Below are 261,549 nucleotides of genomic sequence, written 5' to 3' on the forward strand. Positions count from 1 at the left end.
TTCACCAAATGTAGAGCTCCGTTGAACGGTGTTTAACAGCCTTCAGATGAAGATTGTTCTGCCATGACTGTCATAGGCTGGCTTTTGAAATGTACGTTACCTGCCAGTTTCTTAGCCTCAAAAAATAGAACTCAGTGAACAGTTAAGCCTTTAATTAAATATGTTCTGACAATTGTTTCTGTCACTGATAACTATGATCTTGTTTCTATTGAATTACAATTATAACATGGGAGTAAAAAAATTGCAGACTTTGTACTGGCTTGTTATAAATATAAACATAATGCATACTCTGTTCTCTGTTATTTAACCATGTTTGAAGCAGGATACTCTCCAGTCTGCAGAATTCTGTCTTGCATTCTATGGGTAAAATCCTTTAAGATGTCATTATCCATGTTGATACAAGCTCGCACTCTATTCTAAGGCAGATGGGTAAATTTATGAACAAAAGAGGATGTCTTGGGCCCCAAGCACTGGGTATAAAATACTTACTGTTCCACTTCATCAGTTTTCAATCATGAAGCATTGCTGGATCTCCTTTTCTTTCTGATGCAAATGCACTATACTATATACTATGTAAATGTGGTGTCGTAAATAAACCCTTTGCAACATCTCAGTTCCTCAGTGTCCACCTTCAAGATCTAATAGCACTTCAGACCACTTTATTTTCTGCTGTCTTGTGGAGACTTCGTACCTTCACGTCCCAGAAGTGGCTCCATTTAATGGCTGTGTCTCTATGCCAGTTCTAATGATGTTATACTGTACTTGTCGCCATAAACCATTCCATTTTCTAAAAAGCATTCTCGCCAGTGCGGTACTAATCAACATGACTAAAAATGCTGGAACCTAGCCTATAGCTTTGAATATTCTTTGAAATCCATGACTGTAAATTTTAAGCTTAAATAAGTGGAAAGCATATCCAGCTAAAAATTGGGGGGGGGGGGCGGGGGGGGTGGTGTTTGTCAGTTACAAGTATCCAGTGTGGAAAACGCTACAGGTGACTGAGATAGACAACTTTAATTCCAAGATAATGGTTTCTACCCTTAAGCCCTCAGAAGCAACTCTGAATTAAGATGTAGATGTGAACATGTGAGATCTTCATCTACATGAGGTATTTTGTTATCAATCTGAAATGGAAACTCCAAAGAATTAAGTGTCTCTGTAACATCTCAAACGTTAAAGGAGAGACCTTTTTTTTTGGCAAGATGGAGGATATATTATTTAATATTTTTAAAAAGGCTGAAGATCTGTGTGGCAGTTGGAAAAAGAGCTTGAAATCCAGTCACTGAGATTAAACAATTGATGACAGTAGAAACATGTTATTTTCTGGACCTGGAAAGACCTTTCAGTATCCTGGTGTCTGTGGTTTTCCTAAATACAGCATTTACAAAGAAATGTCACAAACTTGATTTTATTGATACTTAGCTACTATCTGTAATTACTACTGCAGCCAAGTGTCATTTTTTGAATGCAGTTTTCAACTTGCAACAGCTTAATTTAGTTAAGGTAGAAAACATTATCTCATCTGTTTCTGTTTGTTAGATAATACATCTGTGTTTTATATATAAATCCACTATAATTTTAGCATACTCTGCCAAAATGTCTCAGAAAAAAATAAAGTCCCAGAAACAGCTTCTAGACCTACAACAGCAGCTATGGTAACCTAGTCCCTATAAAAGGAGAAACTGAGGCAGCGATGTTGTTCTGGTTTCACAACAATATGGAGAGTTCCTGGCTCATAGTCATATATGTTAACACTTATACCCTGAAAGTTTGACTCAATTGGTACTTAAAAGCAGAAAAAAAGATTCCAATTTTTCCTAGAGAACGTTCTTAGTTATTATACTATGATCCTGACTTTCAATTTTGTTCCTAGTTTTGATGGCCAAGAACTGAAATGTTCGACTTAACTCTGGCAAGCCTACATAGTAATTTATTCCTGTGACCAATCCTTTCTTGGGATTCTCTCCTCTGAAGTCAGTCTTGGGAGAGAAATCACATTCCAGAATACCAATGCAGACACGTGGGATCTGTTTGATCTCTGCTTTTAGCCCAAAGTCTGTGTTTACTGGGGAGTGACTTGTTATGTTTTGATGTAGTAATGGTAGTATTCCACAACCACTAAAACCTTGCCTAAAAAAAGCAACCCTATTTTATTAAGAAAAACTATGCCTGAATTCTTTTTAGATGGCTTTTTGTAACCAAATTCCCAGGGAAAAAAAAGCCATACTGCATTGGAAAAGATAGAAAATTATATAGAAAATTGCTAACTCAGACACTGAAAATAAATAAATTTTTCAATTTCAAAAAATTTCAAGTTCAAAAAATAATATTTAAAAAAAAAAAAAAAAAGAAAAAGGAAAAAAATCAGTCAGGTTTCAGGTAAGTCTATATACAGCGTACTGTTGAACAAGTGCCCAGTAATGCAATTTTAGCAGTGTACCTAAGCTAGCTTGACAGTGCTAAACCATTCGGGCTTTTGTTCCAGCCAAGTTCTGAAAACTGAGTATGTAACACCAGGCAGAACTGCAACCTCTGGAATAAATTTACAGCCTCAGTAGCTGGGCTCCTCTCCATTGTGCTGATGCAACAGCGCAGTTCTGCTCTGCACTCTTGTAGCATTTGTTTATTAACTGGTTTCACTGTGATACAATTTTTTTGATGAATGAATGAATAAGTGCAGAGGTTGACTGAAGTCTACTTGGCTCATTGTAAAGTTGCTATGAAAAACAAGACAAAGCCCAGGCTCAGATCTCTGTCCAATATGCAGAAAGAAAAAAAAAAAATCAAAACCTAGTTTAGTATTTCAGGGTTGAGTCTCTCCTTTCTATTTCCTTCTGCTCTGGAAGTGATCAATGTGGCTTGTCTAGCATAAAGTTAAAATGAATGTTCTGCAAATAAAAACATATGATCATCCTCTTTTTATCCTTTCCAGTTCAAGCATTTATCTGTCTATCTGGGGGAAAAAAGTATAATGAGAACATTGACCCCAAAGCTACTTTCTAATGGAATTGGAACCGAATTGCCTATGTGGTAAAAGCTGCCTTACGTGACAGAACAAATTATTAGTCCAACACTAATTTTCTTCAACAGGTTGTTTACTCACATAGGACGTCATTAAATCTGTGAGGTTAGAACATGAACCATTCAGATCTGGAACAGAAGGTCTTCCTGAGACACCTGGAGAATTGATGACTCGCTAATGGCACCAATGATAAAATCGCAAATTCAAAGATCAATGGCAAAAAAGAGCACTTCAGGCCACATCGCTGCCTCCCAGAAGAGCAACAGTGCCAGGTAAGTAGAATGAAAACCCCACTCCTGAGATATTCATTGTGGGTTTAAGGCAGACTGCTTTCTAGGTAAAGACTGTCTAGAGACAAACCCTCCTACAATTCTGCTGAGAGGGGGCTTTAGCGTCACCTCAGCTAGAGTTTTAGACATTATAAAACCTCCACAGAAAGAAATTGCAGAAAACCATTTTCGTATGTTCTGCTGTTCATGGATTTACGTGGCTTATTCTCAGTTCTGTTGGTGCATCCCGGCTCTAATAAAGTGATTTTAAAAACCACTTACATAGAATTCTAACTTAAACTGGTTTGTAGAGTTGGAAAAGCAGTAACGAAATGTCAAATAATCATTTCTGCTTGATTTGTTTTATATCATAATCACCAAATTGCTTACTGAAATAAGTAGTTCTTAAGGCTTTTCCTCCAAGCGAGTTTGCAGTGTCTCAGGCCAAACCGATTCCACCTTTGGAAGAGACTTCTGCACCCATTTTATAAGTCCATCATGTTAATCTACCAGGATCCTTCAGAAATTCCATTGCTGACACTTCGGGGCAGTACAGAACTCTTGACAAATGCATCCTTAAAATGTCCTCCTTACTTATCTGCCAGAGGATTGATCACATGGCTCGTTAATAATACCTGGATAACACTGACCAAACTCTAACCTTTCTGGCCATGTTACCGTCAGGAGGAGTGTTCTTTTCCTGGTTAGGAAACAGGCCTCTCAAACGCAGCTGCGAGGGTGGTGCAGTGCCCTGCCTGCCGCGCCGGCCTGGTGGGACCGCATGGCACAGGCTGCCTGACGGCCTGCTCGGCAGGACCACGCGGCACAGGCCACGTGGCACAGGCTGCCCGGTGGGACCGCATGGCGCAGGCCACCTAGCCCCGGTGGCAGCAGCTGGCGCACTTTTGTAGCCTGCTATGCAGAGGTGGCAAGGAACATTTCCAGAGGTTCGTTTGTTTTGCTTGCGAAGTTTTCATAGTGAAGTGCTGGATGTAACACTGAACTTTGGTCGATTAAAAATACACCAGAGTTTGTACTTTGGTTTTTGAGCACTTTGAATTTGGTTCCTGCTGCTTATAAAGTTTGAAGCGAGCTGCAGCAGCCCACAGGACAGCAGAGCGCCTTGGAAAGGGAGGAATTTTTCCCATACAATGTTCAGTTGGAGTTTTTATTTGGATAGTGAAATCTCCAGATGTTCTTTCCAACTACTGCTATTACATGCCCTGCCACTTTCAAACCATCAGGAGCCGTTCCCGCGTCTCCAGCAGCAAATGGATGGTGCCGGTTACACGCAGCAACGTGGATCCCCATGTATCTTCCCTGCAGGTCTCTGTGCGGTGCCGTAATGGGGAACGTGCCCCCCCGGCAGCGGTGGCTGCTCCCCTCCTGGACCCGGTGGGACCACCGTTTAGGAAACTGAACATGTGGCACGACCAGCGCCGCGCATGTCACACCAGCACCGAACAGCGGCCGCAGAACCAGGCACCCTGCCCGCGCACTGCTGCCAGCGGCGGAACGCAACCCCCACCGACACCCTCCGCCGCCGGAGAACCCCGGGCGGGCCGCCCACCCCGCCCCGCCCCGCCCCGCCCCGCCCCGCGGGTGGTGGCGCCGAGCGAGGCGGCGCGGCCCGGCCCGCTGCCAGGCACCCGGCGCCGCCTTCCCAGAGTGCTTCAGTGCTGGGGTCCGCCGGGCTTCCGCCCGCCGGCAGCGCCCGTCCGCGGCGCCATCTTGTGCTTGGGCGAGTCGCGCAGCGTGGCGGGTCGCTATGGAGTCAGGTGAGGGGTGCCGGTTGCCGCTGGCTCCCGGGCGCTCGGAGTCCGGCGGGACCGCGCGGCGAGGGGCGGGCAGGCCGAGCGCCTGCGGCCCGGGGAAAGGCCGCACGGGAGCCGGGGCCGGCCGGTGCTCGGCGAACTCTGAGCCCGCCTCCTCCTCCTCGGCTGCTCGGGCCCGCTCTGGCACCGCGTTTGCTCCGTTGCCGGCCCCCACGACCCTCAGCCTCCCGCGGGCCATGGGAGGTGGCGGGAGGGCATCGGAGGGCGCATGGTGCTCTACAGCTAAATCCTGCTTTCCCAGGACTGTTAGGGAGCTTTGGCCACGGGTGATGCCCCGATCTCGTGTTTAATACTTGCTGTGATTCAGGAATCGGAGTTGCAGATTCGGGGGCGCAAGGGCTTCCAGTCAGTCCCGGTCTGTCCTTCATCTTTATTCCTGTGGAAAGCATTGGTTTTCTCAGTTCTCCACGTAGTTGCTTTGTAGGAAAAGGAAGGTGTGTTTAGATCGAGCCCTCTCTGAAGCAGGTGTCTCCTCGCGCTGGGGCCCCAGCTGGGAACCGAAGGTTGGCCGGGCAGTCCTGTGGCTTAGTGGTCCCCAGTGGCAGCGACAGGCCTCTGAGACCTGCAACCCTGGCTCCTGTCAGTAAGGGTTTGCTATGTGCTCATTATGGTTATGAAAAAGAAAAAAAAATTAAAATGAAGATGCCTTGATGGTATGATTCTAAAAATTAGAAAGTCAGTTGATTCTTTATTCCTTGCTTTTGGTACGGTAGCCCCCAGCTTGTATAATCACAGGCATAAATGCAGAAATTAATTTCTGATGACCACTGCTAATCAGGCAAAAACTGTCAGTACCCATCTCTGATTTGGTATTAGGTTCTAGGAAGTAGGCTGTTCTGCATTTCAATGTTCAAGATGGGACTGTTGGGCAGAATTTCAGAATAGCTCATACTCAAAGGAATCTTTGGAGGTCATCTAGCCCAACGCCCTGCTCAGACTGGATCGGATTACTCGGGACCTTGTCTAGTAAGGCCATCATTATCTTCCAAGGATGGGGATTCCACAGCCTCTCCAGGCAACGTGTTCCTATGATCACCTTCACAGTAAAAAAAAAAAAAAAAAATCCAACCAAACCAAACCACCACCCCCATGCCCCATAAACCCCCAAACATGTCTAAAAGGAATTTCCTGTATTTCAGTTTGTGCCCATTGCCTTTTGCCTTTTCTCTGGGCACCACTGAGAAGAGTTTGATTCTGTCTTCATTCCTTCACAGCACATATTTATAGACATTGCTAAGGTTACGCCACCCCAGGTGCTGGACTTGACATTTCAATTTGTTGAACCGAATGAGATTCCTATTGGCTCGCTCCTCCAGCCTTTTGAGGTCCCTCTGAATTGGCTGCACAGCCTTCCTGTGCTTTAGCCACTCCTCACAGTTACATGTGAGCTATGGACTTGCTGTGTGTGCAGGCAGTCACATCATCTAGGTCATACAGATGTCAAACAGCACTGTATCCCGTATCAGCCCCAGTGGCACACCATTAGTGATTAGTGGACATTGTACTGTGGGAACGCTGCAGTATTCCTACTGGTGTACTATATGAAGAATAAGTTTCTGAAGAAAATTAAATAACTGTGCTACCTTGTACTACTTTTAAAGATAGGCACAACTATTTCAGTGGGCTGTTCACAATTCCCATATTCTTACCACCTTAATTTTCCCTGTGCAAGTATTCCAGGCTTCTTGCTCTTCCCTTTTCCTTTACTCTAAACAAAGTGTCAGTGGGCTTTCCTCCTTTCTTTGCACTTGCTTGACAGTAAAAAAAGCCCCAAACACAAACCAACCAAACGAAAAAAAAAAACCAAACAAACCCCAGCATGTTTATTAATGCAGGTCCAACAGTGATTCACATAATGGCGGCTTTGCTAAATCAGTCCATGTATATTATGGGTAGTTACTGCTTTTCCTTCTGTTTTAAATGCATTACCTCTATATGTATGGCTCAAACTAAGAAAATTACTTTCAAATCTATTGTGTCAGTCTGATTCTTACTGTTTTTCTCGTGTATCAGATGATACAGGAAATCGACTTCGGTTCCAGCTGGAGTTAGAGTTTGTTCAATGCCTGGCAAATCCAAATTACCTCAACTGTGAGTACTTGAAAGGAAATATCAGGATCCTGAGAAATTAATACAGTTTAATGGTGTTTATTATTACTGGTCATGTTACAGGGAGAGGGCCAAACAAAGAAAAGGCAATGGGTCTTTCACAGAATGAAGGTAGTCTGTAAATAATTTGTCTAGATTTCTAATTGCTGGTGTTTTATTGTTTCAAATGAAAAAAAAAAAAAAGCATGTCTAGCAGAGAAGTTCAAGTCTGTAGTTAAAAAGTAATGTCAAGTTAACACTACTCCTTTATCTGAAAACAGAATTTTACTAATGTTAATAATAGTTTCAAGTAGTATACTTAATTCCCTGTCAATTTTAATACTACAGTCAAAGTTTCCGCTTTCAAAAAGCTGTTCTCTTCCTTGCTGTTGTATGAAGGATACGTACATACTGTAAGGGAGGTGGGACTAATTTATTATGTCTAGTACGTTGACATAAAAATATTTTTTTTTCCTTGTGGTTTTTTAATTTTGAATTATCTAAACTTGATATTAATGGTAAAGTTTTGACTAAAGTGCCCCTTTTTTGTATAGTTTTATATATATAGTTTTATAAAAAATATATATGTATGTATTTTGTATAGTTTTCTTCCTTTGGCAGATTTTTTTCACACATCTGTAACTGACAATTCCTTATTTGTCATTTTATTTCAGTTCTTGCACAAAGAGGCTACTTCAAAGACAAAGCTTTCGTAAATTATCTTAAATATTTACTTTATTGGAAAGAACCTGAATATGCAAAATACCTAAAGTAAGTGTTAAAATCACTTAGGCTTCTGCATTTTAATGATTTGATGTTTTATTTTCTGTTATTTACTGTACAGCAGCATGTCACTGTTTAATTTCTGCCTGTAATCTTACCTTTGTCCTCCCCACTGTATTTATATGCAGCTTTATTTTCCTGTTTCCAACAGTCCAGATGTAGCAATAGAAAAAATTATAAAACTGGTCTTTCATGAGTTGTACATGGAATCTTCCTTTTGCAGCCTTTATCTGCACTCTACTTTTTGTTTAAAATAAAACTACTGAAGATTATGGTACAGAACTACTTCAGTTAGGCCCAGTAAGTACATTTTAAGCGTAATTTTGCATTGTTGATGGTTACACGAAACAAAGGATGACTTTGCATTTTTGTGAGAGCACAAACTACTTCAAATTTTGGGAAAACAGTTCTTTGTTATGTTCTTTACAAGAGCTCTGGAAACAGATACTGTAGTTGTTAGGTATTTGTGTTAGTAAAATCTAGCCATTAGAAAAGCTACTCCAAGCAAGCATGCCTATGCCTTTATAAACTGTTACTGGACTCCTTGTTTCCTAGCCTAATACTGAAGTTACTAAGTTACAGCGTGGTGGAATATTTACAGTCTTAAGCGGTTTGATGCTTGAGTAAAGCACATACATGATAAAAACAAAAAACCGAACTGCAGAATTATTGGATGCTCAAGTTTTAGTGTACCTTATAAAAACTTCTATTAAAGCAATGTTTATTTTTAATCCAGGTATCCTCAGTGTTTGCATATGTTAGAGCTGCTCCAATATGAACATTTCCGCAAAGAACTGGTAAATGCTCAGTGTGCTAAATTTATTGACGAGCAACAGATTCTTCACTGGCAGCACTATTCACGGAAAAGAATGCGTCTCCAGCAAGCACTTGCAGAGCAGCAGCAACAAAACAACACCTCTGTAAAATGAAAAACACATGGAAGAGTGATCATAAGGTGTACTTTGTGTCAGCTGAAGTATTTACAAGAGAGGAACAAACCCTTTTGTAGGTTTGGCTCTGGGTGTGTGTATGCTTTAATTTTTGATTTATCAAGTGACGGGACTGTTTGGTGGGGTTTTTTTCTTTCATCAACTTTTTTAGAGATACGAGACTGATAACTACATCTGCAATTTTGTGGCGTGGACAATTTTGTAAGAGCATTACTTACTGCAGTACTGCAGTTATTGATGCCTCTTGATTTTGAAAACATGTTACTTAGTGACATTTAAGTCTTTAACAGAAAGTGTAGCTCAGAAGTCTGTTCTCAGGAGGCATTTTCCCTGGAGAATAATGATGTGTTTCAAAGTATGGCCAAGAACTCCCTCATGTACTACTTTTTACAACTGCAGGATGAGCAAAGTTGAAGTGGTGATACTGTACAAAATCTAAATTGTGGATTTTTGCCTTGAAACCAAGCTGAGCTATTACTTGTCATTTCTGTTTACGTGGTAATCGTTGCTGGGAGTCTTACAGAGTTTTCCTTACAGCGTGTTTTACAGAAAGAAATCAAAGTGATGAGACAAGGACTGCAGGAGACAAATAATAATAACCTTTGCAAATACTCAACAGAAGGAAACAGGCTGTAGCAGTATCTAGTCCATTAAAGTCAGCTTACTTTAATCTTGGTTTTCTGCCAGTGAAATAGCGGCTGCTCTCAAGCTTCTCTGCAGTACATGTACTGAAAACAATTTGTGTTACAAAAAAAAAAGGTGTAAATGCTTGCAGTATAGGAGAAGCATTTGCCCTTTATTCCTGGTAGAGCTTTACATCCCTGACAGCTGCCAAGATCTGTGTTCTTAACATTAATTTTCACATTTTAGATTATATTCATGCTACATTCATGGTGTGTTTCATATCCCTGTAGGAGCAGGTACCACAGCTGTTCACATTCAACATGTAATCGCTGACACTAAGACTGTCAGCCCTCAACTTATCATAGACTGAACAGGTAAGCCGTTAAACATCTTTGGCACCGAAGATTTATCTTAACAGCTTCAGCAGTTATGTGAAGTCAGATTTAGGAAGATTAAGGAGGTTTTTCCCATTTCTCTTATATGCATACCCCCCCCACCCCCCACTATTAAAGGTATAACTTTGCAGTTAAGTCTCCAGTCATTGCAGGCTGCTTTCTCAGGTTATAACATGAACTCAGTTACTTTGAAAAAAGACTTTGCAAACTCAAGTTTATTTGAATGTGAAAGATACATTCTTTTGTTGCAAGATTTTAGTGGAAGGTTTGGACCTAGAATTTAATTACATTCATCTTGACAAGTCAGAAGTAATTAACCATGAAAGTTTTTTAAAAAGGTTAAAGATTCCTCACAAAGATACTGCAAATAACTTGAGATTAACATCTTCGTAAATGATTAACTACTGGAGGACTTAGTCTTCAGTAAACAACATACGCACAAGCTCTGCTTTAAAACATTCTTCTTCAACCAGCTTCTGAGGCTGAAAGAAAAGATGGTTTAGGGGCAATTCAAAAACGTGTTTTAGACTAGAGCCGTTTGAACATACTAACATTAGTCATACTGCAGCATTTTTTTTTCTGGGAAGGGGAGGAGCAGTGTGCGGAGCAAGCAAGGGTAAGAATCATTAAAAAAGGCCTGAGGATTTTCTGGCCTTGGAAGAAGCATTTCTAAGTAACTGCTAATTTAAATAACATGCACAAGTTAAAGCTTGAGCTGTAGTCTGTTTGAAGAATACGCTGCATATAACTTGTTTCACTCCCATAATTAAACATTTGGATTTTTATTTTACATTTGAGGACCTGCAATTCAGGAAGCTTAACAGTATGTTGCTAAGAATTTTCTCCTCAACCACACCATGCTGAGTGTACATATTATAGATAACATTACACAGGAAGCAGAGTGGTTCGCCCTTCAGGAGCCATTCATGGCAGGAAGAGTACATGGGTAGGAGCAGAAGAGCTGTTGCTAATTGTCTGCTGTTTTTAAACAAGAGGGTATCAGAAAACATGGGTTGCATTCATTCATAGCCATAAGCTCCTGCCTGTTTCCCACCTGAATGTATATCTAGAACATATAATAGATGACTTACTGTTCCATATTTAAGTAGTGTAGGTACTCCTGTTAGTTTCAAGTTCTTCCTGAATTCGTTGTTGGGATCTTTCCAGCTGTTTGGGAAGAAGCAGTTAAGCACAGCTTGTAGTGGTGCAGCTTGAAGTTAGCCTGTTAAAATTCCTTCAAAAGGATGATTCAGTGGTCTTTGCCTAGCACCTCCCCAACCCACTTGTCGGAACAAGCATGCAGATGGTTCATATTGGGGATGGTATATACCTCAAAACTCAAATAAATAAATAAATAAATAGCTTCATTCCTTGCAGAAAAGGACGGTTCAGTCAGTTGTTCCAACATGGTAACTAACGTCCTGTCCAGGAATAGCAAAGTTCTATCAGTTGTTGGCATTAAAACAGTTACTTACTAGGCTCTGTCTCCTACTAGGCAGTAGATGAATACAGACTCATCAGGCATGTTATGAAGTTCCTTCCTCACAACTGGTTCAGCTAGAGAGTAATTTTAAAATCTGTTAGTAGTTAGTACTTTTACAGCGCTACAGAATCACACCACAGACCTACTCTGACCAGCAAGGCTGCTAATTAACGTTCTGTCTGCTTCAGGTAGAGATGTGTATTTTGTTTCACCTGGTCAGCCACAAGCTTTGCAGAATTTACTGCACGCTCAACACTGAAGGGACTTGTCTTTGAGTAAAGGCCAATTTCTGCTTTAACAAGTAAGAAAAACAACCAGTCTCCTGTCTGAAAGCCTATCGGAACAGCAGTAAGCGGCTGCCGTATGCACTCTGGCAGGTATCATCCAGAAAGTTCTGCGTTTTCTGAGGAGCCACCTTCACCTTTTCCGGCCAGGCAGTGACTGCTAGGTCGCTTCTGCCTCTCGACACGCCACCCGCACGAGAGCTAACCGATCCTAAGGTCCGCGCCGGGCCTTTGCGGCTGGGCCTTTGCGCCAGACTCCGCTAACAACCCGGTGCGCTGCGCGCTGTTCCGCGCTGTTCCGCGCCGCGCGGCCCGCGGTCCCCGCCGATGGGGGCCGGGTAGGGAGGGGCACCCGCGGCCTCCGGCCCGAGCGGCAGGTGGGCAGCGCGGACCCCGGGTGGTGCAGCCGCTGCCGGGAGGCCCCGCGAGGGCCAAGGGCGCAAGGCGCTCCCCGCCGCCGGCCGCGCTGCCTCTGTGCCCGCTGAGCCGCCCCGGCGCGCCCCTCACCCCTCACGCAGTCCGGGCACCAGCTCCTGCCCTCGGCATCCTTGTCGCCGCAGAAGAGCGCGAAGATGGGCCGGCCGTGGTAGCGCTGCGCCGTCTGCGCGAACTCGGGGTACCCGCGGACCTGCTTCTCCTCCCAGCCCATGGCGGCAGCGGGGAAGGGAAGGGCGGGGCCGCCCCGCCCCGCCTGCGCCCCTGTCGCGCCCCGTAGCTCCGTGCCACTTCCCGGTGGCCTCTGCGGCGGCGGTTGCCAGGGTCGGGTTTGAACGGTAGGTCCCGGCGCGGGGCGTACCTCTCCCTCCTTCACCCTGGGGCCGGTCTCGGTCTCGGTCTCGCCCGCCGTGCCCTGAGGGCGATGCGGGGGAGAAGCGGCCGCCGCGGGCTGTCGCCGACAGGGCTGGGCTGCGGGGGCGCCCCTCGCGTCGCGACCCGCAGGAGCGGGCGGGCAGGGCCGCCCCGGCAGTGTCAGGCCGGACGGGAGTCCGTGTGGCTGAGCTAAGGAGTAGGGACAACACCTGTACTTCAGTCGCGATAGAAAGTTTTAGCAGCGCTATTTAATTCCTAGAGGAAGGAGGCACTTCGCTTCTGTTTTAAATCCTTCTCTGTGAAGCAGTTCAGGTACGAGCGTGCCCTCGGCCTGTGCTCCGTGGACACTGGCGGTTTTTGCACAGGCCCGGCTGCCGCGGGCTCTGCCTGCGGCCCGGTGCCTTTCCCCTGCCGGGGGAGCCATAGCTATGAAAGTTCTGCAGCCGTCGTGGGGTTCATGGTGTGTGCCGCCCCCCGTTGTGGTGCTCCTCAGCTCTCCATGGGGGTATGTAAAAGAAGGCTATAAACTGTACGTTTTACCTTAAATGGCAGGATTGTACGCTGTGTTGTGTACCACCTGTATGAGCACACGCATTACGCTTTCTGTTTCTATGTGCCTCCTCAGGTTGGTTCACTATCCGTTATTGACATCATATTGACACCAGGGATTGCTTTTGAGAGGCAGAAATAACTTATGATTCTTTTTGTGTTCACAGTTGTAATTGTAAACAAAGGAAAAATAACGGGGTTTTCAGCATTGAGCCGATGTGATGAGGCCAAGCCAGACAGCTATGTCTGATGCTACGTTTGCATTCACTGCCCAGCTACACAGGAATGAGACAGAGGCTTTACAAACACAGGTATTAGTTGATTTTTGCAGCGATGCTCAATTGGTTTTCATTTGTGATCATCAAGAAGATTATGACCTACTTCCTCAGCCTGCTAGTCCTTGTTAAATGTGCATACTTGCTTTCATGATACTGTCATACATAATCTTGACACGGTTCTTTTGTATGGGTATAGATCAGAAACCAAATCTGTAAATATTTACCTGTCTGTTGTGGTTTAATCCCAGTAGGCAGCTCAGCGTACAGCTGTTTGCTCACTCTCCCTCAGCTGGATGGGGAGGGGAATCGGAAGGGTAAATGCATGAAAACTCATGGGCTGAGATAAAGACAATTTAATAGTTAAAGCAAAAGCTGTGCATGTAAGCAAAGCAAAATAAGAAATTCTTTCACTACATCCCATCAGCAGGCAGGCGTTCATCCATTTCTGCAGCTTCATCATGTGTAATAGTGACTGGGGAAGACAAGCACTGTAACTGTAAATGATCTCCCCTTCTTCCCCACAGCTTTTATTGCTGAGCATGATGTCATATGGTATGGAATATCCCTTGGGTCAGTTGGGGTCAGCTGTCCTGACTGTCTCCTCTGCCAACTTCTTGCCCACCCCTCGTCTACTTGCTGGTGGGGTGGTGTGAGAAGCAGAAAAAGCCTTGAGACTCTGTAAGCACCGCTCAGCAGTAACTAAAACATTGGTGTGCTGTCAATGCTCTTTTCATCACAAATCCAAAACAGCACTGTACAAACTACTATGAAGAAATTTAACACCATCCTAGTCTAAACCAATATGCTATTTTAACCTCTTACTTTACTACATGGAAAAAAAACCCTGGAAACTTTATTCTGTTACCATGTTTCAGCTTTCCATTTCTCCTTCGTCATGCATCTCCATCTTTTTCTCTCTTGTAGATTTAGTAATGCCTTACTAAATCATTATGATATAATCATACCCATTTATATTACTAATGTTAATTGTTATAACTCATTAATTTCATTGGAAGAACTATTAAAAAAATATTTATAAGGGCATTTATTGTCCATTGCCTAGTCACTTTGGTGCAGATTTTTCAGTGTGTGTACCCTTCCTAAGGTGCCCATCCGAAGCTGCAGATAAGTGCCTAATGTTATTTACAAGATTATCTAAATGCTTAATTCAAAATAATTCTGATTACTGGCATTTGTTTGAGTGGACAAAATGCCTTGCATACACTGAAGAAGCACCATCATGACAGAATGCATTCTAATATGAAAGAAGATCTATCTTCCTTGCTATTACATGCTAGAGGTACATTACCTGTGTAAAGTGTTCTGTGTAACATCAGCTTTTTTTTACACTTTGGTACAGCTCCAGTTTAATAGAAATGTTCCTGCGCTTCCAGAGAACTTGGCTCTCAGATTATCTAATCCCCGTCCAATTGTAATAGAAAAACTGAAGGCATGCAATGATAAGAGAAATCTAGCTGTAAGTGAGGACCCCAGCATAAGAAGCTCTGGCATGTTTTCAGTGGTATCTGAGGAGAGACTAAAATTGGCTATTCAACTAGCCAAAAGGGACATAAAACGAAGACATCTTGAAGAGCAAGTGTTTGGAGGTGCTGTCAATAAACCATTGCTGGTCCAGAAGTCACACCAGCACATGACTAAAGTATTCACAAGTCCAGAAAATAAAAATGCACTGAAGTCTCAAACTCTTTCAAAATATCAGCAGAAACTCAGTCAGCCTTCTAAACTGGAAACTACCGCCTCTGGCGCTAAAGTTTTTCTTTACACAGCGAATGAGGGAAAGGTAATACCAGCTGTTTTGGACTCTCCACCCACCCATGACACAGGACCAGACCCCAAGCCAAATGTGAACAAAAAAGAAGGTAAAACTATGCAGGAAGTCCGGCGGCTGCAAAAAGAATTGAGGAACTATGTCCAGAAAATTGAAGAACTGACTAAAAAAGGTGTAAGACTGAACAATAATTATGTTATATAAATATACAGTCATTTGTTGATTTGTTTTTCTTTCTTTTGGCTTGGATTAGAACCCATATTTAGTTCTGGATTTTTGAGAACCATTAACTTTTTTCAAATGTAGATAAAAACTAGAATGGCTAACCAGTTTAAGCAATAGTAGGGTTTAATGTCTCTTGAGTATGGTGAGTTCCAATCCAACCTGTAATGATAGTAAATTAGTGGTAGCTATTTAATAATGTGGGTGAAAAAATACTGGTGTCTGTAGACCTATTGGCTAGATATTCAGGCTGGAAAAAACAGTATCATAATTAACCACATTCTTATCCGTGACAAGAAAGGGGGCAACAGCTGGTAAGATGTAATTTCACAAGTCTGACTCACCTAATTTATGGATGTACAGTAAGTAGCATGATTAATGTGCTTTCTGTCACAGTGTTGTGGGCTAATCCCGGTCTGCAGTGAAGTACCACATGCTTGTGCTTATATCCCCCTCAGTGGGATGAGGGAGAGAATAGGAAGATTAAAAGCAAGAAAACTTAGGGGTTGAGATAAGGATAGTTTAGTAAGGGAAGGAAAGATGAAGAAGAAAGAAAAACCCAAAACAAGTGATGCAAAGGTAATCGCTCACTACCTCCCACAAGTAGATCCAATGCCCAGCCAATCTGTGGGCCATGGCAACCTTCCCCCAAAAACCTTCCAGTTTTTATTGCTGTGCATGGCATGGAGTATCCATTTGATCAGTTGGGGTCAGCCTATGCGCTGGCAAGGCATAGTTGAAAAATGAGAAAGCCTTAGTGCTGTGCAAAGCACTGCTCAGCAATAGCCAAAAAACTGGTGCGTCATGAACACTGTTGCAGTCATAAATCCAAAACAGCACCATATTGGTGACTCTGAAGACAGCTAACTCCATCCCAGCCAACCCCAGTATACACTGTGTTGGTTCTTTTGTAATAATTAGCCAGGGTTTAACCATTCCTCACTTTGAGTGCTTTACCTATAACTTTATAATAAAACTAAGGGGTCACGTGATTTTGTAAACTATAACTAATAAGCTGTATTGATAAGCATTTTTAGTCAATTTCAACATAGAAACATGATGTAGAATTGAAATCGCTAGCTTGCATTACTGCTCAAGGGATCCCTGCAAAATACGTGATGCATTGTGTATTAGTTCTGCACGAAAGAGGCTTGCTGCTGAATTATTTATCGTGGCTTAATCGGGATTTTTGCAGGTTAAATTAAGACATGAAACTTTAAACCTCATGTTTTTTAGGGAAAGAGAGAGAAATTTTAGATCCTGATGAAGAGCAACGAGTTTGTATTAGGAGACAGAAGCAAGCTGCACGGTCAGCTCGGATGCTGTATGCACTCCAGCAACAGGTAGGAACCAGTGTTTTAAATTGGTGTGTATAGTAGCTAGCTGACTGTGATGAATTTGACAGAAATGAACTGAAACGAGAGAAATTCAATCAGGTTATCTCTGAACTTGATTTAGATTTGAATGGTGTGATCGGAGAGGGGAGCGTCACCATTGGAAAATGTGGACTTTCACTCGGGCATTAATTATTTGTTTATAGGCATGGAGCTAATTCTGACTGACTCACCTCTCCTCCCCCTCCTTTCTTGATAAACAGGTAAAAGAAATTCAGGATGATTTAGAGAAACTGAGTCCTCATAAAATCAAACATACTAAAAAGGTAAGATGTAATTATCCTTCAGGCTGTGAGTAACTTACACTGATATAAAGTTTTCTAGCTAATTGAGTTTGACTGCGTAGGGTACACCTGAGCCCTCTCCAGAAGGGAGATTTTCGTTGTATCTTGACCTTTCAACTCATTTTCACAAGAAGTATGTCTTGCTTGGTCTGATACTGCCTTTGGTGCTTCCCTCTTCTCAGATCTTACCTGTCTGCAGTAAATTGGAGAGGAAGGCTGTTGGTCTTCTGCTCTTATGTGGCTTTTAATTCCTTCTTCATTCCACTTCCTTTTCTGATTAACACTGTGTGCTACATTTGACTACTTTTTTTGATTTCCTGTTGATGTCACTCAGTCTTACCAGCCCCCTTTCTGGTTTTCTTCTTGGCCCAGCATCTTTCAGAAAGATAGTACTGAGATTGTGCCTACTGTTTGGCTGATACTGTCCTTGTGTTCTCTTGTACTTTTCCATCACTAGTATTTTCTTTTGTAACAAAAACTGGAGGATGGAGAATGCTTTATGTTTGTGCAGTTCTTGTATGTTAGGGTCAAGCCCATGACTACAGTACTCTGTTGGCATAGGTAGTAGAAACATCAGAATATGTTACAACCAGGCTATTTTATCTGAGGCTAGCATGATACTTGATAGGAGTACTGTTGTGTGGCACCTTTAGTAGATTACTTAAATGCCAGTTTTGTTGTGTCTCACAAGTGGCCTCATACCCATCAGAATTATCCCAAGCCTGTGTGTTTCTCCCTTAAATCTTGACAACAATTCTTTGAATACTATCAGTATTTGTAGAAACTATAGCTATTAAAGCATTTATTTTCCATACTTCCAGTCTCAAGCTGTATCCAGATTGGCAGCAGCACACAGAGGAGCTGTACGAGCCTTGCAGGCATTTGCCAATCAGTTTACAGATCAAACAGAGCAGCAGATTCCTACCCACTACAAGGAACTGGGCAGTCTCATTCGACAACTGTCTCTCTGTTCCGCCAAGCTGGAAGTGGATTCTTCAATTTCTGACATTATCATAGATGTTTTATTGCAAGTTGAGGTAGGAAAAATAATTTTGGTTTTGCCAAAGCAGAAAAGATGTTGTGAAATATGAGACTGCAAACTATATTGTGTGTTCACAAAATGCCAGAATATCTTCCTGTTGGGTTTTTTTGTTTGTTTTGAGTTTGTTGGTTTTTTTTTAAAGGCCACATTTATAATGTATAAATGTGTTTCTTATGTTCCTAAATAATGGTGGTCTAAAATAGAGTTGCGTCCTAAACATGGGAGCCACCTGCTGCGGTTCTTGTTGATGCTGTTCCCTGTCTTTATTGGCTCTCCTGGTAGAATAAGGACTGGTAGTGACAGTGACAACAAAGCACCGGTTGCTCTGATTAATTTGCCATTTTCAGCACTGAAAGAATTGGATTTTATACATTGGTGTAAGTTACGTGTTTATTCTTTTGCGATGCATGCTTTAGTCATCAGGATTAGTGGTGAGCATCTGAGCCTCACACATGGTGGTGGGTTCAGAATTGTCCAGGCAGAAGATAAAGTTGTAGCTACAAGAGTTACTGAAGCTCTGTGTCCTTCAAATGGCTTTTGTTAGTGATATCTGTTATCTTAAAATGTGTTGTTGGTATAATAGAAAAGTTCTGATTCACGTTTCCTGCTGCAGTTCCTACCTACAAGATTATTTTTTTAAGTAAGAACCTGTGTAACCTGAACTATTACAAAACCAGTATTTAATTAATTTGAATAAAAGCAACTGATACAACAGCTGTAAGATATTTTATTTTCCTTAAAATATTGTTCTAGTTTTAAGAGCTGTGGTGTTATTTTTACTCTTCTGAAGTACTTATGAGAACAGTAACAGTGCTAATTGCCTGGGAACTGGAAAAGAGGTAGAGTTGTTTAAATTTGGGCTTAGCATTGGAAGAAGTGCCTGTCTGTCTTACCATAGTCATGTGAGCATTTTAAATTTTTTTGTCTGTGGCCTTTGTGTCTGTTTCTTTTTGAACATGCTGTAAGCAATTAATTTGCTAGATTCAATTGTAAATACGAAAATGCAAGTTTTTTCTCTTTAAGATTTAAGTTGATAACATGAAGAAGCTTCTGCATGAATGAGCTATCAGGAATAATCACTACTACAAAAACCAAAACAAACAAACAAAAAAACCACACCAAAAAAGTTCCAGCTACTTAGAATCTTGAATTTGCTGCTTATTACTACATCAGGTTTATTGAGAGAGTAATTAAAATTGTAAATATATGGTGCAGGATCTGAATGCACTGCTGGAAAAGAAACAAACACCCCAAAAAGTGAAGAAATGTGTTACAGCATCTGACAGCAAATCTCCAAGGAACACTAAGATGTTTCCAGCCAGAAAACAGATTATATCTCCAAAAGGAGAAAACAAACTTCTCATTTTAAAGGGACAGCATGGGCAAGAACCTAGAAAATCTCCAGCTGCCAGGAGTCTCCTGACTGGTTTGTATTTTAATTTATTAAATACATTTTTAACAGTTAACTTATCATCTGCAGTTCAGTTTTGCAGTATGTTACGTATTGTTGGTCAGAAGTGTGTAACAGCCCGTATGTAGTTGTCAGATTCACATAGCCTTGCCGTGCATTTTTTTTCAACTGTTTCCCTGAGATGATAGACCTGCTGCAGGTTTATATGCCTGTTCATATTATTATGATCATGTTCTTCCTATTTTTGTCCATTTCTTTTACTGTGGGCTATATTTGGATTGTTTTTCTGCAGTGTACAGCTAAATGGCAGTTTATGAGCTGACATTAATGGTGCATACGGAATATTTCCAAGTATCTATGTAGATAATACTGCATAAATATACTATTTTGGAATGCAAAGTTGCTGACATTTTGCAAATTTCCAACAAAGCTATTGATGAATGGTTTACAGTGAAAAGATACACTGAAGCCTTGGCTCAGAATTTCCTTGGTTTATGCAATTTCTCAGCTTTTAAGGGGGCTGGCTATGTTTTATTCTTGCCAGCTCGAATGTTAATGTCTTCTGCACAGTAATCAGAGTTGCAGTACCTAGAGACACATTAACTGATAGTTAAGCTGGTTTTTTTGAAGACTTGTTTTTTTTACTACTAGTTTGCCATGCAACTATTGGGAGTTGGTTTAGTTTATTATTCTTTTACTTGATATATGGAAGAAATGGGCTTTATTCTTTCTCGGGTTGTTGTGATGTAATTTACCGTTTACCACCTGAAGTATTTTGACACCTCATGAAAGCCATTATAGCTTATTACATTATTACATAATCTGTATTAATTGTTTTTCTTCTTGGGGGTGTCTTTCTCATATCTCATACTGTTTTTTAATAGAGTGGTAAGTATTCCTTTTTACCCCTAGATAAGGTAAGTATTCCTTTCTGTGCCTAGGTAAGGGTGAGAAGAATTCCATGAGAAGTATTAATCTTTGGCAGTCCAGAGAGACAGTATATTGACAAGCATCTAATTATTTCCATGTGTCTTGCTGCTTAAAAAAGCATGTTTTGTTACCATTGCCTAGACTTCATATGGCTTTCCATGGTTTTCATACTTATGTGTATTCAAATACCTATATATGTGTAAATATGTGTATGCACACAAAACCCCAAAATCTCCTGTCCATTGAAACAGTGTAAGAAAGACAATTTATTTAATACTTGATGGAAGTAAAAAAGTTTGGGTTTTTTCATTTTTTATTTGACTTTTTTAAAATTATGGTAGAGCTTAAAAGTTCATGATTAGGTATCCCTAGCATAACAGAAGTATCAAGTGTAGAAATAAAGATGATTCTTGCCCCTTTCAACTTACATTTGAAAGTTTTATTTTTGATACAGATAAACATTGACATGTTGCAAATGTTTCAGCAGTTCAGAAGGCAAACAGTTGTACTTATACACTGCACAATAAATTCGGAGAAGAAAATGACCCACCCACTCCAGAGAGAAATGCCACTTTACAAGAAAGCGTAGATGCATTGGTGCGCCCTAGAGCTGTAAAAAAAGATCCCATCCTTGAAAGTGGCCCTTTGAAGAAGAAAAGCATGTTATTACCTGCAAAATCACAGGTATGGAAGTGATAAAAAAATTTATGCTTTCTTCCAGTTGTTCTCTGAGTTTTGTTCTATGTTGTAAGACACTGTCACACTTTGCACTTCCTCACAATTTTTTTATTCTGAGCTAGGAGGCATAAAGTATGTTATCTACCCACATTATTTTTAGTGGTTATGACTATTTTATTAAATGTTTTTTGAAAGTAGTGTTGCTGTTCCTTGGAAACACACTGTGCAACTAGAACTAATAACAGAATTAGCAAGGAAAACTTTTGCTGAAACTCATTTCATGTTTGAAATTAGCATGGTTATTTTTCAACTTGAAATTAAAGCTGAAATATTTTTCTCTTATTGGTCATCCTGTTACAAAAAATGCACTCAGCAGTAATGTTGTGCTAATGCTGGTAGGAGGATATAAGTTAGGCAGCTTGACTTTGTTGGTTACAGAAATTATAAAACTTCACAATACAAATTCTGGTTCCTGGTGAGTCCTCCTTGCAACCATCAAAAGGCTTCTGTAATGCAAACAAATGAGTTCTTTAAAGAATATTTCAAAGTGCTACATTTTGCAAATAGTTGGGGGTTCTTATAAAACACTTTTTTTTCCCCCCCTTCCTCAGAGTATCACTTTCAGCTTGAAAAGGCAGATCAGAAATATACAGTAACATAGATGTAACTTTTATTGCTTCCCATATCTATCTTAAAAGTGAGCGTTGTGAGCAGGAAAGTTAAGCATTTCAGTAATTCATACTGAGGGGACTAGTCTAAGTGTCCTTGTAGAAAATACAAATATGGCAATAGTATAGTTTCAGGGCTGAATAAAATGTTACCGTGGAAACCTTCTATTTGGATTTGTTAAGAGTTAATGTAGAGTCTGATTCTGATAATTTCAAAGGAATCTTTTCCCCATGAAGAACATAACTGGAAAAATTGGGACTGTTTACAAAAAAAATAGTTGCAGGATTATGCATACGTTCTGTTCAGGCACAGTAGTACTTCCCTTTGAATCGGTTGTAAAACCTCCACGTACATTAACTGTGCAACAAAGCCAGTAGGCGTGTCTTCAAGACAAATTCTGAAGCAGCCTGCAAAATACTTTAAAAACTCAGCAACTGGAATGTATGTTTTAAACGTGATTGTGTTCATTTTAAGGGAATGCCAAAATCTTTAAAATCAAGACGGGTACAGCCTCAAGGAAAGCATGCCCGATTTCAAGAGACAACTATAGCTTTCCAGCTAAAGGAGAACAAACAACCTATTAAGGAGAGCAGAGTACCCTGCGTGCCTCCAAACACTGCCTCTCCACATGTTTCACCTAGGCGGTATGTTCACAATCTAGTGGAACCTCTTTTAGCCCTGCTTTCCTGTGGAAATGCTGCTGTACTTGTGCTAGTAAATAGGGTGGATTTGGCCTGGCTGTCAGATTGCGAAGGCCAGTGGCATGGCACAGCTTACTTCCAGGTAGTGGCCTCATCCATACAGCCTGGGAAGAGCCATTGCTTTATGCTTTTTCCTGGATCAGGTCCAAGTATTGTCTGTGACTCACAGGCCAAAAAATGCTAGGCATGGCTTTGACAAAACAGACAGTATGCAGAATGGCCATTCAGCACTGCATTAAGAATGTAAGTATTAACTCCCTGTTCCAGAAGAACAATATGTCTATCTTTGTCCTAGCCACTAATGGAGCATGGGTTTATTTATTTTAAACTATGCTGAGCATCCTGTAGACCAGGACTCCCCAAATTTAGTTTACTTTGGGACTCCTGCTTATGGCAGTTGAAGCAGGAGATCCAGCTGCTAGATCTGTACTAGGCAGCATGCATGGTAAGATAAGAAGCTTGTCTCGCTGTGTAGTATTTGTAGATAGCCATGGTGTTGCCTGTTTGCCAGTAGCAGAAACATAATTGAAGATCCCTGGTTCTCAAGAAAATTTCCTGGCTTATATGATCTTGAAGTCAGTATTCGTTTTCCCTCTAAAGTTTTTTGCAAGTTTTCTGAAGTAATACTCAGAATCACATTATTTTAGAAATTCAGATGTTAGGATGTGCATTTTTTAACCCTCTATGTTACTGTTTTATTTTTGAAGACTTCCATGGCTTGAAGCAGAAACTTCAAAAAGAGTGAAGGTTTTAGCTGACCTTAGCAGAGGAGAAATTAAAGAAATACAAAAATTAAGGTAATGAGTTACTTTGAAGAGCTATTAAATGGTGTCAAGCCTGATATGGTCTTCTCCCCACTCCCACCAGTCCCCCAAAAAGTACATTTATGTGTTTGGGGGTTTAAATTATTGTTGTCATACCAAGTTTCAGAATGGCATTGTCATTTGTTCTTTTTTGTGTAGGTCACAAAGTACTTCTCCAACCCAGTACGCAGACAAAGATGAGAAGGCAGTATGGGAATGTTCAGAACCTCTGTTAGACAGGACACAGGTAGTACAGTCAAACTCATGGCTCTGTTTGAAGGATGTTTATACTTGCTAAACATTTACAGAGGGGCAACACAGTTTCTTTTCAACTTAGTTCAAGTCATATTTATGTAGTAACACACTTTTGGACATTTTGCAAGTATATCTCCATTTCAGTATGTGTGGGTCTTGAATTATTGTGATGAAGTTCGGCAAAGCTGCATTAAATCTTTTTTGGTTAGCTTCTTGTCAAGTAGATGCATTTTTAAGTTGTTTTTGAACGGTCATAACAGTTCCACACTGAACATGACTAGACTTGATAAGATTATTTTAATAATTCTTAAAATATTGTATTTAATGACTTAAATAAATTTGTACTAGTAGTACTAATGACTAATAATACAGAAAGCTTGATTATCATGAGAGGATTTGTGTTGTATTTAGAAGGTCAATCTTTCCTTGGAAACAAACTGTCATGTGAAGGATTCTTCATTTTTAACCCACCTTTCAACTCCTGCAACTGAGAACGTATATTCTATCTGTCTTAGATTAAAGTAGTTTGACATTTGAGATGAATTTTTAACTTTGCTGTATAGCAGAATGCATCTGGAAAAATAGTACTGATTTCCCAAACTTAGCAATTTCAACTCACGGAAGCCACATCTTTAAAACTGTCATTGTGTGGGCATGCCTTATAAAGTATTGGTTTGTAGCCACGTCCAGTATGAAACAATGAGAAAGCTCTTTCTAACATCATCTCTTGTACATGTTTTGCTTGATGCAGCCTTGAATGTATAAAGTTGTTTGGGAGGAAAAATATTTTCATACAAAATAATACAAGTAAACGAATAGCGATGTCATACCATGGCTAATTGGTAAAACTGAAACCTATGGCTGTGGCCTGTATCCTATATATTTACTCATTACCACCTGGAGCTGCTGTGAGACTGTTCCTGTATGGTAAGCTAAATGTGTGTGTAGCGTTTTGGAAGATGAAGGCCTTCACTTGACTTTCTTGAATTCCTGGGTGATCTCTGAACCTGTGACAGTATTGTCTTCCCATTTGGGAACATAGTTGCGTAGCAACCTTGTTCCATATCCGTTGATTTTATTGGTAGGAACATGCTAACCTGTTTTTATATATTTGGGTTACTGTATGAGTGGAAGGAAAGCAAGAATTTATTTGGATTTTCATTGAAGGGAAAAGTTGAAATGGCAACTGTATTATTTCCATAAGCTGCTGTAAGGAATGTTTGATTTGTAAGCATTCTTTCTTACAGCTGTTTTGGGGTTTTTTGTTTATTTCTTGCACTGGCCATGTGATTTTTTGTGTTGCTTTTTTTTTTTTTTTTAAGTAGCAGGTTGCAGAAAATGCAGATATTCTGAGTGATAAGCTATTGGATGATCTTTTGGAAGATACTGCTCAGGAGCTGTGGGGTATGGAGCAGCGTGGCAGGCTCCAGACTGAGGCTCTGCCTGTGGTTGACACTCATAGTCTGGAGTCAATGTTACAAAGAATGGAAGAAATTGAAGTAAGATTTTCTCTCTTGGTTGGTCTCATTGGTGCCAGTTTCTTGTTTACTGTCCATAAGTTGCAGTATCTGTCAGTATCTACATTCTTAAATGAAGCAAGGTCTGACTGGATCAGTGTATGAAATGAAACACTTGGAAGGAGTTTGAGCTTCCAGCAAAATGTTGTGTAAGAATAGATTAATATTTGCTCTAATGGTTTTTATCGCTAGCTTTAGAGTTGGTAGATCTGAGTTTGCTTCCCACCTCAAGACTTTGTGACTTAGATCATCATATGTGAATGGAAAAATCAGTATGACAATTATGTTGATTGTCTCACAAATTGGCAAGCACTTGAATATTTATGATTTCTTTTTACACCCCACCCCCCATATTTTTGTGATAATAGGATCCTAGTATTTTAGTAGCATGAGCATCTCAAGGAAATACACTCTGTCAATCCACAATATTTTACAGGGTGACATGGGGAAATCAGATGTATATGGTTGTTTATGCCCTTATGTATACATCTTTCTATGTAAATATTCACAAAGTTATCATTTACTTGACTTGAATTTTCTCATATATGGCTTTCTTAAAAAATTTGCTTTGGTCAGCTTTTCCATTTTTTGGTTCACATCACATTTCAACCTTTCTGTTCAGTGAAATTTATCATGACTTAGAATTACTGACTTCAGTACCATTTACTTCTAGAGATCCATTCATAAGTGGGAAGCATGAAGTTTATACATTGTGCAGTGTCCTTATCTATATGAGGCACTTAAGCATACATTTGAATTCTCTATTGGTAAGACAGGAACAGCTTGAGGACCCTTCAGTCGTTTGGCTTACTGCTGTTGATGTGAAATGGCAGGAGCTGCCATGGTACTGGCAACTAGTTGAGTCACCAAGTATGGCATTTTTGAACAAGACGATTATCTGTGATTTCAAACCCCTACCCCTTTTCTGTGTTATGTTAACTAGGCAAGATAAGCCTACTTTGACCAAGGAGGATCATCACCTGCTTTCCTATTGGGTGATAACTATCACAGCTGAACTGCTAACTATGTGTTGATTGATTAATTTTGTGTGTTCAAAACCAGAGATACCAGGAGGCTGTACGCAGGAGATTCACACATATTGCATACAATGATTCAGAGTTCTGGACCCAGGAAGACAAACTGGGTAAGTGTCTTTTTAATGCAACTTGTTTTTTTCCTGTAATTTTTATCTTTAAATCCACATGGTTTGAGATCAAAATCATTCGAATAGGTGTGATCAAATAGCACTACCCAGACACACTTTATACTACAGGTGCTTCTTCCAGAGGACAGTTTCTGAAATAGAGTTTTAAAATAAGTATTTTAAAGTGGAAGGATTTCTTCTGAGAACAGGCTGGCATTTTTACTTGCCTTTGTTGGGTGCTGCATTTGGATGGAAAGCACTGCTAGTGCAACTTAGCTGAAGGATAGGAATCATTAATACATACTTCCAATCATCAAATGTTAAGTTTGAATATTGTCCCTTTTCTAGGCATTTGTCATTCCTTAGCTTAAATATTTTCTGCCAAAATGTGAGTAATGATTTTTATGCAGTGAAGATGATATTCCATAAGTACATACACTCCACTTCACATGTAAGCTACTTGGATTTACTGCAGAAGACAGCTAGTTTACTTTCTGAGGTATCCAAAAGCCATGTCACTCGTTTTCATGTTAAGCTCTTCATGACTTGCCTGTCTTCAGTTTTGAGAAAAGAACTGGGTAAATTCTGTAAATCTTAAATCTTGAAAACAGTAGCGTGTTCTCATTTGACTTGGATTGCTTTGAAACACCTAGCAGTAATAATTTTCATGCTGATGAATTCAAAACTATTCTTAAAAGTGCACAGGCTGAGGTAAGGTACAGCGAGACAGCCTTGTTTGTTCCTGCTGTTGATTTACTTTAGGCAGGAGCAAACAGATATGTATCTTCTAGTTTGCTTCTCCCATTTTCTTTCCTTTATTTTAATAAACTTTCAGTTTATATGGCTTAGAGTTTAAGAGTAAACGTTACATAAGTACTGCTGTAGCAGTGAATCCATTGCAGTTTAGGGTTTTTCTGGCCGTACACAGGAGATGATAGTAAATTACTCAGAAGATTTTTCTCTTTCCTTGTTCCTTTCAAGTGGTGGTGATAATTGTTTTTAGATCTTGCAGCATACATGCAAGTTTAATTTTTATAGCCTCAGAAAATCTGGATTTTTGTGTACAGAATTCATTGTCCAGTGTGCCTCAGCAAAAAGTATTCAATCCTTGAAAAAAAACCAGTTTGGTTGCTTCCATTCACCTTAGTCACATTTTTCCTGCCTGTTTTTATTGAATAGAAAATAAAAGAAAGCATGTAAAGTCCTTCAGATGAAAGATGTAACTAACTTTTCACATCAGATTAAATTTTTAATTGAGGGACCTAAATAATACCTGTATGAAACTGTTCATTAATGAAAGGTAACATTCCAAACAATAGTTTGATGTTTCCCATACATAAGCATAGATACTTTAATGCTGTTTGCCATGGTGGCATGCTAATAAGGGTGACTTAAGCGTCTTGTTTTTCCCATCCCCCTGCTCTCTTCTTTATCCTACTATTTGAGTGAGTACAACAGTGAAGCTGCATTGATTTTTCCAAGCTGAGTATCTGATCACTTTAATGTACTGTTTTACACTAGTTGGAAAATCTCAAAATAAGACGTGTGACGACTTAGCCCAAATCTTGTTGGATTTTTTTCCCATCTTGGATTTACTACCAAGCTTAATAGACTACACTAGTTTTAGAGTAGCGTATTCTATCTCTCCTCTAGAAGTATCCACTGACACAACAAACTATTTATCATCAAGGTAGGATTTCTAAAATGCTCAGCTTTTAACACACTCTGAGGTCTTGGAAATCTTGTATTGAATTTAGATTTTAGGGGCTTGTCACCATCAATACTCTACTTATCTGAAGGACTTACACTTAAAAGAAGCAAAAATCTTTGTGAAGACTTACCTGCAGTAAATGTAATTTTTCTCTTCTAAAGAACAATTTTAAATGTTATTTTCTTCCTTCTAGAACAACAAACTGCATCAGTAGCTAAAATACCTACATCTCCTCATCCAATTCAGATAACCAAATTAATTGGACACGCAGAGCCGGAAATGGACATTTTATTTGAAAAACGTTTTGATGGCAAGTAAGTGAACTGTTCATCCCTACACTAAACTATGGTGCATATGAGCTGTGTGTCTTGATTATAGTGTTTTCATAATAGAAAATTATGGTCACTATTTGAAGAGGTTTTCTGATCCATCAAAAAGGTACTTGAAAATCCAGTTCTGGCTTAATGGCTATTGTGTATTTCCAGTGATATTGATGAAAACAAAGAAGCAGAGGAGAAGCTGCAGACTAGAAATTACATTCTGCAGCAATTGACTCGGAATTCTCTACAGAAAGAGTGCTATGTATCTCTCTCTGTGCCAAAGCATATGCTCCAGAGCGTCTTGGATTATAACAGCAGATACGAGCATCACTTAAAGCTTATTTCCCATGAGGCAGTAGGCAGTTTCAATCCATGGCAGATTGCTGAGAGGTATGTGAACTGTCTTTTGTGTTTTTGAAGTGAATGTATGGGCTGATGAATAGGTTTTTCTGTCCCTATTCAGGTAAGGACTGGGGAGGGGACCATTTAAATTCCAAATTGAAAGCCAGAAGCAGTAGGCTATTGCACTGTTTCTCTACCGGTACTTGGTGTTCATTTTTAAGGTAGTTGGATAAAACAAGATATGTGAGCAGAATGTCCTGAGGAGTGATTATTTTTCACAGTTTTCTATGGTAGTACCACAAAACCAACTGAAATTTAGGGTAACATTATTTTCAGAAGGCTGTCATCAACAGGTAAATTGAAGGAAAGGAAAACAACATTAACTTTTTTTTTCTGAGTGGAAAAGTAATAAAGTGCTGTAAATAACTGAGCAAATTTTAATCTTTGTGCTGAGGGATTTTGAAGTTGATGTATCATGGAACAGTAGATATTCTTTAAAAGGAGTCAACTGGATTTAGCGCAGATTTCACTGCTTTCTCTTCCGCAAGTCTTCATGTTTCATGGAGTTCGCTGTGGGAAGTGTGACACAGGTGGCTTACTATCCCTTAGTACAAATAGAAGAGGTGAAGAAGCAGTTAACAGTCTCTCTGCTGTTCACATCCTGGCAAGGAAAACTTGTTACACTCAATGTCTGCTAAAGCAGGCAGGGTACAATGTAAGCTGAAATACCCACCCTTGCACTGAAGCTTCAATAAGTGCTCAGTAACAGGTAGAGCGGCTACATTATATCACTGGTTATGATATCATATGAGTGATAGCCTGCAATTGCCTACAAATCATTTTCAGTGTGTATGATACATTTCTGAAATCACCTATTGGTCTTGTAAAGTCCCAGCCCAAAAAATGCACGGAAATATGGGCTGAACTTGAACCTTGCTAGTCCTGTTCTTTCAGAACTGAAGAAATACTGGCACGACTGTACAGTGGAAATCAGAAGACTTCTAACTATGGGAGGAGAGAAATGAAACCAGAAAATTCTGGAGTATTAAGAAAGAATTAAAAAAAATCTAACGTCAGCGGTTGTAGATGAAATGATTTGCCATAATTTGCTGTACTGGCAGTTTGGGCATCAGGCTTAATTGCCAACAGTTTTTAAACTTCTGCACACATTTTTAATGTAGTGGCATTGAAATAAGTGGTATAGCTCATTTGAACAACATTTGACATCTGCATCAGTGTTTCCTTTCCGGGACCAGGTTCTGCAATATCTGAGATGACTTGCACATGTGAAGTTAATTACGTGCATTGATGGTTTGCCCAACTGAATAAGCTGGCAAATGTTTTAATAACTATAGTTAGACCACTGTGTTTGAATCTACTGAACTAAACCACTGAAATATGCCTTTGTCAGTTCTCAGTGCTGGCATTCTGCCTTCTGACCTTTTTATAACTAGCGTGAGGCTGGGTAGTGCGAGGACTGGCACCTTGTTGGGGTTGGCAGATGGATGACATGGCAGTGAATGTCTCCTGACAGCTGGGTTCCACTGCTGCCATTTGCCTGATGTTACCCGAAATCAAACTACAACGGCAGTCCGATGCCCAGCATGCGTCACTGGCGTGGTCATACCACCGGAGGGCATTACAGATCTTTTTCCGTAGAACAGTATCCCACAGTGTTCAAAAGAACCACTCCTATGCCATGCTCAAAAGGTCTTGGGAAGACTAACGTTATGATATTTTTAGAATATACACAGAACTGAAGGGAAGTTTTCAAAAGGCTAGTGGGCAATTGTGTTCTTACATTAAAAGAGTTTTCCATTCTGTAACATCTGCTGTGGTCCAGAGATCACTGAAAATTTAAATTTCTCATCTCGCTTTTCCTTAAACTTTGTTTTTCTCACTAAGTCCTGATTAAGTGATAGCTAAAGTCAGTAAAAAGCTTCCCATTTGCTTCAGTGGCCTTTGGGTGAGCACCATAATTTGTTAACTCTTATTCCTAAAGCAGGGTTAGTATCTAAGAGTTTGAAAAAAGCAAGCAACGGAGATCTCTCAACACTTTTAAGCCTGAAGTATGTCCTTTGCTATGAATCGGACTGAGGAAATAATTTCTGGTATCTTACACAACACATACTAGATCTTTCCTTGGGCTAAGCAGTAGAAAGAATGAAAAAACACAAGCATTTGCCTTTTAAAATCAGAGCATTGATATCAATGGCACGAATGACTGGAATTTTAAATCTGACTTTCAGAACCTTTTCCTTTTCCTTCCCTCCCTCTCCCTCAAGTCTTGCAGAGCAACTAACAGAAGAAGCCCTATGTGATGTGGCAGCAGAGCTGCAGGATGTTTGTGAGGATTATGCAGAAGCTGTGTTCACGTCCGAGTTTTTGCAGCCTGTGCAATAAATGCTTTCAAATCTGCCCCATTAGCAAATGCGATGTCAGCCTCAGCCTTAACAGTCTCATCTGATTATATCATTTTCCATGCTTTTTTTAAAAGTCTGTGAGATTCTGTCCACCAAGTGAATTAAGTCCATCAAGGATTCATCTCAGATTTTTGTAAAGCCATTATCATAACGTTTTCCTTTTCAGACTTTATTATACTGCATTTATCCAGACTTTTTTTAGCCAGTGTTTCAATAGAATGAAATAAACTGTTACAGGTAAAGTTTATGTATTTTGATAGGAGTACCGATCCATTTGTATACCTGCATTACTTCACCCATTTTTGTGTGTGATCATCTTACTAGACTGGGAGGAGGACTGGGTTCGAGCACTGTCACGAACAGTTCAAGCAGGCTGTTGACCTATGAGTACAGCCAATGTCTGTGCCATGAGAATCCTTCCTTTGGATAGCGATGTCCCCAAGTCTGAATGTAGCACCTCTTCTGTTCGATTCTGAATATCACTAGTACATCATGCATGGACAAAGGAGACTTTTCAATATAAACGCATCATGGAGATTTCCTTTCTTTTTAAAGTACTCTAAAATATTATGATTTTATCCGCATTTAGTGGTCCAACCCCACGTTCCTTCCTCTTAAGAATCTCACTGAAATAAAGAACAATAAAATGAATGAACAACTGGGAATTCTGCGATGTTGACTTGTTTGTTTCAAGTAATCAGTGTACTAGTTTCAGCTATGCCTGGAGCCAGCAATGAGTAAGAAGTATTTATGGTAGTATTCTAGGGAAATGCAAATCCAACCCTTGAGGTAACCCAAAATCCCATATAACAGCCTGTTTCCTTTAACTTATTTCTTTTTCCCAATAGTGTTTGTCCTTTTTTTAACCTTCTAAGATTATTTTTATTTCCTCTTATTAGAACATACATTTTAAAAATAATTATTTTATTGAAGGATGGTTTACTATTTTGTCTTGAAACTTACACCAAATGTAATGATGTAAGTGTTATTGCTGATGTGTGACTTTGCTGATGTGTGATTTCTGTAATTTAAAACACTATTTAAAGCACTTATCTTTTTAATTTCCAAGATTATACAGATAAGCCTGGTTTTAAGTCCAAAAGATTAAAGCCATAGTGTCTCTGTATGCTTGTGAAAGTATTTTCAAGACATTTTATTTTTTAAAAACACTTGTTTCTTAGGACTGAACATAGTTTTAATTTAAGATAACTTCCATCTGAACCCATTTGGAATAGTCAGCACCCAAGATGCAAGGGAGGGAGTACCTGGTAACATTACAAGAGTCAGACTACCATGTGCCTTGAAGTAGCATGGTCATCTGTCAAGGTAAACATACTTTCTCTCTTAAATCCCATGGTGCCATGGGTGGTATCCTCTGATGACTGATGATGCCAAAGTGAACTTCTATTCCGGATGATAATTTTCTGGCATTTGGATGCCTTCTTGGAGCAGAAATGTGTGGGGAGTGAAGGCTTTAGGTAGGATCCCTGACTTCACACTCTTCAGTCCTTCCTAAGGAACTTGATGAAAAGATTTTGTAATGCATTATTTACTCGTGCAAGCTAGACAGTGCTGAAGGTTTACCCTGAAAAATTTCATAATTGTAGGCCTTTATCTTAAAGTGACTCTGCATGTCATTGTTCCTAAGGGACAGATTGGCATCAAGCTGGACAAACATACATGTGCATAATTCTTGTCACAGGATGTTGATAGAGGCTATATATGGGGCTGAGATGTGCAACCATAATACCACTGCAGTTGCTAATTATGCATCTAATGAGCCATGTTAATTGGCCATGCGCTTATTTAAAGCACTGTCATGCATCTGAGAACATACGTCTTTAAAGCTAAGTCATCGGGGAGTACCAGAAGCAGTTTCAGATTTTAAAAGCATTTTAATGTTATAGATAGCAAAGAATGTATTTTCTTGCAGTCTGCACTGTTTCTCATGGCTGAAAGCCTTTGGGAACATGTTAGATATGCAAACCGTACTAATCTGCTTGGTGTTGTAGAGGATCCACTTCCATGGATCTGGACTAGACTTCATTGTAAGACCTTTGCAGGCCTGTTTTTTTCTTGATTCTTTATCTGCAAGTTTCATCAATGTCAGAGCTCTGAGAGGGCTGAAGCAAAAACAGGATGAAAGAATTCAGTGGTTCTATAGGCATGTGGATGACTCCGACAAATACCAGTTGCTGAAGGCATACATAGATGAAGTAGAATTAAAGTTTACACAGTGGTTCAGTGTGATTTAGGTGATGGCTGGTAGAGGCATATCAGAGTGGTTTGGTGCAAGGGCAGTGCAGTATCCTGCGTGCACCAACAAACATTAATTGCCCTGACTAGCCTGCCTGGGACCTGTGCCCATGGCCAGGAGCCCCCCTTGCAGTGAGGCCAGCCCCTGGTCCTCGCCAAAGCTGTGCCACAGGTACAGCCGTGTGCCCCCCGCCCCCTGCTCATCCAGACTCACTTGGCCTTGGCTCCGACTCATTGCCTTGTGTGGTCTGGTGATGCCCGGGCTGTCAGTGGGACCTGTGACTGTCACCATCCTGCCTTGCTTAGGTGCTGTGGGACCGTGTTCTGGGGGTGCAGTCTTCCCAGCCTGTGCCATGGGTACCCTCAGCTCCTGGCTTGCCCTCCCTCCTGGGGCAGCTGTGCTCCTCCTTCCTGGTAGATAACTAGGTGCGTAGGGAGCAATGAAGCAAGGGGTGAGTCTGGAAATCCTCTGTGGGGACCTTGATGACAGGACTGCACATTTGCATTCTACAAGCAGCTCCTGCAACTCCTGAAAACATGCAATCTAATCTGTAAATATTTAGCTGTAGAAATTAAATCTGCATGCTTCTGGGGGTGAGGTAGTTAGGGAAACAGTGTTTGCTTTACCAGTGCCTTAGAGAGGTACTTTTTTTTTTCTACTAGTGCTGGACCTGATTCAACTTCTATTAATGTCAGTGTGAGAACATAAATGAACTCCTTTCTTCTCTTTGGCTTGTTTTTTCTCTGAGTTGCTCTTGGAGGTGACTTTCTTCACATCCTGCTCTTCTCTGTGGACTACTTTCCTTCCAGGAAAAAGAGGTGGGGTGTTTTTTGTTTGGGTTTTTTTTGACAAGTGGTTCACCAGCAATAGGAAAAGGAGCTCTGATCATGATGTACATGTCAGTCAGTTATCAGCCAAATAGAAGATCTGCTTCAGTATATCTGCTCAAGGTATGTCCTGGAAGAACATAATCGTTTTCAGGTGTATTTTTCCTTAGAAGACCCCACATTCTCTCTTGCAGCGTGCTTGAAGTACTAGATTGCACTTACCTTTTAGGATGGTAGTCTGGTCTGAGGGAAAAGAAAGCTTAAAGGACAGTGGGCCCAGCTGGCCATTTGTCAGATACCTGTTTTCTTGTGCTTCACCTGTGTGTGTGTGTCTGCCTGTTGTCCCTTGCATAACAGAGGCTGCAATGTGTCGGTAAAAGGGCTGCCTTGGTTCATGCAGCTCCCAGCACATGGTGGGAAGTGCCAGACCACTGGAGCTATGACAATATTAAAGTGGAACAGAGATCTGGCTGGCAGAACCTGCCTTCTGAAATTCCTCATTGAGAACTACTCAGATAAAGGCAAAACAGGATTTCATTTTAAATTGCAAGTATTACCCTGCACAGAAGGAAATGTAACCCAGTGTTCAGAGTTCACTCCTTCCACTTGTTATGTGGAGACAGCATCTTTCCTTATGGGTTGTTTTCTTTATGCTTTTTGCTGTAGGAAGATGTCTATTTTCAGGGACTGATTTTTACCATATGTACTTCTTGGTTTTAAATGTTCTTTTAAGCAGTCTTCTAATTTGCCAAGATGCTTTGGACGTGCATAACTTTTAAAGCAATTATATAGGCATGGGTTTAAAAATTGCTGAAATCAGAGCTAATGCACGAGCTACATTTTTTCCTTCAATCAGATTCCTGCTGTACCACATCTAGCTTTAACAAAACACAGAATATGGTCCCACAGCATCAAGGTTGTAGTCAGTGCTTTCCTTTTGCCCCATTTTGCCTCAGCTGAGATTTGTATTTTCAGTCCAGCTGTGGCAAAGGCACGCACACAGAAAAGACGAGGTCACCCTGACAAACCGGGATACTGGCGATACCTGCGAGCGTGCTGTTGCTGTGGCTACTGTCTCAAGGGGCCAAGAAAAATCTCGTAGTGGCCACAAAGTGGCCAGAGCCCATGGTTCTGTGCAGGAGCACAGGAGCCGGGTGGGTTAGACTGGCCACAGCTGAAATGGCTCTGGTGTTACTGGTCTTAGCCTGCATGAGAAGGTAATCAGGTGAAAGTAATTTGGACTCTGTGGGACTATGTGCTTGCTGCTATCACCTCGCTCTGTAGAAGGCGTTGCTGGAATACTTTGTGTTTCCTTCTGGGGCTGTGACAGCTGCCTGAGTCCCAGCTAGAGGGGCAAGACTAGTCTGTGCTCTGAGCTCAGGTTTCTGGAGCAGGCCAGCTCTCTGGAGGTTAATGTAGGTAGGCTCGCTATGGGGAATACATGGTGCATCAGACTGTTAGATTAGTGTGAGGACTGGGGGAGGAACAAAGAAGGAATTATATCTGAGTAGCTCTCAGGCACGCTCAGCAGTTTCATATAGGGAGGACTCAGGACTTAGATAGTACAGGTTTATTTTTAATGGTACTTTGTATATACTGAGAATTGTAACCTTTCCTTATGCATTAAGCACCTATCCTTCATCCTCTGGTACCTGAAAGCTCTGTGGAGCCAGAACCTGGCTCACTGTGGTGATTTTTGAAGCTGCTTGCTAGTCCTTTGGACTCCCACTAAAATCAGTAGAGACTGAATGTCACTGGTGTCTTGATCTAGTTCCCTTAATGACCTGTGTCAATGCAGTGGTTTTTCTTGTAACCTCATTACTTAAACCCGACCTTGAGCCAACCTAGACGGTTGGGAGTGGATGCAGTCCTGATCCAAAAAGGCTGGATTGGTGTCTAACAGCACCCTGTCATAAAGTAGTAAACCTGCAGGACTGAAAGCTGAGGGATGCTCTAGCCTGCTAAGCCCTTTGGTTTAGCTCAGCCTGGTCATTGTATAATGTAAATTTGGCTTATTACTTGTGGAAGATTTAGATGAGCTGGAAGAGGGGGAAAGAGTGGGTGTTCTATAAAGAAGATTCTCTGTAGAAAGACTTAACTCTGGTCTGTGTTAACTGCTTAGAATTCCTTTGTTGTTGCCTCTTTTTAGAGGTTTTGGCTTCCTGTTTGTTCATGTGTCAAAGGTTAGGAAACAATAAGATTGAATAGGCTTGGAGGCAAGGAAAGTTTATAACTTAAATCATTTTATGAGTGAAATGGCTGTTTGTTACACAGCCCATCATGTATAATACAGCGCATCACAGAAAAGTCAGCAACTAGCACATTTGTTCCCTTTTCTTCTCCAACAGTTCTCATTAGCTTTGGGTTTTGGGGTGGGGGGCGTGCTGGCTCTAAAAGTATATGCTCTTGGTTCCCGATTCTACCAGTCTAACAGCCCATCATTATCCCTGTAGTTGTAAAAGTCCTTCAGCAGGGGCCTGTGTGGATTAGTAACTTTACAGAGTCTGTCTGCAGGCTGTGTTTGAACTGGAAATCAAGCCACAGCAATAGAGCACTGCTGTTTTGCTCCCAGGTGTGGTGGCTGGGAGTAAAGCTGCCTGCTGCATCCCCTGCCCTCTGTGCCTCAGCAGCCACAGCTCTGGACTTAGCAGGTCTGTGGGCTAACGTAGCAAAATGAAAACTGCTGTGAGGCCATCAACAACTTGGCACTGCCAGTCTGGCACCAGCTACCCTTTGTACAGTAAACCCTGTGAAGGGTACCTAGAACGGACTGCGGTCTTGTGTTCTGCTCTCAGGGCAGATGTTGTCTTGGCTGTCTATACTAGATGTACCATGTCATGTTTCTTCTCTATGTGGGCAAATTATTTTAAAATAGATGAAGGGCAATGAAAAAGGATGCAGGTTGGAAATTGTAGTGAGCTTGACAAGGAAAACCAGTGTCTCATTAGTCTGTCCTGCCTGCTGACAGCTGAAAGGAAAACTAGTTGTTTCTGGTAACATGTCCTAACTCTGTTAGACTGATTTCTTTCTCATATTGTTGTTCATTAGATCTTGATTTATATTGGTAGAAAAGATTTACCTTAAGCTATTCAAGATGCCTTTGAAGTTTACTCCCTCAGTGAAATGAAAGCAGGGCTAATCAGTTATCACTTAGTTATAGCAGTCTTAATTCTTATTCTGTAATGCACTTGTCTCTGAGCAAGTGGTAGTCAGTGAAATTATGTTGATCAAACCAAATGCAGAGCAAGAAAACAATCAGTGTTGATGAAGTCATGGGCAGAAAATGCTGATTTTTTTGAAATTAAATTGTAATTCTTTTTCTGCTGCCACCCCTTTTATCTTCAGGGAAGTTTTGCTCAGCCTTCTAATGAGCAGAACAAAAGCTTGAGACATGTTACTTGCATCTGCCTGACAGAAATTAAGTAATCCCAAATTTCTGCAGGCTTTAACCTCTTGGGAATCTGAGTCTCATTTATTTAATGCACTGATTTAGTTTTTAATGTTTGGCTATTCCTTCCCATGTGAGAGTCAAACATGAGAATAGCAATGTTATGAAGGTTCATGTCTGGGGAGATGGTTCATTGAATTGTTGTTTCAGTGAATTCTTGATAGGGACAAGCTCCTGCAATTTCAGTTGGAATTTAGTGCTCAGCAATTGTCAGGATTTGGCCTTCAGTTTGGGGCAATCTGCAAAGAACCTGTTTTTCATATTGTAAATTGTGCAGACTATGCCAGTGCAGGCACCTGAATGAAAGCTAGTAAACTGTCAAGGTGTTTTCACTGGAGCTTTCATTAGTCTCTGAGGTTTGTAAATGTGGCTGATACTCAAATGAAAGGTTATGCTCTATAATTGTCTGTTGTCTTTCAGTTGGGAAAAGGAGCTTGCTCTGAATATGAAAATATGTAGCATCAATTAAAGTAAAGGTAAAGCTGCTGCTGCTGCCTTCCCTCCCAGTCCTAGCCCCCATCCCTCTGTCTTCTCTCCTGCTTCTGCAGTCTGAATATTTAGGCTGAGTGAAAAACAGCCAAACAGAAGTGGGTGAGCAGGAAGGAGACAGAGAACAACCAAACTTCTTTAAAAGGGGAAGAAAGAAAGAGTGGTTTCTTCTGTTGTCAAGACTTCCAGTGTGGATTTCTGACCACCTTGGAGCACATGCTTAACAATGATTATATCAGCAGGAGGTGGCACCATCGGTGTCAGTTATTAATAAACCTCTTAAAGTGCACATCCTGACTCTCTTCTTTTATTTTTTCTTCCTCTTCCTTTCTTTAACTCACTGTAGCAATTTCTGTCCCTTTTTGAGCTGGCACAGAACAAAAAGTCCACAGTATTAATGAAACATAAATAGCATTGTTCAGATGGACCCAAACTGAGATGCTCAAGGCAGATCGAGCTGGGCTATTCCATACAGGCGGCTCCTTAAGCTGGCTTTTCTAGAGTCCTGAAATCTGTCCAAAATAGAATCAACTTTGTAAGATGAAGGCTGGCCTGAGAATAATACAGCCCATCAAAGAAAAGTCAGCAACTAACACATTTGTTCCCTTTCTGAAACACCACCCTTTGCTTCTCCAGCAGCCCTCATTAACCTTGGATTTTGGGGTGGGCGGTGCTATATACTCTTGAGGTCCAGGAACTTTGCCCTTCTGCTTTGTGACAAAGCTGTTGATGGCAATTTTGTCTCTGAATCTAAGACCCAATAAACTACTCTCCTAATCCAGATTTCAGTCCGTTCCCAGAAACTGAAGAACAGCCTGGAAATATATGCAGGCTTGGATTTTACCTGCAGGTACAGCCAGAAATTGCTGGGGCTGGGGTGAAAGTGGCCTGTTCTGCCTTGTGGGCCTTACGAAGAAGTGGTCCAGCATCATTACCTGTGTAAGACCAGGAGAAGTCTGCCACTCTGTCCCAGGGTAGGGCAGGGCTCTGGATCAGTGAGTGTCAGCACCATGTAAAATGGTGTGATTTATTTCACCTTGTGTATTTCACCAGGTATTGTGGCTCCAGGATGAAGACTCAATGTCAAAAATTTAGCAAAATCCCCTTTGTCAGAGCAAGGGAAAGGCTGACTGTAGCCTGCAGTAGCTGAGCTTGAAGTATCATGAAGGAGTTTGAAAGTATCAGCCTTGGAAGCATAGATTCTACATGCTTGACATTATTTCTCCCTATGCATTACACAGGTGGTTCCACAGCCTTCTCTTACATGGTACTGGTAAATAAGAGGGGGCTGTGGGTGCTATCAAGAAAAGATGTTCTGTAAGTAAATCATTAGTTTGAGGCAGAGGGTGTGTAGAGTGGCATTTAACATCAGCACAAAGACTTCCCTAATGAGAGGCTATTAATAGCAGTGTGTGTGTGTGTCCAGAATTTCACTCTTGAATGCACTGGCCTCTTCGGAGTGTCTTCACTCGTGGATTACTAATTTGCTCTTTTGCATTTCACTGATGGCATTGCCTTGGCTTATGTGGAGGCCTGATTTTGCAGCTGAGCAATCCAGCTGCATCAGCTGCATTTGTGGTTCTAGGCAGTGTCTTAGCAAAGCTGAGCCAGGGGAAGATTTATCTGTTGAGTAAAAATTGTGTGAGCTGAACAGAGCTGCACATAGATGCATCGGAGGAGAGCTTGCTGAAGTCTGCCAGATGCCCACTGATCAGTTTCAGGTCTCCAGAGCACCAACTAGCATTGTCTTTCCAATGCACGGTGTCCATGTGTTTTGATTTGGATAATAAATGTTTTTACTTTTCCATTTTGACAGGTATTTAGGAAAGTGGATAGGTTGGAATGCCCAAGGTGCATGCCTTCTTGCTTTATTTGGAATCATTCTAACAATGGAAAATGTTTTTTTAAATCTTCTTAATAGCACTATAGTAGCTTTTGCTGAGACAGTAACTTAACTGGATCTGATCCATCTTATCAGGAGTGAAGGGTGCACATCACTTCTTCAATCCACACCTCCTTACAGCGTTGAAGAAGCTAAATCATATCACTGCTGCTACTTAGTAGAGCCATTGCTAGTAGTATCTCCAGAGGAAGTTGAGTCATTGTGCATCTCAGCTGCATTATTGCATAAATTTGTTTAAATAGACCCTTGAGACAATCTATTTTACAAATTAGACCACCCTTAGCCAGAGTTCTGTCACTGGAGCTTTGCCCAATCCCCCCCCAGTCTGCAACCTCTAGGGAAGTATCTAATTAATGTTGAGATTTTTCCTTCTCCTTTGCACAGCATTCTGTGACTTTGCCTACAGGTAGAGACTTTTCTTCTTTTTTTGTAGTCCTCTTTACTAGAGATAAAGTGGGTCTTGAAATAGCCAGTTCCTAGTATGCGGTCTCGCTCTATGTGTATCAGCAGGCCAGTGATAATTGTCTGTTGGTGGGAAGGTGTGACTACCTTAGCAGGCTGTTTCCTCACAATGTAATGTGAAGATCGGATACCTTCTGAAGATGGAAGAGGCTAGAGTTCAGGAGTTAAGGTAGGTTAGTCTTGCTTGCTTCAAGAGAAACCATTACTAGATACCTTAATAGAACTAGAATTGTATTACAGGTAAGGAGATGCATCACCTGCCTCTCTTTACAGACAGAAGGAAATGGGGCTCAGGGATACAAAGTGATGTGCAATGGAGTCACCAAGCACATGCACAGCAGGCTGTGGAGTCAGTCTCTTGACTCAGTCTGGGCCTTTGTGGGGTTGATGAATAGAAAAATACCAGATGGGGGCTTCCCCCTGCCCCCCTCCCCCCCCCCCCCCCCCCCCCGACATCTTTTTACCAAATTATTAGCTGAATTTGGGGGAGGAACCAGCCCTGAGTGAACTAGGAATATTTGCACTTTCTGAATACACAGCAAATAATAATAAAAAAAATCTGCATGTCTTCACCTGCAAATGTTTGTGAGAGCTGGTTCTGAATAACTTGTGTACCAGCAGAAGCCAAGGTGCAAATCAGGAGGGGAATGCTTTTTTTTTAGGAGCATCGTGCATTTCCAGTTCATCTACGATGGGGTTTTCCAAACTGTTAACTCTCTAAACATCATATAAAGAAACGTGTATGCTATTGTCAAGCTATAATGTTTTTTTATAGCTGACAGTTTTACTTGGTTATTGACTGCAATATGCCTATAGTAGTGGAGAACTCAGAGGGGTTAATTATACAAGTAACTCCCTTGCTTCCTGCAGATGCTTTGCAGCTTCAGATGAACTGTTTGATACCACCGCTGTATGGCTATTGGTATCTAACAGTGACAATTTAATGCCAGTCTAGCTGTGAGTTTCTCAGCTGTGGCAGTCACATAATTATCCCGTGTAGCTATCCATAAGCCTGGCTGGGTGCCATGAGCTGTGGACCTGTGGCAGAGTTCAGCCACTTTGCAGTGTCACTCCCAGAAGCAGAATGGACGGCTTGCCTTAGCTGAGATTGGTCTGTGCCTGAGAAAGCCAGGGGAAATTGAGGTTGGGTATGTCTGTGCAAACAGCTGCTGCACTGCAGAACAGGAATGCTCCACAGATGCTTCTAAAAATCCTGGCATCACGGTCTCTCCCCTCAGCATTTCAGTTAGGAAACAGATGACTAAAAATAGTCTACTGTCTAAAGCACCCAGGGAGCTGTGCTGTCTGATTACACCTTTAGCATTTAATGTTTGTTCTCCTGAATGCATCCAGGATTTATTTCAAATACCCAGTCCCTCATTTATAAAAAAATACAGATTTAGGATCAAACTGATACTCATCAACATCTTGCATTTATCATAGTGCTTCCTCCTGCTGATCTTTCCTAACATTTTGCTCTGCTATGGACCAGCAGTCAGGCTCTGGGAAGAAGGCTTCCTAGCAACGCATTAAGCCACTATAACAATGTTTTACAAAAACCAGGCTGCCTTTATGGAAAACAGCATTGGGAAACTGATAGACTTTTCCACATGGAAAGAACAGATGCCCCGTGCTTACCCACTGAAATGGGGAGATACTCCAATTTTATCACTGTTCCTTTTTTTGTTTTGTTTTTAAATGGAAAAATCAGAAAGAGCTTAATGAAGCAGAACAAATATTAGTAATGTTGGGGATTGGAGAGTCTGCCTTATTCTTTAATGATTGGTTAGACTGGGGAGGCAAGAGAGGACAAAATCTGAGCTATGCCATATTGAAAGAATGAAATATCTAACCAGAAAGATTATAGTGTGAGCAAACCAGTGTGTAGGCTTGGCAGGCTTTAGCTTTTGTTTTTAATTAGTAGGTATTGATTAACTTAGGCTTTTTATATGTGTCTATAGCAATCTAGATAAAAATTGTACTTTTAGGTTTGCTTGCTTCTTCCTCCTTTCCTGCTTGATGTGGTGTTCTGTCACTGCCCTGTCCTGATTTTTGAGAGTGGGAAGGTTGACAAATGCAACTTGTATTCTAACATTTTGAAAATTAAGACATTTCCCCCCTTCTCCAGCTTCCTCCTCTCCCCATGTCAAAACCTGACAAAAAAGCTACCCAAATTGCCCTAAAGTAACAGCATAAAAATCTACAGCTGCTGCAATTTCATACTGTTCCTTTAAGTTTTGATTCATGAATTTCTGAACACTTAGGGTTTTTTAATATGTGGAACTGATCTTCTGAAAATTGCTAAGATGGCTTTCCTTGGTATGCTATTTAGAGTGGACAGGGAGGATTGCTTCTTCTAAGTAATTCTTTCTGCAGCACTATCAGGTATGAAAAGTCATGACTGTACGGGCGTATTTGAATGTGGGAGCTTTCCTGTAGGGTCTTGTAGCGCATCTTCCATGTGCTTTCATTTGTACCCAAGGAGTTTTTGTGAGCGGTATTTCTGTCTCCCATCTGAACTATAAGCTGTTTGCCTTGTGCTCGGCAAATCTTTCCCTTTTTTATTAAAGAATTGTAAATAGTGCAGAGAAAGTAGACAATCTTGGTGCAAGTAGTGATTCTGCAGTGTGGTAACAAATACTAGATACAAATTACTTATGAAATTTTGCTTAAATCTTGTGATTTTAACTCTTATCACCTTTCCATCTGTTTTTATCCCTTGTGCTTTTTTCCTCATGTAGCTACCAATACTGGAGACTACTGGAGTCATAACAGCAAGTACCATTTTTCCTTGCCTGCATTTAAGAAGGCCTCAGCCCTGACATTATTGATTAGTACAAGTATGCTCCTGCTCTTGGTAGACCTTTAATTGGATAGGCTCTGGCTGTTGACAAGGCTTGAGGCAGGAGAAAGCATCTTCCAGTTCAGAGCCAATGCAGAAGTAACAGATGAGGAGGCAGACTGGTTCAGGACTGAGCCCCCCTCAGCTCTTGCTTCTGCAGCTGTTGACAGCTGTCTTGGCCATTATTTAGACCCTGCTTCTCTGCAGAGCAAGACCTGGGATATTGTTGGAAAAATTCTCATTGCTAGGCCCAGGTACTTGTCTGGCTGCCTCACGTCTGTTGTGGACTTCTTACAGCCATGCATCCGGCTTCAGCTGCAAAGCTGAGTAATCCTGGTGTCAGTCAGTGCAACCTTAGTAATAAGGGCTGCATGAGGCCTTTCTGGTATCTGGGAATAGCTACAGCTAGCAGCCTGGAAACATCACAGCTTTCTCACCAAGCCATGTACCTTCCTGCTAGACAATTCCCTGTACCTGGGAGTACTATAACATCTTTGTTGGGACCAGCTTCCCATCCATTGCGGTCGTCTGTAATGCCTCTCTGGTTTATGATTGTGTTCCCTTTGGTTTTCAGCAGAATGCTGCTCTCCTCTAAAGTGCTGGACTCTGATGTATCTTGTCTCTTTTTTATTTTGGCTGTGGGTGACATGTAAACAGTGCAGAGAGGCTTCTCAAACTATTCGAAGTTATGGCCAAGAGTTGCCATCTCAAGGCTTGTTCTTGGATCCTGGACAGCTTCTTTGGCTGTTTCACTGGCATGAGCAGCCACAAAGCAGGTATATCGGCTGCCAGAGAATTTCGTAGTCCTTCCAAGTAAAACAACGCAGTGCAACCCATTGCTAGTGGGTGGCTGACATGCAACAGTTGGCTGTGAGCTGCTCTAATGCCTGCTGTTTTTTCTGACTCAGTGTGGTGTCTGCTCCTTAGGGCTGCCTCTCAAATTCTATGGTGACTTCAAGGAGGACACAGGAACTGAGCTTAAAGGCTTCTCCTGACCTTCATTGCACCCTCCTCATCAGCTGCTTTCTTTGAGTCCCACACTTCTGTATCGCTGAAGTCCCCCAACTGCTGATGAAACTGCACTCAGCATTGCTCCTCCTTGAAATAAACAGTTATCTTCTGACCTTGGACAAACAGTGTGGGCTCTAGGGGACATATCCCTTACTTGCTCAGCAGTCTGCTGTTTTGTCTCTGAAGGCTGCTTAAGTCAGGTTGAACCTAGTGTCAGCAGGCACAACGCTATAGAAGCCAGGCTTGAATTCAGTAATGGAGATATTAACCAACCAATCAACCTTCAGCTTTGCTACCTAGATCCTTACATGTACAGCTAGAGCAACCTTCCCTGCCCAGTTTGAGCCATTTGGGTTGTTGGGTGGGCAGATATTTTCAAGGGGGCAATAGCATCATTTGGTAGCATTCTTCTCTGTGCTCCTATCCTCAAGTGGCTCTGCATTGCCTCTGACACATGGCACTGCTTATTGTGTTGGTCTTTTTCTGCATGAATTAGCAGCAAACCATGTCTTGTACAAGGTTTGATTTCTATAATTAGACACCTTGCAACACCGGAAAACCTAGTAATGGTGGGCAGCATCCTCTGACAGAGGCTTTGTCTTGAGAGGAGTTCTCTGCTGTATTGTAAGGAAAAGAACTTGGGTCACCGGTAAAACAGAATGTGTTTGTAATTAAGAGTAAATGCATTTGGAGTTAGATTCTTTTCTCAACAGGTACTTGAATGTATCAATACCTTTAAAGGCATTCCAGCTCAGGCCATTGCCTGGCTTAGTATATTTTTCTTACATTATTATTTGGCTAGGACTCTTGTAGAGGTTCTACGTGTCCTCTGTAACACATGAAAAAAACTGTGTGCCTTTATGTACCAAAAGGATTTAGTTGGAATCTCTGAAGCTTTTGCAAGTCTTCAGGAGAAAGAAAAGATTTCTGGAGGTTTATGTTGTCAGGGGCTGGCAGTTGTCTCCTTTCAGTATTCAGGACAATGTAAATTAATCCTTTCCCCTCGAGGAAGGCATTGTGGTTCTTACTGCCTTCAAAGGCTGCAGCTAACTGCCTGCACAGGCAGCCACTCCAATGGAAAGCCTTTTGGGTTTTTTTCAGTCACTGCATCTTGCGCAGTGTGGAAGAGCTGTTGAGGATGAATATGTGTTGGAGTAATTGCAGTGTTTTATGTGAACAACAACAAAGCTTATGCTTTCTTACATCCAGAGCTATTGTGCAAAGGTCTAATTTCTTTCTATCTCCTTGGGGGGAGGATAGTGGGTGGGGAGGCAGCACATCTGCAGTGACTCGTAGATGATAGAACCTGGGGCGGGGAAAATGGAAAAAGTACAATTTCCTGGTATGATTTCCACAAAACATTGTTGAACAATGGATGTTGCACCTGTGGCATTGTGCAGATACTTTATGGAAATGGCTGCATTGTTCTGTGTCCATGTGAACTGCTTCCCATCTCAAAATGGGCAGATTCTCCCCTCTCTTTCTCTCCCAATGAAGGTTTGGGGAGCATGGAAAAATCACTTTCATTTTAATCTTGGTCTGGCTATGAAATTTAGTGCAGTTAATGAAGAACAGAGATAATAAGACAGGTTAATGTCTCATGGGAGTCTCCCTGGTTGTTTCCTACCTGGAAACAAAGTTCTTCCAAGGCCTAGAACAACTTCTGTTCTCATTCAAAGTTCTGTTCAGATGATTATAAGAATCTCTTTTTGGTGTGTCTTCTACATGGTAGTTGACATGGAGACTGTTAGCCTGACACTTTCAAAAGTTACTGTGTTTCACCTCAGTTGCCTTTATGAAACTGCTTAGCAGTAGTGAGGATTGGGTGAATTCTGCCTAGGAACAGCTTCTCGCTGCTTATGCTTTTGTATGCCCAGACTGAATGCAAGTATGGGAAGGACAAAGACTTTTCAAAAAGCTACAGTGCAAGTAGATCATTGTCTGGTCTGTAATGGTTATTTTCTTGGATGTACATCAGTGACAGACTCGTGCTAGCATGTGCCTTCAGTAGAGGTAGATTTCTTACAGTAATGCTGCTGTGAGGCATAAGTCTTATGCTGGGCTTCTGCATAGGTGATAGCATCAGCTTTGGAAATAGATTAAATTACACCTTTGTTTATGCCAACTTTGTAGATTTCAGAGATACTGCACTCACATAACAGAAAGCAACATGTAATGCACATTTGCCCTTGGTGAATAGCAGGGAGAAGACAACTGCTGTTTGTCCATCACTTCCTTGCATGCTGTTGTCATGATAGCCTTTATGATAGACTGCAAATGGGTTTATTGTGCATTTGATAGCTGTGGGTAGTCATGCATTTCCAACTACCTGTTTAAAAGTATGTTTCAGTCTGCTCTGCCTTTTGTTCTGTTTCCTACTCCAATTGAGTTAACATCCAATGAAAATAGGTGGGTTTATTGCATAGATAACTGACCTGCTCCTTCCCAGAAATGATGGTGGCAGGTCACATCTCTCCAAGACAGAAGCTGTTTGGAAAGTATTACAGCTTTCATAGTAGGAAGCAGCAGAGTATGGAACTCACTGCTCTTGCTGGAATGTATCTCTGCCTCTCAGATATTTTCCCCTGCCACCAAGCCTGTGACGATATCCACAGCCTTTCTCTAGGATTACTTTGTTTGGTGGCTTGGTGACACTGTGGCATCTTTGGGAAAACAGTCATGTGGTTGAAGTTTTTATATGGAGCTTCAAGTGAAACAGCAGAAGCAGTGTGGCTTAAGGCCAAACCTTCCATCATCTAGCACTGTCACCTGTAGCCGGGGGATGGTGAACTGGAGTTAGTTCACTTGCAGCTGGCTCTGGGGGTGAGAATTGCTGGGAATTGTGGTTACTCCACCTAAGCCTCAAACAAAACCACTTAATTCACTCTCTTCTCAGGGGTGTTTGTTGTGGCTCCTTGAACGAACTGCTTAGCAACACCCAGAGCAAATCACGTATTTATTTTCATACGTGCCAAGTTGGTGTTGGCACAGAGCCTGTAAGTTGCTTTAGGACTTGGTTGCATTGTGTTTGCCTGGCTCTTTAATTGTATGCTGCTTTGGGCAAACCTTTTGTTTACTGCGCTTGGTGGTGCTCTGACATGCTGTAAATAAAATACATGCCCTCATAGGCTCTCTGCCTCCTCGCATTGTGCCCGCAAGATGGGCTGCCACTTAAAGCCTTTCTTGAGGCGAGTTTCTCCCAATTCTTGGGAGATCCAGGCCAGCTGACTACATTTTTCCTTGATCGTGTTAGAGAAATGCTGCTAGTGAGGCTCTTGAGGTGGGAGAAACCAAGTCTTCCCCTCAAAGTTCCCTGCTTCAGTGCTTTCAGCACTGTGAGCTGCTTGCCTACGGCTGACTGAAAAGGCAGTGCATTGCAGCAGTTCAACCACTGCATTGACACGGGATGTAGCAACGGCCAAAGGATTTTTGCTGTTGAAATCCAGAGCAGCCACTTGCAGGAGCGGCTTGCGCGAGTGGCGCTGCAGCAGTGACAGAACCGGGTGCCCCCTGGCGCCCCGGGGCAGGGCAGGAGGGGGCAGCAGACCCCTTCCCTGGTCCTGCCCTGAGCACCCCGCGCCCGCGGCTCTGAGGAGCACCGCCCCAGCGGGGGCAGCGCGGGCGGGCGCGGGCGGTCTCGGCCTGCGCCTCGCCCTGGCGCGGGTCGCTGCCGGCAGCGGTGAAAGAAAGGGGGGGCCGCTCGAGCGCCGGCAGCCGCTCTCTCCAGGTCGTTTATGAGCAGCCACGGCCCCGCGTTGGCCCGGGCCGGCCCCCGCTGTCTGCGGAGCCGCTCGCTGCGCTTGTAACGACGGCGGCTGCGCCGCGGCGGGCGGGCTGCGCGGCGGCACCGAGCGGCGCGGCGGCGGCGTCTCCCGGCCGCGTCTTTCCGCGCCGCAGGCGAGTGGGCGGTGCGGGGCCTCTGCCGGGAGCAGATGGGGTGGCGGAGTGCGGGGTGCCGTCGCGCCGGGAGGACCCCGCGGACGAGCACCTGACGCGGCTGGCGACGGCTCGGCTGCGAGCGGGCAGCCCTGACATGGCGAAAGCTCCGCGCCCAGGTGAGAGCTGAGCCTGCGCCGCGGGGCGGCCGTGAGGGGGCGCGCGGGGCGGCTGTGAGGGGAGCGCCGGCTGGGTGCCCGCCGTCGTCCCACCGGGCAGCGAGGGCAAACTTCTGCGAGTGAGGCGTAGGCGCGTTTGCCCTCCTCATCTTTTCTGAACGGGGTCTGCTCTGCCTCCGGCGGCGGCGGGAGTGCCGTGCGGGGCCGCAGGGGCATCGCGGGCGTCCGCCTCCCTGCTCTCCTCCTCGGTGCCGGGCCGGGAAGGGTCTCTGCGGCTGCCGCCTTGCGGAGCCGGTGCTCGCTGCCGACTGCTCGGAAGAAGCAGGCTGGGACGCAGCGGCCCAGGGCTCCGCTGAAATCATAAGGATGTGCGGGCGGGGAAGGACTTGCTGAAAGGAAAAGGCAGATACGTGGTCTCTCCTGAGGGCTCGTGCGTTTTCACTCATGCTTCCTCTGAGGTCGGAGCAATTTGGAGGGGTGGGCTGGGACTGGGGCCGGAGGGCTTGGGGAGCTCGGCAGCAAAGCCCTGGTGCCCCGGTGCCAGGTGGCAGCAGCAGCCCTGCACCAGGTGGCACGTACTTGGTGCATAAATGGCCAGTGCCAGCTGGCAGAACACGAGAAATCTCTTGCTGTTGCAGAAGTGGTTTTCTTCTAGGTTGCATGCAGAGCCTATTGCTTTTGAAGGTGAAAGGCCTAACTGCTGTGGCTGGATGGCTGCTGGTCTGTACATGAAACTTGCCTGGTGTCTGGTGCCAGTTCTTGGCACAGCTTTGTAACAGCATGGTAATGTTAAAGCTAAACGCAAAGATTTTGCCCAGCAGTGTTTATTTTTTTCATTATTCCCCCAAAATAGGCAGCCCAGAGGTGTAGCACTCAGGAACGCAAGAGCATCAATAATTTCAGTAGATGCAAATACAGCACTGAACTAAATGGTTGTTTTCCATCTTTGGAAGATGAAGAAATAATCAAATGGGCAAAAAGTCTTACTGATTTTTCATTGGTGTTGGTGTGCTTTAAAAGCTTTAAAAGCAAAGTTTCTTTTAACTTTGATAGGAAAATAGGGGAGTGTCTCTTTCACTTTCAGTAGTATGTGAGTAATGTAGCCTGCATATATAGCTTGCTGGTTCAAACACAGCTTTGCACAGGAATTTTAAAGGATGGTGCTTCTCTTGGATGTGATTCCACTCACTTTGGTAGACAAAATATGGCTTGATGTGAGCTTTGTGATGCTGTCACTACTCTATATTGTAAAGAAAAGCAAGAATTTACTGTTCACAAAGGAGCTCTGGCAGAACACAGCTGGGTTAGGAGCCGGGGAAATGTGCTGCTTTTGTAGATTGAGCCCGCTGAGTTTATCCGTGTGAGCTGGAATAGGCACAAATATGGAAATGTTGTGGCTCTTTTGCTTGTGTGTACCCTGCCTTGCAGCCCCTGTCAGCACTGTAGCCTTGTCACAAATACAAAGGAAAATACAATGGCACATGCCTTCAAAGGGCTTTTAGAGGTGGTCGACTCCACTCCTTTGAGCCAGATCTCACCTAGTGGAGTCCAGATCTTAAGCACTTGGAACAGTCCCTGCACAGAAATGCTTGGATGTTTGCAGGATTGTAGGTTGCAAACCCACATAGCAGCAACTGCAAATCACTGCCCGACACGTCCCTGTGGGGGTGGTGTGGGATCTGTTCTTCATCTCCTACTTCATTTTTTAACAGACAGCAGTGACTTAAAAATGCCAGATCCTCCTCAGAAAGCCAAGATTTCTGCGCTGTGAAAGTAGACTCTTTCAGATGTGATGCAGGCAGTCCACCTACAGTCGTTGCAGGAAAAGGTTAGAGAATATTCATATCTTCTCTGGTTTTGGGGAGTGAGTTTGGAGGAGGTGATGATACTGCTAAGAGGGAGGGTTAAGTTAGTTTCTGTGTGGGAAAGCTGGCATCTGATTACAATGGCATCTGAGGCATCAAGAAACAGCTCTTCAGAGATACACCACATTTACAGGAAAGCTTGATCTAGGATTTGGAGCCTGAACAGCCTTGTTGAATCTCCTCTCTCCCTCCAACTCACCAGTAATCCCATAAAGTGCAAGACTGGAAATGTCACTGGACCTTAAAACAGGGGCTTAAATGTCTGCGTGGCTTGGTTTCTTGATCTGTTTCCTGTACTTTAAGCAAATATATGCCTCTCCTTAACATCTGCTGCAGAACTGCCAGCTGAAGGATGTGTGAAGTAGGTAACCAGGGTCATGTCACTGCTGAATTGCTATGAGATGAAAGACTGAGTGAGGAATGGGAGAGAGGAGTTGGTTATATTGAGTACTTCTGACCAGAGTGGTGTCTGGACTGTTCCTTGAGTTAGCTTTTTTTACTTGGCTTCTTGACAAGGGAACCTGCATTTTGTGTGGACTTTCTTCTGCATTTAACTATGTCTTTGCTCTCCTTTTGATATTTCTCTAGTGACTGATGCAGCCACAATGAGAATAAAGAGAACTCTTGACCCTTTCCCCTTTTCTTCCCTATCCCCCTTGGCCTTGTGCGCTCTCTCTCTCTCTGTGACTTCCCTCTTGCCTCCCTCTTTATTTTTTCTCTCTCTGCCCCTTTGGTTTCACACTTGTGTAGGCCTTCCACTCCGTTGCAGCGGGTTTTGTTTTGATTTCAGCTGATTTCTGTTCCAGTCACTTCTACAAATTCATTGTGTGACTTTGGATGGGTTCTGTGTGGCCCTGCTGGCAATGATGGCATATATGGTTGTTTTTTTCTGGTGGCCTGTGCACAGGTGAGGGCGTACTTTGAATGTACTTCAGGTTTTGCTCTGGAATAACTGAGTGGAGGATCAGCATCTGTCTCTGTCTTGCCTGAGCTCCTGAGTCTGAAGGAGTGCCTCCAGTAGTTAAATTCACATCTTTTTAAAGTACATCTTCAGTTATACATGTGCCAAAGAAGAACTAAAACATAACTGGAAAATAATGGTGGGTAATTTTGGCCTCCACTAAGCCTTAACTGTGGAATCACTAGGTAACACCGTGTGGGTAGCTCAGTTCAATCACTTAATGGGTAGGCAGGAAGCATCTGAAACCAGCAGAACAGAACGAAGTAGTATTATGCAGCAGCAGTCAATTGCAACAGCAAAGGTCATTCCTTCTACGCAGCATCTCCTTCCAAATGGAAAAATGACTTGTGCTTTTTAATTTTATTAGGAAAATCACCCCTGAATTCAAAATGGTCACAGTTCTAAAACAAGTTTTGACAAGTGGAACTGTTCTAATCTGTGCAACAGAGTCTATTTTTTTATTATTTTTTTAATTGAGATTAATTCAATTTTCGATACTTTGCTGTGTAAAAGACTTGAGTTTTCAGTAGCTGTGAGGACACTGGGTGCTATTTTGTCTCTGCAAACTAGGTTGGTGTGGTAGTAGTATTCAGGAGTGCTTTTTATGTGGTTGCTTGTCTGTGGCATGTGCTCGTGTCTAGGCTTGATTGGCGAACGCTTATTAACCAAGTAGAAGATGTAGTGAACTGCTGGGCCTGCTGCAAAGCTTGAGATCTGTAATACTATGACAGTGACATGAACCTTACTGAATTAGTTTTGCAGGAAAGCCCACTGCTGTAATCACATCCAATGAAAACCGCTGTTCTTATCCCAGGCTGCTTGACTGCATCTTCCTGGAGGGTCGGGTACAAGCATAGTCTGGATGGTCTGTTGGACTAGCCTGTTGCATGAGTGATATTGTCAGTGCACAAGGGGCTGGTGTGACAGGTGTTCAGATCAACCTGCATTCTTTCCGTCTGTCCTGTTTGCCTGAGTATGTAACCATTGTTAAGGAGAAGAGGGCCTTTATGAGATGCTGGAGTGGTTCTTAAACTGATGCTTCTGTGCCTACTGTTCTGCTACTCTGCCCTCTCACAAATATGTTTCAGGTATAAAAATAATTGCTGTTTCATTCCCAGAGCATTTGTGCTGATCCTGCCGGTGAAGTTCCGCTGTAAACAGTGATGACTTGAGTTGTGGTTTTCTTTTTCAGCTGCAGTCAGTGTTTGTAAAAGCTAATTCAAGCTGAGGAGAAGGCAGAACCAGTGAAGAAAGGTAGCATGGCTGTGGTTTCACAGCAGGGCTGGGTTTTCTTGTTGGTGCATTTGTAAAATTATTTTTCAACTCATTAGATCCAATGGTGTCTTGGCAAAAGTGCTGTCCACCAGAGGACATAATTTCCGCAGGCAAAAAGTTCCTTCTATTTTACAGAAGGTGTTACTGTGCTCTGCACACATCTCATCTCCACATGGATTGCACCTGAAGATCGGGGGCCTACTGTGTGTGGTCTTGGTTTATTCTAAGTAGAGGTAATGCCAGTTACTGCAGTGGAACAATTAGATGCCTTTTCTTTCTCCTGACTTGATGGGCATTTTAAATAGGAGCTTTGCATAATAAGTAATACTGAAATAGCATTTTTGGTACTGGTAGCAGAGCATGCGGAATTACTGAGTGACAGTGGTGACCCCTTCTTCTGTCTTACGATGCTTGAGATTTACAGGATGAGTGGGTTTTGGACGCCAGACCTTTTAAAATTGTATAGGGAAGTGGTTAAATTTAAGTCAGAAATCAGCATTAGCTATTCAATTTTCAGAGGAAGACCTTTGTTTTTTCAAGTGCTTTTCAGAGCCTCTTAGGCCTTCCTTCACTTGTCTGCTTTTCTGCTTCCATTTCCTTAGTTCTGAGAATGTTGGCTACAGACCAGCAAGGTCACTTCAATTTGTCTTGTGTTCTCTGTCTTCCCCCCATTAGAAACACCCCTCAGGTCACATGGAATGAAGTGTACTCATGCATTGCTTAATTGTTATATCGCTGTCAGTTTGTCACATTTATTTAAAAAAAAAAAAAAAAAAAAAAAGGCACCTTTGGAAAGAATTTGGGTTTATGCCTCCTGACCAGGAGAAACTAGACCCAATCTGTCTCTTATATACACTTTACTGGTGTTTGTGGGTGAAAGCGGAATTGGCCTTTCCCGTGGCTGTTCTGCATCTTTGGTCTGTATGTGGATCATATCAGAGACTGCATGATCATACTAGTTTTTTTCTTCTTTGAATGGATAGCATTAGAAGCTGCTGATAGAGTGGGAACCATTTCTTCTGCAGTTTGCTGGAACTATGTACAGTCACTAAACAACAAGGATGAAATCTGCCTCACATCTAAATTTGGATGACATCTGCAGAGGTACAGTCTGGCTTGCCCTCACACAGAAGTAATAGTGTCACATAACAGGACATGAAACTATTTGTGTAGCTGTTCTTGTTCAAGAACCTGTATGTTCTTGGGAAAAGGATTTTCTTTTTTTTCCTTTTAATTTGCAAATGAGGGTCTGAGTGGCTGAATGTTCTTCAGGGATGAGTTTAGGCACTTATTTAAGTGGGGGGGGTCAGTTAGCTGTTTTACTGTATATCACAAGAGGATGCAACTGATGGTATCTGCTTCTCTCACCCTTATGGAAACTACTGCTGTACAGAATATAGTTTCATTTTTCATTCTTATTTATATGTCTTAGTGCTAATGAAATTAATATCTTACATGGGTAAATTGGCTAATGAGCATATTATACATCTAAAAATCTTACTTCAACTGAATCTTTTTCAACAACATTCAGAAGTAACTTTGCTTTTAATTAGCAATTTATATAATGAGAGCTACTGTGACATTGATGTGTATTGTGAAATATGGTGAATCGCAAACCCAGGTCTAGTATATCCATGATGTGGAAAATGGTTTTCTGTAGGTCTTGCGAGAGTTGTTTTCATGCAGGTAAGTGATAGCATCAGCCACAGGAAAATTGAAATGCGGAATGATTTAATGCAGGGAAAATCAAGAGAGTGCTTTTCAGTGTTGCATTTTACTCATGCATCACATCACCTCATCTCATGTCACCAGGTCACAGATGCAGCAAAGTACTAATGGAATTCTAGCTGTTCTTTGTTGAACAAAAAAAGCAAGACTTTTTTACAGAAGAAAGTCACTGATTGTGTGATTGATCTTAATTACAATTGATTACAGTTAGTGCTAGCCTAACTAGAGAATTCATCTTCTGTGCATGGTGCTGCAAGATGGCTCTGCTTTTGCCTTCCCCCTTGATGTTGCTGTGGCTGTGTGCTCAGGGTAAGCTCTGAGTCACCTGCTCTGTTACAAGTGAGTGTTGCAACCTGCAGTACTACACAAAAGAGAACAGTTTAGGTAGGAAAATTTGCTTCTGCTTCTGGAAGAAAAGCACCCATGCATTTCTGTTAACTCTCCTGCCACTTGGAGTTGTTCCCCTTGTATCCCACTGTCAGACTGTCGTGCTGCCTCAGCAGCCCATGGAAACTACTACATTTGCTTCTAGTTCAACTATTGTGACTGGCAAATTAGTGATGTAGTGGGTTTCTGTTAAAGGCATTGCATTTCTGCTTGGTTTCCCTTTCTGTCCTCAGAGATTGTGATGCTGAATAACTGAAATGAAATGTAAGTTACTGCCCTGCTTGCAAAAAAATGCTGAAATCTGGCTAAGAACCGGTCAACAAATACGATAAAGTTTGCTGACACAGAAGCATCAAGTGTCATTACCAAAGAGTTAGCCTGTATTTTGAAGTAGGGCTGGTCCTTTCATTCTCTGAAACAAAATAGTAAATGAAAATACACAGCAGTTTACACTGTAAATCAAATCAGTGAGGCCAGGCAATGCCAGTGTCTAATGCAATCAAGAAATGTTAATAGAGTCCTATTAAGGTGGCTAATGCTAATCTGTTGGCACAGGAGGAAGCAGACTCGGTAAGACATTATAATGTATTAGGGCAATGCAGTGCAGTCCAACCAGCAGATAGATGTAGATGTGAAGAACTGCTGCAGTGGGTTTACGCAGACTTGTGCTGCTAACTGTGGCTTTGTTTAAGCTTCTTCTAAATCTAGAAGTATTCCTAGTGCAATGTAATAAAACTGATGCTCCTAAGGGCTTTTCTTACAGCCAGGATTTATACCTGGAGATTTGTGACACTTCTTTCTGCCCTCCCTTTGCATTGTGCGTCAAACTCCAATGCCGCTGGAAGCATGAGCTTTCTTTGTGGGGCCGGTGCTTTTACTGATTTCCAGCCAGGCCAGATTAAGTAACACTGGATGGTATTGGTTAGGGAAGTACTCATGGTTTTTTGAGTTTTCAACTGGAAGTGGTAGTGCAACCACTGGCATTCTTTTCCCTGGTCAGAGATGCATTTGCATTTACTTCCATTCTCCATGGGCAACATGCTGTGGTTGAGGCGAACGCCTTAAAGCTGTCATGTCAGCATTGGCTCCGTGGCTGAGAGAAAAGGCAATTTCTGCTCCTGGACAGAGGCCTACTTAGATGTATGAAATGTTCCTGGAAGCCACTGCATCCAACACCAGGGAAGAGCAAATCTGGGAAGTGAACAGCTTTCCATGTTTTACTACTGCTTGTAAGCATAAATTACTAGTGAAATTTAAAAGTTAACAGATTTGAAGAGAAGCTTTGAATATTGTAACGGCCCAGAATGGGAACAATCAATAGGTGCAGCAAATGTCCTGAAACTCCTTATAGCTATTTACCTGTGGGTCGTGTGTCTTGCAGCACTGTGGTGCTGGCACTGAGATTCAATACTGCTGCCTTTGTTTCTTCCCATGTTTTAGTGATTTTAGAATTCTACGACTTTTTAACTTTTTTTTTTTTTTCAAATCTGTACTGTGTCTTTAATGAAAATCTCGGTAGGCAGGTGTCAAGACTTCGATGCCTTTGCCATGCAGATGATAGTTCCTTTAAGACTTGGGAGCTTGATAGTGTGTGACCAACAGGATGTGGATTGGCAGCATTGCATCTACTGCATCTTTAATAATGGTCGGTGCAAACTGTTGCTGTGCTCTTCCCAGCAGAGCATTTTCTTCTTTTTCCTAAAGTATCTTCAGTCGCTTTCCATGAGTTGCAGATGCTGATTTTTTGCATATGGCTTGACAGTAGGTACAGTCAGATACTTAGCACAGTAGTTGCATCTGTCAAGCGTTGTTTTCCAGCAGTCCCTCAGGTAAGTTCTTTTAGTCTTGTAACAATCCAGAGTTCTTTCCAAAAAACCATCAGGTTCTCTTACTAGGGTTTCTACAGTTTCAGAGCAGCTTCTCCATTCAGCTTCCAGCTTCTGCATCGGAGATGGGGAACGGTGACATCATCATCTTTTGTTTTTTCAGCTCTGCATAGTCCTCCTTTCTAGCCTGGTGCTTGACCATTCTCTGATAGTTGCTGGCCTAAAAGAAAGCATGAAAGGGTGCAGGAAGGGATGGCACAGTAGAACAGGGCATGGAAGAGTCCTCCTTTGTGAGGAAATTGGAAGAAGATGGCTTGCTTTGTCTAGCAAAATCAAAGCCTGATTTCATTGCTGTGGATTAGGTTGGTGAGTGGCCAGGGTGCTAAAGAAAAGGTACTGAAACTGATGTTGACTGTAAACCAAGTGTTTGTAGAGCAGCCAGGAATGCATCAAGACAGAAAATAAGGAAAACGTTCTGGATTGGCAGAGTAACAACATGCTGTAAGAGCCTTCCAATCAGAATGATGAGGCAATCCTGTCCCTCATGTCTTTTTATGAGAGAACTTGGGCAAGTTAAACAAATTTTCTATTGTGGTACCATGTGAGCATGCTTGATAAAAGATGCATTTCAGCCTTATGTTCCTACAACTGTTGTGTTCAGCACACCTTGGCTGATGGTGTAACAGTTCATCTCCAGTACATCAAGCAGGGGAAATTTTTTTTTTTTTTTTTTTCCGTCCCCACCCACTCTGTCAGTGGGCCTAAAGGTAGAAACTGTCCCAGCTGATAGTTGAACAAAGTCTGCCTTTTTTGTTGTTCTTTAATGAAGGAATAAGAATGAAGAGTGCTGAAGAGAATATTCTGCCTAGCACATTGCATTTTGGAGCATTGTGTCCACCTTGGAGTGGGCTAGAGCTGGCTCTGTTGGATACTGAGGAAGCTTCTGGCCCCTTCTTACAGAAGCCACCCCAGTAGACCCTCAGCTACCAAAACCTTGGCACATAAACCCAATACAAGTTCATAGCTTTCTCTAGTGTAAATGTAGATAAACTCTTTGACATTGGGATCAGAGCTTAGACAGTTGAGCATAAAGGGCAGGAGTCCCTAGCGCAGTTGCTACCATCAGCAGAGTAGAAAAAACTGTAGAGAACAGCTTTTGATTCTGACAAACTCTGCATAACTGTGCTATCTTCTGCATCCCATCATGTTGCTAACCATGAAATCTGGCTGAGCTGCGCGACTCTGCTGATGATCTAAGTAGTGATCTTTGTTAGGACTTCAAGGGTACTTAAGTGCTTAGGCATCTTTATAAGGGCTTTGATTAGGGACTGAGGTACATTTTTTCACTTGTCTTTGTACTTGGGGCTTGTACAGATTATGTGAAATCTGCATGTGCTTGTTGCTGCAGTGCATTGCTGTACCTCAGATTCACATTCTTGCTCGCTGGCTGGGTTTATTTTAAGGTTATTACTAAGACTGTTTTGTAGGAAAAAAAATTATGCCATGCTTGGAGGCAGTTGTTCGTTGTCTCTCCCTGCCTTGAAAAACTAAAGCCACCTCTCTAAAAGCATAAAAATGAATACATTGGAATATATTCTCCCCTACTGCCAAAGCAAAAGGAAAAGAGAAAAACAAAAGAGGAAAAAAAAGAACTTGGGGGTCAGGAGAAGAGAGCAAAACTGAAGTAAATTGGATAGGTTGTGGTAAGAAATGTATGGGAAAGAACAGTTATTAATATGAGCAGGTGCTGCACAGGCATCATACATGGCTTATCATTTGTAGGTATGGATCAATTTTAAGCCAAGGCAGTGAATTTGTGCCATATCGGTGGGCTTTTCTGGGTGGCACTGTAGCTGATTGTGTATGTATGTATTGACTTGACAGAGTCCGCTTTGCTTGCACCTTGAGTTCTCAGCTGTCACTCAAGATTTTCCAATAATTTTGTGTATCGAAGAAAGAAAAGGATAACAAGAACACCTAGCTCTTGTTTTCTTGTTTTCATGCCTTTTTGTATTTATTACATCTTGTGTGCTGGATGACTGCCTCCAAAGTACGCCACAAACATATTAGGCAAATACCTCTTATGGAAATGCTCTTCAGAGGGAATTAAATTCTTTAGGATTCTTTTTCCTTCCCTAAAAGACAGGAACATGAGTTTCCTTTTAAAGGATCAGTAAGTTTTGTAGTTCATTTGCTCCTCTTTCCTCCCCAGAGCCCGTTTGCTGAGCAGTGCCAGCTGAGTGGAGAATCAAGAATTAATTAGTTGCAGCAGAACAGTAGGTTCAGTGTGTGTTTTGAGTTCCAGTTTTTACCTGAGTTTGATTTTGTCTTTCAAAGTTCCAGTCCTGCTTTTGATGTCTGTGTGATGGCAACCTGAACTGAGGGAAGCTGAGGAGAGCCTTCCAGCTCAGATCTTATGGTCTTGTCAAGGTAACTTAGACCTAATTACCGAGATAGGTCAAGTGCTTAAGCTTCTTTAACTTGGATATGAAAATGTGGGCTTAACGCAAACCCTGGCCCAGGAGCCCTGGTAACAGTACTAATGAACCAGAGGGACTATACAGGCAGAAAGCATTGTCATATGTGAAGTGATATCTGCTTGTCTAGAGATATGGGAATAAATTTGTCACTTGAATTACTCTGCATAAGCACACTTTTTTTTATAGAGCAGAAGCTGGCAGGATGCTTGTGTTACCAAGAGTGAGAACATTAAGCTACTCAAAAAAAAAAAAAAAAAAAAAAAAAAAAAAAAAAAAAGGCTTTAGGATTGTTGCAGATACATCTTTATACTCATTTCATGACACTTGGTGCAGTGAGGCGTTTTCTCTGTGAGAATTAGGCCTTTGATGTTACAGTAAAACTGGAGTTGCTCCATACTTTGTGCTTTTTTGCATGTTTTAAAACATGGAAAGCAGTTTTATTTTCTGGGGAATAGTCTGCTGTAAGCTGCTGTTAGTGTTACAGGAAAAAAAACGCTCCCTGGAACATCTTCCCTTTTAATTTCCTGGTGCTCATGTTTTTGTTTTCATGCTGTTTCAAGGTAATTCTTTTCCATTTTATGGAGACAGCATTTTTATAAGCATTGTGTTAGAAACTGTACTGGCCAATGACTATGAATGTGTTGAGGTTGATTGTTTGGTTTTCTGTTTGATTTTTCTTTTCATTGCCATTCTAATGAGTAAGAAACAAGAGTTCAAAGTATTTTATCTTCCTTTTGTGCTTTTTCAGGCATGTGGTGATGACTTTGGAAACTTCTCTCAGCATGACTCATTAAAAGGCAGGCATTTTGCCTTTTCTGGCACATGCATGATACTTGACATCCCTTGACAGTAGAAGGGCATGAAAATGAGATTTTGCTTTGAGATAGGAAAAAGACCTTTTCCAAGAGCTGTCTGATGGGACCAGCTTGTACAGTTGGCTCTTCCCAGAAGGTTATGAGGGTTTTAGCTTGCTTCTTGACTTTCTTCACCTGCACAATGGAGAATATCTGTTAGTGAGGTTTTGCTCTGTTTTCTACCTTGTGTATCATTAAGGCAAAGGCCAACTTGACTCAAATCAGTTTGGGGAATGGCATGTCAAGGGAGTTAACATTGCCCAGCTGTGCTTTTGCCGAACTGTTCTGTGATTGCTGCTGGCACAGAAGTTTTCTAAGACCAGCAGGCCTGCTTGAAGAATTGCAGGCTTGTTTTGTGACAGCGGGTGGCAAGCTTGCTATTGCCCAGCTGTCTGTAGTCACCTTCTCTAGCTCTTCTGCATGTTGCCTTTTCTGCATATAGCTGGTGAGCTTCCTCAGCTAATTCCTTTCCTCCTCTGCCGAGGTTATAGCATCACAGCTACTGAGAGTGAATTCCATTAAAAGGAGCAGCCTGCAGGTGACACATTATCTTTGTGAACTTTGAAAAAGGAGTTTTGTTTACCTCCCACTGAAATGTATGACTTTGATGCCAGGTGGGGTCAGTAGATCACCATATTTCTCTTGTCTCAGTATTACCAGGGCCTCCCTGTGATGCACCCTCTCAACCCTTCCAAGCTGAACCAAGAATGGGAATGCAGTAATGGGGTGGCTGTGGGTAGCAGCCATTCTGCACAAGACTAAGTAACTTTTTTTTTTTTTACTCCAACATTGACAGGATTCAACTAACCCTTGGGGCTACTGGACTCAACTCTGTAGGAAACCCTTCAGTCAGAACTTAGTGAATGGGACAGGTAAAGGACAGGGGAAAGCAAAAATATGCCCAATGTCATCCAGTGGATCAGTGGTGATTGTGAGATTGAAGTCCAATCCTGTAGCCAGGAAAGGATGTTCTTTAATGCAGTGTTTAATTTGCTTTAATGCACTACTTCCAAGTGTCTTTGTAGTAGGCCTGGTAGTCTTGACACATTGTCCTTAAGAAGAGGCCTTACCAAGTATGAATTCCTTGCAGACTGGTAACCTAGGTATTTCAGGATGCAGATACGAACCTTCAAGTTGGAGGGAGTAAACACCAGAACTGAGTCTTAACGTAAGTAGAACTGGAAAAAAAATGTAAGCATATAACTTCTCCTTGAACAGAAATACACTATTAGATTTATATTTTAATTTTAAAATAACAATTTTACTGCAGCTAAATTCCATATTTAAAAAAACCCAAACAAACAAGGGCTCTGTTAGTAAATTGCAGTACATTTTTTCTAGTGTACTGATACTAGTGTACTCTGCAGAGGTTGCAAAGGAGATTGGGATCCAATTCTGATAGATCTGGGCACCCACTAGACCATGTTGGGTCTTCAGGGGGAAAGACCAGTAATAATGACAAGTGGAGACATGAGCAAGCCTTTTCCTTGTCTCATTGCTGAGGACCGCAAAGATAACCAGTTTTCAGAAGTGCTGCATTTGCTGTCCAGTCATGGACATTATGAATTTGCGTGTTGTCACCCTGCAGCATAGCATCTGTTCGGATCAGGTGGGGGTACACCATCACATTTCCATCAAAACAGCTGAAGCACATGACACAGTGCTTATGCTAGCTTTATGTTTCTGTTCTGATTGCAGGCAGGGAATGCTTGATTTGTCGTGAAGCTGTCTGGTACCAAAGTTAACCCTCCAGAATGTTTTTGACAGATGGGAACTTGTATTATGGAGTTACACTAGACCAAAGTCATGTGGCTGTAGCACCTGTGTTTCAGTTTGGGGAAACCAGATCACAGGCTTGAGCCATAGTCTGTCTGTCTGATCAGCTATGGATCAGCAGTAGCTACTGTTGAAGAAATCCTGCTGCAGGTGACTTGCCTTGCTGAGTTCACAGCAGAGGTCATGACCAAACATGAGTATTTCACTCTCCTTCATCTGTGAACCAGCTATAGACTTGTTCTTTTTCTCTTGCATTTGTCTTTCAAGTTGGTGGCTTTGTGCTGAGTGCTGCAGTGATTGGTTGTGTAACACGGTCGTGTAAGTACCCTGTGCACCCATTCCTTCCTCCTTGTGCTTCATCTCCCTGCTTGCCAGAGGTGCCGTGGGTTTGCACAAGGCTGTGATCTGCCGGGGGAAAAAAGAATTGGTGTTTCTAAGCTGGTCAGCCAGAGGAACATAACAGTGACTCCACAGAACAACTGATGGGACTTTTTTGGTCTTGCCCTTAGAGCTACTGAGAACTGTGGCTGTGAGCAGGAGCTGCCAGCTAAGTTTCCCATGCAGTGGGCAGAATACATGACTCCAATTATTCTCTGCTGTATTTAAGCATTTAGTATGACATTTGGGGATGTGGCGTTGATCATAGTGCCTCTTTGTGCCTGTAACTTTCCAGACATGTATGCCCTTATATGTTCTCCCTTCCCACCTCCACCAATTTTCTCAGTATTAGTCTGGTTTAAGAAACAGCTACTCTACAGACAAAAGCAGAACAAAAAGCTGCTGCTAGGAAAAAAAGGAGATGGTCAATAATATTAATTGCTTCCTCTATTGTGAGCTAAATGGTAAAATGTGATTGGAAGTAAATAAATAAAACTATAGGTTATGTAGAGGAGCTCTGCAGCTTTTGTGCTTTCCACCTCGTTGGAAATAGTTAATGTATGCTCATCTAGTTTCCCCCCACCCTTGCTGAGATGTAATTATGATTTAATTTACTTTTTCTTATTTCCATGGTATATCTGTCTAGCCTTATGTAGTGCACATAAACCTGCCATGAATATATGGGTTTTTAAAAAGTTTTTGGAGTGCTTCAGGGAAGTGTTTGATATTGGTAGTTATTAAGCTGTTCCACGTGGGTTTTTCCTTGTGCAAATTTTAAGGAGACCTGGATTCTTGCTGGTCTGGGAAAGAAGCAGGAAAACAAAATTGTCCTTTTGCATGTTGAGATGATGAGTAACAGGACATGAAGTGGAATTATATGGATTTACTACATGTACTCTGAGGTTATCTACATACTTCTTTTAATCTGAGTTTGTCCCAGGGATTTTCCTGTGACGTAATGTTGTAACCAGATTTCTGAATCGTTGTTTAAACACCTAAGTGAATGGCCAGTTATTTACAGGAGGCTGATACAGGGCTATGGCTTCATTATGGTTGCTGAGCTTGAAGGCAGACACTTAAACCCATTTGATATGATGACTTCATCTATACAGATAGATCCCTGCTGCAGTAACTGTTGACCTCAGTGAAGTTATGCCAGAAGTCTGATTTGATGATTAGCCTCGTTTATTGCTGCACATATTTGCCTTGGTCTTATGTAGACAATAGATAGATGGAAAAAGGTAGAGAGCACTGGAATGGAGTCCCAGGTATTTCCCAGTACACTTGCAAGGTGTAAGTTGGCACATGTATTTAGTTTACTGTTTAAAGATGAGACTTCAATCAGGAAGTAAAACTAATCCCACCACTATATTAGAATTGAAGTCTGTGATGATCTTTTTACTTCCTTGGAAAGGCACAAGGTTGTTTTGGGCATAAGGTGTCTATGACCTATGTTAGGGTCTGTTAACAGCAGCAGTAGAGCTTTTTATTAAGTGTAAGGTCTTCAGAACAGTTTGATCCTGATTTAGTGTTTTCTTTCTGTCTTTCATATAACATGGTTGCATTTCAGTGCTTAACTACCATGCAAAGTAGTTTCTGCTCAGGTATGTGTCTGTAAGAGCTTGATTTGCAAGACAGCAGCTTATGCTTATGCAACTGAAAAACTGAATCAGCCCAATTTTTAATTTTCATAGGTCAAAAGTAAAAGGAAAAGCCCAAACAGCACAGTATTATCTTTTTCAAACTGATGTTGCTGCTCTTTAAAATTTTAAGAGCTTTTAAATACAGTTCAGTGCTTGTTATGCACTGTTAGATAAATTAGTAGTTTTGTTTGGCTGGAGTCCAAACACTGGTTGTTTAATAGAATAACTCTTAGGCACTTTGTATGGAAAATGGACTTGAGGGCAGAAGACTTTTGTCACTGAAAACCAAAACAGAGTGTTAGTTTTAAAACGTTATCAGTAAGATTACTGAAGAAAATGCTGATTCTCTCATAAAGACCCTTAGAAGGAAAGGACAGAAACTGCTTGCATGTTTTTCCAACTTCAGTTGTCAAAGTCTGTTGTAAAGCTGGTGGCTTATATTCACCTTAATTATTATAAAGGGTGAAGACAGCAATTGTGATCTAAAGATCATTGTTCTGTTTCGGTATGCTGTCCCCTATGTCCAATGTATCCCTGTTGTACCTTCCTCACTTTTGTGTTTTAACTGCTTTATCCAGCCTCATAATATACTTAGTACTTGATTCATTAGAAGAGTAATCTGTTACAGTTGAAAGGTTTCTTTTTTTTTTTTTTTTTTAAATAGATAATGAGGCGTTACGTAGCCTAGGCAGCTTGAAAAGTTAGAATTAGTCTGGTAGAGCTAAACTAGAAATTCCTAGTTCAGGAATTTACTGGTTAAGCATTCACTAGTTATGCATTTATGTACAAAATAAGTCATAATAGTCTGCTATGCGCACATGCTGAGATTTGCCTGAAACAATGATTGTCACTTTTGAGTTTGTTTCCAAGTTTTCCTTCATTTCTGGTTTTGTCTCTGTCTTCTAATGCAGTGCAGCCTGGTCTGAAAGTGCAATAGAAAGGGCACGTGGTTGTAGTGCAGTACTCCTGATCCAGGTAGCTGTTATCTGTATTTCAGAGAACCCGGTTTAAACCTGACTGGTAAAAAGAAAACAAACCCCAAAACTATCATACAGAAGAACCTGTCTCATGATCTTTGCATGACTTAGGAAATCACTTTGTATCCTAAGGGTCTCGGCACAGTGAAGATAAAGCGTTTCTGATGTGATTAAATGCACAGCAGATCGATCTGTAATCTTCAGTGAAAACACAAAAGTGAAGAACTGGATGAGAATTTGATTATAACATCTGTAATGCTTAGAAACCCATTAATTTCCATTGTCTTTAGGAGGAGGGAAGAAAGTGCTGTTACAGGATATAATGACTTTTAAAATGGATTATGCAAGTTACAAAGTAATACCCAGGTCTGACAATTGCACTTTTCCACTGTGGTTCTATTGTATAGGTATTAGTGCTTCTTCTGGAAATACTAGCCTTGGTTTTGCATGAAGTGAGAAAGGAGGCTAAAGCCTGAGGCACACAGTTAAGCACGGTCTCTCTAGGACATTTACAAGGCTTCTTACCTGCATGCTTGCAAACACCTGTGTGCACAGTTGTCTGCCTTGGCTTTATTGTTCCTTATTTTGGTCTGGAGAAAGCTCAGGGTGCGAATCTTCTTTTTCTCCTTTTCTTAAAATGAATACAAATTTGTCTGTATTTTTAAGGGAACTGGGAGTTGAGAAAAAGTAGTGGCTGTTACAAAGTCTTTAAGCAGTTGCTCCGCTGTGTCAATGAATCATAGCGAATGAATGATGATCATAATGAGGAATGAGTCTTCAATGAATCATACTTACTGTATCAGGTGAATGCATAATGGGAGAGTTTTTCAAGTGGATGCTTGGCATAAAAAAAAAAAAAACCAAACATACCAAGTGTGATCCTAGTGCCTGATGGTGTGCTGTGTGGGGTTTGTTTTGTTCTGTTTTCATAAGCCTAGCCAATCAGCGTGGCTTTAAATATGATAAAAAGTAATGGAAGTAGGATTGCCGTTTTGTTGCTCTTCTGTGTGCATTGTTTTTTACATAGTCTGTGGAGTTTCTGTTCTTTGATTTGTTATAGTAGCCCTGAACTTCAGTTGCAGACTGATATATGAAGTGGTAGGAAACACAGAACATGTTAAACAGTCTCTGCTGTGGAGGAGGTGATGTGTGTTGCTGTACATGCTGCAAGATAAGAATATTGTGACTCATTATCTTCCTAGTAATGATCATGTACAGTCAATCCAATCCAAGCCTATTGGCAACCTGGTTTAGGAGGCCAGATGTGAAGGATGAGGTACTTTTCTGAAGTGTAATGACTTTCCCCTGCTGTCTGTACTGTCAAGGAATACTGAAATCCTGGGTTGTGTGCCACAGTTACATGCCTTAAGGCTGGAACAGATGAATCTGGGGTCTTAACTTGACTTTACCAATGGGACAATTTCTTGTAATTGCAGCAAATGAGGTATATTCCTGTGAAAGTGACTTGGAGCGTCTTGTGCAAATACTTGTTAAATGCCTTTCAACAGAAACTCATCTTCTGTGTATCAATCTGATAACTTGCAAACCATGCTTTTGCAGTGTTGGGGTTTTTTAACAATTTAAATACATGCATTACTATGTTAAGTAAAACCTTGAAATAACTCTTCCATATTGGTGTGATAGTTAAAAAAATTGCAGCCTTTAAAAACATTGCATATTGTTAGAGGTTTTCTTAAACAGAAATAAGAACAGAGGTGAAAAAAAAAGTGAAAACGTGAAATGAGCACTTACTAGTACCACTGCTTCAGTTAGAAACATATTTTTTAAACTTTTGTTTAGCATTCTTTCTCTAATGAGACTGAAAAAATGACTTTAGTAGCAAACACTTTTCTGCACCCTGTGGGGATTTAAATGCAATCAACTATATTCTGTAATTACTGTTGGTGGACTGGCATTGGGAAGTTATGCATCATTGATTGAGGAGAAAGAATGTTGTCTGCTTTGCTGGGATGAATATGCTTTGCATCAGGTAGGAAACGTAGTAATAGGTATCAGCCATGATATCTTAATTATTGGTAGTCTGCAGAAGATAGAAGTGTATTGGCCTTGAGTATAGTGGACTGGGAAGATAGTATTGGAAACGGAGAGGTGAGGTGACAGCAGTATTCATCAATATTTCTTCTGTTGTGTTTGAGGTGTTTGGTCAGTGGTCTTGTATTGGTCTCACCAGCTAAACAAATATCTGAAGGGAGGGTATAAAGAAGATGGAGCCAGCTTCCGGTCAGTGGTGCCCAGTGACAGGACAAGAAGCAGTGCACGCAAACTGAAACACAGAAGCTTCCCTCTCAACATCAGGAAAAGCTTTTTTGTTTTACTGTCAGGGTGACTGAGCGTACTAGCACTGGTTTCCCAGAGAGTCTACCTCCTTGGAGATATTAAAAAGTTGTCTGGTCACGGTCCTGGGCAACCAGCTCTGGATGATCTGCTTGAGCGGGGGCAGCTGGACCAGATGAGCTGCACGAGTCCCTTCCCACCTCAGTCACGCTGTGGTTCTGTAAACCTGCTTGTTTCGTTTTTACCTCCTTTTGCTGAAAAACACTTCAGGTGGTATCTCAAAGACATTTAGATACACTGATTGTAACAGGTTCAGAAGTATCTGAGTGATGATTTTGTTCTTATTAAGCCTATGCAGCTTATGCATGCTAACATTATCAATCCAAAAGAGATCTGGACTTGAAACTGAAGTTAAATGTGAGTTCAAGATTAGGTCCTTGCATGGAATCTGTTAGGTAAAAACAAATGGTAGGAGACAGTTTCTTCCCAGAACTGGCTGTCTTCAGCAGAGGAACCAATTAAAAACTGAGGTGAGAAGGCGTATACCCTGAAATGGAAGGCACTGGCCCACATACTGCGGGTGTTGGATTAACCCTGTAACTTCTAGTAGTCCTTTGAAAGTAGATTCTGCAAGGGGACTAGGTATCACAAAATGCAAAGAAGAAAAGGAAGGAAAAATGAGTGGGTCCTTCTGGTCTTAAGGTTTTTGCTGGACAATTATGGAAGCCCAAGACCACACTGAATGGGACTTCACCAATCCATGGGAAATATAGCTGACTGACATGATAAAAATTAGAGTATCTTTAAAATCATGGTAAGACAAATCCTGAAAATAATTATTAAAAATGCCAAATACTTGTTCTGTTGGGTTTTTTGTTTGTTTGTTCTTTTTCTCAGTGTTTGCTGGCTTTGGATACCTGTATTTGTGGTATCTGACTAGTGGCATACATTTATATGGCTTTAAAAAGTGTAGAGGAAGTAACTTCTAAAAGTCAGGCCCCTAAATGTCTTTTGCAAATTGCCTACTGTCACAAGAGGGTATTTTTTTGTTCTGGCATTTTGGTTTGTTTGTTTCTGCAAAGGTAGCCCTCTGGCTTGTTGTGGAGTCACTGAATATCTATTCGCACACACAATATATATGTGTACACAAGCAAAATAACCAACTCCTCCGTTTTTAGCCTTGGAAGAGCTATCATCAGTACAGACATCTGGTCAGGAAGACCTGAGCTGCATCTACAGGACCCCAAAAGGCATTAACTATGTGTTATCAGTAAAGTCCATCTGTCTTACTTTGGATATTCCTGTGGTTTAATAAACGACCATAGCACAGAAGTTCAGGTGCAGTTACAGATACTTGATTGACCAGGGTAGCTGAGCAAGGAGCTGTTTTCTTGCAGAGGAAAATTTTTAACACTCTCGAGATGTTCAAGGCAGTCCTTTGCTGCCTTGTCATTCTCTTTGTCTCACTCTCGTTCTTATGTTCTGTGGACCTGCCTCTCATTTATAGTTTCTTCATAAGTTTTCTAGTTTACTGCCTTCCTTCTGGCTGCTCATAGATCTTAAGGACTTTGAAATCTAATATTCTACATAAGGCTGACAAAGAGTAGTTTACTTAAGAATTTTTCTACTAATAGTATTAGATTTGTTTTTCAGATCTACCATCTCCAAAGGTGAGGCAGATTACTCCCTCCTTCCATTCTTTTGTAGTGTATGGGCTCTTATCCAAAGACTGAATTTTGCATATTCTCCCTTTCCCATCTGTCAGTCTGGCTTTTTTGTGGTGCTCCCCATTCTTGTGCTTTGAAATTTTGGAATTCCTGTTCTTCCAAGCATTGACCAAATGCAGACTTTTCTTTGTTAGAAGCTCTTAGTGTTCTTTCTACCACTATTTTGATGACTATAGGGATAAGTTTTAGGAGAGATACACACACACACACATATATACATATATACATACATACGTTTGAATGGAGGGACAGCAAGGTGGTGTTTGGTAAGGAATAATTCAGTTCGCTGTTTCCTATTGTTAGTAAAATGTTCCAGAAATCCGTAACAGTAAATGTAATGATCTGTATGCATTCACTGGTAGCTGCCAAATATCACTGGACACATTCCCAATGCACACTGTACTCTTGTAATGAACACTGACTCCTTAATAGCCAATTATTTTGAATGGTTTTGGTTTTGTTTTGGTTGTTTGGGTTTTTTTAAGCTATTAAAATGCTATTAACTAATTATTGTTGCTATCTTCTTGGCCAGCTAAACTCTGCTTCCTCCTACCACCTTTCACTTATAATTCTGCATATTCAGCTATAGATGGAGTAAAAGTAGAATAAAAGGCTGTGACCTTGTGGCATTTTTCCCTCAGAGTAATGTAAAGGTTGCCTCCCCTGCTTGAGTTGCTTTTTTACTGCTGGGAGAAGGAGAATGCTTTTGTGGACAGGGCCTCAGGATATAGATTTCAGGTCTGATGTCATCTTTTGGAGAAATGAATAAAAGCAAGGACACAAAGGACTAGGTGGTAATGAGGGTCCTTTCTACAATAGCTGTAGTGTTGTTATGGTCGCTATGTTGTTATGGTGAATTTGACCCCTGGTTCCCCACAGATTTGGAGGAGACTTGTTAATATAAGGAATGTACTTTACTACTTTCTAATGTTGGGTTGCTGTAGATGTAAGGAGAATATTTAAATATTTAGGCAAGTCTGGTTCATTAATTACTAGTTAAGAGTATGGTAATCCCTTGGGACCACCTAAGCTGTCATGACTGTATCTGTTACTGTACCTATTCTAAGGTGGTTTTACCTTCCTGTCTTCAAATGGCAAGCTTCAAATGAAAGCCCCAGGCGCCAGCAAAACAAAGCTGTCAGCTGAAAACAGCTCAGTGAGTGAGAATTCAGTAGTTTGTAAATCCATAAGCCAAACAGGACGGCAGTTCTTTTAGAAGTGAAATTGAATTTAAATGAAAGCTACTGCCATGTCCTCGGGAAGTGCTGCTTTGTGTCTTAGAAACAACATTTAGTTTGAGTGTTGGAATTGAACAGCTTGGTGAATTCAACATGCAAGAATTCACCTTTTCAAGTCACTGCATTAGCTGAAAGTAATGTGGGTTTATCTTTAACAGGAACTTGTTTTAATCACTTTTGTTATGTGGAAGCAAGAGGTATAATTTTTGTGCCGTCTTGAGAACTCTGTCTTTTGAGATTAAAGTACATGCACTGACCAGAATGATCCTCCTTGAGCCATCTACACAAACTGTTTATGAATGTATTTTTTTTCTTTAAGCCCGGAGTGGGGGTCAGCATTCCCTTGGGTTAACATGAGTCTCTCTGTATTTCCAGCTGGCCCACGCCGATTCAGTGGAGCTCAGTGGCACATGCAGAATGTCCTCAAAGACTCAGTGGAGAGTTCTGATGATGAATTCTTCGATGCACGAGGTCAGTACACATTTTTGTCCACGCCTTCCCATTCTTCCCCCAATTTTGCAGCAAGTAACTAAGCTCCTTTGGGGGTGTTGTTTGAGGACAATATTGTCCTCATCAGATTGGGATCTCAAAAAGCCTCATATGGTCTTCTCTCAAGGATTTGTGAATGAGCCTATGTTTGCAGGAGATGAGTGAGGTCCTGGGGTAGGTGAGCGAGCTGCCATGAGCTGGATCTGGCATCAGCATGACTACAGCAGTACAGAGCTTCATGGGGTCTCATGGGCGCAACTTGTTTACAGGTCAGGTAGTATATGATGTTACAGTTGGAGTGGTCTTTTTTTACAGTTCCTGATGAGGGCCATGAGTTCTGTGTTCCCGATGACCAGCTTTTAAAACCGATGGCCTAGGTTTTCTGCTCTGGCAAAACTTTCCTTGGAGTGACTGGGACCTCTGCTTGTTCCAGAAGCAGCAATATCAGAATTTTTGTGGGTTTAATCAGATGAATCCAAAATGCAATGCTCCCTGCAACATCTAATGAGACCCTGAATCTTGGCATGCTCTTTAACATGTCAAGTTTCGTTCAGAAGTAGGAGTGAAGTTTTTAGGTTGTATGAACACACAACCTTCCACCCACAGCAGGAGACATGGGCTCAGTTTTTGGTTTTGTTTGCAGCAGCCAAACCTCATGCTTTTCTGACATGTTTCATTTGCTTTTCTGAAGAGAATAACCAGCAAGAGAGGATTAATTCTGCTACTACTTTTAGATTAATTAGTAGTAATTAATAACTATTATTTATTTTGCTATAAAGTTATATAAAATATATAAAATATTATATATAATGAATAATTAATACAATTTTAAAAAGTAGATTAATTCTGCTACTGTGAAATCCAACTGTAGCATCTTTCATAGTGTAGGCTACTGAGGCCAGGCTGAGCTGTCCTTATGTCCTCATGTTACCTGGAAGTCAGGAGTGAAGAGTGATGGAATAAACTTGTTGGAAGTCACCTGGTTCTGTAGCAAAACAGGATTCATGAAGTACAGAGCAATCCCTATGGCTTAGAGTGACCTGATCTAGTGAAAGATGTCCCTGCCTATGGAGGAGGGGTTGGACTAGATGATCTTTAAATGTCTCTTACAACACAAACAATTCTATGATTCTATGAAAAGGAGAGGGATTCCCCTCCCAAATATTTGTTGAGACTTTTCTAGTTTAAAGTAAACCCAGTCCAAAGTGGGAACCTTGGCTTGGGTTTTGATGTGCTTTTTATTTTTAGTTCAGTTGCTTCATTAACAGCATGCTCAGCAGACATTCTGCTGATGTCTAAGTGCAAAAACATTTGCATGGCTAAGATTGTTACTCCATTTCTCCCTCTGTTGATGTTTATGGTTCAGAGATAAAATCCACTTCCTTCCCAACATTCTGTTGTTCTTGAATGAGGCCTGTTTCTAAGCAAATTAATTTTCTTTTATAGGACTGCATTGGCTTTGGTCTTATTGCTGTGTGTTAATTTGATGTCAGGAGATGCGTGGTGGTATTGCACATGGCAGTTGGTGCTTTTAAGGCAGTATTTGGCATTAAATGTCTGCTGTCTTGCAGTGAACTTCATATTTCTGCGTGTTTTAATTTTCTTTGTGGGTGGAATTGTTGCGGGAACGGTTGGTGACCAACTCTTGTGTTTTCATGCTGGCATAAGCTTGAGTTGAAATTCAGCATGATGGAGTTGTTATGGCAGGAGCTTTATAGTTGTTTTTAAATATGTAGAGGGTAGGAGGCAGGCAGTGAAAAAGAAACAGCTTTTGTCGGGGGTATCAGCTCTGTGTTCTGAATGATTTGGAAGCTCTGAAGCAGCTTCACTGATAACTCACTGATTTTTTTCTGTGATGCTGAAATTGCAGTATTATTTTCCCAAACAAGCTGTTTTTTCTGAGGCATAATTAATCTTAATCAGATTATTACTGTGTATTATTCAGAGTAGAGGTTTGGATCCGGGATACCTCAGCTTCAGTTTATGTGGCAGTTGCTCCGACAATGATGGTGACTTTTTCTGATGGTGAACCACTTATTTTCCATTTTCATTTTTGTAAATTGCGTACTGTAGCTATAAAATCTATGACAACTTTAAACTTGAAAACCAAGCTGCTTACATGAGAGATTGTTTTTATATCTGCGCCCCGCTCCCCCCCCCCCTTACCCTGCCCCCCCTTTCCCCCAGGCAACAGCCTCAGTCAAACAAGGGAAGAAAAGTTTTCAAAGTAGAACAGAGTTTGAACACTTGGTGCAAAATTCTGGCATTGCCTAGAACATTACAACTGTCCATTGAAATTAGACAGTTCTGAATGGAGATGGGTGTTGGAACAGTGATTTTTGTGAAAGTAAAATGATTTGTGTTTGGTTGATCAAGTATAACAGGATGAAACTATTTAATGTGTTTTATTCAGGAAGTCTCATGAATGATTTAATAGAATCTACTATCTCTAGATCTGTGAAATTGACTGTGGATTTCATGTTCTTTCAGAAACATGCTTGTATCCTCTTGATTAACCACAGCTAGAAATGAGTTCCTGGCTGTACAAATATGCTACAGCCGTTGTGCAGAAAAAGAGATGCTGATGTTCTTTCTGACTTAATTTGAAAGGATGTCCTATAGCAGGTTTATTGGTTGGTTGGAGTATTTTTGTTTGGGTTTTTTTTTGGGGGTGTGTGTGTATGTTGTGTGGGGGGGTGATGGTGGGTTTTTTTGTTTTCTTTTTAAAACCCACTCATAACTACACTTCAGGAGACAAAATTCCCTGATTCTTTGCCTGTGTTAGTAAAGATATATATTCAGTTCCGAGCCTTTTCAAAGTCTGAGACATGAGATGCGCATCAAATATCAGGTTTTTTTCTCCTGTTCCTGTACAGCTAGGCTTATGATAATAGCTGCTTGGCTGATGTACAGAGTTCTGTATCTGAGAATCAAGAAGCAATCCACAGAAGGGTAAAGGAATAAGTGACCCAGAAAGGTAAATAAATGAGAGGTTTTTTTAAAAAACGTATAGGTGGGCTGAGGCACAAAGCCCAATTCTTGTTGCCTGATGTCACAATGCCAGCTCAGGCCCAGCCCAAAATCAGCTCAGATCTGTACTTCCGAGCTGGGATTTAGCAACCCATCTCTATTTGAAGAGGGATTTGGGAGCTCTGAGTGAAGAGCTCTGAACTCTGAGTGTATGCATGCACATGAGTGTGTGTTTCAGTAAATACGTTGCTGAACACTAATTATTTTCTACTTGTTCTGAACCAAATGGCTATGTCATCTGAAAAAGACTTTTAGCACAGGGATGTTCCAGCTGTCTGCACAGAGAGAGGAAAGAAATGTGAATGTTGTAAGCTGATTTGTCTCATGTAATGTTTATTGCCGGTGGGTAGGCTCACAGACATTGCAGGTGGTACTTGGATAATCCTTGCACCTAGATTTTATTTTATTTTTTTTCTTTCCCCAGATGGATGCCACATTATGGGAATTTAACATCAGATTGTGAGTGCTGTAAATTGACATGGGTACTAAGCTGATGTGGATGTGTAACTGAGTTTTTGGGAGAAAGGCTGTGTGTGGCCTATGTGTGTAGATACACATTTGCTTTTTTTAACCATAAAAATGGCAGCTCGTTGTCATGTGCTTTTGAGGCAAAACCAAAATCTCAAAGTATTTGTGTCCTGTCTCATGAAAATCCATGCCACTGAAATCTATCTCAGTCTATGGAAGTCTTGCACTGAGAGAACTAGTAAACAATAAATTAATTCAGCAGTACAGAAAAGCTTTATACTTTCTTGTTGACTGGGGCTCCAAGCATGGTTTGGCTTTGCTGGTCAGGAGGAAGTCTGCCCTTTTGGGAAGGGGCTTTAGCTACAGCAGAATTACATGCCTCTGCTGAATAGCTGAGGTGTATGTAATAGCGGCAGTACCCTGTGACACGTGTGAAAATCAGTGTTGAAGATGCTGTCCTGCATTGCAGACACTCAGGTGAAGTGAATCTGTTTGGTGCTGTGAAAAGTTGTCACTGTTGGGAGAAAGCACAATGTTAAATAAGAGAATGACCACTGTGCTTTAGTTTGACTTGCTGCATCTCTCCTACTGCCTAGTCCCCAGGACTGAGGACAGCAAAAGAGGTTTGAGGTGGAATGCTGTTACTTGATAGGCTAGGCCCAAATTTGCAAACATTCACATGTGCAACTACTGTAAGCCTCACTCAGAGGGTTTCACTTCAGAGTCACAGTCAATAAGTAACCACTTGCACTGATTCCTTATAAGCATAATTTTAGATGTTGTAATACTTGTATTCTGACTCATGAAACTTCGGCTAATTTAACCTGGTTGTGGGTAGCTACTGCAACTCGTCTGAGAACTGTTGTTGAATATTTGACCCTTGAAGCATGACAGATTGTAGTGCTGTTTGGAAAAAGTATATTCTGCAGTGTTCAAGAAATGTGTATAATTTTTCTGAGCAATAAGGAGAGAGGAATTCTAGTCACAGTGATGCTGAAACAAGGCCATAGCTGTAACAGTAGTGTGTGGTTCTCTGTGCAAAATGTATCCTGGAATTCTGGGGCTGATATGTGGGTTAGGGCATGGTTATAAAAAGGTGCTGCAGGCTATCTAGGTGAGCAGCTTATGAAAAGCAGCCTGTGTGGATTGATTTTGAGAAGAAATAATTTCTGGTACAGATTTCCAGAAGAAAACTGGAGAAATAAAAATGCGATGTCTTAAATGAGTGTTTGAGTTGCACCTTCTATTTGTCAAATACATGTTGTTGTGTTTTAACCCCAGCTGGGAACCAGGTACCACACAGCCGCTTGCTCACTCCCCCTCACCCAGAGGGATGGGGAGGAGAATCGGAAAGGAATGTAAAATTCGGGGGTTGAGATAAGAATAATTCGGTAGGTAAAGCAAAAGCCACACACGCAAGCAAAGCAAAGCAAGGAATTAATTCACTACTTCCCATGGGCAGGCAGGTGTTTGGCCATCCCCAGGAGAGCAGGGCTCCATCACATGTAACGGTTACTCAGGAAGACAAACACCATAATGCTGGATGTCCCCCCTTTCCTCCTTCTTCCACCAGTTATACACTCAGCATGACGTAATAAGGTATGGAATACCTCTTTGGCTAGCTTAGGCCATCTGTCCTGGCTGTGTCCCCTCCCAGTTTCCTGTGCCCCTCCAGCCCTCTTGCTGGTAGGGCGCAAGAAAATGAAAAGTTCTTGATTTAATATAAACATTACCCAGCAAGGCCTAAAAACATCAGTGTGCTATCAACACTGTTATCACACCAGGTCCAAAACATAGCACTGCACCAGCTACTAAGAAGAAAATTAACTCTATCCCAGCTGAAACCAGGACACATATTCACAGAGAAATTTCTTAAAGAATTGTAGGAAGAGATGCAGGCAGGGCTGATAGTTGTGTGTCAGGAGAGCTCTCGGGAAATGAGTGGATGTACACCAGTTCAGTCTGCTATTTAACTGATCGAAAAGGAAAGAAAAAAACCTGACAAAAGCTAATCCTATATACTGTTGTCAAACAGACTGCCCCTTCCTCCTTCCTACTTTATGCTGGTAGAAATTGAGAACCAAGGGAAACAAATTAGTGCAATTGACAGAAGGCTCAGACCTTGGATTTTTGTGTTTGAAATGAGTAACATGGACATTTTCACTCAGAACCATTTAAAACAAGGAAGTGCAAGAGCATCTGGAATTCTAATCTCTTTGGAGTGTAAAACGTGTAGAAACTGGAAAAGCTGCATCACTGGTAGCATCAAGTCTCTTCCCCAACAAATATATCTGCATGTAAAAGACTGATTTCAGTTTTGCTTGTATTTTTAAAAGCTATGACATGCAGGAATAAATGTGTGCGTAGAAGATACAGGACTGCCAGAGAAGCCCAGTACAGTCTAATGAGTTTTCTTAAGTTCTTTCTGTTGTATAGCCCTAAATCCCTAAATAGGGATTCCTGCTTACCCCATTTTGACTTTACACTGCTGTGTCTTGCTGCCATTTCCTCAAGCATCAGATTGCATCTAGTTTGCAAATGTGAATCTTTACAGCCCTCAAAGCACGAGTGCAGGAGCTCGTTTCCATTCTGTTGGAGAGTCAGGATATTTGGTCTCGCTGGCTGAACTGTGACTTTGCTAAATGAAGGGAATAAAAAAAGAAGTAGAAATGGCTGCCTTTGGATTAAGATACCAGGTGTAGGAGCTGAGATTCTCAGGTGTTAGGTCTTACTGCCCACATTGCCAGGGAATTTGCTTATGGCTGGGTCATTTTGCTCAAGTCTGTCATCACACAAGTCATTTTGGTATCAATGCTTTCAGATCGGTAGACATTCTTTTTTTCCTTTTTTTTTTTTTCCTTTTCTTTTTGATGCATTGTCTGCCATTTACATGTTGAAGCAGAATCTGTATTGCCTGGATCAAAGCTCTAGACTGGAGGAGACACTAAGTGGGAGATGTTACTGTGCAGTAGAAAACACCTTCAGGGGATAATGGAAATGTGTTCTACATCACACAGGGTATCACAAATACTGGCAGCGAGGAGTAGGCAGGATGAAAAATCAATCTCCAGGGTTTTTGCTGAGGAAATGCTAGTCTGTCTTCTTTTCATGGAGCTGCTTAGGGCTAGACTTCATGAAATAACATGTCTGGAAGTATTAATGGTAAGATAATTGTGGACAGTATAAAATTCCAGGCAGAAACAACAGCTGAAAGGAATCATCAGGACACAACAACTTATTTACCACTCTTTTAAGCTCTTTCATCTTTTTTCTTGACACTTTGCTACTGTGATATTGCTGCCCCATATGCATTGAGTCCTGCTAAGGTAAATGGCTCTGCTTTACCCAATGCTACATGCTTCATGGTCTGAAAACCTGCGGTTAATGCTGCTTTGCCTCTTGGCTGGAAGGTGGGAAGAGAGCTTCGGTTATTGAAAATTGCTGAATTCACACCAAAGGGCAGGTGGATGGTTGCTGCACAGCACAACAATGAAGCATAAAATGGAAGGCTGTTCAATATGGGTTGCTTTGGTTTTCTTTTTTTTGGTCTTTGTGCAGGAGAGTTGTGTGCTGTGTAGTATGTAAGTAGTTTTTCCTGGTGTGCATTTACAACTCGGGTAAATGTTGCACTGGGTTGCATGTAGAGTACTTTGGGCTTCTTAAGGGGCTGTAAGCCTGTGTGCAGCCACAGGCTGTCAAGAATGGTGATCATCTGCCAGCTGCTGTCAGGTGGACAATGAAAAGACTTGGAAGTGCTTACAGGCTGTTGATAGGAACGGGAGGTTTTGTGCTTCCTTGAGAAGGAAGAGCTTATAGGCTTTTGTATACGGTGCTGCTCTTGAATAGGGCCCATAATATGAAATTGTTGTAATTTGATCACAGTTCTGGGACTATGGCTTTTCTAGAAAATCAGGCTGAAGAAGAGCAATGCTGAGGAAAGAGTCGTGTATTCAAATGTATATCTTCCAATATGTGAATAAATACTAATAAACCCCTCTAACCTCCCTTTTAGCTGATACTCCCAGATCGCTGACACTTTACAGCATGAAGCAAAAGTTGATAATGAGGAGAGATCTCAGCAGCATGTACTGTCATTGCAGTGACACTGTCTTTGCTAGTCAGGCCACTAAAATATGGCACATTTACCACTCTAGATCCCTGGTGATGTAAACAGCAGCTAGATGTAGTCAGAGAGAAGCGTAATTTGTCTTTAGCAACAGGAGATCTAAGAGCAAAATGAGAACAGGAAACTGGCCAAAGGTAGTCTCAAGTCTGGTGGCATATTCAAAGCAGCTAATTGTGGAAGTTACTATTTTTTCTTGAAGTCTGTGAGTAAATGTAGAAGTGTAGAAGGATGCACATGGATTAAGAACAAACTGTTGTGTGTTTTGGGTCTTGTGTGTGGTGGGGAGTGTTAGAGCATTGTTGGTAAGCATTTCAGTTAGTTTTGGTTTCATGTGGTGGTGCAGAAGCAGGGAATACTGCATTCGGCAAATTGCATGCCGCTCCCCTTCCTTGGTCAGTGTACTGCTTCCTAAACAGGCAATAAGCACTTAACAGTAGCTGTGCAACTCTTCTCATGGAGTTCATGTACTACAAGCTAGGTTGTATTCATGCTCCTAAATGAACAGTTCCAGTGCTGCTTTTTTATAACCTAGACTCCAGGCACTAGTATGAAGAAAAATTAAAGTTTTTTTTCTTCTTGTTGTGGTGCTGTTACCTTGATTATTTTTTTTTTCTTGGTATCTTGATTTTGTGCTAAAAAAATGGTTGTCCTTATTCCCTGTCCTCTCTGGGCAGTTAGGTGCTGTTGACAAGTTGCACTTCTAATTTCAGCACAGAGGCTACTGGCTGGAGCAGCTGGCAGAGCAGGGCACAGGAAGCAATCCATGTGTCTGGAAGTCGAAACAAAGCCAGTGTATCTAAGCTTCCACCTATATATTTATTGTGAGACTTTTATCCATGCCTGTAGACTGACAGAAATGTTCCCTACAGCATTTAAACTCTGGGGCAAGTTCTCATTCAGCTAAGGCTTTCCTCATACTGCCTCCCAAAGTTAGCAAGATGTCCTTTCCAGGAGTCGAAAGACTTTGAAGATCTGCCTCAGGAGTAATGTGGAGAAGACATTGACGTGCAGAACCGAACTCTACAACTTGAGGAGAGTTATAAAGCAGGTGTGTTTATTGCGGTGCCGGGTGCAAGGGGGATCGCACCTCCTAACTGGCACTCTTAATGTTAGTCACAATACGTATTTATACAGTGAAGTTGGCTAGTTCTGCCTAGAGTCTACACCTACTAACTAATTATTGGCAAGTTGTTTTCTCGCTTCAATTTAAAGGTGCAGTTCATTTTAAATTCACTACACACACTCCCCGAGCAAGGGATCCACTCTCTTCAGGGGGCCATTTGAGTAGGAGGTCCTGATCTCCCACTACCGTAATTATTTTACCCTAGTATCCTTGAGTCTTATCACTTCAGTAGTTTGTTTTCTATTATCAGTTAGCAGGTCCTTGTCAGAAGGCTCCTTATTTATGTTCATGTTGAGCTCATCTACATCTGTACTAACTGTCCCTTCTTGAAGTGCTGAGTGGGCCGAGCTCCAGACCTTCTTTCGCAGACAGTGAGGCTCTTGCTTGCAGGTTGATGTTTCTGTTATCTATGCAGCTCCTGCCTGCAGCAGAGTTTTAGGTTTTTCACTATATTTTCTTGCATCAACATGGCAAAACTGATCATGCTGGATCACGCTGTGTGACAGAAAGGTGTGATTGTCTGACTTAGACTGGTCCCACATGTGGCATTGGACTCTTCATAGGACAGAGTATGTGGTAGTGGGTAAAAAATAGACTGTGGGTATATACAGTCTATTTTAGGGCACTGATTTTCTGAGTCATATAAAACTGTTCATGTTATTTCTAAGTTTTCATTTTTCCAGCTATAAACTATGAGAAATCTTTGCTGGCAGGTAGCTTGAAGTTAGAGTGGCATTTGAGAGGAAGCTGTGGATGATGGTTATTATTTTTAAAGTACCTGGAAGGTGATTTTAGGCTTTTTTGTGGGCTCCCTTAGAAGAAACAAAGTTATCAATTAATATCTTGTTTGTCATAAGGTGCAAGTGGTAGCCTTTCTGTTCACAGGGGATCCTTTAGCCACTTTCTGAGCTACTTTAAATTCAAATGAACTCTGACTTCAGCAGTTTTTCTGGATTTAAACTAGTCCAGCAGATGAGAATCTGACCTATCAGAAACATACCTTCTTCATAATTTCTTCACCTGTGCATTAGGCTTCTGATCCAGAATGTGAGGGCATTTCTCCCCCCCGCCCCCCCCCCCCCCCCCTTGGTTCCTAAGTGTGTAACTGTAGCAGATGTTACAATCAAAAACCTGCTGACAGCTTTGCTGAAGACTGAGGAGGTGGTGTGGAATACAGCTACCTCATTTTCTCCAGCTGAGTTTATTTAGTCTGTAGAAAAACTTTTGTCATTAGTTTTGCCTTCTTAAAATGAGCCTTATGGCACTGTCTTCAGTGTTATGATGATCATATAAAGCTGAAGGCAATAGAGACATGGTATGTATTTCGTGTGTTTTCTCAAAATTCTTACTCGTGAAGAGGCTATGACAGTGCTCTCCTAATTAAGAGCTGCTCTTAATTTGCTGCACCTTCCTCTCCTGAAAATAGATCCACTAGTCTCATTTATTTAATTTTAAAATGCTCAGCTGAGCAACTTGGATGTTATTTGGAAATGCTGGCAATGAGCTAAAACAGAAGTTTGGGAGGTCTAAACACTCATCAGTTGTTTGTGCTTTTATTGTGTTTAGGAAAAAGCCTCCCAAGGTGCGAGGATGCCAACACTCATTCACAGAAGTACATGAATTTTAAGAAAGGCTGTATTACAATGATGGCTTGTGAACGTCTTAATGTCAAGATACCTATCTTTTCCTGCCTCAGTTTTAGTGGGCATCATTTCCCCTCTGCTCCAAGTTTAAACATGAGTGGAAGGGACTCCTGTAAGCATGTTATTTTCCACATGGTACATTAATTGCTGACGATACATGGTTTACCATCCATTTGGAAGACTCAGGTGCTTGATGTTGCTAGAGCTACGCCTGCATATGTTGCATTAGATTAGCTCTTGGTCTCTGGTGTTGGTAATATATCTATTGACTCTGTCTTCCATTTCCTTCTCTGCTTACAGGACTTTTTGCAAGAGACAAATATAGGGATTAAAGTTTCCAGATATTTGTCTGCAAACTGTATGTAACAATCTTCTAAACCCCCTTGTTCATAAATCTTTTTTAGCTGTTCCATAAAACAGATAAAAAGTGTCTGTTCTTGGTTACAGATGCTTAGCTGTGTAATTTAAAGCTAGTGCAGTGTCTTTTGTCAGATGACAGGTTTGATGTTGGAATGGGTTGTTCCATGGCAAACATTGTCATATCATGACAATACCAGTTTCATCAACTGTATCATCAGTATTTTGATGCTTCCAAAATGTATTTAAAATACTCTTATTGTTGATCAGTGCAAAATGCTGTGAGTTTATCCATAGTGTCGTTAACTTCTCATAACATGTGGTATGTTTAGTGCAGATGATGATACTACTGTATGAGAAGTAAATTATTACTACTGATTCACAGGTCCAAAACCAGATTTTAGTGACTAAATATTCTTTATTGTCGGCGCCGGGTGTACGGGGGATCCTTCCACCAATCGTACACACCCGGAGGGGCAGATTAACTTATATTTATATAATGAAACAATGAATATTCCATTAATGCCTATACATATTCATTACCTGAACCCACCTACCCTTGCTTCGTATGCTAATTAGCTTATCAGTCTTTCACGCTTGCGCAGATTCTTCCAAAAATTGTGGGCCGGGGTCTTTAGAATGTGGGCAGTGGTCTATGGGAGGAAGGCCGTAGGTCTTCCTCATGGTGTACTTTTCACCTTAGATCTCAAAAGTGATGAGTTGGCAGACTTGTAGAAATCTTTCCCAGGGTTTTTTACAATACCCCTCGTAATTTTACTCAAGGACAGCCAGCTGTCCCGTTATCTCCTTGGTAGGACAACTTGCTTTGCAGATAAGGAGGACAGCTCCCCTTGCAGAGATCTGCAACTTTCTTGCCAGAACAGTCTATATGATCTTTCGGACATTTTAACCCCTTTGTCACTATACAATTACAAGCTTATTTATGCATTAAAATGAATATTGGTTTATGAATACAAACTTGACCATATTATTTACAGCTTATTCACATCACTACACCAGATTCACACAACACTTCAGAAATGTGGGGAAAGATACCCTCTTTCTGGAGTTCATGCATGCTTAAAGGGACCTCATAGTTCACTGAAATTAGTCTAGTTTCTTTTTGGGTGAAAAACCCCAATCAAATTGAAAACAAAGTCAACATTGACTGCTTAAGTATTATAATATTTGAGGTGTCTAGTTTGAAGGTTGTTTTTTTTTTTAAGGTTATTTTTTTCAGAATACTCAGGCTGTGAAAATCAACAATGCAGAAAGTTACATAAATTAAGAACCCCCAAACTGGAAAGATTTTGAAAAAAGAAAGATAAAAGTCTTAGTCACTTTTGAGAAGCATCCCATGACCCCATCAAGCCCCTTTTCTTCATGTTTGAGAATATTCTCTACATTTCTGTCAAGCAGAAGTGATTTGAGGGCTTATGCAGTATTCCTTCCCAAAAGAAGTGATTTGAGGGCTTATGCAGTATTCCTTCCCCAAACTGTGCTCACTCTGCACTTGCCTAGAATAGGACATAGCAGGAGTTGCTTAGGCCCAGCTGAAATGGGCCTCATTTTTTGCCAGTAACAGTTCTGGACCTAGCATGCTGTATCCATGTGTTAGTCAATGCTGTTTACCTGTGTGGCTAGTGTGATGGCAAACTTTTGCAGGAACACTTTGTATATAAGGCATTAGATTTTGGAATGGGGAGAGTCCCAAATATTCCTTGTCACAATCTACTGCCTCCCATTTTCTTAATTCCTCTTTTTTGAGATAAACTACTTTAAAATCAGAATGTTTGTGCAATAATTTTTCCATTTCTAATGCTGTCCATTGTCTTAGTTCTGCTATGGCAGAATGATTTCCAAAGACAGTAAAGAAGAGGGTAAGTGTGTATGTATAATATCTTACATATTATGTTTAGAACATATTTGGGAGAAATGTCATGATATCTCCTAGGTTTTGAGTACAGTGTATAAAGTATATTGATTTAGTACATAATATAGCTTTCATTAATTACTACTTAATTTTTTAATGTCAGGAGCAGTCTAGGTAGTCTGAAATGCTTATAGTGACAGTAGCTATCCTTTTTATAATTGTTACTTGAAAAAAAGTGACTGCTATACATAGAGATAATGAATGACATCTGGTACTGAGTTGTTAATCATCTAATAAAAGACTTTTAAGTGAGTGAGAGATAATAATTTAATATGTGATTAAACTGGTTACGTGGATCAAAATTAAATATGTATTGGAGACATCTAGGCATAAAGAGAATGAGTGATGGTGCTCTTTTCCCACTGGGTGGGGGTGTTCAGTGAGAATTGGATACCTACATTTTTTAAGCTGCATTGAAAACTTAAGCTTTCTTGATTGGAAGAGTTAGAATTAGAAGAGGAAAAATAGTCTCTGCTGATTTTCCTCCACACTGCCTTTGTGCTTTTCAATGGTGTCTTACCATGTGCTTAAAACAGCTCTCTTAAGGGTTTCAGCAATGTTTCCAAATTCCTCGTGAAGCTGGAATTGTAACTTTGAGCACCACCTCACACTGCAAAGTTTGTCTAAAAAGAGAATTAAAATGACGATCATTCAGACATTTTTTAGATTAAGTAGTTTCTTTGATTGAAAAAATATTATTGGGTTCTGTCTTTGGGAGTACGATTGCTTACTGTGCATGATGGAATAGTCTTTTGGATTGTCAACATCCATTGTTCCAGAATGCTTTGAAGGTCAGTGTGATGACTGCATTATGGAGTTGCTGAGGCATGGATCATGGACTAAAAAGAACAAAAAATGCACTTAGAATTTGCTGAAAGTAGTCCATTTTCAAGCTAGGTCATAGAACAGACTTCAAAATACATTTTGCGGGAGACTATAAACAGTGATTGCCCACTGTACCAAGAGAGTTTGACACAAGTTTTTCCAGCTTTTGATTACTTTGTAGTTAGCTTGCAAAAATGCTCTTCAGATCAAGTTTTGTTCAGATAAATTTCCAGAAGAAAAGTGGAAATGGACTCCTTAATTTCTACAGTAAGTCTCCTTGGTGTGTTAAGCAACCAAAGATAACATTGTTTATGTGTAGTGTCTTATGATGATCACATATAGGCTTTGGCCAATAAAAAAGCCTTATTGTACTAAACCCTTTGCAAAGGCACAAGGGATGTCTTTTGCAGCCTTATCTTTGTCACCTTTCATTCTAACTAGATGGTTGGAGACAGGCTGAAGAAATCAGAACAGAGGAAATCATCTTACCCAGAGCTATAAACTTTACCAGTGGGTGAACTAGGGGAAAATTTGGTTCTATTCCAGTAGTCTGATCTACAATTAAATGTACTTTTTAGAGAGTCCAATTCATATTTAAACATGTTAAGTCAGTATCTTACTGCTGGTTATTGATTGTGCTGGAGTGTTTCAAGGAAATCCAGCTATGGTTAAGGCCTTGGGATATTTCATTTGGCTTGGTCAGTACTGCTTCATATGCAAAACAGGTTATGTAGGTTTTACAACCTGAAAGTACAGTATTTTAATGAAGAAGTTAGGGGAAGAAACAGTTTAATTAATCCATAGGGAAATGATCCCAGATCATATTCTTTCTGCCTATATTTGGCATTTGATGTCAGCTCTTGGGGTCTCTGAATGGACACTTTGTCATCTGAGCAACTGGTCCAGCTGCTATGTCTCCCTTTGTCATTACTTAGAGGTAACAGGTCCTACAGCAAGTGTGTGAAGCTGACTCTTCCCTCAGGAAATGGACTTTGTGCTAGGAAGTGCATGGTGTATCCCCTTCCTCACTACCCAAACTGTTGTGATAGTCAAGCTCTCGCTCTGTAGGCCCCTCTAAAGATCATTTGGTTTGGTAGCTGCTGCTCCCCTGTACCTCTTGCAGAGGTAGTCAGAACTCCTGATGTTCATGAATTTTTGGAAGAGTGGATGGAAAAGATTATTATTTTATGGGAAATTCCTGTTTGAGATGGTTGAGATTTCAGTTTTTCTGTTCTTTATGCTTCGAGCTGAGTATTGTAAAGTGGGCTTTTAGTTTATGTTTAATTATGTTAAGGAAATAAGAAAGAATCACAGTCCCATATTTTCATACTGGTCTCCATCACTGACCTCACTGAAGCAAATGTGGTGGCTTTCTCAGCGGTGTGCTAGTCCTGACTCCCTTGCTGGTGTTTTGATAAAGACAGCAAAGCAGAATGTTGGCTTTGATGTGTTCGTACAGCACCAAGGTGATGTTCTAGCCTAACTGGTCAATTACATGTTTGCATCATCAGAACCCAGCCACCGGAACATTTAATCTCTTAATAATGAGTCTTGAAGGAAAAGTATAACTCAATTTTGAAGCGAGTGCAAGAAGAATGCCGTTACTTTATCTATTCATAAGCTGCTATCTGTGCTTGCTGCAATAGATTTAAGTTGGAAGAAGAGAATTCTGATACAAGCCTTTTGCTGTTTTTTTTGTTTCTGAAAAACAGAAATAGTGGATAGGTTTTAGTATCAACTCTTAAAAAGATGGGATTGAAGGTGGGAATGAGTTGTCCATTCTAAGAGAGAGTCCTTGTGAGGCAGAAGTGAAGTTACTAAATTGATGTTATCAACCTGCCTTCCAGTCTGGCAGCAGGCTTCAGAATCACCAGATTGTTTGAAGGAAAAGGTGGTGTTTACATGGGCCTGTTTACATGGATTACCTGGAGGATGATAGTACTGATTTTATATTCCGTAACTCACTAGTGAGGACATAAACCCTTACATTTGCTGGTCTGTATATTACTGGTAGGGCATAGGTAGAAAACCTTCTCTGGTATAGATTATCTTATTATTGGTTTCTTGCACTTACTTTTGAAGTTTCTTGTTTTCTGGTGCTACTGCGTGTAAACCATATAACAGTGACCATGCTGTTCTGTCAATCTGATTAGCATCAACAATTAACAAAGAAAAGGAGAATTAAAAAAAAAGCTAATAATTGGGCATCTATAAGAGTTAAAGAGAGGAGAGGAGGATTTGGTGTTATGTCACTTTTTTGCATGTACTCTTTCACAGAACCACAGAGTATCCCAAGTTGGAAGGGACCTGTAAGGATCATGAAGTCTAACTCCCTGCTTCTCACAGGACTACCTAAAACTAAGTCACATGTCTAAGAGCATTGTTCAGGTGCTCCTTGAATTCTTGACAGGCTCGGTGCTGTGACCACTTCCCTGGGGAGCCTGTTCCAGTGACTGACCACTCTGTCAATGAAAAGCCTTTTCTTAATGTCCAGTCCTAACTTCCCCTGATGCAGCTTCATTGCATTCTGTCATGCCCTGTTGCTGGTCACCAGAAAGAGAAGATCAGGACCTCCCCCTCCATTGCACACCTTGAAGAAGGTGTAGACTATGATGATGTCACCCCTCAGCCTTCTCTTCTCCAAGCTGAACAAACCAAGTGCCTCACATGTCTTGCACTTCAGACTCTTCACCATCTTGGTTGCTGTCCTCTGGATACAGTCTCATAGTTTGATGTCCTTACATTGAGGCACCCAAAACTGCACACAGAACCCGAGGTGGAGCTGCACCAGTGTGGTGTAGAGTGGAAAAATTACCTGCCTCAGCTGGCTAGGTATGCTGTGCTTGATGCACCCCAGGACATGGCTGGCCCTTTTGGCTGCCAGGGCACACTGTTGACTCATATTCAATTTGCCATCACCCAAACCACTAGATCTCTTTCCATGGGGCTACTCTGCAGCCTCTTGTATTCTAATTTGTATGCATAACCAGGGTTACCCTATCCCAGGTTAAGAATCTCTCACTTGCCCTTGTAAAATGTCATGTGGTTGGTGATTGCCCAGTTCTCTGGTGTATCCACATCTCTCTGCAAAGCCTCTCTACCCTTGAGTGAGTCTATACGCTCCTCCTAATTTAGTCTTATAGGAATAATGAGTGTTTAAATGTCAGGAAAATAAATGTGCACAAAAGCACAGATACTAGCAGAAGAGGCAGAAGGCATTTCTATACTCGGAAGCTCTCTGGGTGATGAGGGAGCTTGTGTCTTTGGTAAAGTATATGTGTGGGCTAAAGTAATTGGCATTATCAGTGGATTAAGCATAGCACCAGAGAAACCACAGGAGTTTGTGCTGGAATGAGGAGGACCTGTCCAGGAGAAAGGCTCCAGCCTTCACCTCCTAGAAATGAAGTAGCTTGATACCCTTGTTCTGTCTCCAGCATTACATTTCCTGTGATGTTCCTTACCTGTTTCTCTCACCCATTCTCTGTTATTTATGCAGAGTACTTCATCAGTGCTTGACGTTCTTGCAGCTAAAAGGACTTTCTGCACAGTGCAGCTGGAGTTGAGTACTATTTTATTTTATGGGTGAATTTGGAAGCTATTCCAGACTCTACATCTACCCATGTGTAATTTGCACTTCAGTGACAGCCTGAAGTAGAAGGCAAAGGGCACAGCAGTGGGCACAATTAAAACATAACATTAGTGAGCAGCTTTTGCATTCTGAAAAACAGCTGGGGTCAAACCCCAGTTCCTTAAATGAAGACATTTCTGGCTGACAGCCTTGTAAACAGAGAATCAAGCACCTGCATTTGGGATGGGGGAGATGTACATGTTCTGACTGTTGATTCATCGGTTCTGGCTAGCTACTTAATTTGGTGAAATCCATAGTGGAAGGGAGAAGTGTTATTTTACTGCTTTCTTTTGTCCAGCTTTCCTTTGTTTCTTGCTTTCCATGTGACAAGCATTAAGTTAGGGAGAAAGTTCTCAGTTCATAGCAGAACTGTGTTATTCTTCCATGCTGGAAACTTTAGGCTTATTAGACTTTTGCCTTGGTGCTATCAGATTTTCCTCAGGTAAATTATGATCCCTAAAAATATTTTCTGTGTGTATCAAATGTCTACCAATGTGAATTTCCAGCTGTGAACAAGGTAAGAAGCTTTTCACAGTTTGAGCAGGCAAGGGATGGAAGGAGAGATGCAGGTCATCCTGTGTTTGCTGGCAAGGCATTGGATGCAAAGAAAAACCGAATGGCTTTCCCTGCCTGACCCCAGGTTCTGTGACAGCCACAGAGAGAGTCCAGGCCTTCTGAGTGAGTGTCAGCTGCTTTTAGATGTGCTAGCAGCCTCTGCGTCCTTCCGTGTATATTCTGCTGCCATCACCTCAGCAGTGGAGGGGCAGGGCAGGGTGGGAATCTTTTCCTTGGAGGCACATGGCTGCGTTCATCTCAGACAAGCTGTGTTTCAGAAACACTGTGGCATGCTAAAGGTTTAAAGGGAACAAAAACTCGGGGCCACATTTGTGTACTCGGAAGCCCTTTGCCTGTTAGGAGAGTTTTAAAGTGGAATGGCCCAGGGATAAGGGGTCAGCCCTTGCTTAAATTAGAGGGCTGCTCAGATTTCACAGAAAACTGTGTGGCATGAAGACCACAAAAAGTAAATATGAAGGCCCTTCTGCAGTACTTGCCTTTATTCCTGCTGTTTGAAATGCTTTTTTTTACCCAAACCACCTATGCTTTATTGAGCTCTTCAACACTGATCTTTATGTTCATGGTAAGCAGAGAAAAATCTCCTCCCTCTGTAAACAATGTTATTCCTACTAACATTCATTCTACTTTAAAATTAAAAGTTTGTGGGTTTTTGCCATTTATACGTTTCGATGAAATGATGGAAGATAAAAACCATCATCGATAATTTCAAGAGGGACAAGCTCAAGATTCTTGCTGCAAAATGTTGGTGAGTTAGGCATAGGAGTTATATATTTTTATACTGAGTCTGAAAACCCATATATATCTTGCTGTGCTTGAAGACAAATTATACTTGAACAAAGAATTTCAGGTACATGTTCTTTTCCAAGTATAGCAACCTGTTGGTAGTCATGGACATACTCAAGCTATCCTGCTGGTTTTCATCTCCAAAAATGTTCATTGCCCCAGGGCAGCAGCAGTGATCCAAGTTAGCGGGCTTTCTAACTTAATGCAGTTCAAAATCCATCTAAGTTACAGTACATTGTGGTTTGAGTAAAATCCAAAGTTTTAAGCTTGATTTTTATTCTTAATGCAGAATTAATTTCTTGTGGATGCATCTATGTTTTGTGTAATTTCTCTTGCTAAGTGACTTGTAGCTTTGTCTTGTCACTAGACCTCTGTAACCCATTTAATAATTTGCTGTGACAGCCTCTTACATAGTGTTGGTTTGAACAGATTGCCTGAGACTTGTTTCTTTAACCAAAGGCACCTTATGCCTAAACTAAAAAAAAAGTTTATGCTGCTGGGAAACGTGCTAGAATTAGAAATATTTTTGCTTTGACTTTTTTCATGTTGATATGAAAACTGGTTTAATAAAAAAGCAAAAGGAAATGTATCAGTCTCTGCTTGCCCTTCTAGCCTTGCCCTTATAACTGCTGCAGAAGACGGAAGCGGAGGGCAGAAAATGGAGGCCACTGAGGCTGTGCTCAAGTGTTACTCTTCCCACATGTGCTGGCGAAGTGTGCTGAATGTGTTACATCTCACAGGTTTTTCTCTGGTCTTTTCATGTTGATAGCCTTGTGGAGAATGTTAAGTATTGTGTGTGTTGGAGTCTGATTTGACAGCCACTGAATTGGTATAGATCTCCTAACAGTCAGGACAGACATAGTCCTGTAATACTCCTTCCTCAAGTTTTCCTGGTCCTCATTCAGGTCTGTATCTGCTGTTTCTGAACTAGAAGGAACTGTTTTGTTGCTCTTTTAACAGTCCTGGGATTAAGAGTAAACTCAAATTGATGAAAAAGAGTTGGAATTTTTAGGCTTCACCATTCCCTCCCAAATACCTTCCAAAACTGTTCACACACCTGAACAGTTGTGCAGGAGCAACGCTGAAGAGTGTGCTTTAAACGCATTTTAACCTACAGGAGATTTAAATGTTTGTTTCTGAAAAGGTTACTCTTTGCTGAAAGAGAACAAGAGTTTCACACTTGCAAATATGACTGTTAGACTTGCTGTCTACATACAAATCTTCTAGCAGATTACAAATCTAACCAAAATACCCGTGAAAGTTCAAGTCTCTTACTACTTATGGACAGCTGCATCTTCAAAATAGGAAAGAGAATGCTGATTCTTCTACAGAGAACCCACTAAAACAGAGATCCCACTAAAACCTGTAAGGTTTTTGCCCCTCCATACATTCATCTTGCACTTTGTCACTGGAGAACATGGTCACTTGTAGATTAAATGTCGGCTTTCTTAAGTGAAACTATATGTAAAACTTGAGAGTATTTGGGTCTTCCACTTCAAGCTTCTCCTTTGCAAACTGAATGTATTTCCCAACCTCTTTGAAATCCATAGGTTCCACTATAATACAAACAATAAGCAGTTTTAAATGTACAGCTATATCTCCACATGTTGCTAACTAGTGATAATGCAGGTAAAATGCCCTATCATTTAACTGCAACATACCTCAGTTTGATCCCAGAAGGTGAAAGTTTCAGCTGAATACATCTTCATGAAATGGTCAAAGTATGAAATTTGACTGTTTAACTTTCATTTTTTCTCAGATTTGAAAAGCTGCTTGATACAAAGATTGGCAACATCCAAATGCCCTTGCTTTCTAGCCTCACAAAGCGGGGAAGCTAGTTGCGGCTGGGTAAGGAGGCCAATATAATAAAACTCAGTAACAGCAGACTGTTAATTAAGTAAGCTATTCTTCATGGTAGCGCTGGGCGTAGCTGCAACATAAATGCTCCGACAATCTGGGAAACTTTTAGAGACTATATACCACAAAGTTATACATATTCATAAGATTTCAGAGAACTCATTTAAATATACATGAGTTTTCCTGGAACTCACTGATATATGCAAATGTCTGGTCCACCTGCGCAGTCATCTTCCCCGGTGGTCTCTGGGTGGCCGTTGGGGTCTTCAGATGAAGGCTTGTAGTCTTCTTCACTACGCATGCGATTGACCTTTACTTCTGTGCAAACTCAGTTGTGGGATCAGTAGACCATATCCTTCGAGGCTATTGTTGCCATTCCCTTAAAACTTTCTTATCTCTGTGGTCCTGTGTACAGGTTCTCAAGACTGAGTTGTCTACCATGAGATTATCCTGGTTCCCCCCCTTTTTTACAACCATCCAGAGCCTCTTTGTTGAACCAAGTACCTAAGGTACTCACAACATCTTCCTTGGTTTCAGGGCCTTAACCCTTTCATGCTTAAAGAAGCCTGCACATTCCCATTTGGCCCTTGTATCAGACTTCCAAAACAGACAGGCAAACACCACCTTTCCCCCCCACCCCCCTTTAACCAGAGGAAACACACACAGCCCTGGAGGGACACCTATTTCAGTTGTTTTTCACTGATACAATGCATGCTGCATGCATCTAAAAATGTTAAAAGGCCATCTGCTATGCTGCTGCTTTGTCTTGCAATGCCAACCCTGAACTTAGTTCAAGAACAAAGGAGGGGAAAAAAAAGCTACAGAAGAACACCATTATCACCACGTTTTATCTGTGGATAACAAGTTTCACCTGTCAGCCAGACACTCACCACTGCTAGGCCTTAAAGAGGGCTTGAGGGTTCCTGGGTTCCTTCTGCATTGCTGCTAATTTGAACACTTTTCTGTTTGTGTAACTGCACTGAAGAGTGGGTGTGAGGCTCAAATGGGCCAAGACACTTCTTAGTACTCCATCCCAATTACAGCAGGAAGTAGTAAGCATAAAATACCACTGAAAATCCCCATCATTCTCATATGGATTTTAAAGCCACTTGATTGGGGGGGGGGAGGGAAGAGATGAAAAACACTTCACATCTGGAAAATAAGCAGGAGGCAAGGGTTACAGCATCACCAATTAAAAAAGCTTTTACTCTTTTGTTCCGTTTGTTTACTGTTATGTTCCCCTCAGCTGAGTGCTAGGGCAACATGTGTGAATCTCGAAGATGGTTCATATCCAAAATTTCTGCCCATTTTGGTGATTTGCAGATGGTATTTCAGGGAAAATATTAAGAAATTCAAACATTATATACATGAAATTTATGGTAGAACAGAGGCATCATCATCAATATTTGGACCCTAAAGGTAGAGAACAGTTTAAATTCCTTGTCCCTCTTTGAAGTGACTTGCTCATAAATTCTTTAGTGTTTATTTTGTTCTGCGTATTGAGGATCGCTATCATTTTGTGACATGCTCCCACCCTCCAATTCCCTCCTGCAGCTTCAGTGACCTTATCATAGGCATAGAGGTGTGCTTGGTGGAATACAGTACTCACAGCTGATCAGCTTCTTAGATGCAGATAAACACTAACACAGTGTCCAGCTCCTTGCTGCGATATCCTTGCTGAAGCTCATGAAGGTAAACCAGTTGTGACATAAATGAAGGAGAGTTCAAGGCAAGTAGGAAGTAAGGAGAGGAACTGTAACAGAAAGAAGGATAAATTGAGCCCTTCTAAGGAAATAAGGAGTACTTTGTATCCCTTTGTCTTCTCCTAAAGAAACCATAGGATGAAATAACTTTTTGTAAGGTGAAACTATGACTGGTGCTTTTACTTGCCAAAGGAGGCAAATAGCAGGAAAGGACTCCAGTGCTGTGAAGTGAAATTGCATTTGAAAATGTAGATTATGCAGGTCAAGACTGTGAAATTGGAATACCTTGGTTTGTATTATGAAAAATAGTTTGACCTACATCCAGCATGGCAGACAGTGGCTTGTAGTGTTCAGTCCTTGTGCCTTCCCAGGAATACAGAAGCTAGCAACTGCTTTCTACTCCCGACACTCTTCTAGGCCTGTTTAAGTAATTGACTGTAGAGATGTGATAATGTATTTTGTGCTAGAAAAAGTAAAGCAGAGACTTGACATCCTTGTATGCAGTCTGGTAAGGAGATATTGTTATATCTCCTTATATATATATATAAAAATATAAAGATATTTATATATCTTACCAGAATACCTTTTATCTATAATACTATTTTTCCCCTTTCATTGACGATGCTTGCCTGAGGTTCAAAGTCATAACAAAATTCAGAGTGAACGGTTTCCCCATTTTCCTTTCCTTTTGTGTATATTTAAGTGAATTTGCTTTAGAATGTTATTTTGCAAGGCAGAGGTGCATGTCTATGTCTGTTTATACAGTGGTCCACAAGTCATAAAATTGCTTTGAAAACTCACAGGTCTAGATACCCAGTTAAGACTAACCAAATACCTTGTTTATTCAATCATATGCATCAGTTTATTCCGGTTGAAAAACTGTCTTGCTGACTTAGGTGTACTACCACATGCATTTGACTGTATTGTCTAGCTGTTTTTTGGGTTGCCCACAAACTGTTTATGGGCAGACATTTACAGAGTGGCCTACACATTTATCCTTGTTAGTCTGCTTTGAAACAACTGGGAACTGTGCAACTTGAAGACTTCCAGGCTGACCCAGTCCAGAGTGCCAGCAGATGGTGAGGTGAGATAAAGAGTGTACAGAGGTGGTTAATGTTTGTGGGAGCACCTGATACTGATGAACATCACAGCTGCTCACCAGACCACAAGTGTTTTAATGTGGATATTCTGTAGTGCTGTGCAGTTGCACTAGGTTGATTTCTCACACTTGTCTGTAAGGGTCTTCTTCCCTTTAGTCTGGGGAAGGAGGTATGGCAGAACTCCAGTCTGGAAAACTTGTGTGTGTATTTGTAGGGGTATTTCATGCCTGTATAGTTAATAAGCTAAGTAAAGGGAGCAAAGTTGGTGAGGAACATAACTGTTTTCTTTAGACCGGGAGAGAAAGAGGTGTCCTAAAACTGATGGGAAGGCTGGGGGTGATCTACAGTCTCCCCTCTGAATGGGCATAAGGCCAGGGTCTGGAGTGCATTAGGTACTGATGCCCGGGACTACATACCATTGTATTCCAGACCATAGTTAATGTTTTCTATCCAACTTGGAAAGCCAATAGAAATGAGAAACAGTCTGACTCTAATCTTACTTCATCTTTCTGCTAAACAGTCAGGCCGTCTGGAACGCCTGGCTTGGTAAATGACATAACACCGAAAGTGATAAGAAAATAGCAGATTTAAATGCTTAAACAATTCTGCAGCCCTCTTTCTCTGCAAGAGACAGTTCTTTAGTGTCCTCTTGATGGAATTCCTAAATGCTAAAGCCAGTGCTTTTTTAACTTTTAGATGGAATGCCTAAATGCTAGCCTTGCCCCAAAACTGGTGGTATAAAATACATTATGCGCGCTGCATAAGGGTGAGCAAAAGAGCTGCCTCCTCTGTGTTGACATCAAGGAGCTCAATGCCCTAGTCCACCTTCCAGTGTTTCACTTCATGGTAACAGTTCACACAGAAGGAGCTGGTCCTCACAATTGACAGGCTGCCCTGAGCTTTAGGCAAAGGTTTCAGTTGCTGGCTGGATCACAGGAGGTACAGGACATCCTTGGGGTGGCTCAGTCTGCCCACAGTGGCTGTGGCCAGGTGCCACCAAGCTGCTTTCAGCCAGCCTGTCAGGGCACTACAGAGCCACCCCGTGGCTCATTACCTCCCTCCTTAAAGAACTTCAAATAAAGCAGCCTTTGTGAAAGAAAGTGACAAAAACCTGAGCAAAATGCTGGTCTAAGTGGTTGATTTTCTTTGCCTCAGGGAGCACCTAAGATTGCATTGAGTCCAGTCAGGGCTTTGCTGGATCCAGCTTCTCTGATAAATCTGACAAATGGCCTTTATGAGTGTGTGTTTCTGAAAGGTAGGACTTAGGGGGAGGTAAGATATGATGACGACTGTGCAGTGATTTAAAAGGCTTTATATGGATCCACTTTCCTCCTGCCAGTACCAAGATCTCTCTGAGAGAGATACATATGAGAAACCATGAAAGAATATAAATTTTAAAATAATTTAGAGGACCACTGCAAGGCCTGGTTGCCAACAAACTCATGTTTCTTTTTTTGTTTGAAAATGTTGATCATTTTAGCCAGAAATGTTCTGGCCAAATTCTTCTGTGTTTACTTCCATAATAGAGCCCTTCTCTCTACAAAAGACAGTAAGAGAGGACAGAATTTGACCCATTCCCTGAATCTGCCTTAACAAGTAAAAAACCATGATTAATCATTTTTACAGGGTTTTTTCTGTGCTCTCATCCTAGGTACAAAGAGCATTCTGGGCTGTATGCAGCCAGGCTGAAATGCATTTAGTAAATTTATTCAGAAAGGATTAATGCACACTTCATGCCAAACAGCTGTTAAATTGAAGGAAAATGTTTTCCAATAGCTTCTAGGCCTGTTTGGTTTTTGGGATTTCTTTTCTTTTTTTAAGAGAGAGAGAGAGAGAGTATCCACTGTTGGTGTTTTGTGAAAGCTGAAAGCTTTTCCCACCCCCCCTCCTTGGATGGCATTCCAGTGAAAGAGATGGTTCTCTGTGCTGTGGGCTCATTGCCATTCCATTATGTCTCTGTCCCTGGACGAAAATGTAAGGCTTTGTGTAGCACAGGTGGCTTTGATAAAAGGAGAAAAAACATGTTTGAAAAGCCTTAAACTGGTCTGTGTGTCCATTCTTCTCTCTGCCTTTTGAATGATCTGAAGTAAAAGTAAAAAAAATACTAACTTTTTCAAGAGGGGGGAAGAATTTTGACTAATCCTGTTACTTGATATTAAACACTCAAAGTGATTTATTACAAGCTTTGGTTTTAAGTGATTGTTCAAGGTAAGAGCAAAAATTCAGGCAGTCCTCTTTCCCATGGTTTTCCAGCACACAATATATATCAAGCATGTAGTTAACACTGTAGGGCGTGTCAGTAAGCAAGAAGCTTTCCTGTAGAGTCCTGCATATGTTAACCTGTTAGGTATTTCTGTTAAGGACCAGGATGACTTGTTAATTTCTCTCAATTACTAGTTCTCATTCTGTCTTTTTTCTGTTGCTCATCACTGCAATTTATTCTGTTCTCCTTCCTCCTACAGAAGAGATGGTGGAAGGAAAAAATGCCATTCTCATAGGCATGAGCCAGTGGAACTCAAATGACCTTGTTGAGCAGATAGAAACAATTGGGAAACTGGAAGAAAATCAAGGTAATGTTTAGCTTTCCGTATGTATTAATTGGAAGTTAACAAGAAAATCTGACTACTGAAGCAATTAGTTGTCAGATATTATGTAAATACTCAACCGAAATATCATTTACAGTATCGCATAGTGAAAAGATTTACGTAGATATGTAAGTACTCTTTTAGTGCTGGGAAATGAATTACAATGATGTCTTTCAGGAGGAAACTTCTCTGGCAGGCCAGGTAAATTTATTTTTATATAGTATAATTTATACTTTTTTATTATATATTATATTATAAATATAATTTATTTATAAATTTAAATTTAAAGTCAATGTTGGACTCAGCTCAACAACTATGAGATAGAGACAAGACCACAACTTAAGCTTTGTATGTTGACTGTAATGAACATATGTAAGAGACTTGTTGGTCACTGTCACTGGGTTATTTTGCTCCTTAAAGTCAGCAAATCATTATCTGGAATTTTCAAGGGGGCACATACTTTAAGGAGTATTGGGACCAGTTTTAGGTAAAAATTTAGATAACTATGTGCCACTGCTGTGAGTGGGAAATGGGCACCGGTACACCAGTAAGAATCTGGGGCATAGGACAAAAGCCTAAGCAGTCTTCCTTTTATTGTTACTTTGGCTCCTAAATCGCCTAGTAATTTGAAAAATAAAATTGCCTCATTGAATTTAGGGAGCGAGAAAGACCTGATTTCCTTATACATCAGTAGTATGGGGCTTATGTATAGTGGTGCTTGTTAATCTAGCTTTTTTAAGATTTTGATGGCTTTGTCCATTCTAAGAGCCTTTTCAGGAGGCTTTTCTTTATGGATTTGCTACATGTAGTCAGTGCTCAAGACAGCTGTGAAGAGGTCTGTTTTAGTATACAGGGGTATAGAAGTAATATTTATCTGAGTCACAAACTTCTTGATTACATACCATGAGAATTATTTATTTTGATAGTATTTAAGTGACAGGTAGACGCAATAGACACAGTGTATTTACAATTGTTAAATAAGTAATTAGAGAAGAAAAAACTTCCCTGTTTTGCATTTGCTCTTAACAGTAATATCAAGGCCTCACTTATGTTGCTTTATGTATGTATGTATGTAACTTACTTTATTTGGAGCCAGAGATTAAATGGCAATTTCTAAGAGATACTGTATGTGCTGTAAATATGCCATTTTCTCTGCTAAAAAGTAGCAATAAAAATTAATACAGTATTGCATCAAATATGGTTGGTCTTCTAAATGACTTGCCAAGAACTGTCCTTGCATTCTTGCAGATATTTCTTTCTTTTCTCCAGGGCTGGCAAAGATTTAGAAAGCTTATTTTCATTCTAGCATTCATTATATCAGAATGGTTTTGTTTGGTTTTTTCATAGTGCCCTTTGTATTGGGCACTGAGGAAGGAGTTGGAAGAGACTTTCTAAGGGTTTCTGCTCTTAAGAAGCGAGGCTGGTAAAAGGGTCATTGTTTGCATTATGCAGTTGAATAGCTGCAGCAAAGAAAATATGAGACCCAGGTTGCATGGAAGATCTGTACAGGAACAAATGAAGCAGGCCCCTGAGCTATAATCCATGCTTCTTCATACAAAGAGTTTCTCTTTTCATTTAATCTAATCCTCTGTGATGTTTTGTAAAAGGAAGAGTTCTTATCGGTTCTCTCCTTTCACTTCACTTCTGTTTGTACACAGCTGTTTGAAGAGGCTTTAAAGCCAATGCAACTAACTCAAAGCATTTGATGAATTGGCCTAGATGCATCTACATTCGTACTGTTGCTTTTAGGTCACAGTTTCTTGTGCTGATTTTGACTGTTCTTGAATAAAGGTGTCAGGCAAGGACTGAAGTCATTAAGAACTGGGCTAGCACAAGTCTGAGCTAATGTTACGTGTACCATGTCTTGTTATGTCAGAATGTAATTTCACTCCTTCAGTAATGCAGAAGAATGTAGAGTTCTGGCTGTAGTGCACACTGCCGGTTAGAAATTTTCCCTGATGCACCCTTGCTAAATACATCAGGTTTCTAAATAGGTGAGGTAGTTATGTGCATTTCCTTCTTTCCTCTGCAACCTCATGGTCTCAGATTTAGTCCTATTGGTTAGATACTTGTTGATTTTATCTTTTTTAATCATTATTTTTTTCTTTTTTCCTTACATGTGCTCATCTGTATCTTACCTTCATGGAATTATCTGCCAAATGCTTATAGGTCATGTTGCAGTGTTGTTAGTGCAGATAATTGTACAGTGCTTTTGCTACAGCTTAACAAGACTGAATGGTGTTACCAATTCAGCAGTTTAGAAAAGTCTGTGATTAGCAACCATCAGATACAAATGATAAAGGCAAAGAGGAGGGAGGAGTACGTTTGAAGGAAGACTGTATTGTCTTTTGTGCCACAGTAGAAAGGTATTTCACCTTAACTCAATTGTTTACAATAAAAAAATTAAAAGTTCATGTAAAGCTGGATTCTCTCTTTTAAAATGTAGCAAAGAGGAAGATGGCCTATATGTCTTCTTTCCCAGGGTATTTCACTTGTTCAGTGGAAAGATGTGAAGAGTATGGTCTCCTGATGCAGAGAAACTTCCCCCCGCTCCCAGCTGGATTTACTTACAGCTTGCAGACAATGATGAGTTCATTGGCTTTGGTTGCAGAGAGCTTTTTTAGAATTCACTCACTCTCTAGGGCCAGTGGTTTTGCTAGGTGCCTGTGCAGAGAGCAGAGCACTGGTTCTTTTTCATGGTTTAAAAAAATTGATTAATAGAGTACATAATTATGGGCTCTTTCAACAAATGAAGACATATGAGAAGATACAGTATGCTCTGGGCAGAGCTTAAGACCCACTGGATGCTACTTAAGTAATGCTATAGTTCCAATGTGAGACAGACAAGGTCCTCAGGAACTCTGTAAATGGTAAGTATATAATTTAATTCAATCATTGATTCTCAGTAAATATGACTGAGAGCACTTGACCAGCACAACCTTTCTCATCAGAGGTAGAAGTAAGTCTTTAGGGGAAAACTGGCAGCAGCATTTAAAATTATTACATTTTAATTACAGAAAATATCACAAACAGCAATCAAGCTGAATGAAGAACTCACAGCTGCATAAATTATGTTGATGAAGATGCCTTCCCTGTTGTGGAAGAAAAGCATTTTCACACATCATAGTCATACATTTAAATTCACTCCTGATGCAAAGCATCTGTCCATTAAATTAAGGAAAATTGCATGTACTGGGCACTAAGAACAAATTCAGCCTGTTGGATTTCAATGCTTTGCATTTCCTCCAGCTGCCTGGAGTTCATATCCTTACTTTAGATCTATATTGTTAAAAGTTTGTAAGGTTGAAATTGTTGTTCATTTGTTTTTGTACTCTTGACACAGTGCAGTGAAGGTGAGGTGAAGAAATCTTTGCAAATATTGCAAAGACTATTTATATAATTTGAATTCAAGATATGCTTTATATTTCATTACTTAAGTTTCTGTATAGCAGGATATGAGATTACTGTACATTTTAACTGGCAAACCAGGCAAATACCTGTTACAGTAAAAACACGTTATTGAATCCAAGCTAGTAATCGACATGTAAACCTAAACCTGTGTTAGCATTTCAAAGGGTGAAATCCTGGTGAAAAAATGCCATAGCTGGAGCACACATTACCAGTGAGGTCAAGACATGTTTGTTTGAGACCAAATGTGCGTAAGACTTAAAATAAGGTCACATGAGTACTAGGGTCATCCTGTCTCCCTCAGTTGCCCATCTTCTGTTAAATATTTTTTGTTAAATGTTTTGTTAAATAGCCTTTTAAAAATGTTTAAATTCTTTTCTCTCACACATGCAAATAAAAGTATGAGGGAATCCAGAAATATCTGAAATGGATGAAGAACCACAGAGCTCTATAGGGAAATAAGTGCTTGCCATGGCAGCTGGAGATAGGCAGTCCTGCTATGATTCAGTCTTCATATACAGACAACAGGCATTACTGTTCTTCGCCCTTCATTTTGTCATTCCCACCCCAATCCACCTTATTTTTCTAAAGAGTAGAAGAAACATGAGTCTCAAGGAATGGGCACTGCAGTTCAATGCCAATACAATATGGTCCTTGCCAGCTTACCAGCATCACACATTCATGAACATGAACCAGCTTTAATTACACTGAACTGCAGTGAGAAAAAAGTTTTACAGCTTTAGTGAATCAGACTGTCCTTCCTGAGCTGGTAGCTTCCATGCTGGGGAATTTTATTCACCTCTGCCTTCCTAACTGGTGAGCAGAAGCAGTGGGCCTTTTTTTGATTGCTGCCACAGGCAGCTGCTCTGTGTAAATTTGTGCAAGCTACATTGCAACTTCAGGCCTCTCTTTTTTGCATCAGATGTAATAAAACATGCAAGCTTCATGTTTTTCCTTGTGCTGAGTTTCTGCTTTTGTCTGTGGCACTCTGATTTTCTGCCTGTCCTCAGTGAGCCAAAACCCTTTGTTGGACAACTCCCAGTTCCTGGCTGTCTTACCAGGAATGCCAGGGAGGTTTTTTCTAGGCAAAGGTTGCTAGACTTCGCTTTTCTTGTACTGCTGACTTTCACTGGGGGATGATGTAGAAGGTATCTGGAAAGGAGAAAGGCCTTCTGTAGACCAGCTGTATATGCCACGTGTCATGCAGTAAGGCAAAGAACAGAATTCCACCTGTAGTTGACCTTGGTACAATTGTGGAAAAATTTCACAGTAGCTAAGGCGTTTGCATAATGATTGATACAAGCAGTCACGAGCTGATCAACATAGGTATGCATCCTTTTCCTGACCACGGTATGTTCCTTTCACTGCAGGCTGTACTCTTGCTGCAGTTTCTTGGTATAGTAAAATACTTCAAACAGACTGACTTATGGCAGGATGGGAAAGTCATCTGTGCTGAAATGGAGTGGTCTTTTTAGCATTACTGTTTGTTTTCTCCAGATTTTTGTTTGGAGAAACAAAAAAGAGTGTTTTGTTTAAGCCTCTGAAGGGCTTTAAGGTGTAGGTGCTGCTCTTGCTCAGTGCAGTCGTCTTCACTACATGTTGCAGTTAGCTGGCAGGTTTTTTTCATTTGCTGAGCTCTCTACTACCCTCTAACTGCTGATTGTGTCTCTTCCCCAAGAAAAGCAAGCAAGAACAGTGTGAACATATAAAATTTTAAAAATCACTTTGCAGGAAAAAAATTGTCTGGAGACTGTGCTGAAGGTACCCAGACTCTCAGTTCAGTAAGGGCTGTGTTGTCTTATTACTTGTGCTGCTGCCGTCCCTTCCTTTCTATAATTTCTTCCCTCTTTTTTCTGTCAGTGGCATTTTTTAGCACAAACTGTTCCTTTTGAACAAAAGGAAACTGGCTTGCCTTTTGAGGGCCACTGGACTCTTCCTCTTCCCCAGAGGCTTTATTTTTTCATTGTCTGTTGTTTAGTTCTGTATATAGTTTTTTATAAAACAAAACCAACCTTAGAAACCCTAAGAGCAGTGGATTTCCAGGCTCATTTGCAGCTTTTATGGTGCAAGTGGGTTTTAGGACTGTGTTGTCCCTTGGCTGCTGCATAGCAGTTTGGATGTGAAAACAGTCTATCTATTCAGTTGGCTGGCTGACATAGCACATCTCACTTTCAGCCCGTCACTGAAGTGACAGGAGTCTGACACACCAGAAGGTCAGGACAGGCTGTATTTCTTTAGAATTCCTGAATATCCCAGAACTAAATTTGCAAAGCCAAGATTTCAGAATTTAGTGAATGTCAGACTTGAGATCTTAATGCAATCCTTATGGATCTCCTTTGTCTGTTTGCCCTGTCATATCATTTTTAGTTACTCGGTAATGTGATAGGAACACACTGTACGTGTAACAGGTTTGCTTACTGACCTGGACATGGGTAGAAAGAGAGCTCTTGTCTTTAGCAGTGGTGGGAGGATTCCTGAAGGAATTTGTTTAGCAGTGAATGGAAAGTACTTGGGCATCTTTCTTGTCTGTGAATAGCTTTTTCCTATGAAAGTTCCCTTAGAAATTGAGATGTGAAGATGATCTCCGGAAAGACAGATGGATGTGTGAGTAGGAAGATTGAAATGGTCTATTTTAGATTATGTATTAAAATCACAATAGCAGGATATTTGCAGTAATGTGAATTTGTGGTGTAGCTGTGGGATAATACGTAATTGGCATGTTCGTGTTCAGTCATTATTTCTTCTAAGGAAAAGAAATATACATCTTTGTAAGATGTGGTAGAATTAGATAACATCTAAAAATCACTGTGTTCAATTTCTGAATCTTTTGACTGTCTATTCTTTCACAGCTCTTGATTTTCAGGAGCACACAACTTCTGGTTTGCACTGGAAGATGTACTTAATATCTGGGGGCAAATATACTTGGGTATAAAGTTTGTATGCTCATTAAAATGGCAATAGGTGACCTCTCTGGTTCTGAACCTTCTCAAAGTTATAACACAGTAAAGCTAGGAAATAACATAAGACAAATGAGGGAACCTTGACCTCAGCATAAAAAGCAAACATAAATCTGTCTGGCTTTGTCTCTCAAAAGACCATGTTGTATGATAGGATGTATGCTGACTTCCAATGTTTTAAGTAACAGATTATGATTAAGAGCTCATTTGGAAAGCAGTCAGGTTTTATTGCCCTTCTGGTTCATAAAGAATTTGTTGGAGATGTGTGGAAGTGTGTGCTTGCTTATGCACATTTGCTGCAGGCTCTGATGAAAATGGCTTTAATGTTTCCTAAAAGGATTTAGCCAGGTCTGGAGGTTGGCCAAGTGATAACGAGAACTGAGCATCTAGAACATCAGTTAAAAATTTAGCTGCATGAGAGCCAGCAATTATGACCATCTGAGGTCATTTTGTGAGCTCCAAGAAACAACTGGAGAAGCATTCTTATCGCCAGCTCTTAGAATTCCATGACCCTTCCTCCCCACACCCAGGCCCAGGCCCAGGCCCTGGCTGGATGTTCCAGCAAAGAGCTGATGGACTTCAGGGTCTATGGAGTCTGAACTCCCATCTTGTTTTTGGAGATAAATCTGCTTCTGATAGGTGTGGTTATTGTTGAAGTTGGGGAAAGATGCTTACCCTGTGTTTGAGAACTTGTGTATTTAAGGCCGTGGTTACAACAGTATCATTCTGCAGTTCTCTATTCCAGAGGCAACCCCTAGCTACTCTGTTACAAAGAGTCAAATTCTGGGCCTGGGTCTGGGCCTGGTTACTCCATGGAGTCCCAGTAAAGTGGCTGTGGTGTATATTATTGCACATAAGGCAAAACATAAAATTGGGCTCCTTATTGATGAAACACTGGTGATCCTGACAGTCATTATTTGTAATTAATTGCAGTAAAAGGAAAATGGATCACAACTGAATAGTCGCTACTTTATTAATAATTAGACCCTTTTTTTCTAACTGTGGAGTCAATGCTTGGCTTATCTCGCAAAATACTATTTTTTACATTAGCAAAAATGTAGTGAGCACTCTGTTGCCTTTTAAAATAATCTAACTGAAAAGCTGATGAAAATTAGAATGACTAATACTTACCTCTTGTGACAACTGATTTTGTGTATGTGTGTTTTTAAGAAGTTCCTGCTTAGGTACAGTGGTCATAATCACCTGTTACCTTCTGTTTGATTTGTTTTGTTCTGGCTGGGGTGCCTGAAGCTCCTTTGCTTAAAGGTTGGTCCAGCTTAAGTGAAATTAATGTGTTTACACTTTGTGCAGAGTAGATTTGTGTCCGGGTTAGGAGTTTGGTAGTTAAGACTTCATTCTTCTCTTCTGACACTCTGTGGTCTTCCATGCAGCTTGTACTTGAACATATTAAGACATGTATTTTATGGAGTTACTTACTATAGATCACATTTGAAAATGTGATACTTTTAACCTTTCTTCACCCCCAGCTGTGAGGATAAGATTGTGTAAACTTCTGACTCGCATCGATTCATTGGGATATGCAGTGCTATTTAAGACCAAGGTGTTGTGGTAGCACAGAACGACTGGAGCTGGTCCTGGAGGCTGGAATTTGCGAATACAAATTCATTGTGAACTGTGCATCTCCTTATGATAAGATGGTCATATTATTGATGATTCTAGTGCAAGGGTACACCTAAGAGGATAGCAATCTCCTTTCAAGTAGGGCATTGTCATGTTGTAACCCTGGCTTGCAACTAAGCATGTCACAACTTCTCGCTCACTACCCCTCCCCCCTGCCCCAGGTGGGGTGAGGGAGAGAATCAGAAGAGTAAAAGTGAGAAAACTCATGGGTTGAGATAAAGACAGCTTAATAGGTAAAGCAAAAGCCACGCAAGCAAAGCAAGGAATTAATTCATTACTTGCCTTCAGCAGGAAGGTGTTCAGTCATCTTCAGGAAAGCAGGGCTCCATGACATTTAACAGTTACCTGGGAAGACAAACACCATAACTGCAAATGCCCCCCCCCCCCTTCTTTCTTCTTCCCCCAGCTTATAAATACTCAGCATGACATCATATGGTATGGAATACCTCTTTGGTTAGTTTGGCTCACCTGTCCTGGCTGTGTCCCCTCCCAGTTTTGTGTGCCCCTCCAGCCCTCTCACTGGCCAGGCCTGAAAAACTGAAAAGTCCTCAACTTAGTATAAACATTACCTAGCAGCAACTAAAAACACCAGAGTGCAATCAACATTGTTCTCACACCAAATCCAAACCATGGAACTGCACCAGCTACTAAGAAGAAAATTAACTCTATCCCAGCTGAAACCAGGGCAGTTGTATCTTTTGAATGACTCTGAGGACCTTTTTCATCTCAGTCACTTTTTGCATGTACAGAATTCAGAGGATCTTGGTATCTAGGATGACTGCCACATGATGAAAAGACCATGGAGAACATTGTAGTCACACAATATTTTGTTCATGAGTGTGTGAAGTGGTTGTCTGGCCCAGTGCAGAGAGAAATCGACCAGGCTGTTATCCAGAGTACTCAAACAAGAGCTTCCAAGATTGAACTGGGGTAGTATGCCATATGAAAGGATGCTCTCCAGGGTCACTTGACCCATTGCCAATTAATTGTAACAGAGTAGGCTAGTGAAAAATAAAACAAAGCTAGAAATATTTTCCCCCCACTCTCCCCATTTTCCCCGGCTTGACTTTGTTCCCAACTCTTCTACCTCCTCCCCCTTCCCTGAGCCATGCAGAGGGATGAGGAGCAGGGGTTGCAGTTCAGTTCTTAACACTTTGTCTCTGCTGCTGCTTCTTCCTCATGCTCTTCCCCTGCTTTGGCCTGGGATCCATCCCATGGGATACAGTACTTTATAAACTTTTCCAGTGTGGGTCCTTCCCACACACTGCAGTTCTTCATGAGCTGCTCCAGCACTGGTCTTTTCCACAGGGTGCAGTCATGCAGCAAAGGACTGCTGCAGTGTGGGTCCCCCATGGGCCACCATTCCTGCCAAGGAGCCTGCTCTGGCATCGGCTTTTCATGGATTGTAGCTTCCTTCAAGGCACTTCACCTTGCTCCAGCATGGGGTCCTCCACGGGCTGCAGATGGATATTTGTTCCACTGTGGACCTGTATGGGCTGAGAGGGACAGGCTGCCTCACCGTGGTCTTCGCCATGGGCTGCAGGGGAATCTCTGGAGCATGGAGCACCTCCTCCCTGTCCTTCTTCACTGACCTTTGTGTTTGCAGAGCTGTTTCTCTCACACTTTCTCACTTTTCTCACAGCTGTTGCAAAGTACTTTTCACCCCTTCTTAAACATGGTGTCAAAGAGGTGCTACCAGTGTCACTGAAAGCTTTGGGTAGCAGTGGGTCTGTCTTAGAGCTGGCTGGAGCAGGCTCTGTTGGACGTGGGAGGCAGCTCCTTTTGTCTTCTCACAGAAGTACCCCTGTAGACCCCCTGATACCAAGACCTTGCTACATAAACCTAATAGAACTACTTAACTTTTCTGTAAAATAGTTTAAATACCAGATTTGTGGCAGAGGCTTAAACTTGAGCTTCTTTTAGAAGGGTTCCATAAACACTTGTCTGTTGGCTGTTATGCAGTGAGTTTGTCTCTTTTGAAGCCTTCCTGGGAAAAAAAGAAAGTCCCATTTCTGTGGATAGTTTTAGTTTTAATACATTTGCATTTTCCGAAATGTAAACATTAAAAAACCCCACAAATGCACACACAAAAAAAGTGAAACATGCAAAACCCCAATGAATCCTGAATGTATGTTTGTTTTGAAACTTAGTTTGTGCAACATGCTTAAGGCAGTCATTGTTACTTCCCCAATTACAGCATCCTTAAATTGGTAGAATTGGAGTTATCAATATGCTTCTCATGCCTGAAGCCAAGAAGACTTTTTAAAATCTGCTGCATACCCTGGGCTTGAAACCTAATTTCTGCAATATGAAGATGTAAAAAAAAAAAAAAAAAGAGGAAAAAAGAACTAAAAAAGAGGCTGGCATTAGTGGTATTTTTGTAGAATATAAAATAAACAAGCAAGCAGCAAAAAACCAATGTAGTTTCTGTAATACAGCTTGCCACAAAGGATGACTACTGATTTAATACACTCTTAATTAAATTTTAAGAGCCATTACCCAGTTTTGCCAGCAATATGGTACTACTTTACTCTGCAAATCCAGCTAATTGAATTTAAATGCTTCAAATGAGGATGAATTCACAAGTAGGCAGTTGACAAAATGCAGTTTAGTTTTTGGTTATTTAAAACATAGCTGACTGTAAAATGCCTGTGAAATTCACTTTACCTGTGCTTCATATGCCACACATACAGACTGATGGATTGCTTTACTGATAACCAGCAAAATAGATGGACTTGATCAGCTTTCACAACTGGAAGTGTTCATATCAGGTGAGTGAAAGGCCTTTCTTGGACCCATTGCACAAGAGCAGGTTACTCAGCTCTTTTCATCTTTTAATGCATTGATTGTCTATCTGGAAAATAGTGCTGGTAGTAATACTGCTCTCTTTCTGGGACTCATTTGAATCGTTGATTTAGATTAAACTTTTATTCTTCACATCCAGCTCATTACAAGATAGTGTTCTGGAGCTGGGAAGTGCTACTATTGGGCAAGTTGTGTTAGGTCTGTGTATGGAAAGCTGCAATTCCTGCCCTTTCTGAGCCGCCTAGGATTGAGCTGTGCAGTAGTTCCTACTGATTTTTTTAAAATGATAAATTCTGTGCTGCTTACCTTAAAACTTAGGAAGAATCATTCTCCAAAGGCTGTGGCTTACAAATCATACACTATAGAATTCTGTTGAATTCATGGCATCCGCTGTGACTCCCCACCACTCCAACTATTCTTTGTGACTCCCCTTTAAAAAAAATTTTTCCTTAGATCTGAAGTACAGTAAATACATCACTGAGAAATTGCTTTTTTTATTCTCTGGTATTGTATCTTCTGGATCTCATCTTTTTCCATCTAGCGTAAGGGGAAAAAAGGCTGTTCTGTATGTGAAGCAGCACATTTCTAACAGTTGACAGGGACAGTTTCCTGTTGATTACCTGAATTGCTATCTCTGTTCTTCTGTCATAATGTCCACAAGGCACTGAACAGAACTGGAAGACTAAAATAATATTTTTGTTTAAGATTAAGTTTAATATACATCTGTGAAGTAAGCTAGTTCGTAAAACCGTAGAAATCTCAAGTTGGACGGTACCCATAAGGATCATCAATCCAACTCCCTGCTCATGGCAGGACTACCTAAAACCAAATCATATCGCTACATGGTAGGGGGGTGGAACTAGGTGTTGTTTAAGGTCCCTTCCAACCCAAACCATTCTAGGATTCTGTGACACAGAGCATCGTCCAGTTATACTATTGTATTTCACACTAACTTCGAACAAGCGTTACTACGGCATATTTATGCTTCCAGAAAATGTGCAGCAGTCATTTCGCAATTGCAGTGCCTTTTGATGCAAGTAACTTTTGATCCTTTGCAAAGACTATTGTAAAGAGTTACCCTGCTGAAGAAGCTGGACTTGAAGCAGTAAAATGGAGAGCAGAAACTGTCCCAGTGGCTTTAGCAGAGACTTCCTGCATGGAAGGGGGTGGTCAGTCACTGGCTACTTCCTCGATAGTACATTTGGCACCCTTGGGTTTGACGCTGCCATTGTACTTCTAAAGCCCTAGGATTCATGATAGCTTTTGTTGCACTACATGGAACTCATCTTTCTGTTCTCTTGTGTGCACAAGGATGCTATAAAGGCTTAACTCGACAGTGATTCTTCTCCTCTTTTGAGGAAGTTTGTTTTGGTTTGGTTTTGAGTGGACTGTTTGCAAGGGCTAGCTTTTATAAGGGCACTGAGCTCCCATAGATCATACTGGGCATTCAGGAGGATTAAACACTTACGAAAATGCCTTTACCCTGATCCCAAACCTCTTGAATCTCTGGTTAGACTGGTGCTACAAAAATTTACCCTAATCTCACCCCATAGTGGAAGGTAGAGATGGGGAAGTGAATGAGAAAGTACTTACTATTTTGCTACTTAATAGGGTATAAGCTGTTCTTAATTTGGCTGTGGAACAGTATTGCTTAATTTTTCCATCAAATTAAGACTGTAACTAGTCTTGTACTATGGAGAAACATTAACATGAGAGATAAGTAATGCATCAACTTCAGGAGGTTGGTCTTCATCAAATTTTCAACTGGGTTGTTGCTAAGTAGGTACAAATCCTAAGTGTAAGAGGAGAGTTTAACTACACCACTCTCCAGTTTGTGTTTTTTACAGAAGGAGAAAGACTTTGTAGTCTGAAAGCCATCTGTTGTTTTTTGGAAAATAAAATTCATCATAGTTTAAGTCAATAATAAAGCTCGTGCGGTGTTTAAATCTGTACATGCAGTGCTTGGTTAGGAGTAAAGCAGACCCTGCAGCGCAGTGCCTAAATACACCTTTGGCGAAGAAATCAGCAAGGTGCCAGCAATCAGCCCTGAGTTAACTGCAAGGTATGGCAGGAAGGCAGCTGTTAATAAGGTTTTTAAGGTCAGTTTTTTCAGGCAAAATTGGGTGTATTTTTTTCTCTCATGTTTTCTTTCCTTGTATAATGTCTATATTTGTGTAATTTCCTTGTATAATGATGTGAAAGATATATATTTCCTTATCACTTGGTTCTTTTCTCTGTATAAAACCTGTAGAGATGGAATCAACTAATATCTTTTCAGCCAAACTGTATGTGGATCTTAATTGTTTTGTTGAATTTTGCATTTCTAATGTTTAAAAAAGAGTTAGATTTGATGATTATGTCAAGAGATTAAAGAGAAAATTTGCAGATATGCCATTTTGGTTGTGAATTAGCATTTTTCACTTAAATGGGAGTGGTTAATTTTTTGCGTTGAATGGTTTAGGCTTTTTGTTAAGATACTTGTCAGTTGTGATGTGGATTCTAACCCATAGCATCTGAAGTTTCAAGCTATGTTAAGTTGGATCCATTAAACTCCTACAGGAGGCTAGTGCCTTTGTGCAAGACTGGGTGCACACTAAGGCGATCTTAGTGAGCTATTCATCTGGTCTTATTTTTCATTGGCTTACTGATTCAGCCTTCTTTGCTACCTCTGCCATGCATCTCAAAAGTGCTCCAACATCTATGCAATGGTTAAAACACTCAGTTTAATAGAAGAGTCTCTACACCCTCATGACTCTGCTTTCAGTATAGTGATTTCTACCTTGTAGTAGTGTTTTTCTCTTGCTCCTCCGAAGGCTGCCTTGCTTAATTTTGTCCACAGTGAATGTTCTGTGTAAACAAACTGCTCTCTTCCTTTCCCCGCATAGCATGTGATCGCCCCCCCTTGTCATGTCCTCCTAGAGTCACATAATTAATTAAAGGGTGTTTATACATAGATGACTGTAATGTTTATGTTGCTATTAAATTTTTGCAATGGCATCTGCCACTGCCTAATAATATGAAGAATGGCAAACAGAAAATTTGGCTTACGGGAGTGAACAGTGGAAGGGAAGGATGGAAACTAGAGTAGTCAATAGCATTCCAAGACACATCAGATGGCTCCTATAAAGAGTAGATTTGCTTCTAGCAGCAGGTTTTAGAGAGAAGCAGTGAACTGGATTTCTGCAAATCATCAACAGTAGTAGTTTGTACTAGGGCTGGTTACCAGTGTTCTGCAAATGCCGTCATTTAATTTTGTCAATTCTGTATGTTATAGAGTACAGCTCAGCAAATGCATGCAAAATAGATGAAGCTTAAGCTAGCCGCTAAGGTATTTATTTTAGCTGAGAGCTGAGTCCTGCTGCAGAGAGTATTGCCTTCCTTGCTGTCCCTCCACAGATTCTCTTTTCGACCTGTATTAAGATCTGGTCCACATGCTGAAAGCAGCATGTGTTCTTGCATTAGTTTCATTGGGCCTAGAGTTTCCCTGGCTGCCGTTCCCATCCAGAGGGTCATACCATCTGTAGGTATATTACCTCCTTTCCTCTCCCTCTACTTTCCCAAGTGTGACATGGCATTTAAAAAAAATAATTAAGAAAACAGATATTTCTATTTAGAAATTAAATTTCACAATATTCTTGCTGGGGCAAAAGCCACATTCTAAAATGGAGCCCTGAGCATTGTTTGTTCCAGTGGTATGGTTATATTGTTAAATGAATTCAGATGATTAGAACAGAGAAAGTCATACATGCTATAAAGCCTACCGGCCACTCCAGTAGCAAGTGTTGCAAGGCTGGATGTGTGGGGAAGAAGGCAAAGGATTCCCCCTAATATCTCACTGGTGTTGAGGCACAGAACTGTGTTCTGCTGTGCTGTCATCTGATGATGATCCCATTAGAAATGTAATCCCAGGGGAGAGAAAAACAGGTAAGAATTGTACAGAATGCCCTCTAGCATCTCAGGAGCACAGATCTGCAAATGTATGTATATGTGTAATGACTGTACCAGAGCATGACACTAAAGGTAACATTGTGAATCTTGTTTGTACCTGCAGCTACTTGCTCTGGTGAATAGGTATGCTTATCTCTACTGGTGTTACCAATCCTTTCTGGAAAGGTAAAGGTGGATTCTATTCTGGTTTCAACATTGCCCTGTTTTTTTGTGTTTTTTTTTTTTTTCTTTTTAGCTTTGCAATAGCTGGTAGCATGCAACTAGAGCAATACTAGATCATCTTTTAATTCCAGGCCAGAAAAGTGGCAATTTTTTTCAGATTCTGTGGAGATTACTGTGCTATGAAAATATCTGGACCACTCTGATGAGCATAGTTAATGCTCCTTTAGAGTATACAGTTCCTACCGTTAATTTCACTAGCATGATTTCTTTTGATCAATTTCTTTGAATTTAGTGAGGCTCCTCATAAACTAAGCTGCCTTCATGAATTTGTCTCTAAATGTAGGAGTAACATCTCAGCCCTTTAGTAGTCTAGTTTCCAAGGACTATAGTTACACAGATGAAGTAGAATGCCCGCAAGTGGTTAATCAGGCAAGACATTTTCCCATCAAGTTTTTCCCATCATATCAGAGTAAACATCTTCAGAAAGATAATTTTAAATATGCCAGGTCTGCATTTGAGTATAGGTTCGTATTCCTTGAACCTCCTGGGGGATGACTATGTGAAGAGGAACATAGTATGATTTAGGGGGCCTTTAGACTTGCACTGTAGTCTGTGCTGTGGCATGTATCCTGAAGCTGGAGAACATTTCACTCATGAGGAGGAGGAAATGAGAACAGAACCTGCCTAAGAATCTGTGGCTGAAAGACATCGTCAGCACTGTTTTCATGACACATCCAAACATAGCACCCTACAAGCTACGATCAAGAAATTTAACTCTATCCCTGCCAAAACCACTGCAATTTAAAACACCTTGAGAAATATCTGTGTCCCCTCTATCTCATTTCCTTGCTGCACTTGCTCTTTAACAGTGAGTGCTGTGTCTGCAAAGTGATTGTCATTCACCATATCCTGCAAGGCAATGGCATGGATATGATGGGAGATTTTTACAGAACAAGAAGTAGAAAATGTGCTAGAAAAAATGGGGCAGAGCTAGAATTTATTGACTCATATATATATATATAGCATTTCCTTTCTGGTGTTTTGGTTTTGCCTTTGTGATTTTGTTTAATTTTTCCCCCTGACATCTTCTTACTTCTCACTTTTAAACAGTCGAAAACACCATAACACATACCAAAAGATCTAAATCTGGATGTTAAAAACTTATATTCAAAGTTGACATTTGTTAGTAAAGCTTTTAAAAAAAAGTAAGTGTCTGGTTTTGAAACCTAGCAAAGGAAAATTAATTGCAATTCTATAGTGAAAGTAGTTTCACTTTCCATCAAAAGCTGTTCTTTTGAGATGGAGAATTTCCATATGCACAGCCATTTAAAGCTATCATGAGAAGGAGTTTTCTTAATGAAACTAATTGTTTTTGCAGTCATGTTGTAATTAATAGAATTGCATATACAAGCACTTCAGAAGGCTGGTCTGTGCTCCTGACATGGAGGCCTCCTTTTTGCTTTTAGCTCTCACATTCCTGAGAGCTTCATGTGTTCTTCCTAAGGCAATCACTGGTGGCTGCTTTGCCTCAACAATTACTCTTCCTGTGAGCTATTGCAGATAATACTTCTTCCCAAATAAGCTGAAAGCAGGTAATAGTTGTGACCCGAGCACTTTGGCAGAGCAACAGTCTGTGAATTGCCCTGGTAAGGAACTGAAAATGAAAGAGGTTTGTATGTGAAGTTTGGAAAGTGGTTAATTCAGATCATTTTCATTCCTCAAAAGTCAGGTACAGAGGTGCTCTCTTTGCTTGCAGTTTCAGCGCGAAGAATGGAGAAAAGCAGATTTCTATGCTGTATATTGAAGAGTCCCTCATCTTCTCTTTTCTTTTTACTCCCTTTAAAAGCCAAGTTGTCAATTGTGATGCCGGGGCATCTTGTTCTGTACTGCTGCATGTATCAGAGGAGTTACTTATTACTATTATTCATTACATATTAACCCTAGCAGGGTTTAGTGTAGCAGCATTTTTAATTCATGAGATGAGGAAACAGTGCATGCAAATGCTGTAGTCTTAGAGCACTGGGCAGAAGCTTTCACTGAACACAAGAAAATCAGTGGGCAGTGGTTGCAACATATGCACTGTTTTATTCACAATATCATGGAGTGCCACCAGCTTCCCTGGTCCTTGTCATTTGATCAGTCTGGTTTTTGTTTCCAAATACATGGAAGATGGTGTTGCCTCTGTTTATTTAGACTGTGTCTCAGCGGAAGAGTGTTGTCTCTGTTGCTTGAATATACTGAAACGGCAGGTAGGGTCCAGGAAAAAGTAAATCTTGCCTAGGCCTCTGAAGAAGGAATCTAGAGAAGGGTTTGAGAGACCTGTGTTCCTGTCCCAGCTCTGTTGGTAGCTGTGAGCTGGTGCCATTGAGCTTTCATTACCGTCATGGTGGAATGAGAGCAAAGGTGTTTACCTTCCATGGTAGAAATGGCCCGAGTGCTGTAGGAGGCCTTCATCTATATGCACAAACTAAATGAAAGGCCCTTCTGTTCCTGTATCCTTGAGTCTCTGTATTTTAGGTTTTTGTATTTAGATCTGAGAAAACTGCTTTATACTTGCAACTTTCCTTGGACAGGTGGACTGTGGGAGGGAACAGAAGGACAGAGACATTCTTAAAAGCACTGCTAATTAAACATTTGGCATAAGAATCTATTTTGTGTTTCTAGATAAGTTACACTAGTTCTTAGTTATTCAGAGTTTCCGTGGCTAATGCTACAGGTAACCAAATAGATTCCTAGTTACAGTTTCATTGCTTATGATCCCTTTCTTGAAATGAAGAGTAAAATCTGGCTTATAGACTAACCATTTTGATGAATAGATTAGAGCAGCTTTCAATTGTGTCATATGCTGAACTATTCCCATGGAAGCCGATGGGAGTTCTAGAAATCAGCATGTGGTCAATTGCAAAATACTTACTGCAATACAGTAGAAAAAGAGCCTGATGTTCATGTAAAGCAGTCCTGTTTCATATTGGTTTTTTCCTTCTGCAGGTGAAGAGCCTGCATTTTGCTCATCTGGCTTTCTACAGGAAAAGCAGTGTGAGTTGAAGTTCTAATTTGTCTTTGTGCTGAGGTGGTTCAACAACTGGAGATAATAATAGAATAGAAATGTTAAACAGCACAGGTCTGGTGTTATGTTGAGAAGGGAGATGGGTGTGGAGGGACCAGGATTCTTTTGAGTTTTGTTGTAAATGTATTTGGTTTTAATACGGACTATGAAAATGTACCAGGAAAGTGCTTGTAACATTATTTAACATGTTAGGTAGTGCCTGACAGCATTGGCTAGAGTGGCAAAAGTGAAGCATTGGAGGCTGAAGCTGCTGGTATACATGATAGCTCATGCAGGGCAGCACAGCATGGCTTGATTTGGAGTGTAGAAGCCTTCAGTGCTTTGAGTCCTTTATTTCTTCCATCTGTGCTTAAAGAGGTGTAAGAGATGTTGCTGTTAAAGTTTCTGAGTGGCGTAGGAATGAAAAGTAGTGCCATGCCTGGCATTGCTAGGGTTTCTTTGCTGCTGGTGCTCCACTTTGAGGAGCGTATTCACATGTCACTGTTGCTGATCTTTCTGTGCTTTTGTATTGCCTGCTGAAGAGAGTAAATTGGCTTACAGAAATGTGGTGTTAATGAGGGTGTTTTGTTTCCTCACAGCGCTCTCTGGGAACAACTGTCAGTTGCCCTCACTGAGTTCACAGTGAAACATCTGTTTGCTGTTCCTGCAGCTATGTTCACAAGCACATGCTGTTCCTTTGTGCCAGCCCCTTCCCGTTTGGAAGTCATGTTTTGCCCGGCTCATCTGGCCTGTTCTGAGAACTGGAGCTGAGGAGCACTTGGAGTCTAGATCCTCAGCTAAACCCTGTGTGTTTCTTCTACTCCAGTGCTCCATAGCAGTCATGTACAAGATCTAGTAGCATGTGTGTGTGTAAGACTCATTCAACGAAGAAAGAGTGTGGAAGTTAACACAGGCACTATCTCATGGTGTGGCTTCCAAAACAGGATTGGGCTCAGTGGTGCATGCCATTATTTTCTTCTAAACAATGCAGTCTGCAAAACTGCATCTGCAGTGTATTACAATATTCTTTATCATTTGTTAATAGAAAGCGTATGTTACAGCCTTCATGTGGACATATTTCTCATGACGGATTTGTCATTATAAACAGCTAGTAATAGCACAGCAGATGGCAAGAAACAGCATAATTTCTTGTGGGAGTGTGATAATGGAAAGGACAGTTTTCTTTGGGGACTATCACCACCTTATGCTTTGTACCTAAAACAAGTTATCTTGTTTTCACTCTGAATTCCTCCCTAATTAACATGGCAAAATATTAGGGATGTCTGAAATGGTCTTGGAGGGGGGGACCAGGGGGAAGAGGACCTGGCTTGATTCTTAGTACAGGTTTGAACAGCATCTCATGTTCTCAAAAGTTTGGGAAAGATTATGAGAATTCTTTTCTCCTAGATTCAGGGTAATTATTTACTTACTTTTTTTGTCACGGATTGAACTGATACTTTTCATGGCTGATTTTGGGGTGTTGAATCACTGTCTGAGCTTTTCTTTTCACCTGACTCTCCTCTTATGCTGGTGGCTGATCTTGAGATCAGATATATTCCACATGAAGAGACTCTTTGTGCAACGAGTTACTTCAGGTAAGGCTATAGACACACAGCTTGCTTGACATCTCTGTGAGTCACTGATGAACATGTGCAATATATATATATATATATACACACACCAGTTCCACTGGGAACTGTAGTCCAAAACAATCCCTGCCACAGATGCTGAGTCCTGGGTATCAGTGGTAGTAGTGTGTGTTTCTGTCTCCACAAAGACTGGGTAAATCTCCTCTGTAGCTATGAAATCAGTGGCTCAGATGGTAGCCACTGTTCCTGGATATTGACTGCCAGACTGAAAATCAGTGTAATTTCTGTAATGTGACTGCATTTAATTTAGGACTGTGAGCTGTCTTACATATAGTTCAGTATGTGATTAACAATAGGTAAATGTCAGTTTCTGGTTTTACTCGCCACCTTCACATTAGTTTGTTCTGGTACTGCATATTGCTAAGAGCCGTTTAACTGCTTAAGGTAGTTCTCAATGAGCTGGTATGTGGTTCAGTGGCTGTCCTAGAGAAAAAATGCGTAATAGTTCCTGCTGTTTTTTTAATGCAGCCTTATGTTTTAAATGGTATCAGTTGATGGTCTCCCAAAAGATGGAACTTCCAAATTTCATACTGTTGACATAGTTTAATAATGAGGTCACTGTTCCCATGTGATAGTTGAACACCTACTATGATCTCAGCTACATCAGGTTATTTACAGTACTTACATTTGGCCACCTATTTTAATTAAGGTTACCAGGTGTTCCAGGTTGGCCAAATGAGCCCTGGATTTTCTGTTTCACGAGTCTCTCCCAATGTGAGTTTATACCATTTTCTTCCTTTGAATCTGACTGCCATCACATGCTATGTATTTTTTTCTTTCTGTCCTCAGTGGAGTTTTATGTGCAAGATAGTTTTGTGATTTTGTTTCTTTGCTTTGCTTTTTGTTTCTTTTGGGTTTTACTTTTATTGTTTTTATTGTCATGCTACTGTGCATTCACCTCTGTTCTCTGACAGGCAGAGCATTTTGCAGGGAGAGCAGGCAGTGTGGAGTTTTGTGATAGATGAGTTTATTCCACAGTCTCAGACTAGCTGTTGAAAAGATGCTCCCATCTGCAGAAGGCAAGATTATTTACCCTGTTAGAGGGAAGTCACTGCACCTTAGAAGCAGAACAGCTGATTGTGATGTTCATATTCTGCCTTGCTCCCTGGGCTGAGGAAGCATCTGGGAAAAAAGACACTAGGAATTTGCATTGTCTTGTGACCTGCAGAAAACCAATGCAGTGATTCTAGGCTAAGTTCACCCAGTAGCATGAAGAATTCACTCTGCTCAGTAACAAGAGCCAGAGCTGTGTAGGGTGGCTTAGCAGCTGTGTCTGGGTTGAGGTTTTCAAGTGTTTTACTCCCAGGAAAGCATTAAAACAATAGCTGGGTCTTTGAAAGCTTTCAGTGCGTTTGGAGGTCTGGTTGCTTTTGTAAACTGGGACCCGAGGACAGCAGTTGGAACTGGCCACTGCTAGCAGCTGTCCACTACTGGTCAGTTAGTTAGAGCGCCTGCAGAGAGGCTGACCTTGAGGAGTGAGATTTCAACATCTTCTCCTGTTCCTGTGTCTCCTCACCTTGTGCCAGATTTGAGAAGCCTAGCAGACTCTGTAGCTGGTGAGTTTGCAGGTCAATTAGAAAACAAGACAAAACAAATGAACAGAAAGTTTTTAATCTTATCCCACCCTGACCTTTCCTGACTGCATCACTAGATGTTAGTGTGTAAGGTATTACAGCCTACTGATTTCTGACTCTGTATGGGATTTGAATACCTTTTTTGTTACTGTAATCTACGTAATGATACAATTAACATAAATTGGTATAATGATAGTATGAATCAAGACAGCTGGAAAAATCTGTGAAATGTTGATAATGTCATCAGAGAGGCTCAGTCCAGCAAAACTGTGTTGTTATTTTACCTCGTTAAAGCCCTTCTAGTAAACAGTAAAACACTATTTCTCTGTAATGAGCTTCTTTTCAGTGCCTAATTAAATTTCTATAATTTTCTGTAGTAGGTCATGCTGTCCATTTCTGTCTTCTACAGAGCTTTAGCTGATGAATATCCTTACCTTTTATATTGTCATCATGACAGAGAAGGTCCCCAGTTAAATATATAAGTATCTAGTATTTAACCTAAACAATAAAGCTGAACCTATGTAGACCCGAAATCTGATTATCCTCCGAAGTATATGCTCCGCAGATCTCTTGAAATGCCACAGGGTCACATGCATGACACATGGCACCTTGCCTCCCCCACTGTAGGACTGTTTTGAATTCAGGTAAGTTTGTTTCTTTGGGCAGCACACTGCAGAAGATCTACCTGTTGAAGTTCCTGACTTGTGCTGCAAATCATAAAAAAACCCCACCTGGTTCCCCTTTACTGGTTTGTTTTTTGTTTGGTTTTTTTTTTTTGGGGGGGGGGCGGTGGGGGTGTGTGTTGGGCAGGGGGGTTTAAGACCTCATTCTTTTTGTGTTAAAACTGTACTGCTAGGTACAGGTTTTCAAAACAAGACAGTATACATTCTAACATTGCTGCAGCCTGAAATTTTGGCAGCATAGCAGTGTTCTGAAGACAGTTGAACTGTGCGCATTGGTACGTCTGAAAGAAAAGAATACTCTGTACACTTCCATAGACTGATCTGTGCATCATCATTTCTGCGATCTCTAATATTGTAAGTTGATATCATGCTTTTTTTTTTTTTTTTCTCAGCTAAAGTGAGCAAGCCGTTTTGAAAGAAGCTCAAGGTTATGGTAGAAGGCTACTTCCATAATAGAATAGAAATTATGGTTAAAGCAATGCCTGGAATCCTAGAGTCCAGTTATCTATGACATTTTTGTGTGTGTGAAGCAAGGAACTATCCTGCAACCTGGCATTCAGCGCGTTAGGGAAAAAGCAAACCACCCTCTGGGCTTTCTGAAAGAGTATCTGTAGAACAAGATTTTCAAAAGAACAGGGCACAAGTAATTGGAGGAAGTAATTTGTATTACACTGTATAGGTAACTGAAGAGCTTTGTGAGCATGTGATGAGGAATCCTGGGTTTCCTGTTTCAGTATTTTCTTGAAGATAAACGTTGCGGTTCACTATAAGCTGATACCTTATGGCCCTGTATGATCCTTTTTTTGTTGCACAAAACTAGAGTTTCTGTGGTACCAGTTCTGTTGTGAGTCTAGGTGTAAAAACCTGAAACTTTTTCATATGATGACCTTCAGAAAAAGGTGAGTCTTCTGGACAAGCTTTTGGAAGCAACACTTTAAATAGAAGCATCTTTAAATTGCAGAGACTTCCAGAAAGCAGTTGAATTTGGTGGCTGTTAAGGGTTTATGGGTGTGTGTTGAACCAGTTGGGTTTGTTTTCTGACATTTTGGTTATTGTTGTTGCATTGTTTTGTTTTATACAAGTATCAAATGACTAGTCTTTTAAATCCTTGCCTGCCAGAAGGGCAAGAATAATTACCTTTCTTTAAAATATGGAGAAATGTATCAACAGAGATTAAAAATAAATTTCTAATGGCTGTAAGGAATCGTAGTGGTAGAATCTGTAGAATTAGCTCTCAGTCCTAATGCAGAAGAATAGAGAGTGTTCGAAATGTGTTTTGGACTAAATTCAGTGCTTTTAGAATAGCATGGCCAGACCCTGCTTAATCAGTGTTCTTGGTGAGGTGAAAATTACAGTCCCTCTCTCTCAGGGTCTGGCAGACTGCCTACAAATATACGTAAAGTGGAGTGGAACCAAATCACAAACAGGGTGTTGACTCAGAATGCAGAAAAAACCCCAGAACCAAAAAACTTAAACTGAGTCATCTATACCATTACATGATGCATTTATTTTCTTCTGACATGCTGGAAGAAACAGAAAAATGTCTTTAAATCCAGAAAGCCGTCAGTGAACTACTTTGGTATTATTTTGTCTCATTAACTCCTAAAATGGGAGAAAGGCCTCCCAGCTTTTCTTGGAACAGCTAACCCTTGTGACATGAGTAGAATTTTAAGGCTACAACACTACAGTCAGGTGAAGTTTTAAATTGCAAGTTCCTGGTGTTGACATTCATGGAGAGGGAAGAGGAGGCATTACAGGGGTGGGAGGATTCACATCTTGTCTGGAATTTCATCACTGTCTGTAGAAGGGAAAAGCACAGTTGCCCTCCCCAAAGAACTGACCCCCATGACTTCAGCTGAAATAATTCCACTTCAGTGAGAAGTTGCCGTGTTTAATTTCTTTGAAGTCCACTGAGGTACAAGAGTACAAGGCGTTATCTAAAGATCGCCTGGAACTTTCAGTTTGTGATTGTTTTCTTTTAAATGAAAGGCTGGCATATCTTGACCATGCCATAGTTCTCGTGAAACGCATTTGGTGGTTTCGGTTGTTTCTTGCTGTGTGAGAGTGGCTGTATTTAGGCAGAGGTTGAGATGCTGGACTTAGCAGTAAATCATGCCAGTTTTGCCATTTTGGCATATTTTAATAAACAGTGACTAATTTGTGGCTTTTAATATCCTGTATCTTAAAAAGAAATTTATATTCTGGAGAGCAATGGCATATAAGGTGAAGAAGCAGGCCTTGTGAAATGAGCAGGAAAACTCATGAATAGGAGCGCATTTAACAGATAAAGCAGAATAGATCTCTACTGGTCTAGGTATCAGCAGTTGTATTTCAAAGGAAACTGATTCCTTGTTCCTAGGTCAGTATTGGTTGGTTCATAGATTGCTAGCAGACTAAACAAACTCAACTTGACAATGTTTTAGGTGTTAACATCTTCATCTCATGTTTACTTGTATATGTTATCTGTTTCTTGTCTTAAGTAAAAAATCACTACTAGGAAACTGAGATGGTAGCAGAAGCAATCACACTGTAGATGTTTTGAATTCTAAATGGAAAACCACCAGGTTTCATTTTTGCTACTCTCTCTTTAGTGCCTTTTAAAAATAGTGGCTGAGTGCTGTAAAACTGGAGTTTCATAATACTGCTAGAAATTCAAACCAGCATCCTACCAAATACGTGGTTTGTGGGTTATAGTGGCTATCAAGTACTAATTCTTAAAAGAACTGGTATGTTTTGAAGGCCGTGAAAAACCTCAATACTGAGTTCCAGTGTCTTCTAATTCAGAGAAGGAGTGAGGCTGTATGGGACCTCTGAAGATTTTTATAGCACAATTCCTCTGCTCAAAGTAGGGTCGCTTAAAGCAAATTGCTTAGGGCTGCCTCCAGTCAGGTTTTGAGTATCTCCAAGGATGGAGACTCTGTAAGTCACCTGGGCAACCCGTTCCAGTGCTCCCTCAGTAAAAAAGTTTGTTCCTATATTTAAGTGGAATTTCGTGTATTTCAATTTGCACCTGTTGCCTCTTGTCCTTTCACTTACTATCATGAAGAGGACTCTGGCTCCATCTTCTTTACTTCCTCGTGTCAGGTATACACATTGATAAAATTTCCCCCACATACCCCAAGCATTCAGTTCTCGAGGCCAAACAGTCCCATTTCTCAGCCTCTTCTCATGTCAGATGCTCCTGTCCCTTAACCATCTTTGTGTCCCTTTGCTGGTCTTGTGCCAGCGAGTCCATGTCTGACTTACACTGAGGGGCCCAGAACTGGACACAGCAGTGCAGATGCTGTCTCAACAGTGCTGAGCAGAAGAGAATGATCACCTCCCTTAACCAACAGACACTCTTCCTAATGCAGTCCAGGATGTGGTTGGCGTTCTGCTGCAGGGGCACATTGCTGGGTCAAGGTCAACATGTTATCCACCAGGATCTTTGGGTCCTTTTCTGCAAAAGCTGCTTTTCAGATGGTTGGTCCGCAGCCTGTACTGTTAAGTGGAGTTATTCCTCACCAGATGCAGGACTTTGCACTTCAGTTGGTTGAATTTAATGCAGTTCCTTTTGACCCATTTCTCCAGCCTGTTGCAATCCTTCTGAATGGTAGCAGAACCATCTGGTGTTGCAGCTACTCCCCCCAGTCTTGTATTGTCTGCAGGCTTGCTGAGAGTACAGTCTGTTCCATCATCTAGGTCATTAATAAAGATGCTAAACAGGACTGGACCCAGTAATGACCCCTTGGGGTACACCAGTATTCACTGGCTTCCAGCTGGACTTTGTGCTGCTGATCACAACCCTTCAAACCTGGTGGTTCAGCCAGTTTTCAGTCCACCTTACTGTCCCCTTATGTAGCCCACACTTTCTCAGATTCTCTGTGAGGATGTTATGAGAGAGTGTTGAAAGCTTTGCTGAAATCGAGAGAAACAACATCCAGTGCTTTCCATTCATCCACCAGGCCAGTCATCTCATCACAGAAGGCTATCAGGTTAGTTAGCATGATTTTTCCTTTGTAAATCCATGATGACTACCAGCAGTCACTTTCTTGTCCTTGTGTTTGGAAGCAAAGCGCAATGACCAGTAGCTTACTTCTTTGCGGCAGAATCAGAACTTTGATGCTTTTGTTCTTCCCTCCTCTTTCTTTACCTGAGAAATCAGTGTTCCAGATCTGATTGCAGAACCCTGTAAGCTAAAGTGTGAGTAAGTGGGCTTCAGCACATTTTTTGCAAAGCTTTGCTCATCATCCCTGACGTAGGTGTCTCATAAGTGCTGTAAGAGACCAGGAGTATGGAACATTCCTTTAATTTGTAAGGAAGAGACTGGCCCCGTGTATAAATGTGACGATGAAGCTGACAGCAGTGCTAATCAAATTTCATCCTACAGCTGTTTCCTAGGTAACTTCACACATGCAGCTGTAGAAAAAACCCTGCATTATGAAGAGACCAGAAAGATCCTGTATCAATTCTCTTCAGTGACTGAAGAAACACAGTGCCAGGGGGAAAAAAAAAGTGGATAGTGCTATATCATCCTCTTCTTTGTCCTCACGAACAGAGAAGATTTGTTCAGAGGACAAGCCTTTTCTTAGCCTACTGTACAAGTTTTATAGAATAGAATAAAATAGACTATTTTCAGTTGGAAGGAACCTACAATGATCATGTAGTCCAACTGCCTGGCCACTTCAGGGCTGACCAAAACTTAAAGCACATTATGAAGGTTATTGTCCAAATGCCCAAACACTGACAGGCATGGGGCATTGACCACCTCTCTAGGAAGCACGTTCCAGTGTTTGACCACTCTCTTTATAAAGAAGTGCTTCCTAAGTTTTGCTTCCCAAGGCCAGACAGTGGACAGTCTCATGGTCTTAAAGCTGATATCCTGAATGTTCCACCACTTAGAGCAGGTTGCTGTCTAGCCAGTCTGCCTGAGAAGTAGTCGCAAGTGGGTCTTGGGGTCTGTTTGGTCGTGCTCCAAAGTCGATGAAGAGACTTTTGTTGTGTCTGTAACAGAGGGTGTTGCATACATGATCCTGTCGTAGAAAGGTATTAGCAAAGCACTGTGTTTCTCTGCAATGTCACTTCCTATTTTTCAGGTTACAAGGTTTTTTGAGGGAAACTGTCTCTTGCTCTATGGTCTGTTACTCCTATTTTGCATCCTGGTAATGGGCCATTGCAATTACTTCTGGGAGTTTTGCAGGTAGTCACAGAGGTTTGTGGAAGAGCTGGATCTTGAAGGTCTTTAGAGAACTTTGAAGGCTTAATTCACTTGTCTATATGTAGGTGTTTAGTGCCATTTAAGACATACCAGAGTATCTAAGATGTATGGGACGAGCAAATATGATGCAGAACCTCAGATGACCGCTGCTGCTGCTGCTCTGGAAAGGCACAGATGACCAACAGCAGCTGCATTGGTACTACACACCTCTGTATAAGGACCTGAATCTGGTTTTTAATGTTGCTGTTAAGAATAGAAAAGCCTCTAATATGCAGGGCTTATTAGAAACCTTGTCTATTGTTCTGTTTGTCCACAGGAATTCCTGTGAAGAGATGTTTCTGTCTTGAAAGTAGAAATGTGCCTTACCTCCACAGATGTACGTAAAAGATGAGGCAGCCAAATATTTGTATGATTAATTATGTCTCTCTTCCTTTCAGGTGAATTATATAGAGCCTCTTCAAGAAAACAAAGGTTCCCAGAACAAGGCAGTATCGAAATACACGAGGACAGTGAGGTGAGATTGTTTCCCAAAACAAGCTGTACTGGTTTCCAAGGAGTACGTTGTGAAAACAGTCTCATATTGTATCATGGAATTATAAACCCGTTGATGGTTTCGTGTGTCTTTCCTTTGTTCAGTAGATGCACATGCAATCACTGAAAATCATCACAAGCATTTTAGATGTTGCAGAATTAACTTAGGTGGAAATATGACCCAGTTCTCTGAAGAGAAGTTGTTCGGTCTACTTAGTACTTCAGTGGAAACACAGGTTTTGTGAAGCAGATTCAGCAGCAGTCATGAGACTGATAGTAACAGAACTGCTTTCTTTTAGAAGCAGCAAAGAATCTAAACAAATCATGTTCATTCCAGCTATCTGATGAAGGTCCTATGTCCACACATAGGACAGGCAATGGAAATGTCCATTTTTGAAGAATTCAGATCCTGCAGCCCACTGAAAACAATGACAGTCTTTGACTTCAGATGTCATTTTGATTAGCCGTTAAAGCCCCTTGTCTCAGTTGTGGCTGAGCTACTGCTGAGAGGCTAATTAATTTCATTCCCTTTGAGTCCTCCTGTGAAGGATACCAGTTAAAACCAGCTGAGAGACTTTTTGTAATAGTGACTTTAGCAATACTGACCTGCTTGAATTTTTCCCTCTGTTTTGAAGCTTTCACAGTTCCACCAACCTATTGGCAGTGCCACTTACTTACAAGCTGGCATTGCCTGTGGAAGGACCTACTTTTAGCTTTTAAAGAGAATTAAATTTTTCTTTTGAATAACTGGAATGGGACCATATGGAAAGGGAAATAGAAAATTACAGCAAAGTGGAACCTCAAAAATTTCATGAGATCCAGTACTTAAGCAGATAGAAGGCAGATCAGCAAAATCCCTTCACAACGAATACTTCCACTGGATACTAAAAATCATGGGCTGAACAGAGAGTAGCTCTGTGGAACAGCTTATAATGCTCTAATTTTCAACCATTTCTCTATTACCATTAGGCAGGTGCTAAAGTTACCAATTTTTTTGTGCGTGTCAACAACAGGTCCGCCCCTATTCCTCACTAAACTACAGCCTGAAGAGTGTGTGTGTGTTTACTTGTCAGTTGTTCTGATTAAAGTTATTCTTGTTAAACTCAGAGCAATTCTTCTCATTTTATATTTACTGTTGTAGACTGTGACTTTTGTTCTAGAACTTCAAGAATGAAGTGTCCAGAACATTGCCTGAGTCTCATTGAATCACTTAATCTAGTAATTAACAATCCTCAGACAAATACAGGAAATGTTACTGTTCTTTTTGTTGCATGTTCATATTTGGTCAGGAACTAGGAAGTCTCCAGGAATCACATGATCCAAAGCAAAGAAGTAAGTGGCAGTCAAGATTTATAAAAAAAGGTCCTAATCTTTTAATGTATTACTGAGTTGTTCTTTGAGTGTACATAACTCTCAAGGGATAAATAAGAAAAAAAAAAAGTGGAGTTGTCAGGCATTCAGAATGTTTTTCCAGTCTCAAGTAGGTAATGTCTTGTTTATTCTACACATACCATAAATATGGATATCAGCAGTGATACTTTTTTTTTTTCACTCTTTCAGTAAATGTCTGGGTAAGCGAGCTCCATTTTTCATATTAATAAGAAGTTGCCAATCTCAAAAGGCTGAGATAACTGTATCATCTTCTCCTGGATGTTTTCATTGGCAGAGAAATCAGTCTTTTTAGAACCTGTGATGATTTGAGTTAGAACCTTTCCAGTAAATGCAGGATCCTCATCCACGATACCTAGACAGACATTCACTTAGGCTGTCTGTGGATACTGGAATTCTTCTCCAGTCTCAATAGATTTAAAATAGCTTTTGATCTACACAAAGCTGTTTATAATCTTTGCTGATCTGCATCTGTGCTGCAAGGGTTTTCTGGCAGAGCATAGTGTGCCCTGCCTAGTTCAGACATACTTAAATTAAATGGAACACAGGGCACACACATGCACTGTGAAGGCAAATATCACAAAAAGATCACAGTGGGGGTGGGAGAAAAAAATCACTGCTAACTGCTTGTGAACACTGACACCAAGTGTACCAACACTGTCCATAAAAATGCGTCCTCCGTTCTTATTCTGTTTTTCTCACAGGAAGGAGTTCAACACCAGAATTGCAAAACTCATGTGCTAATTTTGATCCTCCATGGGGGGAGCATCTTAGACACTGGAGGTGGGGACCACAGCAGCAAGCTGGCAGACATCAACACCTTCAGTTCTGTGTTTGAGAAAGTGACCCAAGCCCATTTCCCTGCTGCTTTGGGCCACATCTTAATCAGACTTGTTCCCTGCCCAGCAATCTGTTCAGCAGCTTTCTCTCTTGTTTCCAAGTAAGTATTTTAGTAAGTATTTCCAAGCAGTATTGTAGCAGATAGCTGAGCAGATACAGAATATTCAGTAAGGGAAAGGATTAAAATCTTGAAATCTCTTTGAAGTTGTTATTTGTCCCTATGGCTCTAGTGAAATGAGTTTAGAAATAACAAATGAAATCTTTCATTGGATGTATCAGCTTCAGTAGCTGCTCTTCCTCACTCACTTTTTCAGTCTTGCAATTCACTCATTAAATGAGAGAACCTTTTCAGGTAACACTTCTTTCTTTAGTGGTATTTTCCATGACATAAATATGGCATGATAGAGAAAGGAGAAAGAAACACACACTCTTGGGCCTGCTTCAGGTTTTCCACCAAGTGTAAACCAGCAATAACTAGTGAACTCTGTAGTGATGGGGAGGAGAGAATCGATCAGATTTGCTTGAGTTCTTTTCTGATCAGAGAACATTATCTTGGTTTTGTCTGAGGCTTTCCCTAAGTGATGGTGACTTTTATAGTCTTTTTGTTTCAATATAGTGCCCAAGGCTTCATTTGAACCTCATGTAGAGCCAAAAATCCTGCAGAAGGGTTAAGGAGGTCTGCAACTGTGTTTTGGACCATAAAGTGTGAGAATGATGATGCCTGTTGTCCAGATGACAGTTAGAGAGGAGAGATGGGGAATACATTAAAGTTCTGAAATACTAGCTGGACTTAAAGTAGCTACAGGCGTATAGGAAGAAAAGGTAGCAGGGTGCAGACCAGAATGATGGAAGGTGTGCCTGACAGTTCACATCAAGGGGGAGTACAACCAGGAAAAAATGTGTGTATGTCCAAATTGCTGCCCTGTAAAGCAAGAAGACTGATAGTAGAAGGGGAGGTGAAGTGTCAAAGAGTGTTTGGGAGAGCATCCTTGCCCAATTGAGCCATTGATTAACACAGATCTCAGTAGTGTCTCTTTGGTATCCTATAACACAGGGCCTGCAGGTCCCAACTATCTGGAAGAAGAGCTGCTACTGTGGAAAAGTGTGTGCTGGCAGCCCAAATGAAGAGAGCTCGCACTTTCTTTCTCTGGTGTTTTTATTCCTCCTTGTTGCAGCACACTGTATTCTAGAATACTGAAATACTGAATAGCTAGAGTACTGAAAATAGGCAAGCTGGATGTTTGAATGTCCTGCAGAATCATTCCAAGCACTCACATAAGATTAGTATTGCCTTGGTACGTTCTTGCATGTATGTATGTATGTACCCATCTAGGACTGACAAAAGGAGAGATGATTCCCTGCTCTCACATTTCTGCAGCTTCATGCCAGCAAATTTCATAGCCAGAACTCCAGGATGCAGTTATGGAACCTAAACTTGTAAACATTCCATTTAGCAAGCTGTAGGAGAGGAAGTGTGTTTTTAATTATTGTAATATTTCATCGAGGGTGAGCCAGATGACTGACTAAGCAGCAGCACAAGATCTCATTTGGTTTGAATGTATCCTCCATTTTCTGAATGTGCAGGCAAGGTGCGTGCCAAGGTAGTACAACCCTCAGTTTACCTTGTGAATTACGCTGTGTCTGTGCGCTGCACACCTGGGTTCAGAGGGATTCCACTGGGACTTTTCATCTGAATGCACCTATGTGGTTTTCCTCCCTGCTTGATGAATGGTGGGTTAAAGGAAAGGGATCTTTCAAAGTAAAATCACTCCACCTGGTAATTGGTTCAGATTGTTTAATCTGGTTTGCTACCATCTACTCCCATCACTTTCAGTTTCCTGTATCTTTTCTATAAATCAGAAAGACACACTGTTTGTGCAACGTGTGTACATTTATAATGCATGACTGATCTCCTGTGACGCTTATCTCTGTCTTTGCTGCTAAGAACAGGTAAGGGTTAAAACTAAGGCACATTCTTATTCCAGCTAGATGACTTGGATGCCATCTCTTCCCTTTTCAGGGAGAAAAATATCCCTGAGTCGATCAACTGTTATGCTTTTTGTAGCATATGATTTGATGAGCATACGTTGATTCGCACCTCAGACTAGAGCTCCTAAATTATAGTATTAGCCAAACTGAAGAACAGTAATTGCAAATTTAGGGGGGGTGGGTAGAAGAAAAATTAAGAAAGAAGGGAAAAAGGGGCAAAACAGAATTTAAATTTAGTAAAGAAACACTTAAGTAGGAAAGTAAGCATATGAGTAATCAAATGAATGGAAGTATTTTATTGAATGAGTTTTGGAGTGCTCAGCCCCTTGCACGCTCCTTGCACAGTGGTGGGTCCTGCAGCTCTTGGTGTTGCGTTTTCCTAATCAATTTTTTTTAAAATACTTTTATAATTTAATTAGAAAGTATATGGAGGAGTCCAGTCATTATGATTTGACTATTTTCTATTCCTTACTTCTCTTTAATCTGGAAAGTGGAGGAAGTAAATGCATATTCTGGAATTCAGAAACAGCAGTAGCAAGTCCCTAGGACTGTCAGGATAGAGTGACATAGGCAAACCATAAAAGTCAAAGAACTTTTGTGCGACAGTTATCCAACTAATGTTACTATATGTGTGATTTGCCCCTCTGCTTTCTCCTTTCACTTCTGCTGTGGTCGGGTACTGTTGACCTGAGGAAGTTTTGAGGAGGGACCAGTGTTTTGTCTTGATCTGCATCTGGCCAGATGCTTTCTGCATTCAGAATAAGATTTTATTCCCTTGTTCCTCCTTTCCTCCCTGCTCTCCCCTAGGCTGGATAACCTCTCACCCTCCATCTCCATGGTGCAACCTCAGTCCATCCCCACTGGCAGGGGCCACTGTGCTGTCAGTCACTTCTCCCCTGGGAGCCAGGTGTAGTCTTACCCACCATGACCTTTCCAAGGTGGTGCTTGGGAAGGACCTCCTGCAGTGTCCTGCCCGTGCATGAAGATAACAAGGCTTGTGCTCCTCTCAGCTCCAGTGATGATATTTTACCTGTTTGTCTCAGCTTCAGCACTAATACTTAGCATGTCCCCTATGATAAACAACTTCCATCTCTTCCATACACTCTTTCAGTCTGGATCTTTCTTCCCTTTGTGTTGTGCCTACAATAACAATGCAGGATAACAATGGAGGTCTCTGCAGCTGCAACATTTACAATAAAATAAATTGGAATTAAAAATCCCAAACCCTCATTTCATAGCCAATTAACTGTGATTAATTGTCTAGACAATAATTGCTCAATTTCAGTTTTATCTATACTCCTTTGGCTACAAAAAAAAATTACCAGCTATTTATTTTTCCATTGACTCTGTTTTGTGTAGTTCTCTTATGAATATTTTTTGCATTTTACTTTTATTATGAAAATATATGCAGGTATTTTTTTCCATTTCAAACATTTACTTCATAATTGTTTTTTCTCCTATGTTTGTTCCTTTCCCTTTCTGAGGTGTTATATGCCAATTGTTATAGTAGATGAGGCCTTCTTATGTAGGTTTTCAAGTTCTTTTTTAATTTTTGAGAGTTAGTATTCGTAACTATGTTTGCTGTGCATTTGGATCTTCTAATCAGCTGGCAAAATGAAGCTTTGTTAAATCGGTAAATTGACACAGCTTGGCAGACCAGCTGAGCTCCAGGACATAGAAACGTATACTGTTTTGGATGAAAAATACCAAATCATTGGAGTGCTTCAGCAGGAGGCAAGTGTGGAAATGTCCAGTGAGGGTAAGGACATGAACATGGACCAGCTTTCATACTTGAGTGTTGCAAGTCTTCTGTTCATCTTCCATGACCCTGTTATAGTCTCAGGGATGCAGGTATTAGCAAAGACACAGACTAATTCCATTTCAGGCAGCCAGCTTTCTAATACTGTGATAGCCCACCAAGTTCCTAAAGAAAGTAAATACAAAATACGATGTTGAAGTTGCCTGCCTGCAGCTCTGGATGAACTTCAGATGAGCTTAACCAAAATTCTTCTGACTTTCCTTCAATCTCTAAAGGGCAGTCAAGTTACTGTAAGAAAATCTGGCACACAGTAACGTACCTTGCATCTTGGTGCTCTGTGAATTGTTTTCCCCACTCATTAATAACAAGTAATTCAAGACACAATTGGCAAATATACTGAGAAACTTGCACATTCAAGATAAAATAAAGCTGACATCCTATCAAATCTAACTTCAATTTTCAGCCAAGTGACCTCTTGTTTTGCAAAATTTTACTGTGCAAACATTGACGTATGATTTCATAATGCCTGCAGCTTTGTTCCATCTTTTTGAAAGGGTGAGACACTGGGAAAATGTTTTTCTGTGCTTTTGAACTATATATCTGTCACACTTGTGTTCTAGGAAACAATATTCCATTGTGATGATTGGATTCCATTCTTTGATGTAGTAAGTTACCATATGGAAAAAAAAAAGTAAAATGGAGTAATCTCTGCTGTTCTAAATTATGTCTGCTTGTATGTGGAAAAACTGCACCATATATGTTTAACTACAGAAATGCCTTGTAGCGTGATCTCATTCACATAAAGCCGTAACTCCTTGAGGTTTCTTTTTAAGCTTGAACTCTGTGAGAAAATGATTATTTCTGTATTCTGTCATTGTGACCTGCAATGGCCCCGTATCTGTTAATAAGTAACTGTTCATTCTCTAATGCTATGTGCTGCTGCCTCTTGCGTTTTTCCTGATGATAGCATGTCCTTCTTTAGCCTAAATCCCTACAGCTATGATGAGAGCTGTCTCAGCAGCAGTGAAGACCACATCCCACTGGCTGCCTTGCCCTTGCTGGCTGTTTCATCCCCTCAGTACCAGGATGCAGTTGCCATGGTGATCAGTAGAGCCAATCAAGTTTACAATGAATTTCTCAAATCTACAGATGGGGCTGGTTTTAATGGACAGGTAGGACTATTTTGTCATACATCAAAGTAAAATTCCTTTGGAGCAAGGCAGTTTCTTTTTAATCCATTGTGTTGAGGGGTTTGAGTTATGAGTGTAGGACAATACTGCCAATATGATGAATGAATGTTAACATGGGGTTACCTATGCAAAATGCCTTCTCGGTGCCCAGCATGAGAAAGACACTTCTGGAATCCTATGCAGTATCTAACCTTACACTTCCTAAGTTGCTAGAAGATACTATACCTTCTTTGCTCTTACTAAGTATTGCTACAAAGTCTGGTAATGTAGAAGAGCCTTAGCTGTGAGGTAAGTGTGGTATGCGAAGTGGTGAACGAGCATGCCAGCCCAAGGCAAATGATAATCTGTTACTGAGTTCCTTACACACCTGCTATAGCTGATAGAAAAATTGGAACATCTCTGAGTAAGAGCATAAGGAATCCCAACATTTAACTAGAGCTATTTCTTTTTTGCCTCCATCACAGTAGTAATAGAACAGTTGACTTCCTTAAAGTACAGTGACTTCCAGACTTTAGAAAAAGGGTGGGGGAGGAGACATTTAATATAAGGTACAGTGTAATCTTTGAAGGAAAGTGTGTGTGTCATTACACAAATTCTTTTCTGTGGCAGTAATAACATCATGCTGTGACGTATCAGTATTTTTAGACTAAAATTTGGTTTGAAGCCAGTTTTAATATCCATAGTAAATTATTCCTGCTTGAAGCATAAAAACAGCCCAGCTGCAGTGACAGAACATTATGAAAGGTGAGATTATGTAAAGAATTATACCAGTTACAGAAGTAACTGTGAAAACAGTTATCTCAATAGAAATTGAGTGTTACGGGGTTTTTTTCTCTGATAAAACTACGAAGAAATCTCCTTGGTTTTACAAACCACATATGTTAGTATTTTTCATGGAAAAGTCTGCATGACCTCTGTATACTCCACAGAATTTTCACCATTAACAATTACCAGCATTGTTAAAATGGAAGTGACTTCTCTGTGCTCTCTGCAGTGCTTTGCTTTGGTCCTCAGATAAAAATCTTAACTCTACCGCTGAATTAGTCCTGTACTTCTAAAATGCATACCACATAACCTGACCCCCACCCTGTGTGTATCTTTGCTTTCATACATTGGTCTCCTCTGTCCATTTATATTGCAAGTTCTTAGGTCAGAGATTGGCTTTTTGGTTTTATACAGTATCTGCTGCAATTTAATTCCATTACATTAATGCCAATAATAATGAGGATGGATTAGAAATGGAATGGTAAATTGAAATCAAAACAGATACTGTTAATCCCACCAAGCACACACCCCCGGATGTGCTGTTAATTTTATTAAGGTCACCTGTATCATAAAATTTTCTGTTCTTCGTGGACTTCATTGCATGGTGTAGGAATCTGAAAATCAGAGAGTAAATCAGCATGCTGTTAAATTGTATACAACTTTAGAACCAGAATTATGTTAGGATAGATTTTACCTTAATGTATTTCAGTATTTTATTTTATTTTTAAAAATGCTTTTATCTCCAGAAATGTACTCAATTAAGAGAACGTGGTATGTGGAGATGCACTAAGAGGAGTTTGAGGTTTTTCTCTACCTGCATCTTGAAGCATTTACTTTTCCTAACACGCTTCTCTTGAAGAAACCGGCACATCCTCTTACCCAAAACTTGTAGTCTAATGTGGTAGTCAAGCTGCGTAAAGGCTAGAAACAAGTTAAAGTTTGTAAGGTGAGGTAATGTCTTCTGTTAAACTTACTGGAGTCGGGAACAACAGACTAGATGTTTGCTTCAGTTTGAGAATTGGAGAGGGTTGCTGGAACCTGTGCAACTGTAGCGGGTGTTAGCAAGGAGAAAGGTAATACAGCTCTTACCCATCCTCAGGCACAGGCAGAGAAAGGTAATACAGCTCTTACCCATCCTCAGGCACAGGCAGGGGGTCAGGGAGAAGGAATCATCTCCTATGGGATGGAGAGGTGTTCAGTGGAATTGGCTTCTGAGGTAGATTCTAGCATGCCATGAAATTACTCTGACTACTGAATTCCCCGTTTTCTCTATGTATTTGGATTCCCAGGTCCATACTTTGAATGTAGCTTGTATGTTTATATTGAAAGTGAAGCAAGAGTGAATCTTTCTTAATACCTCATTTAGAACTCCCGTTCCCTTGTCTTGATAGAGGAGTACTGTTTTTAATCTGTTGAGGTCCCCTTCTCCCTATGACTCTGAAGGAAATGTTAAGTAGCTTGAAATCTTTTTTTGAGACTGGTTGTCTGATGATCTGGGCTTTTCAAGCTGGAATCTGGCTGCAGGCAGCTGGAAGAGTTCTAGCCCATTTGGCAGAGCTCCCAGCTGGTCAGAATAGTCCCTGGGACAGATGTTCTTGGCACAGAGCATACATCTGGAGATAAAAGGAATTGGGAGAAAGTGGCCAGACATTTTCAGCTGGAGTAGGAACCGAGGTGTAAAAAAACAGGAACAAGGGTATAAAGTAAGACTGCGACTCCTCTGCAGTGCTGTGATGCTTTTTGTTTCTTTTAAAACACTTGCTACATCTCCCCAAAAAATATTTTTATCTCCTCAGGTGTGTCTCATTGGTGACTGCATTGGAGGAATTTTGGGCTTTGATGCCGTCTGCTATAATTCTAATACAGCTGATGAGAGTCGGAACAGTAGCAGGAGAGGAAGCATCAGCAGCATCCAGGTGAAGACAAAAACTCCCCACAGCTGAAACCCTATAGAGTCATTCCCTGGCGGAAATCAGCTCCATATAAAGCAGAGAAAAATTAAGGATTTGATAAATTGCCATGATAGCACGGGATTTTGGTCATATATCAAGAAATTGCCGTCTGAAAATTAAGTCTGCAGCTTTTGTTTTATGTTATACAGAAATCACAAGTGAAGGCTTTATCTGCAAATCTTCTAAACTGGGGTTACCAAGTGCCCTTTATTGTATCCCTAACTGTAGATGCAAACATGTGCTCTCTCAGCAATTGCTGGTAGGCTCCTGGTTTTGCCAAAATCTTTTATCTTTCTTTCCATAATCTTTTAACTCATTCACATAGAGTCTGGAATTCCCTATGCCCCTGCCTGGGGGTAGTGTAGCATTAAGATGTGTTCATGAATAAGTTTAGTGACTGGTGAAAGAATGCCTCCTTCCTGATTAGGAATGCAAGTCATCTGAGGATCTGTGAATGGACTGCTGAGTGTAACAGTGGCTGTATGAGTGTTACATTTGGAGAGAAGGGAGGACTGATTCTAATTGTGATGCAGGGAAGATCTTATGATAGTGAAAGCACAATGTTTTTTAAAGTCATGGTAGCATGTAAGCTTCATTATTGTGTTCAACACTTAAGATTAGTTGAACTTAAATTTTCTTTCTTATGTGCTTCAGAATGAATGAATATGGAGAAGGGGTGTGATGTATTAGAGTTGGCACTAAGTGAGGTGCCCATGCTCCGTTCTTTGATGGTTTTGTGACCCTGGCCAAATTGTTTCATATCGTGACTCTTTAGTTACCTGTCTCCTCAAAAATGGGTTCTGATACCAACCTGCCTGGTTCATTGAGAGCTATGTGTGATAGGAGTACTCTTGAGCAGAGAGACATTCCTAAATATTTTCAGGAAGGAGAATTACTCCCCAATAAAAGGCTCTGGATTCTCAGAAGCCAGCCTTTGATAGTACCAACACTGAGGACAGTGCATTGCAAGCAAAGTACATGGAGAAATGGTCCTCCTGGATCCTAATTCTAAAGTGGGGTTGATTGTGCAAGGGCTGCTGGTGAATCTGCGAGAGGGGATCAGGCTTTAGGGAGCATAGGTTCTTTTGACTTCCCTGCTCTTAGACTTTCAACTTTCCTGTATTCCTCTCTTTCCTGATACCACAGAGCTGCTCTTCCCATTCCTTTCTCCATCTTTTCCCTTTTCTCCTCCCGTCTTCAGTCTTCATTTCTACTACTGTGTGTTCAGAAGAACTAAGTATTCTTTCCCTTTCTTATCTTATCTTTCTGTCCATTGTTCTCAGCTTGCTCATGTGAAACATGTTCGGAAGGCTTCTTTTTTTACTGGTGGGGGTTTTTTTCCTCCTTTCTTGGTGTCTCCAGTAGAAATTGATCTCATTGGAAGAGTTTGAGACACAGAAATATAAGAGAGTTTTTTCCTTTACCATTTCACAAATATCAGGGCCATTTGTGAAACGAAACTACTTGGAAATAAGGGTGAGAGTGAGGTACTCTCAGCTGCTGCATTTTATGTTCTGGTTGTAAATCCCAACAGTATAGTAAATCAGGTATAGTTCCCTCCTTACTCTGTTTCTTTCAAAGTGGTCTATAATAATAAGCTAGATTGGTGATGCAGTGACCATTATATTCTCTGAATAGTTCACAGTTTTAGGCACTAGAAACTTGCTTTTGGAGAGAGAGGACCAGTTAATTTAGTGAGACAATGTAAATAAGGAATTAGGCTGATACGTTCTTCTATATCCCAGGTGAGTATTTATTGGTTTCTGTGTTGTGGTGTTTTCTGTATTTTAGTTTCCAGTAAATACAAGACAGGATTATCCATAACAGATAGTGGTTTCTACAGTATAGGCAGAAATGTGATTACCGAGATCACGATAACTGTTGCATGTGTACAGGGGAGTATTTGAAAATTTACCTATGTGTTCAATAAAAGAATCTGAAGTAGGGCAAACTACTGTGCTCAGAACAGGCTAGTAACACTTGCTCTGTAAAAAACAGTCACATTGGTAAATGTCAAAATACCTAACAAATAAGCAAGTGTTGTTGTCGTTATCATCATATCACTCCTTGGGTTATTAAAGTTCAGAAGGATGAAGTGAACTTGGGCCATCTTCGGAAGCGGAAACCCAAAGCCTTATATTAGCAATCATTGTACTTGGTTGGGAACACTGTCTCTTAGAAAAGGAAGAAGGTTCTTTCTTGTTGCAACAGCTAAAATATTCATAGTTTAGGAATAGATGACTCTTTGTTACAACAAATGAAGAAAGTTGATGATTCGCTTCACGTGAATCAAGAATAAATAAAAGCTACCTGTGGGTGACTAATTGAAATCTCAACATTGATCCCATTTTACGGCAGATGAGATTCTAATTGTGGCATGTGGGGGAACTGAAAGAGCTTGTAGCAATAGAAAACAAGCTTTTTAACTGTTGAAAATACAGTGAGTACACTTTATATTGATCACCTCAACATTCTTCTGACGTGTTGCCTAATAGCTTCTTAAGTGGTATAGTGTATTTTTTGGAAATATATCTCACTCCCTGATCTGGCTACTATAAATGCTGATTAGTTCAGTTTCTTTTGCATTATACAAGAAAAACTGCGTCATGAAGGTGAACCTAAGCGCGCAAACCAGTGAGATTAAAATCTGGCCAGGTTTTTTGAATAGGTTTGAATACAATACTTTTTTTTTTTTTTTTAAATGTATCGGACTACTATACATTTGAACACTTTCTCTTCACCATGATGCCCAGACATGGTGACAGTTTAGAAAAGTTAGTTTCTCGGTGATAGTTATTCTTACCAAATAACCTTCTGTCTCTGAAATGGTTGTCAGGCTTTCCCTATTGAATGGCTGTTCAGTAACGTGTAAAATTAATTTGGTCCCAGTTCAGTCCCCAAGTGACTATCACATGAACAGATTGTTCATGGGATAAAAGCCAACTCCAGAACTGGCACTAACTATAGTTCCCTGTTCTTGGGAATAAAACTAATTATTCACTTGTCACAGAAGGCAGGAGCCTCTTGGCTGTTGAAGGCTATAGGTGGTACAGTGTAGGAACCTTCATCTTGTAGATCATATACTGCTTCTGTCATGGTTTTGTTTTCCTGTAACTCATCCACATAATTCTGAAGAACAGATTAGGTTCATCTTGACATGAAATCTTACCCCACGTGCACAGAGCTGCTAATGTGGTCCAGTACTGACTGAGTTTATGGAAAATATGTGTCCTATGAACGCATTCTTTCTGTAGCTTCAGAGAAATATATTCAATTAGCATGTTTTCAATAGTCTGCATTACTTTGGCCAAGTCTCTTGACTTACCATGCCTCAGTCTTCATCTGTAAGCCTTGCACTCTTCCTCACATCCTCTGTTTTGTCTAGTTGGATTTTACACTCTTTGCAAGTTTCTTAAATGTACTGAGCATGATAAAGTCTATTTTCACTTGGGGCGTTTTCTGTTACAAATTGTGAGGAATGTTACAATGACACTTCAACAGTGTAATGCAGCAGCAGAATGCCATGTCCAAGAAGACAGGTGCAGAGAGCAGTGCTGGAGAAAATGTAGGTAAGCATGGGGAGAGAGTTGTATGCAACAAGGAAAAGAACAGCTTTGAATCCTGCTCTCTTGTACAGTGTCTAGCTAATTTCACACAATTTCCCAGTGACCTTCCCTAGGGTCATCTCACAGGGACCCAGTCCTTTCTGAAACTACTTTGGAAGACCTGAGTTTTACCCATAGAAAATCAAGTTTAAAATGTGTTGATTTTGACCAAAGAAAATAAAGATTTCTTCTGCAGTACAATAATAATATGCCATGTCCCGCTGACTTGCTTTGGGTGATGGTTATTATTCTAGAGTTTGACAAAGAAATCCCAAAAACCTCAAAAAATCTCAACAGCTAGCATTCTCCTGTGTCTTTGACGGAAACGTCGTGCCCAGTAAATCAACATGAACAACTGAAATGCTAGGTATGCTAGGTTAGCTTTAATGATAGAAGTGCGAAAGAGGGAGCTTCATGCTTTTCCCACACAGTATTTTTCCAAGACTGTCAAACTCCTCTAAAACTTGACCTGTCTGAGATTGTCTTATGACACAAGAGAAGAACATACCCTCTGCAAAGAAAACCTGTTATTGAAGTTTAGAAGAGAAAGGTGAATTGTTGCCATCTTTCAGGGATGGAGATGCTAGCTTCCATTACTAAAAAGTCGTCTTACTAGTTCTGTGGTTTCACAAGCTGATTTTTAAATACTGTGAAGAAATGTGTGTGACTAGAAGAAAAGCGTTTGGTGTTACATTACTGTTAATGCTGTGCCTTTCGAAACAGCCAGCCTTCTTCCTCAGACCACCAGGAAATCAAGAGTTATAAACAAAAATGTTCTAATTCCTTGCATCTGCTTTCTTGTTTTGGCACCTTCAAGGGTTGCCGTTTTTCTCTATTGACAGGAATTCTTCTTTAAAAGGTAATGGGAGCTGAGATGCCGATGCATCTGCCATATGATTTTAACGGAGAGCACCTTAAAATGTCAGCAGGGTTTTGTTGAAACCCTGAGCCTTAACAGCACTGATAAGGTTTTCAGGAGTTACTAATGGTATGATGTTTAAGACCTTGACCTACAGCCCATTGAAATAAATGGATTTGTCTGTGCATTTCGTGGGCTTTGGTTCAATCTCTAAAAAATCCCTTTCCACTCTGTGTATGTGAATTCACCTTCATTTTGCCTGCCACCATGAATATTTTTATGCACGCTTAACAAATTTATTCATATTAAAAGCACCAAATTGGAATTTTAGGCAAGGGTTGCAGATTATTTGTAGCATTCAAGTTACAATTTAAAATCATAAATATATTGCATTTTCATGGCACCGTTGCTTGAGAACAAGCTAGAGATCGGAACTCATCCTGAAGGCTAAGAGGTAAATAAATGCCTTTTGACTGCTGAACCAGTTAAGATAATCATGAGACACGAGCAGGTAGAGAAATGTTCACTTAGGTTCTTGGGAATTCACTTGTAAAAAGTTACTCTTGTCAGGAATGCTTTGGTTGTAGGAATTTTGGCTTTGAAAGGTCCCTGGTGTTCTGGAGCATAGATAGAGTTGCTAAAAAGGACTGATGTTGTAACAGAGCTTCAGTGAAAGGTTGGAAACTGTGGGGCAAATCAAGCTACATGGTTCGTGTCAGCTGAAATAAAAGTTACTGATGATATGAAAAAAAGACAAGTAGGGCCTGTAGTTGGTTCTGGCTTGAACTTAACAGAAACACATATTTTAGATGGAGAGTTTATTTTGATTTTACAAAACACTGGGGGCAGTCAGCTGTCAGCACACAGCAGGAGCTCCCACCTCCTGCCTGGCCATGTGAAATAGCTCTCAGCACTCATTGGCAGTAACAGCTACAGAAGTGAGACAGTTTTAACATTGTAGATACATTAGTATATGCCAAACAAGGTCCTAAATTTTACATGACTTTCATATGAAAATTGGCACGATGTGCATTTTACTATGTTACTATGAAATGCAGAAAGAGATTCCTACACGCGTGTTGTTTTCTTCATTGTACTATCACAGGAATAATTGGCTGTGAACATGCTGGTCCTAAACTAATCTTCTGTAAGTTATTAAGATGTTAATGGTAGTTGTATCATATCATCCCATGAATTCTAGTACTGCATTGTAAGAGCTAGTAGAATATGGACGAAAACCAGTAATTATGCAGTTGGAAGGGCTTTTAACTCTATCTGTTATCCCAGTGTGTCTTGTTGATGTTTGTATCTTCAAAGTTTTGTAAAAATGGACATCAGGCACTGTCACACACACTGCCTTATATTGTTGACTTGAATAGAAGGAGATTTACACAGGATTGGATTACATAGTTGTTAGTTGTTAGAAAGAACCAGATCTTGCATGCCTCATATACCCAGATCTCACGTGTGAATGGGGGGATTCAGTGCGATGGCATTTGTTTTGAAAAACAGTATTTGCATTGGCTACTGAAATGGATGCAGCAATAAAAGTCTGGGGATAATAGGGAAATGTCAGGAAGGATGTTCGTGCAAGCTGCAGAAGTGCTGGAGGAAATGAACAATAAAACAATCTATTTCCTATTTTAAGGGGTACCTTAAAGGTATGGTACCACTGGTCTCCTCTTGCATCCCGCAGAAGTTCACATTCTTAAAAAATCAGGTCCCACATCCATGGAACATGATGAGCAAGACCATTAATGTTGTAATGAGCATTTTGTGCACGCAGGTAAGACCCCTTCTGATTACCTTATGATATGTATAGTTCTCTAAGAGTGATGAAATCCTGAGGGATAAAGCTTTTGTGTTACTCTTCCCTGCCTGCCCTGCCCCCCCCCCCAAAAAAAAAAAAAAAACAACCAAAAAAACCAATCCAAAACAACCAAACGAAAAACAAAACCAAAAAACCCACCCCACAAAACACCAAATATTTCTGATTCTCTTTCCAGCTTTTAGGCTATACATCTTACAGGGAATTCATCTGTTTCCTTATCTTCTACTGCAGAGAGAAGGTCTATCCTTTTCTTGGATAAAGCGAGGTCGAATGTATCAATGCAACCGTTTCATATAAGCTCTGCCATATTTTGGTCACTGTCTAAATCTTCCTTTTGCTCTGTTCATTCTATGAAGGATAATCCCCTCTTAGCAGAGGACTCCAGTCTGGGTGGCAGCAAACGCCTGAGCAAAAGCAATATTGACATCTCGGGAATCATGGAGGATGAGAAGCCAAGGCAGCCACTGCCTCGGAAGCAGAGTGACTCATCCACCTATGACTGTGATACTATAACCCAACATCATGCTTTCCTGTCTAGGTAACTAGTGTTTGATGACTGAGTAAAAGAAGTGAACTTGCTATTGAATGGAGCCTGTCAGCATCAGAGCAACAGAATAATTTCTATTGTTTGTGGTGTGTTTCCAGAGGTTTGCTTGAAGTCCCTGTATACCCCTCAAAGAAAACTAGGTACAATGGGTCTAGTATGAATGTGCTCACGTGGAGGCTTTTTATTTAATCTTTATTCAGTTGTGAGAGTTTTGAATATGCAAAACTGAATGCAGGTCGTTCTATTTCTTCAGTGCAGCCCCCACAAATCAAGATAGATGAATGCTTTATAATTCTAAATTTCTGTTACATTTTTCATTTTAAAATTTCATTTCTTCTGACTTCACTTAACAGCTGTTCTGTTACTCTTTAAAGAGTGAAATAATTGCTTTAGGTGCTCCCGTTAGTCTATGAGCTATTCAGATCATCTTTAAAACAAACAAAAAATCCCTGCATAAACGTTTGTCTTAAATGATGAGGAGGCTGGGGGAGGAGCGTTAAATTAACTGACTTTCCTGGATCCTAAGAAGCCTTTAAAACACAGATTTGATGGGAACATAAAGATTCCCTTTGTCTCATTGTTTCTGCCTGTTCTAAGGGATTTTGGTTTTTACTTACCAGAATTCTTTGTGCTTTTTTTCTTCTGTCCATCATCTTATTTCCTTTATTTTATTGGGAGTGATGCAGAGGGAGAAGTCTAATTGTGTGTTGAAGTTTCAGTTCTGCTACAGTTGAGTATACTGCAGACTTACTACTGTACTTCAGGTCTGGCAGTTTTGTTAGTAGCAGTTCAAGGTAATTGTGTTTTCTTGCTTTGACTGAATGTATTTTGCTTTGGTTTTGTTGACTGTTCTGCTTTTATTTTCAAACCATTGGGTTTTCTGGATATCGATATGTTTCCTCTGAGGCAGAATGGTTGGGGTTTTTGCTTGTCTGTGACTGAAAGCATTAAGACTTATTTTTGTCAGTCACTTTTAGGTCCTTGTATGGAAGGAATACTGTGCTATGTTTAAAGCACAGTGTTGGCTTGTATAAAGCACTTCAGACTTGGGGGATAATTAAAAAGATAAAGATAATGATGTTTGTTCCAAGCATTTTTTCATTTCTGGTGTATCTGACTTTAAACTGAAAGCTTTACATTCAGCTCTACTTAATCAAGCAGCTAGAAAAGTGTTACCTTTCATTCACATTTTGGACTTGTCAGACTTTACACTGTTGCTAAGTTAATGTTGCTAAGTTATTGAGGAGTAGTTGGACAAACACAGGCTGAAGATAGCAGAAAAAATTCCTTGGTAAGGTAAGGGGGTGGGGTGGGGAAAAACAAATCAGACCAAACCATGTCATCCTCTGACCCACCCTGTACATAGAGAGAGATTCCAAGCTTTTGGATTCCTGTCTGAGACTTGCATAAGATCGCTAAGACTTTTTTCCTCATGAGCTCCTTTTACTGCATTTTAGAGCTGGTGTGTCAGTGTGAGTAATGAGGTTACAAAGATCGCTCTTTCACACAGAAGTGTCTTCGTCCTACATGCTGTGGTTGTGTTTCAGTGTGTCTGCTTGTGCTTTTTGTCCATGGAGAGGTATCACTGAACTGCTGCGCCAATGATGGATTTAATGCTTGGCTTTCGTCATTTCTTCCCTAAAGGGGCCCTAAGCCTGGTCCCCAGAGTTTCAGTTAAGAACATCAGGTTATAAATCGAGAATGTCAGTAGGTTCACCGATTGAAAGAGAGGCCTGGTCTCTTGGCCTGATTTGGGACCAGTCTTCAGGATTTCTGGGTTCTGATCCATGCTTGACCACTGATGCAGAGTGTAGTGTGCAGATAACTCATGGGGGCTTCAGTTACCGCTCTGGTTGAAGTCAGCATGGTCAGCATCTCTGTCAGGCTCTGCACGCTGTGAAGGCGTGTTCTGCTCTGTCGCTTGACTGGACAGCAAGTGTATATGCTACTTTTCTGCTTTTCAATGTAGTTATTGCATCTCCAGGAGAACTAAAGGAGGGGCGAGTCTTTTCTCTTGTCAGTGAGGGACAGGTGACCTGTATTTACCTCACGCATGTATGGCATGCAAAGTGAAAGTATTTAAATCACCTAAAGTTGTCTGTAAGCAGCAGTAATTTTAATCTGTAATAAATAATTGGAAAATAAGGAAATTCTAGTTCATAGCTCAGGAAATAGATTAGGACAATGCTTTTTATGTACCCATGGAACATACTTTCTGACTATAACCTTTTAATACCCTTGTCCTTGTACAACTTGAGTAGGTTAGAATTTGTAGCAGAAGTTTCAGAATAAACTTACATACATCTGTACTGCAAAAAGGGAGAGGAGGTAAACTTCAGTCTGCAGAGTCCTTATGTAACTTAGCAGTAAGTATTCTGTAGAATAATCTTAGAAAACCCTTGCATGTTGAAGGCAGTAAAAATACTGAATAGCCACACTGGAAATCATAAGTGGCTGCTATATTTGCAGTATCTGTCTTCAGTTCAAGCCCTATTGCATGGATCTAGATACAGATGCTAGAGCTTTCTAAGCAGCTTGTTTGGGGAATGGATTTTTTCTCTGAATGCCCTCTTCATTATTGTTGTATCAATGCCTTTTCTTTGCTCAGCATCCACTCAAGTGTGTTGAAAGAAGGTGCAGACTTTCCTCCTGTGAATTCCAGTCTCTCAGAAGTAAACCTGGGCCGATTTGAATTCGAGGTGTCTGATTTCTTCCTCTTTGGATCGCCACTTGGTTTGGTGCTGGCCATGAGGAGTACTGTTCTGCCTGGCCTGGATGGTAAGCTTTCTCTGGGGGTTGAATACAGGCTGTTTAATGACCTTTGTAAACAAAGAAAATCTTATAAAAGGAGGTAAATAAAGGAGCCTACTGAAAGACCGGGAGTGAGGTAAGTTTCTTCCTCTAAAAGAGGGGAGGGCTAGTGTAGGTAGGTAGTGAGGTTGATGAGGGTTGTTCTGGGGGTATCACTGCTCACACATTTACAATAGTGTGTCTTTCAGTCTGCTGTTAATCATATATTCCATGTCATACAACATGAAGCTTACACGGATCACCAAGGATCAGTCCTTGAAAAAAATACCAAAAATAACATCTGTGCGTGGTTTGGCATTGCATCTTGTTCACATCTGGCTTCGTGGGTAAAGGTGGCCCCCAGGTGTGTTTGGTTGTAAGCCATTTTATCCTCTCTGGTAATAGAGCCTGGTGATCAGACACGTACAGGATTTTTTTGTTTTATTTCTAAATGCATCTGTTTTTTTCCAGTTTTTCAGCTAAAGTAGTAAGAGCTTACCTTACTTTTCAAAATTTATTTTGTGTTTTGACTCTCTGCATTGTATAAGGTTTGGATAGCACAGTATCTTCACAGGAAACGGTGTGGTCATTTATGAGGTGCAGGAGAAAAATCATTTGCAATAGTGAGAAGAGACAGCAATTCAGGACTCCCGTTTTTTTTCTTCTCAATTTATAGACTTTTGGGTAATTTCATTTGACTGAGCTTTCAAAGTCACAGTTGATTGTGGGAATAAACTGGAATGTAATATAAACTGAAAGTTATTTTACCTGCCATAATTACAAAAATTACCAAACCCATGTCTTTCAGACCATTAGAAATCTGATAGGATTTTTTCTGTCTTCGGGGTTTCTGCACAAGATTAGCAACACTTCCCTCTGAAGATGGGTGGGGGTTTTGCTGTGGGGTTTGGGGCAGGGAGTTGAGGGATTTTTTTTGTAGGACTTCATGTAGAAAAATCTGTTGGTGTTAATTTGTGCACATGGATTCAATTCTTTGAGCTAGAATTGATATTTTTGCAAGACATCGTGGTTTCCATTTAATGAATTAGAATGAACACATTTTATCTGGAATCACATATGAAATAGAGCATGCATCTGTTTCATTAGGCATGTTTTTAGAGTCTTTGAGGACAAATGCTGATTAGCAGATGCCAGTTACTGCACAGTAAGTAGAAAATACTGGCAGTGCAGTGGCAGACATTGACACATCTTTTCTATAGTCAGTGGTGGCTGTCAGCAGTTGACTGTGTGGTAAAGCCCCTCCAATCAGTCAGTCTTGATGAGCACAGATTAAATCACATTTCACTTCAAGGGAATGTACACATGTATTGAAAATTGTGAAAATGTAATGGAATTGTGGCTTTTTACAAGAATGATTGCTCTGAAGTGATACGGTTTGTGTGTAATTCTCTGCAGTCTGAAAGCCTTCCCTTGGTTGCTGTGCTGCATGTGAAAGCACTTGTGTGTTCAAAAGTGTGACAATTACATTTAAATGTCATTGTTGGCCATATAAACATGCCCTTTAGAAGTAATGTTGGATTCACATAGGTGAGAGCTGCCTTCATGAAACCTTATATTGTGAAGTAGGTTCACTGGGTCAGGGGAAGCTCTGCAAGCTGATCATACCTTTCCCTCACTGAAATGCAGGCAAAGCATGAAGAAGGTAAAAATGAGGCTACTGGGATTTGTCTTAGGTGGCAATTTTAAAAACAAAATAACTTACTGTATTTTGGCTTTCTTTGTCTCTCATCTGCCTCTTGTGCATGTACAGAAGGCAGACATATATAGGAAAAGTTCCTGTACAAGAAGTATTAGAAGGTGAAATTAGGCAACTGATTTAATTACATTAGGCACTTCTGTTATGTTTGACTCTGACAGTAAGCAGGACAAGAAAGAAAGAGTAAACCAATATACTACCCATTAGGGAAGGAAGCTCTAGTTTAGTAAGTTTACTGCTTTACTTTATAAGCACTGGACCCCGAAACACATATGTCAAAGTTTTAGCTTGCCAGAATATGATTTTAATTATAATGCAGGGCAGTGCTGTACCTCACAGAATGTATTTCACAATACTTGAGCTCTGCAAGAGAATTATACTTTCCTTGCAAAGAATTAATCTCTGCTGTGCTTAAATGCTCTCACACAGGTGATCTGTTTGCTTTTTTTCTGGCAAATACTGACAAAATACAGCTTGAAGAAAGCCATCAAAAGTAGTCTTGGATCTTTGAGGTCTTGCTGGTGTTTCTCCTCTGCTTCTCATGTGATGCAATTAACTGGAATACATGAGAGAATTTACTTAGTTTTCATAGCACAGTAAATAGATGGGCACATTTTGTGCCCTACTTGGAGAATAATTTAAAAAAAAAAAAAAAAGAGTATTTGATACTGGTTCCTGGAGAACTTCACAGGCAATAGTGTTTGCATATGACTGGCTTAATGGTGGAAAAGGAACAAAGGTGGCATGAAGTTCCTATTTATTTGATAGTGGGCAAGGGAAAGGATGCTGTGGTGTCCTCTACAAGCAGTCTTATTATCTCCCACTTTCTTTTCATCTGCTACCAGATGTGCTGGTTGATGCACAGAGCCATCCTTTCTAGAAAAATCAACATACAACAGACATTACAAATAGGTTTTGGTTATCTTGCAGCTGGAAACCTAGTAATTGCCACTGATAACAATCTTAAAATGTTTTACAAAGAGAGCTGGGAAGGGCACAACATATAATGCACAAAGCTTCAATTAATGCCCCCAGATACCCATATTGTTTGCTTTGTGTGACAAAAATCCTGCAGAATTGAAGAGATGTTGCTTTATCCTCGGAGTGAGTCAGTAAATGGAAAATACAGTGCACACTGCATGTCCAAAGAAGAAAAAAGTTCATGGTTTGACAGAACTGGATTGTATATAGGTATATTCTTATTGGAAGATATGTCCCAGAGAATTTCTTGAGAGGCTATGAGTATTGACATCTTCGTGACATGAAGTCTTCTAGACTGTTCAACACAGAGTGTGTGGCCCTCATGGATGTGATTGTGATGCATTATCATACTTAAGATTTAAGATGCCCAAGTACTTGGGCTCTGCTAGAGAATGGTATTTTCAGCTATCTCAGGATATCTTGAGAAGGTTTTTTTCTATGATCAATAGAAGGTTAATTGTCTTACTAGCCTGAGAAAAAAAATGCTGTGCATGTGCTGTAGCTTCTATAGAACAAAACAGAACAAAACCAAGAATTGCGGTAACCTGCTCATGGCAATGCTGATCCTGCAACTCAGTATCAATCTTTTCCTAAGCTATTTAGCTTAGAACTCAGAAACATCAACATAGTCTTTGTGAAGATTTATCCCTGTATACCGTTAGTAGCAGCAAGTACCAGAACGTGAATTTTTAAAGTCCTTCCAGCAACATGGAGAGCACTTGAGAAAACCTGTAAGAATATAGTGTTTCTGATGTAGCTCTTGGTGACTGTGACTGCAGCAGAGGAAGATGTACAGCATCAAGTTTGCTCATTTTAGTTTTGCTTATGTACAAATACCATGACTGTTGCTTTTGAAAATGAGAAAGTAAGTAGTGTGGGTTTAATTTTTCTGGGTTTTGGGGGTTTTTTTATTCCATGATGGGTGCTCTGATGAGAGATGTCACTTAGAGACTTCATTAGATCTAATATTCCATGACACCTTATATTAAAACTCTAACATCTTTCTTCATGGTTTCCAATGAAGCATATGTTTGGCTTGTGCATGGGAACAGTGCTGTGCCAAACATGTCTTCTAAGGAAGAACATCAGACATATTACTAGGTTTTTGTTACCACCACAATGAAAGTAATTCTATCAAAAAAACATCTAGCGTTTATTGTATAGTGCAGCAGGTTTGAAACCGTGTCTTGCTTACATGGAGTTCATGGAGAGCAGATGTAATATTCCCAAACATATTGTATAAATACTTTTGTCATTCCTTTTCTCTTGTAGTTAATAAACTGACTGTTGTAACATGTAAGGCAGTACTATACAAACCATTCTAAGTTTAATGAGCCTATAATGAATTTATTTGCTTGCACAGGCAAGACTCAGTGTGATTGAAGTGCGGTGTGGTGAAAAGGGACTACACCGACTATTTTACAGACCTTGACAGTCTCATGTGATCACCCATCTGGGTATAAGTTATGCTTCGGTGTTATGTGTTTAGTCAAAAGAATGCCTTATTAGCTGAGTACGTGATTTTCAGATTTGCATTTACAGTTGCAACTCCAAATCCCCAGGAGCTGCACACCTTCAGCAATAATCATAAGCATTGCTTTACTGTTATAGTATGACCAACCTCATTTCTATGCATTAGCTTCCATAAGGTGACTTCAGAAATTGTAGTGCTTCCTGACACCTACCTGCTCCTGCTGTCACCTAGATTTAAGTTCTCTGTATGTAAGAGGCCCATCAAACCATTTTGCTGGTAAATACTTGAAGTGCTGAGCATCATAGCTGTAATGCTCAATAATGTATTTACAAGATTTTGAAGCTTCTTTTTCCTTCCTTCTGTGTTTCTCTGGCTGGTCTTCATGTCTGCTACATGCCTGCATCTCGGATTGTGATTTCTCTGCAGTGTAGTGTTCTTTCCATACAAAATAGCAAACCAGTTAAACTTCTTATGGCCAGATATATGCTAGTCTGGAGTTTGCAGAAGACCATGTTAACCATGTTTCTGTATAGACTTCTTGACAATTGTAAAGGAGTAATACTGAATTCTCTTCCTTTGTCTCATTCTCATCCAAGTATGCCAGGTCCGTCCAGCCTGCAGCCAAGTGTACAGTTTCTTTCACTCTGCTGATCCCTCTGCCTGCAGACTTGAGCCATTGCTGGAGAAAAGATTCCATCTCCTTCCTCCGTTCAGCGTCCCACGGTACCAGAGATACCCACTGGGGGATGGAAGATCTCACCAGTTAGGTACAGTGCCTGTTTTTATAGGTCTCCTTACCTGTTGTTCTCTTAAGCATTCTCTCTTTACACAGCTCAAGAGGATTTGAAATACCAGTGTGCCAAAAGCACCAGGGACAGAATGGCACAGACATATTTAGCAAGTGTGGAACCAAGGAAGATTACCAAGAAAAAATAATTCTTAAAATACGAGCTTTGTGTGATACTATTTGTGTTAAAGAGGGGTTGGAAGGTGATGCTGCTGCTTCAGTTGAAGTGTCACTTGCTTACTACCATGTCTTTGACTGTCATTTTAAACAATTTATTTTTACAGTTAGTTGACCTTTTGCCCAGATCTCCAGATACTGTTTCTCTTTGTCACTTCTGGTTGGTTTATTGAGGATATCTACTAAGACAAGTCAGAGCATTGGGCAAATTGGTTTTTAATAGTTCTTTTCCTAGGTAGGCTGCTAAACAGTAGATCTCTTGAGTAATAAATGTTTGAATCCAGAAAAGAACAGAAATAGACTGTTACGGAGAGGAATGAGGAAGACATGGATGAGCAAGGTGCTAGTAGAAGGAATTGTGCCGGTTTGATTTATAGAAAATGAGATAAAATCATACAGGTAAGAAGTATCTTGGCTTGTCATATTATGCAAAAAAGAAATCAATGAGTGTGTGTCTGTACTTGCATGCACATTAGATTTATTTTTGCTAGATTCAGACATGAATTCAGTCCTCAGTAGGACATTTCAAAAGGCTTTTCAGGATTCAGAGTTTCAGGTTGGAAGCTAATACAGTAAAATGGCAGTGTTTTCTGTTTGTTGGAGCTGGGAGAACTGTATCATCAGGAACCTGTTCTGTGCAGTAGGATACACAGAACTCCTTTGTTTTATCTGCTCAAATATGGTGTACGTTGGATGCAAATCAGTTCGGTTAAACCAGTGTTTGAAAAGCAACAGTGGATCTTGAGTTGCAGAAGGTTGGTTTCTAGGTGTTGGCTCCATTGAAACATGTAAAGACCTGGTTGTCTCTCAGGAACTGACTTAAGGAACAGCTAAGGTGGGGGACAATCCAAACTAGACAGTATGTGCTCTCTCCTCACCTCCGTGTCTGAGTTTTCTTTCAATGGAAGTGCATTCCCTTCTTTGTGTTCTGACTTGGAGTTGTTATAAGGACTGACTGTCCACTTGGAAATCTTGCTGGTTAATTAGACACACATTCTGTCACTGAGACACATCTAAGGGTATCTTGCAAACTTGAACCCTCCTTTAAATAACTGTCATAGGAAGAATAGTTCCCTTAGGTTACTTTCCGAATTGAAAACCTTGTGCTGGTACGTTTTACCAGCTTTGCTGGGTTTAAGTAAACCCTTCAGTTATTCTTGAAGCAGAGGCTTTATAAGTGATTTGGGAATAACTGGTGCTTTTTTGAGTTCCTCTAAGGTACTGGGTTAGAAGATTCCCCTACAGAACATGTGAATTTGGAAACCCTGTCTGTTGGATGTTTTATAAAAGAAAAATTTCTGAGTGCTAATGATCAGCAAATGTTCCATGATATGGTTTTGTATTTAAATGTCTGCACAGAGTCAAATCATTGCCATGCTTTAGACCTAAGCTGCGTTATATTTCAATGAATGTGAAATCCTCCCAAATAAGTGGAAGTGCTTTGAGGTTCTTTTGGAATTTAAGGTTTTTCATTCACAAAGAATTCATTCTAGTGACTATCATTTTTCCCCCCCTTTCTTTGATATCTGGGCTGTGAAAGTATTTCTTAAAATGAGAGCCTTCATGGTGTCAACTGGAATGGTAGTTTACTAATCAGTTAAGATGAGACCTAGTTACACCAAACTCTTAATTAATATGCACTGCCCAAACCAGCCTTTTCTGATAATCTTGCATGTCATTGAACGATCTCGGTCCCTGTTTCTTTTCTCATAAGAACTGATGATTAAAGTAAGAAGTAATTCTGTTGTCTGACTTTCCTGATAGGTGTCTCTGTGGAAAAAAATTCTGATTTGGAAGCTGCATGAAAAAAATATACTACTAGAAATTCCACCGTGTGATTCTTAGGAACGGTTCAGCAATAACACAGCCTGGAGAACGTGATGAAAACTGGGGCAGGGAGCAGATTTCTATAGCTGTCTTTCAGTTCTTGCCAAGCAAATGAAGCTCTTGTAGCCAGCTGCTCTGTGCATAGGGTTTATTTTGAAGGTTTTAGTTTATCAAATTTACTTTTTTCATTGAGATTCAGGAAACATCTAAGACTTAAATGGCAGGATTTAGAGAGCAGGACACATATTTATCTAGACAATTGCCTTTTGCATCCAGCAGGCATCAATACTTACCACTAGGTCTGCCCCCAGGCTCATTCAGTTTGTAGTAATGTGGTATTGTTTGTATGTGTGTTGGACTATTAAGAGTCTAGCAATGGTGAAAGCTGACTCTTACCAGGCTTGATTTTGGCAATCACAGCAACTTGACTAGCCCAGAGAATTATTCCTCTTCCTGTCAGTTACTTGGTCAGTTGCAACTGTATCTTCTTGATACAGGAATGATACAATTCCTAATGTGAAAGTGACGATATTATTAGGCTTGTTGATAAGATAGCTTAATAAGATAAAATTATTTGAGGCATTATTTAAATTCAGTTTTCTGAATGTATAGAACACTCAAGACGTTATATGCAAAGAGAAATAAAAATGAGCAGAGATTAAGCTTAATATATGAGGTATCTTCAGCCTATGCACTGGGTAGATGGAAGGCATTGCACTTTTTCAGAAGTCTCCTTTTAAGGGAATATTTATCTTGTGTTGCTGTGACATACAGACAAGTGAAAGTAAAAGAAATTGTATTGAAAACACTACCAGACATACAGAGCAGGTGGAGAAAACATTTATCTTCATAACTCTTTCATCTATGGTGATTGCTGACAGAAGACATAGCAGTAGGTAGTGGTTCAGACAAAAGTGCAACTTACTAATTGATGGGGTTTTTTTCACTCTAAGGGTGAGGTACAAAGTTCACGTGTTACAGCCCAGAGAAAGCTGTGCTGTCTTTGGCCTTTCATTGAACAGCAGCTTTCTCAGCTGCTGCCTAGCTGCCATTTCATAATCAAAGTGGTTTTGTAGCTATTGTAAGTGAGCCTTAGCTTTGTGACAGGTCTTTGGTCTACCACCAGTCATGTCTTTTGATGCTTACTAACGCGGGGGATTGAATTCCTTTTTTTTGCTCTGCTGCTTATGACATGATACATTATATCTACTTGGGGGTTAAAAATATGCTTGTTATGTATTAATTCAAAACACCTGGATTCAACCTGTCCTACTTTTTAGACATTTGACATAGCAGAATGTAGATAAACATAATCTTCTTTAGTGTTTGAGTTTCGACCTTTCGACCTCACATTTTTACTTTGCAGCAGAATTGAAATAATTTCAAAAATTTTCTCTTGCTAAGTTTCATTTATAAGGAATGTGCAGGAGTGCCAGTCTAGACTACGGCTGTTTCAACGAGTCTGCTTCATTGTGGATAGACAGAAGTTAGGGTCTAAAAGCACAGTACTTCTCCAATTGTATATGCATAAAATAAATTACTGTTAATTTTCTCTGGGGATGGTTACTGTGTGGCCTAGAGGAAGTTGCTTTGCCTCTGTATTGGCTGTAACTGTCGTAATTATCCTAGATGAGACTCTGTAACATGATCTGCCTTTATTTTATTTCTCATAAAAACATTAATAATATTTTACATGATAGTAAATTTCTGTTAGTAGGATGAATGACAAGAACCTTTAGTGACACTCAGAGCCGTGAGAAAGCTTGTTTTGAGTGGGTGGGAAGTAATCAGTTTCAGTTATTCAAATGGAAGGATTATGCAAGTAGACTGTCCTAGTCAAAAGTTGAGCACAGGGCTTATAGAAAAAAAAAAAAAGGATTACATGTATTTTATTAATCTCTAACCAGTACTCTCTGTCCTCCCTTACAATTCAACAACAACCAGATCTACAGAGGTGAAGGCAGGCTGCTCAACCTGTTTGAAATAAAAATTATTCAGGAAATAGGAAACCCGCAAAAAATACCTTCCATTTTATTGATTTGATTTCTTTACAGAAAGAAGGGTTACTTAGCTTAGAATAACAGTATTACAAAATATGCAGGTTTCAAGGCACCAGACCCCTTACCAAGGTGGTCTTAAGCTGTTCAGTAATATGGAAAAGGCTAACAGATATGCTGGATGTCAACATGTTTTCTGTTCTGTGCAGTTACTATTTTTACTTCTCTTTCCTTCTCCATTTTAGTGGGAATGAAAAACCAAAGCTCTTGCAAAATTATGATGGGGGTGGAAGGATTGGATTAGGGTCAGTTTACAACTGCGACTGTTTCAGCAGAGCAACAATTCAGAAGTAGAAAATTTATTTTTAACAACCCTTTTTATTTCCCTGAATCTTTTGGAAGGGGAAGCGGAAAGTATGCATCAGAACACTGCCAATCATGAGCACTTCATGGAGATACAGCTCTCATTTATGGGATTCATTGCATCTTCTGTGGTATTTCCTGTTGTTTGATGTTTGAATCAGGATTCTGGGTCAGATAGACCCCAATGGCATGCTATTTGGCAGGTTCCCTGTTCCTCACTGCTTATGTCTGTGGATTCGGCTAGTCTCTTCAGTGAACTGATTTGCTGTGATATTTTAGGCCACGTGATTTGGGGTTTATTGTGAGAAGGAGCCTTGCTGTTCAGTATTTATTATGACATAGAATCAGACCTTTTATTTCTTTGTGCTGCTTCTTTCACTACAAAGAGCGTATAATACTTCCTCATCTTGTGCGGTAAGTAATAGAAAGCAGCACTGTGTTTTCAGTTGTCTGTTTTGCAGTCTATATATATAGTTTGCCTGAGACAAGGGAAAATAAAATTATCCTTCTATTCTTTTTACCTCCATTGATCTTTCCTGTAGCCGCACATAGCTTTCCTTACCGTATGATGTCAACAAGATTCCTTTGAAAGTACATTGCAGTTTATTTAATGAAAACTCAAAGCACATGTTCCCATGGAAACTACAATTGAACATCATCTGCCCAAACTACATACCCATCACAAAGTGCTAGAATATAGTTGTTCCTCTGATTCAGTTTCAGGGCAGCTCCTTGTGCTGCCATGCATTTTGATGGTGGTACGGTATGCTTTCTCCATTTAGTCATGCTGTCCTATTCATTCTGAAGGAGTCTCATCCATGGTCATTAAATCTCATACTATTCAGGAAAACGCTCATTAGCTCTGTATTAAAAACCAAAGACAACCCCCAACCACCACCAACAAAAAAAACAGCCAGAAAACCACACACACTAGTTTCAAAGCCATATTGTTCATCACATTGGGTTTTTTTTAATTATTTTCGTTTCTGTAACCTGCAGGTGATGCTATCCACAGCCACAGTGCTCTGTTCCTTGAGAACAGCTCTTTGAACATACCTTTCTCTCAGGAGAGTCCTGGATCTCCAAACGCATCTGATCAGCCACAAGGAAAACCAAGGAAGTTGAGCTTGGCCAGCACAAACAGTGAAAACTCAGGGTCAACAGAAAGCTTGCCGTCAGCATACCTCACCAACAGTGAGTGAAGCCTGGTGCTGTGTGCTGTCTGATACGGCAACAACCCTTCCCTCCACATCCTTTCTGTGGAAAAGTTTATTCTGAAAAGGAGAATTATCTGCTTGGAAATTTGGGGAGAATTAGAACAGCCTAAGTTGCTGCAATTTTACATAACACAATTTAGCTTCCTCTTCTGTTTGTAATTAAGTAGATGAAGTAATGAAAGTAAAGTCACAGTTTTATATTAAGGTGCCACTTAAGCGTTTCATGCTAGCAGGGATTTAGAAGCATGTTCCAGGTATGAAGAAACATACCCATAATTAAAAGTGCTATAAATCACTATGTTGTCCTGTTATGGATTGTAACCATACATCAATATTTAGTTCACTATTTGGGAAGCATTTGCAATTCTTACTCTATAACATGATCATAAAAGTACTAGTCTTTCACTGTACATTTGCTGTGGACCAGTAAGCAATGGGAATCAAACTGAAGTGATTTCTGCTTCCCAAAAATTGGGTGCAATAGAACTGTTTAAATTGCAGACAGTTAAGTGATGATGCAGTCAGTGAAAACAGTATTTTGGTGTTTGACAGATACCTTTAACAGACTCTAAATGTCAAGATTAAAAAAGCAGAAGACTTCATTCAGTTATCTAGCTTAAGTGTAAAGACAGCAAGAGATTTATTAAGAAGAAATCTTACAGAAATGTGATGCTGTTTTGTTTGGGTTTTTTATAGTTACTGCAAAGTGGTGGGGAACAAAACGAATAGATTATGCCTTGTACTGTCCAGATGTGCTGACAGCCTTTCCAACTGTGGCCCTGCCGCATCTCTTCCATGCCAGCTACTGGGAATCGACAGATGTTGTAGCCTTCATCTTAAGACAGGTCATTGATATCTTTATTTTTTTTCTCTGCAATGAATAACCTTGTAATTGATAATTGCATCTTCCAAGCAGGATCAATCTTTTAATCTTTAGTTCAGTTAGATGGCTAACTGTGACTGCATCACATACAGCTGCATGTAGGAATGACAGATGTGGATTTAGTGGAGAGGTGAAGGGGACAGTGAGCCCACTGTTAGCACTCCTAGCCGGTGTTCTTATTGCTGGCTGTGTGACTGGGAATAATGCACTGTCGTGCATACCTTACTCACCCTTCCCATGCCCCAGATCAGGATAACCCTGTATTATATATTAATCTCTTAATGGTTCTGAAGGAATAGGCTATCTCCAGCCTTATTTAATTATGTATTTCTACTAATATCAAATTATTAGCATACATTTGATAATAAAGTGGCAGTTTGAAAGTACTGCTCTCATAAGAAAATTAAGTCTGTCTTGTAACTGTACTAGAGTATTTCAAGGCATTGTGTGCACTGTCTCCTCAGAATTTATTTCTGAGTCATATGATGGGTCTCTTGTTCCTACTGTGTCAGTAATTAGACAGCAGCTCACAGTGACTTAGGGATGCAGTGCTCTGACCTCTAGAGAAAGTGGTGAGGCTGAGAAATCTCATCTGGGGTAAAAAAAACCCACAAACGTAAGTGGTGTTCAATTAAAACATGCAGGATAAGTGTCCCTCCAAAAGCCCAAAGTGACTCACCCAAAAGCCAGTCACAAGCAGTTTAATCTGGATTAACACAAGAATCAGTGTGTTTTTTACATCCAGCAGGTGAAACAGCTGCTGCCAGGCAAACAGTAGAGAGGATAATGTAGAAAACAGCACAGTGACTTTATTTCATTAAAACAATTTGGCAGGTGTCAGTGTGGCTGCCTCTCTCTCAACTCCTTTTAGCTGGTCTCTGAGAGTTAACTGCCTCTACCTCCTGCCTCCAGTGCTGCTGTCAATGAAGTTAGTACCCTGGAGGCTCCTGGGAATGGAATCTCAGTGGCTCAGTTCCCTCCAGTCCAGAACTAGCTGCTGAGTCAGACTGTGCAATTGTACCAGATCCCCTTCTTTATATGTCAGTCTGTGAGCAGAGTGTGCAGCAGACAGTCTGGCTGGTAACCAGACCACTTGCAGAGTTTCTAACTGCTGGGCTTAATAGATGAAATTCTCAGAGTCCTTCAACCTCTTGCTGTCCCTTCAGAACATCCTTTAGTGTATCTGATTCCAGTCAAAATGTATCATTAAGCAGTGCAGAATTTTACAAGCTGATTTAAAAAAAAATTGTTTATAACTAGTGTCACCATAACCAAGACAAAGAAAAAGTTGAAGAGTTTTTCCATGAACAAAAACGGTCTCCAGAACAGGAATCTTATTTGATGCTTATCCCAGAGGAGAGGAGAGGTCTCTACTGGAAGCAACAGGATGCAAATCCATGTTTTTTCTGTTCAGAGGCCCTAGATAATTGTACATAGACATTTCTCTTCTACATTGCAGCTCTCTTATAGCTCTTGTTGTCTCGTCTTCTCTCTCAGGATGTTTTTTGCCTTGAATCCATCACAGCATTCTCCCATTTTTCCTTCCAAATGCCTCCCTGAGCCCAGTTGTCTGTTAGCAATCATTCCTGCTTTATTCTACTTGTTATTTCTGCACCTTAATATCCAGTTGTGTTGCTGTTGGGTTTTTTTTTAATGTGGTGGGTTTTATGTGCTTTACAGCTTTTAGAATTTAGTAAGCTCTTCAAGCATGTGGAGCGTGCATGTAAAGCAATATGTGACCTTACAGCACTACATAAAGGACTGGTTAGTTCCAGCATAGGATGGACATTCTGCCCTTGCTGGGGGTTAAGGTTAAGGCTAATGGCTCCTGAATGCACTGTTGGGTATGCATGTATTTCATGCACCTGACCTCCAGTGAATAGAATTTATGCAAATTTGTTAAAAACCACACTGACCTCTCAGCAGTACTATGATTTGTTGCAAGCCAACTGCTTTGCTAAGGCTGAATGCAGCAGGATTTTAGTCAAGGGACTTCATATGAGACATCTTTCAAAATTATTCTAGGCCACTCTTCCAGGAAGGGTACCCAGGGTGGAAAACTTCAGCACAGAAAACCAACTGTTCAGCTTGAGTGATTTTCTGCCAGGTTGTGAAAGAGGCTGATGAGTCTAATTCTTGCTCAAAATGAAGTAGCCTCACACTGTCTGTGATCCCGGAGTGCAACCCACAGATTTCAGTAAGACAGGGCTTGTGGTTTCAGTTGAAACAGGGCACAACCCACATGAATTTGACATGTAAGTTTCTTGGTAAGCATGTGATATTTAGGTTGTAGGAATGTGTAGCTTGTATAACATATTGGGTTTCTGTATGGTCACAAGCTACAGTCCTCTTATCATCAGACGTTACTAGCCACAGGCCACATCCAGAACCTATCGCCCACTGCAGCGGTGAGTAATATCCAAAAGGCGATAAGAACAATTTTGTCTGACTGTATGTATAGAAAATCAATACAGGTGGAGTCAGGAATCTGACGTCTGCCCCATACAGGACATTTAAAAATACTTCTGTGGCCTTAAGCTGCTTTACTGACTTTGCAGACCATGAGCAGATGAGGTGACTGTCACGTGATACTATTCTAATGTTCACTATTTTCTCTGGAAGAATGTGCAAGCTCTATTGTGAATGAAAAAAGCTGTTTGGTAAGTACTTGAGATTAAGTACTGGGCCACAGAGTGAAAGCAGTTTATATTATTTGTTTATACAATTAATGTGAACATACGGCTTGTACCTTTTTCTGCTTTCATTGTGCTTTTGGCTCTGCAGTATCATTCAGCTGGGGCATCAGTGTACTTTCCCTTTCTTTGCCAAGTACCAGGACTCCGCAGGCCACACACTGTTTATTAAAATATTAATATAATTTCAGGTGATGAGGTATGAAAATGTAAATTTGAAGGAAAATGACAACCTGGATCCGGCAACACTGAGTCCATCCAATCCACGAGAAAAATGGCTACGCAAAAGGACACATGTCAAATTGAGAGTGAGTGCAAATCTTAATATATGTGGCAGCTATGGAACTTGGATTTGAGAGCAATTTAAATGGGGTTTGATCTCCCAAAGCATGAGTTTATATAACTGAATATTATTAAAGAGCTGAAAACTATTAACATAATCCAGAGGCAAACAAATTAACAGTTATGCAATAGGAACATTTTATTCTTGGTTTATCACTGCCTTTTGGGAGAAAGTACATTTCTTTCTTTAGGTAACAGAGAGGCCTGAAGTTCCAGTTCAGCAAAGAGGTTGTTCTTCTATTTTCTTATATGCTAGATGAATTCATAAATCAAGAAAAAAAATATTTTCTTCATTCTTCAAATGCTACTTCAGTTAGAAATGTCAGTTAAGATGCATGTGTCTTGCACATAATCATGTGAATTTATGGTACCACTTGAAGTGAAAGATAATTGGTATTCCCTTGAATGTTCTCTCTTATTTGGTCATCTTGAGCATTCTTAATAGAAAGTCTATTCAGGAACCCACCATTACTGGAAATGTGCTCCAGCTGAAACAGGAGCACAGTTATACTAGATGCTTTAAGGTGCACTGTTACATACCTCAGACACTGTCCAGGACTCTGTTTCTGTGTTACTGTTCATAAGATCATAATAGACAGTAGCCTCATTACAAAAGCAAACACTACCCTTCCCACTTTCTGCTCTCATTTCAGAATGTGACTGCTAATCACCGAGCTAATGATGTCATTGCAGCAGAAGATGGTCCTCAGGTACTAGTCGGGCGCTTTATGTATGGACCTTTGGACATGGTGGCTTTAACAGGTGAAAAGGTAAAGTCTGAGTAATCAATTTCCTTGTGTTTCTGAATCAACTTGTACTAGAAACAGTTGTTGCATGTTATACATGAGTGTACAGTACCAGAGAGAGCCTTACAGTGAGGAGAGGTATGTCACTAGCCCCCATCACTTCGGCAAAAATCAGCTGTAAGTGGGCTTTCCTGATAGCTGGCCTTTTTCCCAGTTTTCATCCTTACATGATGCTGACCGTCTCCTCTGGGTCATGATGAGTGCTGTGCAGTGATTTGTCAACCTGCCACCCAATTGTACCACCTACTGGAGACTATTAACTTCTTGAGCAACGAGGAAAGAGTTTTATAGTGGTTGGCAAATCACTAAAAGAAAAATGTATATCCCTCTATCTAGGTAAGACAACTAGATAAAGAAACAGGGATTCTGGAGGCTAGGTGGCTGCTGTTTCTCTTATACATGGAAGAGTAAAGATTAGTTTCAGAATTTTAGTAATAATATGACACAGCTGGAACTGTCACTCCTAAAGCTGCCTGCAGTAGCCAGCCTTACAGCTAACAAAGCCAAGCATTAAATGAACACATTTGTTCATATTCACTGACACTTAAGATTTTTTGTGGAAATTAAGAGCGATGCTGCTGAGCTGAGGGTGAAACTGAAGCGTGGAGGCTTTTACTTGGCCTGTTTTGTGGATGCCATTCTGCTAAGATGCAGCACTAACCTGATCCCTCCAGGGATCAGCCTGCTGATGGCATGCCTTCTTTGGAGTATATTTGCTAGTCCAGAGGAGGGATGGATGTTTCTGGAACCATGTCTCTGATGACCATGCTTCTGTCACAGCTGGGTGTTGCTAGTCAACTCCACAAGACATAAGTGATGTGCTGCTTCTAAGATTTTGTCATAGAATTCAGCATGCCTGTGCTGGTACATATTGAACTGTCAATCTACGTTACAGTTGTGTTTTTAAGACTGTCACTGCTTCAATCTTGTTGCATATGGTTTGTAAAAAAACCTGAAAGCAGCCCCATCACTTGAGTTTATGGCAAGACAGGATCACAGATTTTTGTCTGATTTTGAAGATTTTAATAATTTCTTCATCAGCTTTTATAAATTTCTTCAATCTGATCACATTTTATTCATTGATAAGGTTCTTCTGGCACAAAGGGATCATTAGTGGTCCTTTGAAGAACACCAAAATTGTATGGTTCCAAGATTTAGTAATTTCCTCATTGTGTCGTTTCTCAAAAGTTCAAAACATCAGTTAAATTTATCTGAGTGTATTAGATTGCATTAAAGATCTTCAATTACATCTACAGTCAGGAAGGCTGCTGTGTATGTAATGGATCTCTTCACGTGCATTATTTATGCCTATATCCTAGCAATGCCTCAGGTCAAAAGTTGGACACTTTGTAACTGGTACAGTGCAGAAAGTAGAAGAAACAGTTTTTACCACAAGACCATTGAATCTGTCGGAGGAAAGGCCATTCCTTTCCCATCTTCCCTAGTGGGAAAGAGGAAGTTGGTACACATCTGTATTCAAACTGTCAATTCACTTTGCAGTCAAAAAGCAGAAGAAAGGAATAAACCCATTGTTTGGTCCTGGTAACACTTCTGATTCAGCAATACCTGTCGCTTCTTTCCTTGCACAAAAGCTCATCCCTTGAAAAAAATCAGTTCTGAATTTCATCTGTTCAGAATAAATTTAGTGTTACAGTTACATCCCAATGTCACGTAACATCATTATATCCAAGAGCCTGTCTGCAGAGTTATCAAAGATACCCATACAAAAGCATGATCTCGTAAGCTGCTGGCGGATCTTGTAGAATATCTGGCTGGCTGCCTGTTGAGCATTGAAGTCCACATAAACCTTGTATGCCTAAATTCTGTAAAAATTAAGTGCAGAAGGAGAGCTTGGCAGATACCTCCTTCAGATTTACTGATCTACTTAGTGCTAAAAAGTGCCAGTTCAAGTCAGACAAAGTATTTCATACACTGGGTGTTAATTTTGATGAAATATTTCTGTTGAAGAAAGCTATATTGATGAAGCCTTTTGGGAAAAAAAAAATCCTAATAATTTGAAGTGTTCAGGTTTTGCATTTGTAGGCAAGGTTATGATTTGAGAAGGATTTCATTTTGCTAATAACCAGGTGGAGTTTTCAGTTTTGTAGGTTTACTGTGCAAAAGTGTAATACACACATGCAAGCTGAAATTATCTTTTTTTCTAGTTTGGCGTTCCTACCAAATTTCTGAGCTCTGTACCCTTCTTTGACACCTGCAGTGCTAAAACTGAGTGCTTTAAATGTTGAAAGTGATAAACTCTTGTATTGTGCTCCTCTGTGAAGTTTTTACTGGATGTGCAAGTTCCTTCAAACTTCCTTGTAAGCTTTTAGTACAAGCCATAGTTGGAGATACTAACGTGATATAGGCTTGGCAGGCCTTGTAAATAGGGGCGTTGCCTGCTATCACACTAGATGACTGTTTTGGTGTTTTTGCAGGTTGATATCTTCATAATGACTGAGCCATCTTCGGGTAGGTGGGTGTACTTTGACACAGAGATATCCAACAGCAGTGGCCGGATATCCTACAACATACCCAAACAAAAGAGACTGAGAGTTGGTGTGTATCCCATCAAAATGGTGGTCAGGTAATGGCTTCAAGCTGTGATGGGTTGTTGTGATCAGGAAGACACGAAGGTGTGTAAGATTGAAGGGGGTGCAGAGAGATATTTTTGTCAGTTTCCTTTTCTTGTTCTTGCCACTGTGTTGCCAGCTTAGATTTAAAGCAGTGATCATCTGTTTACCGGCCAGCTTGGAGGTGCCTAGGCCAATGGGCTTATCTTTACTGCAACACAAACCCTCAGTGCAATTCAGTTTAGGAGCACTTGGTTTTGCAAAATAATGTGGACTGGATGACTGCAATCAGTCTTCTTGTGGCAAGAATTTATGACTTGGGATATTTTGCAGCCTGTTCATTGGGGAAAAGACTGCTGAAGGGTATGGTTTTGTGTTCTTCGGACTGATAAGAAGCTTTTCTTATTGAAATTAACAGTAAAGGATGTACTGCCTTGCTCTCAGCCACCTGTTTATATCTGTTAATGTCAGGATGATCAAAAGAGTTACCTTAATTGTGTACTCAAGACGATGCTTGTTCTCAGTGGGGAAAAAGGAAAAAAAAGCCAACAACCCAGCATCTGAAAATAACAATTCATTGAGATAGAACCAATCAGCTCTCCAGCATTTCTTAAAAATCTCTGTGCTAAGTAAAGTATGAAGATGTGGGAAATAAAATTTGTTGGCCTAGGTGCAGGACTGGGGTAGCTGTGCTTTTTTTAAAAAAATATGTTTAATAAATGTCTAGTTTAGTTTAATAAAGGAGCCTTAGTTTAATACTGCACTGCCTAGCCACTTAGGAAGTAGCTTTACAGCTTCCTTTGAATCCCTACTTTGGCAGCTAAATCAGTGGGATGAATTTGACTGAAACAGAATGTGTTGTTACCCACCAGTTCACCCAAGGCCAAAATCGATTTGCAATCTTATGTAGGGCTAATTGAGGAGGAAGAAATGTTTTAGTTCAGTGTAACAGAACAATCAATTCAAGACAGGAGAGTTACCTAAAAACAGATCAAGTGTATTCAGAAGCTAAGCTCCTATGGGCTTTTAGACTGCAGGAGTAAGTTTAAAACAGGAATGAAATAAATTGTCCTGCCTCTGCTTATTAAGCTATGCATACATATTGTAAGAATCTTCATCATCGGATACAAATTTCTAGATCATACAATAGTCATCTTTCTAAAGGAAAGAAGCTGTGGTCTTCAGATTACATTTTTTTAGGGAACATGAGGTCATGGGATGGTAAGAGCTTTGGTTCACTTTGTGCTTTATTAGTCTCTTAATGTCAAGACCTCTTGGGAAAAATACATCATGAGGAGAAGGTTGTATCTCACATGCCTTTCCATGAGAAAAGCCATCTATGATTGCATTTTTCTTTTGGTGGTTTGGGTTAGGCTTTTTTTTTACCTCCCCCCCACCCCTTTTCTGTATTGTCATTCTCATTGTAATTTGCAAGGATAGAGGGATGGGTATTTATAGTATTACCAACTGTTTATCTAGTGCAGAAAAGCTGATATGTGTTGTACATGCCAACAAAAGGAGCATATCAGTTCTTCCATTGCAATTTCTAATAATTTACCAGTAACTGTAGACTGCCAGAAAAAAAGGTAGCCAATTTCCGTGCTGTGTATGTGCATATACATAGCATTCATGTCTTATATGTGTACATATATAGACAGGTAGCGTGTTTGAGTATTTCAGGCTGTTTTGGAGTGCTTTTTCCTGATTCTTTTAGGTATTCATACACATGGGATTTCTTATTAAAGTCAGCTCCCGAATTTCTCCTTGGAAAGTTGTTTCCTAAAAGCTTAAGTTTTAATTGCCTCACATAGGACTGAAATCAGAAGCCTTATTTGACAGTGATTTTTGAAGCTCTAGATCCAGACAGATCTAATTTCAGGCCTTAACTAGAACATGCAGAAAATACATTCTGACATTTTGTTTTTTAAATGTTTTTATTGCTTTGACTCTCCAGAGGGGACCAGAGCAGTGCTGCAAGTTACCTGACTGTGCTTCCCCAAGGAATGGAATGTGTTGTGTTTAGCATTGATGGTTCATTTGCAGCAAGTGTTTCAATTATGGGAAGTGACCCCAAAGTCAGACCTGGGGCCGTTGATGTTGTCAGGTAAGTGAGGTTTGCACACTTCACTTTTTATATCTCTTGACTGTTCTATTCGAACATAATAAGAAGGAAGAGGGCAGAATAGGTGGGTTGGTTTTTTTTTACTAAATACTTCTTTAGAGGCCAGGATTCTTTCCAGATGTATTTCTATATTTGGTTGGACGTCAGGCCTGCCTGATTTTCAGAGGGGTCTTAGAATGCTATGGTTTACTTTGAAATTTGTGGTTTAAATTGCCTAAAGATTACAAGCTGCTTCTTGGGAATACGGCCTTAAAATGTGTACAGTGAATTAATAATGATTCCATGTGTTACTGTGATAAGCAAGAGTGTATTTTGTGTTTCATTACCTTCAAATAAGGACATACTTCTGCTTCAAAAATATCAAGTGCCATGAATGCAAGAGGTTTTTTTGGAGGAAAAATTAAAAGCCCTTTTAATCCATTCTTGCAAGTCTGTTAATGTCACACTGGGTGGGGAAGTAACAGCTGTCATTTAAGAACTTGCATGGGAATGGAGGGATGTCCGTTTTCAAGGGTTTCTACTCCTTACAGCTGAAATGGCAGAAAATCTTAAAGGTTTCAAAGGTAGCAGAACTTGATGTGTAGTCTATTCTAAATACATTTTTAAATAGCTCTCAAATTTTATCTAAAATACTGCATAAGAGTCTCTTGCTTCCCTCTGTCTCCCTCAAGACGTAGACATCGTTACTTAATTTCTCGACAGGACCAGAGACTTGGGCATGCTGCTTTCCACTTGTTGGAAGATAACATCTAACTTCTGTCTGGGTCTGTGCTGAGCAAAGAAATGCTGACCTGACCAGTGGGTATTGTTTCTCTTTCTGCACCTACATAATTTATGTGCTGTTTCTGACAGGCATTGGCAGGACCTGGGATATCTGATTATCTATATTACTGGCCGTCCAGATATGCAAAAACAGCGTGTGGTTTCATGGTTGTCTCAACACAACTTCCCACAAGGGATGATCTTCTTCTCAGATGGACTTGTTCATGACCCACTGCGACAAAAGACCATTTTTCTCCGGAATCTCATGCAAGAGGTACTAGAAGTGTGTTTATAGGTTTAAAACTTTATTCCAAAGACTGTCATTCAGTGAAGTTAGAGATCTGCCGTCCTTTTGAACAGTAAATTTTACTGACCATCACAAAGTCTCTATGCCATTCCTCATCTCTTTCCTCATTTTTGAAAGAGCAAGGAAGGCTGATAAAACACCCAGAGGGACATCCTGGTATGACAAATAAGTAAACTAACTGCTTGTTCTTTCCTGTGTGCGTATCTGTAGTTCTTGCTGGCACGCAGACAGGTTTAGCTTTCTGTGCTTTACAGGATGAGGTTGTTTAACAACAAACTAATCCACTGCTTCATTGCAAAACAAGTGCCATCCTTGTAGTGCGTGGTGTTCAATAGAGCATTCACTTTGGAAGTTAATATTTGTTTCAGTGCCACATCAAAATCTGTGCCGCATACGGTTCCATGAAGGATATTTCTGTGTACAATGTTTTGGCTCTGTCACCATCCCAGATCTACATAGTTGGACGATCAACAAAGAAATACCAGGCGCAGTGTCAAGTAAGTTACTCTTGCTACTCAGTCAGGAAGTCCTAGGGGGAAGGTGTGAATGCATGCACAGACACACACAGACACATGCAGTGTTTCAGAGAAAGAAGGGCAGTTTTGGTTTCAGATGAGGCATTTTCTGGCAGGGCGAATAGTAAAGAGAAATCAAGCGGTCATAAGTTGTATCTGCAAGTGCATGCATCACATATTGCTCAATGACAAAATGGAACAGGTCACTTTAGAAAAAAAGCGAGGGGAGAAAGGAGTGTTAGTACTCTGTAGGTATCTAACCGGGATGCCAAAGATAGGAACTTAATTCCTTACAGAGCTCATAGGTTGAGGCAGCAGTAATTTGTCACTCCCTTTCTTTCCTTCCTATTTCAGTTCCTCAGTGAAGGTTATGCAGCCCACTTGGCCTCGTTGGAGTTCAGTCTCCATTCACGACCCAAAAAGAACAACTCTCGGATGATCTTGAGAAAAGGCAGCTTTGGCCTCCACTCCCAGCCTGAGTTTTTGCGCAAGAGAAACCATCTCCGCAGGACTATGTCTGTCCAGCAACCTGACCCACCTTCTTCGAACCCCAAGCCAGAGCGTGCCCAGAGCCAGCCTGAATCAGACAAAGATCATGACAGGCATTTGCCCTCCGTTGCTTGGGTTCGAAGTGGAGTTCAAAAATTTGAATCTGTCCCCTAGGGAGCTTTGGAATACAGGTCCTGGGTGCACCCCATTAAACTTGTAGGCATGCCTCAAAGATAATATTTAGGCAGCTTCAGACTAAGAGATGTAGAGGGGAACTTGTACCTCGGAGTCTTCGCTGCTCTGGAGTCTGCCTTCTTACGCCAACTGGGGAACTTCCAGTCTGTTCCTCTTGACATGTTTGTTGGGAAATTTTAAAATGATCTATAACTATTGCAAGTGCTTATACCATCAAGGAAACAGGAAATACCTTAGGGGTTTTTTTAGAACAGATATAATAAAATGTGCAATAAGAGAAAAAGCTGTAACAGGCTGATTTTACTCAGAAGCAGGATTGTGATATCAGCTAACTAGCTGCACACAAAATGGTATACACAGTAGGTCCCATGGGTTTACAGAGAAGGTTTACACTTTAAACATTAAATAGTTGTATCTGTTTCCACTTCACTCTCAACAAAGTGATACGCTTGTAAGGGAAGCAGAGTTGGGAACTTCAATAATGGGTGGTCAGGATTTGTACAGCAAGATGCTTTTTGGGTGCCTTAAACCCAAGATTTCCTTTCAGCTTACAGTGTTGGTCAACAGACCTCAACATGGGCACTCGTGTTTGTGTGAAGTGCTGGACGTCAAGTAAACAGGAGAACTCCACTTATGAACCAAATCATAAAAGCTTCATGTTAGAAATAAATGTCTGCCACAGTTTGAAGCAGTTAGTGTTGCTGTATACAAAGTAACGTGCAAGTGTACAAAGATCACATTGTTTTGTGGAACTTGGTGACTGTGCAAAATGTGTGGACTACTCAAGTAAGGAGATGGCTCTGACTATCTCAGTCCAAGATGGATCCTAAGATGGTAAGCTAAAGGGAGCCCTTTTACTAAGGGATCTGCAAACTTCAGAGCAATTCATTTTTTTCATCATTCTAACTACAATTTTGCACTGGAGGAGAAAAAAAGTAATGGAATTCCTATGGGTAAATAGTTAACCCTCTCATGCTTTATAGCAACTGTGTTAAGACAATCTGTAGCATTTAGAATTAACAGTATTTGAGCTTCAAAGAATGGACGTGTCAAATTGGAGGTGCCAAATAGACGTTTTCCTGATTTAAATTTCTCTTGGATCTCTCAATGAACTCGCTAGAAGTAAAATGTGTGAAATTTCCCGAAGTGGTAATATTTCTGAAGTAGTGTAGTTAGCTTAAGATAGTAGCAGTTTGCAGATTCTTCATGCAGGAACTTCCACTGCACTAAATTCACCAAGAGAACTTTCATGACTGAACTGAGGCATGTTTTAAAACCTGCAATGAAGTTGCAAGTGCACATAAACCCCTCTTTCTTTAAAAGTTAAAACCAGACTATGGACACTGAGAAAGCTTCAGGTCAATAGATTTCTTTTCCAGGTTGGTTGGTTGGATTGTTTTTAATTTCAGGGAGTTGGCGTGGAGAGGGTGTCATGCTTCCCCACGTTACTTTCAGGTTTTCCTAGTGTGTAGCTAGACCAGAAACAGTCTCTTGACAAATCTGTTGGTTCATGTTTTTGAAAGTTGGCGTGTAAAGCAAACAAGAAATGCAAAGGAAAACTACTACGACAGTGGAGAAGTAAACCCAAGTCTGTATTCTGTATGCACTGAAGTTACAGTGTGCTTTTGAAGAGCATAGTAATATGACTTTTGCCTTAAAAGGCAGCAAAGTAGCTTATAAATGGAGATCTTTGATTTAGTTTTTTAAATGTTACTTGGCAAGATTGTCAGTTTACCTGTTTCAAACTTCCTGAAAGATCTGGCACATCAGTAATTTGTTTTATTTCATAATGCTTCCTTTAAGGGAAGGGGTAATCTTTGCTGAAAATTTAGGAAAGATAATAGAAGTTTGGTGGTTCATACTAATCAGGAGCAGGTGACTACATTACAGGAGGCTGGGGTTTTATGCTCGGTTGCCAAGTCAGCCAGCCACAAAAGCTAAGTGAAAGATACCGACAGACTACTTTGAAGCAGTCTTCAGGTTTACAAATGCTTTCCCAGTAATTTCACAGTTCTTTAACACATAGGCTTGGAGGAATTATTCTGTGTTCTGTCTTGGCCCACTGTGTGTATTAATTCTAATCACAAAGTCCGTTTCTTCTCCTGTCCTCTGCAGATAGGAGGAGGTTGCACGAGTACACCAGACTCCATCTCCCTCGAGTCCTGTTCACTGTTAGCATGTTCCTGCTCGTTACTTTTAAATAGGTGTGGGAAGCCTATAAGTAGGCTTGTGAGGGAGGAACTCACTAGGCAAATTTAAAATTTGCTGAGGTGGCCTAAAAGCAACATTGATTGATCACAAAGGTCTTTTAAGCACTGGGTGCTGTGTAACACGTCTCCTGACAGTAATCACAATTCCAGCTGCAAAGTTCAAAGCTAATCTTGCTTTAGCCATTTACCTCTATTATCCAAGAGACTCCAAAATCTATTTTTTGTTTTAATTGCTGTAGTAGAAATACTTCCTTTCAAAAGAGGGATCTGTGTGTAATTCTCTGACTGTATTAAAGGAACTGAGCACAAGGTTAGAGAAATCTACGTTGTTAAGGTCTGTCTTTTACTCTTGCAGACACAATGTCATTTTGCAGGGTACCATGTCATGAAAACTCTGATTTTGTGTATTTCTATTAATAACCGGGTCACCTTTAAAGTAGTCACTCTGTTGGCTTCTCTTAATATTATGAACTAATAGTAGTAAAACAAATGCGTGTGTGTGTGTGTGTGCATGATTTAGAGTGGTAACAATTTCAAAGTTTCTACACATGGTATTGAAATCAAGCTGAAAATATTTTCCCTGACTTTTATTTCCTACAATATATGAGAGCTTCTGTGGCGTTTGCATAATTCCAACACTACTTATTGCTCAGGGATAGAATGGTTTATCTCCTGATCACGTGCCTCCAGCTGAGCACTTTGGCAAACAGTGATACAGGCATTAGCTTGGAGGTTAAGGCTTCATGTTAATTAGGAGTAGATCTTCTGAAACATCAGATTCCAGATGCGTTTGTTTTGAAAGCCCTAGCCAGTTTCCACTGAAGTGGTAAAACAACTTCTGTTGGAGCTGAGAATATGAACCAGGCAAGCGTGAGTGTGATTTTAGACATCTCAACTAGGTTGGCAGTTCAAGAAATATTCTGTGGCAATAGCTGGGGACCTCAGGCACGTTGAACCACTGTCTTCCCACCCCTGCCCTGCCCCAGCTATGTTTGGGTGATCCCTGAGGTTTGTCTGATGAATCAATCACCGGGTTTATGGCATAATTTTTTTCAGTTGTATTTTCTCTTAAATCATTTCCTTCTGGTCAGAATTTTAGTTATACACTTTGTCCACAGGAAACTGCATGCGGTGTTCCTGGGCATTCAGTTTGCAACTGGATTTCAGTTTTACTTGTGCTTTCATGGAAGGATTATCAGTCTTCCTAAGTAAGCCGTTTGCCGAGGATAAGCCTGATCCTACAGTCTTCTTACTGCAGGTCCTCATCGCTGCAGTCTCTGTGCAGTCAGCACTTAAAACTTTTTAGGCTGTGGAAGTGTTAAAGCATACACAGACGGGAAGAGGGACAGAGAACTCAGGTGGGAATCGTGGGTGCCCGAGGAACATGGGTTAGACTTAGTTCTAGCAGCTTTAGTGCCTCCAGTCTGTTACAGAAAAGCATGTTCTTTTGACGTGCTAAATGGAGTAAGCATAAGTGAAATCGTAAAACATAAAAACTTATTCCAGCAGGTGCTAAGGCAGGAGTACAAGTCAGTGCAAAGTATGCTACAGTTGGAAGCATTTACTTCTTTGTCCTGTTGATACAGATCCAGTTTTAAATTACTGTAAAAAATGGATGTGATCAATAGCAGTGGTAGACTTACCTGAGATATTGTGAAAACACATCTTCACAACTGTGGTGTTTTGGTTTTGGGTGTGTGTTTCTGTGTGTGTGTGTGTAGCTACTGGAAGACATCTTACGCTTTGGTGCTGCTTTCACAGCAAATTTGTAACCGATATACTTTTTTAAAAAAAAAAAAAAAAAGAAAAACAAAATGGCTGTTTATTCAATTTTGTTGTCTAGTTAGGTAAGTTTGAAAAAAGATATCATTGTATAAAGAGTGCAGAATATTCCACAGACCTGAATAGTGATGTTGATCCAAATCTGCTTATTTTTAATATTTTTTTTTAAAAAAAAAAAAGTGTTTGCATACACTAGTGCTCTTGGAACAGGTTCTTGCTTGACCAAAGTACTCCTGTTTAGTTTGTGGCATGGTTTATATCTGTTTGGCATAAAATTTTGTTAGCTGTAAAAATGACAGGGCATCGATAATTCTTGTTTGTTGGGATTCATGAGAACTGCCATTTTGATTTGTTTACATGAAAATAGTCTTAATTCTTACAGATTACTTCACCTGTTCCTCTAGTACCTAGGGAAGTCACTTCTAAACAGAGTTAAAACCTTCAGTGGTTATGCAGAAGGGGAATTACCAGTAAACCAGAGGAAAAAAAAGTCACACTTTACTATTAAAATAAGCAGAACAATGACACTTTATGTGGAAGCTCCACCGTTTGGCAAAACAGCCTTTGTTTGCCATTATTAGTGGACAAGTTGTCCCATTTACACATCGCAGTCTTCAGGCCAGGGCACTGCTACTGGGTACATTTAAGTAAATCCCCACTACTTAGATCTATAGTATTATCATGTACTTCATGGAATAAATTAGAAGAGAAAAAAAAATTTCCTTCTTTCTACATTGTTTCCTGTCTTAAATTTGCAAAAAAAAATTTGCTTATATGCATTTTTGATAATACCTGAAATCAATAGATATTTTCAGTTTTTAAAATTTTAAGTGCAACAGTTGTTACTGAACAAACTGGATTTTCCCCAGGTTTTCATCCTCCTCTTGCATCTAAGCAACAGAAAGGTGTATACATCATAAAAGTACTGGATGATTGGAGTATTAGCACCTTTTTAATAAGCTAATTGGCTTAATAATGGAGAGATTGTACACTGCAATTTCATGATTTTTCTGATTAGAGCTTGAAATATGGAATTTGAACTCAAGATTTCTGCATTGAATTGTTCAGTTCAGGCATGCAGGGAAGAAGGTGGCACATTCCATCCTCAGCTGGAGCTGGTACAGGATATTTTTCCTATAAACACAAAACTTTCCAACTTGCCTCCTCAGCTTCTCTAAGAGCAGTGACTCCTCGTGGTCTGTGTTCATAGCTTCAGCAGAAACTGTGGGTTTAACAAGGTAATTTGACTTCCGTGATGTTTAAGCACTAAGTGTAAGTATAGGTTACTACAGATGATCCTAAAATCAGTCCCCCATTAAATAAAATGGAGGTAATAACACGTTTTTCTGGATGAAAAGAGTTTTGTTTTGTTTTCAGAAATAAGAAATGGCCCAGAACAGCTAGAATCCTGTGCCATGGACTGTGGAACTGAGGTCAGGAGGTGTTATTTCCTCTTTCCCTCATTTTAGTTCAAGCCCAAGTTAAGGGGATTACAGTTTACCCTCTATCTCTGTTTATCTTGATAAGCTACCTTCGAAACCAGATACAGTTGTGGGGGACAGTGAAACAAATTTGACAGTTCATTTCTCGTTTGTAAGGATGTACAGAACGTGGTGGGAGAGGACAGGTTTACTACAATGTGCTAGAAGACGGTATACCAGAGATTACAATGTTGAAACATAATTTACAGATTGCAAGCTTTAAAGATAAAGGACCGCTCTAGGGCCCAGAATGGCAGTTCTCGCACAGAACCCCAAGCCTTCTGCATAACTTGTTTTTCTATTTGTGGGAGAGGGAAGGGGGCAGTCCACTTACAGCTGGATTCATACAAGGAAACTTGAAATTGTACACGTTCTTTCAGTCTGTAGTTTTATTAAGTGCATACTTCTAAACTGTTTGTCAGTGAGAAGGTTCTATCTGGTGACAAATGTTTATATTTCATATGGCTGCCTTGTAAAAATTCAAAAATGTACAATAATGAATTTCTTAATATGAAATAAGGAGTAAGATTTCTACAACTGGTATAGATTTTGATGTGAGCTGGTTTTTAAAACCTTATAAAAGAGATTAGTCATTTAAATAAAACCTTCCTTGCCTTTAAGCAAACAGTGTCACTGATTTTTCTTACCAGTGATGTGGGAAGTATTAGATCATCATCGTACATGTCCTAGTAGCCAGTGGAAACAGTATAAATAGAGGCTGTTGTAACAGGTGTAACGCTTCTGTCTGAAATAATACTTAGATTGGCAGGTGACTTTTCACAAAACTCCAGCACTCCTTCCTTTTGAAAAATCATACAAGTATTTCAGTAATGAGACACCATCTTTGTGAAAGCTTTATAAAAGAAGTTTCAGTACATGCAAAGAATAACTTCAGGTTACTGTTCCATATAGAAAAGTGGTTAAGAAAAAACACACCAAAACCAATACAATACAAAAAAAACCACACCAAAAAATAACACATCTAAAGCTCTCAGTCATCTGAAAGCTTTGTGAACTCAGGGTTGTTTTCGTGTTTCCAGGCCTCATTGACTGTTTCAATATTTTAAAACAGTCTCATTTGACAAGAGTAAAGAAAAATGAAGAGCAAGTTTAAAACCTATACTTGCACATAAATCAGAATTTAACATTACTGCTTCCAATATTTATACTTAATACCATTAAAATTTTAGTAGTTCCAGTTTTACTAAATGTGCATCTTAAAAATTATCAAGTAGAGCAACGTTTCCCAAATCAGTCTTTTGTTTGAAGGTTCACCTTAAAGTGAATGTAATCTAGAGAACCCTGCACAAAGCTTCCACCATGTAAAACGGCCCTGGTGGTGAATTCTAGAAGCCTGAGAAATCTTTGCTTTAGTTTGAAAGACTAAACTTGGTTAAAGTGAATCATCTACCAAAAAAGCTTGTCAGAAGAACATTACTTTTTTTAAAAGTAGTTAGAAGCAAAATGCAGGTATCAAATGCTTAGTATACTTCCTTCATCAAATAAAACACCTGCGCTGTGATACTACAATAGTAGTTTTAAGAAGTTACATTAATTATATAACCAATTTCTGTGTATAACTAAAAGTCAGATGTCCTACTAGGAAAGCAACGTTTAACTCGGCTGCCAAGATGCTATTTAAAGCAGCGGCAAGAAATTACAAAGTTGTCCTCATTTGTCTGGAACCCAACTACTTAACATAAGGTTTGCTATTAGATTAGCCTAACTAAAGCTAAGGCCATCAATTAAGAGTCCTCATGCAGCTCCTCTCTTGGGGCATGACTGCACAGAAACCTGTTGCCTTGGAGTTGCAGTTGTGGTCAGAACTCAAACAAGCCACTGCTGTTTCATTAACTTCCAGTTCAACATGATGCGTAACTTTTGGGTTGTTCGTATACAGAAAAAAAATAATGGACCAGCACTTTTAGTAAGCAAAGTACTCACACTAAAACCTGTGGCATTTGGATACCAGTCTAAATACTACTATTACCTAAGACCACCCTTCATAAGTCTGTGGCCATTCCTGCTGGTCAGTTATAAGTTTCAAAGGACTTAACAGCCTTATGGAACTCACATTCAGGATGGTCCCTCATCTCGGTAGGCAATTACACACTGCTGCACAATTTTGATTCTCCTGTTCATTTGAAAAGAGAGCGCGAGGGAAAGGAAATCCTGGGCTGCTTTGTCAAGAAAGATTATAAAATGGAATGGCTTGTTCAATGTATGGAGTATACACCCTCTCGAGTGCTATACAGAGCTCTCCTTTATATATGCTCATAACGGTTACAGCCGTCTCTGGTCTAGGTAGCAAGTGCTCAATGGAGTTTCTTTGCCCGCCTTCTGATAGCTTGAGAAAGTTTCCGAGATCGACGCACAGACTGCAAGTTTTGTGCCATTAGGTAGTAGTAGTTCAATATTGCATGTTGCCTGCAAAAGAACAAGACCACCATTAGCAGCGTGAAGTCAGTACGGTTAATTGACTGATTTTCAGGCAAATTGCTGGGAAACTGTTAGATGGGAGCAAGGAAGAGTCTGGGACCTCTACACTTGCACTGTCTTAAGTTCTAGACGCTAGCAAGGAAGTATTTTGTTACCTTCAGTGAGCATAAATGGCAGCAGACAAATTAAGTACTGCAATACTTTAGCAACAGGAGCATTTCTTTTGATGTAATCTAATTCATTAAAATGAAAAACACTAGAACAATACATGGAGCTGGCAACTAGAAAGAGTTTGAGATCAAGGTTTGTTTCATCATGGAGAAGATGAAAAGGGAGCTGAAACACTGAAACTCAGAGCAGTTGGATACTAATATGAAAGACTAAGGGCACCTCCAAAAAAGTTTATTTCACAATTATTCCAGTACAAACTAGCCAGTAACAGCACATTTTATGCCTCTATACATGCAGGGGAACCAGACCAAATTGCTTAGTGGAAGCAGTACACATCACTGTTTCAGGCTTCAGTAAAGCATTTGAAACTGCTGTCACTTTTCCTGAAAAGTTCCAGCAATCAACATCTTACGCCTATCTTTGTTGCAAAAATAGGACATAGTTTTCAGGATCTAAATTTCCCTTTAACAAAAGCAACACTTCCAACATAACGGATACTAACATCACAACACAGATCTCAGTGAAGGCAAGAGGCATTTACCTGGTAATGGTTCTGCAAATAGATACTAGAAGTGATGTATAGAAACTTAACAGCAAAGCATTCCTGCCCCCATCCATTTAGGTACAATTGCTGTGTTTAATAATGCCAGCAATACAGGTACCAACTGCTGTTACTGTGACAGCATCATCTTAACTACTAAGACAATGCTAGGGATGGAACAGAAAGGCTGTAAAATTAGACATTTCAAGGTAATAGTTGGTTCTGTCATGCTTTGTGATCTTCGTTAGTAATCAGTGAGAACTGAGGCCAAGTGGCAAAGACATTAGTACCAGTAGTTTTCTGGTCTGGGGTGAGAAAAGCTGCTGTTTGTGTAGAACCCCAACTACAGTTCATTGCGAACCCACGGTGTAGAGGTGAAGTTACACAACTGCACAATGGTCTGCTGTAGCAGAGCGCACCACAGTGACTGAGGGAAGAACCCTACGGTTCTTCATAATAATACATTAAAGAAGCATGAATTAATAAGCCTTTCTCTTTCCAAACAGCAGGTTTTCCCCCCACAGATGCATGCAGGTGTAGACAAGGTAAGTGAACAACTACTTTACCTGGTTGATACTATCTTCAGTTACGAATGAGAGAAACTGTCATATCACTAACAGACAGGAGAATATTAGGAGTGAGATTTAGTGAATCTTCAATGGATATGATCATTAACAAGGTTTAACCTATAGTTATCTAGAAATGGTCCCATTGGTAAAAATTGAATTTTTTGGAATTATGTAGGATTTTAAGCCTTTACCTCTTTGTAGATAAATTACTTAATGCTGAGCCCTCTCCAGAGGATTTTAGGTGCTTGACATTTAGTTACTGAATGCTTGACATGAAGTGTTCCAAGAGGGGAAGAGGTTTAGGGAACTGCCCTGTGACAAGAGTTCTGACCTGTAGTTTTTACTGTCCTAATATGTCTAATTTAGAATGACATAACCTTTACAAACACAGCAGCCTGTCACCTCATGGATTAACCAAGGTGTTATATAAGCGGTTTCTGCATCCTCTACATTTTTGAGTTATGGGTACCACGGACTGTTTGTTAACATAATGCTACCTAATAAAAGGATTTTCTTATAAATGTGCAGGCACCAATGACAGCGTCACTGCAATGGGAATCCCACCCCCCAGCCTGACTCAGCACATCTTTTAGACAGAGAAAGGGGAGGAACTGTTTCACACAAGGTCAAAGGTAGGCTCTCGCTGGGGAAAAAAAAAATACAAAAATCTGACTTCCACAGCAAGAAACACGAAGACAAGGAGAGCATTTGACAGGTTTTAGAAACTGCAAGTCCAACTGCTGATTTAATCTGCACAGGTATCTTGGAGAAAGAAGGGCTATGCTACATTACAGCTGAGAAGGTTCTGCAGCTATTCCTTGTCCTGAGTTACAGGGATCGCTTAGCCTGCAATTGGCAATGTCCCAGTGGGAGATAACCTGATGCTAAAAGTTGAGGGACAGTTAGCAGTATTTACCTCTCCTCTTGCACAATGGTATCATCAAATGCCTGGGAGATACGCTTCAACTGGCAAATCCCTGAGGAGACCAGCTCCAACTCGCAGTCAAACTCTCTGCAAAACAGAACAGTCATTACCAAAGATCCAACACGACAGACTGACTAGGTAACACTACCCAAGCCTCTGTCCCTGCAGTTAACAACTCTTCTTACCTCCAGACTTTACCCAGAGAAGTTTAGGGCTGTAACAATCATGCTCTTAATTCCACTGACCACCTGCTTCACAACTCCATCCCCAAAACTACTGTCTTCCAATTCAGACACTGGGTTCAGATTCACAAGGCTGGGATTCAGCTTCCAGCTTTGATACTTCTTACGAGACTTTGACCAAAACAAAAACCTGTGCATGCATTATGCAGTATTGCCCTAGCTCACAATCCTTTATCTAATTCATGTTAAATCTCTGAGACAAGAATCTCTCTACTCTCTATAAAGGGCTCAGCCTAAGCGGGAGCTATTCCAAGTATCTTTGCAATACATATAGCAACTTTGGAAAAGTTAGAGCTAAGCAGGAGTGAGATGTATCGAGAGCATTTTTCTTTACCAGACAGGCATCATCAAAACCTCAGGTATATCTCTAGTGTCTGGTGGGTACTGCTGCTGAGAAACATGGTGTAAACAGTGGGAGCATGATTTTTAAAAAGTTGTCACAGCACAAAATTAAGTTTAATGTTTCAGCTTTATGCGGTGCTCAGTCCCTGTCTATACAGGGACCTCTAAGTACTTTCTTAACTATTCGAACAGGACGCCCTTTCAGGGGAACAGGATAGCGACCTTCATATCTTGCCTTTTACCTTACAAGATACTCTAATCACAGTAACAGAAAAAAGGAGTAAGATTTACAAAAGAATGTGGCTTACATCTTTCCGCTGCCAGGAGGTGGTGATGAGTAAGGACTCTTCAGCGCTGCTGCTCTTCTTGATCTCCGAAGAGAGACAGCATCTTTATCAAGCGAGGATGAGAATCTCCTCCATTCTTTACATTCTGGCACCCTTGTTGGCCCAAGCAAGGCTCTTTTGCTGGATCTTGGGGTGCCTTTAGAACTGGCTGCTGAAGTAACACTCTTCTTATGGCAAGGGGTTCGAGCTGTAGTACTTTTCTTGGTAGGACTGGTTGCACAGCTTCCGCTGTTGGATTCAGCTAGAAAGGTCACCATTGAGCGTACTGGGCTTTGGCAAGACTTCTGTATTTTCTGCAAGAAGCATTAGACAGACATATTATGCTAAATGAACTCAATTATCCTAGAGTTTGGAACCAGAAGGACAAGGAACATTTGAGCTGAATCCCTAGCTTTCATTCACATATCAGGTTTAGTCTAGCAGCATGAATGCTTCTCAACCCTCTGTACCCGTTCGCGTCGAAGCAGTCATTTGCTCCCCCAGTCCTTGGAACTTGTCGAGGACTTCAGCAGGCATTGGAACAGAGCTCCTTCTGCTCTTACGCAGGAAACAGCCAGGCTCCCTAACATATAATTGATGCGGTTAAAGTCAGAGGTCTCCACCAAAGGGAAGTGGAAGCTGGAGTTTGCTACCCTGTGGCTCTTGCCAGTCCAAATTTAGATTGACTATAATAAAGAACATGCTAATAAATAGCATGGGTACAGGAAAAGGAGTGAAAAAATTAAAAAATAATCCAAAGTGCTACGCATTTCTCAGAAACAATTCTTTGCAAGCAATGGCAGTCTCTACTTACCTTTCACCTTGTGGGGGCTGCTGTGCCATACATGATACATACATACGTATTGTGCCATACGCAATACAGTAGGGGAAAACCATTTATCTAGTAATAGAGGTTTCACACTTCTTTTCACTTTCCTCCCCATTCTGCCAGATCCATAATTTGTCTGTCTATACTTTAGCAAGGATATTAAAGATTTTACTAGTTAGTAGCTGTGAGACAAATGTCATGGTGTGTAAGTGTGTGGGATAGACTCCTTGGAATACAGCACTCTTCTACTGAAATCTTAGTACTGAAGTACACTGCAAGCGTGAAGTACCTGGGACACTGTTCCAAAAGCATTTTTAGCTGTTCTTTTAATACTCTGAAGAGTTTGGCACTTCTGTCTTGCTTCCAGACTTTCCCAAGTTGGGGTCTTACGAAAGTTCAGCTCTACTTGCTTTAATGGTACTCGCTTCCTTAGAGACATGCGGATGGTATTGAGAGACCTCAGAGGCGGCCTTCTCTTGAATTTGTCAGGTACAGGGCTCTCATTGTCATCAAAGTCAGCTAGGAGCTGGTGTTTCCGCCAGGCCATTGTTGCCTTGACATTTTGGAGCACAGATACCATCTTGTTCCAATCCTTGGTCAACCTTATTTCTAAAACAATTAGAATGAGAGCAAGAATTAGAGCAAAGTATAGAGCAGCATGAAAAAGGAGAAATGGAAATTGTTACACAGTAAATTGTTACATTTGGCTGAAACGACAAAATTAGAGCTAATTAAAAGCAAGACTTTTACTTGGAGGCTTGAAGAAGAGCCTTGACTGCTACAGCTATTCAGGTCTGTGCACATCCGTGAAGAAGTCTTATGCTGCATTTCCAGCAGCGGACGTCAGACCTAAGCTGCGAGGCTCAAACTTGTGAGGTAGAATGCTCTGCAACTGCGAGCGTCCTGTTGGTGTCTCAGACTAAGGACTCATATCCCAATCAAAACAGCCTTCCATTGCCAGACAAGTTTACACAGCTGCTATTGTCTCCTGCCAGAGTTGCTAGCTGAAGACTCACGCTTCAGGCACAGTTGTGATTGTGGATACATAAATCCTGAAGTGGGCAGGATTGTTACTAGCAAAAGACATTTGCAGGAAAATGCCTGTTATCTATATGATATATGATGATTCAAACATATATATATCTATCTTAAATTCTTCACTTTCATAGGATACTACTAGCAGATTACTTCTAAAAAGCAACTGAAATGCAAATGTACGTCAGCAGCCTGAATTAAGAGTGAATTAATTTTACTAACACTTCATTGCAGGTGACGATAAAAAAAGCTGGGTGCTCTCTGCCGTTATTATCCCACGTTAGGAAGGCCTACTGATATTCCTTACTGTCTCTAATCTCCCAAGTTGTCTCCATCTCTCACAGGTGCCCTTAATTGCGGCAGAAAGCAGTAAGCCTTACTGAAACCTTTTCGTGGTGCAGGCATTCGGGATACACCACCTTTAACGCATTCCTGCCTGTGGCAGCAAGGAAAGGTTAGTAAGCAGGCAACCGGGTCCATTCTCTTACAGCTTATCCCGCCTCCTACTAATACACCGCTGACTAATGGTCATTAATTTACGCTAGAAAAGTACTGCTCGGGTGACACACCCGGCAGCTACCGCCCCAGGATTACGCGTATCCGTTATCAAAGGGGCATCGCACAGCGCGACCTGGTGCACCGGTTCACCTGGGACCCGTGGCAAAGAGAACCGGCAGCTTCTGCGCCGGGCGCCTTAGGGGGCCCGGCGTGGTAACGCGGGCGCGGCCCTGGAGCGCGGCCCGGCCCCCGCACCGCTCGGCAGGGCTCTGCACCGCCGCGGCGCCGGGCTGGCCCGGCCGAGGCCGGGTGGAACGAGCGCGGAAGGCAGCGCGGAAGGCAGCGCGGAAGGCGGCGCCGAGACCGGCGGAGGCGGCTGGGACCTCTCGCACGGCAGCGAGCGCGGGCCGCGGCCGTATGGGGCTGTACTCACAGCGACGGACGCCGGGACGGGCCCGCCGCGGTCCTCCTCGCGCCGCCGCCGCCGCGTTTGAACAGCGCGCGACTGCCGCGGCCCGCCCCCATTGGCTGCGCCCTCGCGCGCGCGGCGGCCGTTGCACGGCTCGGCGCCTGCGCAACAGCGGCGGCTGCTCCACCGGCGGGGCGGGGCGGGGCGGGGGCGTGCGCGTGCGGCGCGGCGGGGCGGGGCAAGGCCGCTGCGCGTCACGACGAGCGGCGGCGCGCGCCGCAGCACAGCCGCCCGCGGCAGGGTCGATGCCTGGGCGGGTCAGCGGCCCAGAGACCCGCGGCAGCAGCAGCAGCGGCAGCAAAAGGGCCCCGCGCCAGGGTCCCTGCTGGGGTAGCCGTGCCACGGCGTCTCCTACGTTCTGCTCGATCGTTATGAGCTAGCGCCTCAGAAGGTTTTCGTTGGTTCGTTTTTTCTCCACCGGCTTCTGCAGCTCTTGCTGGAGGAGCCAGCTGGTGTAACTGCACCGTGTTGTGCTGGGAACCATCTAGGATGCCCTCTGAAGCAAATCGGGTAGCAAAGAATTGTCAAGTGCAGAGAATGTGGTTTGGGGTTTTTTTGTTTTATTTTGGGGTGGTGGTCGTCTTTAACCCTACTGTAGAGGAAAACAAGGCATGCAAATTGTCTAGAGCGTTTCTACCTGAAAAACTGCCCTGGAAAGAGCTGCAGTAGCTTGTTTTTTTCCAGGGCTTTGGTTTGGTTTCTCCCCACTGAGTTAAACTCGGAGCTGACAGGTAGTGAGAGACACCCCCATAGCTAAGGTTTAGCTCAAAGCCATGGGGAAGCCGACCCATTAATACTGCAGGATATCTCTCCAGTCCCACCACTGGCTTATAAACATACTTTCCCTAAGTTCCTAAGAGCTGTGGTTTAAAACAAAGTTTCACTTGAGGGTGTTTGTACCCCTTTGTATTCACACACTATAATATGGGAGAGAATAGCTCAATAAATATCCCCTTGTTAATAGACATGCATTTCTATGTATTACAGCCCAATACGTTCTGCTTTCCTCTGCCCATTGGCTTTACAGCTTCCAGATCGTTGCAGACATATTATGCATCTCCCCACCACCCCCAGTCTCCACAGGGAAGGTTTCAGGCTCTTCTCACTAGCCAACTGCTGCCTGAGCCACCGTATTGTAAGACCTGGCTCAGATCTTTGGACAGGCAAAATAGGGTCATTCATCTAAAGACTTTCTAAACGACTGACAGTTCTCCAAAACAAATTGCTCTTGGATGGAGGTACTAAACACAAGAGGCGGAGTCAGGTGGTAATCAGGCCCACATGCTCAGTTTCTAGGGGTTATCTCAAGAGCTGGAGGTTTGGATGGGCATTTTAGATGGGGAGGGGGAATCCCTAAGAATAGAGGTGGTACTAATTGAACAGACAGGGTATACCGGCACAGAGATGACAGTTGACAGAACTGTAGGACAAAACGGGAGCAGCAGGCTGAGGCTGAACTGGACAGCCTGTCTTTTCATACCCATTTACAAAACTAAAAGAAAAATACCTGAGCCTTTTAAGTCTAAAGAAGACTTTTGGGGATCTGCATGTTTTCTTCGTCTCTTTATGGTGCCTCTGTTGTTTCCATCCTGTTCAGCTTTGTTACCCAACAGAACAGCACATGCAAAGAAGATAGATTGTGTGGAGATTAGCATCACGTACTTAGGAATTGCATCTTCCTGTAGTCCTGTCAGCCGGTAAGCTTTGATTTTGGGCCAGACCATAAGAGAGTATTACTAGATGTTTTTCTAGTTTCATCCCCAAGACCTAAGGAGTGGTTTACCAAGTGGGCATGATAAAGACACGTGCACTATAGAGGTGGGAAAGTAAACACGTTCTGAATTTTTGTCTCTGTGCAAAGGTACTAACAAAACACTAGCTTTCCCTGCCTTTTGGCTGTTTGCAGAGCCAACGTGCCTGATTTATAAAAGGCCTCATGAAAACACACACCTAACAAGCCAGTGGGAGGTAGCTTGCGTTTCGCAGCTGAAGTTTGCAATTCATAGCTGAAGAGATAGAGGATGCATCACTTCCCTTCTTGGCTGTGACAAGACCAGACATACAGCCTGCACCTGGCTTGCAGGTTGTGGCCTGTATTTCTCACTTCCTAAGACTACCAACCAAGTCTGCTTTTCCTTTTTGCCTTCACCTTAGCCCAAATAGCTTGGCCCAAGTTGGCTGGCTTTGCTGTTTGACCTTGCGTAAAGTCTGTTGTCATGACATGACAAATTGTACCTCTGCTCCATGGTGATGGCCGAACTTTGTAGAGGGAAGGGGCCGCGGTAGAGAAAACAAATGTTGACCTCTGGATGGAGACTATGAGAGCTGGAAAAGTGCACAAGGAGCTGAATACTTACACAGTCCAGCCTTGAGAGTGGAACTGGTAACTTCTTGCATTGTGGTTGCTTCCTTATGTGCTTTACCACTACCCAGTTGGCCTTCTGACTCACCAGCCTTCTCCCTATCCATTGGAGCAGTGACTGAACAACCTGCTTGAACCGAGTGATGGAACAGCTTATATTGTTTATTACTCTCAAAAGGGATAGTACCTTAATCTATGGCAGTGTACTGCCTCAGATGATTGTCATGGAACAGTACCCCAGAATGTAGAAGAATGAAGCTGGGTTAATTAGCATTGATAATGTACAACTGTGGGCTGGCTTCAGGGGTGTCAGGTTGGCTGATGTAGATACAGTGCAGCTGTGGCTGTTAATGTTAAGACGCTGGGCAACCAATGAAGAGGGACAAGGAAGAGAGGAGGAAGAAGCAGAGAGAATGCATGTCTGGGATGAGGAGAGAATAGAAGGCAGCAGAGGGACTGGCATGAAGAGTATGTTGGTATGAGATGGTAAAAGACCTTGTTGCAGCCTGATAGTTTGGAAAGTGCTGTGACACCAGAAGGGTAAGAAAAGTCATTTGCACTACTTTTGTGCTGACGGTACTGTTCAAATGTGTACAGCACTGGATGCTTTTAGTCACTAGGCAACAGGCTACAAAACAATTTACTGGCTACAGCTGACACTAATCAAAGGTTTCTACAGGCTGTGGCTGCTCTATCAGGTGTTGACACCATGTCACTGTTTAGCTAGATTGAAGACCAGAAAGTTAAAAGATGTGTCCTGTGCTTGTACTGTGATTGCCCTTCACTTATTGTCTTTTGCTTTCAATTTAGGTTGGACTATAATTTAGACCCAAAAGCCTGTTTGACCCTGACAGCTTGAGTACAGTGGCAAAGAAAGGATTGTTGGTGTTCAATGTGAAGAAGCAAACTTTCATCCGTTTACTTGGAAGCCTATTCTGTTGGGAATGGCAAGAAATCTACCCACAGCTTTCTTCATGTAGGTTTGGCACAACACCCAGAAGAAAAGTGAAAAACTGTCTTCTAACGGAAGATGACAGTGAACCTGAGCAGAGTGCCTGGGCCCATCTACCTGATGTCTGTCTCGAGCACGTCTTCCATTGGTTACATGACAGGGACAGATCTCAGGCTGCCTTGTCTGTAAAAAGTGAAATTGGGCCATGTACTCGGGATCCCTCTGGAGAAGCAGAGCCATCACATTCTGTGGCCGACCATTAAGGGCACATACGTTGGAGCTGCAAAGTGCACTGTGGTATGTCAAGAGATTTGGCAAGTATTTGGAGCACCTTGATCTCAAGTTAGCAAATCCTTACAATACTGCCTTTACCCAAAAATTTCAAGTGATTATGAGAGGTCTTCTTTCACACCTGGGTAAGTTTAACAGTCGCCTAGTATCCTTGAGCATCAAATACCTGGACCTGGACCACTTGATCTGGAAAACTGTAGTCAGGGCGCAGTTTATCAAGAACTTGGCTACCTTCCTGAAAAGAACGAGCAAACAGCTTGATTATGTCAACTTCCAAGGAGCGAGAGTAAGCTTGGAAGAAGGCTGTGAGCTTCTGAATTCTCTGAGCTGCTTGACCAACAGAAGTTTTATTTCTGAAATCAATATTGAGGATTTTTTCAGTTTCTACCTTCCTGTCTACAGCAGCACCTTGTTCCACCAAACTATGTCCAAGTTCCACAGCCTGGTCACCCTGACTTTCAATTATAACTGCATCTCCAATGAACTGCTGGTCATCCGGCAAGAGCACAGTGCTCATTCCCTGTGCACTTTGAATATCAATTGTCATATCCATGACCCTCATGGGCAAGTGGTCTGGGGAATGTCATGGGCAAACTTGGCCAAGAGAGCCCCCAAACTGAATGTGAACTTCTTCTTTGAAAGAGTCATGAAGCATGATCACCTAGCCAGGATCCTGCTAGTGGAGATCCCAGTCAGGAGCATCAGTCTACGGAGCTGCTATTTCAGTGACCCAGAATGGACAATGAGACCTACCCTCACCAACCTCCTCCCAGCCTACTGGCATGTTCTGCAGGTAAGGGAAACAATAGTGACACCTTACTGCAATATCACAACATTAAGCAAAGTTATTATATGGGCCTTCTGCATAGTAGCAGTCATCAACAGGAATTCCTGACTGCTTCAGTTCTATGTTCAGAAGGTAATTTTCATAAGTGAGCCATTCCTGTATGCCAGCTATAGTCTAGTTCAGATAATTAGCCTTATCCAGTGACAGTCCCCACTGTGCTAGTCTTCGCTGTCAGGGTGGTGTCAGGTTGTTCTCATAAAGAACTAAAACACCCACATTACTGGTGGTTGTAACATCAGCTATGACCAAGAACAACCTTTAAGACAAGAAAACGTCATTTTTTGTAAGAAAGCTTTAGGCTTATCCTGGTTAAGACACCTTCATGTTTAGTAACTAACTTTCTTATCCTTTCAGGTTTTTCTGAATGCCACCCTTTTGCAGGGAAATCTGCATAAGAAGAAAATAAGTCTGTATACCTTATTTACTTACAGACCTGTTGCCTACATCAACCTACACTAATGGTTTTGCTCCATTTTGGCAGTGCACAAATGTCTCACAACACACATAAATTAACTGGTGCCCATTTGGTGTGCAACAGCTGATCCATGTAAATGAGCATCAGGTCTTTGCATGTCTGAAGGATGCACGCAGTCTTATACCTGACAGTTGCTGACAACTAAGTTCTGTTAAACTGCAGAGTTTTTCAGTAAACACCAGAGATCTGCAAAGATTTCTAGAAGTTGTATTTGGATCTACTCCCCTATCTGGGATAATTTCCAATATGTCAAATAAGATCACAGCACAAGCCGTGGGTTTAGTATCTTCTAATGGTGACAGAAGTTGTCTATCTCTTAGAAGAGTATGTCATATACAAGCCCTGCCCTCACACACACACACACACACACACACACACCACCTTCATGGGAGAGTGGAGACTACTGTAGTACATCCTGTTGTCATAATACAAAGCTGATTCTCTGCTAATGTCAAGGTAAAAAATTGATCTGCCGACAGTCACTTCTGTTGGTGAAATTGGGAAACTTGTTTAGTTACTTGTTTAGAACTTGTTCTAGTTACTGCACTCACAAGCTCTGTTCAGTAGTAGTAGCAGTGTTCATTCTTTTTCAAGAAATTAACACTTGAATTAAACCATGACCATGAGCTGCTGGATGATGAGCTGCTAAGCTCATCTTATTGTGCAAGAACTTGTTATTTCTGAAAGTCTGGGCATTTCTAAGTGTCACCTTTATGGAGAGGCTGCTACAAAACCATGCAGAAAGTAAATGCATTTTGACTACCATAAAGGTGAGAGTTTGTGCTTCAGAACTCCCATTCCCTTCCTCTCTCCACTACCCAGAGAAAGATGAGGTCCCCATGCTCATCGGAAGGTCACTTACGGAAATGTTAACGTAACTACCTTCCCTGTATTACATTTTAGCATTAGAATGAGCCTGAGAACCACTCAGAGAAATAGGGCTTTCCAAGCTCCTTAGCAAGGTACAGAATACTACAGAAGTTTAACAACAAGCCCTAACAATTCCACATGTCCTTCCTAGACTGGGGTTCCCTCTGTCACTTCTAGTTCAAGCTAGGGATTCTCAGTCACCTCCCAGACCCAGTGTTTACCTCTGTGCCTAAATTGAGGCAGATGGGTTGAATGTCACTAAACGGCAAAAAGGTAAACACATCTCACTCTTGAGGGATGCTGTGTTGAACTGGAGCCATACCACCACTCTATCTGGAGTAAACCATGCTGTCATGATACTTTGCGTACTAGATTCTGAATTCAGTAGATCCTGCCTGCACAGATCCCAGGGATGCATCAGTTCTGGGGGTAAAAGGAACCTTTGCTCTTCTCAAAAATTATGCAGCAGGAGATTGTTTTCAGTCAGTTTGGAGTGAAAACAGAGTAAAACCCCAAGCATTTACTCAAAACCAAGGATTTTGGCTTATCTAGATTGCTCATTAGTCACAAAAGCATCTTGTCGTGAGCTTTTATGGCCTGAGCTTGTATCTGAGTGACATGACTGTTGTCCATGCATACAGGTCAGGATTTACACAGTCCAACCAGACAAGAGTGAGGAGGATCAGATGTTGTGTGATATTTACAGGAAGTTCAAACACGTGATTGACTCAGAGCTTAATTATTTCATCATCACTCCCACAATGGTATAAACCACAGGAAGAGAGAACACCCAGTGACATCTGAAGCAAGGAAAGCATCAGTAAGGTATTTGAAGCTTGACAGCACTGCCTCTGAAAAGGAGATATCATTACAGCAAGAGAGAGGCAAGGGACAATTTTACACTCCATGCATTAAAATGTTGGACTTGGGAACCACTCTCCTGTATCTCCCGCATCATTTATTCTTGCCCTTGCTTTGTTTTGACTCGCCAGAACCAAAGGAAGCAGTGAGCCCTTTTCCATCTCTAGTAAAGCTAAGGCCCTCCTCTTTTTCAGCACTTCTCACTGTAGAGCTTCAAACACTTTACCAATAAGGCCCATCTCATCGTTTCCATTTTGCAAATAGGGAAACTGACAAATGGGGTGGGGAAGTGATTAGCCCAAAGTCAGCCTTGGCTTGATCTTAATTTAGGTACAGTCACATGCACTATCCTGGGTATCACCAGTCCCTACCTTCTAGTAAGTTTGATACACACCCTGTGCCTAGCTTTTGACAGCAGATGTTTAGAACCAAACATACCATGGCTAGTCCTGAGTCACCCCTCCCACTTGCCCAGCTTTCCAACAAGTGACTTTATGAGGAGACTCCTGTTCTAGCTTCCAAAGCTTCTAGACCTTTCAATGGGAAAAGCTATCACTGGTTGCACACAAGATAGTATGGAGGGTCATTTCTTCTTATTCTTGGATTCTACTGCCAAGTGGGAGGTTCCATCAAGCATTATAGAGCAAAGATAGCCGCGAAACAGATAGCTGGAAGTACTAGGTCTGTTTTAATTACCTTGCACAACTAGAACCAGGACAACACTGAGCCAAACCAATGAATCTGGAGGTTCATCAATAAAATTTCAGCAGGAGCTGGCTCTTTGAGGCACACACTGTCTCCCAGTGTGATGGCTTCAAAAGCTGTTAATACAAATGGACTCTCTCATTTGCATGCAGAGCACTTCGTCAATGTACAGTGCATTCTCCTTGACCTGGATCTCCTCCTCCAAGGAAAGCTGTCGACGGCTCAGACCTTTCAGCTCTGTCTCGGCCTGTGCCAGTGTGTCCTTTAATCTAACAGAGAAAATACAGACAGACATTAGTTGAAAACACATGGATTGGTGTTTTTTTTCATATGGGCTAAGAATACCGAGCAAAAAAAGACAGAAGGGGATTCACAGGGAAACAATATCCATGCAGCTTCCCTTAAAATGTCCTGCCCTTAAGGGAAAAGCATTTCCCAGCCTTTCAGGGAGAATAGCTGGGACCCAGTGTTACTGTGACTCACTGAATTAACCCAGTAATCTATACCACAGATTGTCCCCTCTTTCATTTCCACTTGCCTTTGAATATTTTTTGCAATTTCTTGAACTTCACTAGTCAGCCTGTATTGCACTGTATCATAACACAATTCCACATTGGGGCGATGGTTTCTTGATTCCAAGCGGGTTTGAGCCACTTTAACAGGTCCTTCTTCATCAGCGATTGCTTTCTTTAAGGCTGCAATGTTCTTCTCCTGTGAGGCAGTCTCATCTATCACCTTAACAAATCCAACAGAAGGAAGTGCTGCATGCTGTCTCTTACAATAGGTGAAATCATCAACATCTTCTTTAGTAGTTATTGTAGTAACAATCACAATAAATCCCGTTATGTTAAGACATTATTTCATCAACGGATATTTTACAGAGGTCAGCCAGGATTATGAGTCCTTCATTGGAAAGCAGATGACACCATTCCTACTGAAACTGGAGATTTAATGCTCAGCAATTAATTTTTAGTATTAACACTCCTTTTTCATGTATCAAATTTTGAACACATTAACCCTGATTTTATAAGTTATTGGACTCTTATATCACAATCATGAAGATTCTGTAGGATCCACATGTAACTAAAAATCACAAGGGAAATTCCGGCTTTACTGATGTATACAGCAACACTTCTATCGAGTGAGTGATTCCAGAAATTCACCTCCGTAATGGTGCACACAGAGCTGAGAAAATAAAATCTAAGACTAATTGGCGGGGTGGACTGTGGCAGGGGCCACTAATATTGCAAAGGTAAAATTCTTAATGCAAAGTAGCTCAAGCCAATGTGTTGAGAAAACTGGTAGATAACCCAAGCCCATTGTTTCCACTTTTTCACTGACTGTCCCCTACCACTTACCATTGCAAGGAGTGTCTCTAGCTTGTGCTTGGCATCCTTGACTTCCTTCACCCTTTTTCTAAATGCAACATTCACCATCTCACATTGCTTGCGCATGTCATTTGCTGTCTGCAAGAAGATGCTGTCAATCAGTGCCCTCAGTGCCAAAGAATTGTTTCTCTGCTCGTTGGCCTTTTCAATGTTCATGTTTGAGAAATCTATCCAGTCTTCAGGGCTAACAAAACTGAAAGAGATGAAAAGTAAAAGGTCATCAACTGGCAGCATCAGGCACTCTGTGCCTTCATAAATCTAGAAGTACTCCACAAACCCAAGAACAAAGCAGTACTATTAACTGGAGCACATCCCGGTGAGGGCCAGTTTTACTGGGAATTCTACAGATACAAACCAAAAACCCTCTCTGTCACAAACATTTCAGAATGAATTACACAAGGGTAGGATGGAAACAAATTTGCTAAAGTCACAGAGGAACTTTTTTATAACCTTCCTTTCCCCGATAAAGAATTAAGTTGTGGGGCAAACACAGATAACAGCCAATATTTCTTAGAACACATTTCCTTAATTAGGCTGTTATTACTAATATAATTCAGCTGTTACTAATAATAGCAAGTAACTATTCACAAAAAACATTCACTTACTCTCTCACACAATTTACCACCTATAAGACAGTCACTTACAGTAACTGGTTGGAACAGTAGTTGGAAAGCCAATCCCCAACTGTATTCCCAGATTTAGAGGGCCATAACTGTGCACCAGTGGCTTGCAGGCAGGCATTTGGGAAGTTCCTTAGAGGCTTCATTGTTTCATTGTGTGGATATAAAAAGCTGTAATTGTTGTTTGCATGTAGCAGCCCACACCATGCTGGGAGTGGTCTGAGTTACACAACCTGGTGGTAATGCATGCTAGCAGCAAGATCTGTCAGTTTCTTGGTGTTCCAAGTTTGTCAGTTCTTGCAGAGCCAGTTGTGTCCTGTCCCCCACACACATTGCTTTCTCAGTATGTTTCCTCTTTCCACCCCATTTTCTGTGGTAGCTATTTCTCCATCTAAACCATTCACACTAACTGACCCATACAGAAAAGGTGCATTTTCCAGGTTAATGACTGAGTCAGAAACTGACTCCACACCTCATGTCCCAGTCCAGCGTTCTCCCCACTAGGACACCCTTGGAGAGGAGAAGTTAGATTAATAAATCCATCCTGGGTTTAAACAACGTGTGAAATTTTCCATTAGCTAACTGTGAGCCTCAAAAACTTTCAGTGAACTGCAGGTCACTGGAAACACAATTATTGTGGCTTATTTCACAGATGCATTACACAGATACTAGAGTGATTGACAGAAGTATAAAAAACAATCTAAAAGAGACAGGTGATGGACAGATATAGTCTGTTTTACACAAAATTACTTTAATCTTACTATTAGTGGAACAGCTTATATTAGCTGTATAATTATCATATGTTCATTGAACTAAATAACCACTTACTTTCCTTCAATTTTCACTGCATTATCAGCATATCTGGTATCAGGAATGTTGTTTGTCAGACTAGCACAGTAATCATCAATCATCAAAGCTGTGAACTTGTCCTTCAGATCCATTTCCAGACTGTATTTTGCTGATCGGTTTAGTCTAGGATGAGAAAAACCTGCACTCTAAGGCAAAGCATAGGCACTCACAAGCGTCCCTAACATGCACACATACATGCATTAGGTAATACAAATGCTGTTACGCAATTCTTCATGTGTGAACTGTTAGTTGAAAAGTCCCCAAATCTAGAGCATGAAGCTGCCTCCATATAAATTGATGGTACAATTTTTATTGGAATTCATGGCACAAGACTGGATCATGAGAAGACCAGGGATCATGTGCAAATACTTTTGAGTTCTAACAAACAGAACTTTCTCACCATTACTGATCCAATGGTATGAATTAGGGCTAACCTCCTGTAACTGTTTAGCACTGAAGGTAACTTTGAACCTATGCTCAGCCTGACCCTACAGCTTCTCAGGATTATGGGTGTCCGTGTTCAGTTACGCTTTTTGCGTCTGCACCTGATTTGCTCATTGGTTTGTTCCAATGTACGTCCAAGCAAAGCAATAACCCCCTGAAGGACTTCAGCTTCCTTCACCAGTTCCTGTTCCACTTCATCATGCACCAATTCAATCCCAGCTCGCCTCTGCCTAAACAAAAAAAAAAAAAACATCAGCCACATTGTTCAAATGCCTGCAGCTAACAGAAGATCAAGCCCATCTTTCCAGATCAAAGGCTTTTCCCTGCCACATGGGAAGTTTTTCCTTTATGGCCTTTGTTTCCTGGTGTTGAAATACCTAAATCAGACTGTGACTCCACTACAAAGGCAGGCAGGCCCTTAGTTTGCAGCCTTTTTTATTATTTGTTAAAGGCTCATTACCTAGGGTTATTTTTCCCTCCCTGAATGCTTTTCTTCTTAATCATCTCACCTGTTCAGGAGACACTTTTGGGCAATGACGAGTGGCTCTTTGCAGCTCTCCAAAGATTTCTCCAGCCTAGTCTTAAAAGTCAACAGTACCTCTGTCTCATGAACAATTTGTTCATGTTTTTTGTCCAATTCTTGTTTCCAGAATTTAATTTCTTCCCGTCTCTGTTCTGCAGAATAAAAATTGCAAACAAGTATTAATACAAACCCATCTTATATGCCAGAGCACATCTTAGATATAGCTAAAAATACTTCTTCCATAGTGGAATGCCTGTAGTGCTGTAAGCTGATGTGGGGAGACAGTTTTGCAACCCTGTGTCAGGAGGTCTGGTTGAAATAGCTTTCTGTGTGTTTTGGAGAAGTAATTTATTTGTTGTAAAATAAAGAATCTGCCTGAAAATATTTTTTTTAAATATTTTTTTATTTTTTCCATGAGAACAGAGAGCATGGCATTAACATATATTCCTATTTGATATTGACTAATTTTTAAGTCTGTCTTATAGCTCAAATAAGTAACACATCTTGACACTTGCAGAACACATGGGCTTACCTATTTTTTTGTTGACACCACTTTGGATTTTCTGAGTTGTCTTTTTTACTTCATCCAGCAGCCTTTGACTCTCAGCTATCATGCACTCTGACCTGGATTTCTGAGACTCTGTACTGGCACACTGCATCTTGTTTGCAGTATCCCATTCTGAGGGATGAAACTTGGGTGGAGTTTGCAACAACCTGGCCATTGTTTTTCGGAAAGTTTCTGCATGTAATGCAGGTTAGTTCTTAGAATGTGGAACCTGAAAATAGGAATAGTACTACATTTGGCTGCAGAAAGAAGCAAGAAGGGCAGAAGCCAGGTCCATGTGCCTAAGAAAAACTCCCGCCCCTTTTACCTGCAAAATGACACAGGTATGAAAAGAAAAGATTTCTTGCTCAAGGCTCCCCAAGACTTTGCTGTGTGGGGAAGAGTTTGGAGGGGAAGAAAGTTTGGAGTGGGAAAATGAAGAAACAGAAGAATTAGAGAGTGGAAGCTAAGAGGAGAGAGAGAAAGAGGCTTGAAAGTGGGACTCAGAGGAAAAGATGGACTGTCTGCCATAGGAGGGAGAAGGGAAAGAAAAGGAGACCTGTGAGGAAGGACAGAATTACTAAACAGACAGTCACAGAAAACTCAGAAAAGGTGAACAAATATGAAGGATAAATAGTCTCCCACAGACTGGACAAGTAAATACGTTTTAAGAATATGGCTGGAGAGACAGATGAAATCTAGGTTGTAAAAAAGAGAGAATTGTCATTAGGGAAAAAAAAAAAAAAAAAGATAAAACAGGACCTGAAAAGCTGAAGGAGGAAATAGAGCAGGTAAATGAAGAAATGAAAAAGCCTAGGAAAGACTAAAGCAGAACAAAGAACAAAGAGTACTGGGGACACTGGTTTAATGTAGGGTGAAGACAATATGCAAAGTCACAGCAGTTTGATTATCGAATTTCCTATGCTTGCACTATGCTTGTCCAGTGCTCCTGAGGCAACTCCTCACCCCAAATGCACACAGATGCTCCTCAGCCACACACAGCTTTGCCCACACTCCAGCACAGGTACACCTAAACAATCCCCCTTCTCCCTCACGCACCTCTTGGCCGACACTGCTCCTAGCCTGGACTGCTGCCAGGGTCAAACCCTGGCTATGTGCCAATCCTCAGTTCCCCTTCACTGGTGGGGCTTTGCTCCCAGCTATCTTCCAGCCTCGGTCTCCACAGCAGCAGCAGCAGCAGTTTCTTTTTAAATGTGCGACTAAGTGTTCCAGGAGGTAGCTTGGAACAGCATGGAAGGTAAACAACCCAGTTGCTATGGGAACAGTAGCACTGTCTCCAGCAAGCTTTTGCTATTGCACCAGGTGGAAGATGCAGAGCACACACAAGTCAGCGGTGCTTTTTTCACCCATGCCTGGTTAAGATCTGTCTGGAAATAAAAATGCATTCTTTGTACATTAATGGTGATAGTTCCCACAGCTTCAGGCAGTAATTTTTGATCAATTCAATGCAGAAATGCGTAAAAATTGTGAAAGCAAATGAAAGGCATGTTAAGTATATAGCTCTCTGAAATGTCAGTCATAAAACACCCTTAGCAGTATGCTCTGTCTCTGTGGCAACCATATTTCTTCCTGGTATATTCTGTATATTTATATGATTATTTATTTTATATTAATTATGTAATATAAATGAATAAAAACTTATAAATAATTATATGATTATATAGAGTATAATCTCCAAACAAAGATTGGGAGCCAGACATAATAAATGAAGGATACAAAAGAACTATGCCCCATCTGTATAGCCCTGATGTAGTTTAGACCAGAGCAGGGTTTCTCAGAGTTCCCAATAAGGTGATAAAGGAGCTAGCAGCATCGGTCAAAAGAAGGTGAGCTGGTCCAAGACAAAAGAGTTGGAAGCAACTGTAATTGTTGGCTGCAAATACAGTGAGTGACAGCTAGGAAGAGAAAGCTGCTGCTGATCTATAATTTCAAACAGTAGTTAAATTTTCTTGAATCATCAAAACTGGTAACTACAGTGCCTCTCATGCCTGGTGCCGTGTAAACAGAAATCTGCACCTACTCCAGAGGAGCAAAAAAAGGGGTTTCAGCTGAAGAAACACTGTCTTATAGAAAAATGCAGGTATTTCAGAGTTAGCCAAACAAAAACACATGCTTCAGAAGACACAGTTGATGTTAGAACTGAAGCCATTAGCCTGAGAGGAGAATGACCTAGAGATTCCAGAAGCCACAGAGAATGGGGTGCAAGGCAATCAAGGAAAAGGAACAACATATGCTAACTGACGCAGGAGGATGGAAAACTGTGGTCACAGACACCCAGCATGCTCCTGACTCACGAGGCAAAGCAAAAAGTAATGACTAGGCTGAACACTGATCAGAATCAATTACATAGACCACCACTGAGGCAGGCCTGTAAATCAATTTATGTGGTACTGCACATATGAAGTCTGCCACTTATTTCTGCAAGAGAGGAATACTTCTGTCCCTTGATTTGTACATTTTGCCCCCCATGTTGGTCTAGGTTTGGAGTTTTTGTTTTTCCTTAATAAGTATTATTTTTTTAAGAGACTCTTAACATAACAAGCTAAAAAAAGATAGCCGAGAACAGCAGTTTTTGTCACATGAACAGCTGGATCAGGAACTGGAGCCATTTCCATAATAACCAAAAGATTTCCATTGACTTCAGTTGATCTGAACTCAAAGGTAGTTTGAACAGAGGTTTACTTCGGGCAGCGTGAGTCACAAAACATGTATCATGCTGCATATGGGTCATCTTCCACAAAATATTATCTCTCCGTAACATTTTTAAGGCGTTTAGAAATAGGAGCAGATTAAAGAGGGATGACAAAAGGATTCATAATAAACTGAAATGCCGAGCTATCTAAATGATGGCCGAGAACCATGCACGCCTGATGTTTGGGAAAGTGTGCTCAAGCACTTCAAGAGCCGAGGAATCCCCAAGTGATGGACAGCCAAGATGTGCTGAGACACATGGGCCTTCACGCACTTTTCTTCTGAGAACCCAACGTCTGACACTGTCCTGAGCCAACCTGTGCACAACGACGTCGTAAGGTAATTCATTTGTCCTCACCAACCCTGAACCTGTCCTTGTTAGTCTACCATAAAAGATCATTTCCTTTAAAACTGTTCAAACAAAATTGACAACTGAGCTTTCAATATTAATTATACACTGTAAGAAAGTTTTGGTTTTACCTCAAATGATTTTCAGGGGTTAAATCATTGTAGACTTCCTGAGGCTAGTGTCAGGTGCGCGTCTGACAGCAGAGGAAAAATCACCTCAGCGACGAGGACAATTCAGAAAGGCATGAAAAGGCTCGTCAACCCCCGAACACCTCCAGCCGTCCGCGAGGGGCCAAAACGACCCCGACGAGACGGAGCCGCGCGGCGCCACCGCCCCCCCCCCCCCCGCCGCCGCCGCCGCCGCCGATTGGCTGCCGCCTCAGCCGCGCCCCGTGCGCCTCGCCAACGGCCGCAGCTCGCGCCGCAGCGGCACCGCCCTTCCCGCGCGGCGCGCGCCAAGCGCGGGCGGAGCGCTGGCGCGCTGTCGTCGTGCCACGGCCGCAGCTGCGCTTTTGCTGAGGGTTTTACAAAGGAGCAGTTCTGCACCGTGGTGAGTTTTGTCTGGCCGTCGAAACCGGGTTCGTTGCGGATGAAGTCGCCAAAGTCCTCAGAGTCTGGAAAAACACCTCCTCTTTTCTGAGGAGTCGTCTCAAGTAGCCAGCATTCGTGAGGTTAGAGCCACATCAAATGTGCTGCCGTGGCCTTTATTAAATGCATTACAAATACCATAGATAGTCTCGCTCTTTAGAGGATTAAACTGTCATCCTGACCGCTGCGAGCGTGCATGAAACCGGGAGAATGCTGTAGGTTGAGCTGGTAACTGCTTGCTTTCACTGTTGCTGACGCTGCAAAGGAGACTAACAATGGGTCTGAATTCAGACGTTGCACCAGCGTCCAGCATAACCTCCAGCAGGGCCAGGCTGAGCGGGCTGGGGTCTGGGAGACCCAACTGCAGCCCTCCAGGACCTAAGGGGCTTGTAAGAAAGACCAGGACTGGCTTTTCAGTAGGGCCTGTTGTGCCAGGATAAGGGGGAGTGGTTTTAAACTGAAAGAGGGTCTATTTAAGGTAGATATAAGGAATAAATTGTTTACTGTGAGGGTGGTGAAACACTGGCACGAGCCGCCCAGAGAGATGGTAGATGCCCCATGACTGGAAACATTCCCGAGCTCCAGGCAACCTGGTCTAGTGGAAGGTGTCCCTGCTCATTGCAGGTGGGGTTTGACTCGGTGACCTTTAAAGGTCCCTTCCAACCCAAACTAGTCTGATTCTACGCTAACTCCACTGAGGCTTCATCTAGACATAGAGCTATTTTAGCATAGCCAAAAATGGCTTTTAAATGCACCTCACATAAAGCAATCCCAACTTTTATTTTGGACATTTCAAAACTATCGCTATAAGCCAGGCCAAGTTTAACTTAATGACATATTAGGCTAGTTTTATACCTACTGTATCCAAGAGTTTGCACTGGTTTGAGCATATGTTTAGATGAAACACTTGCGTGGAAATGTCACACAAATGGAGATGTGATGAAAAGCAGCCATCCAATTATTGTACTTTCAAGGAGGAGGACTTCCCTGCTGTGGGAAGCTACATGCAAATGTAATTTTAAAAAGTAGGTGATGTCGCTGCTGAGATTACTTTGAAAATCTTGCACAGAACACATTGATCTAGCCTTTAAAATGAGGATCGAGTTGCCAGTAAACCACCTTAGATAGTACTGAATTTTAGATACAGCGCAGAAACATTAGAAAAGCCAGGAAACAGTCCATCTGTGTAAAACATATACTTGCTGATTTAATGTATGTTCTCTTATCACTCATGCCAAACACATTTACTGTCTTACGTACACACCCTCTCTGCATTTTAAAACTAAAAATACTACGAAAATCCAGCAGGGGGCACATATTACATACTTTAATTTCAATTTAATCATACAATCTAGTAGTCGAAGTTATTCACGTAGATCGGACTCTTAATGCACAAAGCTGTAGGCTTTTCTAAAATTATGTCATAGCAAAATCTCCATCTCCTCCTTCTTCTTAGAAGCAAACCACCGCAGTTACAATCACCTTACAGTCTTCCACTCCCCTGCTATTAAGTTTGCTGGCAAGTACCAGGTATTGATATAAAGATCAGCAGCATCCAAACCTCCTTGCTTTCTAACCTCACACAGCGGGAAGCTAGTTGCGGCTGGGTAAGGAGGCCGATGTAATAAAACTCAGTAACCGCAGACTGTTAATTAAGCTATTCTTTAGTGCAACACTGGGGTTGCACTGGGCATAGCTGCACCGGAAGTGCTCCAACAGTCTGGCAAACCTTTAGAGATCATATACCACAAAGTTATATATATTCATAAGATTTCAGAGAACTCATGAGGGTTCCTGGAACTCAATATATGCAAATGTCTGGTCCACCTGTGCAGTCATCTTCCCCGGTGGTCTCTGAGTGGCCGGAAGGCTTGTAGTCTTCTTCACTGCGCATGCGATTGACCTTTACTTCCGTGCAAACTCAGTTCTGGGATCAGTAGACCATATCCTTCAAGGCTATTGTTGCCATTCCCTTAAAACTTTCTTATCTCTGTGGTCCTGTGTACGGGTTCTCAAGACTGAGTTGTCTTACCATGAGATTATCCTGGTTCCCCCCGTTTTTTACAACCATCCAGAGCCTCTTTGTTGAACCAAGTACCTAAGGTACTCACAACATCTTCCTTGGTTTCAGGGCCTTAACCCTTTCAGTATCTTCACCACCACCTCTGAAGTGAGAAGACTTTAGAAAACCTGTACAAATAGCTTCTGGGTAGCTGTGAAAACAAGCTAAATTACAGGAAGGATGTAAACTTCCTCTGGTGAATTGGCAATAATTTTACTGTATAAAACTTCCTTTATTTAATTATTGGCTACTAGGCCTAAATTGGCCAAACACTTACCTATGTCTTTAGCACTCACATCACACAGGAAAATCATCCATGAACTGGGACTGTAAAGGACTGTGATGTATAAAGCCAGCATTGCCCTTCTTGTAGCTATGATAGCACCTGGCTCTGTTAGTTAATGAAAAGTATTCTGCTGTAAGAATATAAATATGCCTAAGCGGTGGACAGATGTCTTTATCGTGCTTACTGTAATCACTTCTCCAAAACACAAGCACAGTGTGTCTACCCTTACAGTGTATCTGGTGAAGCAACAGGTGCACACTTACCCCTCAGAATTATGGTAATTCAAGACAAAGTAAAAAACTGAAGACAGCAGTCATATGACAAACACACACCCAACTTCCATCTACTTGCTTTAAAGCTGTGAGATGAGCAATACCAAGGATCCTGCTAGTTTGACCAAGTATCTTTCAGATACTTACATTAAGATGCGTATTTAGAAGTCTTTCATAATGTTTCCATGGTAGCGTAGCAACAGCCTGTCTACACTTCAAATCGAACTCGATGATCCAGACCTTCAGCAGTTAACTTGTACTTTACCATTTTCAACTTACCCTGTTTGGTGGTTTGTTTTGTTTTTTTCTGAGACTGCTAACAAAGTGGTTGCTTCATTCATGGTTTCTTAAGTGAACTTCACTAGAAAAGGAGGCTGAACTAAAATCTTATTCCAAATGCTACCAAACTTCTGTGCTGTTTTAAACTGAAATTCAGAGCACACAATATCATAACTAGCACAAAAAAATCTTCTAAGCAAAAGCTCTGGGTTCTTTTCACTGATTTTACTCTGTTATCTGTCACTTGATTCTAAAGAGCAGCAGTAAATCTGAAAAGCATTTGACATATTTTATTATAAATGTTCATCAATACAGAACCAAAGTAATCTTTATAAATATCTACAAAAAGCACAAATGCAGGTTAAAATTCTCTAGCATGAGCAGACAGCTCGCAGCTTTCAGTTTTTACTTTCTAAAAGCCCATTCTTAGGAAAGAAGTAATTTTAAAAGGCTTTTTTTAAAAAGCAGGCGCTTTTTAGTGGTTTTGTTTTTAACATTCACTGTGAAAACAAAGCTCTGTTGATTTATCAAAGAGAAAACCAGAAAGGGTGACACATGACCTTTTTGCCCAGCGAACCTGGAATAATCCCACCGTGTTGTGGTTTTAATGCTGATTTAACTGAAAATGGAAACTAGTCCAAGGCATTTCAAAAGTCCCAAACCTTTCATACTTCTCTGACATACCGCCTGTCCACCTCAGAGTCAGCATGAGGACTGAGCAAGCTGTAAAGACTTAATTCCTGTCCACACTGGAGATGGTCTCCCTAAGAGTCCAGGTCAAAGTGCGCTACAGTCTTGCATCTATTACAACTGTTCAGAGTATTTTGTACCTTCCTAGCTACCCCCTTTCCGGTAATACTAAGTCATGCAAACACACAATCTCATGTACAGAACAGCCCCAGCTGTTGCTGTTCTTCATGATCAAGAAACTAATCTTTGACCCCCAGTACGGGCTTTAAGCCTCTAAGTAAATCACTTTAAATTTGACCATTACAGACACACACTGTTGTGTAACATAGTAGTTATCTGTTGCCCCAGTCAGCAGGTAAGAGGCCATGTTCTCTTTCTGCTTTAAGAGAACAGAACAATGCCTGTTTGATGTGTCTGCCTGCACGCATCTATGAAGTTGGGCGTTAGGGTTGGAGGAGAGGCAATATTGCCCTACTGGTCAAGTTCTCCAGGTTATTATTTGCTAACAGAATTTTCCTTGTCAGTCTGCTATTTCTTTTGTGCTACGCTCAGAAAAGGGGAATTGAAGGTGCTGTCTTCTGGAATTTTACCTGCATTATAAGAGGGAACATCTTCATAGCAGAGTTACCTGTCGCTACATAAAACTGTGTCCCCAGCCTAACAGAGGCAGAAGCAGCAAATAAGCTTCCTGTGATCTTCAAACACAAGAATATTAAAAATCCAACCTACTACTAGAACCAAAGTGACAGCATTTGACTTTCCCTATGGGTTTTTTTCGTGTTTTTCAAACCTGTTTCTGTATTACTGACATGCTGATGTGATCAACACTTCGGGGCACTGCTCAGCAACACTTCAGCCACGCAGCTGAATGAAAGCAAAGGGACAGTAAAAAAGCAAGAAATAACACTGCATTCCATTTGCAAAATGTCACTTTCCCCATGAGCATACCGTACTTGACCCTTCTGGCTGGAGAGGTTTTATTCAAAGCATCGCAGATGATTGTATAGAGACTGGACATAGGTAAAGACACACATGGGATCTGGCTTGTGACCCATCACCATCATATCATCCACTTCTATCAGACGGTCGCAGTGAGCCATTTTCCTGTAGTAATATTAAAACAGATAAAGCAAATCAAGAGTTAAGTCTGGGGCCTGTATCTACTTCCAAGATTAATTTGCTGCTCTGATTTGAGCAGCACTGAGGCATTTAAGAAATCCTGAGGTTTACCAGCAATATTTCATTTTACAGTGAGTCAAGCTCAGGTTGGAGATAGTTATTTTTGTGATCATGGAATATTCCTGTCCTTTCTCTCTCTTCCTCTATACTGGGATCTGATCCAAAGCCCTGTTTTGGATCAGGTTTTGGGTTTTTTTCCCACCCATTGCCATTCACATCCCTTGTATCTGTAGCATGTAGTCCAATCTCATGTTCCTCTGCCCAAGTCTCAGTAAACAGGGCTGTGCGAGTTTGCGAATCATGAGTTATTATAAATGATGCTCCAAAAGAATGGAAAAAAATGAGAAGAGATGAGATGTGCCAATGAAGACCCATGTGGCTGTGGACTGTTTCTTCAGCACCCCCAGATCTTCAAGGTGTGCGTGATCTCAGATGATCACATTGGAGAACTGGAGCCTGATAGATCTGGACCAGCAGAAAGGAATAGGTCTGCTGAGACCTAAGATGAAAAATCACAAGGGCAGGAAGCAGTTTGATCAGCAGCACTTGCATGCGAGTGAAGAGCAGCAACCGAGAGAATAGCCTTTTCTGGCACTAGATGAGAACAGCTAGTTTAAAGGCAATCAGAGCTATGAAGTAGTCATTTCTGTAGATACCTCTTACCTAACGTTTCTTACTGTTGTATGCATGCTGTCTTCTGTTCTCTTACTTACTCTTATACATAAAAACTGAGATAGAAAAACACTGCGACTTTCCTTTGAGAGTTGTAGGTAATTTTACTTTAGAGATCAGCTACCTAAAAGTGCCACAGAATCTCCTTCAACTCACTGACAAGCAACAACATACATATATATGTGTGTGTGTGTGTATAAAACCCTTGTAATTCCTAAATGACTTCCTTTGCTAGGGGCTGTAATAAGGAGAGCCAACATTACGCTAAGATTTTTCAAAGTTTTTCTGTGGAATGGCAAATCCAGTTCTGTAAGTTATTGCTTTAATTAAAGAAAAAAAAAAAAAGTTCTGAAAGAACCCCAGAGCTTCAGCACGGTGGTACCAGTGTTTGAAGCTGTATCAGAAGCTGCAGGAAACTGCAGCCAGGTATTCCCACATCCTGTTAGTATTTGGAAAAAGCATACTAAACCCAGCTGCATACCACATGGAGTGTTCTTACCGCTACACAAGTCAAACAAAACAGCAAGTAAGAATCATATTGATACTGGGTCAAAAAAGTTACTATTTCTAGCTGACAAGTTCACACTCATAATGACTTTAACAAGTTATCATTTAATTGCCTTGTATGCTGCATCAAAAAGGATCAGGACAGTGTGACTGGGGGTATTAGCTCTGTCTGCTTTACAAAAAATGTGGTTACCAGGTTGAGAGATTGGGAAGCCTTAATCTAACTCTGCGTATGCTGAATTCAACCTTCATTCTTGTTTGGCCAAAGAAATGTACAGACAGAGGTGAACGCTCCCACAAAACCCAATTCCAAAAGTTAATCTACTTGCTCCCTGCCGTTCAGGGGTCATATTTTTTCCATACAGACTGGATGGATATATTAACATGCCTCAAATTCAAACTGGGTATCAAGCAGGTAGGACTGGCTAAGAAACTACAAGTTGTATGTCCAGTTCCTATGGACTGTCAGTAAACAGTGGATGCCTTATATGCTCTATGAACTCACATTTCTTTTTTATGATTGATATCGGCAAATTCATTAAGAATAATTACTTCAAGAACAAAATTAAAAAAAAACAAAGACAAAAAACCCCCAAACACAGAAGTAGGGCTTTTTCCTCTTCAGTCCAAGCATAACTCAAGAGGCTGATTTATCATCTTTAGTGTGCCAGTGCTAAGGCTGGTGAGCATCACAGAGGTGCGAAAGCAGAATTCAAGTACTGCCTGAAGACTGTGAAAGATCTGAACATTGAACTCCAGTGAATTATCCTGTGCCTGGGGAAATGACCGGTGATTACAGACTGCAAAGTCTCCTGTTCTATGGATTCTCTACGCATACCTTTATTATCTTTTTTGGCATGACACGTAGTGATATCGGATCTACAAGAAGAATGATTATACTCTTCACTGCTCCCCAGCCACATTAGACTTAAACTGGAAGCACTTCGCAAAGATCTAAAGTGATACTCACTCAGCCATGGTGAAGGCCAGCTCAAAGTTCTGCTTGCGATTAGCTGGGTCGAGCTTATTATAATCAAAAGCCTCAGGAAAGAAAGAATGCACAAGAGCACAGAATGCCATCCCATCATTCCAGCTTGAGGAGAAGTTCTGGAGATCAATGTGCTGTCAAGATGAAAAACACACATGTTAATGCAGCACAGGGGAACAGGGAAGAGAGCTGCTTTTGCTCTCTGCAGTTTTCTGTCCTCTTGCGCTAACCAAAGCAACAGAGCACAGGCTTTATGTTTTTCTTCCCCACTTTGTATATCCATTACATTATTCATATTCTGAGAAAAAAAAGGCATGCTCAGCAATGAAAGCCTTTGCCCAAAATGCCCAAATGCAAAGCAGACACACAGTCAAGGTCCCTGATCCAAAACCTTGCTGCAAATACTGGGAAGAATGTTGTCAACATCAGCAAGCTCTGGAGCAGGCCCAACACACCAGCTCAGTATCTGCAGAAACTAAGGACACTGCTTATCCCTATGAAATATTTATAATTGAAGAACGGTTCATTTTGTGGCTGTGAGTAACACTAGATAAAAACTACACTTGCTTGCTTTGCTTTTCAGTAAGGCCCAATTCAATGCCTGTTTACACAGATAGGTAGAAATACAGGAAGAATAACACCTACTTCAAAACCCAGTTCTTAGAACAAATGCTTACTGTTACCAACTGCCACAGTGAAAAGAAACATAATTGGGCTCTTGTTTCATTCTTGCCTTCCCATCACACAAAAGTTCAAGCCCCAGCTTTTCTGGTAAGCAACTAACAGTAATTTTCAATAGTTCTGCTTATGTATACTATAAGAGTTCAACAATACAAATTTTACAGTAACGTTGAAAAACATATTACACGTGCACACGCACAAAAAAAACCCTAGAAAAAAATTTTTTTCACCTGGAAATTGCTTTGGTAATTGCAGTTTAAGGCAGGTAATATGACTAAAATCTGAAGTGCTGAATTCTTTTAGCTACACTGGTGTAACCTCATAGAAATTAGCTCACTAACACCGTGTAATTCAACTTCAACCACCTACTACAAATTCACGTGTCTAAGACCAGTAGAGAATACTTTGGCCTGCTGTGTAGCAGAAAGGCCGTAGTCTCCATGTACTAGCAAAGTGTTTTTCAGATCCTTCCATATATAATGAGAATGCAAAAGTCACAGCCTGCAACTAAGAAAAAAAATGTATGGGTGTATACTGAAGTCTGTATCCATAGCACAAAAATGTAGGCTTTCAGACAAACACCAATGCGTTGCTTCAACAGACATACAAAATCTCACTCATGCAATCCTTGATTGTCTTGAAGCGCTGCCCATGCGAGCCATGATATTTGCATTATCCGCACAAAACCTGATGACCTTGAAGAAGATAACTCATTGTCTAGCATGTTTTACATTCACTTTTAAGTATGCCTTGTTGGCAAATTCTCCGGAAAAAGAAAGCGCTGAAAGTGCTAGCATGTCTTCACCTTGTATCCTATGGTTTTTGAGCGACACCAGTCTAACAGAATTTGTTTAATGCTGCTAGCGCTGGCAACCCCAAAACTCTGCGACCTCTTCAGCTTAGGTCTGGATTCTCCTTTTCCTCTGGAAAATTTAACAGAGACCAGATTAAATTACATTCTAGAAAAACTTAAACCTACTTGTCAGCAACATCTATGCAACCTTGCCCAGGTCAGCCCCTGTACAGGTGATATTTGAGAAACACGTTGTTGAAACTTCAACTTGTTGGCCCTGCAAGAAAAACTCATTTTCATTTCACTAAAGCCTAGGATTCCAAGCCCTCTTCTATTTAAATCATACCCCCATCATGGTGCATAAAGAACAGTCCAGGCCTTTGGTCCTTCATGAATAGCAACAGAAAGTCACTATATTCCCAGTCTCTTATAGTGATGGAGAAGACAGCTTTCACAGCACTCTTCCCTGATAAAAGGCACCTGCTTCTTCAGCTAAACAACTCCAAAGCCAGAGGAATCTGTAGCTACAAATTTTCAGGGCTCAGTCTGCAAAGTCAGTGAAGCTATACATGACCTCAATATTGTCCCTTAGCTCAAAATCCTACATTGAGAGAGTCCTCCCACCCAGCTGTCTCTGGCTTGTCCTCTGCTGGCAATAACTGACCTACTAGTTTCCCATTAACAAACCCAGTTCAGAGACAAGGGGTATGACGTACTTCCCACCATCCTGTTCGAATTTCTCAAGAAGTGCCTTCCTGGCCAGTGTTCCTGTAGTCCGTGGGAGCGTCTGAGACCGCACCAGTTCTCGCCTCCTTTCAACTCGGCGATGTACAGTGGGAGGAGAGGAGTGAGAGCTGGGGGTCACATCACAGTGACTGTCAGTGGCACTGGAAAAACATAACATGAAAAGTATGTGGTTAAACAGAAAAGTAGCTCTCTGCAATGCCTGGAGTCCACATAAAGCTCCCACTGTTGCATACTCCAAACCTCCAGAACATCTGTTTCAAGAGGACCTGTATGAGTCAAAAGCAATTTAAGTAAAAGTCAAAATTTTATTGACAACAGCACTTAAGTATAGAAGAGTCTAAGGTACTTTTACAAATGAAATATAGCTGGACATGTCACGAATGCTTCATAGCACTGAGCATAAGAACAACTAAACACCTTTAAGAAAAAAGAAAAAAAGAAAAAAAGAAAAAAAAGAAAAAATAAACAAGTTGTGGCCAAACAGGAGCACTAAATCCCTTTAATTTCCAGCTTTGGGGTTCCTGAAGGGTAAAATGGAACTTTAGGAGTTCCTGAGCTCATGTCAGTGTTGCTTCACTGACCACAGGCTGGTAATATGATTGAGAAATATAGGATTTGTCCTGGTTTCGGCTGAGATGGAGTTGATTTTCTTAGTATCTAGTACAGTGCTGTGATTTGGCTTTAATGTGTGTTTATTCGAGCCATAAACCACTTTGTCAGCATTAATGATGTAAGCCACTTGGAAATGTCGCCTGTGACAGAGATGGGAAAACTGAGGCAAAGAGCAATGACATCAGTATTACACATTCATTTCTGGTACAGATGTAGGTCAGATCTGAGAGCAAGTTCTCTAGGCTGCTTAGTGTATCATGATTCAAATACTGAAATGCTGATGTTGGAACTAATTCAGAAGAAATGTAATGCCAAATTTGGGATACTTTTCAAGGCAGATGCAAGCCCAATTTAAGATATTTAAATCAGCTGCCCTCCCGTTTTCCTTGATGGATATTTTGCATGCTGAGGATGCCTCGATATACCTACCGGTAGTAATTGTGATACCATGTAATCCTACACTAAGCAACCGTGACTCTGAGTTAATCAAGAACGTGTAGTAGTCCTCAGTAAGGCATTTATCTCCAAACTAAACTCTTGGCTAGCCAAATTAAGGATATCTGACAGCAGTCATATGTTGGTTCCCAAAAATAAACCCAAAGTACAAATTCAACACAGCTGAGTATTTTTTAAAAGTGATTCTAAAGTACTTGACAACTTGCTCCTCCTAACAAAAATCTACCGCTGGCACTGAGAGTTTTACTAACACTGTAACAATGCAGAAAGCCACAATTAGGTCTGCTTTAAACTGCTCTGCAGATGATTTTTATCCCTTCCCATCTCAGTTCCACTATAGCCCTCAGGAAAGTTCACAACCTTTAACAGGCTTAAAATACTGCACCTGGGACCCATCTGTTCTTCTGTGGCCTGGAGGGGCAGCCTGAAGAAGCCCCCCACCTCCCCAAAAAAAAAGGGGAACAAAAAGTGCTAAGGCTATCCAATGCCATGATCACGGGTGAGACGCTTATTTATACAGTCTACCAGACATCTTGTGAAAAGAAAGGCATGAGGATCAACCAAGATATGGCCCTGCTACAAGAACCAGAGGCACAAAAGAGCAAGTCAGGCCAGGGGTTTAAGGGGAATGAATGGTCCTGAAGCTAGACATAGAGGATCTTACATGTGGCACGTTGCTGATTTCATGTGAGAAGTATGATCAATAGAGAACCTGCTGTGTCAGCTACAGGTACAGCTAGAAATGAGGACCTGTACAACCTGAGACCATTCAGGGTATGTATTCAAGCACTACCATGTTGAACAGAAATAACTACATATGGTACATCACTAGGACGGTTTTAGTACAGGTAGTGTGATTATTCTAGTAGTTACTGGCTGTTATTCCCTGAAAGCAGAAGTGTGATGAAGAGGAATATGCCCATTTGCACGTTGTTGGACATAGTACATCCATTAAATGTATTACCGAGGTTAATGTAACATAATAGGGCAAGTAGATTAATGTACAATTATACATCCAGTGCTTAAAGTACAGCATCTGTTTTCCAAGCCAGCAGAACACCTGTCCTTTGAGACTATACTGACCACAACAGCCTAAGAAAATGTCAATAAAAATGCGTACCTTTCACTCATTTTGGTTCCACTACTCATTCCATAGCTCACAGTTGAGACAGACTTAGTGACAGAAGTGGCATTCTCTGTATAAAAGCAGGAAAGACAAGATGCGTCAGGGCAAAAACTTCTTTTATCTCCTTTCCTCAGTATGTTTTCAAACCATTTCCTGACAGATAGCCACACACTGATTTTTACTCACCATAGCAAAATGCTGCAGGCCTCTGTTCTAACTTCCAGTACGAGCTAACAAGCTGGGAAGGGATTTTCCCAGGGGTTCAATCCCACTGCAAAATTGCTGCACTGCAGCAAGGGTGGTGTAAACATAGCAGAAAAGGCTGTAGGAGGATGCCTTTGGTAAAATTGCATTGGGAAGGCTGGAAAATTTCAGGGCCTTGTGCAGACCTCAGAGGAGGGCACACTGCCACAGACATTTCAGTGAAAGGAAGAAATGGTGCTACACCTCAGCTTGCAGCAGTCATGCTGGCAGATGTAAGGAGACTTGGGAAGTCTGCCATGACTGAGAGCATAATTTAAAGTACCTAATTTCCACTAAGAAACATTACGGTTCATAAAGAAGAACAGACTCCAAAAGTTGCAAAGGTGGCTTAAAACCAACTTTGCATCTTCCTCCCCCCACCCCTGAGGTTCTACCTTTCGTGCTTTGCCTCTTAAGAACCCAGCTCTGGACTCCAGCTATCCTCTGTAAATGCAGAACAATAGTGTGTTAAAACTGGGCAGGCCACTCAAGCCAAAACTTGGTGCATAAGCCAGCAGCTCATTTACTGAAGGCTCCTTCTATACACAAAGAAAAACTGGCATCTTTGTAACAAAATCACTGTCCAAATCACTCTCTGAAAATGCTGAACTCTCCCCACTGCTTATAGAAAGGATCCAGACCAACTAGACTTCTCACGTGAAACACCATGGTAAATGCCAGCATGCAGATGTGACAACTTTGGGACCACAAACAACTGCCAGATATTTGTGCAAATCTCAGAGGTTTTAAGCTGAGGAGGAGTGTGATCACTGTTCTGGATGAGCTACATCTTTGCTAAACTGACACTTAAGACCACTGTGAAATGCCAGTACATTGTGTAGACAGTAACAGCATGGTGACATCAAAGTACTATTGGATAGAGCTCAATTAATCTATTCTGACTGAAATCAAAAACCCTTAAGGCATTTTGTCCTTTGACACATTCATATGTGAAGACTACTTGTTGCTATTTGGCTCAAAAGAATTTGCTTCAAAATCCATAGGGTGGGCCCACCGCTTTCCAACTGCCGTTACCTTGCGTTCAGTCCCAGTTTTCACTTGGGCAGTTGAAATCTTCACCACTCAATCTGTTCTGCCACACTTTTCTGGCACCTATTGTTTCCACTGCAGAGAATGCCTACTCAGTACACACGTTTACCACTGTGTAAATAAGGATAAGCACCCCTCACTTTGAAGTGACTGAGAATCTGATACAGCAGAACAAGTATCCATGCTACCCGGGAAACTGAATCTGCGTGAAGTCTTGTTAGCAATATTAATATTACCACGTACCTACCAATCAGAACTACATGCTCAGATCTGAATCCCCCAGACATGAAGCATGGAATCCCTCTCCATTTGTGTTGCATAAGGACATGCTGATAGGAACACTTACCTCCAGTGGCAGATGAACCCATTGTTCTCATCGTACTTGAATTCCAGGTCTTCACTGAAACAGCAGAAAAAAATACAACAGAAGGCTATGCTACATTCTTAGCATTATTCTTCCAGCTTTTATCTGATTAATCTGCAACCAATGTCTCTTGATGGCAATTCTATCCGGTCTCTCTCTTTAATTTCTGACCCATACATATTATCTAATCTGTAAGTGTCACTATCACTAAATGTCTACGAAATACAGCTCAAAGATTAATGACTTGAGTATGAATGAGACTGATTTTTTAGTTAGACTTAATTTAAATATAGGTAAGAATCTGCAATCACTCTTGACTTGTGTATATGTGTCAGTCTGCTGTTGGCCATTCCTTCCTCCAAATGACTGTGGAACCCATTAGCCAAGTACCTGCCTAACTTCTCAAGGGGCCTAAGGGTCTCAAAGCACTAAAAGCTTCTGCAAATCTCATTAAAATAGCTGGCCACATTGAAGAGATACTTATTCATTAACGGTGCTAGAAGATAGGCTACACTATGAACTCAACTATATTAGGCAGTAAAAGTTCTCAGCAGATGATACATTATAGCCTAAAACTCCACCTAGGACCCACAACAGTCTAAATCACAGTGTCCGAGAGAAACGATTTTAGGGATGGACCAGTGGGGTAGGGGGAAGGATATCTGGAACAGACCAGGGAGAGCAGGGGCAGGTATATATATGTATACACCATGGTATATGTAGACATAGAAGAAGGTTTCATAATTGACACTAGGTCTGTCCCAGGGCAATCCCCATAGCACCAGTTTCTTGAAATAAAGAAATAGGACACAGCTTCAGCAAACAAATTATTTTTGTCTCTGTTACCTGACTGGTTGGAAGTTTTCACTGCCATCACATTTTTGCTCTTGCTTTGTCCCAGCAGGCCAGCAGATGCATTAGTTGTTCCTGTTGAACAGGTGGTCTCTCCTGAAAACTTCTCTGATGTCCTGGTTACTGCAGTAACAGGAAGGTGTGGCATCTGTAAGGTGACTGCAGGGGCATGAGCTTCAGGAGAAGAGTCTGACGCATGAAGAGAGGTCAGTTCATGGTAGACTTTTGCCTGACCTAGTGAATAAAAGGAAAAGGAGAGAGGAAGTAAATTTAGTTGCAGATTTGCAACAAAGTTACAAACCAATTTGCATGCAACAACTTTATTTTCCAAGCCATTGGCATTGTTCCATCTAGTTCTCCATGTGGCACATTATACCATTTCCAGCATGCTGCAGGAACAACCCTAGTTTAAGTGATCATACCTGTCCTACATGAATCTCAGCAAGAACAACTTCTTCATATCACCAACCCACTAGCACCTGCATTTGGTAACCTCCTCCTCTTCCTCTGTGCAGCCCCCGCCCCCAATCTCCTGCCACGGGTAGGAAGCAGCATTCTTCTTTTGTTTGTGGTTTTATGAAACACTGTGTGTCTCAGTTTTCTCTAAAATGGAGACAGTAAGTCCTTCCTCTACTGAAGGATGATGGAAGCAGACAGGTAATTTGCAAAATGTTTTAGGATGCAAGGCTACAATGGCATCTAGAATAGCAGGCCTTATTATCACTACTGCTACAAGATAACATGACAGCAATAGTCTCTAATTTATGAAATGCCATAGTGCATGCTTAACAATAAAGTTTGAAAGTTAAACTCCTAATTAGGAAATAAATTACAACGGTATCAGTGCCACAGTACAGTATCCATGCTAAAACCACAGAAGACGCTAATGCTTCCAATGTGTGACAGCTGCTCTAAGGTTGCCAGGATCAGGTGTTTTAAAAGTAGTACTACTTCTTATGCCCTGTTCCTACCTGATGAAGACTGATGCCCATTTTCAATGATGGAAGAACTAAAAACTCTTCTAAACTCAGGTTTGTGGCGGTCATCCAGGTCTACGCTCTGTCAGAACACACAACAGACAGGAGAGTTAATTTCAAACAGCAGCAAAAGTTAGAAGAACATCCAGAAACTCCTGCCAAGAACAGGTCTTTCTTGTGCTAGCGACCACAAGACAAGAAGGGAACAATCATCTACTCTCAAGAGCCAACCTGCAAACTGAGCACTGGCAATGTAGGACTTGTAGCAATCTTCACATACTTGCCCTCAGACCCCATGCACCTAGGAGGGGAGGGGTCTTCCACTTTTGCCAGATGAAGGTATCACCATCTGCTGCGAAGGCAATAAACAGAAGACTCTGCACAATAGTGGCGAGAGTGATTGAGATTCCATAAAATACTTAATGCTCTGTAGGTTTTTTTGTTTGCTGCAGAAAAAATGACATTCAGATAAAGTATTGTAAAAGCATTATGTAAAGTAAGTATGATCCTGGAACTTTAGAGCTGCATTATAATCTGCAACTTCTGTAAGGATAGGGGTTTTTTTCTGAGAAAAGTAGCAATTTTTCCCATAATGTTTGCCAATATTATTCCAGAAAACTCAGCCAAGGATTTTTTTTGTTGTTGTTGTTGGTCTGGAGGGGTGGGAATGTGTGTGCATGCACACGTGCAAAAAATCACAAGGAACTATGAGATTTTTGGCTGCAGAAACTAAAGAAAGGAGAAACTGCTTCACAGACACATGATTACTTCAATTAAAAAAATGTAGATTCCAAGAAGCAGTATATGCAAGAAGTAGAGTGAAATTCCCCAACACAAAGTCCATGAAAAAGTTTTAACTGATGCTAGACAGGTATTGAACTACAGACTGGCCACCAATGTTATGAATAAATAAAGGAAAAAAATCTGTCATGTCCCATTATGAACATAATCCAAAATACTTATAAACTCAACCCAAGCAAGTTTTGGTTCGGCTTGGTGTTTTTTGGTGTTTGTCTTTTTTTTTTTTTTTTCTTTCTTCAGACAGACTGACTGAAGATAGATCCTGGAGAAGATTTCATACTGCAGGTAAGTATAAAAAAACCAGCACATAACAGAAAAGGAAAGAGGCAGGCTGTATACATGTAACAACTTAGTTTGTCTGCTTTTCATACACAGGAAATATGGAGCAAACTGGTGGTTTGATTTTACTTATTTATGACATAGCTTCATCATAAATTATTACAATATTTATTGGGTGGAAAAATGTATCTTATGTAAAATACAGAAACCACGTGATCAAGATAAATCAACAAAAACAGTTTCTGGGAACTTGTCTGCTTTTTACATGTACCTGTTTACGCTCATCCAAACTTAATTAAGAACACCAGACAACAATGTTAATGCACCTTGGAGATTTTTTAAAAAGTGTTTAATCTTGTTAGGTGTTGCAGACTACAGACTGTTTTAATATCCATTACATGAGACACTAGAACTGTCACTACCTCAAGTACAAATCCCAGTCAACCCTGAAAACTATGGTCTGAGATCTTGCTGAGAATTTGTTAACTACTATTAGATTACAGTTAAGGCAGCCTAAACCCAATTTTGTCACCAAGTTGTGGGCCTAGATTCTGATCCTCCTAGATATTTAAGGGTCAGCCTCCAACTGACTTCAATGGCACACAGGTTTACATAGTAGAGCTACGTAAGAGCTACATGCCTACACTACTAAAGCTGAGGAAAATCCTTCTCTTGACTTTAAGGTTGGGCCCTACATTCTCAGATCACAGTCGGTGTCCAGGCTCTTCAAGACTACAGCATAATTTGGAGAAACCACTGAAGTGTGGTAAAACCCCATTAACTTGACTTCAGGATGGGAACCTACTGCCTTGTAAGCAAGTGTCTTACAAAGAAATATTACAATAAAACACAGAGAGGAACAGCAGCAAGACATTGAGATACTGTGAACTGTCTTTAAGGCTCAATTTGGATGGTGTATTTTATTATATTGGGTTGTATACTATTTTTTTAGCCTGGGGTCAGATTCTCATGTCAATTTTTTCTGTGCCAGAGGCGAGGAGAAGAGATAGGATCACCTGGATAAGATTTTCAAACAAAACAATACAAAGTTCAGAGGAGGATTGAAGACTTCCTGAATATGTGGAAGAGGTACTTTCAAGAAAAGACTTGTAAAGGTTTCTAGCCAGGTGGTTTCATTTAACTCCTCTGCCTAGTTTCTACATCAATGATCTTTCTGAGGTTATATATGCACTTACATGCTCTGCTAGATGAGAGTGCAGAGGTTACATGATGAGCCAAGACACTCCTTAGTCTTTTTACCACTACCATGCATGAGACACTCGGTTTGGTTTTGTCTGTTTGTGTTTTTTAAAAAAAAACCACCACCACCACTCAAGGAACCAACCATGCATACTGCCTGTTTTAGCACAGCGTTGCTTATGGCCCCATATTTCCACTGATGCCCAGCAAAGGCCTCAGGTGCACCTAAGAGAGCTGGGAGTTAGAATGTCCATTCCACAACTCGGTTAGCCTGCCTTAAGGTAAGTTGCAAGTCCTATAAATCAAATCTGTAATGAAGTTCAGTATATCAATGCAAACAAGGAGAACGTTTGCTTCATTTTAATTTTCCTCTATCCTATTTAAAAAGAAAGGAAAGTAAACTAGATTGGGGAAGTTGGGATGTTCAAAACTTCTGTTTCCCAGCATCTAAAACTTTCTAACAAGCACAAGCACTACGATTCAGCTATCCGGGCTCCACAATTTCTGTGGGATCTCTCCCATTCATAGGCTTCATTACAGACAGGTTTTCAGAAGAGATCACATCCAACAAAGCCACGCTCCTTAGACAGTTGCTCAGCTCAGGCCCTAAAGGAGTAATTAGTTCTTTTGCAAAGCCAGTCTGCAAACTGTTTTCACAACACACCACTGAAACAACTTCTTTAAAATAACATTTGTCTCTCCTGGTAATTAAAAATATTTTTCATTTTTACACCACCTGCCACCCCTGCAGTGAATGCTTCCATATGCACACAGTCTGACTTTACTGCCACTAAACTGGATCTGTGTCATTGTATCCCTATATTTTAATCTGTGAAAATTAAATTATTTTGAAACTCTTACATCCGTCAAGAAGGTGGTACTATGCATGAGTAAATTCAGTTATCAGTAGGTGCCAGGATTAACTTGAGAAAAGTACATCAAATATTAATTATACAAACCGTGCAGAATCAGGGGTTCAGAACTTTTATTTCTGTATTCAATGTAGTTGACATCCTAGTCAACAATTATTGCCTATATCCAGAACTGAAATGTAAAGAACAGCTAGTGCAGCTCCCTAGAATGTACCCGTGCATACAGTTCGAACTGTTTAGCCACACGTGTCAGCCATTATGACCGGAATGTCTTGAATGCCTATGTAGACTGTAAACATGAGTCTACTTTATAAGCTGGGGACAGGGAGCAGAACAGTCAAATAACGTGGTCATTGCAAAGATCACGTAGCACCTACAGTGGCTTCCTAATGCAGTGACAGATGCTGCATTCATTTATTTTATGCTAACCCGATTACCACAATTTGGGTAACAGTGCTGGGGAAGAAACTGATACCGGGCTGGAGGATGGGGAAGACCCATGTGTTGATTTAACACTGGGAGAATCTAGGATCAGATTCTACCATGTACTTAATAGTGTCAGGCTGCAGTACTTTAAAATCCACTTTGTTTGGAGATGCTAAGCTCCTGAAAAACGCATGTGTAATGGTAATTCCTCTGTCAATGCTGTCTACATAGACTGTAAATAGCAGAGTGACAGGTACCTGTATCTATGCTTAATGAGAAGTACTCATCTGTACAACTCGCATAACAACAACACAATGACAAACCGGTGAAGCTGAAGAAAAGAAAGTTAACACTAATATACTCGGGCTTTTTTGTAAAACTAGTATCTCTGTAACTCAGAAGTTTCCACCTAATACAGGGCAATAACACTTCCCATAGCTGTAGGGCTGCTGGAATTCCTCCTTCACTGCAAAGAAGTTAGACCTTGGAGATGCATAACTGGAAGCTGCTATAAAACAGGCAAATATTGTAACCCAGGAGTGAAAAATCCCACACATTCAGAAAAGTAAGAACCAGATCATGAGATTAGAATCACAGACAAATGAGATTCCTCTCTCTCAAATGAGAGCTCTCACTCATCCAAGTCTTCCATAAAAGCACCAATTATTAAAAGGGTCATGATAAAAATAATTGGATCTAGAAATGCTGTTTATCTGTGAGAGGTACCTCCCTCTCTTGTTACATATGTCAGATGAAATCGATGCTTCATTTTGGTGAACAGCAAAATCACCGACTTCCACAAGCCAAGATTTGACACTGTTCCTTGCATGTAAAAGGATCATCCAAAAACCACAAATGGAGAATGATGAAAGGTGTGAGGAAATGCAAACAAGGCTGCTAGGCACCAGCAAGAAGTGCAGCACATTTAATTCTTCTACTAGAAAGCCACTGTCCATCAGATAACAGAAGTATTCTCTATCTGTAACTGACCCTGCAGCTTGAAGAAGCAGCCTTGAATGCCATGAGCGTATTAGGAAAGCTTTTGCACATAGGAGTAATCTCTGAAGTAAAACAGTAGAAGCACTTCTGCAGAAACTTTTTTGAAGCAAGGCTGTATAAAAATGGACAACAGGGAACAATTCTACCATGGCAGCTTCAGCAGGTGCCCACAGCTATGTCACAGCGAATTAAACCAAAACAAACAGCAACAACAAAAATAATCTAGATAAAGATCAAGGCAACCTTGGCGTGTCACCATGCCAAAAGGACACTTGCAGGAAGTGTAAGAGAACAATAAGGAAGAAATGGAACCATTGGACTTCCTTTATAAAATACAGGAATTGAGAAGGTTTAGAATCATAGTATGTAATATCAGGTGACTGCGGGATCACTTAATCTCCCTGCCTGTATATCCCAGGTCATTATGTCTTATGCAGTTGCTCCCATGCTGACCGACTGCTGGGTTCCATGGTAACCACAGAGAGATATCAGTGGGTAACATTTGTTTAGATCTTCCCGGGGGGTCACAGCCAGCTATTTGTCTCTCTGCTGCTTGGACCACTGCAGGCAGGTTCTCTGCAGCAGTCTGTCCACATCGTAAAAAAACTCTTCTGACAGTATAAAAACAGAACACCCTTACAGTGTTTTTAGTCCTCCCTGTTCACAAAGGCATCATACTCAACAGCAAACACTACAGAAAGATCATAGGTGATAAAGCTCCTGCCAAAATGTAAGATCTGATCAACAAAAAAGGTCAAAACTCTTCCTTTCCAACAATCACAGACAGGTAGGAAAGACCTCAGTGACTGCAAAGGATGACAAACAGCAACAAACAGTTCAGTGAGGGATAAATCCTCAGCAGTGCAGCTATGGCTCCAGCATCCTGCTTTAAAATTAATTCTTCAAACATACCCTATTTTCCACCTTTGCAAAAGCAGCTCTCAGATTCTGGCCTGGTTAGAGCACCAAATTAAAAGTTTGGCATCAAAATACCAGAAAGACTCGCCTCCAAATCACAGTGGCTAATGGCTGTTTAAAATTCCACCTAAATCAGCACTTGAGACTCTTATATACCAGATTTCAAGGACAGCATTGCCGAGATTCCCTGAAAATTAGAATTAAAAGGAGATTTGCATACTTACTTCTGAACTATGCCTGGAACACCCTGGCTTCACTTTTTTCAATCAAATTACCTTGAAAAATAATCTAGCAATATTAGACAATAATGGTTCAGATACTGAAGATGCTCAGAATCTCCAATATCCAGCCTGCAAAAGATAGTCTTAACTCTTATCCCAAGTATGTTGCTAGAAATGTTGAAGGCAACAGCCTTTTATGGGGATAAATGCTGCATCAACCACACAGTAAAAAGGAATTAAACCAATAATTTTTTTTCCAGAGCAAAGGAGCACATCTCGATATGCTACCATTTCCACATCAGTATTATTTGTTCCTCATATTTCACGCTTATGGAAGCATTTACTAAGGCTAGAAGTGTCACCAGGTACTCGTTTATCTGAAAACATACGCTATCGTTTATGGTACTCTGTTTCAAGTGTTCTAGTCACATAACCAGAAATTGCAAGCAACTGAGGGAACACTTTCTCCATTACAGAGAATCTGGGTGACCGACATAGCAACCAAGGCTTGCTCTTTAGCCATTTGAGCACAGCCACATCAGAGCCTTACTTAGAAAATCATGTTTTCACCATATGCATTTGGTGCGTGTAGCTCTAGCCGCATCCCCTGTGATTCTCAGTAGTGAAATTCCTTCTCAGTCAGCTATACTAACTTGGGAAGTTGTCCAGCCTTCCGGGGAAAATTGCTGGGAGGGCACTGAAGAACTAGCAGCACTTGTGTGATCTTCCCTGAATCCTCAAAGCAAAGCAGGAAGGTTCCAATGGAAACAAAAGTTCATTCTGTGCTTTAACGCAGACCGACACATAAGGCTGAATATTGCCATAACCTCGACTCAAAACTTTTCACAGACCGTTAAGCACACACTACAGTGTAGGCAGTGGTGATGGAGCAGGTGAGGTGGTGTGAAGGACCACAGCCCCTTGCCCCTCCCATGTTGCTCAGCTCAGCTGTTCCTTGCAATACGAAAGAGCGCAGATGGCTCCATGGGACAAAAAGGAACAGATGTGAAAGTTGGGTGTATGCTGCTTACCTTTGACACGGGGGGGGGGGGGGGCGGGAAAGGCAGCAGTTGCCATGACTGTATTGGAATAATGCATCAAGCAGCAGCTTTACCTTTTTGCTTGCCCAGCTGTGGGGAGCCTATTCTTGAGTCAGTAGGAATGAAAAGGGCTGGAATGCAGTAGAGACTCTGCTCATTCCCACCAATTTAGCTTTGAGTGAATTTCATTTCCAAGCTTTTATTTTCCACCCCCAAAACCTGGATAGACCACAGACCAGCTTTTCATGCTCCAGCAGTCTTAAAGACCCCTTAAGACATGGCTCAACCAAGATTATATGAAGCAGGCTGTCACCTCTGGAAGCCAAGAAATTTTATGTGACTGAATCACGGTGTACTGTCTGGCAGCCACCTCCTGGTGTCAAGGACTGCACAAGAGCTCTCAACTCTTTCCACAGAGCTCAATGCACAGAAAAAGGACTACACAAAATATGTCAGTGCCAGATGAGATTCCTACTAACAGGTTTCCATGCAATGAATTACAAGGCTCCACCATGCAGCAGAAAAGAGTTTCATCGCCGGGAGGAACGTGCATGTTTAGGTCATGGAGACTGTACTTGCGTACAAGTACAGTTCGTTTTGGTTTGTTTTTTTTTTTTTTTGTACAAGTACAAAAACCTAAGCTTGAGTGAGGCCCAGCTCTCGGGACGAGCTGCAGCAGTGCATGACAGTGTTGTGCAGCAAAACTGTCTCACTGCAGGATGCCAAGTCGCTGTCTTAGGAAAACATGCTACTGCCTGCTGTATGCTGAGCTGTTCTCTACGAGTTTGGCAACCAGCAAACAACATTGCTGGCACACAGATCCCCCTGAATCGAGTCCAGAAAGGATACGCAGATATTTACACACATATGTATGTCGATAGCTGAGGCTGCCTCAGCTTCTCTTCTTACTTCTAACCACACTGAACTGACAAGTTGCTGCCGCTCTAGCCAGGGTCCTAGTTTGAGCACGCAGTGCCACAGTCTGGAGTGTCAGGACCAAGACCATTTCTCAGAGAGCCTCCCAAAAGCCCGTTTACCCTGCACTGCAGAAGCAGCCCCGCGTCCCTAAGCGCTTGCAGAGCCTGGCAACACCCGCAAAACATCCGCTCATGCACCCTCTTTGCCCTCCCTTCCCACCGCCAGAACTTACTTGGCTCCGGCCAGCGACCGCTAGCTTGGTACGGTTGGAGAACCTGCCGCCGGTGGGACCCTTCCCCGGGGAGCCGGGCCCCGCGGCTGGGGGGCTCCCCACCGCCTCGTCCACCCACTCCTGCGGCAACCCCGCCGAGCGGCCGAGGGCCTCCACCTGCCGAGCCAGGCGCTCCAGCTGCGCCCGCAGGCGCCGGTTCTCCTGCTGCAGCTCAGAGACGGTGTCCGCCAGGGGACTGGCGAGGCGCAGCACCTCCTCCACCTGCCGGCCCACCCCCTGCTTGAACACCTGCATGTCCACGTGGATCTCCCGCACGGCGCCCCGCAGCGCGTCCTCGTAGCGCCCCAGCGCCTCGCAGACGCTCTGCGCCTCCGGGCTGCGCCGGCCCTCGACCTCGCCGGCCATGGCGCCCGCGGAGCGCGGCCCGGCAGGCGGGGGTGGGGGGGGAGCTCGGGAGCCGCTGGCGGCGGACGCCCGGCCTTCTCCCCTCCCGCCGCCGCCTCTCCGCCCCTCCGCGGGCGCCCTCTGCCTCCCGGCGGCCCTAAGCCCGGCCCCCTCGCCGGCCGGCCCCCGCCGCTGCCGGGCCAGGACGCCCCGCTCCCGCGGAGGAAAAGCCCGGCGGGGGGCGCCTCGGCAGCGCCCGGTGCCCCGCTCAGCGTCTGCGCCTTCAAAAGGGGAAGATGTAATTTCAGGAGGCAACGGTGGGAAGCGGGTGGGAGAAGGGGCGGGGGGGCACACCGGCTCGCTCACAGCTGCCCGAGAGGGCCGCACGGTGGGCTGCGGGTGGGGCCGCGGGCGCCGTACGGCCCGAGCCAGGCAGCGGCGCCGGGAAGGGCGAAAGGGAGGGGAAGGGGTGGGGGATGAGGGTCGGGGAGAGACTAAGCGAGGAGAGGCAGGGTGAGTATCTGAGAATGACAGGCTATATTCCTTGTGTATGTAAACACATGACAACAGAGAAATGGCAATGCAGACAAATAGCGTTGGTCTGCGACCTCAACACTGCTACATTGTATCTCAAAAAGGCCATCATATACAGTGTGAAGAGCAGAGTCATTCACCCAGATGCTAAGCATAGTCTGCATGGGGCCCAGTAAACATGTCCACCACTGTCACAGATATGCAAGGTTACATGGATTTTACTCTGGGCACCACTATTACAGCTAAGATGCTTCTCTGCCTTTCACTTCTCCAAGCAACTTGGCACAGCGGCATCACTTTCCATTGGCTTTGGTAGGGCTCACCATTAAATGACAGTAGCAGTTGTTAGGAGGCTCAGCTCACCCTGAAGTTCAGGATAATTGAGCAGCTTCTCATCAGGCACATTTAACATTCTTTCCAGGCCAGCTCAGTTCATGGGAGGTAGCATCCTACAAACTACCACAGTATCCTTACACTCAGAGCTTCCAGTTATTTCCAGTACTGAAGAAGGCTACTTCCTTCTTGACCAGACGATTTAAAGTTCTGCATGCAGAACAGGTAAGTATCTGCTTGCATGGTACCCTCTAAATTCCTGAAGTGTCTAGTTTGCATATGGCATAGCCTGTTTCATGAGTACCACTGGTACATGATGTCCTGATGCTGTCTTCAAAAGAAAGTTCCCAGAGTAAGTCATCGTGCCAGTCTGTGTCAACTGGATCCTGCAGTGAGACCCAAAAGGGCAAAAATCATATAGTGCTGCTTTTCCATATTAGATCTTATTTTTCAAAAGCAATGCTCAAAACTTAAGAAATATGCCAGCAGGGCAGCTGTTCCTGCCTTGGGGGGTGTGGGGTGTGTGTGTGGTGGTGGATAAAAAGAATAAAAATCAAAGAGATCATTTTCTTCCAGCAAGGCAGTAGGAGACAATGGCTGTATTCTCTGACAGCTACCTACTGGTGGGGAACATTTTATCTGTGAGAATGCTGCTTTCAGCAAGGTGTCAAGGAACAATGCTGTCATCACCCCCAGTCACACATGTCGTCCGTATCTCTTTCTATCTTTTATTCTTACATAGTTACTTGCACCCTTTATCTGGCTGGAGCAGGAACCATTTATCTCCTGTGGTACACTACTTCCCAGGGTGAGTTTGCCTGTCTCTCTCCCTTTTCCCTTTCTCCCTTCCCCCCCCTCTTCTACAGATTGAAAACCATACCTTAAATTCTGTAAAGTAAGCAAAGGCCTTGTTTTCTGCTGTCAGAAAAGTCTAAAGGGCTTGCTGTGACAGATGCTGGACAGTCCTGGTACTGGAAACCTCTGTTCTGCTGCCAGTCAAAATTCTACTTGTGACGAGACTAAGACTGTATCTCTCCACCAACAACCTCTGCTGCCACCGCCAAAAGAGCAGCAAGGACTTCACAGCATCCTCAGGGTCTCAGTACTAAAAGCAGCAAAAGAGTAAAGAAGTGAGAATAGAAGCAAAATGAAGCACGAAAGAGCAGGCAGTAGGATGAGGAATGTTGTGTGACATGTGGTGTTGTGTAAGCACCTGGAGTTTCAGTACACATGGGTCTATCCCATCGACACTCCATTTACTGTTAAACTGGACCGTGAGAATAAATTTAGTGTTGCCCACAGATGCTCAACCACTTCTCATACAGCACCTTTTCCGCTTGGCAAGGAAGCGCTATTTTTAACTGAAAGCTGAAGGTAAAGCTGTTTTTGTTTTTTTCTGCATGGACTAACAGGTCAGTCTGTGTTGCCTCCCCTTGGTGAGAAAACTCCTCAGAGCATTTCTGAGCCATTGTTTTTCTGCCATTGCTGGGGCAGAGCAGAAGCAGAGTGGCTGACTTCAAAGAGAAGTCAGTTCAGGGCTCCTACCTCTGCAACACTAATTACTTGAATTTTGCAGATACAGACATTTTACCTTAGCAAACAGTGGCCTGACAAGGACTGGAGAAGTTCAGACAAGAGCTAGCACGTATCCAATTTCCACAGAATCTGCCATCTTCCTGCAAACAGATGACCTTCAAACACAGCCAGGTGGCAAGCACATGGGAACACCTGAAAGCTTCAGAAAAACATAGCAGGCTTTTTATCCCAGCAGGCATCTGCTCATCCTCTTACTGACTCTCCATTTCCCAGTGGCCGTCCTTTGGAGAAGACTCCCATAGAAAGGCTTACTGCATGAAAGTTTATTGTTCAAGTCCACAGAAAGTCTGTGATAAATTCCATCCTTTCTGGCCATCTCTGAACGTCTCTATGGGTATGCACTTCACACTGACAAGTAAGAGGTTACAGCTGTGCAATGGCAGTTTGTTCACAGGCCAGCCAATTCTGTAGAAGTCTGCATTGATTGAATTGCAATGGAAGAATATTATTGTTTATATTCCTCTGACAAAGTAAACATGTGCTCTTCAAGTGATGCCAGTGCTTCCTCAGCTTATCCTAGTTCTGACTGCAATTTATATGCCAAAAACATAGCTGCTCCTCTCCCTGCCATTCCCACTGGGAGTGCTCTGGGAAGGTACAGAATCTATTTTCCCTGCAAGTAGGAGGTCATGTGGCAGTATCTTCAATCTTGTCCATCTGTTCTTTGCCAAGCCCTACCCTAACAGCCCCTTGTCCTCTGCAGATTATGATAGGATTGGCCTTTTTCCACTCTGTACTGGGAAAATGGCTAAAAAAAGAAAACAATCAACCAGCTTCTGGTCATTGCCAGATGCTGCGCTTTGTAAAGAAAGCTTGGGTCAGATCCTGCTGGCCAAGTCAGCAGGAGATTTGCCAACAATGTACGGGATGCCATGTCAGGCTTTTCCTGTGAGAAGCAGTCTTGGCATTTATTATAGAAAGCACTCTTCATACTAACAACAACCACCACTAAGATTTGTTTCCAGAGGAGCCCGAAAAGCACCATACTGACCAGATGTAGAGGTGCAATGGATTAAGGGTGGGAAACGTTTCTTCCTTACTCATTTTAAAGACAGCAGTTTTCTAACTTTTTCATGCCAGGCTAGATCCTTCTAAAAAACCAGGCATAACCACCTAATGCAGTAACCCAGGTCACTTCAACCACCCTGACAGAGACATTCTCCCTGCGCTAGTCATCTTCAGCCCTTCTCTACCTCAGTTCTCCTATATGCAGAATACAGGTAATAACATCCCCTCAAGTAAAGCATTTTCCATTGACTGTCTTGCTGAATATGGTGATCAGCTGTTTTGGTCACAGACTACTTTTTACCCTGCAAATTGCCAGGTGGCATCTGGCATAATTGGGAGCTCTCAGCACCCCTGTAATGGCAGAAGTAGTGGTAACACTGGTACCATTCATACGGCAGCATGCCACCCTAACCACTGGCTCAAGCCACCAGCTCTGGGCACGTTAATGGGTTTAGGCCTGAAATCTTACCGAGTATGACCGACCGCCACAATACATGTCCAGCTGTTAGGACATGACATTTTGCCAGCCTAAATTGCTTCTTTCCCCTTCCTCTGACAGATTCCAGGCTACCACAATTTAAGCAGCTTGCAAGACCAGAGCTCAAGCCTTCCATAGGGAGACTGTTCCCTTTGCCAGCAAGTGGTGCCTGGCATCTTCCGTGGCTCACTCCTGCTTGCTGTAGTTTGTATTCCAAAATTAATCCTCTAACCAATGAGGAGATGAAGTTAGAAAACAAGATTCAAAGTTCTAGGTTGCTGCCAACAAGAGAGCTCGGATTAATCAGCATACGTGTTTAAAACATACTATAATGACTGGCAGTGCCAAAGTGGAGCTGAAAAATAAGTTTGTAAAAGCACTGGACTAAGCAGACAGTTTCACAGCATCAGGCAAAGCACAGGGAACAACCACATCGCTGAAATGCATACATGTCCATTTGAACTCCAACCCAAAAAGATGCATACACCTGTGTCCAAATTTGCATCTGATTGGCTTTGTTCTTAAAAGACCAATACTCTTGAGCATGACACGAGAAACGTAGATGTGTGGTGCTAAATCAACTGCAAACCACATCAATGAACATGCAAAAGACCAGAGGCTTTGCACTCACCGTGTGAAACATTATTATTACCAGAAGTGCATGGGTGACAAGCTTGCTAGTGCCCTCAATATGATTTGCCAGCATGTCCCATGCCAGTCAACACAGCACACTGCAGTCGTAATTCCAGAGCCCTTAAAATCAATTGTGCACTACAGCTGCATATGATAACTGCTTTGCTGTCAGATTTCCTTACTTCAGATTTGTTCCCCTTTGGATATCATTTTTATGAACTGTTTAAGCTCCCCAAGTCTCTTTTCATTCACGTTAGCAGACCAGCCAGAGCAGGGACTAGCAAATAGGCTCTGGTCTTTTCTCTGCCACTGACTTTTCAGCAATCATTGGGCAAGCTATTGAACCTCTGAGACTACAGAGGCTTAAAGGCCCTTTACACTTTTCTGCTAAAGCTGGGTTGACAGGAAGAAGACGTGACTTCAATATGCTGTAAGGCATCTTTAAAAAGCCAGGATCATATAAAGAAAGAAGTAGTATCCTAATCCACAGTAGCTCAGGTATATTATTGGGAACTGATCTTCCTAGACAGCACTGTTGATGACTTTTACATTTGGAACTACAATTAAGCATTGCAGAAAACAAGATGATACATCAGAGGACTTTCCACTTTGGAAAGTAACTTTGGAAGTTACTCCTCTGCAGGGAAGCCTGGGATCATGTCTATCATCTCCCACTAGCCAGCGTCTGAAAATAGATGCCTGTTTACTGCCATCAGCCAGAAGAGAGATCCCTCCAAAGCTGCTGGAGCTGTACCTGTATGAAACTGGTGTAAGAAGAGTAGTGGAGAGCAGTCCACTGACCATGCAGTTGTTCTGCCCAGCTGAGGAAGGGTATAGGCTCCCTTTCTTCTCACCGTGATCTGGCAGCTTGCTAAATTTCATCTGACCTTTCCATTCTTCCTTAAGTGTCACCTCCCTTCCTCCTCCCCAGAGACACTGAGAAAGTAAAATGCCATTTTTCCTTGCTTGTTGCAATAGCTTGTCTTTGCTCTTCCCTTCTTTCACCCATAGTTTTTCCTCAATTCTCTCCATGCTTTTTTCTCTATTACCTTATAAAATCTTTCTCTTGCCTCACTAGTCGTTGCTTTTTCCGCCACAGTCTTGTCATTTGGGACAAGACGAGGACTGCCTTTCATGCAACTTCTTCCAGTAGTGTTTTAACATCAAGTTCCCAGGCAGAGGATCTAGGGAACAAGAAGGTTGGAGAGCCTGGAATGTAGGAAAAGAAACCTAAACTGCATCACATGAGCATGGTGGAATGAACAGCACAGTATGGCAGATTTGGTCAACATTCACTACATCTTACAGACTCTGACAGGAGCGCATACATGTGTCTGTGTGACTGGTACCCCTTGCCCATATAACATGCGCAGGTATGCCCACATGCATTTGTGAGCTGAAGCACAATCTGGGGAACCCTGACTTGAAAATAAGCTCTTTCTAGACTCATCTTAAGTCATACCCATTTCAGGCCTTCAGAAAACACAACCTACTACAATGGAGTAATCTAAAAGCAAATCAATCCATGCAACAAAGATTTAGAGAGGTGCCTTAGGTGTAGAAAGACTTTGGATAGTTTAAGTAACAGAATCCAATTCTAAAATGGAATGACTTAAGTGCACATGAACAATCACTGCTCAGATGAAGTTTCATAGCCTGATGGCATGCGAAATTACAAGATTTTAGCAACTAAAGGAGCAATTAAAATTCCAAATATTGAAAAGCAGTTATGTTCTCAGTGACTTAAATTGGTCATTAATTCTAATCTGCAAAGCTCATTTGAAAACAGTTTGAGATAATCACTTTGTGTGGGCTAATACCAAGAGTCCTCAGTTGTTTAATGTAACTGATGGCAACTTTTGTGTCACCCTTGCTTGGCACTGAGAATTATCACAACACTGAAATGACAATGGTAGAAAGTAACAGAGTACACGCACAAGGTGAGTGCCTGCAGACAGATGTGCAATCACATATATCCACAGGCAGCAAAAGGAGCAGCCATTCCCCAATTTGTGCAAGGTCTTTCAGCTCCTTTGGCCCTGTTCACTCACCGCAAGAAGGACTAACATTCAGGGTGCCAAGCCCTGTGAAGGGTAACATTTAAGAGACAGCAGTTGCTGCCATGGCTGCAAAGTTTGTTTTCCCAATACTGATCTCAGGTAACACTGAGTCCCGGCCATCCTCTCCTCAGCAAATCACTATCCGACCGTGTCTGTGACAGCATTCCATGGACAGTTCCAATTCTTTCCAGATCAGAGTTCTAACTTTTCATGGCAGAAGGCAACCTGATACTCTGGCCTAGCTCCAGCTTACACAGGACTGCCAGCCAAGGGGAAGGCCTCAGCAAGGGGACATTTTTTTGTCAGCACCTGTCTCAAAGCACTCTGTTACAGAAGAAGTGGAAAAAAAAAAAAAAAATCTACGGTCACTTCACCAAATCCAGTTCCTTATTCACATCTCCTTGGCACCTGCTTCACCACGCACAGCATCTTAGTGTGACTTATTAGCCATAAATTTCCACAGCACTCAGCTTACCCAGTCTGTGGGCCAGAGGTGACACCACTGGAAATTCTGAGACTGGGGCAGAGGTGGGCAACAGGGAGAAGGAACTCCGAGTCTTACAGGGCTCTGGTGCACTGTGAGAGTGATCCAGGCCAAGGGTCTCACAAGTAAATCCCTGGGAGGAAGGGAGAATGAAAACTCGCTACTGTAGTAACTGACCTTTGGATTTTGCATTAGAAAGGAGCAGGGTCACTCAACACTATGCGAAGGTGACAACTCCATGGTTAGCATCCCGACATCCCATCAGATTGGGACACCACTACATGCATCCATGGCAGGTTAGCTCGCACTGTGAAGTTGCCAAAAGACATGCAAGACACTGGTAAAATGGCCAGTACTTTGCTCCCAAATCAGCTAATTGCAGTCTGCTTTTGTCTTCATTCTAAGAAAAACCTTTGCCAAGCATCTGAGAGTTTCAGGAATGTCAAGAGACCAGTAGCATGCTGTTCTTGCTCATGCCTTGGGTGTAATCTACTGTTAAGTATCCCACTATCTCACTCTGCATTCCCCAAACACTGCATAAACTACACCAGCTTCCATTATGGAATTCTTCAGGGCTCTTTGATCATTTATCAGGCCAGGGCTTGATAGTTGCTTTCCTGCCTGATAATGCTGGTTGATGAGCTCCTCAAGCACCCTTCACAAATCCTCCAACACATTCCTGTGTACTACATGAAATTCTCACTGTTTGGATAGTGGCCTGACAAGTACGTCAGTTTGTCTCTTTTACAGACTGGGGTTCCCTTTTTCCTGAACGCTTTGCTTTTCTGGCTTGTTATCCTTCCCAGCTTGCTACAACCCATCCCTCTCTTCCTTGTTCTACAGCAAACAAATTTCATTACGTCTCCTTTTGAAGGGAGATTGTGAGTGTTAGAACACGCTCACAGCCTATGGCAAACCTTTACAAATTTGATACAGTCCCAAAGAGAGAGCGATCAGTTCTCATCCTCCAACAGGAGAATTTTATCCCTCGGCTGCTGTGGCATCTCAGCCTGCGTGATGTAGGTGACACAGTTAATGTCCATTAAATCACTGACTATCAGCAATTGGCAACAGTCAGACATTTACCAAGGGCATCCATGTAATGTTTGCAATACACTTTCTGAAAGGCTGGGAAAGAGTTTACCAAAGACAGAATGCAGACCTTGCACATTCACATTAAACATAATGGAAGGAATTACCTGAAGCTTCTAATCAAGGTCAACACGCATATGCTATGCTGGTAATTTAAAAGATAAAGTCCACTCTAAACTATAATACTAGTCTAAATGAGGAGTTATTCTATTGATTCCTGCAGTTAGTTGAGATTTACAGTTGAGTCTCTAAAATCAGCATGCAGGTTTCGGTCTTGATTTTGAAGATCATGCATATTAAGTGCCGTATTTATTAGGACATTTTCTTAGCCAATTTCTGCCTACAGCAATGGCAGTTAAGTGCTTTTGGTTTGAGTTTTTTGTTGTTTGTTTGGGTTGTTTTGGGTTTTATTTTTAACTATCAGACCATAAGTTAAACCAGAGCCCCCACACTGTGTCATGAGAAAGCACAGGGAAGCTGAGTGGGTGAGAATATTGGGAGGGGCAGGGCATGCTCTTAAGTGCTAAGAAGGAACATTAACAGGGAAACTATAAATAAATGGAGGCTACAGGTGAATCCCAATTTAATTGCTTTGACTTCAACAGTCACATTTTGTTTCCACCAAGCCATCACCTCCAACTCTGGCTTCATATCTGATTCTTCATAAATAGCTAAACATGCTCTAATTTACTAGCTCTGTTCTGCCTTTATTGTTGTTTGGGGACTTCTGAGCTAAAAAGGAAGCTATCTCAGCTGCTTATAAATTTGCCGTCACAGAACTTGTGAGGACCATGCAGGGAGACCATGTTCCAGGTATAGCAAGTCACTATCATAACAAGGATACAAGAGCATCATTTGGACATATAAACTTTAGCACTGAAAACATAAAACCTTACAGGCAGATATCAGACTTAAAGGCCACTTCAGTACATTCCCAGAAGCCATCTGTTCAAATAATAAAAGGGGGGCAAGTGATGAGATGGTAGCATCTCAAGGTGATTACCCTCTCTTACATTCTTAAACTGTATTACCAGTGGAGTAAAACAATACTCAAGACTTATGATACACCTACCTACCTAATGCAAACCCACAATAAGAACCACAAGTTTCCTGTTACTTAAGGCAGTACAGATGCACAGATGCACTACCATTCCTTGTTTCACCTCTCATGTGCAACAATTACGTCCAGACCTTTCACAAAGCTCTGCTTCTCCAACACTGAACTCCATTCCTCCGCTTAAACACATTGTTTAAATACAGACAAAATAAAGGACTAACTCTCATTGATGACAGCGGTATTTGGATGAATCATAAGACCTCGAATTCAGCCTAGTTCAAGCGTACATGAAGAAGGGGGAGCTAATCTCTAGCAATCACCAACTGTCCTACACCATCTGAAGTTACTAAAAGTATCTACACTCAATGCAGAGTTACTCCCCCACGCATCTCCAGTATAACAGGTACAGCACACTGATGATATGAGGACACAGGTAACAGGAAGCTTCAACACGAGTGCTTTAGTTACAGCACCATAAATACTGGACACTTCACGGATAATGATCTGGAACATGGAGAGGCAATCTGCATCCAAATGGCCTTTATCCAGCTCCTGGGAACCCTGCCTGGTAAACGGACAGACCAAACTAAGTGTGCCTTTTTTTTTTTTCAGGGGGGGGTGGGCAGCAGGAGGATGCATTTGTATAGAAAGAAAGAGAACATGCCATGGCGACCGCACACCCATCGCTGTGCCTTGAGTTACCTGGCTGGGCACATACAGAGTTTGGTCCTCCACAACGGCTGGCATTCAAAAGCTGAGGCTTGTGTGACACTGGATGCTGATTTATTCAGGAGTGCACAGAATTCAACATTGAAAAATGGAAGCAACTAGAAACCGTCTCCCCCTTTCTCAGGCAACTATCTGAGTAACAATTTCCATGCTTTTACCAACTATTTGAACAGCTTGTCTGAGCACTTCACACTGGTGAGTAATCACATTTTACTTAAGTGTAATGGTTCCCCCCACAGGTCATCAAGGTGGTTTAAACTCACAGCCTTCAGCACGGTCACCAGCCTTGCACCGGAGTGAAAAAAAACCACCACAACAAAGCACCAAACAATTCTAGAAAACGGGATTGTTATCCCCCTGTATGGGCCAATAAATGAGTAACAAAGGAAGGTGTCACTATCTGGGTTTACAAGAACGTTCACAAAAAGAGGCAAGAAAAGCACTCCCTTCCAATCTGTGTTTTGCTTCAACAAAAATCTCTGATCCCAACTGTTGCTAAGCATTTGGCACTACCCAAGTGCTAGCGCAAGCACCTGAAAGGCACTAGTCTAGAAGCAGGGGACAGGCTAGCTGAACCCTGGTTCACTGCCATCACGGCAATGAACACTGCGATGTGGAGAGTGTCAGTGTGCTTGCCAATGACCTTGCTTCAACTCATTTTATATAGAACTAAACTACCCCCCGATTCCTTAGATACATATACCTCTTCCTTTGAGTAGATCACCAAGTCCTTTAAGAAAGCCAAAATTTTTAACCTCATTTTACAGACCAGACATATATGGAGACATCTACTGAAGTGATCTGCCTACAGCACCACCAGCGGTTAAACTGCTGGACAAGAACACAGCTTTGCACAGTTCTCATTTAGTTGCCTAGCATCAGGCCTGAGCTTTGCCTCTGTGCTGCAGTTGTGAAAGAAGGAAGTCAGGGGAGTGCACCTGTCTGTCTCTCACTGCCCTGATGATATATGTCCCTCAGCAAAGAGATATTTAAGACTTCCCTGATGGAATTAAACTAACAAGACTTCCTCATCCTCCACCCTAAAATCAGAGAAAATATGGGTAATTTTCACATGCCTCTAGTTTTAAGCTTTCCCATGAATGTCAACATCAAATCTTTCCAGAAATCCTGCTTCCCCATCCCCCACGATGTATTTAGAAAGGTGGGGTTTTCCTCCATAATCTCCAGGACTATGGAACTGGCAGTTCCTTTATGTATATCCTGTACGGCTTGGTACAGCTTGGGAGGTTTGCTCCAAATCAGCATTGCAAGTAATACCCAAAAGCAGGGGTCCTCAAACTATGGCCTGCGGGCCGGATACAGCCCCCCCAGGGTCCTCAATCCAGCCCCCAGTATTTACAGAACCCCCCCTGCCCCACTGACACGCACACACCCCAGTCGGGGGTTGGGGGGGAAACCAAGCAGCCGCAGATGACTGCCTGCCACTTAACCCACACGCCAGCCCCCTGTTTAAAAAGTTTGAGGACCCCTGCCCAAAAGAGTTGAGATGCAGAGCAGAACAGCAGGCATTTGACAGCCGTTACCCTGAAAACAGTGGAATACAAAATACCTTTTGTCCAGCCCTGCTACTCTATTCCTAATGAGCTCCCTACAGCATATACCAGCACCAGACCACCCACACCAGCAGCAGGCAGTCTGCATGGCTGTAGCAGCTGTATGCCTTTTGCACGGTAGCTCACAAGTGAGCTCACTCTTTTGTTACAAGCAAATGGGAAACTACCTGAACGTGATTAACCAGGAGTGCTCAGTATCAGTAGCCAGGGCCTGAATCCTACCCTTCCTCAAAGCATACACAGAGTAAACAAGGCTCTCCTTTGAAGTACCTGGAGCTTGTCTTCACACATGCAAAGACTCAGAAAGCTTGCAGGCAGATAAAGTGTCTGGCTCACACCACTGAGGAACATGCAACTTTGTTCTGAAGGTTTTTAGCAGTTAACAGAAATAGCGCTTAGGAAAGGTCAGCAACTCATCCTTCTGGACCCAACAACAATAACGGGGCCAGCAAGGTTGTTCTGTGATGACACCCACAGTGAATTATGACCTGCAGAGGCTGTGTGACAGCAAGAGCAAATCAAATGTGGTAATGTGAGTCGCAGCTTGGACATTGCACTCTTTACGGCAAAGGGATATTATTTTCACCAAATCCAAACATACAAACAGCCAAGAAGGGGGTGAGGAGAGGGATGAGAACTGGCACATGACGCTGTGTTTCTACAAAGCCACAGTATCACTGTGCATGCGTTTGACAACAATCAGTGAGAAACAATGAGATCAGGCGGCCAGTGATTGGAAAGGTTCACTTTGAATGGATGTGCCTAAGAAAAGAGATTCTGGTGAGTAATTAACCCAGTCTCTTAACCCCCACTTCCGAGCTGCATAGCACCTCACTGGAGTGTTGAAATGAATGGCTGAAGGCCCCAAGATGAAGACAATGCAGAAAAAATTGGTAGCTTTGATTCTTTTTCCAACTCTGCTGTGGGTTTGGTGCGTGACCTCGGTCAAGTCATTCAAACTCCTACCAAACATGTTGTTCCTGCACATCTACTGCTTCCTCTTTTCCCTGCTAGAGGTTACTGTCCCTTCAGATCTGCACCCATGGTCCATTCCTAGCAATTTAGGTCACCTTTAGCGCTTTCAGTAGAACCCTACCAAACCCAAGTTAACTCTGAAACATTTTCCCAGGACTCTGGTTCTGCTCCATCCATGTGTGCTGAAAGGAATCAGTATGTAATGTTCCCCATGTCCGTAGAAAAAAACAAAATCTATTAACATCAAGCACGAATGCCTTCCCAAGTTGCAGGGGACTTCCTCGAGCAGATGACTGGATGAGAGAGGCTTTCAGAACACAAACCCAGAGAACCCATAAGAAACCTGAATGCAGAAGAGGCAGCTTTAATAACAGAATAAGATAAAGCCAAAGGCCTGTGAATGACAGTCCCACAGCACCTACAAAGGCATTTAAAATGGCTAGACTTGGGGTAAATCTAGGTACCCTGGATGGCTCTCTGGAGGAACCTCTCACTCCATCAACAAGACAAGAGACACCTAGGGAGTCACAGACCTTTAAACAATGCACCCAAGCCACTGTTTCTACAGTGTAAATAAATAAAACAGTGTAAATAAAGTGTAAGTAAATAAATAAATAAATAAAATCTACAGTGTAAATGAAAGTAAAATAGGAATACTGCCACTTAGAGCTACATCGAGAAGATCATGCAAAGCCTGGGAAGGTAGATACTGACTACATCCACACCCACTGTGCACATACATGCCAAAAAGCTCCCCAACCTAATCAAAGTATCATTGCATATTAAATATTTTTCGAGATTCATATCGTACTCTGTCTTATTTTACTGGAATCTAGGGGGATCAGATGGAACATTATGCAGCTCAACTTTCAAATGTATGGCCTGACCCACGCTCAGATTTTGGAAGCAACTCCTGCTTTCCCCACAGATCAAACTGACCTCTCTCGTCTCTCCTCAGCACTCCCAACCCACACATTCAAAGCCGTCCTTAAATTTTAATCTCCCAGACCACTACAGAGGCTGTATAGCATTTAGCTTATGCCACATCCGAGGCATCACATTTTCCGAGTACTGTGAATCACTGACCAAAATCCCCTGTCGACTGTTTCATTGCTTTGAAAAATTGGCCTTTTTTACAGACTGATTCAAATCTATGAAACGAGCCTTCCCAATGCTCTCAATCACACTCCAGGAACTAGGACCACCACTCATCTCTTCTCCTGCCCTTCCAGGAAAAAGTTTCATTCTTTTGAATGTGTCTCCCCTAATCGAGAGCTGTAGAAAAAGAAAAAACATACCAAAATAAATAACTCCAAATCTTCCCATGAAGAATTCCAGAGCCAAAACATGCTATGAAAGCAGAACTTCCACAGCACACTTCTCCCCCAGGGAAAGCGAGGAATTAAAACAGAAAGTGTGACAGATGTTAGCCACCTCACTTGGTGCATCACTGGAAGGCACCCAATATGATGAGGTGTACAGCATAAGCATCTCTGGAGAACAGAAATAGAATACAAATGCCCAAGAGCAGAGAAGTAAAATCCGCTATATGAGCCACAACCAACCATGAAAATGCAAAAAGTGCAATCACACTGCCTAGTGTAAAAGAAGAGAGAAGAGGGAGGTGAAAGAGAAGGAGGAAAGCAGAGCCATTTCTCAGGAGAGCAACCACAATTAATGGTTTGTTTTCCAGCTTTTGGTGGGTGAGATCTTAACTCCAGGATATCAGGCTCTTTATAGCACTAACAGGAGCATGGGGCATCTCTCACATAGTGAATAGCTGAATGAGAAGGAAGACAAACTCTAAGAACTAGATATTTAAGATGCCAGAGTACAGAAAGTCAGGCTGTGATATTCTCTTATGGAAAACATTCCTCCTGAGAAAACTCACCACTCCAGTTTCTTTAAGGAGCTTGTAACAGAAGAAGCATCCCACGGACTATGATGTCACATCTCTTTCAAGTGTCATGGATGCAGGATTGCTCCTGGTCTAATAAGGATCCACGTCGGTGCTGGGTATCACTGACCAAGAGAGACTGAAAAAGTGTTGTGACCCCAATAAAAATAAGAAAAAACAGAAGCTTGTAGAAATTTTCAACAGGACACTGGGTACCATCCTGCATTCCAGACAGCAGAGGCAAAAGGAGTCATCTAGTCACCTCCCTCGAGCAGCTCTGCAGCAGCCAACAAACTGTTCAAAACAAAACCCACATCTTGAGAAAGTGAGAATTAAAGTTCAAAGGAAGCCATCTTCCATGCCCCCATCCTCACCTTCCTCTACTCCTTATCTCACACAGAAAACTACAACCTAAGAGTCAGGAATCTGTAATTTATGCCATGAAGAATGAAAATGTCTTTCCAACAGTACCTATTGACACAAATGGGAATAATCAGAGTAATAATGAAAACACAAGCCAAATCAAGCCGAGCCAACATGAAAAATGCAAGTCAAACTCTAGAGCAAGCAGTGATTAATCTGGTATCGTGCTCCTCTCTGGCAGCAGCCCCTGTACAGTCTGCAGGGCCTTTGAGAGCTTTGTGTCAACAGAGGCACTGTCATTTGGACAAAATACAGAAATGAAGAGCTTGCGCTGGCACTTTCTGGACACTGTCACTACTCCTATTTTTGCCCATCTACCATTTGGGAACAGCTCTCTCCTGACATCCTAAAATTCCCGGCACTGCCTTCCATGGTACACAGTACCCCTCAGACCTGGTCCTAAATTACTGTCTGGGGGCTGTTAAAGCTTGTTAAACATCTGTGTTCTGTCTCAGGGAGCTGTATCTCAGTGAGCAGCAGGGATATTCCTCCCTTATTAAGCCTTTCAGAGCTTTTGGGGAGAATATATACTCCGTAAATATTCCTGTTCCACATTATTTACTGCATTCTTACTAATATATTACCACACAAGAGACATTCTGAAGGCTTTTAGAAGTAGCCTCTGTGCTGCTTAAACGTACCAGGCACAACTATAACAGCAATGCCTACATTTTAAGAGCAGATGGTACGATTTGATGGTCTCGTTGGCACTCCCAGCCGTGCTCTGCAGCCCCACCAGCTGTCAGAAGGGTGCAGGTAAGTGATTCACAGCAGGCCCATGAAACGGTATCATTGTATACCGTTCTCATTCCAAATTCAAAAAGGGAACGGTGGCTGACTGTTTGCACATTCACTCACGATCCAAACATCTGAGAATGCCTGTTCTGGGCTGACCTCCTACATAACACAAGCTATGGAATCCATCCAGTCAGTGAGGAAATTCAATAAACAATCGGCACTCCATCACACTTGAGGCTGTACAGGGAAAGCCAAATCCATCCCAGTCCTCAAGAGCATTCTGATTGTGTAAGGTGAGAGCTGACAAGTGGCGAGTGTCATGAGCAGGGAACAAGATGGAAAGTGGGTTTTAAATTTCAGAATCTGCAAACTGGAAATAAAAGATGATACTAGAGTCAGTGTTAGCAGGGCAATGAAAAAGCCACAGGTGAGATGACTTCTAAAAGGTCTGCACTTCACCAGAACAGCTGTAAGAAGTAAATGGCTGAGATACATGGGTCAACACAACCAAAATACCTTATCAGCAGAAACCTGTGGAAGTCATAGGCTGTGCTACAGCACTTAACACAAAGGTCTGACTGGGCTACATACGATTTCAGGCTGCCAAGAACCAGGACACGTGACCGCAGGAAAAACAGGAGCAGTGTGCCGTCTGGTCCCCTTCCCCATTTTGTTAACAAAATTCTGCAAGCCACATTAATAACTTGCTCATGAAGACTTGCCTACAGCTACTCAGCAGTCCTCAGGCAGGTGGTGTCACCTTCCTCCACTTCAGTGTTTGGTTTAACTTTACAAGCCCAAACTTCCAGTCATGGCAGTCCCTACTCCATCAAAACAGGGCCCCTGCTGGGTCCGGTGCCCCAGAGGCAGACAAAAGCAGGAAGGCGGGGGAGTTTTATTCCCCTGAAAGTATGAGGGGCTTTGCTTACCCAAGGCCTCAAAAAAGGCAACAAAAAAGACCCAGGGTACAAAGGCTGCCATCGCACCTTACGCTTTTTAAGTCCTTACACTTAAGGTCTCTCCTGCTGTTCTCAGCTTGGGCACCACTGTGGACGCCAAAGAGGGGGTAACAAAACCTGCAGCTGATGGGAGGGAAAGCTACTCTGTCCTTGCCAGCTAGAGAGCAATAAGGTCTCCCCTGAGCCTCCTCTTCTTCAGGCTGAACACCCCCAGTTCCCTCAGCTGCTGCTCATCAGACTTGTTCTTTAGAGGTACTGCACACAGCTTAGATACTATAAAGAAACTGCAGTACATAAAGCCCCATGTGCAAAGTTTCTTGCTGTTAACACAGCCCTCAACTCGCATGCAGATATGACACGTGACATTGGAAAGCTCTGGGCATATAAAAAAGGAAGGAAACAGTAAGAACCACCTATAAAAAAATTCAGTCTTCTATTGTCATTCAATGGAAATGAATGAGATGACATTCCAGCACAGAATGCAACCTACCATAGAAATCATTAAGCTATTAACTATGATCAGGAAAAGCCTCCACATGCTACTCCATAATATTTAGGTATGCTTTACTAAATTTAAGGTCAATGTTAAAGAAAATGTATTTTTAACTAAAAAATTTAAAGCACCAAAGCAGCTAAGTGGCACAACCAGGCCTCATCCCTAGCATAGCCCCAATCCAAGGCTGGTTTAAAACCCAGTCCAGTTAATCAGTGGGAGAACAGAGAAACAATAGATGATCAATTTGTGCACACGGGTGCTCTCAGAAACACAGGTGTTTTTAGAGAAATTGTTATACATGAATAGGAACTGCTTGTTCAAAGACTAAGCATGCTTGAAGGAGTGTGTGAGTTAAAGCTGGCAGAAAGAAGATCATGATCTCAGCAGGAGCCTGGAACTGAATAGATGAATCACCTGGGACAGAGTCAGGTGATGGATTCACAGAACTGACAGGACCAAAGGAAATTCCTAAAGACTTCAGACGTTGACTAATGGTTTGATAAGTGTATATAAGCTGTGCTGTATCCCTTGGTTCTCTGCCACTCACTAGGGTGGTGGCCCAGCTCCAAGTCGTGACTAAAGCAAGCCCAGCGGTAACCACCACGTCTGTGTGGATTTTTCCTTTACCAGTCAATACTGCTATAGTTGCCATTTTAATAACTGACTGAACATCAAATGTTACTAACAAACTGAAAATCGTAGAGTTTCACGAAGATGGGTGGACACTTCCAATCCAACTTGCCACATGTGTGGTGGAAATCAAACTAGCCATATACTTTTTCCAGACAGCAGAAGAAATTGCTTGTTGCATGCAATGCAATTTGATTGCTTTCAAAATGCCTCTCCTGGATGAAACTGTTTGCTCCCTGCAAGTTTCTCTTCCTCTCCGTTGATAATATAAGGAGCAAGAGCAACTGGTTCAGACTGAGTAATCCCAGGGGTGGCTGGCAACACAAGTAAGGCAGGAGGCCTACATGTGGTAACAGAGAATTGGGTACAGAAAAGCAGGGTTTGACCACAGACATTAGCAGTCTTTCTATATTCAGAGGCTGTGGCGTGACAAATGTAAAGTGACACAATAGTAAGAACGCTATCACTACATTTCTGTGACAACAGAAGAAGCTCTTGTACCTACCCATTGTTCAGCTCTTGGCTTAGTTTAGCCTTTCAGCTTTTAAGAACAGAAAAGTTAAATCTGAGTTACAACAAATCCACTAATTTAGTTCATGCCAATACACATAACTACACCATCTCCCAGAACATATAATAAGGACCTTACATTTTAGAAAGACAAAGTCGGGACAGTATTACTGTTAGATTGCAACAGTACCAGAATCGTTCCCAGTTTGTATTGAAGTAGAACAGTAAGCCATAACATGTAAAAAAATGCAGAGGAGAGGTTTATGTAGCCAAGGACCACTTACTCCAACTTGTAACTGATAAATCAGCTGAAATCTATTAGTCAGGTATGCATTAACACACACAAAGCAAACTTAGTAAGACACAAGTTTAGGCTTAAGGGTCAAGTCAGTGGAGCCTTCCCTGGAGAGAGACTCTTTCCTCTAACCAGCTCATCCTGTTTGTCAGTCTCCTAGTACTTAAAGATGCAATCGAAGTCAAGTTTTGCCAGAACAGCTGCTTGATTTCTAGCGGGAAAAGCCTACTCGCTCAGCAGCTTTGCTCCTGAAATGCATCAATGAGTCCTTGTCCCAACTTCAGAGGGACTAGGCAAAGACTTGCCTCGCAAAAGTACCAAGTATAATGTATATACACACACAGAGAGGAGCTTGTCTGATCTGCCAGTGTAATAGATTTGTGTCCTATAAACTCTTCAAGAGTTTATAATGTTTAAAATGGTCTGAATTCAGCCGTCCCTCGTTCCCACGAATATCATAGCAGGCATACGGTGATGGAAAGGCTGTGAGAGCATCCGTCCAAGAATGGCAGAATAGCATCTTACCGTGTCTCTCGGCTTCTGGAGTCACACGATTGGCAGCTTTATCCAAGTGTTGTTTAAACGGCTTGTGCTCTACGTCCAGCTGCTGCTCTCCTGGTACGTCCATGGCATAGATGCTCAAATCTGAAAGCCGTGAGCAAGGAAAGCGGTCTATGAACACACAAGTGTTATGGCCTGTGGCAAGCTGAGGAAGTGAAAAGACAGAATCTTTCAGCCAGCAGGGTAAGAACGTGCCAACCGGGAGAGCATGTACGGGCTGGGGTCAAGTGACCTACAGGGAATAAAACGCACGGTGCAGCACGCTAAACGGCCCACCCAGGTACGGGGTTTGGTTTGGTGTCCCAGAAGCACCGTTTCCAACTTCCAAGAAAGCGTTGCCCTGAAAGGCAGACACGCTTAAGGCAAAAAGCCAAAAGCAAACCCCTCAAAGCCCAGAACCATTCCCAGGAACACAGGAGTTAAGCCTAAAATTGGTTGAAAGCTGCCTCCTACCTCTTCCCCCCTTCAACACCAGCACATTTCCTTGTGATCCCTTTTCACACAAAAAAAAGATTGAGGCCTGTGGTATCAGCTTGGTACCGAAGCACCACGATGCGCTTGCTGGCTGCATGCGCTCTTAGAAGGCTGACAGCTTCTCCGCACACAACAGCCGAGGCTTCCAGTCTCTCTGGCCTTCCCACGCCCTGTTAAACGTGAGGAAGGCAAAGGCCGATAACATCTCAGGGGGTCGGGAGGGAGTCAAGATGCACTACATCTAGAGCTCAACGCGTTACCCAAAGCAATTACCAAACAGAACAAGAGGCAGGAGCGATCGGGGTAGACAGGCGCATAACATGCACGGCAGCAATACCCAGTCAGACTTGCAGGACTTCCAGTCACTTCATCCCGCAACTTTGCTTTGAATTTAGTTAAAAGGCAATCAGATTCTTAACGCTCATTCTGCTTTCATAACTTCTGGAGAAAGGCTAACATCTGGCATTAGCATTACAGAATTCAAGTACAAAAATCATGGCAAAGCTGAGCCCTGTCAAGTGACTTCCAAAGCAGGCTCTGGAGCCTTTCAACGAGACAGTCAAATCTGGAGTCCCAAGGGAATTCTGTGCCGGCTCTGTCTGTGCGACTGAGCCCTCTGACAAAGCACACCGCCATGCAGAAATGTGAGTGGGTTTATACCTCAGGCTCATTCACAATCTAGAAAAATAATACTGCCCGAGCGGACACGCTGGTTTAAGCGCCCATCGGGCCTGGCTGCGTAACCACGAGGGACCAACAATTCCTCCCCGGCTCCTGCCCAAGCAGCAGCGCAGCACTCGGAAGCAGCGGGCACACGGAGCCCCGTGGGCCCTCGGCAAGTACAAAAGTTATCCCTCCGCAGCCAGCAGGCCGACTCACAAGCACGAGGCACAGGTGGGAAAGTAACATCTAGACTGACCTTCAGTTCAGCTCCCCTCGATTTGTCAACGTGCAATTCCCGACGAACCTAGGCACAAAGAAAAAGCAAAAGAGCCCCGTTTCACTGGGAAGCAAATCCAAAGGCCTCTTCCCCTCGGCTGCTGCGGCCCAGGAGCTGACTGTCACGACACGGGATCAGCGAGACGCCTGAGCTGCCGCCTCCCAACCCTCCCCGGCAGTTAAGCGCTTGCCCTTTGCAATACTTTTTAGAGAAATCAGCAGGCAGGGGCGAGGGGTGGCGATTCCGCCGCCGGCTTGCTTTTCCTTGCCCTGCCCGCTCGCAGGGGCTGAAGAGGCTCCCGAGCCCCCCCCCGCCACAGCGTTACCGCAGCCCCCAAGGCAGCCCCTGCGGCCCGCGGGGGGCGGCAGCCACAGCCCGCTGCCACGGCCCCGGCCAGCGGCTGGGGGAAAGACAAAGCCCCGCGCAGAGCTGCGGCGGCTGCAGCGGCTGCCCGGGCAGCCCGGAGGCGGCGGGGGGCGGCAGGGCGCCGCGGGCCGACCCCCCTCCCGGGCGCCGCCGCCGCAAGGGAGCACCGGGGCCGCCCCGCCGCCGCTCCTCGCCTCCCCGCTGAGGTAGCGGCGCAGCTCAAGAAAACAAAAGGCAGCACCGTGAGCAGCCCGCTGACCACCGTCACCGCCGGGAAGACCAGAACCGCCGGCGGCCCCGCCGGTCCCGGGCCGGACCGCCCGCCTCAGCCCGCCCGCCGCCGGCACCAGGCGCTCCCTGCCGCGGCCGAGCGCCCGACCGCCACGTCCCCCCCAGCCGGCCGCTGCCCGACGGCCGCGCCCGGGCTCGCCCAACGGCCCCCAGCCGCCCTCAGCCCGGCCGCTCACCCAGCGCCGCCGCACGCCCCGGCCCGAAAGTCCTCCGGGCTCCCGGGGAAGCCCCGCACCGCAACAGCCGCTCCAGCGCGCCGCGCGGGCCGGAAATGAACCCGCCTGCCGGGGCCGGGCCCCGCCCCGCCCACACCCGCCGGCCCCGCCCACACCCGCCGGTCCCGGCCCCGCCCCGCCGGGCAGCGCGGCCCGGAGCCGGCCGAGGAGGGGCTGCGGCTGCCGTTCCGCGCCGGGCCGGGCAGGGGCTCGGTGCCGCCGCGGGCTCCCCTCGGCCTGGCGGCCCCCGGGGCTCGGCGGGGGCCGCCCGCGGGGTGCGGGCTGTGCCGAGAGCGGCTACGTGGGGGAGGCGGGGGCGGGGAGACGCAGGCGGAGGAGAGACCCCGGTCCCTTGTCCACCCTTCCGGCCCTGCCGCGCACTCTGCACCCCTTCGCTCCGGTAACACCTCCCTTTCCCGTCACAGGGAACGGCTATGGGCTCGAGAGGTTAAACCATGGAACAGCTCCGAATGGCTTACTTGTGCAGGGGAAAACCTTGTATGAGCTTTTCCTAAGCCACACGTTCCCAGCACTCGCTTTGTCCTACTCAAAAAGTGCGCTCCTGCAAAATCTCGTCTGTTTAATGAAAATATATTTAAAACTGCTGTTACTAACGTGCTTCTAAATGCAAACAGAGCAAATGCATCCCTATTTCCCACAGCAAAGTGGAATGCGTCATACAGAAATAATTTAACAGCTTGAGCCACGTGGGTGCTTTTGCATACGGAGGCAAAAAGCATTAATGCCCGGGCTGCGAGTGGGCGAAGGGCAGAGCGAAGGGAACCCCGCAGCCGCAGCGAGCATTCCCGGGGTCCGGTGGTGGAAACTGGGACTGGGATGTCGGCCCGTGCCCACCGTGCCGGGGCTCAGCACAGGGTTGGCGGAGCGCTGCTGCCATCTAGCGAAACAAAATGGGTACTGCAGCTGCCCGGTTGGTGGAGCGCTGCTGCCATCTAGCGAAAATATTTGAGTACTGCACCCGCCCGGTTGGTGCAGCGTTGCTGCTGTCTAGCGAAAAAGATTGCGTACTGTAGCAGCGCGATTGGTGAAGCGCTGCTGCCATCTAGCGAAACGATTTGGGTACTGCAGCCGCCCGGTTGGTGGAGCGCTGCTGCTATCTGGCAACCAAAAATTGGTACTAGAACACGGCGCTCGAACGCGTGTCCTCCGCGCGGGAAAGATTCTACCGTTGGCGTGACGCGAACCTGGGTCGTTGCAGTCGAGCCACTTCTACGCATGCGCTGCCCTTAGTTTGCTAGTAACGCTACTACGCATGTGTAAAAGCGTTTTTTGTAATACACATATGTAGCCACAATCCCTGCCCCGCGGCGTCAATCTGATTCTGTGTATGCACAGGCCTTAGTTTTGTCAGTAACGCTACTATGTGTGCGTAAATGCGGATTTTGTAATATGCATACACAGCCACAACCCCTCCCCTAGGCGTCAAGCCGATTCTACGCATGTGCTCCCCTTAGTATTGGCAGGAACGCTATTAAACACGCGTGAAAGCTGATTTTGTAATACGCATACGTAACCACAAAACCCGCCCCGCAGCATCGAGCCCATTCTGCGCATGCACTGCCCTTAGTTTTGCCAGAAATCCAACCGTGCATGCGCAAACACCTGTTCTGCAACGTGCATGCGCTGCCGGAAACGATGCCCCTGTAGAAGAATAGCTGCAGAAATGTGGCCATAGAATCCCTAAAGATCTGCACAATCCAGGCCTGGAATTAGAATAGGCCTGTAATTAGAATTGTGCTGAAGTTGTTGTGCTGAAGTTAACAAGAAAGTGGCCTTGATCTATTCTTGAATCCTGAGACCAAGTAACTTTGTTGCACTAACAGGCCCTGGCTGTAACAAGCTGCAGCTGTTAGGGAAGACAGGTGCAGGGCCAAGGGAGATGGGGAGCGGAATGGGAATAAAGGGAGTAACAAACCGCAAGGCTAAAACATAGCTAACGTAAATAGCTGCATGGATAGAATGCTTGTTCTAATCATGATAATTAGTCGTGTGAGAGCAGCGTGTGCTTAGGGGCTAATAACCAATTATATTTTGCTTTGAGAACATGCTTGTGTATCGAGGCTATATAAGAAGTGTTAGACGCTAATAAAGATGAGTAAGATGCATAACTCATATTGAGTAATTTCTTGACTCCGGCAGACCCCTCTCCCAACAATTGGCACCCGAACAATGGGAAAGCTGGAAAACTCTGCCTTTGCATTGTGAAAGTGGGCATTGCAAATTGGGAGTCGCTAGAGAGGATTTCGAGCAGGAAGGTGTCCGTAAGGAGTAAAGGCGTCTGAATCCGGAATTGAGCTCCTGCACGAACCTGCACCGGTAAGACCGATTTTCCCTTGATAATGGAAAGGGAGGCGGCACTCACGCTATTATCTGAGATTCTTGCTAAGCAAGAGGCTAGCGTGAGCACAAAGAAGCTCCACAAGCTCTGTAGGTGGGCAAAGGAAAAAGGACACCTAAAAGACCCACAATTGATGTTTAGTGTGACTGAGTGGCGAGAGATCGGGGATTCCCTTTGGGATGCGACCCTTAGTGGCAACAAGTCAGCCAAGGACTTGGGACCAACCTGGCGGGAGGTCACGAACCATTTACGATCAATGGTTGCGGAGAAAAAGATGGCTATGGCTGCTTCAGACCTCCTCGGTCGGGAAACCAAGTTGATGGAATCTATGGGATTATTTGGCCAAGGCGTTCCATCTGCGAAAGGCAAAATTGTGCCTATTACAAAACCTGCGACAGAGCTATTGCACCCGACACCGACACCGGAGGGTGCCGCGCAGCGGGGGCTCTGCCAACACGCCCCATTGCGTCCAGCCGGTTCTGCGCATGCGCTGCCCTTAGTTGGCCAGTAACGCTACTGCGCATGCGTGTTAGGGGGAGGGGGAGGAGGAGGGGTAGGGGTAGGGTTGGGGTTAGGGTTGGGGTTAGCGTTAGGGTTGGGGTTAGGGTTAGGGTTAGACTCAGGGTTAGGGTTAAGGTTGGGGTTAGGTTAGGGTTGGGGTTAGGGTTAGGGTTAGACTCAGGGTTAGGGTTAGGGTTAGGGTTAAGGTTGGGGTTAGCGTTAGGGTTGGGGTTAGGGTTAGGGTTAGACTCAGGGTTAGGGTTAGGGTTGGGGTTGGGGTTAGGGGTAGGGGTTAGGGTTAGGGGTAGGGGTAGGGTTGGGGTTGGGGTTGGGGTTAGACTCAGGGTTAGGGTTAGGTTTAGACTCAGGGTGAGACTAAGTGTTAGGGTTACAGTTAGGGTTAGGGTATTAGCGTTAGGGTTACGGTTAGGGTTAGGGTTAGGTTTAGACGCTTAACATTAGGTTTAGGGTTAGGGTTAGATGCTTAACAGGGTTAGGGTTAGGGTTAGGGTTAGATGCTTAATGTTAGGGTTAGAGTTACGGTTATGTTTATGTTAGTGTTAGACACTTATGGTTAGGGTTAGCGTTAGGGTTAGGGTTAGCGTTAGTGTTAGGGTTAGACTCAGGGTTAGCGTTAGGGTCAGGCTTTGGGTTAGGGTTAGGGTTAGGGTTAGCGTTAGGGTTGGGGTTAGCGTTAAGGTTAGGGTTAGGGTTAGACGCCTCTTAGGGACAGGGTTAGGGTTAGGGTTAGTGTTAGCATTAGGGTTAGGGTTAGGATTAGACTCTTAGTGTTAGATTTAGGTTTAGGATTAGGGTTATGGTTAGGGTTAGTGTTAGGGTCAGGTTTCAGGTTAGCGTTAGGGTTAGGGTTAAGGTTAGGGTTAGACGCCTCTGACGGACAGGGTTAGGGTTAGGGTTAGTTTTAGGGTTAGGGTTAGGGATAGGGTTAGGTTTAGGGCTAGGGTTATGGTTAGACTTTTACGGTTAGGGTTAGCATTAGGGTTAGGGTTAGACGCTTAAGGTTAGAGTTAGGGTTAGGGTTAGACTCTTACGGTTAGGGTTAGGGTTAGGGTTAGGTTTGGTTAGGATTAGGGTTAGGGTTAGGATTACACTTTTAGAGTTAAGGTTATGGTTAGCGTTACCCTAACACTAACCCTAACCGTAACCCTAATCCTAAACCTAAACCTAACTCTAGGAGTCTAACCCTAACCCTAACGCTAACGCTAACCCTAACCCTGTCCCTAAGAGGCGTCTAACCCTAACCCTAACGTTAACCCTAACCCTAACCCTAACTCTAACCCTAACCCTAGCCCTAACTCCAATGAACTCTACTACAGTACGCAAATATTGTAGTCAGACGGCAGCAGAGCTCCACCAAGCGCTTGACTGCAGTACTCACCTTGTTTCGCCAGGTGGCAGCAGCGCCCCACCAACCGGGCAGCTGCAGTACCCATTTTGTTTCGCTAGATGGCAGCAGCGCTCCGCCAACCCTGTGCTGAGCCCCGGCACGGTGGGCACGGGCCGACATCCCAGTCCCAGTTTCCACCACCGGACCCCGGGAATGCTCGCTGCGGCTGCGGGGTTCCCTTCGCTCTGCCCTTCGCCCACTCGCAGCCCGGGCATTAATACTTTTTGCCTCCGTATGCAGAAGCACCCACGTGGCTCAAGCTGTTAAATTATTTCTGTATGACGCATTCCACTTTGCTGTGGGAAATAGGGATGCATTTGCTCTGTTTGCATTTGGAAGCACGTTAGTAACAGCAGTTTTAAATATATTTTCATTAAACAGACGAGATTTTGCAGGAGCGCACTTTTTGAGTAGGACAAAGCGAGTGCTGGGAACGTGTGGCTTAGGAAAAGCTCATACAAGGTTTTCCCCTGCACAAGTAAGCCATTCGGAGCTGTTCCATGGTTTAACCTCTCGAGCCCACAGCCGTTCCCTGTGACGGGAAAGGGAGGTGTTACCGGAGCGAAGGGGTGCAGAGTGCGCGGCAGGGCCGGAAGGGTGGACAAGGGACCGGGGTCTCTCCTCCGCCTGCGTCTCCCCGCCCCCGCCTCCCCCACGTAGCCGCTCTCGGCACAGCCCGCACCCCGCGGGCGGCCCCCGCCGAGCCCCGGGGGCCGCCAGGCCGAGGGGAGCCCGCGGCGGCACCGAGCCCCTGCCCGGCCCGGCGCGGAACGGCAGCCGCAGCCCCTCCTCGGCCGGCTCCGGGCCGCGCTGCCCGGCGGGGCGGGGCCGGGACCGGCGGGTGTGGGCGGGGCCGGCGGGTGTGGGCGGGGCGGGGCCCGGCCCCGGCAGGCGGGTTCATTTCCGGCCCGCGCGGCGCGCTGGAGCGGCTGTTGCGGTGCGGGGCTTCCCCGGGAGCCCGGAGGACTTTCGGGCCGGGGCGTGCGGCGGCGCTGGGTGAGCGGCCGGGCTGAGGGTGGCCGGGGGCCGGCGGGCGAGCGAGCCCGGGCGCGGCCGTCGGGCAGCGGCCGGCTGGGGGGGACGTGGCGGTCGGGCGCTCGGCCGCGGCAGGGAGCGCCTGGTGCCGGCGGCGGGCGGGCTGAGGCGGGCGGTCCGGCCCGGGACCGGCGGGGCCGCCGGCGGTTCTGGTCTCCCCGGCGGTGACGGTGGTCAGCGGGCTGCTCACGGTGCTGCCTTTTGTTTTCTTGAGCTGCGCCGCTACCTCAGCGGGGAGGCGAGGAGCGGCGGCGGGGCGGCCCCGGTGCTCCCTTGCGGCGGCGGCGCCCGGGAGGGGGGTCGGCCCGCGGCGCCCTGCCGCCCCCCGCCGCCTCCGGGCTGCCCGGGCAGCCGCTGCAGCCGCCGCAGCTCTGCGCGGGGCTTTGTCTTTCCCCCAGCCGCTGGCCGGGGCCGTGGCAGCGGGCTGTGGCTGCCGCCCCCCGCGGGCCGCAGGGGCTGCCTTGGGGGCTGCGGTAACGCTGTGGCGGGGGGGGGCTCGGGAGCCTCTTCAGCCCCTGCGAGCGGGCAGGGCAAGGAAAAGCAAGCCGGCGGCGGAATCGCCACCCCTCGCCCCTGCCTGCTGATTTCTCTAAAAAGTATTGCAAAGGGCAAGCGCTTAACTGCCGGGGAGGGTTGGGAGGCGGCAGCTCAGGCGTCTCGCTGATCCCGTGTCGTGACAGTCAGCTCCTGGGCCGCAGCAGCCGAGGGGAAGAGGCCTTTGGATTTGCTTCCCAGTGAAACGGGGCTCTTTTGCTTTTTCTTTGTGCCTAGGTTCGTCGGGAATTGCACGTTGACAAATCGAGGGGAGCTGAACTGAAGGTCAGTCTAGATGTTACTTTCCCACCTGTGCCTCGTGCTTGTGAGTCGGCCTGCTGGCTGCGGAGGGATAACTTTTGTACTTGCCGAGGGCCCACGGGGCTCCGTGTGCCCGCTGCTTCCGAGTGCTGCGCTGCTGCTTGGGCAGGAGCCGGGGAGGAATTGTTGGTCCCTCGTGGTTACGCAGCCAGGCCCGATGGGCGCTTAAACCAGCGTGTCCGCTCGGGCAGTATTATTTTTCTAGATTGTGAATGAGCCTGAGGTATAAACCCACTCACATTTCTGCATGGCGGTGTGCTTTGTCAGAGGGCTCAGTCGCACAGACAGAGCCGGCACAGAATTCCCTTGGGACTCCAGATTTGACTGTCTCGTTGAAAGGCTCCAGAGCCTGCTTTGGAAGTCACTTGACAGGGCTCAGCTTTGCCATGATTTTTGTACTTGAATTCTGTAATGCTAATGCCAGATGTTAGCCTTTCTCCAGAAGTTATGAAAGCAGAATGAGCGTTAAGAATCTGATTGCCTTTTAACTAAATTCAAAGCAAAGTTGCGGGATGAAGTGACTGGAAGTCCTGCAAGTCTGACTGGGTATTGCTGCCGTGCATGTTATGCGCCTGTCTACCCCGATCGCTCCTGCCTCTTGTTCTGTTTGGTAATTGCTTTGGGTAACGCGTTGAGCTCTAGATGTAGTGCATCTTGACTCCCTCCCGACCCCCTGAGATGTTATCGGCCTTTGCCTTCCTCACGTTTAACAGGGCGTGGGAAGGCCAGAGAGACTGGAAGCCTCGGCTGTTGTGTGCGGAGAAGCTGTCAGCCTTCTAAGAGCGCATGCAGCCAGCAAGCGCATCGTGGTGCTTCGGTACCAAGCTGATACCACAGGCCTCAATCTTTTTTTTGTGTGAAAAGGGATCACAAGGAAATGTGCTGGTGTTGAAGGGGGGAAGAGGTAGGAGGCAGCTTTCAACCAATTTTAGGCTTAACTCCTGTGTTCCTGGGAATGGTTCTGGGCTTTGAGGGGTTTGCTTTTGGCTTTTTGCCTTAAGCGTGTCTGCCTTTCAGGGCAACGCTTTCTTGGAAGTTGGAAACGGTGCTTCTGGGACACCAAACCAAACCCCGTACCTGGGTGGGCCGTTTAGCGTGCTGCACCGTGCGTTTTATTCCCTGTAGGTCACTTGACCCCAGCCCGTACATGCTCTCCCGGTTGGCACGTTCTTACCCTGCTGGCTGAAAGATTCTGTCTTTTCACTTCCTCAGCTTGCCACAGGCCATAACACTTGTGTGTTCATAGACCGCTTTCCTTGCTCACGGCTTTCAGATTTGAGCATCTATGCCATGGACGTACCAGGAGAGCAGCAGCTGGACGTAGAGCACAAGCCGTTTAAACAACACTTGGATAAAGCTGCCAATCGTGTGACTCCAGAAGCCGAGAGACACGGTAAGATGCTATTCTGCCATTCTTGGACGGATGCTCTCACAGCCTTTCCATCACCGTATGCCTGCTATGATATTCGTGGGAACGAGGGACGGCTGAATTCAGACAATTTTAAACATTATAAACTCTTGAAGAGTTTATAGGACAGAAGTCTATTAACTGGCAGATCAGGGAAGCTCCTGTTATACTCTGTACTTTTGCGAGGCAAGTCTTTGCCTGGTCCCTCTGAAATTGCAACAAGGACTCATGGCTGCATTTCAGGAGCAAAGCTGCTGAGCGAGTAGGCTTTTCCCGCTAGAAATCAAGCAGCTGTTCTGGCAAAACTTGACTTCGATTGCATCTTTAAGTACTAGGAGACTGACAAACAGGATGAGCTGGTTAGAGGAAAGAGCCTCTCTCCAGGGAAGGCTCTACGGACTTCAACCTTAAGCCTAAACTTGCATCTGGCTACGTTTACTTTGTGTGTGTTAAAGCATACCTGTTAAATATATTTCTGTTGATTTATCGGCTAGTTACACGTTGGAGTAAGTGGTCCTTGGCTATATATAAACCTCTCCTCTGCATGTTTTTACATGTTATGTCTTATGATTTACTGTTGTACCTCAATACAAACTAGGAATTACTCTGGTAGTGTTACAGTCTAACAGTAATACCATCCTGACTTTGCCTTTCCAAAATGTGAGCTCCTTATTAGCAGTTCTAGGAGACAGGGTAGTTCTGTGCATTGGTGTGAACTAAATTTGCTGATTTGTTGTCATTCAGATTTAACTTTTCTGTTCCTGAAGCTGAAAGGCTAAACTAAGCCAAGTGCTGATCAGTGGGTAGGTACAAGAGCTTCTCGTGTTGTCACAGGAATGTTATGATAGCCTTCTTACTATTGTGTCACTTCAGCAGCCTTTCTGTATTCAGAGGCTGTGGCATTACGAATGTAATGTCTGTGGTCAAACCCTGCTTTTCTGTACCCAATTCTCTGTTACCACATGTAGGCCTCCTGCCTTACTTGTGTTGCCAGCCTCCCCTGGGATTACTCAGTCTGAACCAGTTGCTCTTGCTCCTTATATTATCAACAGAGAGGAAGAGAAACTTGCAGGGAGCAAACAGTCTCACACAGGAGAGGCATTTTGAAAGCAATCAAGTTGCATTGCATGCAACAAGCAATTTCTTCTGCTGTCTGGAAAAAGGACATGGCTAGCTTGATTTTCATCGCCAATGTGGCACGTTGGATTGAAAGTGTCCACCCATCTTCATGAAACTCTATGCTTATCGGTTTCTATTAGTAACACTTGATGTTCAGTCAGTCATTTAAATGGCAACTATAGCAGTATTGACTGTTAATGAAAAATTTATACATATGTGGGTACTGCTAGGCTTGATTTAGTCACGCCTCAGAGCTGGGCCACCACCCTAGTGAGTGGCAGAGAACCAAGTGATACAGCACAGCTTTACACTTCTCAGGTCATTAGTCAACATCCAAAGTTTTTAGAAGTTTCCTTTAGTCCTGTCAGTTCTGCAAATCTATCACCTGACTGTCCCACTTGATTCACCTGTTCTGTTCCAGGCTACTCGGATTGTGATGTTCTTTCTGCCAGCTTTAACTCACACACTTCAAGCAATTCCTATTCACATATACCAATTTTTCTAAAAACACCTGTGTTTCTGAGAGCACCCGTGTGCACAAATTGATCATCTATTGTTTCTCTGTTCTCCCAGTGATTAACTGGACTGGGTTTTAAACCAGCCTTGGATTAGGACTATACAAGGGACAAGTCCTATTTCTGCCATTTAGCAGCTTCAGCACTTTAGATTTCTTAATTCAAAATACATTTTCTTTAACAACCTCTTCTGAATTACTCTTGCTCAGGCTAGATGGCCTAATTAAGCAGTGATTTGCCTCTAGCTGGCCCCAAAATGGCATCCACGCACACTGTTTCAGCAGTTCTTCAGGATACATTCCAGCATCTTTACTGAGGATGTGTACAGTTGTTTCTTATTTCAGTTGCGATGATGTCCAAGTCAATCATATACAGCCAATAACCACTGTGGCTATAGCCTTACTTAGGGATATAAATCATCTTAGGGATGACATGCAAGTAAATCTGTGCATGTCATCAGGGTAGCTTCTTACTGCAGAGATTCTTAGTGCAAATTGTGAATCTTGTGGAGTCTGTCAGTGCCTACAGCTCTTGCTCCAGCTCCTTCAAAGGTATCTGTGTTGCAAGACACCTGCATTCCTCCTTGAATCTCCAGCATTTCTCAGGAGTCACTCTTTGAGGTTATTCCTGGCTAAAATCCTTCACGATTCCTGCCTCTCCTTCAACACGAGAACTGCGATGTTCACTCATTTCACTAAGACATTGGTGAACTATGTACTCCTGCAAAGGCAAAATACAGAAAAGAAGAAGAAAAAAAAAAAAAAAAGAAAATCCAACCTGATTGTGGTACTAATAATGAGCACCGAGCCATGTATTTATGATGGAGTATGCAGGTCAAAACCATGTCCTCGGGCTTAAATGCTTGGAACTGAATTTGCAGCTTGGAATCCCAGCAGGGCTGATTCAGCCTTCCTCATCCTAAAGCTGATATATTTGATTCTCACTGACCTTAGGGACTGATGTGGGTAGTTTTGTACCAGTCTGACTACAGTTGAACTACATCTATGCACATAGAAAATAAAGGTTACACAAGCTGGAAAGTCTCTTAACTAATCTAACATGCAATGCAAAGCCACTCTGAATAAACAAACTTCTATCTCTACAGATTCAAAATCTCATTCCAAAAGAAGCACATGTAGGAAACCATGCAATCTCATCTGCTTTATGTGGGTATGAAAGATCTGATGCCACTTTTGGAGTTGGCCAACATGTCATGTTTGCTTCAGCTGCAGTGCAGCATGCCCATGCAGATATGCTGCTAGGAACAGTGCTGTGGGCACGTCAGCATAACAGTGTGGTGTTGGTGATGGGCATTAGGTGATGGGTACATATCACAGATTCACAGGACCGCTTGGGTTGGAAAGGACCTTAAATATCATTCAGTCCAACACCCAGCAAGGGCAGGGCCCCCTCCCCCCAGCCCAGGTTGCCTCAAGCCCCGTCCAGCCTGTCCTTTGAGCACTGCCAGGGATGGGGCATCCACAGCTTCTCCGGGCAGCCTGTGCCAGGGCCTCACTGAAAGAACAAAGAATATTTCCAAGGCTTGGTTAACATGGCTCAGGACTATACCAGTTTCTGTGAGTGCTGGCCCTGGTGGGTCCTCTCAGAGGCAGCATTGTTTTTCAGCCTGGGTTTACATCCATTTTCTGATTCCCTGGGTTTCTTTAACACTGTGTGGAAGCTTTCACTCTGAATAATTATACATCACCATAAACTACAACATACCTAGCGCACAGAACTTGCCGGGTCACTGCCGCAGCTCCCAGGAACTGCCAGGGAAGGTGCTGGGGGCAGAGCTGCCTCGGGCCCCTCACGTTCTCACCCGCGGCCCGCTCCGCCTCTCGGTCCGGAGCCGGCCCCCCGCAGCTGGCTCCGGGCTGCTTTCAGTCTCCCTCCGGGCACTCAGCGGAGCCGGCCCCGGGGTCACCCCGCGGCTCCCCGGGCGGCCCGGTGGGCAGGCGGGGCCGGGGCGGGCGCGGACGCGACAGAGCGTGACGGGCGGAGGGCGGGAACGGAGCCGCAGCGAGGAGCGACCCGACTGCCGCCGCAGCGCCCGCTCCGCCGGGCGCCGCTCTCAGCCCTGCGAGCGCCGTGGCGGCCGCCGAGCCCAGCAGCGGCCGGTACCAGCAGGTGAGGGGGGCGGCGCGCACGCGAGCGCCGCGGCTCTGCAGGCGGCGCAGGGGAGGGATGGAGCCCTGGGCCGGGCGGGGACCCGCCGCCGCCGCTGCTGCGCTGTGGGGCGGGGTGACGCTGCCGCGTCCCGGGGAGGCGGGCGGCGGCTCGGTCCTGGCCCGAGGCAGGGCGTCTCCCGGGGCAGCGGGCGGGCCGGGGCCCGGCCTGCGGGCGCCGCTGTCCCGCTGCGGGGGGAAGGTGGAGAGCGGGGCGGTGACTGGACCCGCGGCCTCCGGTGGCGGCAGCGGCAGCGCCCGGGGCGGAGGCCTGGGCTGCCCGCAGGGGCGCGGCGGGCCCCGCGGGCGGACGGGCCGGGCTCGGTTTGCGGAGCTGTTCACCGCCGGCTGCGGGGCCGCGCCGCCGCAGGCCTCTGGCCGGGGCCGGCCTTGGCGGGAAGCGCCGTGGAGCGGCCGGCGCGACCTGGCGCGCAGGGTGCCGGCCCTGCCGGGCGTTCGCCTCTGGCCTCCAGCGGTGCTGCGGGACGCTCCGCGGCCCCGGTTCCAGCCCGCGGGTGAGCGAACTTCCCCTGGGCTCTTCTGAGGAGCGAACTGGCTCTGTGTTGTCTCCAGATCATCTGGATCACTGTCAGTTTTACTTGATCTTTTACATGAGGTGCACATGAAATCCCCGTAGGCCGGAGGCCGTCCTTAAAGAGCTCTCCCATAAATTTGGGGTTGTTCTTCCTTCCCTGCTTCCTGAAGGAAAGGATGTGTCTTTCCAAGAGCATCAGCCTCACAGAATTCGAGGTCATTTGGGCCCCACTGTGTGACCCAGCTCCCACTGGCATACATCTCTGATGTGCAGCTGTGGAGGCTTTTCTGCTTAAAGGGAGAAATCCCTTAAAATGGTACACATCTCTCTCCTGTGTAACCAAGGCTCTTATAAGAAATTGCTGTGTTATGACTTTGTCTTGGTAGCAGGGCTCGCTTTTTTTAGAATACAAGATGCCCCTTCCCGCTGGGGTAGAGTATTAGTCTCATTGTGACAGCTGGAGGCTTCTGGTTTTTACGTACTAAAAAGTTAAGTAAAACTTAGGGGGGGTGGGGTTTTTTTTAATGTTCTGTGCAAAACAGATGTGTGCACTTACAAAGACAAATCTCTTTGTGGTTGTTCTCAGAAATGATAGGTACAAATAAGCAGGTCTCTTCACTAATCATCTTTCCCATTGGAGTCCTGTGACCCTGACAAACATCTTCACAAATGTCTTTTACAAAGGGATCTAGCTTTGTGTCCAGTCGCCTTGTGGCTGTGGAAAATGGTGACAAAATGTGCTGAAGGACACTCTTGCGTTGCTCTTCAGTGACTCTGTACCTGACCGATACGCAGAATCCTGGTTTCCTTAAAGAGAAATGTGTAAAGCTGTTGTTTCACCAGATCCTGCTAACACATCAGACAGACACACAGCAGACACCACTGTTGCCCTAGAGCACAACTCTGCGTGGTACTGCAGAGATTAGCGAGGCAGGCTGTGCCCCAGAGGATTTATACTACTAAAGACAAGCAGATAACGGAGGCCCCACAAAACAAGTGGTGTAACTGGAGTGTGGAATCAGAAACTCGCGTGTAAATAAATACACTTTTATGTAGCTGTTTAGAAATTGCTTTTTTTCCCTCACCCTCTGCCAGAACCCTGGTATCTGTATGTGTTGTAAAGTGTGTTATTGCTGAACTGGCTTCTATTGCTCCAATAAATCCTGCAAGCTGTGAAACTAAAGATGCAGATTTGGTATTTAGATGAAGAGGAGATGAGAGGGTGGGAGAGTCTCTCTAGCATTAAATGTACCGATTTTCTTTCCAGAGATTGAAACCTGTTGCGTGTATGCATGTACAATTAATGAGTGCACCATGTGCCAGCAAAGAAAGACTTGCAGTGAATTGGTAACTGTAAGGACTGGTGCTGAGTACGGGATCCAGTGAGTGCTGGAGGTAGCCTGTAGAAATTCAGAACAAGCTCATTGAACCTTTTAAATTATTGGATTAGGAGGCAGTGGAAGAGAACTGAGACAACTTGATAGTTTGGGGGGGGGAGGAGAGTGTGTGTGTGTGTGGTGATAAGGGTAATGTGTTAGCGGATTTTGTTACACAGTTAGGCGATTCCTGTACAGCTAAATGCAACCTACCATCCGAGCATGCCAGGGTCACATAGCTCCTGCTCTGGAAAGCGTTACTAGTGTATTGACCTGTGTGTAGGAGCAGCACTGTTGAGGTATGGGCACTATTTGAATGTGTACATTATTTGTAGGACTCCCTGAATGTGTGTATTTTGAGAAAAAAAAAGGTAATAGTTAATGAGGATGACCTCAGGACAACGGAAACCGATAAATGAGTTTGAAACCTGTGTGTTTCTTCTTCCACCCTGTTCTGCAGCCCGTGCTGCCCTGCAGATGGGGGGTGCTGCCCGGGCACTCCAGCAGCCTCTTTTTGCTGCAAACTCACAGCCTGTGTCCATTCACTAATATATGCCGTGTTAAAAGGGTGTTCAATGGCATAGGATTTATTTTCTAAAGCTAGCTTTCTAGCGCTTGTGCTTTGTTCAGGCATTAGATAATCTGATAAAAAATAGCCTGTGATGACGCCTGTCGATGGATGTGGCAGTCTGATCTAATATACTGAGGAAGTGCAGCTCGATGAAGAATAAAGCTAAGACTCCAGAGAAGAGACCCCTGCTTTTCCAGCCCCTTTCCGTCAGGAGCGCAGGCTGGGGCAGCGTGCAGGAGCCAAGCAAGGTGGACCAGGGCAGACTGCTGGTGTTGGTTCCTCCTCTGTGGATGGGGCCTTGGTGGTGGTGGGGATATTTGGGAGGAAGAAAGGCTGCAGCGTGCCCTGGTAGTGTTATTCTGAGTGGTGTTGCATCCCAAAAAGGGAGACTGGGAGGCTGTTGTCATTTAGACCTACCTTTGGGAAAGTTGAACAAAGGTGTTGCTGGGATCAGGTAGCTTAATGTCTTTTGAGGATAACCCCTGGATTGTGAGTTCAGTAGCAGAACTGCGTGTCATCCTTAGAATAGAGACTAGTCTCTATTCTGCAAAAAATAGCCAGACTTTTAATAGGTTTATTTACACTGTGTGTTAACAGAGGCATGCTTTTTACTTGAAACACTTGAAAATATATGTGATTTGTGTGAGTAATGTAAACCCACCTAGAAAAGGTAGGTACGTTAAGTAATGAAGATGTACTCCTTTTTTAAATGATGTTTCTTCCTGTTCCACTTGTTGAAGGTTTATGCGGATCATAAATCATTTTGTAAGGGGAGATGACTATGAAAAACATAAGGAAGAAAGATTTTGCCGTTTCCTTGGGTTTCTTTAAGTGAAACTGTAGAAGAAATATGTTTCTGAAGATCTAATGCGAATACAGTTTAAATCCGTTAAGGCCCTCAATACTTACTCAATATCTGGGAAAGCAGGGGAGCTGACATCAGTTGCCACCTTGTGCTTACCTTAAGCTTGTATTTAATTTTTCAGTTGCAAAGGGGCACACAGATAGAAACTAGAAGATTAAAATATACCAAATCTTTTAATGTCAGCAGTTAGAATTAGTGATGTTAGTGGCTATTTTTTTCCTTGGGGAGGTACCTGTAGTATGTAGAAGGTGTGCTTGCTAAAGATACAGGCAACTGATAGGAAATGTTCAGGGTTGTTTGGTTTTACTTTTTTATTATTTTCTTGGGTTTTTGTATTCAGATAAGTAGAATAGGAGATGTCAATTGACATAAAAACAGTAAAGATTTTTTTAACAGTTGTGGAATAAAATCACGTCTCTTGCACAGCTGCCACTCTGAGGTTCTGCTGCAGCTGATGGGGTCACATGCATTGTCTGAAGTGGCCCAATGTGCAGCCCGATCTGAGCTCAGGTGACTAAAGTCTCACCATTTTGTTTTGAAACGCCCGCTTCTGTAGGCAGCAGTACCTGTCAGGTGAGTTTGCAAGGTTTTAGTGATTCTATGTGAAAAAGTAATTACAGAATTAAAATGCATTCTGTCTCTAAAACTCAAAAGACTTGGGACAGGCAGTGAAACAGTAGTAGTCCGGTATTACCACATAGCTAGTGTAACAGGAGAAAATAGCCTTGCATGCAACCTTTGTAATAAAATATTATCTCAGGTATCCGCATTGCGCTGGACTCTTTAGTTGGGCTTCTTTGGTGACTTTTCTATCATCACTAAAATTCAGTGGGGCTTTATCCCCATCTGGGAAGCAGATGTAGGAACAGTCCCTCAGGCCTTTGAGTTCTTAAGTGGCTGACAGGAATGTGGTACCTCTTTATGTGGCCTTGGCATTGTGTCTTAAAAGTAGCCATACCAAAAGCAAGTTGCAAAGGTTCCATGTGTGTGTGAATTCTGCTTCTTTGTCATTGGGACTAATGAGAAAAATCAATATTAAGGTGTATCCATTCTGTTCTCTTTCTGCCTCTTCTTGTGAAATTTCCAAATTTGATACATGGTGCCACAATCGGGTTTTTTTCATTGAAGGTAATGTAACATTCTTCATATGACAGTTAAAAAAATGTGATATTTTAAAATGCCTAAAAGATACAGAGTTCTTTCTGTTACGTCTTAGTGTCCAGAAAAATGTTAATCTGATCCTAAATGTTATGCACTGTCACACAGGTGCAAGGCCTTATGCTTTAAGTGTGGGAAATTTAGTTACAGCTATCTAAGATTAAAACCTACTTCTTCTGCATTAAGACCTTGAACACTCAAATCTAAGGACAGTCTGTAGGTGAAGATCACGCCTCCTCCCTGCAGGGTCTGGCTGGCGACCTGCAGTGTGAGAAGGGGAAGGTGAGCTGGCAGCAGTCCCCGATGGGGCTGTGGAGATGGTGGGGGAGTTTGGGTAGGGAGAGGGCACCCGAAGGGCCCCCATGCTGGGACAACACGGGGGGGCGTGCTCTTGACTCTGGTACCACCCCCATTCCGAAATTAGGCAGCTGGAGGATGCCCTTCAAAAGCTGGGAGAGGCTGGAGCTGACGGGCAAGTGGACGACAAGGAGACCACGTTGCCACTGGGATAAAAGGATGGGAGCGGGTTTTGTACCTTGGGGTGGCTGGGTGGGTGGCTGCAAGGGAGCCCAGGGGCCTGGGAACATCCCAGTTTGGGGGCGAGGGCTGTATCCCCTGGTAGGATGGGGCCAACGTGCCTGCACAGCACCCGGGTTTGTTGGCTGCATCCATGCCACCTCAGAGCCAGTTCCTTCTCCCTTTGCTCTAGCTGAATGAGCTGAGGGCAGTGGTGTGGGGCATAGGGCAGGAGCAGGCGTTGTGCCCCGTCTGCATCATGGACACCAGCGTGCAGGTGGGGCAGCTCCTCCAGCGCTATGAGAAGTTCCAGGAGCAGGTGGACTCTGTCATGTCACAGCAGGTGGTGGGCAAGGTGGCAAGGCAGCTGTTGGGGAGGAGCCAGGTAGGGAGATGCCGGCTTGGTGGGCTTGGGAGGGGGCTGCTGGGACCCCCCATCTGGTTGTGCTTTGTTGTAATGTGGAGGAGCCCCTCACTGCCCCTGAAATTGGTATGTACAAGTCAGCAGCATGGAAGGAAATGTAAGGCTTGATGCAAATGTCCTGCTGGCACTGAGAGCCTGTGGCCACCGGTCAGGTACCCTGGGTCTTGTCCCCGTGGGCAGCCAGCGCTCCCTTGCACAGCATCACCTTGTCTTTCTCCCTGAAGCAGGACAAGAAGCTGCTGGAGTGCATCCAGGCCACTGTCACACAGGTGCAAGCGTGTAAATACTTGTAAAAGATCAATCCCTTCCTGTGCCTCAGGAGCAAAGCTTCGGAGGTGGCAGGTACCTGCTTCGATGGCGACAGCTTTAATTAGCCTCAGGGCGCCAAGCAATTAACACGGTAAGCTCCAGCAATTCCTACAACAGCAATGCTTCTTCATCTTTTTCAAACCAGCTAACTCAGCATGAACCCTTATCAAGAAACAAAAATTTCTTATTTTACAAACCCCATGGAGTGGAGTCATTAGAACAAAATGAAAACTTCTGAATTGCCTATTAAAATAAGATTTTTAAAAAATTTAAAAAAAAAAAAAAAAGAGCGCACTGCTGCAGAAATTCAAGAGCAGTCTGCACGCAGCACAAGAGGGGTAACCTGTGCAATAATCCAGTAAAATCCAGAGTGAAATTAGCTGATTCAGTCTCCCAGCTCTTCAGTCTACCAATTCTCAGAAAATGCTTCACCGTGCTTATTTTCAGTCTGTCCATGAAAATTCAATACTTACCCCCTTTTTTTCTTCTGCCTACACAGCGCCCAGTCTATTACCAAGGGAGGAAAGACTCTGACGTGCTAGGGATACTCTCTGGATACCACATGCTCTGCATTACCTGCTCTCCTAGTCAGGGGTGGCAGAAATTAAAACCCTAATGTTTCTAAGAAAGATGACATATACAACCTAAAAGTACAACACCAAGGAGGAGGAAGGAAAGCACTAGATATGACAACACTGGAAGAGATGAAACAAAAGAGGATTCAGATAAGTGTAATATTAATTTCTACCACTGGAATTCTTACTCTGTTCTTCCAATAGTAAAAAAGAAATACGTATTTTATAACAATGTCATGTGGGAGAGACTAAGCTGAACTTACTGCTGGCTTCAAACCATCACAATTCAGGTAATGACACAAAAACCGCAGTTACTTTTTAAGGTTGAGCTAGAAGCTGTAGAAAGTATACAGTTATAGAAAACAGATTTTTCTTCTGAAGGACAAGGTACACAAATGCCTTTCAGCCCTTCTAATGATTCCAGGCTTCTAAAATTCAACTCAGTGCTTATTATCAAAGCAGCAAGGGTTCATGCGACAGGAAGAATGACTCCTCAGGCCTCACAGGGCCCCACTGCTCCACTGCCGTGGCCTCCTGAGTTCCACCTGCCCTATGCAGCACCAGGTACACAACAAGGAAGGCTGCACTACTCAGTTTCCCCTTGGGCCACTGCTGACAGTTGTCAGAACCCAGAGAACCTGATTAAAGCAGTGTTTGACTTCAGTCTATTTTGCTGAGCCTGTGGGGTATTCTTTCTTTGATTCACTGATGGATTTTAAAGCATGATTCTTGTATTTGTGGCATTAAAAAATAAGGTAGTCTTTACAGCAATGCATACAGTTATTAAAGCAAAAGTCTGGCTGTTGAAAGTTGCCTGATAGAACAGGGTAAGACCTAGTGATGCCAAAAAACCTCGGAATGAAGAAAACTGCTAAGAGATTTTTTTGTACTTTTAGCAGCAAGGTATTTATTTTCTGCACAGGGGAGGAGGTGGTTCACACCACAGAAACTCGCTGCGAACTACAGGTGTGAAACAGGCTAATTTATACATTTGACATACATGACTGCAACATTGTCTCATACATTATTCATGTAATTGCAACATCTCATTGCATATTAATGATGGGCAGAGTCTAGGCGGGGCCTGGGTGGCGTTTAGGCGGAGTCTTCTCTTGGCATCAATTTTCAGAGGGTCATTCTGGCCTTCAGCCTCACTCAGATGGTCTTCTTCAGAGTTACGTTTTTCAACTTTCTTTCATAAGTGACCCTGCCAGGATGTTGTACATGAATCTTGGCTTGTTACCATTTTTTTCTATTGATGTGCCTAACTCTACCTAATTTATGATTTCTAGTACCTGCTACAGCAATTTCCAACAATGGCTTAGGCCTGGGTACAGTGAGCAAGAACAGGGCGATTCAGCACTACATGCTATGGTTCCTCAGTAATCAAGTTGAGCAATCTTGTAAGGCAGGACAGAACTTTTACCTGAGACTTTTCTCAGGTGGATCATTAGGTTTTTAAGCCTTTTTCCTTTTCACCAGGGACATTTATTTTCAAAAAAACACCATCAGAAGCTTGGCTCTGTGCGAGACATAGCCTTTGTCTGCCACTGCCCCCTGGCTGAGATGTATCACATTTATACATGCAGCGCAGTAGCATTAAGTTCAAAACTTACAAAATGTTTCAAAATATTTCCACGCAAATGTTGAAGAAAGCATTTCCAATAAATATATTTGTTATTTCTTCTAAATTTTCTACACTTAGCACGTGGGCTGCTGAACACAGTTTTTGGGTATTTTTTTTTAACCTCCTCTTGCCCCAAGTCCTAGGCTGCATACAAATACTTTTTGCACTAAATCAGCATTACTACAAGCTTTGCCGTTAGCAACGTATCATCAGTAAATGTATTTCCTCAGCCACACATCATCAATGTTTACTGCATTTCAGTTCTTATTTTATGTTTGGGCATGCAAAGTAGAACTGCACCAAAAGCCCACACAGGAATTCTAGAATGAAGATAACCCTAATCAGATCTTATTTTTATTGTTACTATGGTTTCTCTGAGATTTTAAGAAGCCAGATATTTAGGCTAATGACAGAAAAGAGAATCCATTTTTTTTTGAGGTTTCAGGATTGATTTTTTTTTAAAACAATGAAATCATAACCTTTGCAAGCCAAATGTTAAAAAAAAAATATGAATAAAAAAGTGTATCTCCACTAAATCTGAGAGTACCCCAGCAAGACAACAGCCTGCCCATAAAAAGTTACACCTTATTCCCATTGCAACACACCTTACTTTTTTCCTTCCCTATCTCTGGCCTTTTGGAAGTAGATGAAAGCTGCTGTCAACTGTGAAGAAGAGAATTATTTCTGTTGACTTAAGCTTCACTTTAAATGTACCCTGATCTGAAATCCTGACTTTTGCCCAATGCTGTTGCAAATTCCTATAACTTAGTATCAGCTTATTATCAGCAGGAATAATAAGCTATTACACAAGTCAACCCACATTCATCAGCCCTCTACTTGACAAGCAAATAACTGTTTTCTCCCATAGGCACTTCCAGTTCATTTAACCAGAGAAGAGTGACAGCCCCAAATAGCGTTGCCAGAATCTCCTCGAGATAGGTGGGGTGGGCTGAGCTGTCACACTCCCCTCCGAGACACCCTTCCCACTCTTCCCTCCTGGGGTCCTTCACACTGGGTGGCACCCAGGGCTGCAGAGAGGGGCACAGAGGGACCACTGCCCTCCTGGGGGCACCAGTGGCGGCAGCTCACCAAGCCAAGCGCCTTCTGGATCATCGCGATGTCCTCTCCCATGCAGGCCTGCGCCACCTTCACCCCACCTATCCCCTTGAGGAGATTCTGGCAGAGAGACTTGGCTTAGGAGAAGGGTGGACAGGGGTGAGCCTCAGGGGAGAGTCGCTGGGGACCAGGACCTGTACTACCGCTCTGGTCTGCCCAGAGCCAGGGGGTGCATGGGGTCTGGCACAGCCAAGTGGGCAGGGCACTGTGGCCAGCGCTCTCCATTCACCATGTCTTCCACAGCCAAGAAGGGGCAGCAGACCCCACAGACCCCCACCCCTGCCCTGTGTTGGGGGGCCCATTGCACAACCTGTGTCAGCAGGGTCGGATTCGGTCCTGCTTGCCCATGCCAAGCTCTGTGTGAGACCACTGGAATGGATCCAAAGGGCAAAGAACCACTGCCATCCCTTGACAGCAGCCTGGCCAGGGAGGACAGTGGTGGCCACAACTAACGAAGCCGGAGCCACCAAGCAGGGGCCAGGCCCGCAGACATCTTCCCTAAGCATGCCAGCCCCGGCAGGATCCGGCCCTGTCGTGCTGGGGCAGATCTTTCCTTGGACCTGAGCTCCGCTTTTCTTGCTGGGGATGCTCGGGGAAAAGCAGGGCCATGAGCAGCTCAGTGTCCCTCTCCAGTGCCCACCAGTGCCAGGCTTAGCCCTTGGGCAAGCCCAGGGGCCTTTTGGTGGGAGGGAACCACTTGGCTGCCCGAGGAGCAGATACCATCCCCGGCCTTTTAGGAGCAGGGGAGGGAGGGAGGGGGCGTTGTGGCTGGATGCTGGGGGCTGAGCCTGTGGCCAGAGGGTACCCGGTACTCTGTCACACCCACCGCTTGCTGATGGCAACAAGGAGAGTGCCCAGAGCCACCCGAGCAGCATCTCAGCTCTTCCTCCCCAAAACTCCATCCCCACCGTGAGCTGGAGCTTCAAGCAGGCCTTGCTCTCAGGGGCAGCGCAGAGCCCCCAGGAGGGGGCACCTCGGTGCAGGGGGCATCCAGGGCACCGGGAAGAGCCTCTACCTTGGAGACGCTGCTCTCATTGGCTTCGGCTTCCTGCATCTCCCCCACATCAGCAGCCACGGAGGTAACCCAGGGGCTGCTGGTGGTCCCCTGCAGCAGGTGCTCCCGCGGCTCCTGGGGCTGGGACCGCTGGTCCTTGGGCCAGGCCTGGGTCCCGCCTCGGCAGGCTGGGCCCTGCCCTGGCTGTGTCGGGCTGCACCCCTGCTGCTGCGGGCGGCTCCCTCTGGCCCAGGCGCCCGAGGATGCGCTGCAGCAGTCCGCACAGCGCACCGAAGTTGACGGCCGCGGCCTCGGGAGCCCCGATGGCGAGCTCCAGCAGCTGGGGCAGGCTGAGCGGGGCCGTCGCCGCTGCCTTCACCTTCGATCTCGCCATAGCGCCTGGCCTGGGGGGAACGGGAGGTTTTCTGCCTGGGGGGCACCTGGCAGAGCCGGCAGCCTTCCCCCCACGCCCCCTCCTCCTCGTCCCCAGCCCGCAAAGCAATCAAACCCCAGCCAAAGCGGGGCGGGGGGGGAAGCGGCTGCGGGGTGCTCCCCCCGAGTGGGGGACGCGGTGGCCCCCGCCCGGCGCCCAGCGGCTCTCCCCCCGCCCCGCTCCCTTCGACTCCGCAGCCCAGTTTCCCGCCCTTCGCCGCCCTCTGCCGGCCCCGCACCGTGCCCCTCGATTTGCAATGCGCCGCCGCCGCTCATTGGCCGAGCCCGCTGCCCGTCACAGTGGCGCTGCCCTGGAGTCCCCTGTTGCTAGGCGACGGCCCGGCGCCAGCCCCGCCCCCTGCCGCCAGCGCCGGGCTGCAGCTCCCCCGGGGCCAGCAGCCGCCTCCCCTCGGCGGTCGCCGTCGGGCCCCGGCGGCTGTCACCCGCTCCCTCCGGCGGGGGCAGCCCGCACGGCTCGCTGCCAGCGCGCTCTGCACCAAAGGCTGGGCAGCAGCGACAAGAAACGCCGGGAAACGCGCTTCCACGCAGCCCTGCCCAGGCCCCTGCTCCAAGGCAGGGGAAACACCTTTGAACCAGGGGCAGCCGTCAGACGGGTCCTGACCAAAAGAACCAACTGCTTTGCCCTTAGACAGCACCAGCTCCCCCCTAGCAAAGGACGGACGGGAGCGGGTGAG

The 261,549-nt window shown here is 42.5% G+C and overlaps 8 protein-coding genes across 25 annotated transcripts; 4 read left to right on the forward strand and 4 right to left on the reverse strand.

Moving 5' to 3' along the window:
* The first annotated feature begins 4,921 nt into the window (after positions 1–4,921).
* On the forward strand, positions 4,922–9,617 carry MED31 (mediator complex subunit 31). The gene is made up of 4 exons (XM_080398281.1): positions 4,922–5,069; positions 7,140–7,217; positions 7,889–7,985; positions 8,734–9,617. The coding sequence occupies exons 1-4, from the start codon at positions 5,060–5,062 to the stop codon at positions 8,924–8,926; spliced, it is 378 nt and encodes a 125-aa protein (XP_080254407.1). The 5' UTR covers positions 4,922–5,059; the 3' UTR covers positions 8,927–9,617.
* Positions 9,618–10,163: 546 nt separating this feature from the next.
* Positions 10,164–12,421, reverse strand: TXNDC17 (thioredoxin domain containing 17). The gene is made up of 4 exons (XM_080398293.1): positions 12,241–12,421; positions 11,442–11,523; positions 11,058–11,133; positions 10,164–10,448 (listed from the first exon to the last, which is right to left on the reverse strand). Exons 1-4 carry the CDS (start codon positions 12,380–12,382, stop codon positions 10,380–10,382), a joined length of 369 nt encoding a protein of 122 aa, XP_080254419.1. The 5' UTR covers positions 12,383–12,421; the 3' UTR covers positions 10,164–10,379.
* KIAA0753 lies at positions 12,365–32,129 on the forward strand. 9 transcript variants are annotated; one of them, XM_080398045.1, is made up of 17 exons: positions 12,365–12,506; positions 13,260–13,403; positions 14,731–15,331; positions 16,618–16,724; positions 16,979–17,041; positions 17,881–18,096; positions 19,317–19,527; positions 20,927–21,126; positions 22,264–22,433; positions 23,198–23,287; positions 23,453–23,540; positions 23,960–24,043; positions 24,874–25,047; positions 26,128–26,209; positions 28,114–28,234; positions 28,406–28,630; positions 30,868–32,129. In XM_080398045.1, exons 2-17 carry the CDS (start codon positions 13,314–13,316, stop codon positions 30,983–30,985), a joined length of 2,640 nt encoding a protein of 879 aa, XP_080254171.1. In that variant the 5' UTR covers positions 12,365–12,506; positions 13,260–13,313; the 3' UTR covers positions 30,986–32,129. The 9 variants fall into 9 exon arrangements, with proteins under 9 accessions (XP_080254171.1, XP_080254174.1, XP_080254173.1 ...); XM_080398048.1 differs by having other exon boundaries at positions 24,877–25,047; XM_080398047.1 differs by having other exon boundaries at positions 20,930–21,126.
* A 16,031-nt stretch (positions 32,130–48,160) lies between these two features.
* Positions 48,161–169,301, forward strand: PITPNM3 (PITPNM family member 3). 5 transcript variants are annotated; one of them, XM_080398005.1, is made up of 20 exons: positions 48,161–48,299; positions 70,085–70,180; positions 95,813–95,920; positions 113,845–113,892; positions 123,443–123,519; positions 125,630–125,865; positions 130,496–130,685; positions 133,265–133,384; positions 140,072–140,253; positions 142,871–143,040; positions 147,821–147,991; positions 153,375–153,569; positions 154,289–154,437; positions 157,360–157,476; positions 158,164–158,280; positions 160,752–160,900; positions 162,841–162,990; positions 163,861–164,044; positions 164,446–164,574; positions 164,947–169,301. In XM_080398005.1, exons 1-20 carry the CDS (start codon positions 48,278–48,280, stop codon positions 165,253–165,255), a joined length of 2,919 nt encoding a protein of 972 aa, XP_080254131.1. In that variant the 5' UTR covers positions 48,161–48,277; the 3' UTR covers positions 165,256–169,301. The 5 variants fall into 5 exon arrangements, with proteins under 5 accessions (XP_080254131.1, XP_080254129.1, XP_080254130.1 ...); XM_080398003.1 differs by lacking the exon at positions 48,161–48,299 and having other exon boundaries at positions 57,820–70,180; XM_080398004.1 differs by lacking the exons at positions 48,161–48,299; positions 113,845–113,892 and having other exon boundaries at positions 57,820–70,180.
* A 2,289-nt stretch (positions 169,302–171,590) lies between these two features.
* PIMREG (PICALM interacting mitotic regulator) lies at positions 171,591–179,255 on the reverse strand. Of its 3 annotated transcripts, XM_080398250.1 has the most exons (6): positions 179,100–179,255; positions 177,423–177,742; positions 176,287–176,618; positions 175,386–175,481; positions 174,467–174,513; positions 171,591–173,176 (listed from the first exon to the last, which is right to left on the reverse strand). In XM_080398250.1, exons 2-5 carry the CDS (start codon positions 177,711–177,713, stop codon positions 174,483–174,485), a joined length of 750 nt encoding a protein of 249 aa, XP_080254376.1. In that variant the 5' UTR covers positions 177,714–177,742; positions 179,100–179,255; the 3' UTR covers positions 171,591–173,176; positions 174,467–174,482. The 3 variants fall into 3 exon arrangements, with proteins under 3 accessions (XP_080254376.1, XP_080254374.1, XP_080254375.1); XM_080398248.1 differs by lacking the exon at positions 174,467–174,513; XM_080398249.1 differs by lacking the exons at positions 174,467–174,513; positions 179,100–179,255 and adding an exon at positions 178,391–178,932.
* A 1,466-nt stretch (positions 179,256–180,721) lies between these two features.
* On the reverse strand, positions 180,722–195,675 carry TEKT1 (tektin 1; the record flags this gene model as incomplete). 3 transcript variants are annotated; one of them, XM_080398186.1, is made up of 8 exons in its annotated part: positions 190,855–195,675; positions 190,309–190,474; positions 189,901–190,029; positions 189,335–189,478; positions 187,857–188,079; positions 187,037–187,233; positions 186,490–186,767; positions 180,722–180,732 (listed from the first exon to the last, which is right to left on the reverse strand). In XM_080398186.1, exons 1-7 carry the CDS (start codon positions 191,042–191,044, stop codon positions 186,608–186,610), a joined length of 1,209 nt encoding a protein of 402 aa, XP_080254312.1. In that variant the 5' UTR covers positions 191,045–195,675. The 3 variants fall into 3 exon arrangements, with proteins under 3 accessions (XP_080254312.1, XP_080254313.1, XP_080254311.1); XM_080398187.1 differs by lacking the exon at positions 180,722–180,732 and having other exon boundaries at positions 186,608–186,767; positions 190,855–191,098; positions 194,059–195,675; XM_080398185.1 differs by lacking the exon at positions 180,722–180,732 and having other exon boundaries at positions 186,608–186,767; positions 190,855–191,098; positions 191,926–195,675.
* On the forward strand, positions 181,641–185,702 carry FBXO39 (F-box protein 39; the record flags this gene model as incomplete). Its single annotated transcript, XM_080407442.1, is given in 6 exon segments — positions 181,641–181,741; positions 182,325–182,641; positions 182,644–183,533; positions 184,657–184,708; positions 184,711–184,832; positions 185,574–185,702. Coding segments are annotated over 6 exon segments (1,611 nt in total).
* A 2,006-nt stretch (positions 195,676–197,681) lies between the features above and the next one.
* SMTNL2 (smoothelin like 2) lies at positions 197,682–237,280 on the reverse strand. 2 transcript variants are annotated; one of them, XM_080398165.1, is made up of 9 exons: positions 237,156–237,280; positions 236,667–236,786; positions 208,368–208,607; positions 207,504–207,557; positions 205,859–205,934; positions 203,640–203,810; positions 202,936–203,053; positions 201,432–201,583; positions 197,682–199,207 (listed from the first exon to the last, which is right to left on the reverse strand). In XM_080398165.1, exons 1-9 carry the CDS (start codon positions 237,271–237,273, stop codon positions 199,081–199,083), a joined length of 1,176 nt encoding a protein of 391 aa, XP_080254291.1. In that variant the 5' UTR covers positions 237,274–237,280; the 3' UTR covers positions 197,682–199,080. The 2 variants fall into 2 exon arrangements, with proteins under 2 accessions (XP_080254291.1, XP_080254290.1); XM_080398164.1 differs by lacking the exons at positions 236,667–236,786; positions 237,156–237,280 and adding exons at positions 209,345–209,432; positions 217,257–217,994.
* Between the last annotated feature and the right edge of the window lie 24,269 nt (positions 237,281–261,549).

The sequence above is a fragment of the Falco punctatus genome (assembly GCF_963210335.1).
Source record: "Falco punctatus genome assembly, chromosome: 1".
In the NCBI taxonomy this organism is placed as follows: Eukaryota; Metazoa; Chordata; class Aves; order Falconiformes; family Falconidae; genus Falco; species Falco punctatus.

What these genes read in the sequence shown, in the direction of transcription:
- MED31 (XM_080398281.1), top strand. An exon ending in AAATCCAAATTACCTCAACT is followed by an intron (nt 7,218 to 7,888) that starts GTGAGTACTTGA and finishes ATTTTATTTCAG; the next exon opens with TTCTTGCACAAAGAGGCTAC. An exon ending in GAATATGCAAAATACCTAAA is followed by an intron (nt 7,986 to 8,733) that starts GTAAGTGTTAAA and finishes TTTTTAATCCAG; the next exon opens with GTATCCTCAGTGTTTGCATA.
- TXNDC17 (XM_080398293.1), bottom strand. Translation starts at nt 12,382, where the DNA reads ATGGGCTGGGAGGAGAAGCAGGTCCGCGGGTACCCCGAGTTCGCGCAG. An exon ending in GTGCCCGGACTGCGTGAGGG is followed by an intron (nt 11,524 to 12,240) that starts GTGAGGGGCGCG and finishes ATTACTCTCTAG; the next exon opens with CTGAACCAGTTGTGAGGAAG. An exon ending in CTAGTAGGAGACAGAGCCTA is followed by an intron (nt 11,134 to 11,441) that starts GTAAGTAACTGT and finishes CTTCCCAAACAG; the next exon opens with CTGGAAAGATCCCAACAACG.
- KIAA0753 (XM_080398045.1), top strand. Translation starts at nt 13,314, where the DNA reads ATGAGGCCAAGCCAGACAGCTATGTCTGATGCTACGTTTGCATTCACT. An exon ending in AAATCAAACATACTAAAAAG is followed by an intron (nt 17,042 to 17,880) that starts GTAAGATGTAAT and finishes CCATACTTCCAG; the next exon opens with TCTCAAGCTGTATCCAGATT. An exon ending in ATGTTTTATTGCAAGTTGAG is followed by an intron (nt 18,097 to 19,316) that starts GTAGGAAAAATA and finishes TATATGGTGCAG; the next exon opens with GATCTGAATGCACTGCTGGA.
- PITPNM3 (XM_080398003.1), top strand. Translation starts at nt 70,009, where the DNA reads ATGTATTTTTTTTCTTTAAGCCCGGAGTGGGGGTCAGCATTCCCTTGG. An exon ending in CATCATGCTTTCCTGTCTAG is followed by an intron (nt 140,254 to 142,870) that starts GTAACTAGTGTT and finishes TTCTTTGCTCAG; the next exon opens with CATCCACTCAAGTGTGTTGA. An exon ending in TGTTCTGCCTGGCCTGGATG is followed by an intron (nt 143,041 to 147,820) that starts GTAAGCTTTCTC and finishes TTCTCATCCAAG; the next exon opens with TATGCCAGGTCCGTCCAGCC.
- PIMREG (XM_080398248.1), bottom strand. Translation starts at nt 177,713, where the DNA reads ATGGTATCTGTGCTCCAAAATGTCAAGGCAACAATGGCCTGGCGGAAA. An exon ending in CTTTTGGAACAGTGTCCCAG is followed by an intron (nt 176,619 to 177,422) that starts GTACTTCACGCT and finishes TGCTTCTTGCAG; the next exon opens with AAAATACAGAAGTCTTGCCA. An exon ending in ACCATTGTGCAAGAGGAGAG is followed by an intron (nt 173,177 to 175,385) that starts GTAAATACTGCT and finishes GTTCTTTTGCAG; the next exon opens with GCAACATGCAATATTGAACT.
- SMTNL2 (XM_080398164.1), bottom strand. Translation starts at nt 217,661, where the DNA reads ATGGCCGGCGAGGTCGAGGGCCGGCGCAGCCCGGAGGCGCAGAGCGTC. An exon ending in GGGTTCATCTGCCACTGGAG is followed by an intron (nt 205,935 to 207,503) that starts GTAAGTGTTCCT and finishes GCTTTTATACAG; the next exon opens with AGAATGCCACTTCTGTCACT. An exon ending in GGAACCAAAATGAGTGAAAG is followed by an intron (nt 203,811 to 205,858) that starts GTACGCATTTTT and finishes ATGTTTTTCCAG; the next exon opens with TGCCACTGACAGTCACTGTG.